The following is a 238751-nucleotide window of genomic DNA, read 5'->3' as shown; positions in this document are numbered from 1 at the left end:
AAGGCTCCCATTCTTTTCAAGATAGCCTGAATCTACAGGGAAGATGAACCCAAGGCAGGCCTTGCTTGGGTATAGAAGTCTTGGTGTTAAACTTGACTTCTCTAAGGAGTAAGACAAACTTGGGGGGGTGGGTGTCATTGATCAGTGTTTATTGTTATGGGATGTTCAGTATGCCAGAAGTTCAGCTTTTATGGTAACGCTATTATTCCTGGAAGAGGGTTTCTTTTAGGCAGAAGATAGTTCTAAGCTCAAAGCTGAACTTTGACAGCCTGTGAGCCCCCAAATTTCTCACGTAAAGGCAATACAAAGGGAGAAGGTATTGATTTTCTCAAGGTAATCTTGCGTTGGTGAAGTGCTTTACCACTTACACAACATAACTTCATTCTGTTGATACCGTAGTCCTGTGAGGTGGGGTCTGTTACTGTTCCATCTCACCCAAGAATGGCATATGTGCTTTAAAATGGCTGCAATCTGCTTCAACTCTTAAGTGAGTGGTTTCCACGGTATTTTATTGTAAAATTGGTACATCGTGGTAGAGAGATCTTTTCAGTCAGTGATTTCAAAGTCCTCCATCAAAATGTTTACCATGGTGTCTAGAGAGGGCCAAACAGCGTGATTCTGTGTCTTTCCTGTGCTGAAAGCAGGGAGGAGAAAGAACAGAGGATGTCCCTAACTCAGGAGTTTGGTTGACCCTGCAATAAACTAATGACTGAGGACTCTGACCCATATTCTTGGAATAGGTTCATTACAAAGTCTTCTCATGAAAGATAAGAACTCCACCAAAATCCATGGTAAATATTTAAGCTACTACCATTGAAGGAGATTGCTAAATAATAAAACACCTAATTCTTGCTGGGAAATGTTCTTTTAACTAACTCTCTTCTGTTAAAAATAACTAAGACTCATGTTGTAAGTTGATATGCCAAACATGGGCACACACAAGGCTGTGAGACAGCAACAGTCCTGTTAACATGCCCTAATTATAGCAACGCTGATGGACAAGGGCCAGCCATGTGTCATCTCACCTAATGAGGGACCGAGCCCCTCATTTGCCCTTGCTCCTCTGGAATTACATACTTAATTACTAAACCTGTACTGTGTGCTGAAATCAGATGAGTGCTGGTCTCCAGGGAGACGACAGTGTGGGCTACCCAGTGACAGAGAAACTGGACTTCTGCAGCGACAAAAGAGGAAGGGGTTATAAAATAAGTAAAAAATCCTGACTCTGAAAGTCTTCATGACTAAGTTCTCCTTGTGATGTTAGTCATGGAGTTTTCTGCCAATTCTCTTTCATTTGATTGACTTCATTTACTATTATTTTACCTTAATTATAAGAAGGGGAAATTATCGCCATTCTAAAAGTTTCGTGGTGACCAGACTGGGCTGAGGCTGAGTTGCAGATGTTTCTGACGTGTGTCTGAGGCTGCCTCTACCAGGTACCTACTTATGTTGACTGATCATCACAGAAGCTTTTGTTTGGGGGCCACTAAGAAGAGTGTTGGAACACGAGAGCTAATGGAGAGGGAAGAAGAGGAGAATGGAAGGGTTGATACGACATTTGCTTCCCTGTCCCCCTCACATGCATGAGAGACTAGTTTAGAGGCTCGATGGTGGAAGTGATAGGACCAGAAGCAGGAAGAGTTGTCTTCTTTTGAGGAAAGACCCTGGGCACAGGCAGGCAGTTCATAGCCCACATGTCCATTAGTAGTGAACGGACTAGAGTAATTGAAAGGCTCACAGTGGCTAAAACTAGTAGGGGCTTATTTTTTCTCACATAAAAAGTCTAGATTGGTGACTGCTGGTGTTGGCTCAGCAGCTCAACAAGGCCTTCAAGGACACAGACTCTTTCTTAGCTTTTCACTCCAACCTTTGTAGCCTTTTGGCTTTCCGTTCTCATGTTTATTGGCTAATGGTCACAAGATGGCTGCATAGCTCCAAATATGATGTGAGTGTTCAAGGAGAGCACAAAGGGAAAAGGCAGTACAGTCAATATCTGCTCCTTGTACCAGCAATTCAATTTTCCCCAAGGCTTCCTAGTAGTTTTCAGCTACGTCTCATTGGACAGAATTTGATGACATGGCTACTGCTAGGTGCAAGGCAGACTGGAAAATCCAGCTTTTGGCTTTACCAACTTTTATAGTGCAGGTAGCTAAGGAAGAGGCATGGCTGGCTAGATAATTTCTGGGGCCTCGGGCAAAATAAAAATGGAGGATCCATTGTTCAAAAAAGCAGGAAAAAATTGTCACTAAAAACATTAAGTATAAACTTATTTCCTTACTTCTGCAATCTCTCTCTCTTATCTTGACATATTTTATTTGCTATTTAATCTTGTTTTAAGTAAAGAAAAATTAACATTTTAAAGTATTAGCATGAATTTTACCACTAATCTTTAACTCATAAGTGGAATCATTGAAATTACACAATTTGTAGTTTATAACTCATACATGCATATGTATTTGCACGTGTATTTCATTCATACCAGAACAGTAGAAACACTGCACAAAACTAACGCAACTGTTTTAACTCACTCCTTGACACATGTACATTCTACCAGGACACTCTTACCTTTAGTTCACTAATGAGTAAAGAAAGATGGGAAAAAAAGAAACTATGGGTTGCCCCTATCTTTTTCTTTCCTTCTATGTCATTATTTTCAGCATAATTAGACGGCTAATGCCAGTAAGTAACACTAGTAAGAAAGATATGATAGTGTTTCTTGGTCATTTGTGTTTCTTTTTGTGTTGGAATCAAGTTGTGGTTTAAATGGACAGTGTGACCTCTCAGGGCCGTCACTTACTCAGTCATAGACATAATACACCTACCTTTTACTCACTTTTGCTTTGAGTCACTGAACTCCCACACATCATGAGGCCACCTGAATATCATGTTCCTGAGGCAACATAAACACTATGTGCAAATGGGGTGGCATGGAAGAGGGGACACAATGCGTATTTCCTCTGCACACGTGCATGCTCCATTTTTCCATCAGACATTGCTTTCAAAACAAAAGTCCAAATATAAAATTAAGAATTTCAAGATGGCAACAATAGAGCATTAAACCAAGCATGGGGCTTTTCTGAGTGCTGAGAGCCCTGGGCTGCTGTACAGATCGCATGCCCTTGAAGCCAGCCCTGGCAAAAGGGCCTTGGAAATGGGTAATGGATTAGCTAATGTGTCTCCCACATGCCCGAGTGATAGTTTAACCCAAAGTTGGCCCACCTCCAAATGCAGATCACAGCAGTCTTTGACTCCATAGCACCCGCAGGGTGGAAGAGAAGCACACACGTGGAAAGCATAGTCAGCAAAGCCAATGGTGAGGTACCTTGACCAGAAGATGGAAGCTAAAGAATGTAGAGGACTAGTTTCCATGTGTTAGTACCATGAGGATTACTAGAGACAATAAAAGTTGGAAGGGGGCAGGGAACTAAAAGCCACTGCATAGGAGGCTTTAATGTTGACATAACCTAATTCAAACTCAATGGGATGTGCCATTTCAGTTGGAAGGATGTTGGGGTGGCGGGGGGGTGGGAGGGGACTGTGAAACCCCTGAGCTCTTCCCAGCTAATATGCTTCCATTTTACTTCATTGCAAGCTCAATACTACCAGCTTTGAAAAACAATAGTGGATTCAAGGATGGTCCACAGAAGTCATTGAATAATAACAGCAAACACCTATCCAGCATTTACCACCTACAGACACCGTTCTCAGCGTGCTACAACAAATTTAATTTTCATATCAACTCTACCAGGTGGGCTGCTACTACCACCAGCATTTTATAGAAGAGGACACTGAGGCACAAAAGACTTAAGGAACTGCCCAAAGTCACATACCTAGTAAGTGGCTGAAGTGAAATCCCAACCCACGCTCCAGGGCCCTTCTACTTAACCACAAATTAACCTCTTAACCACTCCCTTGCCTCCAAAAACTGGCACCATTTGCCTTTATGCTGGCATATTATACATCCACCAAGATTTTGTTCTATTCCTGGTACTTTTCTCCTCTTATACTTCCTAGAACTAATATACTTATCACAAAAATGGAGGAAAAATAGTGTTTTGATTGTTGTTTTGATTGTTGGCAAGTTGATCCCCCTTTGGTCTTTCCAGAGCTCATTTTCAGGATGAATTAAGTATTACTTCAAAGTTTGAATTTACTAGTTGTTCTAAATGCAACACATCAATGTCACCTCACACTCAGTCCATGCTAGTTCAGTTATTTCCTATCAGCATGTGTAAGTGTATTTAATGTAAACCGCAGACCACTCACAATGAAAGATGGGTTGTGAGTAAAGTTCTCCCAATTTTTTCTACATTATAAATAGCAAACCATCCTGGATCTGCTCACAGGCAGGCCAGGTGCATGTTCCACCGTCAATGAGGAAGGCTGTTCCCATGTGCACATTTTATAACTGTAATACCGTTGTATAGTTTCATCAGAATCTAACATCTGATGGTATCATGCTCTTAATGAACCGGATCAAAACTACGTATTGATGACAGCACAGTGCCTTTTAATTTGCTCCTCCTCAGTTCTTCGTATTTAAAAAGCCTATCAGTGGTGATGACTTTCTTCATCTTTTAATCTGACAAACACAAACCCGTGAACTATAGAGACTGGAAACTGACCAGGTGAACACAGAGCAGAGAGATGCCTGGCAGCCCATCAACAATACGCACAAAACCCCAAGTCAGGGAAAAGCACAAATCAGTAAAAGGAAAAAAAAATGAAGGAGATGATGCTGGACCAGAAACAGGATTAAGTTCCTGACTTAAATCATCTTAATTACCAGCCAGCCGTATCCCTAGAGAAGAAAGATTAGCAGGACATGTCTGGAGAAGACAAATGTACTTAAACAGGGTCAAAAATTTGCTTACACTACACTTGGGTGCAGAGAGAAAATAGATCCACATTCTGTTTTCTTTGTTTCTTTCCTTCACCAATCTGCTCTTCCTCACAAGTCTCCACTCTGCTGGCAGTGAGTGCCAGCATTTAGCCGGGTCTTGTAACCTCCATCCAGTCATTATCACTCCCTCTATAGGTAACTCTATCTATTTTGGATATGTGCCTAGTGTTTCAGATGTCTTCCCTTCTTCCTGCTCTTCTCCATAATAGTGTTTAGTTTTTTGAGGGGAGGGGGTGTAGAGGGGAGTGTTGAGAAAGGGCTTAAATCCTCAGACAGGTTCTTGTACTGTCCTCTGGTTCTCCCAGTCTCTACAGCACATACCTTATTTACCTGGTCACTACCTTGTTGGTAACTGTAGGTAAAGCTTTTGGTTGAAGAATGTAGTGTTTGTTCCTCTCCACACAGTTGGGGATCCTACAGAGCCTGGTGGTCCTCTCTGCTGCCTGGGCCCCCACCTTGGCCTTCACTAACACTGGACTCCTGAGGTCTGACCGTAAGTGCCTTTCCATCCCTGCCCTCAGCTCTAGTGCCACTTTGTTCTTGATGTAGCAAACCTCCCAGCAAGCCTGCCAGCTACCCTCTCTATGCCTCCTCAGGCCAGAGAAGAACTTCTTGATATCCTCTATGACACATGACAGCCAAAAAAACCTAGGAAGCCAAATTCAGTCCCTCCTTCTCTGCCCAGCCACATGTATTCTGATTTGGCTTCCCCCATACTGGGAAAGTCTGGAAGTTGTTTTCCCAGAGTTCCAGATGGCAAGGACAGAAACATCTGTCTTTGACCTCAACCTATTTAACATGCTGGCCCCATTCTGAAATTTGGCCTGAAAGAGTTACTCAGAATATACATCTCCAGTCTCTCCCACCTCTAGCCTCCCTTTCATAATTTCTCTGAGCCAGAGAGGCAGTCATTTTTTTTTTTTTTCCCAACATGGCTAAAATTAAACCATTAAACTCAACATTTTTTTTTTATTGATGTTTTAATAGTTTTTAACATTGTGAAATTTTGGGTTGTACATTTTTGTTTGTCCATCACCATATATATATCTCCCTTCACCCCTTGTGCCCACGCCCCATCCCCATTGCCACAGGTAACCACAATACAGTTTTCTCTGTCCATGTGTTGGTTTACATTCTACATATGAATGAGATCATACAGTGTTTGCCTTTCTCTTTCTGGCTTACTTCCCTTAAGATAATATCCTCCAGGCCCATCCATGTTGTTGCAAATGGGACAATTTGTCTTTTTTTATGGCTGAGTAGTATTCCATTGTATATATATACCACATTTTCTTGATCCAATCAGCAGTTGAGGGACACTTAGGTTGCTTCCACTTCTTGGCTATAGTGAATAATGCTGCAATGAACATAGGGGTGCAGAAGCCTCTTTGGATTGTTGATTTCAGGTTCATTGGATAGATTCCCAGTAGTGGGATAGCTGGGTCATAGGGCATCTCTATTTTTAATTCTTTGAGGAATCTCTATACCGTTTTCCATAGAGGCTGCAACAGTTTGCATTCCCACCAGCTGTGTATGAGTGTTTCTCCACATCCTCTCCAACATTTGTTGTTTTTTGTCTTGGTGATTATAGCCATTCTAACGGGCGTGAGGTGGTATCTTAGTGTTGTTTTGATTTGCATTTCGCTGATGATTAGTGATGTTGAACATCTTTTCATCTGCCTATTGACCATCTGTATATCTTCTTTAGAGAAGTGTCTGTTCATTTAGAGAGACAGTCTTTTTACATTATCTACATCATAATCTATGTTGTCTCCACTGCTTTGATATTCACAGGTGATCAACTGCTTCTTTATTCCACCATCTCCTTGCCCGGGCAAGAAGCCTCAGGGTTCAGCCTTGAAGTTGCAAAATGTCAAGAAAGCATAATTTTAAAAGAGAAAATTTAAGATTTGCAAAGCATCATATCCTATTATATTTAGTTGGGTTTACATGTTGTTAACTGATAAATCTATATACAGTTTCATTCTCAGATACTAGTTCTTTTTGTCAAAGCCCCAAGTTTCAGAAGCCAAATATACCTAAACTGAATGAAATCAACTGATCATCCAGTAACTATGAAATAACTATGAAGTAAGCATCATGAGCCTGTTTAACACTTTGTGTACTGTCAACATATTAATGCAATAAAAAGCAAAGATGACCTCCAGCTACAGAAACCAGAAAGACAGGGCAGGCAGTGACTCATTAATGAAAATGAGGAATATAAGAAGAGCTTCCTTGACAGGGACCAGGTAAGAATTATGTGTTTGATTTTAAACATGGCAAGTTCAACTTACCATGGACAAATCAAAGTTCACCTGGAGATTTCTTCTAGAAGTACTCGAAGATTATTAAGCTGGAAAATAACACCATAAACTTTGCATTTTTTGAAAAACATCACTTCTCAATATCTATGTTTTCAAAACGAGAATCCAGAAGATTCTGGTAAAGGAACTACAACAAACCATCCTTTGAGACTTCTGGTTCTGAATGGTAGGCTTAATCTTAAGAGTGGATAAGAAAAGAAAGTATAGACTGAGAAGTGAAGGGGACAGAGGACAGACCCCATGAGGAATACCAGTATTTGTATGGTGGGCAAGGGGGAGGAGCTAGCAAAAGAGAAGTAGAAGACAGGAAATTCTGTATCACAAAGGTCAAGGCAAAATAGAGTTTTAAAACGTAAGAACAGCCAATAGGGTCAAATGTGTTTATGAGACAAAGATCAGGGCCAAGAAGTGTCCATCAAATTTAGCAATCAGGAGGTCTTCGATGGAGTAATAAAAGCAAAATGCAGACTACAATAGATTGAACATAACCATGCAGGAAAGGAAGAAAGCTGATACACACTGTAAATTTTGGCTAACAGGGGTAATAGCAAGAAAAAAAATCAAGGAATTAGGTAGAATTTTTAAAGGTAAAAGATACTTGGGCATACTCACAAGCTGATGAGAAGGAACCAATCAAAATGGAGAAATTGAGGATGTAAGAAAGAGAACAACTATACAACAGAATCCTGGCAAGTCAACGTGTGAGAAGAGAGTACCAGAGCTTCCTAGGTAAAAGTAGGCTCCCTCTTCCTCTGAGATTTGATTGAGATGCGGGAAGCTGACATTAAGAGCAGCCCACAGGAAACCAAAGGATTTTCCGGGTTTCTTGGTGGAGTAAGAGGTGAAGGAACCATTAGGAGAAATGGGGGAAGAATCTGACCAAAGACGAGTGAAAAGACAGATAAACAGAGACGAGTGTCCAGCTAGATTTAGGCAAAGCAGTGGACAACTGAATTGGTAGGATTGATCCCAAGATGGGAGTTTGTAGATGTTGGCGCAAAGGGTAGAAGAGGTGGAAGGGAGTTCATTAACAGGCAGGAGTCCAGACAGAGTACGAAAGGAAGAGAGGCCAGCAGGAGGATATTAATCTGAAGGAAAATGGAGAAATCAAGGAGCTGGATATCTCAATAAAGCCAAAGAGAGAAGATATTGAGAGTATGAGAGTGAGGTAGCTGGAAGAAGTGGAAATTGTAGTCAAAGATTAGGATATTGACATTTTCAGAGGTAAAGCCATATGGGTGTTGGTAGGAAGCTGGGTAGGGCAGTGGGAATTAAGATAAATGTTGATAGAACTGAAAAAATCACAAAAGAGTGAGGCAGGGTGGTGTCTATGGGATACGGAAATAACTAAAGGATGGAGTTCGAGTGGGAAGGGAGGTATAAGGCAGTGTCAAAAATTTTCAGTGTATGTAGATAGTCAAGAGTGTGGTTAAACAGAAGTGTAGGAGGTGGCGTAGCCAGATTTTGTGAACTTCAAAAGAGAAAGGGATTGGGTTAAATCTTCCCTTAAATAAAGTGCTGTAATGCAATCAAGTGGGCCCTAAGTAGTTCCATGTGATTGTAAACAGATCTGAGCCACAGGAATCCTCATTACTCTAAAAGGATAGCCAGACTTACGTCACCCCCAATGAACTTCACAAACTGCCCCAGAACCACTCGATAGAGAAATTTTTCTCTTTCATTGTAGAAGAGCTCCTCTGGAGGTACTATAATGAAAATGGCACAGAACCAGCAGTGAAGGGAGCTGAAATCTGATGCTGCACCTACCCCTGACTGCGTGAGCTTGGGAGCGTCACTTCTCCTTCCCGGACATCATTTTCCTCATCTGTATTCATTTATCTATTGATGCATGTAATTCACATTATCTATGGAAGCCTAATATGTGCTAGGCACAATCCTAAATGTTAGGACATAGCAGCAAGCAAGAGACCTAAAACCAAGTGGCCTGCAGTTGATTGTTATCTCCAAGTTCTCCCTACTCAGGGATTCTAATTCTCTCCAGCAAGTGCATGTGTAGCAAGCGGAAGCCCTACAATTTCATCGTAGCGTTGCAAGACCCAAAGACCTTTTGGGATTCAGTTAGAAGCAGGTATGGAATGAGATGGTGGTTCCCAACTTGAGACCCTTGGACACTGAGGGAGTCCATAAAATTACTAATAATAAACTTTCAAAATACTGTTGCTACCACTTTAAGAGAGCCAAATGGAAATTACACTCAACACATTTTATCACCTCAGTAAAAATTAAGTGTTTCTGCCTAACGGTCGCACATTCTAATGTGCACACGTGCATGTCTCTGCTTTAAAAAGGGAAGAAAGTATTATTATTGTGCAATAAATATAATTTAGTAAAACAAAGTTCCTAAGCAAACTGAAACCAAGGGAAATTTAAAAAAATTTTTTTAAAGCTCCTGAGTGGTGAAAACTTGGAGACCCCTCAGCAGAGTGGAAAACCCTGGAATTAGACTTTGAAGATATGGTTTGTTCAAATCCCACCTCTGCCACTTCTTTACGAGTAGACTTGGCTATATTTCTCTGAGCTTCATTTGTAAGACCAAACTAAAAGCTTATCTCTTATAGAGTTGAGAAGATTTAGTGAGGAATTTTGTAGTTTCATGTTGCTTAACATGACATAATTAAAATAATAACAACAATAGAACTGATAGAGTGGTGGGAGGAGCCTGAGATGTGGAGTCAGACTCCCCAAGTTCACATTGTAGTTATTCACCACTGGGGGTGGGTGACACTGGACGAATGATATATTTTCAGAGCATCTCAGTTTTCTCAACTATAAAATGGGTTATTTTGGGGCCAGCCCGGTGGTACAAGCTGTCAAGTGCGTGCACTCCACTGCGGCGGCCCGGGGTTCGCCGGTTCGGATCCTGGGCACGCACTGAGGCACTGCTTGTCTAGCCATGCTGTGGTGGCGTCCCATGTAGGGTAGAGGAAGATGGGCACAGATGTTAGCCCAGGGCCAGTCTTCCTCAGAGGAAAGAGGAGGATTGGCATCGGATGTTAGCTCAGGGCTGATCTTCCTCACAAAAAATAAATAAATAAATAAATAAATAAATAAATAAAATGGGTTTTTTGGGGATGAAATGAGATTTTATATATATATTTGTACACACCATATTATATATATCTATCTATATATAAACACTTTATATATATAGCTTGGCACGTTATAAAAGTTTGATAAATGTTTATCCATTCTGTTCTTTAGAAGCCCTTAAGTGTTATACAAATAAAAATGTTATTATTCTACTTCTCTAGTCTAGAGCATCATGCTTCATTTCCCCTAGATATCCACTGAAATACAAATCTCGTTTGAAAACGTCAGATACATGAAAGATGTTTAGAGCAAAGAAGAGTTAAAGCACTATAAAAAATAAGGCATATTATATTATTTATATAATATATATTACTAGTATGTAATTAATATTTTATTATTATATTTTACTGCTCCCATCACTTTACTACATTACATTTAGCCTGAAGCATGGGTATAAAATAAATATAACTTCTACAGAGCAATTCAGCATTCAACTAGTCAGCTAAGAAATTCTGTCTCCTCCATCCCCCTCCGGTAAGTCAGTTTCCAACGAGAGAGGTGATTTTCAATCTCCCTTCACACCTAATGATCAAGTCAAGTATGACCAAGTCTAATCAATTAGCATTAAGTCTAACTAGCACAAAACACCATCTTATCCTGCCTGCTTCCAAGTTCTTTTTTCCGTAGGTATCCTGGCAGTTCAGAAAGGCCGTGTAAGAATCCTCGGCATTGCTCCATCATATTTGAGTACAGATTCGTACTGTATCTGGATGCAGCCCGTTTGTCATTAGCCAATACTCGCAAGAAGTGTCTCTGGGTATAAATGTATTCATTGATGTAGTTACAAGTGTTACTGCACAAATTCAAATCACCTTATTGCTTGGCAATTCTGCATGGTCTGTAGATTGACAGCAAGCTTAGGAACTAATGAAATTAGTTCCATTAGAGACCTCGAGCTCTCTGCATAGAAAGGAGAGGGGGCAAGAGAGGGTGGTGAGAATAGATAACGTTCACCGTAAGTAGGAGCGTTAGTGAAAAGGTAAGGTAGTATTGGAAAATCCAGCAGTACGTCTGTTATCTCCCCAACCCCACCACCTGTTTTATTGGTCTTTGTATGTGCTAACGTTTGAAAATTGCCTCTTTGTAATTAATAAATACTTATGAAGGGCTCTTAAGTCCTGTGTTAGCAAATTAAAAAAAAAAATTCAATAATGTACTGCATCACATGTCTTTCTTCTCAAGGTGGTCATTCTAAATCTCAACCCTGGCCACACATTTGAATGACTCAGCAAGCTTTAAAAAATGCTAATGAAAGGTCCCATGCCAGATCAATTAAATTAGAATCGGGGTTGGGGGGCAGGCATCAATGTTTTTTCACAGGTCCCCAGGTCATCCTACCGTGTAACCAGTGTTTGGAGAGCAGCTGTGACGTCCACATTCTCTGGTACTTCCAAAACACCTTATCCTTTGCACAAGTCCTGGAGAAGGTGAAAATGTGTGTGTGTGTAGCGGGGATCCTATATGATGAGTTGGAGCAAATTGTTCTAGCTCAGAATCTATCTTGCTGATAGGTGTGTTTCTGAGATAAGGAGACCAGATCCTCCTGCAGGATATTGCAGATGCCTTAGGGAGTTTACCTGGATTCTTCAAAATGATCCGAGAAAGCCAAGTTTGCAAACGCATCCTACACTTTCCCTTGCCCAGGTAGAAATAATCCACATAGCTCATTTTCAGCTGGAACATCTGTCTTTGCACCTCCCTTTCCAGGCAGTGCAATTCTTTTACTAATTTTGAGTTTATGCCTTTATGAGAATCATCCATAGGCCTTTTATCCCCAAATTACACACTCCCCCAGTCTCCCTCCCTGAGTCTCCCAAGATGAGAACGATTGGGGCTTTTTTGTTTGCTTTGTTTTTGTTTTCAACACAGCATTGCTGCTCATCTTAGCCAGTTTAGCACTCACAGTTTCATTCTCCCAGTATACTTGTCACTACGAGAAAACAGAGGCCAAGAATTATGAAATGACTCTCTTTTGATTGAACTTCGCACCCAGGAAGCCCAATTCGACAAAAATCCAGAGTGAAAACAAACAATAATTGTTCCCCTGGCCCTCTGGCCCTTTGCAAATAAGCCCTCTGGCCAGACCCGTCTGGCCATTCCACTTGGAGCTGCCCAGCTAGAGCAGATGTCTGCCGGCCGGAGGTTCGCCTTTGCAATATGCCTTCTAGAAGTGAGTGTCCTGACAGCTGGGCTCACTCCCAGGTGAGTCACTTTTCAGTTTGTCTCTGGAATTTCACTGTGGGCTTTGATATTTCAAGGTCTACTTCTCAGAGCAAAGCAGGTAAAAAATTATAACCCACATTGAGTTATGTATCCCCAGAATTTAAACTTTGAAAACGGTAAGAAAAGCCATGGGGTGTGCCTCTGAGTTTTCTGAGGACACTTGTTGCTGTTTCCAGGAGTTTCTTTTAAACAAGGCATTCAGATGTTAAGGCTGAGATATTCTTTAAATACTCAGAATTATGAAACAAAGCTGGTTTTTACTAGAGTATGGTAAACCTGGGTTCATCAGCGTCTTGTGTCTGAGAAGTTTAAAATTAAGGAAATTAAGCTTTCTCTCGCTCTGCCTCTATGTCAACACTCTCAACGACTGAATACATCTCCCTCCTGCCCCCACATCAGGCAAAGGTGAATCCTTTTGTTTCTCCTTGACATCCCAAGATGTGTTCAGTGGCACACATTTTGCCTTTAGGTTTACAGTTGTATTTCTTCCATTCAAGAAGAATCACCATAGTGCAGACCTGTGGGCCATGCTTCCAAGCAAAGACACTTACTTCCTCTCATTTTGCTCTGATCCTAATTGGGAACACGAAGCCCAGGCCAAGTCAATCCAGGAAACGAATCAACCAGACAGTGTGTGCTTCTGAACATCTACACTACACTCAGAAATGCTGGAGAACACACAGACCTGTGTGATCCGACACAGCGTGATCCAATATAGTGAAGGTATTGAAATATTCTGGGCTTTGCCAGCATAGCTGGGAGAAAATATCTGCCCAAACACTGTCCCTCTGCTCAGACATAACTGTGGCCTGCATCCAATTCCTCTAAGTCATTTGACTCTTGGTTTAACCGAATTCTGTTTTGGACTCTGATGGCCATCTCAAGCACATCTTTGCCTGCCTCTTGGCTACATTGGAGGCTGCCATTCTGCCTGGGCCCCACTCTATGCGCGGTGTACCCACAGGGCTGCATCTTCCAGGAGGGAACACACAGAGGTGCTACATAGACCAACATGGGTCAAGTGTTCCTCTAGGCTTTCCTTCATCACTCCCTCTTTCCACATTATCTAAGAAGCATCGTTCCATTCAGAAAATATTTTCATCTACTGGCATTGGGTACAAACGGGACTTGGGAATGCAGTTACTGAAAGTTGCTTTAGTCTTCTTGTACTTACCCTGACCCTTTCTTAAGTTAAAAAAATAATTCAAACAACCCACATTCCTGGATTGTGACTCCTGCTGATCAAAAATGAGAGGCTGTGGGGAAAGTTTCAACTGCTTTGAAGTTTGTACCCCCTGGGTCCTGGCCACACTCAGCTCTTTCACGGAGGACCAGAAAGCCCCCCTGGCTGGCCCCCCAGCTCCCAGCAGCTGCACTGCTGAGTTGGACTCTGCTTCACGCACTCCCACTGCCATGTCCTCAGGAGTTTGTTAGGGTCACCCTGCTCCAAACACTCTGTGCTCTGCCCTTTGATACAGGGCTGAGGTCAAAACAGAGTGTTCAGATCAGTCATGAAGTGAGACACATAGTTCAGCCAAAGTACTGAAGTTTGCAAATGATTTTTAAAAATACAAATTTGATCAGAATGGAGCGCCCCTCTAGAACTAGGCTACCCAAGCTCAGGTTGAGGTGCCTTTACTTACTAACCGACCAAGAAGTCTAAGCAAGTTACTCGAACTCTCTGTGCCTTGGTTCCCTCATCTATAAGACGGTGATTGCATTAGTTTCATAGTACCACAAATTGGGTGGCTTCAAACAACAGAAATTTATTGTCTCACAGTTCTGGAAGCCAGAAGTTGGAGATCTAGGTTTCAATAGGGCCATGCTCCCTCTGAGACTCTGGATAGGATCCTTCCTACTTTCTGAGGCGGCCGGCAATCCTTGGCACTCCTAGGCTTGCAGCTGCGTCATTCTGATCTCTGCCTCTGTCACCACATGTCCATCTTCTCACATCTTCCCTCTGTGCATGTGTGTCTGGCTCCAAATTTCCTATTTTTATAAGGATGCCAGTCATACTGGATTAGGGCCCACCCTAATGACCTCGTTTTAACTTGATTTCCTCTGTAAAGACTCTATTTCCAAAAAAGGTCCCATTCTGAGGTACATGGGTTTGATCTTCAACATATCTTTTGGGGGGATACAGTTCAGCCTTTAACCATGACAATAATAGTACCTACCTAGTAAGGTTTTTTGTGACCATTAAATCGTCATAAATGTTACGTACTTAACAACATCTGTGCCTGGCACATTGTAAGAACTCAGTAAATGTGAAGTATTCTTTAAAATAATGACTTCGCTATTATTTTCACTTTGATATCTTTCTGGTTTAGGAGAGGAAAGGATGGAGTTTCAACTAGCCTTCAGGGAATATTATGTGGCTGCAGACATTTCATCTTAAGCCACAGCTATAGTGAGCCATTGCTACTGGAGACCCGTTGGGGATTTTCAATAGCCGTTTGTTTGCAAACATGAGCATGCCCATGAGAATAGGTATGAGGGGGACGTCATCTCTTATGTTTCTCAAGGTAGAATAGAAATGTTAAAAACCACTGTGTGAGTAGAATCACAGCTCATAACATCAGTCCCGGAACGAGGTGGTCTGAGTTGGATTACAGGGTCCACAAAACTTACCAGCTCTGTGACCCTAGGCAAATTCCCTTACTTCTCTAAACTTGTTCCTCACCTGCAAAATGGGAATAAAAATGTGACCTGCTGTGAGAAATCCCTGAGATAATGAACGCAATGCGCTTAGCACAATGACAGGCAAGCATTAAGTGCTCTAGGAGTGTAGCTATGATTATTGTTTTTTAATTTGTAAATAACAGTATTTACATGGTTCAAAGATCAAAAAATACAATGAAGTATATGTTGAGAAGTCTTGATTTCCCCACTCATAACTTTTCATAAGATTTGTCTTATTGTAGGTAAAGTACTTAGAATATACCCTCCTCCAGCCCCACCCAACGCCCACAGATAACCATGTTTATTAGCTTCCCATGTGTCCTTCCAGTATTTTTAAAAGTAAATTAAAGCATAGAGACATAAGTACTCTTATTCTCCTCTTTCTTTTACATACTATCTTGTACTTTGCTTTTTCCTTTTACTTTACAATATATCCTGTAAACCTTTCTGGGTCAGTATAGAAGGAACTTCCTCATTCTCCTCATAACTGATTAATTCTCCATTGTGTGGCTACATAGTTCAGATAACCTGTCTTTTACTGATGAACATTTGGGTGGTTTCCAATCTTTTGTACTATAAACAATGTTGTAATGAATATCCTCATTCATATATCATTTTGCAAGTAGATAATCGTACCTCAGGATTAATTCCCAGAAGTGATATAACTGGGTCAAAAGGTAATCACCTTTGTGACTTTGCTAAAATTGCCCCCATGGTCCCATGGGATTTATATTATTTTGCACTTCACCATCAGTGTAGAGAATGCCTATTTCCCTGCAGCCTCACCAACAGGAGCTCTGGGCCAACTTTTTGATATTTGCCAATCCCATAGACAAAAATGGTATCTTAAAATGGTTTTAGTTTGCCTCTCTCATATTGAGTCAGTTTGCACATCTTTTCTTGTGTTCAAAGGGCATATGTATATTCCTGTTCGTGAACCATCCATATCCTTTGCTCATTTTCCTATCAAGTCTCTTGTTTTGTTTTGTTTTTTTGCAGGGAAAGATTTGCTAATCTTCCTCTTTTTTTTTCCTTCCCCAAAGCCCCAGTACGTGGTTGTACAGCCTAGTTGTAAGTCATTCTAGTTCTTCTATGTGAGCTGTTGCCACAGCATGGCAACTGACAGATGGGGGAGTGGTGTGGTTCCACGACTGGGAAGCGAACCTGGGCTGCGAAGCGCCAAACTTTAATCACTAGGCCATCAGCGCTAGCTATCTTGTTTTTCTCTTATGGATTTCTATGACCACTTTATAAATTAGTCCTTTGTCTCTGGTATGAATTACAAACATTTTTCCCAGTTTGTCATTCATCTTTTCACCGTGTATGTGATGTGCTTTTAGTGTAGTGATAATTTTCATATTTATTTTATTCTTCACTTTTCAAATACTTAAGAAGGAGTATTAGACTGGAGTTAGAAGTCCTGAGAGTGGCTAGGAGAGAAACTGCCTGGGTTTGAATCTCAACTTGGCCACCAAGTATTCTCTGCTGTATAACCTGAGGAAGATTACTTACCATCTCCATGGCTCAGTTCATTATCTTTAAAGTGTGATGACACTAGTAATAGATTTCTCATTGGGCTGATGTAAAAATTAAGTGAGATAATGAGTATAAAGGCTTAGAAGAGTTCCTGACACACACTAAGCGCTCATAAATGTTGGCAATTATTATTGAGTATATTTTAATTAAATTTATTTCAACAATCTGGAAAAATACCCAAACACCCATTAACAGAGAAATTGGGCTTAATTATTAAATTGAAGATACCCAAAATGTCAGTTTTTCCTCCTTCTTTGGTTGTATCCACCTGTGTTTTTAATATCCATATTCAATACAAGTTAACAGATATTTATGTATCAACCACTGTTGGTCAAGTATGGTCATTTGGTTATTCATCCATTTAATACAGCAAATATTATTGAGTTTGCAATGTGGGCTGGACATTGCATCAGGAGCTGCAGTACAATACCAAGCATGTTATGAGGGTCCCTGCCCTCAATGGGGTTACAGTCTAGTGAGGAATCTAAACAAGTAAACAGCAATTGCAACTCAGCCAAGTTCCCTGAGCGAAGCCCATGACGCTAAGGGAGACATGCTCCTATACCACCCACTTGTGCATTGGGCTCATCTGCTCTAGCCTTATCAAGGACTTTGCTCCTTTAATTCTGCCCCCTCTCTCCTGCATCATCAATATCTCCCTTTGTACCCAATCATTCCCATCAGGATACAGACATGTTACAACATTTCCTTTAAATGTTGGCTCTGTCCTCAGCCTTACTCTAGACACACCCACTCACCTCCAGCCTCATGGTGTGAAATACTGCTTATATTCTGACTATATTCTGACAACTTTCAAATTTATATCTGTGATGTGAACCTCTTCCCTACCCAATGTCTAATTACTTAGTCAACATCTCCTCTTGAAAATCTAACAGCATCCCACACTTAATATGTCCAAAACATACCTATTGATTTCTCCACCTATCATCACCCGACCTGCACCACTATTCACCAAGTTACTCAAATAATAACCTGGAAGTCATACTTGACTCCTCTATTTGTATTATTCCCACATGCAATCTAACAGCCAACCCTGTTGGTATTATCTTTAAAATATACCCTAAGTCTGCCCACTTCTCGCTATCTCCACTGTGACTACTCTAGCCCAAATCACTCTCATTTCTGGCCTGTCTTTGTTCTTGTCCCCTCCCCAATAGTTCTCTTTCTAGCAACCAGAGATCTCTTTAATCTTTTGAAAACATAAGTCTGAGTGTTACTCCTGCCCTCATACTCCTCTAAGGATTCCCATCAAGCTCAGAGGCGAATTCAAACTCCTCTCCACAGCCTACAAGGCATGAGCCACAGCCTGTCTGTTTCTCCAGGCACATCAGCCATTCTCCTCTTTGCTCACTCTGCTTTGTCACCATACTTGCCTCTGACGATGCTTCCACCTGTGCCTCCAACATGTCACCTCAGGGCCTTTGCCCTTTACTTTTCCCTAGCTTAGAACAATCTTTTTCCAGACACTTACACAGCTTCTCTCAAAATTCAGTCAAGTACCTAATCAAGTATCACCTCCTGTTCTGGTCATTTTTTGCTGTGTAACAAACCATTTCAAGACAGTAGCTTAAAACAATATTAATTATTTCTTTGGCTCATGAATCTGAAGGTTGACTGGGCTAGGTGGAGCAGTTTTCATGGGTCTCCTACATGGGTGTAGTCAGATGGTGGCTGGGCCTGGGATCATCACAGTGGCTTCTTCACTCAAGTATCTGTCACCTGGGCTGGGAAACCCAAACAGCTAGGGCGCTGGAACAATTAATTCTCCTTAGAAATCTCTCTCTCTCTTTCTCTTTGTGCTCTCCACATGGTAGCCCAGGGTGGTCGGCTTCACATCTAATGGTGAAAGGCTCCCAGAGCAAGTGTCTTTAGATAAACCAGCAGAACTTGCATGGCCTTTGCTAAGCTAGCCTTAAAAGTCATGCAGCCTCATCTCCACTGCATTGTAGCCATCAAGGCGTTAACAAAGATCCCCCCAGCTTCAAGAGGAGGGCACATAGACCCCACCTTCAATGGGAAGAATGTCAAAGAATTTGTGAACACGTTGATAAAGCACCACATCTCCTCTGAGAGGGTTCTTTCCCTACCCTATGAAGCCTTCCAACCCTTCCCCTATGGCTCTCTCTGTCCTCTTCCCCTGCTCTATTTTCCTTCACAGTTCATATGTCTTAACTGATATTACCTATTATATTTTCTGATGTACTCGTCTATTGTATCTCACCCACTAGAATGTAGGCTTCATGATGGTAAGGATGTTATCTTGTAGCCCCAGTTACTAGAACAATTCCTGACACAGAGCAGGCCCTCCATAAATGTTGTTGAATGTTGGCTCAATGGGAGCCCATGAGACAAGCTCTCAACTAAGACTTGGGAAATCAGGAAAGGTCCTGAAAAAATTTAAAGTGTTGGACACTGCCACTATATTTCTTTTCATCTTGAGGAATTGCATGAACTAAACAAACTAGCAGATCCATGGGTTAAGAATGCAGTCCTAATTAGCTTATATTTCTCCACTCAAAGGAGCCACGTTGTCTTATTTATTGATAAAAAGATTCCTTCCTACAGCAGGTGTTTTCTTGCCTGGGCCTACCACAAAGTGTCCTGGAGTGTGAGCTGCTCCTGAGGTTTTCTTTCTCTAAAGCTGGAAACTTCTCTTCATGGCAGGGAGATGGGACCAAGCGTACATCAATGCCCCTTCATTTAATGCATTTTCGGCTGAGTTAGACTTTCTGCTGTGCTAATGTACATCACTTTGATCTAGGAAGTGACTTTCAAGCTGAGATTGAAACACTTGGAGATATGTTTTACTTGATAAACACATTTCATCTGAGAACCCAGAAAGTGCTTTACAAATACTTCTTCGCTCAGCAGGGTGAAAGGCAGGTGGTGAGTGTTGTACATACCCAGTCTTTGAGCTACAAAAGATTTTCTGCCTGGTGAGTCTAAGGAGTTGGAGAGGGGGATGTTGGGTTCAGAAGGAGCTATCCAAGATCATTCATCTCATTTCTTTATATATATATATATATATATATATATATATATATATATATATATAGTGTATTCATTTCAATAACACATTCCTTTTGCATAATCTATTATTTCCTCCTAGTAATTCCCAAGAGTCCTCCCTTTATCTTGCCTCCAAGTATCCAGGTACCGGTGCAGTGAAGACAAAACAGCCAGGCATTCACACAATTTTCAGTTTATTTTTGCCTAATTTGACATCATTTAGGTGTAAGCTTAAAATAGATCCAGGCAAGAATCAGGTTGTCCAATTGATGTGCTTTACCTGAAGCTGTTATATTAAAAAACAATAAATACATCTTTGTTAACTTACAGTATGTCAAAATGTCTAAAAATCATGACACTATTACATCCAAAAATTATTGAATAAGCTATGACCTTTTAGATTATTCAAAGAGGATCTAAGTTGGGGGGGAAAAAGTCAGCACAGAGGACAAGGCAAAATTGCAGTGAACTGCGGTGGAGGGATGTGGATTCTCAATCCAGTTTTACCATTAAATGTCCAACTTTGATAAGTAGTACAATTCTCTGTTTTTAGTGTTCCATCTGTAAAAGAGAATAGCACCTACAAAATTCACCCCTCAGTGGTAGAATAAAGGTTTAATGAGAAAATGAGCTTTGACAATTGTCTAGTAAAACTAGAAGACAACTATGATTAAGCAACTATTTAATCAAAAAACAGTTTTTGAGTGTTATGGGCTGAACTGTGTCCCCCCCAAAACTCACATGTTAAAGTACCAACCCCTTATATCTCAGAATGTGACTCTGTTTGGAGATAGTGTCTTTAAAGAGGTAATTAATTTGAAATGGGATCATTAGGGTGGGCCTAATCCAATATGACTGGTGTCCTTATAAGAAGAGTAAATTTGAACATAGGCAAGTACAGAGGAAAGACCATGTGAAGACATAGGAGAAGATGGCCATCTACAAGTCAAGGAGAGAATCCTCAGAAGAAAACAACCCCAGAGACATCTAGATCTCGGACTTCTAGCCTTCAGAATTGTGAGAAAATAAAAGTCACACAGAAATTTAAGTCACACAGTCTGTAGTACCTTGTTATGGCAGCCCTAGGAAACTAACAACTACACTGAGCTCGATAATCAGAGAGGTGTAAGTCCTGCTCCCAGGGCAAGAGTGTGATCTGTGAAGACCTTCCTATGGGACCAGGTTGGATCATTCAGGGGATGAATCCAAATCATGGTCTAAGAGGCTAATAAAAGATCAAAGGTAAAGATCTGGTGCTCAGTACTAAGTCCAAAGTGTGAGTCTAATCTGTAAAAAGGAAAAGGAGTCCTTAAGTTAGAAGCTAAGAAGGAGGGGAATTAGCGTGCACATAGTTAAGGTGGGGCTATTATTAATGCAAAGGATGTTAGAGAACAGTCTTCAGGCAGTGCCAGTTTCATTATGATTATCAACATGATTATCTAAGTAAGTGATGAATACAAAAAAGATAAACAGGAGCAAATAATCCAGTTGAAGGCAACAGGACTAATACTGGACAAACTAGAAGATATTGAAAAGATCCACAGAGACGTTAATAGGTAGAGCCTAGAGTAATTCCTGAAACTGATGGTGGATCAGCTCAGTGACATTTTCAGGTCAATGGTGGCCTCCAACTTGGATCATATTGATACAATGAGCACCCCCACACCTACTTGAATTCCACCCCTTCAGATTTCATGGGTATCCACCCACATGTTGCCAAACGGTGTTTCTCAATATTGCATGAATCTGAGAATCACCTGGGATACTTTTTAAAAACATTGATGCCTGGAGCCCATCCTCATAAAGCTTGATTTAATTGGCTTGGAATGGGGATCACAATTTTATAATTCCAGTTTTTAATATCTGAGGATTATGATATGCAATCAGTATTGAGACCCACTGCTATAGATCATGAAGGTGCATCTGCCAATGCCTCTTAATGAGGTCTGTCAGTTTCAGATGAGGCCTTAGTTTTATGGAAATATTCTAGTAACGAATTTCTCAGCCATGTGGTTTCGGATACACACTAATACTCAGACTTCCAGGAAATTGGGTTCTTCAAGAGTGTTTCGGCGATAGCTTGTGCAATACACTTTTAACATGTACTTTTAAAAGATTAAAGCTCATTAGGCCTCTTGATTTTCTGGATGGTGTAGGCAAGAGTCAGGCTTACAAAAATGGTGTCTCCAGTCATGAAACCTTCCTTAATGATAAGCAAGTCTTGCACAAATACGATGTGGGTGGCTCACCAGGAGATCATAATCTAGAGACACACGGGCCTATGTCTGTCCAAGACAAGATGATCAAGGACTTCCTCCCCCTTCCTGCACTTATTTATTTATTCATTCAAAAAACATTTACTGAGCATCTAGTATATTCCAGGCACTTGATATGTAAGCTGAACAAGATTGAATGTTCCTTAGCTCACTGACATTTTTATCTAGAACATAAGCTCTGTTTGTTTGGGGATCACAGTTTTTATTTTATTTTGTTTTGTTGTTTTGCATAACATTATATGCCCATGCCTAGCAAAGAGTAGACAATTAATAAATATTTGATGAATGAATGGATAAATGAGTGAATAAGTAAATTAATTAAATGAAATATATCATTGCAAACGACCTTATGATATAGAGAACAACAACATGCTATAAGAATATGTACACAGAAAAGTAAATTACACAAGGAGGTTAGGGAAGGTTCTTGGGGAAAAAAAATTATGTCCAAGATGAGATCAACGTGGTGAACAGAGAATAGTAGGTTTAAAGGCCTGAAGACATGAGAAAAACCAGTTCATCTTGGGAATGATGTGGCTGGAGCTTAGATGGAGAGAAACGAAGCTGAAGAATTAGGCAGGAGATAGGCATGTAGATCTCTCTAGATCATGTGTCTTAGTTTCCTATTGTAACCATAACAAATTACCACAAATTAGTGGCTTAAAACAACACAAGTTTATTTTCTTACAGTTCTATAAGTCAGAAGTCTGAGACAAGTCTCACTGGGCTAAAATCAAGGCGCCAACAGGACTGTGTTCTGTTCTGGAAGCCCTAGGGAAGAATGCATTTTCTTGTTTCTTCTAGCTTCTAGACGCTGCCTACATTCCTTGGCTCATGGCCTCCTTCCATCTTCAGAGCCAGCAACAGCCGATGGAGTACCTTTTCATGCTTTGAAATTCTCCTGCCTCTCCTGTCTTCACATTTCTCTGAACCACTTTTCTCCTGTTAAGAGCTCACATGTTTGGAATAGGGCCACCCAGATAATACAGTATAATCTCCTCTTAACCACATCAGCAAAGTCTCTTTTGTCATGTAAGGTAATATATTCACAGATTCTGGGGATTAGGAGATGGCCATCTTTGGGGGTTGTTTTTCTGCCTACCACACCATGTTAGAAAATTTGGACTTGATCATAAGAGCGATGGGAAGCTACTGAAAGGTTTTCAGTAGGGGAATGGTACGATCGACTTTGCATTTTTAAAAGATCCTTCTGGATGATTTATGGAAATAGGATTAGAAAGAAGTTATTGTCCTCCAGGAGAGATGTAATGTAGTGTAGACTAGAGAAATATCTGGAAGAGATGAGGGATGGATGAATTTGAGAGTCATGTACGAGACTACAAACAACAGATTTTAGTGGTCAATTAGATATGGGGGATGTAGAATAAGACAAGTAACACTCAGGTTTCTGGATAGAGTGACTGCACAAATGGAAGTGTCATTTACCATGACAGCAAATACAGGAGGAGGAGCAGCTTTAAGAGAAGAGGAAAAATAATGAGTTCATTTGGGGATACATTGAGTTCAGTGGGCCATGAAGACATCCAAGTGCAGATGTCCAACTGGGAGATATATCCAAGAGTTTAAAATTCAGGAGAGATGTCTGGACTGCAGACTTATCTCTGAGGGTCATTAGCAGATACATGGAAACCAAAGCCCTGGGAAAAGTGTAGAGGGAGAGGGAAAAAAAAAAAAAGGAGATCCGAGGACAGGAAGTTGTGGAAAAACAGCATTACAGAGACTATCCCAGGAGGAAGAGCCTGCATAGGAGAGTAGGACAACTGGGCAGAGAAGGAAGAAGAAATGAGTCTAGTGTCCTTCAGTCCAAGGGAAGAGAGAGTTTTAAACAGCAAGAGTGGTCAACTGCATTGACTGCTGTGAAGAAGTCAATAAGACAAGGACTGAAAGGAGCCAAGTGAGCCACGTGGCAGTTATCATTGACTTTGGCAAGAGCAGTGTCCTTGGGGCAGGAGGGTTGAGCAGTGATTGGGAGCTAAGGAACGAGAGACCAGGGTACACACTACTTTTCCAAGAAAGTTGGCTAGAAGGATGAGAGAATTTAAGAGGTACCTAAAGGGGCAGTAGCGTTGAAGGAGAAGATGAAACTGTTTTTTTTTCTTTTTGGATGAGAGAGAAACATAAATATGCTTACAGCAATTTCTTTAAGAAGCAACATTGTGGAGGGCAGGAGGGAGGTGGGAGTAGCTGGAAGGAAATGTAGAATTCAGAAAGAGTGTCTTATTTATTCATTCATTTGCTTGTTTATGTTTAATGTCAAAGACTTGAACACATTATATTACAGATGGAAAGGAGCTGGTAGTGAGGGAGTGTTTTTAAATGGAGGAGATATTCAGTCAATCAAGGTCTTGAAGAGGAGCTGGGATCTAGAGCTTTTGTCAGGGGACTGGCCATACCTAGCCAGCCCTCTGGAACAAGAGGCTACACATAAAAAGGATAGGTGCCAGTTCAGGAAAGTGGGGGCAGGAATTTTATAGGATTCTTGTTTGGTGGCTTTTGCTTTTTGAGGTTTATCTTCTGTCATTGAATGAGATGATAATCCAAGGTAGAGTTGCAACCAAAAGAGATCCAAATGATGAACCAAGAGAAAAAGAAAAGTTCAAAATCAGAAAGGCACTGCTGAAATATGAAACTAATTGTATGGACTTATTATTGAAAGAAAAGTGGACACTCCCAAACTTGTGCATCCTCAAAAAATGACTCCTAGTGGTGATGACTGCACAAGAACATGAATGTACTTAATTCCACTGAACTGTAAACTTAAAAATGGTTAAAATGGTAAATTTTATGTTATGTATCTTTTACCACAATAAAACAAATGACTCTTTCCACTTGAATGTACACAGCAAATGGACCATGAAAACAATCTTGGAATATCTGATGCCTAATTAGGAGGGCAAAAAGAAATATAACCCCTTGTGAGTAAAAGGTCACCATACGAATGGTGACAGATGAAAACAAGATTGTGGGGGGTGAGCACAGTGCAATCTATACAGAAACTGATATATAATAATGTACACCTGAAATTACACAATGTTATAAACCAATATGACCGCAATAAAATAGTTTTTAAAAAGAAATGTAATCCCTTGGAACATTCAGGTTGGTATAATGATAGCTGAAAAATAAATCATATGAACATACAAAAAAAAAAAAAGAAAGGCACTGCTGAGCATTGGGTCTGGGGGGGGTGGAGAAAGCTATAAGCGTAAAAATATGTATGTTAAAACTCAGAAAGATGAGGAATACGTCCTGACGTGGAGTGTGAGGGGTAAGAGTTCCAGTTTAAGACACTGGATGCAGGGTGGGAAAGCTTGATTTACGAGGTGCGGCTACAGGAATGGCTGGGCTGGCTGACTTAAATTTGCAAGAGAACCAGGCAACTTGAGGCTTTGTCAGACTCTCTGGGGGTGCAAAGGGAAACAAGGTTTCTAGCTTCAATGAGTCCATTAGCTACTTGGAAATATAAGACTGATCCATGTAAAACACATAGCAGGATAACTTGCTAGTTTTTCTCGCCACCATTATTATGTCGTTAAGTTGAAAGTTAAGTTACAATACAGTACAAGAACTAAACAAAAAGTTGAGTTGAAAATACAAAACAGCATGTGATCAAATGACAAATGGGAGATATAGTAAAAGGATAAGTACTATAATTTGGAAGTCAAAAAAATTAGTAAATAAATTAAACTGGTTTGTGAAGACTTCTTGGAACCAGGCACACGCAATGGTCAATATAAGCTGACATGTTCTATTATCTTAGTTCTGACCCAGAGCCAGTACAACACAGTGACACTCCACTGCCCATAGACTGCAGAATGAGCTCCTGGAGCAGATGGTCGGAATGTGACCCTTGCCTCAAACAAATGGTAAGCGTTTGTTGACATTTACCGCTGATGTCCCCAAATGGAAACTGTATTGCCAGCATCTCCAGGGAAATGACTATGAGGCAGGGAGCACCCCATCTGAGTTCCAAACCAAGAAGGAAAGGTAAATATTTAATGAATGAGGCTAACCTTGCTGGGAAATCTGAATGTTGCACAGTATATTAAATGAGTGTTGTGAGGAACCATATTGTGTGGGAGACACTGCCAACCTAGAATGTGAGGTGTTACTTTAAGTCACATCAGTGATGGCTTTTAGCGCTTCCATCTTAAAACCATTGACTTGTGTTTGGAGGGCTGCAGTGGTGTGGATGCAGTTTTAGATTGTAATCCCTTTTTGGCATTAGAAATTCTAACGATTCCAGCTGGTTGTGTGCAGTTTCGCTCACGGAGCATTGAAGTCTTCGGACAATTTAATGGGCGAAGGTGCATGGATGCTGTGGGAGACAGACGAGAGTGTGTGCCCACTGAGACCTGCAAAGAGGTTGAGGACGACTGTGGAAATGATTTTAAGGGCGGTACAGGTAAGCCTTCCATTCTCATTGCTCGTTGTGGGTTTCTGCGTGCACTCATGAGTGAAAAGAGAGAAACATGCTCTGGGTGCTCATATTTCCAAGTGTGAAAGCAGACCCAAAAGGGGCCATCTATGTATTCTGTAGAAAGAATTCAAATGTATGTGGTTCCCACCCCTCTATCATTAAACTACATTTGATTACTAAAGAAAGAGTGAGAAAATTTGCATTAGACACATAGTGTCTTTCTTGATGTCGATTGCAGGCAGATGCATAAAGAGGCGACTTCTGTGTAACGATGACAATGACTGCGGTGACTTTTCAGATGAGGATGATTGTGAAAATGATCCCCGGCCCCCATGCCGTGAGAAAGCAGTAGAAGAATCCGAGCTGGCACGGACAGCAGGCTACGGGTCTGTATTTCACTTGAATGTTTCTGGATGAAGATGAGGGAAAATGATTTCCATCTCTCCTGCTGTGCTAGAGTGTAGAGAATCTGAGCTGGTGCAAAGACTAGCCTATGGGTCTGTATTCTATTTGGATTATATTTGAGCTCGAAAGAAGGTAATCGCTGAATAAGTATCTCAAGATAATTTGGACAAACTGCCTGGCCTCAGCAGGGGTCTTTAGAATGGACTAGCCTATCAGGATGATAAATGATTACTTTTGAGTCCAGTAGGAGACGAAACACCCCACTTAACGAACCTCTAGAAGACCATAGCAATGTTGCAATGACATGCTAACATTTGAAATTGAGTTGCTAGTAGTAGGTCTGGCAGTTCGATTCAAATATTTGAATTGCCAGGAAGGCTGTCTGCCATTGGAACTTGTGGATCTATACCTGATTATAAGTTCTCAGGAGGTTCCAGCATTGTGGGGTTGACCTAAGAGGAATAGAACAAAGGAAGCAGTTCTGATGCCAAACGGTGATGGTGTTGAAACTCTGGTTCTCATTACAGAGCTGAAGTTTCACTCATTTTCCATGCAAAACACAGGGCCTCTGGGTAGGTAAGCTCAGCTGAGAAGTCTCGGACAGTTTCAAACTCAGAGTTAGACAGAATAGAGACCATTACGCAGAGATCTCTGTTATAGGAATTAGGAAGATGACATAGGCCTGAGGTGCTGTCCCCTTCTGTTCCATATAGTCAGAGAACCTTCCAGAGATGTCCATGGCATAGTCTCCATTAGTTGTTCCAAGCTATTTTCAGTAAAGGTACTTTAGGTGGATTTGTTGGCAAATTGTCCCCAACAAAGAAACAACTGTTCCCCCATCCAGTAGTATATCGACAGAGGGTACATGGCTCTGTTTCATTGCTTGTGATACAATGGGTCTCTTCATCCTCATAATCCCAGTGCCTGGTTCTTAGTAGTCACTCAACAAATACTGGTGTGTGGGTAAACAGGTGAATTAATTAATTAATGAAAATAAGTGCTTCTAAAACACTGTCAGTTGGCATCGGGTAAGATTGAAACTGGGTCCCTGGAAAGAAATCCAGGTTCAGGACTCTAGTCCTGGGAATGGGGATGCGGGAGGAAAGAAGGTGGAGGTGATGGTAAGAGCAAGGCTGATGGAGGGACTAAGGTGGTGGCTCTCAACCAGAGGTGATTTTCCCCCCAGGTGACATCTGGCCACGTCTGGAAACTGTTTTAATGGTCACAACTGTGGGAGGGGGTGCTGTGAGAACGCTACTGACATCCAGTGGGTAGAGGCCCTGGATGATGCTAAACATCCTACAACTCAGGACCATCAGACCCAAAATGTCAGTAGTGCTGAGGTTGAGAAACCCTACATAAGGAACTGGGCGGTTCCTAAGATAAGACCTCTGTATTAGGTTTGGATAAAAATGGAGATATCTACTCTCTCTAAGGCAGATGAAACTTCTTAAATTACAATAAGAAAAGAATTCCAGGTCACCAAGAGTCAGGCTGCAGATAAAACATTTCACACACCCTTTATTCACGTGGTAAAATCTTGTCCTAGCAGCGTTCAAATGTTACCCATAGTGCCTTTGGCCCTTAGCCTGATAGTAGGAATCTTGAATCAAATGGATGGTCTTTGTCCCCAAACTCAGCAGGCCTCTTGATAATTGGCGGTAAATGGCATGGGGATTGTCCGAAACCTTATAACCGGATCACTGCATGTTCCAATGAGTTCTGATTCTTCTTGCTTCTTTCCTCAGGGAGAGACTGTGAGTCCACGGTGAAAGCCCATCACTACTCTATTTTGCTTTATTTGGGATCCAAGAAACAGTTTTCTCCCTAATCTAAACAAACGGGGCTTGAAGCAGGGAATTGCATATGCTACGTATTCTCACTCAGTGCAAATTTACATCTTGTCTTATAGAAAAAGGATACAGAAATCTTGGCCGAAAAACAATGGTTCATAGTCTATTGCTTTCCTTTGTTCAGGGAAAAGAAAATTTGTTATATAGCATTTGCCAGGGAGTTTCATAATGAGGCATCCCAGAGAGCTGGCCAGAACCCCTTAAATACCTCACTCTTTACCACAGTCAGGGGTGGTGGTGGGGAACATCACAGGGCTGAGCCTTCAGGACTAAGCAGGAGGGTGGGGCCCCAGCTATGGGGAAAGGTCAGCTGCAGAGGTGCATGATGCAGTAGCCCTGATAGAATCAGTCCATCATCATTTTTTATTAAATTTCCCATCACCATGAGCAATAACCTGTAACTAATTTAGTCTTCATAAAACCTATTATTCTCTGACAGTTTTCATTTGCATAATACTTTGAAGTTTCCAAAATCTTTTTGCACATTCCTTCTCTCTAGATTTTCATAATAATCCTGTGAGATTGTTAGCGGAGCTATTATATTCATTTTACAGGTAAGAATTGAGCGAAATGAATAAAGCCATCCCGGTCATTAGTTTCTAACAGAACTAAAACCCAAATTTCTCTGACTTATATAAAACTATGTTTTTTCTACCATACCACCTTACCTTCTCCTTCTCCCCACATGCCCATCACCCCCTACATCACTTCCCCCACATCACGAAAAAGCCTATAAGTCAATTCTGTAACTTCGGAGCAAAACTAACCTTATAAAATGAAATTCCTTAAGTACTATTTATTACCTAAATATTTGAATTAAGAGTATAGAAGAGTAGTATAAATCTGTAATTAATATTTAAGAAGAGGTTTCAAAATAACATGCTTTATTACCTGTGTGATATTCTTCAGTACCGTTAACAATACATATTTGTTTACTATACATATCCATTACTCTTATGCGGGGCTATGGACTATATTGAAATAGAGGTAATCAGAGTAAACATCCTAATCATAGCGACATGCTTATCAACTGCTTCTGTACAATCCAATCTGGAAAACCTCAACAAGTCTTATCAGCAGTCATGTACAGTCAGATTCTTTTGCACATGAAAGTCACAAGTATTCATTGTAATTAATTTATACTTTTTTCATTTGAAGGACTCTCACTTAAATTCTCATGCCAGGAGGATTCGCTCGTATCACAGATGTTTCAGCCTCTTGTCTTGTAGGCATCTGAGATTCTCCAGAAGTGTTTAGGGAAATCCCCAACCCACCTTGCATTCATTGAAAAAACATAAATCCAAACCAGCTGTAAATGATGTACAATATGCAAGGAATTACCTTTTTTGTGTGATCTGAGCATAACACCACTTCTGTGGAGAGAGCTCTCTCTTTAGTTCACCTGGTAAATGGGAACAGCTTGTGGTTCTAGATGCAGGTGTGAAAGCAGGTATCTCTAAGTGCTGCCAAAGAACACAAGGTTTTTATTTCCCAGCCAATGACATCCCATCCATGAGAAGTTTTCATGTTTCTTGGCAGAAAAAAATTGGCTCATTCTAGACTAGACTGGCTGTCTCTGTAGTAGTGGAACCAAGTCAAAAGTTTTGAAACATTTCCTCTTTAGTTGTGCTTTAGACTGTGGATCAGCCTCATTGTAACTTTCCAGATGGAGCCAGCCAACTGATCAATTTGCTGTTCTATAAAATAACCTTCAAATTAGGGAATGTGTACCACGGGGTGCAAAAAGGCTTTCCAAGGGGCAGCCAGGTAAGTTTTAAGATAATAGCTTCCTCATCTGTTAGTTACTTAACTAATCTATCTAATAGTAAATGCTCAATTCCATATGTATATATTTTTCATAAAATTGATAAGTTTGACAACTCAGCAACATTCAAGTTGTCAAGCCCATTCTCCTTTCTCCCCTTTTTCAATCACCTAACTCACATTTTCCAAACGAAGAGTACACCATCTCACATTTTCCTATGAGGCAGAAAAACCAAGAAACAACTCCAAATATTAGTACTCAATTCGACTGTGACGCCATGTAAGTCAAGTGGTCTCCAATTCTTTTTATCAACAACATTAAAAGATCTCCTAATCAATTGTCAGATAATAGACTATAAAAATAATTTTTGATGGAAGATTAGTATGTGATTTTTTTGACTTAGAATTCAGAAGATGAAAGAATGAGTGACATTGCTATGACAAAATTCCTTCTATTCTTATCTACTTATTTATGTAAGAAAAGTTCCTCAGCATTTACATCTATAAAAATGGAAAGTGGGAATAAAATTGATACTGAACCCTATCTTTTTCTAACAATAAGTAATATTCATCCATGGATGCAGGAACTAACCAATTAATTAAAAAAGAAGCCCCATTCATTTCACCAAGAAACACTTTTACAATAAAATTTTACTTACTCTATTAAGTACTTTAAAATTTTTAATATACTCACATATAATACTAATAATGATAACTCAATCCCAAAGAAGTTTTTAAATACTTAGGCTCTGTGGTCAAAGGATATTTAATATTTGAAAAACTTCAATTAATAACTTTTTTGTACATTAAAGTATGAAAAAGTGATCAGTTAAAACTTCCAAGCATAAAACAACATTACGTTAGGTTCAAATTCTGTAGTGGAAATAGAATAGAAATATGGATTCAAGAATAAAAAGTGGCGGGGGCATATGGGACATGTCTGTACCTTCTACTCATTTTGCCATGAACCCAAAACTGCTATAAAAAATAAAGACTATTCCAAAAAAAGAATCAAAAGGGATACTACAAAATGTCCAGCTGTTAAAGAAATATAAGCATTGTAGTGATTTGATACCCACCATCACTACAGCACTTATATGCCATTGGATTTGTTCTAAAAAGAGGCAAAATAATTATATTTCAAAGTATAAATATAACAGCATGCTGGGAAATTATATCCTTTGCAACTACTTAAACCTAAGATGAAAAATTTTATTTTATTTATTTATTTATTTATTTTGTGAGGAAGATCAACCCTGAGCTAACATCCATGCTAATCCTCCTCTTTTTGCTGAGGAAGACCGTCTCCGAGCTAACATCTATTGCCAATCCTCCTCCTTTTTTTTTTTTTCCCCAAAGCCCCAGTAGATAGTTGTACGTCATAGTTGCACAACCATCTAGTTGCTGTATGTGGGACGCAGCCTCAGCATGGCCGGAGAAGCGGTGCGTCGGTGCGCACCGGGGATCCGAACCCAGGCTGCCAGCAGCAGAGCGCGCGCACTTAACCGCTGAGCCACGGGGCCCGCCCAAAGATGAAAAATTTTAGATGGCAAACTGAAACTGTGCAGGGAGGCATAGTTTGTCAAAAATTTCTGTAGAGTAGACAAGCAGAGAATCTGAAGGCTACTACCCAAAGACGTGCCACGCACATTTCCACCTCCAGGCTTTTGCACACACCATGCCTCCTGTCCTCTGAGCCCTGTGCTTCAAAATCCAAATCAAATCCTGCTTCTTCTAAAACTCTTTTTATGACCCTGCCCTCGGGCTCTCTTCCTCTTGGGAGCCTGGACAGCACTTACCTACCACTGATTTGGCAAATGCGTATTCGTCCTTGGACTACTTTTTGAAATTGGTGATCGTGTGTCCAACTCCCTAACTTGATATAATTTTCATGAGATCAAAGACTATGTATTAATGGTCTTGATATTACCTACTATTTCTTACAAACACTACACTACACATAGATATAGCAGTCACCTAAGAGTTAATGATTATTATAAACAAAAAGATTAACATCACTGTTCACTGGAAGTAAAGAAGTACAGGGTCTCTGTTGATGCAGATATATGCAGGACAAGTTCACTATGGAATAAAGAAAATGTACTTGAGGTCTTGTTTAAGAAACAAGTACAAATCATTTGTTTCCAGTACTCTATGTCTTTGTATCAACATCTTAATAATATAAAAATAAAAAGAGAAGTATTTATTGCTCAAATGTCTTATAGATGCAGGGATGGGTGAAGAATTAAAGCCAAAATTTTAATCTACCATCAGAGATAAGATATTTAAGACAGTAAACGAGATATATAAAGTTTCTTTTTTTCTTTCTTTCTTATTCAAGTTACTAGGTCTAATTTTTGTCCCTTTTTTTTTTGTCTAATTTTTAGGTCTAATTTTGTCTTAGAACTTTAGGGCCATACCATTTTTCAAGAAGGGTATTTTTAGTGGGGTAAGAAGTGAGAAGTGAGAAGTGGTTAATTTTACCTATACAGTCAGCCTTGAGAAAGATACTTCTGAATCAGTTCCTTAACTTGCCTTCTATTAAAGTTGAGCTGTAATTTTCATTTTATTTGCAGATTCAAAGTTTATTAAGAATGTGCTGTTTATATAAAGATGTTGTTTTTAACTAACCCACTGGCCATAGGATACTCTTTCAATTATTTTTCTTGCATTAGCAATGGGTTACAGTAAGCCATCCACACCTTTTGACAAATTGCTCTTGAAACCAACATCCAGATTTGTAATCCGGCTCATTGGAGTTAGGATGTGGTCTGGAGCAATGAAAGACTTTATGCTTTTGTGCCAAGGTAATTTATGCATGTGGGGATCAAACCTCCATTTTGGTCTGCCTGGCCTGGGACCATCTATTTCAGATACAGTCTAAACAGCAATGACTGTCCCTTCAATTAATAAAATAAAGGTGTACTTCACAAAGTACAAACTTCTTTCCATTCATATACTGTTTTCAGGTCTACAAATTAAACTTCACTTTTTAAAGCTAAAGAAAATTTCTACTTCTGACTTAAAGCTTGCCAAATAAAAATATTTTGCTGGGAGAAAAAAAGTAGAACTTTTGAGAATGCTTTGCCAGGCTGCTGAAATTTTTGTGTTCCTCTTGGAAAGTGTAATAGGAATAATACATGCCTGGAGGGAACGAGGTTCTTGACAAGCGATGAGACAGCTGGAGGAAAAGGTTTAAGTTTAAAGAGAATGGGGAGAGAAAGAGCCCCAATGTTGATTCATAGATTAAAAATTACTTGTATATGTTATACTGCCCCCCTGAGATGCTCTGTTCTCAAATAGTTTAAATAGATGGTATTACAGCATTGGCTCTTAGTTCACTAAGGGAGATTAGCTAAGAGTTACAGCAGTGGAGCTAAGATCGAGGAGCCAGATGGCCCCATACTCTCTATTTATAGCATTTCTTTCACTGTGCTCTCAACAGTGCCCTAGTTGCCTAAAAGAGTTTACGAGGCCTTCCTAAGGTTTGCTTTCTGCCAGAGACACAAAGCAGAGGTGAACAGGCCCTTGGTTCTGTTCCTGATTATATCACACACATATTGGGTGATGGGGACATAAGCCGAGGCTCTCTCTTTCCCCAGCTACAGAGGGCTACCTTGCATTAGCTCCTGGTATCTCCACACCTGATGCTACTCTGTTCCTTCTCAGGATCAACATCTTAGGGATGGATCCCCTAAGCTCACCTTTTGACAACGAGTACTACAATGGACTCTGTGACCGAGTTCGGGATGGAAACACCTTGACGTACTACCGCAAACCCTGGAACGTGGCTACTCTGACCTATGAAGTAAGTGTCCTCAGAAGAAAACACACTGGTCAGCTTTTAGCTGAAAAGTTGTTTCCATCAGTTAAATACTAAATAATGTGAAAAATTCAGTAGAATACGAATTTAATGTGAGTATAAGGTTGACTTAAAGAAGAGGAGGTGTAGCTTGGATCTTTTTAGAAAATACACAGTCGTCTACAATTAATCCTCAGTAACACGCACCTAGTGATAGAGTTTTTGCAAATACCTAGTGTCCATAAAAAGAATAATTTAAGATTCTGATCAAACTAAAAATTGAATTAGTGCTGATTTAGGTACTGAGTACACTGCTTCCACGCTATTTAAGCTCGGTTTTTGCTAGCCTACCAATGAAAATCCGTCTTTACATTTGGTTTCCTTCAATATCCCCCTTTGTAAAGCCTGCTTGACTAATGTGAGTGGCTATCTTCACTCACCTCAAACCCCTCTAGCTCTTGTGAAACTATTTCTTGAAGTGATTTTTACTCCATACAATGCCACCCCAAACTTACCACCTTCCGGAAAGTCACCTAAATTCTCTAGAACCATCCACAAACTGGACCCCTCATTCAAAGGATTAATATTTATCACCTTTAGAAATACCTTCTTAGGTCTTAGCAACATATAGTAAAGAACAATAACTAGCTTATTCTGAACCAGGACCTACAAATCTGTTCTTTAAATGGTCCCATTGGTGACCCATAAAGTTCGCTTTATACAGTTATTAGAAAGTCCTTTATTACTGTTGTCACTCTCACCAGTTTGAAAAACATGCTTACTTTTAAATAAATGTAGTGAATATTCCTTTTATTTCTAATAATGTAAATCAATCCCTATCCACTGCAGCCTGAAGTGATCATGCTCTCCCATGAGTGCTAAAGATTTTAATGTCTGGACTATTTGGCATATTTTTCACGTGACCACATTGTCATATTTTTTGTACCTGTAAGTCCAGAATAGAATCAGTTCACCACAAATCTCAGGGAACATTTTGGATTATTGATGTTTTCCCATCATGCCAGGTTTACCTTCTATAAGCATATTTTTTGAGAGGAAGATGATAATCTAAGAAGTATTATGTATGTTCTACTTTCTTAAAAGAATATACCAAAGATAAAGTAACGTTTGTCATTGCTGATGGAAGATGGGTGGTGGTTGTGGGTTTTTTTCTTTTCTTTTTTTTTTTCAGGAGGAAGATCAGCCCTGAGCTAACATTCCACACCAATCCTCCTATTTTTTGCTGAGGAAGACTGGCCCTGGGCTAATATCCGTGCCCATCTTCCTCTACTTTATATGGGACGCTGCCACAGCATGGCTTGACAAGCGGTGCGTCGGTGCGGGCCCGGGATCCGTACCTGCAAACCCCAGGCTGCCAAAGCGGAATGCGTGCACTTAACCGCTGTGCCACTGGGCCGGCCCCTGTTGTGTTGTTTTATTTGGTTTTTAGTTCTCAAGTTTGCGTCATACAGTTCTCCTGTCTTCATCACTGTAACCAGCCTCTTATCTTCTTTTTGGGGTAGTAACTGGTATGACACAAGATGGTGAGGGCTAGAGGGTTGCCCAGGACTGGTCTTGAGACTACATTTGGAGAGTAAGCCACTGTCTTCCCTTATCTACAACCCTGGAAACAGATGTGTTTCCGTGTTCAGAATGTTTTGGATTTTACAAAGGTGATGTGTGTATGTTACTTACATCCCCAGTGGAGTTAGGAGCAGCATCCCATAATCAAACACTTAATATTTCTGTGTGCTTTCTAGAATCTTATTTCTTGGCCTCTCTTCAAAGGTTTTTGCTCTTCTCTCCATGATGATTCCAAATATTGGTCTACCTCTGATTGCCTATCATTGAGCTCAGACTTATTTTGGGTGGACAAATTTTTGTCTTTTTCAATTCAGCTTCCGTCTCTATGCTTTCTGGGGTGACTCCACCCTCACTTTGAGGGGGCGCGAGACTCCACTCACTGCTACCAACCTAGCATAGTGAGACAGGATCAGTCAACAGCACCCTAACTGATACCCTGACCAACATTCTCTTACACCTGCGAGCGATCCTCCCCACTGCTAAGTTCATTTCTGCCCTGTGCCAGTTCCTTTCAAGTCATTTCAAGCATATGGGCAGCTGCCTACAAATTACACCACCCCTGTCTTGCAGCCAGTTAGAAGACAGTGAGCTAAGCAGACCTTAACCTACCAGGAGAGTTAGGGAGAGGTGGTTTCCTGGTGCCATTTTGCTCAACTTTGGCACTTTTCATCATTGAAGACTGAGTGGACTTGTCTTCAATTGCTTTCACTAACCTTAGATCTCAAGGCAATAAAAATACTACTCATTTTTCGAGGCCAAGTTCAAGGCAATCTTTTCCACGAGTCCTTTCTTCATTTTACTAGTTGGAATATGTCAAGCCCTCTTTGACAGAGTAGCATAAGAATTAACAGCTTGCCCCTGGAATCAGACCTCCATGCTGGCCGGGCCACTTCCTAGCTGTGTGACCTTGGACAAATTTCTTAACCTGTATTTTCTTACCTGCAAAATGGAGAAAATTATAGAAATTACCTTAAAGGTAGGAAGTTAAATGTGCTATTCTACATAAAACACTTTTAACAGCTCCTGGCACAGAGTAGACACTCGATAAGTATTAATTATTATTACTAGCTATGTTGGACATGCATATTAAATTTAATAAATTTTTATTAGCATCTACTCTCTGCCAGGCACTTTAGTAACTGGTGAGGCTATAGTGGCATGTGGATAAGACAGACATAGGTCCTGACTTCTTGGACCTTACCATCTGAAGGTCTATTAAATAGGCAATTATGTAAGGGAAGTGTTTTTCATTTTGTTTTATTTTAAAAGAGGAGCCATGAGAGCTTATAGAAAATGGATTTGTTATTCCGTGGGATCAGGAAAGGCCTCCTTAAAGAAGTGATGTTTAAGCTAAGACTTGAAATAAGAGTAGGAATTAACCAGGCCAGGGGGTATAGTATGTATGTGTATGAGTGTGTGAAAGAATGTGTATGTGTATGAGTGTGTATACTGTTTGTGTTATGGAAGAATGGGGGGGAGGGTTTGTTAAAGAACATTCCAGAAAGTAAAAGCAGCATAAAAGGGCCCTGTGGTGGGAAGAAGCATAGGCTGTGGAAATAGAAAGGTGGTTAGAGGGCTGGAGTACAGTCTGGGAGAGATTAACCTGGAATAAGTCTAGTTTAGACTTGATCTTAAAGCCAACAGGAAGACTTGGAAAGATTTTAAGCAGGGAAGTGACATGGTTAGGTTACTTTTCTCCTTTACATTGAGCACTTTTCCCAGCATACTTTGCTTTAAAGAAAATTATGCACATTTTAGTCTTTCCCATTTGATGATAACTTTAGCTTCCCTGTCTTAGTCTGTTCAGGCAGCTATAACAAAATACCAGAGACGTGGCAGCTTAGAAACAACAGAAATGTATTCCTCACAGTTCTGGAGGCTGGAAGTCTGAGATCAGAGTGCCAGCATGGTTGGGTGAGGACCCTCTTCCAGGTCCCCAGACTTGTTGTATCCTCACACGGTGGAAGGGAGCTCAGTGGAGTCACTTTTATAAGAGCACTAATCTCATTCATGAAGCCTCCTCCCAAAGGCCCCACCCCTAAAACCATCACATTGGGCATTACGATTATAACATACAAATTTGGGGGAGGACATAAACATTCAGACCATAGCTTTCCCTGTGCAGAGCAGTTCCCCAATGTATGCTTCTGAATCCAATCTATGCCACTAACTGAAGACATGGGTGTCTCCTACCCAGCCAAAAGTTATAACCAATTTCAGAGGACCTCTGGAAAGGGAGCTTAACCACTGAGATTAACAACCTTTTCATTGATAGCTGATGGTAGCCAAGTTGGCAAAGAAGGCCTTAATTGAAAGTTTTAATTTTTAACTTGGTTGTTTAGTTCAGTTTTTTTTTCACGCAAAAATGAATGTGGTAAAAAAAAAAATAATTCAAAAAGTCCAAACAGCACAAAAGATTATGCAAGGAAAAGTAAGCCCGCCCCCACTCCAGATCCCCATTTCACAGTTCTCCTTCCCAAGGGCAAACACTCTCTGTGGTTTGTCTATTTTTTTTTATAGGCAGTAGAGTGTAAAGGTTAAGAGGCAGTTCACGTTCAAGTCCTGGCATTTCTACTTAAATTAATTAACATGTGTAAAATACTCAAAACAGTGCCTGGCCCATAAGCCTTCAAGAAGGGTTAGCTTTATCATTTCTTTCTTCCTTTCTTTTTTTACACAATTGGGAGTATATTATGCATCTGTTTCGCAACTTGCTTTTAATTATTAATATATTAACTTTTGAAAGCTTGCTGTGTTGTAAGCCCTTCATATGCGTTATCTCACTGAATCCTTATAGCAACCTTTGGGCTAAATATGGTTAGCATCACCATTTTACAGACTAGGAATCAGATGAGGCTCTGAGTGGTTAATGGGTCATGTCCTCAAAATCATGGAGCCTGTATTTGAACCGTAGCCGTCTCACTTCACTGCCTTCGCTCTTAACTTCTTTGCTCTACTGCCTTTCGAATAATTGCTTGACTTTTATTCTTTCTGTGTTTATTTTGGGTGGTTTTTTGTACATTGTTTTCAACAATACTTTGTTATTCTCTTTTAGACCAAAGCAGATAAAAATTTTAGAACCGAACATTATGAAGAACAGATTCAAGCATTCAGAAGTATCATTGAAGAGAGGAAATCACATTTTAAAGCAGATTTAACACTAAAATTTACACCTACTGAAGCAAAACAGTCTAAAAGTAAACCTAAAGAATCTTCTAATGGAGGAGACTCCAAAAATTATACAATCTTTCAATTTGCATACTCCAAAAATGAAATTTACCAACTATTCTCATCATATTCTTCTCAGAAGGTAAGACCAAACACTTAATATAGAGAATATAATGGAATATTTTTCAAACTAATCAAACTCCCTTTTTTAAGTTTAAGTGTTTAGAACAGAGAGAGCTCCTTTGTTGTCATTTCAACAATCTTCACAGCATCTTCACCAGAGTAGATTCCATCTCAGGAAACCACTTTCTTTGCTCATTCATAAAAAGCAAATCCTCATCTGTTAAAGTTTTATCATGAGATTGCAGCAATTCAGTCACATCATCAGGCTCCACTTCTAATGCTAGTTCTCTTGCTATTTCCACCACATCTACAGTTACTTCCTCCACTGAAATCCTGAACCCCTCAAAGTCATCCATGAAGGTTGGAATCAACTTCTTCCAAACTCCTGTTAATGTTGATATTTTGACCTCTGCCCATGGATCACAAATGTTCTTAATGGCATCTCGAACAGTGAATCCTTTCTGGAAGGTTTTCAATTTACTTTGCTCAGATCCGTCAGAGAAATCACTATCTGTGCCAGCTATAGCCTTGTGAAATGTATTTCTTAAATAATAAGACTTGAAAGTTGAAATTACTCCTTGATCCAGGGTAGGCTTCATTGAGGAGATGAGATCTGAGCAAAGATTTGAAGGAGAGGAGATAGCCAAACAGTTATATTTGGGATGACATATTTGGCAGAAGGAACTGTTAGAGGCAAGTCTCTAAGATGGGAACATACCTTCTGATTGGGCCAAAGTGAACCAGAAGGAGAAGAGGTTAGAGGGGTTACCTTGAACCAGATCATTAAAGGCCTCACAGCCTATTCTAAGAGTTTGGCTTTTTCTCTGAGTGACATGGGAGGTCATTGGAATGTTTTGAATAGAAGACTGACATACCCTAATATATTTTAAATGAGTACTCTGGGTACTCTGCTGAGAAGAGATTATGGGGATTGAGAGCAGAAGCAAAAAGTTTTGTTAAAAGCTATTGTAGGAATCCCGGTGAGAGATAATGGTAGTTCAGACCAGACAGGTATAAGGTCAAACATGACAACAGGTATTTGGCCTGAGCTATCAGAAGGATAGAGTTGCTATCAACTGAGATGGAGAAAACTTCAAGCAGAGCAGGTTTGGAGAAGACCAGTGGTTAAGTTTTACTTAGATGAAGTTTGAGATGTCTATCAGAGATTCAAAGGGAGATGTCAAGTTGGAAGTTGGTGTTGTGATTCTGGAGTTTGGGAAAGAGGTCTGAGCTTGAGCTATAAATTTGGGAGTTGTTGATATATAGATGATGCTTATAGTCATAGGGTTTGGTGACACCCAGAACAGAATTAATGTAGATAGAAAAGAGAAGAAGATAAAAGACTTAACTCAAGGAACCTCCGTAGAAGAAGGTCTGGGGAAACAGGGAGGACACAGCAAAGGAAAACAAGTGTAATGTAACGTAATATAATGTAATGTAAAGCAAGCCAGCGTAATGCCCTAGAACCTCGCTACTCAAAGTGCGGTCCATGGACCAGCAGCATCAACATCACTGGGAAGCTAGAACCTCAGGCTCTACCCTAGACCTACTGCATCAGAATTGGGTTTTAACAAGGTGCTCTAGGTGATTTTGTTCACACTTTACAGTTTGAGAAGAGCTGCCCTAGAAGACAAGAAAAGAAACACTATCAAAGAGAAAGAAGTGATGAACTATGTCAGATGTGCTAATATATCAAAGAAGATGAGGATTAAGAAGCAACCACTGGCTTTAGCATTACGCAGGTCGTTGGTGACCATGGCATGAGATATTTTGTTGGAGTAGTGAGAGCAGTGTATAAGTGGATTAGATTTAACAGAAACCAGGAAGACAGGAATTGGAAACAGCCAGTACAGAAAGCTCGTTAAAGGAATTGTGCTTTTAATGAGGGCAAAGAAATGAGTAGCAAATGGTCAGATAAGTGAGGCCAAGAGATTTTTTTTTATTCCTTTAAAATGGAAGAAACAACAGTATATTTAGATGCAAATGATCTAAGATCTACTTTTTTTTTCCCCCCCCCAAAGCCCCAGTAAATAGTTGTATGTCATAGCTGCACATCCTTCTAGTTGCTGTATGTGGGACGTGGCCTCAGCATGGCTGGAGAAGTGGTGCGTCGGTGCACACCCGGGATCCGAACCCGGGCCGCCACCAGCAGAGTGCACGCACTTAACCGCTACGCCACAGGGCCGGCCCTAAGATCTACTTCTAAAATGAGTTGAGCCAAAGGACATAATGTCTTTCTGATAAGATATATCTCCCAATTTTAGCAACAATGAAAAGGAATCCAAATATGTTTTATACATCTTTGAGACTCCATTCAAAATTATTATGCAAGTCATCAGACAGAGAACTCATATGATATTATATATGGAGTAAGTTCCTTTAAGATTTTCATTAGAGTATTCCACTATCACCTGAAGTTAAGTCATGCAGTGTGAACAATTGTGCTTCTAGAACACAGAAAGTTTGGTGTGATATTCATATATACCAAGATATATCTTTTTATTTATTTATTTATTTTTTTATGAGGAAGATCAGCCCTGAGCTAATATCCATGCTAATCCTCCTCTTTTCGCTGAGGTAGACCAGCTCTGAGCTAACATCTATTGCCAATCCTCCTCCTTTTTTTTCCCCAAAGCACCAGTAGATAGTTGTATGTCATAGTTGCACATCCTTCTAGTTGCTGTATGTGGGACGTGGCCTCAGCATGGCTGGAGAAGGGGTGCCTCCGTGTGTGCCCAGGATCCGAACCCAGGCCGCCAGTAGCAGAGCACACGCACTTAACCACTAAGCCACAGGGCTGGCCCTCATAAAATGTTTTAAACTCCCATGCAATCAACATGTGCTAGCCACAACTACAGAAAGAGAACCTCAAAAGAACCATCTACAGGGGCCGGCCCAGTGGCGTAGTGGTTGAGTTCACGCGCTTCACTTCTTGCTGCCCGGATTTCGTGGGTTCGGATCCTGGGCGTGGACCTGTGTACTGCTCGTCAAGCCATGCTATGGCAGGTGTCCCACATAAAGTAGAGGAAGATGGGCATGGATGTTAGCCCAGGGCCAATCTTCCTCAGCAAAAAAGAGGGGGATTGGCAAGAGGAGGGTATTAGCTCAGGGCTAGTCTTCTTCATACACACACAAAAAAAGAACCATCTACAAAATCATGGGTGTGAATTGTAGTTTAGTTTTGGCTAGGATAGTCTATGACATTGAATCACGTAGTTTTTTGTCACTGCACCAGTTTTATCATGGAAATTTAAGCCATCATCTCCAGGAACATTTAACTGTTGAGCTGTTTAGGCTGACTTCAGATCCATGTCTTAAAATATTGTCTGTCCTATCTCTGTCATCAAAGATTGAGAGGACATGATAGAAGAAGGGGGAGACCTGAGACCTAGGATTTTAGTACCAATCACTGTCATAGACTATTTGTGTGATTTGAGGCAAATAACTTGATACTTTTGGATCAGAGTTTCCTTATCGGCAAAATAATAAGATTGGGTGTCATATTCAGTGTCTACATTTCCTTCCACTGTTAATATTTTTAAATCAGTTAGTGAAGTATAATTTACATGCAACAAATGCAAATATTTTAAGCATATAGTTACATGAGTTTTGACTATTATATTCACCTGTTCAACCACCTCCTCAAACAAGACGTAGAACATTTCCACCACCTCAAGAAAATTCCCTGATGCCCTTTGCACTCAATTCCCTACCACCTGAGAGGCAACCACTGACTAGATTTCTCTAACCATAGGTTAGTTTCACCTGTTCTAGAACTTCATATAAATGCAGTCGTACAGTACATATTCTTTTGTGTCTGACTTTTTTCACTCAGCATATTTTTGAGATTTATTTGTGTTGTTGCATGTATCATTAGTTTGGGTTTTTTTTGTTGCTAACTAGTATTGCTTTGTGTGAATACACTACAGTTTGTTTATCAATTCCCCTGTTGATGGATATTTGTGTTGTTTCCAATTGTAAGCTATTCTGACTGAAGCTGCTATAAAAATCTTGTACTGGTTTTTTTGTGGACTCTTTTTTTCATTGATCTTAGGTAAATATGTAGAAGTCGAATTGCTGGCTATAGGGTAGATGCATGTTTACTCTTATAAGAAACTGCTGAACGGTTCTCCGAAGTGGTTATACCATTTTACACTCCCACCAGCAGTACAAGAGAGTCCCATTTGCTGCATATCTTCATCAACAGTTAGTGTCGATAATTTTTTAAGTTTGCCTTTCTAGGAGGTTAAAGTGGTATCTTATGGTCACTACTAAAAAATTTATTGCCCATAGAAATTCTAAATTTTGTGAATTTTTAATTTAAAATAATGGTGATAAAACGTATTTTTCTTCTGCTCTACAACAAAGGAAAAAATGTTTCTGCATGTGAAAGGAGTCATTCAGCTGGGAAAATTTTCCATGAGAAGTCGGGATGTCGTTCTGACAACAACTTTCCTGGATGATATAAAAGCTCTGCCAAGTGCCTATGAAAAGGGAGAATATTTTGCATTTTTGGAAACCTATGGAACCCACTACAGTATCTCTGGGTCTCTAGGAGGTCTCTATGAACTAATATATGTTTTGGATAAAGCTTCCATGGACAGGAAAGGTATACCTAGAAATAAAGTTCTAACTTCTAATGCTGTTTTAACCAACCATTATTCCTATTGCTACCCTCTTTCAATGGTTAAAAAGTTTAGAATAGAGTCCTATAACCTGCTTCTTTGAGAGATCTCTCTCCCTGACCCCTGGCATCTAAAACCCTATCAAACAGCAGATTGACTTCCACCTCAAACAAGATGATTTAGTCATGCGCTGCTCAGCAGCAGTACTGAGAAATGCACAAAATTGTGTTGCACTGTAATGTCATTTGGTGATGCTGCTTTTAGTGAAATACTATTTAAAATGTGAAAGAAAGCACGAGGGGCCTAATTTACATAACCTATTTTTTAATCAGTAGACTGGTTCAATTATATATATGACATTATCTTCCAAAGTATTCTCCAGTACTGGAAGGGAAATATTGTTCTAAATTTTCTTTTAGGGAGGAGGGAGAAAGCAATGTTAACACCATATAAGTCTAACATCTTAAAGCAAGCGTGGAAAATTAGTTTTACCTCATATGTCAACAATTCTAATCATGTGGTGGTAGTTGAATGGAGCCCATGTTGAGTAGGTTTCTGACCACACCTGAAGTCATGAGAAAGAAGGCCGTAGTTGATCATCAATGTCTGCCATATGTGCTTTCTTGGATAGGTCTGTGTGCTACATAGCTACCATCTTGGCCTAAAGGCTGCATCTAAGCCTTTTAAGAATAAAGTAGATGCAAAGTGACTACGTTAATAAGTTTTAATTATTTAACTTGTGAGTAATTATGGCAAGTTATAATATTCCTTAAAGAGGTGATAGATGCCAACATATCTCCTCTCCCTGCCCTTGAAGTTTTTGGGCCTCTTAGGGAGGGAAGTATTGCCAAAAACAACTTCCATGGCTCCTTCCCTGTAACTTCTGGCTGTGTCAAGTGAAGAATGGGATGCAGCTAAGATCTTAAAGCCTGACACTGTCTCCACAGTCAATAAACACTTTATGGATGAAACAAATATGACATGGCCAGAACCGATTGCTCTTGATGACTCAGTGTAGTCTTGGGCAAGTAGAAGCACTGCCAGGGGGAGTAGAATACGAGGTTGCTTGACTTATCCTGCCAGATAGCATAATGAGGTCTCTATGAGCCCTGCCTGGTAGGCTATATTGATAGATATCACATAGAAGAGGAGCACAAGAGGACTGTGTCTTAATTAACTTGAAAATCAGAAGAGAAAGTCTCAGCAAGACTGACAAGAACACAAGAAACCCTCCAGGCTAAGAGTTACTTTGGTGAAAAATCTCCATGGAATGAAATCTTTAATCTTGGAGAACTCAGAGCTATTCACTTAAATCTACTTACCTTCTGGCCTTGGTAGACAAGTATCATTAGGTCAATCCTGGTGTCTTTGAAGAGGAAGTCATCTTTCTTACTTCTCCAGTGGCAAGGACCAAGGACCAAGGACCAAGGACCTGAGGACGAAGCCATGTCCTCCACCTTAATTTTGGATGTCCGGACTCTGTCTGGACATGGAAAGGTCCACAGTCAAGGCAGAGAATCTTAGCTCTTTGGGGTCACTTAGGTGTCTTCATCCTCTTCTTCAGAATCAGAGTCGTCATGCTTCTTAGGTTAAGGTTGGAAATCTAGTAGTTTGGATTTCTAGCATTGTCTTCCATTTTTATCCTTTCTCTTCCTTTCCCATGGGATAATGCCACCTGATATTTCTCAAGTTCTCACTAATTGTGAGTGCACAAAAAATATTTGTTAAATGAATGAATGCCTAAATGCCCTCAGATCTCTGCTTCTAGATCTCACCGTGGAACCCTGGGATTAACTTAACTTCTCCTTTTCCTTATTCGTAAAGCATTTTGGCTTCCAGGACAAACAACCTCATACTTGTGTGTGTGTGTGAGATCTGAAATGACAAATAAGAGCAAAAACTGACATGGCCAATGAGCTGAGGCCTGGGCAGTACACTCTTAAAATAAAGGAATCATTTCCTCTTTTAAATCAGGGGAATAGAGAATAAATTGATTACTTGAGTAAATATTAGGATTTTTATTTCTAATAAGTGGGGCATCCACACACCACAATGAATCAACTTCCAAAACTGATGTCTACTAAACAGCATTCATAGGACTGAAACAAAGTTGTCATATATATAAGCCACGTGTTCAGAGCAATGAACTACCTACCTTAATGACAAACTGAGTCTTCCAAAGAGGATCAGGAGATGTTGATGCATCCCATGACCAGATTATAAAGTCAATATAGAGAAGTGCTTATAGCTAGACAGCTCCAGGTTCAAATACCAACTGGGCAAATTACTAACTGAGTACCATCAGCAGGTTACTTAACTGCTCTGCGATTCTGTATCCTCATCTGTAAAATGAGGATAATAATAGAACTTACCTCAAAAGGTCAATGTAAGGATTAAATTAGTTAATACATACAAAATGCTTAGAATGATGTTGGGCATATGATAAGCATTCGATACATGTTAGACATTATTGTCTCTCTTCTATGGTATTAGAGGCAAAGTATTTTACTATAACCACCCTACTCTGACCTATGACCTTTCAAACAAGAGGTGAATTTGTATGTCCTTTGCCATTAAGTTAACAAGCCAAGTCAAAAGGAGGCCACTAGATTCTAATCCGAAGACAAAATAGGGAAGATGTGACCTTGCATTTGATTTCAGTAATAATGTCTAGGAATCCAAGTAAGTATGTCTCTTACAAAATAGCAAAAGAGGAATTTATGATGTTGATTAACAGTATCTAATAATTTTCAACTGAATACGTTAAACAGGCATTGAACTAAGGGATGTACAGAGATGCCTCGGGTTTAATCTGGACTTATCTCTGAAAGCTGGAATTGAAATCAAGGGAAAGATTGATAAAAGTGATTGCTTAAAGAGGCATAAGGAGGAAATTGGTAAGTATGGTCCAACTTACTAAGTTAAAAAAAAGAAGGGGGGGATGTCAGTGAGCATTGCCCTGTCACTCTGAGCCCTTTTTATTGTCTACACACTTTATTTTAAAAAAAGCTAAAAGTGCTTAAAAACTATTTTATCTTTACAGTTGTTTCCAAACCATTACAAACAGAAGTAACCCATGGACATATAGTCATTGTTATCACCATCACACAGTCGTGCATCAGACAGCTCTAGCGAGCGCCATTCACACTATAATCATTGGAGATTTGTATAATTATCATGGCAATGGTAGAAAAATATCTTGAGGAAAAGATTCCTTTTTTTCCCCCCAATTTTTACCAAGCTTCCTAACGGGCTAATGGCAGTACTCAGTGTGTCCATTAAGAACAGACAAGGCTAAAACCATCTCCCTAACTCAACCTTCCACTTGACTTGAAATCCCTAATCCACCTTCAACTAATTGGTCAAACATGGGACAAACTTCCAGTTACAAGGGAAATAAACACTGGGGGTGTAATATACAACACAATGACTGTAGTTAACACTGCTGTATGGTATATCTGAAAGTTGCTAAGAGAGTAGAACCTAAAAATTCTCATCACAAGGAAAAAAATTCTTTTTCACAGCTATGTGAGGTGATGTGTGTGAACTAAACTTGTTGTGGTAATCATTTTGTAATATATATATGTATGTCATTATGCTGTACATCTTAAACTTATACAGTGTTTTATGTCAATTATTCCTTAATAAAATGGGAGTAAAAAGAAATCCCTAATCCATCCTTAACATTAAAGCAGTGCATAATCTACTTAAAAATATAAGTATCTTTGGTATAAATATTACTTCTGTCGTTAATCCTTAGCAGATTAGCAATGCTAGAGTTCTCAATTTTTACTCTAATCGGAAATGTCTAGGGCCGGCCCCGTGGCTTAGTGGTTAAGTGCGGGCGCTCCCCTACTGGCAGCCGGGATTCGGATCCCGGGCGCACACTGACGCACCACTTGTCCGGCAATGCTGAGGCCGCGTCCCACATACAGCAACTAGAAGGATGTGCAATTATGACATACAACTATCTACTGGGGCTTTGGGGGAAAAAAAAGGAGGAAGATTGGCAATAGATGTTAGCTCAGAGCTGGTCTTCCTCAGCAAAAAGAGGCAGATTAGCACGGATGTTAGCTCAGGGCTGACCTTCCTCACACAAAAAAAAGAAATGCCTGAGAGCATTTTTAGAAATACAAATGCTTGAGATTCACCTTTAAAGAGTCAGCTGATAATGGGGGAGGCAGAAGAGAGGAAAACTTGATATTTTAAAAAACATACCAACCACTGACATGTGGCCATGATTGGAAACCACTGATGAAGACAAAAGAAAACTGAACTTGCCATCAAATGTTATAGTTTCAATATTTGGCCCTTACGCCAACTGTGTAATCTTGGGCTAGTCACTCCACCTCTGTGAGTTTCAGTTTCCTCATCCATGAAAATAAGGAAAGATAAACAAAAATCATCTTGAAATTCCTTTCCAGTTCAAAAAATTCACAACTCTAAAAGATTCACAAAAGTTTGTTAAAAGTGGTTTAGTCTGGAAAGAGAGATTGAGGGAGAGATGGATAGGAATTTGGGGTAGAAAGAAATTTTGCTTTTCATTTTATTCTTTTTTGTACTTTTTGAGTTTTTACAACATTAAAATAGTTTAAAGCAAACCTATGCAAAATATGATTATGAAGTTAAGTATGTAATAAAAAATATATAGTACCTCCAAAAGTCGTGTTTAATTCCCGTGTATGCATGTGCATAGGTCGTGAACTTTGAATTACCTATATATCTCAAGTATCGTACTATTTTTATTTTTTTAAAAAGATGATTGAAGTCTACAATTGGCTACTAATAAAAATTATCCTTGGAGATTTGTGCAAAAAAATTACATAAGTAATATTTATAATTAAAATTCAATAAATATACTAGACTATATTTTATGCAAGGGGTTCAAAAAATGTTTATCAAATATCACAGAACTATAAATGCCTCACTATATCCTCTTTCTGTCCTCAGTAAACATCACCCGTGATAGCCTCATAGATGATGTTATTTCACTCATAAGAGGAGGAACCAGAAAATATGCATTTGAACTGAAAGAGAAGCTTCTCAAAGGAGCCAAGACAATTGATGTGACTGATTTTGTAAATTGGGCCTCTTCCTTGAACGATGCCCCAGTGCTTATAAGTCAAAGAGTAAGGAATGTTTATTTTCAAATAGAAGACTTTGTCATTTTCTTGTTAAATGTCACTGTTGCTTCAGATGAACAGTTAACTTCATCTGAAAGAGACGTGAGCATCCCGATGCACTCCCATCTCATCCTTGGAAAAAGCATGACATAGAAGAAAAATCAACCTGGGCTGAGTTTGAGTCTCTTCCCCTCAGTGAATGTGCAACATTTTCTGACTTCTGCAACACTAAATTCTCCAGTGCTCCATGTTTATTTTGAGAATTTAATAAGATTGCTTGTACAGAGCCTATAGCACAGATGACACAAAATAGGTGCCTGGGAATTGTTAGTCCCCCCCATCCGTCCCTGGTTGTCCCTTGCCTTCAGGTGGCATCACACTACCACTTCCAACACAGAAGAGTCGGATTTACAGGCATGCGTTGCTTAACGTTGGGGACATGTTCTGAGAAATGCATCATTAGGGAATTTCGTCATTGTGCGAATACCACAGAGTGTACTTACACAAACCTAGACGGCATAACCTACTACACACCTAGGTATATGATACTAACCTTATGGGACCGTTGTTGTATATACAGTTCATTGTTGACCGAAACACCATTAAGCTGCACATGACTGTACTAAGGGCCTTTGTGGAAGGGAAGTTCATAAGGTCTCAGAAAATAAGACCAAGGGTGAGCAGTTTTCATGGTCCGGAAATTCTTTCTTTTTTGTATCTTGATTATAATAGTTTTCAATTTATAAACCCCTTGGGAGTTAACAGTTTTATTCCTAGGGGTAAAAAACTGTTGTAATCGTGAAGATACAAATGCTGATGTTATTTAACCTCATCGTTCTCTCCCCAAACTAACTAAAGAGAGTATATACTTTCCTTTACTCCTTATTTTTCTCCTACTTCCTTTTATAGCTTTCAATTCTCCCTGTATGTTTCACAATTTTCTTCCCTCAGGTCAAATTTATCTTTGACTGCCCCCTACTTCAGTTTTATAAACTTGAGTTAGACATGCTGACATTTTGTGAGGGCTAATTATTGGAGAATTTTGTTCCTTCATTCTATGTCATTGTCTTTGAAGAGTGAATGAAGCACCAAAACTACCTCATTTACACGAAGGAGGAACTCAGAAACTGGAAAATCGTAACTACTCTCCTTTTAGGTCACAGAAATTTAGCCATTCATAGATGTGCAAATAAATCTATGAGACTTCAAATATTTTGTCCCAAAAGTAGGACAAAGAGGGAGAAAAAAGTTGGCTAAATTAGCATGTTCATATATAAAATTAAAATCAGAAGAGGCCCCTTTTATTTTATCAGATTTAAATCATATTTAAATTCATTGTCTTGAACTCAGTGAAATAAATCCATATCAGAAGATCTTAAATAAGGAAAGAGTTGATTTAGGGGGATGTTTCCTTCTAGATGGGCACCTAAAGTGGCTTGTCTTCTCATCTCTACAAAGGAAGTTCAACTGTCCTTGTATGGATCCAAGATTGTTCTCTGAGAAGGTCTTAGTAATAGTCTAGCATAGTCTAGAGCTGATTTTTAAAAATCTCAAGTAAATAAGTCTGCTAAATATTTACTACTAGATTTACTAGAACTCTTCAAAGACCTTCATCAACTCCATTGGTACAGTCCTACTGGCTGGATGCAAAATATAGTTTATCCTCTTTTTAAGGGCAACTATTGACCTCCAGATTTTTAGATTAGTAGTCATTCCAACTAAAATGTCTGCATAAATTTCTTTCTTGGTCCATTGGAAGCCTGGGCTTTTCATATGAATGTTTTATGTAACAAAATGGCAGCTATATTTAGTCCACCATGAACCACTTTTTAAATTTATCTTCTTGTAGATAAAGTTCAGAAAAATAGTGAAATGTGATGGCTTTTATTGACTTTTTGTGGCTTTTAAATCTCTAAAGAGATATGAAATATAGTGTAGTTTGACCTCAAAATAAATTCCAAGTTATTTTACTCTCATAAATCTAGTAGAAGTGATCCTGTGGTTAATTAGAAGCTGTTTTCATGAGGTAATTACACAATCTATAATAACTAATTCATTCTTTGGTAAGTTGAAGCATTCTATTGCCTGTGGATGACATATTCAAATAGTCGGGATGGTCTTAATATTAAAATAATTGGCCCTACTATTTAACTATTTAAAGAATTGGTAAAACCTCTCCCTACCCATGCTAGACTATTAACTGGTTTATATTTAATCCTCTGTAGCAAATTAAATCAATTACCTAGGTATTTATGTTGCAATCAGTTTATCTTGGAGGAAACTAGGAAGTTATATTACTCTAAATTAAAAGCTATATGAATATATTACTGGAATTTTCCAGTAAAACACTAGGATATATTTTTTCCATACATTATATTTGATACACTATAATATAAATACTAATGATATAATATAGCATAAATGAAAGATAATGATATAATATAAAAATTTTTTTCCCATACTAAAGTAACGATGGCCATGCTCCATTAAGTAGAACCTTGTGGCTTTGATTCTCTCTTTGTCTGTGTGCTTCAGCAGACCCCAAACCACTTCTTGGGGAATGTGTTGGCCCAGCCCAAGAATTTTTCCTCAGCCCTCTCTATACAGAGGAGATAGGCTGGGCTTCGCGTTCAGTGTTTACTTTTGTCATATTCTTCAGCTGTCATGGAAGTATGTTGATTGTATTTCCAGCTTGCCTGAGCGTTAACACAAATGGTTCTACATTTTATCTCAATAGAATAGCTGAACTTTGGTTTCTTCTTAAGCTTCCTGCTACAAACTAGCTATAAAAACATCAGCTGAGAGAAATTACATTTATTAATGATTGCCTGAGAGATGTAAAGTTTATGATTTCCTCCAGAGCAGTAGCAGCAGAGATCGGTATAGCTAGTATAGAACATATTCGCTTCCTGTAAAGTTTGGTTGGGCATTATCAAAATCAAAGTTGTGTAACCCACTGCTTTATGTACGAAAAGGATGTTACATAGTACAAAGTCTGCTTTATGAGAACCTATCAGAGATATTACTCTTTAATCTCAGTTTCAAGGATCATTTTATTTCTCTTGGGAATCAGGCAAGTGTTTCTCATATGCATGTAGTCATTAAATTCAGTTGTCTTACTCAATGTGCTAGACAATATAACCAAATTTGTGACCAATCTTTTGCTATTGGATGGGTCCTCTTGGCATGAATTTTGGCATTTGTGTTGCTTTTGCCTTCATCCCGCCTTTTCCATTCTCAGTTCTTGTTTTCTCTTTTCCCTCAACCACACTTGTCCACCCACATGTCAACATATATTAAGCTCTTTCTTCAGCAACTTGGGTAATAATGAACTAACTAAACTACCATTTTTGTTATATTGTGCAGCTCTGAGCAGTGATGCACCAGATGTTAAAGAGCATCAGTATTTTAAAGAGCTGTAGCCCCAGGGTTCTGTGGTACAGTCATTACAGTGATAACGACATAGTGAAAATCATTCCTAACTCTCTTGTACAGAGATGAAAATAACACTCATTCTATCAACAAACTACATTTGGTACATATAGTTTAATTAGTTTGGAAGCCTGAAGAAACCTAAATGTACTTAATATTAAACTATATTGCCAATTTATTTGTATTTTAGCAAGTTTCATGATAGATTACACCCACTGAAAATATATCTACAAATGGTAAAAAGAGTTAGCTAGGAGAGGAGAAAAATAAAAACTGTTTTATTGCTTAATAGAAGGCCAAAGTTCATCAGAAAAAGATGTGGCTTTTCAGAAAAACTTCAAGAAGTATATTTTAATTGTTCTTTGTCTTCTTGTGAGATTTTTGACTCCAGGGTTTGAGGCTGCTCTGAAATTGTTGCCATTGAACATCCTTCCTCTTTATCTCTTTGAACACTGTTTACACATTTCATCCAAACTATATTTTCTCCATGATCCCTATTCCTGTATCTTAGACTGTCTGGCCTTGACTTTCCTTTGAAGGGTAAAACAAGATGAACTTCTTTTCTTAAAAAGTCAAAATAACTCCACCACATGCTTATGTTGTCTATGCCAATGTGGCAACATTGGTAAGAGGTTTCTTTCTTCCAAATAAATATGACATAGTTGAAATCTGAATCCTACATCCTAATTCATAAGCGACTACGCTGGCAGACAGTCGTGTTGACTTTGTAGAAATTCTTGATATATTCTGGATATGAGCCTATTCTCACTTAAAAGTGTTATAAGTGTCTTCTCTCGCTTGAGGACTTTCACCCTTTAATGGTATTTTTTGACGACAGATGTCCCCTTTTTTATTTTTAATTTTGAAATAATTTTAGGCTTACTGTAAAACTGCACAAATAGTACAGACAGTAAAACTACACAAAGAGTACAGAGTTCACACATACCCTACACCTGGCAACCCCTTACGTTAACAACTCATTTAACCATAGTACAAATATCAACATCAGAAAATCAACATTGACTAAACCATAGACCTTATTTAAATTTCACCAGTTTTCCCCGTAATGTCCTTTTTTCTGTTCCAGGATCCAATCAGGACCCCCGTCGCATTTAGTTGTCATGTCTTCTTGGTCTCCAATCTGTGACAGTTCTTCAAACTTCCCTTGTCTTTCATGACCTTGACACTTTTGATGAGTATTGATCAGTTATTGTGTCAAATGTCTCTCAATTTTGGCCTAGAATAGATGAGGGTTATGCATTTTTGAATACCACAGAAGTGAGGTGTGTCCTTCTCAGTTCACCATATCAAGAATTATGATGTTAATTTTTTTTTTTTTGAGGAAGATTGGCCCTGCGCTAACATCTGCTGCCAATCTTCCTCTTTTTCTTTTTTCTCCCCAAAGCCCCAGTACATTGTTGTGTGTCGTAGTTATAGAGTTGTAGCTCTTCTATATGGGATGCCGCCTCAGCATGGTTTGATGAGCGGTGCATATGTCCGAGCCCAGGATCCAAACCGTCAAACCCCGGGCCGCTGAAGCAGAACTCGTGAACTTAACCGATACTCCACTGGGCCAGCCCTGAATTTTTTTTTGATGTAGTCAAATGTATATTGCTTTTCATTATAGTTAGTGTTTTTGTGTCCTATTTAAAGTCTTTCCCTACCTCAAGGTCGTAAAGATACTCTCCTATATATTCTCTTCTAGAAGCTTTATTGTTTTCCTTTTACATTTTGATCTACAATCAACCTAGAGTTGTTTTTTGTATGGTAAAAGTTAGAAGATCCCTTTTTTAAAAATTTCCCTATGAATATCTCATTGTCCCAGAACAATTTATATTGTATTATTGATTATATCTATTAAAATCAAATGTCAGTGTACTTTCAAAGTACTATGGCTTTTTACTAAGCTACTTTTAAGATTTTCTCCATTGCCTTTGTTTTTTAGCAATTTTACTCTGATGTGCCTACATGTGAAGCGAAAAATTTTTAACTTGCTTTTCATTAATGGGGTATCTTGATGTCTTTCACCAGGTTTGTAATGTTCACAGCCATTAGGTCTTCAAATATTGCTTCTTATAGTCTCTCCTTCTGGGACTCAAATTATATAGATCTTTTACCTTCTCACTCTATTTTTTGTGTTTCCTACCCTCTATGTATATTTCCCAATCTTTTATCTCTTCATGCTTCATTGTCAATATTTTCTTCTGACCTATATATTTTCGATTCATTGACTTTGCTTCAGTTGTGTCACATCTGCTATTTAACCAGTCCATTAATTTGTGTATTATAATATAAAGTTCTACTATTTTTGTTTATTTTTTCAAATGTCCTATTTTTTTAAATAATTTCCAATTCTCTGCTAAAATTTCAATCTTGTCTCTTATGTAAACATAGTTATTTTAAAGTCTACATCTGATCACTCAAATCCCCCATAGCTCCGTTTCTTTTATTTCTAATAGTTCACATCCATATGGCCTTGTTTCCTTGTGTAACTGGTTATTTTTATTGTCAGCTGGATGTTATACTTAAAAAATTGTTAGAGGGGTAGCTCGAGGCCTGGCATGATGTTATTTTCCTTCAAAGAAAATATATATTTACATCTGGAAGGCTTCTGGGGTACTAATGATTCAGGATCATTTTGATCCAAGCCAGACTGCAGTCTTTGCCAGGCTTACCCCCTTCCGGTTCCCAGGGTTGTAGGCCTTTGCATCCAACCCAAAGCACAGCTGTTTACCTTTGTTGTCCCTGAATTCCCACCTTTTTTCCCCAGCCCAGTAATGTGCTGCTCTACCTCTTAGCCCCTTGACTCCTCTTTCTGAGTTAGGAAATGTGGCAAGGGGACTGGTAGCCCCAAAATACTGGGCTCACCTCACTGAATTTCCACCGTCTCCCAAACCTTAGCCCAGTCATTCTTTATTATCTTGTTAGTTCTCTAAGGCCTTCAAGCAGATTTTTAATTTGGGTTTTATTTTGTTTAGCTTTTCTCATTGTCCTCAGAAAAAAGATTAGTGACATTACTTAATTTGTTATTACTCTTCTGCAGGAATTTGTGGTATATTTTTATCTCTTCTTTCTTGAGTCTTTATATTCCAATTTCTTTTAAATTTTGTGGTCTCTTATTTCAAAGTGCTATTCTCCCAAAGGCCCTCAATTTCTAACAATTTATTTACTCAAACAGCTCTTTATAGTCACACAATTGAATTTGTTTAAATTAAACGGACATGCGATTCAAATTTTCTATATATGTGATGGTCCCTCCACCAAAAAAACTTTTTGAATTCTGCATTGTATGATTGGAATACTTTTCTTTCTGCCTTAACACCCTCAAATCTCAATTTAATAGTCATTTTCTCAGGAAAGCTTTTCCAAGCTTTCCCGATTCAGTGGTAGCAACTATGTGTCTTGCTCCAGGAAATTGAGCATGCGAAATAAATCATTTTACTTCATTTTCTTTAAGTCTAATTAAATTTGACATTGAGATCCCATCCTTTCATTGCCGCTGGAAAATTTATCCTTCATTCATATGTTGGATGGTATTCAGGGAGGTCCTTTCTTGCTGCCTAAATTAGTATAAGAATCCTGATGCTTCTGTCTGGGAAATGGGGATATGATACATATAAGTATTTAGTCCATTGTGGTCACCCTGATAACCTCATTGTTCAAGCTCCCATGTTTGCTTAGAGTCAAGTGGTTCCAAGACTTCTATGCCAAGATTGTGCATGAGAATCATTGATAAAACTGGAGCCCTGGTCCCTGATATCCAGCTTCCCTGGGGGCCCCCCACAAGTCGTGCAACTTCCCAAAATAACTGCTAGAGATCTAGGTATGGTTTCCTGCTGTTTGAGGTACAGACTAACTCTCTCCCCTTCCTGATCTGAAGGCATCCCCTCCCTCAGTGGACTTCTTCTCATGCTCCTCCCTGCAAAAAAGTTTCAGTGAATTCAGGCTTTCAGAGAAAAAAGCCAATAAAGTGTTTGCCTTCAGGGGCATTCTAGACTTGGCCTTGCACACAAACCTCCTCTTAGACAAGAGATGGCTAGCACCTGGCTACCTTCTGGAAGAGGGGAGGAGGGAAGAAGGCAGCAAAAACAATTCACAATAAATATGTCAATACATTATCCTGCCAAAAGTTTAAATCAGGGCCAGCCCTGTGGCGTAGCTGTTAAGTGCGCACGCTCTGCTGCTGGTGGCCCGAGTTCGGATCCTGCGCACGCACCGATGCACCGCTTGTCAGGCCATGCTGTGACGGCGTCCCATATAAAGTGGAGGAAGATGGGTACGGATGTTAGCCCAGGACCAGTCTGCCTCAGTAAAAAGAGGAGGATTGGCGTGGATGGTTGCTCAGAGCTGATCTTCCTCACACACACAAAAAAGTTTAAATCCATGATTGCTCATTTTTATCACAGTTTCCGTTCTAAATTTGTCTGTATGATTATTTTAATATTAGTCTCCTTATCTCCATAATGTGATCTTCATGAGATCACTAGTATAGTTTTAAAAGCTAACATTGTATTTGGCTATAATAACCATTCAATACGCCTTTGTTGAATTAATTAACCAATAAATAAATAAGTGAAGAATATTCCACAAGTTCCACCAGTAGAAAAAGAGCTCATATTAAATGTTTTACTTTCTTCCAGCTGTCTCCTATATATAATCTGGTTCCAGTGAAAATAAGAGATGCACACCAAAAGAAACAAAATTTGGAAAGAGCCATTGAAGATTATATCAATGAATTCAGTGTAAGAAAATGCCACCCTTGCCAAAATGGAGGTACAGTGATTCAGATGGACGGACAATGTTTGTGCTCCTGCCCACTCACATTTGAGGGAATTGCTTGTGAAACGGGAAAAAAAGTAATCTCTTAAGGTGAGAACAACTTATTTGATATTATTAAGAACAAAAATATGCATTTGGGGATTATTTAATTTGAAAACTAGCTTTTGAATTCATTTGTACTAAACTTTTAGATTATCCATGTAAACAGAGGATAAAAATGAGATGAATAGTGCAAATGCACAAATCAGTCTTTATGTGTCATTTAGCATGCAGTTTTAACATCTCCTACCTCTACATTTAAATAGAACTATAAACAAATAATAAATTGTAATGATTGTATTACTTTTTAATTATCAAAATGTTCATATAAAAAGTTTACAGAAACATAACAAACATCAAAATTAACAAATGTTAAACACGTATGTATCATATATACTTTATATATCTATATATAATATACAGTGTGTATATGTGTGTATGTATACATATACATAAATACTTGAGATCCCCTTTATGAGAAAGACAATTACAGACACTTTATACTACATCCCCTCCCCCCACAAAAAGCCCAGGTGCCATTCCTCTCTCCCACACAACTCAGATACATCACTGTCATTAAGTTAGCGTGCATCCTGCCAGTCCATATTTTTGTATTTGTACTAAATATATATGTACCAATTAAAACAATTTGATGTTGTTTTGGTTGTTTTTAAAATTTACATAAATGGTAATTACTGAATTTTAATTTTGTGATTTTAACTTTACTAGTGTTTACGAAAACTGAGATTCTGCACTGCGTTTTAGAGCTAATCACCTGAAATTGTATTATTCTAATTTTTACAAGAAGGAAGGACTTTAGCCTTATTTCTAATACTAAGAGGATCTGCTGAGTCTTTTATTCCAGGAGAATTAATTAGAATCCTAATAGATAAGTGAGATTTAGCCCAAGTGTTAATTATCACAAGATTAATTAGTAAGATTAACTTCCTACGGAAATCATAGCTTACATTTTCGATTGAACAAACAGCTTCCTACAACAGAATTTCTGAAACAATCATGTAGTTTCCTCAAACAAAGACTCAGAGCCTCGAGTTTATCATTCAACCATACTTTCAACTCTTACAACGAAAATTTTAATATTACAAGAATGTTTTTTGCCCTTCTCAGCAAACACACTTAGAAACTCAATAATATGGTAACAATATACATGTTAGAATTTGTCTTCAATTTTAGGATAATTGATTTATAAATATACGCTAACTCTGTCTCTCGTCTACCTAAAGTCTCACTCCAAAGCTTTCTATTCCAAAGAGCATTTGTATTCTCCAAAAATCCATGCTATTAGCACTCAGCACCTCTGTTTTCTACCTATCTCTTTCTATGTGGAATACTCTACAGCTTTCTCAGTGATTTCTTCAGCTCTATCTTCTAATTTTCCACTTCTTTTTTTTTCAGCTACATATAGTCTACACCGTAACCAATCTGAGAATTTTGTTTAAATTATTATTCTAAAATTTCTATTTGGTTCTTTTTCAAGTCAATTATTTTTCTTTCCTAGCCTATTGGATTTTTTTTCCTATGTTTATCTCTTTGAATATGTTAAGTATGTTCATATGGAAGTCTCTCTCAGATTGCTCCAGAATATATAGTTTCGGCGCTGTAATTCTTTGTCTATTATGTCTGCTTACTCATTCTCATGGCATTTTTTTCTTCCTTGAGTACTTAAGTAATTTTTTATTACAGGCTTAGTCTTCAGTGGAAATTGTTTCCTGTGGGAACCCTGTCACCTCTGGGTAGTGAAGGTATTTCGAGTGTTAATTTGCTTCTTGGGAGGCCTTGTTGTTTTCATCTGGTTTGCACCAGGTTTTTATGTAAATTTCTTGATTCAGGTTCCACATTTTGTGTTTCGTGGATAATGGAAATCAAGTTCCCTCTCCCTCTATATATAACAGTTTTGAGGACACTAGCATCTTCTGGGTGACTTTTCACATCTGACCAATGATGGTCCACCAGTTCCTCCCTGAGACACTAGACCGTATGAAATCTGTCTTGCTGAATCTTTCCCTCAAGGAAGTTCTTCCAGGCAGCCAATTTTCTGCAGAATGTTCAGTTCCAGCTTCCCATTTAAACGGCCTACCCCCATCATGAGGTTGAAAATCTGAACACATCATCTTTCTTTTTACATACTATTTACTTAAAGTGGAATGCACTCTTTCTCTTCCCTCACCCAATTCAACCTCACTCTCCTTCAGTCACCTTCTGTGTTTCTATTCCTTCTAGATCAGTGGTTCTCAATCTAGTTGCTCATTATATTTACCTAGTTAGCTTTTTTAAAAAGGACAAAATCCGGCGGCTCCGTGGCTTAGCGGTTAAGTGCGCGCACTCCGCTGCTCGCGGCCCGGGTTCGGATCCTGGGCTCATACCGATGCACCGCTTCTCCGGCCATGCTGAGACCGCGTCCCACATACAGCAACTAGAAGGATGTGCAGCTATGACATACAACTATCTACTGGGGCTTTGGGGGAAAAAAATAAATAAATAAAGTTAAAAAAAAAATTTTAAAAGGACAAAATCAAAAACAAAACAAAACAGATTATCTCAAGTCAATAAAACCAGAACCTTTGTGGTGGATCCTGCCTGGGCATGGTTCTTTTTTTCTTTTCTTTCTGTTTTTTTAATCCTCTGGTTATTCTAATCTATAGCCAGTGTTGCAAACCTCTATTCTGGACTCAGGCTAATTAACATCCCTTTAGTGAAATCTCCTCTGATTCCTCTAGGAATCAGTTCTCTCTCTATGCTCCCTGAGCACTTTTCCCTCTGCTCTTCCAGCACTAACCACATTTACTCTCCCTACACAAGATGAATATCCCCTCCAGCTTGGAAATGTGTCTTATATCTTAAACTTCATTCTACTCCCAGCACCTAAACAGTATCTGGCACGTCATGGTGCAACAGGATAAGGGCATGAATAGATGGACAGGTGGATGAACCCAAAGTTGCAGTCCTATTAATAACTAAAATTTGATAATCTTTTGTTTTCTCTAGGATTTCCAGACCGAAAAAAAAAAAACAGAGCTGTTTGCTTCCCTGGGATTGTATGGAAAGAAAAACACCAGGACCTTCCAATTTAAGATCTTGCCCCTGGAGATAATTCTTGCTGCCAAATGAAAAGCAGTATGCTTCATGAAAATCCTACCAACCTCTGAAGTCTCCTCTCTCTTAGATCCACAATGCTTCTTTTCCTCCTTAAGCTCCTATGATGTTTCCATTTTTTATTCCCTAATGAGGAGAGTCAGCAGCGAAATATGCCAGGACTGCTTTCTCTCACAGGCAATGCCAATCTCTTGCCAACAAAACAAAATTAAATTAAAAAGAGAATGTTGGTTAAAAAGACTTTAAAGTAATTGCCAAAGTGCTTCATATGATTAATCTGTTCTGCCAGTTCCATTACCACAAGTCTGTACCATGCAATTTCGCTCTTGTTTACATAGTTGTGTCTTGTTTGGTCGTTCGTTGACACATGAGTGCATTCATTGGGCAGAGAGTTGCTGCACCTACCACAGGCCCAGCACTCTGCTCATTAGTCTTAGCTCCCCAGTTTAACTCTACGTCTCCAAGGGAAAAAGCGTATCATATTTGTAACCAAGACATATTAGGTTAAGTCATGTGAAATTGCCTCTATTCTGTCATATTTCACCAAAAAAAAAAAACAAACAGCAATTTCATATGGTCCAACTTAATACCTGGCCTTACGAGTTGTATAAGGTAAGCCTACCCACGTAATCAGCTGATTAAAGGAGCTGGCTGTACAATTCTATCCATTAGATAGCGTGGTACTTAAGGCCTGAGAGCTTTTGAAAAGGTCTGAGAACTCTAAAAAAAGAAAAAAAAAAGGAAAAGAGTGAGCCTAAATACAATGAAAAAATGCAAAATCAAAGTTAATAAATGTTTAATTAAATGTCAACAACATGTGTCATGTCAATTTCGTTAATTGTTACTCATTAATATACATTTCATGCATTTATGAATAAATTTCAGTTCAATAAATTTCAGTTTTTCTCACTTTGCAGAAAAAATGCACGATTGCTAAGAAATCACGGTAAATAAATTACTTATTAGAAAATAATTTCAAAAGCAAAATTTTAAAAATAATTTTCAAGTTTATTTTTAAGAGCAAAGAAAAAGGTTATTGGATATGGCATGCATTTTTAGTATGATATGGAGATGGTGCTCTAAAAATAAAAATGCCAGGCCGTATAGGGTATTAAAATAGTCCTGGAAGCTCAAGAGAATTCCTGTTTCCTGCCACCAGAAATCTAGGTGAATCAGAAAGAATTAGGATTTGTTTAGTGCATATAAATATCGAACTCTTCTCTTAGAAAATCCACTGTTGAAAGAGTTTTTGACGTAGAGCATCTGGATCAAAGGGGAGTTATCCTAGTAACTATTGAGATTTCCTTTCATTCTTGTAAATTACAAATGTCAAACAAGAAAAGAGCTGACCCCCTAGGATCAGCTGAATCATTTATCAGAGTCTTTTCTACTAGAATTGGGGGGAATGGTGCAAGTTCACTGTTGATGGCAAGATTCTCCAACTTCCTTCTAAGGTGGTGTATCTGGTAGAGCATTTCCAGCAGGGTGCACCATTGAGACACCAGAAACTGCCCAACAGGAATTAGCACAGAGAAGAAAGTCTCTAGACCGGAACCGAGGAAGAATCACCAGAAATTGGGGGAGATGAGTACCTCCCGGCTGCTAGCCATTACATGGCTCAGCCTGAATTGTGGTTGGGAAAAAGCAGACTCCTGAGAAGGGAAGTTGTAGCTAGTCCAGCAGACAGAGTGTGGACCATCACCCCCACGTGCTCTCTGAGGGGCACATTACAAATTCAAGGAAAGGGACATGTGGACTCAAATGTGGACTCTGATACTCAAGGCTGTACATTCGGATTATTACACTGAACCCAGTCGTTATCAAAAAGACCCGGGGAAGCTGGATGGGCATCCATGTTCTCTTGGGCCTAACGGGAAAAGAACCTTCAGAGTATTGCTACGTTTTTACACTTTTCTCTTTTTATACTTAAAATTCAGGTTGCTTATTCATTCTACCGAGCACATGGTAGACAGTCAACACATACCTGCTGACTGCCAACACACACCTGGCCTCACACCAGTGTCTCCCCAAGGCCCTTTGATTGTGTACACAGCAAGACACTGCATACAACAGCAGCTTCTGAATCAGCTTCCTAATAGTGGTTATTTATGAAAAACAACCCAAAGTGGTGGCTAAAAGACTAGTCTCAGTTTGGTTTACTTAAAACAAAAATGAAATGATTTTCTCTCTTTCTCCCTCTGTCTCTGTCTCCTTTTTTCTCTATCTCTCTCTCTCCCTTTTTCTCTCTCTCTCACAACACACACAAATAAATAATTCACTGGACAAACCTCTATCTTTCCGCCCACCACCACCCCTTGGCACTTTCACTCCCACCTCATGCTCGTTATCCACTACCATGCTAAGAGCAGTGACATGGTCCAAGAGAAAGCAGTGGTATGGCTATTTAACAATAGACAAGTTACTAAGCCCCAAGGTATGTCCAGGGATAATAATATCACCTTCACAGAATTGTTATGTTGGTTCATTAAGACAATGCATATAATGACCTTGGCACCTAATAGACAAGCAATAAATGGCAGCTATTACCATTGTTATCAAGCAAGGCTATTGATATAAATTCCTCCAAATCTGACTTTAACATTTGTGATATTAGATGGCCAAGAAGATTAAATCTGAAAATGGAAGATAACTGTATATGGCAGAGTGGCTTAGTAACTCGCCTCTAAATAATTAGTAGGTTCAGTAATTTTTTTAAGGGGTAATTTTTCTTATTGTGGCAAAAGATATATTACATAAAATTTACCATTTGACCATTTTTAAGTGTACAGTTCAGTGGCATTAAGTACATTCATTGTTGCGAAACCATCATCACCATCCGTCTCCAGAACTTTTTCATCACCTCAAACTGAAATTCTGTACCCATTAAACAATAACTCTCCATTCCCTACTTCCCCACCCCTGCAAACTACTGTTCTACTTTCTGTCTCTATGAAATTGACTATTTTAGGTACCTCATATAAGTGGAGTCATAGAACACTTGTCCTTTTGAATCTGATTTATTTCACTTGGTGTAATGTCTTCAAGAATTTCATTGCTTTTTAAGGCTGAATATTATCCCTTGTGTATATATACTACATTTTGTTTATACATTCCTCTAATGATGAACACTTGGGTTGCTCCCATCTTTTGACTATTGGGAATAATGCTGCTGTGAACGTGGGTGTACCAAAATCTCTTCGAGTCCTTGCTTTCTATTCTATTTTGTATATACTCAGAAGTGGAGTGGCTGGATCATATGTTAATTCTATGTTTAATTTTTGGAGGAATCATCATACTGTTCTCCACAGCGGTTGTACCATTTTACATTCCTACCAGTAATTCACAAGTGTTCCAATTTCTCCACATCCTGGCCAACGCTTTTTATTTTCTGGGTTTTTTTTTTTTTTTATATAATAGCCATCCTAAAGAGTGTAAAGTGGTATCTCATTGTGGTTTGAATTTACACTTCCCAATGATTAATGAGGTTGAGCATCTTTTCATGTGCTTATTGGCCTTTTGTATATCTATTTTGGAGAAATGTCTATTCAAGTCCTTTGCCTATTTGTTAATCAGGTTGTTTTTTTGTTGTTGAGTTGTAGGAGTTCTTTATACATTCTGGATATTAATCCTTTATCAGAAGTATGATTTGCAAATACTTTCTCCCATTCTGGGGGTTGCCTTTTCACTCTATTGATAGTGTTCTTTGATGCAAAAAAAGTTTGTAATGTTGATGAAGTCTACTTTATCTATCTTTCCTTTTGTTGCCTGTGCTTTTGGTGTCATATCCAAGAAATCATTGGATCCAATGTCAACGTCATGAAGCTTTTCCCCTATGTTTTCTTCTAAGAGTCTTATAGTTTTATTAGTGCTTATGTTTAAGGTTTGACTCATTTTGAGTTAATTTTTGTGTATAGTATAAGGTAAGGCTCCAACTTCATTCTTTTGCATGTGGATTTTGAATTTTCCTGGTATCATTTGTTGATCAGTGATTTTTTTTTAACCATGTGCTAGCCTACTAAAGTCAATCTGCCTGGAATGGACAAGAGAAAAGAGGGTCAGGATGACATTGAATCATTTCACAAGTTGTGTTCTAATACATTTGTTTTCATAGCTACATTATAGATACTCTTAAGTCCTCCTTGTAGCATTATTAAGTAGTAGTATTAAGTTCCAAAAGGTAACACAAAATTGAAAATAGAAACATTCTTATTCTTCTGACCAAAAAGAAAATGGTCACTAGGTTACACTCAGGTATGACTAATTTTGTATTGTCATAAATAATTTTGTATTTAGACAGGCTTCCTGCTTGACAAATCCTTGTTTGAGCAATAGAGTATAAAAAAGACTAGTTTGAGTAACTTTTCAAATGGAGAGAATAGGATGAGTCTACGGTGCAAAAAAAGAAACTCAAAGAAAAAGAGTAAAATCTGGAGATGTTTTTAAATTGATTATTTTAAACAAATTTAAAGTCATATTGTAAAAGTGAGAAAAAGTATAAAGATTTACCAATATTTATCCTGCACTGAAATGGAAATATTCCTATTTTAAAATTAAACAGACAACAGACTAGGAAAATGAAAACATTCACAGCAGCAATTAATTGACAGTGGGAAAAGATAAGAACTCAAGGAATAGTGGAGAGACCCATTTCCCTTTTGTCATCTTCTCTGAGTCTGTAAGATCTCAAGGCATATCTGTTCATTTTCCAAACTTTGTGGCCTAACCTTCCCGTTGGGAAGGAAACTGGGAATGAATGAATGGAAAAATAAATGAATTAATGAGGAAAGATAAAAGCAAAAATAGATCAATTTTTCATGTAGGATCTTTTCATTCTTTCCTTCATTAAAGTGCAAATTATCATTAACAAATTGTCAAGAGTAATGACCAATCCAACGAGATTGTGTGTTTTTTGTTTTGCTTTGTTTTGTTTTTTGGTGAGGAAGATTCACCCTGAGCTAGCATCCATGCCACTCGTCCTTTAGATTTTAGTATGTGGCTGTCAGCACAGCATGGCTGCTGACAGAATGGTGCAGGTCCATGCCTGGGAACTGAACCCAGGCTGCTGAAGCAGAGGGCACTAAATTTAACCACTAGGCCACCGGGGCTGGCCCTAAGGGTGTGTATTTTGATGATATCAGTTAAATCTCATTGTCTTGGACACCCAGTGAGATAGAAGGATTATAACTTGAATTCTGCTTCTGAGAAGAATATACAAGGACTGAAGAGGTGGGAAGCCATGAGAAGAGAATAGCAAAAGCCGTAAGAAGAAAATATCAAGACTCAGCAGACTCCTGGAAAGCCTTATGAGTCCCCCAAAACCCAAGAGAGGGCAAGATACAAATTACAGCCAAAATAGCAAAAGAAAGTGATAAATAAATGGCAAGCAGTAGGATATATTGGAGCAAATGAGGAAGCCATTTGGTGTAAAACTAATTTGGCCTGAGCTCGTTTTTCCAAAAGGGCCTGTGGCCTTTGAACTTGCATTGCATATCTGCTTTAAGCAATTAACATGTCCCAAAAACGAGAACAAATGCCCTTAAGATAATGATGCAACTTCTCCCACATTGGCCTTTCCTTAAGGTTAAGCATTTCTCCCTAGGCTAGGATTTGATTGCTGTGCTCAGCCTGTGACCACCCAACTTGAGACAGCAGACCTGCTATCTGCTGTGTCCATCAATCGCTGTGCCGGCAGGGCAATCTCACTACTATCATAAAAGGGACGGTGCAGGGCTGGCCCCGTGGCTTAGCGGTTAAGTGCGTGTGCTCCGATGCTGGCGGCCCGCGTTCGGAACCCCGGGCGCGCACCAACGCACTGCTTCTCTGGCCATGCTGAGGCCGCGTCCCACATACAGCAACTAGAAGAATGTGCAACTATGACATACAACTATCTACTGGGGCTTTGGGGGAAAAAATAAATAAATAAAAATTAAAAAAAAAAAAGGGACGGTGCAATCATATATGATATATGCTCTTTGATGGTATATAACTGCTCTGTACACTTGGGGAAGGAAGGCTCCAGGTTATATGGTCCTCAAATTTGGCTTATAATAAGCTCACCCCAATTTTGATTTATAGATTGATTATGGATTATTTGCATTGACAAAAATAATAGGTAAATTAATATATAACATAGAATTCTTCTATAAGCTTTGTTCTTTGTCTCTTTGCTCTTCAAGTTTAATTGGATTGATAAAAGACTCCTTAAGTAAAGTTTAGATTCTTTCTTCATTGTCCTATTTCAGCAGTTCTTTTAGAGTTTAGTAAACATTTGCCTGGGATTGGGTTTAAATTGTAAAGACAATTGTTCCTCGCCCTTCTTGAGTTTAGATACAATTTACTCATCCCATAGAAATACAGTGTGAACTCTCCTTTTAGTGGAATTTTTTACTGAAGCTGGTTAAAGTTACTTCATCCTGAGCACCTAGGTTCTGAAAGGGTTAAGGCCTCCTTCCATCAAAAATAAAAAGTACAAGAGTGAAAAAAAATCTATTTTGTTTTCAAAACAAAAAGTGAAAGAGAAATAAGCCAAATCCAGGAACTGCCCATTTCCTCCCACATGACCTTTTTAAGCATGCCTGTTCTTATCCTGCTTTCTTCCTGCTACTTTCCATTTGGCTGTTCCATATCTATCCAAGCAGGGAGAATAGAATTTCCTTGAATTTCTATGAATCTATTTTGTGAGTTTGAGTTGTTCTTGGCTGGCGCAGTTCAAATGCATGTTGATAAAAAGAGACAAGTTGACAAAATAATAAAGTTTTAGCTGACCCGTTTCCTAGTCTGGAAACTTCAGGCGTCACTTAATATTTCTGCTTTCATTTCATCATCGCAGAGCAGCAATGTGGTGGCCATATCCTAGTGTTTGACAATATTTTAGCCAAGAGTTCTCCTACAGCTTCCCATAAATGATGGGCTTCAAGGGAGGCTGTACACTTGCGGAATTTGTATGCAAATCGTATCTGCTTTCATCAGATTTTGAAAGGAACTCATGAGCCAAAAAAATATTTAAAAAATAAAAGCTGCTTTAGGATCTTAGAGTGACAGAAGAAAATATGAAAATTAATTTGAACTGGAGGAATTTCAAATCTAGTTAAGGAGACAAACCTAATGCAGCCGATACAATGGGAGAACCATAAAAAGCAAGCAGATCAAAGAACTTCATTTCAGTTGTTCAGTCTGCAAGAGTCCAGAAAAATGGGGAGATGAGTGAGCGAGCAGCAGAGAAGGCTTCCTGGAAGAGGTGAGACTCAACATCCCCTCTGTTCTCCTATCTCACGGATCTTGTCCCGGCATGTTAGTATTGGGCACATAAAGTAGCTGATGATTTGCTTCTTCCTTAAAATGTTAACCATTCAGGTTATGAAGCTGAAATTGTGTAAGAGTTTATAAGTATTTCTAACTCTCTATGCTAACAATTTTAACCATGCTCCTTTTAATGCCTGATAGATAAAACACTGACAATGCTTTTAAATAATGATCAGTAAGTAATGTTACTTAACTTTTTATTTGTTCTATCTCCTATATTCTTGTAAATCAACTTAAAAAAAAAGGAAGCTGGTTTTTGTAAGCTACTCAGTATCTCTGGGCCTCACAGTCATCACCTAGTTGTCACCTTCAATGAACATCAGAGGGGCAGACTCATTGCCTAAACAAAAGCAGTGTTCTAGAATGCAAATTTATAAAAAGAAAATGCATGCCCAAGTATTTGAAGAATTCTAACCACTTTAGCTTTCTCTGAGCTACTTCTCCCACCCACTAGCAGAAATAATTGCAGCGCCCATACCACAAAAATATAACTTTATCTTCTTTAGATGGTATCACTATATTGTCTGTCATCTTTATTGCATTTCCTGTTTCATTTTCCTGCTCAAGGACTGATGTACTTAGTTGACTTCACAGGAAATGTACTCACATATGTGATATTTGAAATATGTTTTTTTAAAAGTAAAGCGATTATGCTCCAAAAAATAAAAATAAAAACTTGTTGGTGGATTATGAGTTATGGTTGGAAGCTTCAGTCCTTACTTGTTTTTTCTTAGCCAAAAATACTTCTCTTAAATATATGTTTTTGAGAGACTGCTGAATTTATGTCAATAATAACTAAAAATTACCTTAATCTGCATTTAGAAATAAGCACAAATTGAAACAGAATTCAAATGAATAAATAGAAATTCGAAGTTCTCTTAACCAGAGACTTGTCCAATTGTCTACATTGGTAATAGAAATTGCTAGATTTCTATTTATCATGTAATTTTTGTCCAACTGGACAAAATTTACAGAGAGAAAATCATTGAAAGACCAAGAATAAGTAATTATTATGTAGTGCATGGTGAAAATATGTTGTTAAACTTAGTAGTAATGATGTCAGAGCATCAGGATGATTTGTCCCTGCAAGGCTGCCTGGTGATCTGTTTACCGTCTCCGTAGTACGAGTCACCTGCTCCTCCTTTTAGAGCCCAAGCTTGCCTGCCCCTTGGAATTACCTGGGAAACTTTGAAATGTACTGATGCCTGGGTCTCACACCTAGAGATTTTGATTTAAAGGTCTGGGATAAAGACTGGGAACTGGGATTTTTAAAAGCTTCCTAGGTGATTTTAATGTGCAGCCAAGCTGAGAACCACCACTCTAGCCCCTAAACTGTACCTGCACTGTGATAATCTCTGCCCCAGCAGATAGTGGATAAGAGACTTTCTGGCTAAGCTAAAGAATGTCTCCATTCCAAGGACTTCTTCCGGCAAGTGTTTTAAATCTAAAAGCATGTCTGGTTGCCGTACCCGCCTTGCCTTGATCTTCCTCCCCCATTCATTCCTTAAGCGTTTATTATGTGCCAGATCCCACGCAATTTCAGATTCCTCATGACCCACCTGGCTCCTGATTGCTCCTCAAGCCCACCCCTCTTTCAAATGCCTACAGGTCTCAAAGAATTATCAGGTTCCTTTCCACCGCTGGAACATGCCCCCTGCTCTGTCTTCCTGCCTTGTCCTGGCAATGATTCTACCCATATCTCTAATCACATCTTGATTTTGAAAAACATTTTCATTTTAAAGAATGAATAATAAGGAACATCTTTTTTAGTAAGGATTTTGTATTATTACAGTAGTAATTAGCATCAGCTCGGCATCAAGCAAAGAAATTTGGTACCCCTCTACTAAGTAAAGGCAGTAGTCCTTACAAGATCTAGAAATTTGCAACCCCAAATTAAGGAATCAGTTGCCTTTCCTTTGCAATAGGAAACAAAGATGATTTTCTGCCCTTGAAATTACTTTAGTATCAGGCCATATATTCAAAATAAAGGCGATAATTCCGTGTACCAGAATGTGTTTAAAGAGGTACTACGGATGATTGGTGCGAAATCTGACTACAGGGGATCAAATACCATGCCCTTAATATCTCCTTCATCAATGTGAGAGACTGAGGCATCTGATGCTAACAAATATTACCAAAAAGTTAATTGACATGTACTTTCTATTTTCAATGAAGTGAATGACATCCTATCATAAGCTTATGAATATCGCCACTATTTAAATGTTGATGAGATAGATTTAAATACATTTGGAATTGTTGATTAAAATTATCATGATCCTTCTGTTCATTTTAAGATTATAGTGATGTTTTTAACAAGTACTATGTACTCAAAATAGAAAAGTCAAAAAGTCAGCAAAGTACAAAACAAGAATTATTTGTAATAATATCTCCATCCAAGTCAACCACTGTTAACATTTTAGAGTGGGTCCTTCATTCATAGATAGATAGATAGATAGATAGATAGATAGATAGAAGATAGGTCCACAAATACCGATTTTGTAGAAAACAGGTTAATAACGCACATAGAATTTAATATCCAGGCACTTTTTAAAAAATTGTGTTAATCTTGCAGACTTCAAAGCATCACCTGTACCTGTTCTCATATGATTAAAGTGTGATAACTGGATAAACCTGGCCAGGTATACAAATGCTCTGTGGGCTGAGATAATATGCAAATAATCCTTACATATCAATGTGTGAAAGCTGGACAGACCACACAGTTCAAAAAAGGAAGTACGCTCTGCAAAACTAACTTGCACATTCACTGTCCGAGTTACAGCATCTTCGAGGTCGCTGTGTGCCAGGCATATCAACTCTTTTCAAAAAAAATGGTAAGTAATAGATTTTATGACTTTCCCTGGTCTGGCAAACATCTAACCTGCTCTACACGGAGCAGAGAGGGGTGGGGGGTGCTACGCTGCCAGGTGCTCCAAGCGTTTGGAATTTTTCTTCTTCCCATTGTTCCATTTGCTGATAAAGCTGCTGAGACTCGATTACAGCAGTTGCAAGGCTATGGCTTCAGGAGTTCCCTTTTTTGTTCGAAGCCTTCAGAACTGAGGAAGAGCTATGCCTTAGAGAAAGAAAAGTTGTATTCTCTGTCTTTGCCTCTTGAGATAACTGGATGCCAGAACCAGCAGTCAAGTTTCCTGTTCCGAGCACTTTGGATCCCCGAAGAGAACTCCAGCGATATACGTGGGGCAGTATTGCTGATGATGAGAGCCATTTTGACAACAAGTACATTTTACAAAGGAGCTCTTTTGTTTAAAAAATTCATTTTATTATTTTAATTAAGAGAAGCAAACAAAGCCCAAATAGTCCAAACCTTAAGGACGGGTTGTGTTCCCAAAGTTAATTGAAAGTCATTATCTGGAGCACACTTAAAATAATGACTGGTTTCCCAGTTCCCATAAAAACTAGCTTAACTCATAATGTAGCTGAACTACAGTGTTAATATTCTGCTACACAATTTCATATTCTTTCTCTGTAGAAACTGGCTGTGTTCTTCTACATGCGGTGTTCTTATGCTCCCAGAGTCTAGAAGAGAGCCAACTTTTATCTCCCACACTCCCTCCCCCACTCCCCAGCCCCTAGAAGACTGGAGACGCGTTATCCTTTCTCTCCTTGTAGAGAGGATTACTTCCTTTGCCAGTTCCCAGTGAGAAGATAGCATTGAGACAATGACTCCTACAGGGACTCAGTGGGGGAGGGTGTGTGCTGCAGACAGTGGAATCGAGAGGGCAAAGGATTCATGGGATGTGTTTGTAGTCTGGAAGCTCTTAAACCAGAATGGGGAAAGTGTAGAGGTGAGGATAACCTTGCCATGGGGGAGAGAGGGAGAAGGGGGGAGAGATGGGGTCAGAGTTGCAGAGTCACAGGGGAGAGGAATGCACAGTGGTGGAGGAAATTGTAGCACATGACCCTTCCTGTAGCCGCATCTGTAAGAGGAAGGCAGCCATCTGTTAAGGTGGGACTTACAAGTCCCTCTAGTGTCTCCAAACTGGGTCTTTAGGTCCAGAATTCTTAGCAAACAGCTTGACCTTAATTACTGATATCATCTTCAAAAGTAAACAAGGGCACTGTGGTTTACAAAGAGTTATTTGGATTTTCTTAAGGAAAATGAGATGATCATAGCAGAAAAAAAAAGTTTAACTGAATAGTGTATGTTTGGTAATACGTAAGCAATGTTTTCTTAAGAGATCGTCATCTTGTTATAAAACTAGCACATATTATTAAAGAAAATTTCTTAAAAATATAGATATGCAGAAACAAAACAATACACATTTTCTATAGTTCCATCACCTAGGGGGCAATCATTGTTAATACAGATCCTTCTAGAATTTCATCATTTTTAAATATATTTTATAAATATAATTTTCTATAAGTGCTATCATACTTTATAAACCATTTCCTTATCTGATTTTTTATGTAAAACATTTTGAATAATATATGAGTTAGATATCATTTCTAATGATAAGTCATTCTTAATGACTATGTAGTTTTTCCATAATTTAATTTAATCAGTTCCATATAGTTAGACATTTAGGTTTCATATTTTATTTTTCTTTCTGTATGGTACTACGACAAGACTGTCACAAGCGTTCTTTTATATACAGTGCCTGATTATTTTCCATTGACAGAACTACTAGGAGAAGAACTAAGTGAAAAATACATCTATTTAAGATTTTAAACACAGATATCCTCTTGTTAAACAATATATTTCAAGTTTACTTACTATATAGTGGCATGGTAAGTGAATTTCCCAGTTGCAATTATGTATATACATGCTTATCTTTGTAGCATGTCCAAGTTATACTTAAAGAGGAAGCAGATTTCCCTTAATTTCTCTCTCCCCAGCATTGCTTCTGACATTTCTATGACAGGTTGTGAAAGGTATGTAGCATATTAAGAAAGGTGTTTTCTCCTTGAAAGGCTTCATAGCACAGTCAAAAGGCCATGTGCCTGGCTCCTTACGCTTTGCTTACCAGTTGTATGTTTTTTTCACAAGTCCCTTAAGCTCTGAGTTTGTTTCTTTATCCAATAGTGGTGACATGATGATGATGCTGATAGTTACTGTGGAACAGTGTCCTTGTAGAGGGTAAATAAGATTGCAATTATAAAGTACCTATTATAGTGCAGGCACCAACCGGATACTGGATAAATATTGGTTTCCTTTGTTCTAGCCCTCAAAAAATAATTTCCTAAGGAGGCATAGAGACTTCCAGTGAACACAGGAGGAGAATGATAATGGCAGTTAACATTTGTGAGCCCTGACATACACTGTCTCGTTTAGTCCCCATAACAACCCTTACGAATCGTGACTGCTCTTATTCCTATTTTCTCGCCGAGTACAATGAGTCTTGGAAACGGTAAGTCACTTGCTCACAGTCACACAACTATTAAATATTGGGACTGGAATTTGAGCACAACTCTGTCTGCTCTCAGAGCCTGAACATTTCTACCTTTTGCTGCATCTGAGAAAAAGTAGGTACAGAAGAAGGCAACAGCGTAGTCCAAGAAAAGCCCAGGCCTGGCTTTTAGGAGTACGAGGGGCCTTTTCTCAGGCTGGTGCCCGTCCCTGTTGGATTTGGGAATCAGCTGCGTAGCTGCTTCTGCTACTGTCACTATGAATTGTCCTATTTTTAGAATGCTCACTTTATTGAAATCTTCTAGAAGCCACTGGGATGGGAGGCTGGAGGAGTTCCTGGCTTTGAAGTTCTCTACCCCAGGGTTCAGAAAGAGGGACTAAATGATCAAATGGCTCCCCCCTCCCCCAAGCTCACGTGCTGTGTTACTGGTGTGACTAACCCCGCCTCCTCCAGGCTGAGTGATGGAAGGGAGCCATCAGAAAGTGAGACCACGTCATGGCTCAAGTGGTTGTCTGGAAATTCACCTTTTATTGCCCTCTCCCTATAACTTATTGGGAGAAGAACTGTGGAAACTTGTGGGAATGAGGCGCAAAAGTACGTGGGATTTTGTGAGGACAAGCACATCAGCTATTAAGATTGGTGGGTTTTAGCCACACAGCGGCAAGTAGAGCTGGGTTCTGGGCCCAGCCTCCCGAAACCCCTGGTAGGATCTTGACCCAGCTTCTCCAGCTCTCTCTCAAGCTGCTCAGTCAAGTTACAGACTTGGCCTAGGTGTTCCCTGATATTCTTTATAATGTAATGCTTCCCTTTAGAACTGGAAGGTCATGGGCAATAGGATTCTACTTCTCAAATACCTGCCTCTGTGGACATTGACTTACTCTGTGACCTTAGACCATCAGCTTACTTCACAGTTCTCCAATGGCAATAATAGAATGATACCTGTCCACACGACAAGTATTTTTAGGTACATTCCAATTTGTAGACTTTTCTGAACAAAAGAGAGGAACAGATATCTAATAATGCACAAATTTTTTTATGAATAAACCTTAAAAACTTTTAAGAAATGACGTAAAAATTGTATTTTGGGTTTTTGTTAGTTTTGCTCCTTTCATTCAGCTTTCAATTCACATGTGGTCTACTGACGAAAGAAATGTGCTATCACTTACTCATTCATTGAACAAAGATTTGCTGAGCCTCCCCGCCACGTTGGGGCTCTGCTCGATGAGAAAGCAGGGTGAACAACCCAGGTGGGGTCCTGGCTTCCTACAGCTTAACACTAGGTGCAGTGGGTCTCAAACTTTAGCATGCCTCTGAATCACCTGGAGGGTCAGGGATAGGGCCTGAGAATTCACATTTCTAGTAAGTTCCCAGATGATGCTGCTGGTCCAGGCACTTGGAGAACCACTGTTCTGTGGAAGTGATAGATCAAAAGCTAATCAAAGTGAACAAATAAGTACAATATCTTTTGGTGACCGCTGAAGGAACTGAGCACATAGAAGAGACATCGTCTCTAGATAGGGATCCGGTCTCTGATGAGGTGGTGTTTAAACTAAAGCAGTGGGCTCAACTCTGGCTGCACATTAGAATCACTTGAGCAGCTTATAAATCATATTCATTCTCAAGGCCTCAACTGAGATCAGTTAAACCGAAACCTTGAGGTGGGAGGTGGGGCCCAGTGAAGGTTGAGAATTGCTGTAGCAAAGAGAGAATGAGCTGGGCATGGGAAAAGCACCAGTAAAAACCACTTCTAGCAGAGAAAATGGCAGGTGCAAAAGACATGGGCAGGGGAGAGCTTGGATCTGTAAGAACAGCATGGCCGGAGCTCAAGCAAGAGGAGAGTGGCAAGAGAGGGTTTCAAGAAATAGGCAGCAACCACGTTAATTGCTGGGCTCAAAGGCCATGACAAGGAATTCCATCTTATTTTGTTCACCCTGACAGTCACTGGAGGCTCCTAAGCAAAAGAGTGAGAGCCATTATCTGATTTACATTTTGAGAGGAGGGCTTCTTCTGAAGTGACATACTTCGCCCTCATCCTTCAAAATTGTGGCTTCAAATTTGAACACAGCCAAGTTAGAGAATAAGCGAAGACTTTCTGAGGGTAACACATTTGGAGATTTGCAAATAACTTGAGACGCTGCAATGGAGGCCCAGTTGAGAGCCGGCATCCCAGGAAAATCAGAGAGTATGAAATCTGAGCTAGAAGGATCCCTGTGAGAGCTGGGCTTCCAACCCACTTCTTTCAAGAAGAGTGTAATTCTCTTCCTTATCATGTAAGCTGGAGGAGGTCATCACAATCCTGAATGAAATGCTAATATCCCCAAACAGAAATCCACCCCTTCGACTCCTTAGCCTATTCATATCCTCCACATCTGCAAAAGGGGCCACCTACCTTTCGCTGCAAGATCTAGCCCAATGTGTTAAAAAATTCCTTTGCTGTGACAAGCGAGTTTCAAGCCAAAGATGAGAGGTTCAAATTCTAGGCCATGTCTTTCAATGACACATTAATGCATACAGGAGGAAATGAGAACCACTTCTCAGAGCACATTTTAGCATACACTATATGTGTGGCACTCTTATTCTTGAAGTGAATGGGTGTGGGGCTCCAATTCTTGATTTAGTAACCTCAATACCACTCCCCTAATTCTTGGAGGTGCATTCCATCTGCCCTTCCTTTCCTCTTAAGTTCTTCTTTTTTTAAAATATTATGGTATGTTGTGAAACAAACAATGTAACAAACGCTCATATACTCACACTCAGATTTCACACATATTACCATTTGCCACAACGTTGCCATTTTGCCATCTTTTTAGAAACTAAAAAAGACAAAGTTTTTGCCCTTCCCAGTTCCATGCCCCTCCCTCCAACAGCAGAGGAACACCTGCTCTGAAAGTGGCTTCTTGCCTTCTCAGCCATGTTTTTATAGTTTTATTTCACCTGCCTGTATCCATAAAATATCATATAGTATTGTTTTGCCCAGTTTTATTTTTTTATGATTTCTGCATTTGCCTTTTTTCGCTCTGCAATTGTATATTTTCAAGATGTATCCATTTGGACACATACAGCTCTGGTTCAGTGTATTGAATTGCTGTGTAATTATATTGCAGTTTATTTATCTATTCTCCAACATTTAATTTGTTGCCATTATTTTCCATTTCAAACAGTACTAGAATGAATATTCTTTTACACAGAGGGTATGGGCACCTTCAAGTTTATTGGATGTTAGCAAATTGTTCTCCAAAGTCATTGCATCTTCCCACCAGCCTTGTATGCGAGTTGCCGTTTCTGTACGTCATCCCTAAAACTTGGTATTGCCAGATTTATTGAGAGAGTTTTGAGAATTTGTTACATGCAAAACTACTTCATTGTCGTTTCAATTCTTCTGATTACTACGGAGATGGAACATGTTTTTGTGAGATTATTGACCATTCAGGTAACCTCTTCTGTGAATTCTCCTCATGTCCTTTATCTGTTTTCTTATGGATTATTTTTTCATGTTGATGTATAGGAATTCCTTATATAATTCTAGGCATTAATCCTGTGTCAGTTAGATGTATTGCGAATTTTATGCTTCCAATATATGGCCTTTTTTTCAGTGTCTCTTTTTTATACAGAAGTTTTAAATCATTTTTTTTCTTTTTTTTTTAATTTCTTGTTTATTGCAGTAACATTGGTTTATAACATTGTATAAATTTCAGGTGTACATTATTATACTTCTATTTCTGCATAGATTACATCATGTTCACCACCCAAATACTAATTACAACCCATCACCACACACATGTGCCGAATTATCCCTTTCACCCTCCTCCCTCTCCCCTTCCCCTCTGGTAACCACCAATCCAATCTCTGTCTCGATGTGTTTGTTTGTTGTTGTTATTATCTACTACTTAATGAGTAAGATCATACAGTATTTGACCTTCTCCCTCTGACTTATTTCACTTTGCATAATACCCTCAATGTCCATCCATGTTGTCACAAATGCCTGGATTTCATAATTTCTTATGGCTGAGTAGTATTCCATTGTGTATATATACCACATCCTCTTTATCCATTTGTCCCTTGATGGGCACTTAGGTTGCTTCCAAGTCTTGGCTATTGTGAATAACGCTGCAATGAACACAGGGGTGCATGTACCTTTACAAATTGGTGTTTTCAAGTTCTTTGGATAAATACCCAGCAGTGGAATAGCTGGATCATATGGTAGTTCTATCCTTGATTTTTTGAGGAATCTCCATACTGTTTTCCATAGTGGCTGCACCAGTTTGCACTCCCACCAGCAGTGTATGAGAGTTCCCTTCTCTCCACATCCTCTCCAACACACGTTGTTTCCTGTCTTGTTAATTATAGTCATTCTGACGGACGTGAGGTGCTATCTCATTGTAGTTTTGATTTGCATTTCCCTGATAGTTAATGATTTTGAACATCTTTTCATGTGTCTGTTGGCCATCTGTATCTTCTTTTGAGAAATGTCTGTTCAGGTCTTTTGCCCATTTTTTAATTGGGTTGTTAGTTTTTTTGTTGTTGAGATGCATGAGTTCTTTATATATTTTGGAGATTAACCCCTTATCAGATCTATGGTTTGCAAATATCTTCTCCCAAATGTTAGGTTGTCTTTTCGTTTTGTTGATGGTTTCCTTTGCTGTGCAGAAGCTTTTTAGTTTGATGTAGTCCCATTTGTTTATTTTTTCTATTGTTTCTCTTGCCCGGTCAGACATGGTGCTTGAAAAGATGTTGCTAAGACCGATGTCGAAGAGCGTACTGCCTATGTTTTCTTCTAGAAGTTTCATAGTTTCAGGTCTTACATTCAAGTCTTTAATCCATTTTGAGTTAATTTTTGTGTATGGTGTAAGGTAAGGGTCTACTTTCATTTTTTTGCATATGGCTATCCAGTTTTCCCAACCATTTGTTGAAGAGACTTTCTTTTCCCCATTGTATGTTCTTGGCTCCTTTGTCAAAGATTATCTGTCCATAGATGTGTGGGTTTATTTCTGGGCTTTCGATTCTATTCCATTGATCTATGTGTCTGTTTTTGTGCCAGTACCATGCTGTTTTGGTTACTATAGCTTTGTAGTATATTTTGAAATCAGGGGGCCGGCCCTGTGGCTTGGTGGTTAAGTGCGCGCGCTGCAATGCTGGTGGCCCGGGTTCGGATCCCGGGTGCGCATCGAGGCACCACTTCTCCGTCCATCCTGAGGCCGAGTCCCACATACAGCAACTAGAAGGATGTGCAGCTGTGACATACAACTATCTACTGGGGCTTTGGGGGGAAAAAATAAAATAAATAAAATCTTTAAAAAAAAAAAAAAAAAGAAATCAGGGAGTGTGATACCTCCAGCTTTGTTCTTTTTTCTCAGGATTCCTTTAGCTATTTGGGGTCTTTTGTTGTTCCATATAAATTTTAGGATTCTTTGCTCTATTTCTGTGAAAAATGCTGTTGGAACTTTGATAGGGATTGCATTGAATCTATAGATTGCTTTAGGAAGTATGGACATCTTAACTATGTTAATTCTTCCAATCCAAGAGCACGGAATATCTTTCCATTTCTTTGTGTCTTCTTCAGTTTCTTTCAGCAATGTTTCATAGTTTTCAGTGTACAGATCTTTCACCTCTTTGGTTAAGTATATTCCTAGGTATTTTATTCTTTTTTTTGCAATTGTAAATGGAATGGTATTCTTAATTTCTCTTTCTGCTACTTCGTTGTTAGTGTATAGAAATGCAACTGATTTTTGTATGTTGATTTTGTATCCTGCAACTTTACCATATTCATTTATTACTTCTAAAAGTTTTTTGGTGGATTCTTTAGGGTTTTCTATACATAATATCATGTCATCTGCAAATAGTGACAGTTTTACTTCTTCCTTTCCAATTTGGATCCCTTTTATTTCTTTCCCTTGCCTGATTGGTCTGGCTAGGACTTCCAGTACTATGTTAAATAGGACTGGTGACAATGGGCATCCTTGTCTGGTTCCTGTTCTTAGAGGGATAGCTTTCAGTTTTTCACCATTGAGGATGATATTAGCTGTGGGTTTGTCATATATGGCCTTTATTATGTTGAGGTACTTTCCTTCTATACCCATTTTATCCAGAGTTTTTATCATAAATGGATGCTGTATCTTGTCAAATGCTTTCTCTGCATCTATTGAGATGATCATGCGATTTTTATTCTTCATTTTATTAATGTGGTGTATCACGTTGATTGATTTGCGAATGTTAAAGCATCCCTGCATACCTGGAATAAATCCCACTTGATCATGGTGTATAATCTTTTTAACGTATTGTATGCGATTTGCTAGTATTTTGTTGAGGATTTTTGCATCGATGTTCATCAGTGATATTGGCCTATAATTTTCTTTTTTTGTGTTGTCCTTGTCTGGTTTTGATATCAGGGTAATGTCGGCTTCATAGAATGAGTTAGGGAGCTTGCCCCCTCCTCAATTTTTTGGAAGAGTTTGAGAAGGATAGGTATTAAGTCTTCTTTGAATGTTTGGTAGAATTCACCAGCGAAGCCGTCTGGTCCTGGACTTTTATTTTTGGGGAGGTTTTTGATTACTGTTTCGATCTCCTTACTGGTGATTGGTCTATTCAAATTCTCTACTTCTTCTTGATCCAGTTTTGGAAGGTTGTATGATTCTAAGAATTTATCCATTTCTTCCAGATTGTTGAATTGGTTAGCATATAGCTTTTCATAGTCTTCTCTTAGAATCTTTTGTATTTCTGAGGTGTCTGTTGTAATTTCTCCTCTTTCATTTCTGATTTTACTTATTTGTGCCTTCTCTCTTTTTTTCTTGGTGAGTCTAGCTAAAGGTTTGTCAATTTTGTTGATCTTTTCAAAGAACCAGCTCTTGGTTTTATTAATTTTTTCTTTTTCTTTTGGTCTCTATTTCACTTATTTCTGCTCTGATTTTTATTATTTCCCTTCCTCTACTGATTTTGGGCTTGGTTTGTTCTTCTTTTTCCAGTTCCTTTAGGTGCATTGTTAGATTGTTTCTTTGAGATTTTTCTTGTTTGTTGAGATAGGCCTGTATTGCTATAAACTTCCCTCTTAGAACCACTTTTGCTGTATCCCATAAATTCTGGCATGTGGTATTTTCATTTTCATTTGTCTCCAGATATTTTTTGATTTCTTCATTGACCCAGTCATTGCTCAGTAGCATTTTGTTTAATCTCCACGTATTTGTGGCTTTTCTGATTTTCTTCCTATAGTTGATTTCTAGTTTCATAGCGTTGTGGTCAGAAAAGATGCTTGGTATTATTTCAATCTTCTTAAATTTATGGAGACTTGTTTTGTAGCCTAATATGTCATCAATCCTGGAGAATGTTCCGTGTGCATTTGAAAAGAACGTGTATTCTTCAGTTTTTGGATGGAATGCTCTGTATATATCTACTAGGTCCATCTGTTCTAGTGTGTCGTTTAAGGCCAATGTTTCCTTATTGATCTTCTGTTTGGATGATCTATCCGTTGATGTAAGTGGAGTGTTAAAGTCCCCTACTATTATTGTGTTACTGTCTATTTCTGTTTTTATGTCTGTTAATAATTGCTTTATATATTTAGGTGCACCTACATTAGGTGCGTAGATATTTACAAGTGTTATATCCTCTTCTTGGATTGTTCCCTTGATCATTACGTAATGCCCTTCTTTGTCTCTTTTTACAGTTTTTGTTTTAAAGTCTATTTTGTCTGATATGAGTACTGCTACCCCAGCTTTCTTTTCATTGCCATTTACGTGGAGTATCTTTTTCCATCCCTTCACTTTCAGTTTGTGAGTGTCTTTAGGTCTGAAGTGTGTCTCTTGTATGCAGCATATATATGGGTCTTGTCTTTTTATCCAATCATCCACCCTATGCCTTTTAATTGCAGCATTTAGTCCATTGACGTTTAAAGTAGCTATCGATAAGTATGTACTTACTGCCATTTTTTAACTTTTTTTTTTTTCTCAGTGTTTTAGCAGTCTTTCTCTGTTCCTTTCTTCTTCTATACAGAATTGATGGTCTCTTTAGTTTGACCTCTGTCTGAAAGCTCTACTGTTTAACTCCCCTCCTCCCTCCTTTTATGTTTTTGATATCATATCTAACCTCTTTTTGTGCATTTGTATCCATTACGTTCTTATCATGGAAATAGATAATTTTTCCTGTTTGTGGTCTTCTCTTTTCCCCTTAAATCAGTCCCTTTAACATTTCTTGTAGCACTGGTTTCTTGGTGACAAACTCCTTTAATTTTTGCTTGTCTGGGAAATTTTTGATCTCTCCTTCCATTTTGAATGATAACCTTGCTTGGTAGAGTATTCTTGGCTGTAAATTTTTTCCTTTTAGCACTTTAAATATATCGTGACACTCTCTTCTAGCCTGTAAGGTTTCTGCTGAAAAGTCAGCTGATAGCCTTATGGGGTTTCCTTTGTATGTAACTTGACTTTCTCTTGCAGCTTTTAGGATTCTCTCTTTATCTTTAATTCTGGACATTTTGATTATGATGTGTCTTGGTGTGGGCCTCTTTGGGTTTATCTTGTTTGGGGCTCTCTGTGCTTCCTGTACCTGGATGTCTGTTTCCTTCCTTAGGCTAGGGAAGTTTTCATCTATTATTTCTTGAAATAGATTCTCTGCCCCCTCACCTCATTCTTCTCCTTCCGGGACACCTATAACACGGATGTTAGTGCACTTGATGTTGTCCCAGAGGTCCCTTAGACTGTCCTCACTCTTTTTAATTCTTTTCTCTTTTACCTGTTCACCTTGGGTAATATCTTCTAGTCTTTCATCCAGCTCACAGATCTGTTCTTCTGTATCCTCTACTCTGCTTTTGAGTCCCTCTAGTGAATTTTTCATTTCCAGTATTGTACTCTTCATTTCTGATTGGTTCTTTTTTATATCTTCCATTTCTTTGTTGACATTCTCACTGAGTTCATCTATTCTTCTCCCCCGATCAGTGAGCATCCTTAACACTCTTAGTTTGAACTCTCTGTCGGGTAGGTTGCTCATTTCTGTTTCACTTAGTTCCTTTTCTGGGGTTTTGTCCTGTTCCCTTACTTGGAATGTATTCCTTTGCCTCCTCCTTTTGCCTCTTTCCCTGTGCTTGTGTCTACATATTAGGTAGGTCAGCTATGTCTCCTGCTCTTGGATAGGTGACCTTATGTAAGTGATGGCTTAGGAGGCCTGCAGTGTGCTTCCTTCGGTTCTCAATGTTCCAAGGGTGACCCCTATGTGGGCTACATGTGTCCTTCTGTTGTGGCCTGTTTGCTCTCCCTGTAGGCGCCCAGGGAGGCCGAGTTATGCTCCTGGCCAGCTGTTGTAATGCTCAGCTGCTTGTAGTTGTTGTGGGCCCTTCAGTCTCTTTATCAGGTGTGGGGAGCCCCAGCACAGTTGGCTGCAAGTTCTAATACTACATTTGTGTTGCAGTATTTCTTTTAAGTGAGTGGGTCCCCAGCGTGGCAGGTTGTTAGGCTCAGGGCCTTACAATTGCCTGTAAGCCTCTAGCCTATTAGGTCTCTTGTCAGCTCTCTGAGGATTGCAGCTGGGTGGGGCTGGCCTCAGGCACAGGAGCACCCAATTGTTTCAGGCTTTGGAAGGTGGGGCAAAACCCCTATGTGGGTCTTTGAGAAGCACAAGTCTTCTGCAGCTGACAAGCCCTGCCACCCACAGGTCCACACACACAGTCAACACAGTCCTGCCCCATGTGCGCTCCCCAACCTCCCGATGCGGACCCAGTCTCTCCACGGCGGGAGCCCCACACACTCCACCACTGCCCCACACTCTCCACCCGCTCCTTGTGCACGCCCTGCCCCACTGAAGTGGGCTCAGTTGCCAGGCTGCAGAGAATCCAGTCACCAATCTGTGCAGGCCCTCAAGTTGCCTGAGGGCTTGTTGTTGGGTGGGGACAGTCTCTAGGGTGGGCTGCCTACCCTGGCTGAGCTGGATTAAATCGGTGCTCTATCGGGTGGGGCAGACCCTGGGCTAGCAGGCCTCAGGGAGAACTCCAATGGCGTCTGTGTCAGCACACCCACACCAGGCCACAACAATGGCCGCCGCCAATGTCCCAGTCCCTGGAGAGGTCTCACCTCCCACCGAGATGCACCTAGGGCCCACTAGGTGAGTCTCTTTTCACCCCAGCACTGTGCACCTTTCTTTCTGGTGATTTTAGGATGCTTTCTGGAACGGGTGAGTTTGCGCGTAGGCCCTTTAAGAGCCAGTTTTAATTTCTTTGTGAACCAGCTTTTCTGGGGCTACTCCCCAATGTTTTAGTAGCAGGCAAAGTCAGATATTATGCCGCTGGTCTCGATTGTGCTGAGTCCACAAAATGATGCCCCCAGCGGGGGCGCTCCCCGGCTCAGGGCCGCGCTCCTCCAGGGAGGCTGCAGACCTGTGGGCTGGTCCCCGGCGGCCGTGAGGCACTGCGACTTGTGAAGGCGGCGTTTTTCCTCTCCAGGAGGGAGTCTCTGCCTCTTCTAACTCAGTTAGATTGTCCATTGTTGCAGGAGTTCTTCTTATCCAGTTTTCAGTTCTGTCTCAGGGGTAATTTTTCCATGAATAGTTGTAAATTGGCTGTGTCCACGGGAGGAGGTGAGTTCAGAGTCTGGCTGTGCTGCCATCTTGACTTCCTCCAGAAGTTTTAAATCTTAATGCCATCAAACTTAAAAATAAGCCTTTTATCATTTCTGCTTTTTTAAAAAATTACTTTATTGAGGTCCTATTGGCTTATAACATTGTGTAAATTTCAGGTGTACATTATTTATATCAGTTTCTGTATAGACTACATTGTGCTCACCAATAGTCTAGTTTTTATCCGTCACCATACATATGTACCCCTTTACTCCTTTTGCCCTCTCCCCACTCTCTCCCTTCTGGTAACTACTAATCTGTTCTCCTTATCAATGTGTTTGTTTATCTTCCACATATGAGCGAAATTATGCAGTGTTTGTCTTTTTCTGTCTGGCTTATCTCACTTAACATCATACCCTCCAGGTCCATCCATGTTGTTGCAAATGGCACGATTTTGTCTTTTTTTATGGCTGTGTAGTATTCTGTTGTATATGTATACCACATCTTATTTATCCATTCATCCATTGTTGGACACTTGGGTTGCTTCCATGTCTTGGCTATCGTGAATAATGCTGTGATGAACAGAGAGATGCATAAATCTCTTTGAATTGTTGATTTCATGATCTTTGGAGAAATACCCAGCAATAGGATAGCTGGATCATATGGTATTTCTATTTTTAATTTTTTTGAGAAATCTCCATACTCTTTTCCATAATGGCTGCACCAGTTTGCATTCCCACCAGCAGTGTATGAGGGTTGCCTTTTCTCTACATCCTCTCCAACAGCTGTTATTTCTTGTCTTGTTAATTATAGCCATTCTGACGAGTGTCAGATGATATCTTATTGTAGTTTTGATTTGCATTTCCCTAAAAATTAGTCATGTTGAACAGCTTTTCATGTGCCTATTGGCCATCTATATATCTTCTTTGGAAAAAGTCTGTTCTTCTGTTGTCCTTTTAAAGAAGTTATTTCCTACCCCCAAATATTAAAACTATTTTCCTAACCTTTCCTCTAAATGTTTTAAAGATTGGATTTTCATGTCTTGAATCATGAAGATTTTATTTATACTTGTGATGTGAGGTAGGCATCTAATATATTCCCATACAAATAACCAATTGTCGAGTACTATTTATTTTAGTCTGTTCTGTTCTTTTCCCCTACTGCTTTCTAACGTGTCCTCCATCATATGTCCATTTCCCGTATATGTGAAACTCTGCTTCTAGGCTCCTGACTCTGTCATACTGGTCAATGTATTTCATAAAATTCCACATTTATCATTGTTTCTTACATCTTACTCTTTTGATCTGCATCTATATATCTTCTTACTCAAGTATATATTCTCTTCCCTATTATTTAACAATTTCTACAATTATTTAGTATGTCTATTATTATCCTCCCAAACACAACAAAGACATAAATACAGTGTAATTATCCATTGAACACAATCCCCCAACCCTATTTCTAGTTCTTAAAACTTCTAATTGGAAGAGATGTGCATCATTTTCACTCACATTTAATTGGCCAAAATAAGTCATATGGTCATGTCTCAGAGGTGTTGGGATGTGTAATCCTCATGCATTCAGGGTAATGGCAGAAATGGGTACCTATATGGAAGAAGAGTAATATATACTACAATGTATATTGGTCTTTGTATGACTAAAAACTTCTTCATTTTGACTTCACTCTTAAATGATAGTTTAGCTGTGTAAAAATATTCTAAGTTGATAGTTACTTTTCCTCAGCACTTTTCAGACTTCCTCCATTGGCTTCTGACTTCTATTGTTGCTGATATAATTGTGCTGTCAAGTCTAACTGTCATTCCATGTAAGTGAAACTCTGTAATTCCCTTTAAGATGTTTCTTTATCTTTATGTTCTGCAGCTTTACTATACTTCATAGAAAATTGAATTTATTTTTATTTATCTGCTTGTTACTCAGAATATCAGTTTAAAGCAGGGGTCTACAGCATTTCTGCAAAGAGCCAGATAGTAAATATTTTAGGCATTGCAGGCCCTGTGGTCTCTGTTACAAATATACAGCTCTACCATTGTAGCATGAAAGCAGCTGTAAGACAGGGTATCAACAAATGGGTGTGGCTGTGTTCCAATAAAACTTTATTTATAAGAACAGATGGCCGGCTGGATTTAGCTCTCAGGCTTTAGTTGCCTAATGTAAAGCCTAATGACTTTCTTTAATTCTGCAAAATTCTCAACTATTATTTCTTCAAAAGCTATTCCTCTACCCTTTTCTCTTTCCTAGATTTTTTGTCTAGAGTTCCTATTAGACAAAAGTTGGTCTCAGTCTATCCTCCATGACTTTAATTGCTCTCCAAATTTTTTTATCTCTGTGTCTCTCTGTGATGAATTCTAAATCAGTTTATCAACTTCATCTTCCAATTCACTAAGTTTTTCTTCAACTGTGTCTAGGGTGATCAATTGTCTCAGTTTGCCCAGCACTTTCCCAGCTTTAACATTGAAGTCCCATGTCCCAAGAAATTCTTAATCCCAACAGATCAGGATAGTTGTTCATCCTGTCTGTGTCCAATCCTGATTTTATCCCATATATTGAGTTTTTGTTCCAATGATTAAGTTTTAATTTCCAATTTTTTGAATTGGTTATTTTTCATAACCACCTATTCTTGCCTAATGTCTACCTAGTTTTGTTTCAAATATTCTTATACTCTCCTATGGATATTATTCACTTATTTGTTTCTCAGTGAATCCTAGATTCTTAAAGTCATTTTCAGATTGTTCTATTATTTTAACTTAATTTGAGGTAAACTCATCTTTCAGTTGTTGATTTTGTTGGGTTTTTATTTCTTATTAATAGTTTTATTCCTGTATTTTGGAATTTTGTGTTGTAGACCCATTTTGAGAAGGTTTTGTTGGTTGATTGGTTAGTTTTCTTTTTTTCCTTGCCTTCTCTCTGCTTTCTCTAGTGTTGTGCTTCTCTCTACCACCTCTTCCTGAGGACTCCAGCCCAGAACCAGGTCTATACTGACAGCTGTATGACAGGCCCACAGTAATATTGCACATTTAGCATATTTATTACTTAGTCAACTAGCATCTTGGCCCAAGTCCTGGCTCTGAGGTTGTGTCCAGCCCAGGGTTTCTCAACCTCAGCACTTTGTGCATTGTAGGCTATTCAGCAGCATATGTGATATCTCCCTCCTATTAAAATCATCTCCCGTTGAGAACCAGTGGTCTATTCCAAGGCAATTCTTAGCAACAGATCATTTGGTCTCCTGTCATGTTGCTAAGGATGAGCAAAAGCATATCTGTTCCTGTCCTTGGTTTCAAAGAACGACCTTAGCTCGGGTTTTCAGGTTACCCGAGAGGAGCTAAACTAACAAATGCTTCCATAACCTGAACCAACAGGATGCCTCACCAGCCCTCCAGTCTCACTGACTGTCTTGTGTTCTATACTGTTTCTGATATAGAAAGGTTTATCTTCTTTTTGAATGTAGCTATCTTTACATTTTCTCATTTTATATTCTATCTATCATTGAAATGTGGTTTGGTCAGTGAAAGAGCCACAAAACTTGAATTTACTGACCAGAAGTTGATTTTCCTCTCTATCTCTTTTCCCTCACTTCCCTTTAACTTCATATCTTTCCTTTTTCTTTTCTCCCCTCATCCTTTATCAGCGGTATTGGGTAAATCGACAAAGTAGAGGAAATGTGTCAGCATCAGTGTTGATGAGATACTGGGAGAATTAGTCATTTCTTCCAGGTCTCCATCATCCCCCTTTACCCCTATCCCAATCTATTAAGACAGTGGTTCTCAGAGTGTGGTCCCTAAACCAGCAGCATCAACATCACCTAGGAACTTAGTAGAAATTCTTGGGCTCCACCCAAGACTTACTGAATATGAAGTTCTGGGAATGGGACCCAGCCACTTGAGTATTAATAAGCCTTCTAGGTGATTCTGATGCATGCTAAAGTTTGAGATCCCCTGTGCTAAGACTTAGCTAAAGAGGTTTGGATCAGTGGCTCTCACCCTGGCTGCACATTGGAATCATCGGTTGGGCTTTAAAATACATGGTTGCATGAGACGCACCCTGAGTGAGTCTGATTCAGCTGGCCTAGCTGGGGCTCAGGTACTTTTTTCTTTTAAACTTCCCAAATGATTCAAGCGTCCAGTCAAAGTTTGCTTTAGTTATTCATTTACTGCTTGGCCTATTTTGATGATCACTTATGCCAACTCTTACCTAGTGTCTTGGGAATTCTAAGAGGAAATTGGTAAACTTTTAGTGAACAAAGTTTAAAATGAATCTGGTCTGGAGTTAGACTTCCTGGGTTTGAATCTCAGTTCACCCATTATCAGCTATGTGACTTTGAACAATTCACCCTCTCTGTGCCTCAGTTTCTTCATGTATAAAAAGAGATGAAATGAATAACTGTGCCTACCTACCAGTGCTGTGAGAAGGGTTACATAGGTTTATATATGAATGTCTTCAGAATAACGCGTGTCACACAGCAAAAGCTATACAAAATTTTTCTGAACTATTTATTTTGTAAGTAAAGCATTCGCAGAACCTGCAAAACAAACATAAGTCAAAATTAGTGTTTTGAGAAGGGGAATTTTAAAAAGGATGTAAAGAAAATTTTCTTGATAAGACCCACTTTTTCCCAAAAATGTTATTTGCTCTCTAAAAATATTGATTCAATAAAAATCAATTTTTTTCATTAAAATTTTCAGAAATTTACTATATGCCTTTTAAAACCAGCTAGTGGCATTGTACAACCAGAGCTCAGAATCACTGTTCTATAGTCAGATTTGAGTTATAAAAACTGATAAGCCAACAATAAATTCAACCCTTATGTAAATCCTGGCAGAGATCAAAAGAAGTAGAGTTGAAATGAAGATCTGCTGAATTTGATCTATGACAGACATTTAGTTGAAAGAATTTGTGTGAAATCTAGTAAAAACACTTTAATAGGTGGATAGACATTTGGGAGGTTTAACTTACATGAATACATTTTGATTTGTCAATGTACGGACATAGTCCACAAGAACTACTAGCAATTTCATTCATTGCAACTTTGAAAGAAAAGTAGTTGAGTTTATTTTATCATAAGAGGACACTCACTCGAAAGAAACTAATTTTATCACATGTACCCACAATGGCATGAGACAGCATTTCAGGGCTGGGTGGAGTTTTTTAATAGTAGAACATAGCTACTCCAGCACAATGAGGCTGAGATACACACTGTTTAAATTAGTTACCTAGGGTGTGGGGGTGGGGATTTTCCAAACTATCTGTTGTTATCAAGCAAACAAAGAAAAGACTGTGAGAGTGGAATTGTTCTCACTGCTGATTTCTAAGCAAAGTTCACCTGTAGCTACTGAGCAGACATAGCGTAGGTAGTTTCAATTCTCAATAGATGTAAAAGTTAGCCAACCTGAGCAAGCATTGATTGAGTTCGATAAGCAGGGCAAGGAGAGAGGGAGGAAGTTCCAGAAAGTAGCCAGAATAACCACGTGTTGGTGGCTAATTCAGCGTGAAAAACCAGATAGAGTTTCTATACATCTTGACTCTCCTACAACCTCATTTTTCTCACTGTTTTTCCCTTCCACATAGTAAGTCCTTCTCGTTACTTTGTAAGCCACATACACCAAAAAAAACAGGTCTGCCAGTCCTGAGAAATGATGCTACACTTACCCTTTGATCAGTGAGAAAACTGGTTTCTCTCTGCTTTGGGTTCATTACAGACAGGTAGTCAATCCAGAGGTGGGGGAATATTGCCTTTTTGTACAAGTCACTTGCAAAAACGAGAAAGGTATCACATCTTGGCATTTGTGATATCTGCGCTCCTATTTTCATGGTTACGGTGTGTATTTAACTAAATGGCTATAAATACTGCATCCATAAATACTTTTAAAGAAAGATCTATTTAACAGTGTACTATTTTACTTATTCTGATAAATTTGTACCTGTAAGTATCCTACACCGACAGGGGAGACGAAAGGAGAGACGGTGGTTACATTAAAGGGCTGTTGGAAGCAGTAGGCTGAGGCTGGAAGCTCGTCATAACTGTGAGTTCTGTTTCCTCAAGCTCCCTGGGTAGCCCTGCTTCTGCTCGTCGCTGCCTCCTCGCACTGAGGCCAGGTCAGTCTACGTTATCAGACCCACTTCATTATCTTCCGAGAGACACCCACTGTTTATGTTACCTGCTTGTTCCCTGGAAACATCGGAGTCGGCAACCCCAGATCAGATAATTTCCCTTTCTGGCTTTAATATTCTGTGACTGAATAAATTACACAGTTCTGGATACACAGAAAAAGTCAGGGTAAGGTTTGGTAAACTTTGCCTTCTGGGTAGGCAGCTAATGTTGGACATGTTTAGATTGGAAACATGTCTAGGTATGAGAAAGGAGATTAGATTTAAATGCACAACAGCCTGCAGGGGTGTTCTGGACTAGTCTTGAGTGTGTGTTTGAGAGGGAATTGGGGGGTGGTTAACATTTAGCATCGAACCAGGTATTGATGTCTGCCATTTACCTTGAAATGCATCAAAAAACAAAGGTGAATGAATAAATGAATAGATATAAAACGAAAGCAGGAGTAGCAAAATGCCAACATACAGTCTAGGTTGGAGTATATTGGGGTTCACTTTCAACTTCAACTTTTGGATATGCTTGCAATTTTTCATAATAAAATGTGGGGAAAAAAGTTTGTGTCAAATAAACTAGGCAAATGGAGCTGAGAATTTTAGTATAATATTCTATTTTCTATACTCTTAACCAGTGCATTTATATAGCCTCCATTTATCCACTAGATGAGATAGCAGCAAAAGACCGTTTTCTTTCCAAATGTAAATATCTTTATCATTTTCCCCTCTTGTAAAAATGAGATGCACAATAATGATAAGCTTTTTCAAAAAAATATAGAAAAATGTAGAGAAAGTAAAAATCCACCTGAAGAAAACGGTGGTTAACATTTTAGTAAATATTTTTCTAGACATATCGCTGGACCGAGTTTCTACAAGCCTCTTGAAGCTGTACTTGTGCTACTTCCCCTCCACTTTCCGCTCTGCCAGACCAGCTTTAACACTTCCTTTAACAGGTGGCTCCAACTTTCTGCCTTTAAGGAACCTTCCACTTCTCACTCTCACCCCACTCTTAATTCCCCTTGACTTGGCATGTCCTGCCTTCAGCAATTCTCTTGTCAATGCCTTGAAATTCTCATCAAGCACCATTAATATTCAAATGTATTTCTTCCTCAATTATTTTGCATTCCACCACGCTATCTTGCATGCCCTAAGCCGCCAATAGCTATTTGCTCTCAGACTCATAATTTTAGTAAAGCCTAATCTGATTAAGTCAAAACCATCCGTCTAACTTAATAAGTAACTACACAGTTTAAAACCAAATATCTCACTCTAGATAGAAATGAGGACAGCCAGATCAATCCATTTCTGTTAAATTATGGGAAACACGGATATTAAAATTGTCACACACACAGAATTCTTATTTCAGAAAATATAAGCCAACCTCAGCTCATGCAGTTTTCACATGGATCTTGTCATAACCACTTCCCAAGGGTTCAAAATGAGTAAATGGCATAGTCTCTGAAGAGCAGGGAAGGTTCTGGGCTCCCCAGAAGGGTACTGGCAGTGTTTATGGACATTTTTATTTCATGGGAATAAAACTATATTTTGGTTCTTTAAAAAGTGAAAAAAAGTATTCTTACTAATGTTTGAGAGATATCTTTAATACACCTACTTTAAGGAGTTTCCATGAGATCAGTTTCTTGCACTGTAAATTTTATAAATGGCTTCCTGATTTTATGGAAATAGCTTACTTATTCCCATTACCAACTCCTTTCAGAGAATCTCAAAGAATAGGCTAGATAATTTGGGCAGAAAAAATGAACTTTTCTTTAGTAATAGACAAATGGATTATTTCTATCTTCCTCCTTTTAGTATAGCACGGTCCTGAGCTGTATCAAGATTCAGATCACTCTTCATACTTTGTATTTGAGGAAATAAGGAATATAATAACAGTAGTTAACAACTAAGTGCTTCCTATATGCTAGACACTGTTGTGTTTCAAAAATATCAATTTATTAAGTTCTTACAACAACTCTGGGAGACACACTACTTTTACTCCATTTTATGGATCTGGAAACTAAAGGAGACAGAGGTTAAGTAATTAGCAACCAGCAAGTAAGTGGTAGAACTAAGATCCTAACCCAAACTGGCCACAGAGCCTATGCCTAAACCAGTCCTCTCGGCCAACTCTCTAGGCCACACTAGCCTAGAGGAAGGGCACAGTGGGAAACTGCTGTTTCATAAACTTAGTATGAGTCTACCTATATCTCTCTATGTGGGTGTTACTAGGTTAGTACCAGGTTATTAGTTAATTGTGCTAAATTGATTCTATGAACATTTCTCTTAAGAGCTATGCTTTGACCTTTTTTAAAAAAATCAAGATGAATTTATGCTGATTGATTTCTGCTTCCTTGACTGTTCTCTTGTGCACAACAGATTTTGTGTGTGTATGTGTGTTATGCAAAGTATATTAAAGGAAATTTGTAAAGAGAAACAATCCATAGTCATAGCTATTTCCCTTATGTCAAATGACCCTTCAATCTTTAAGTATATATTTTTTTCATAATTATCATAGCATTTTTTCACTTGAGATTAATTCATCTACATTCTTCCATGTTGCTAGATGCTATTAATAATCCTTTTAATGATTGTAACACATTCCATGAAGCTAAGATATAATTTACTTAGATATCTTGATTGCTGCCAGGATTTTTACAATTAGAAAAATTGCAATAAACATTTTCATACATATAACTGATAGTTATTTTCTTACTTTGGCTAACTTCCTTAGAGTCCTAGAGGTCATTAAAGAAATTAAATTTTTTCCTTTCTTTATGGATGCATACACTGACAAAATGGGATTTTTAATTTTTTCAGGTTGATTACTTGATAAGTAAAACAATATTAAAGGAACATTTTAAATAAATTTCCTTTAATTACTGTTGAATTGAACACTTTCGGTTACATTAGGTTAATATTTGAATTTTCTCTCACATAGGGGATGGGGGGCTTACCAATTGACATCTATTGACATGATACTCTCATATATAAATTCTTAGTTTGGAATATATTAAGTTTTCATCCCATTTGTGCAAATATTTTACACATTTTGTTTCCATTTTATTTTATTTCTGGTATTTGTTGTCGCATGGCAGTTTTTTCTCCTTTGTATGAGTTGGTCTTCTCTGTTGTAATTTCTTTAAAAATCAACACATTTTTGGATAAATACAGTGGTCCATACTCCGCTGATTTTTCTTCTTAACTCTACAGTCTATTTGGAATTTATTCTGACTCACGGAGGAATTAATGTGAAGTTAAAATAATATCCATTTAGATATTCTGTTTCCCTATTTTCGTTATTCTTAAAGTATCATATATTATAGGTCTCTTTTGAGCCATCTCTATTTTATTTTTGTATTATCATACGTTTTCAATTTTTATTCTATAATATATTCTAATATCTGACAGGCTAGTCTCCCACATCCTTTCCATCTTGGCTCCTCTTTTTCACAATACTAATCACTGATGATCTTACTCATGTATATTTTCCAAGTTTATAATTTTATTAAGTTCTTTAAAAATTCCAGTTGTGATTCTAATCGTCACTCTCAGTATCAAAAAAAGTGGACCAGTATATAGTATCCAGCTTTTCCTCTTAGCATTGCTCTGCATAGAGTTCAATCGACTTTTCACACTTTGTGCTTTAGAGATTTTCCCATCTACTCAAGTAGCCCATCTCAGGATGACTTTTCAGGTCAGGGCATAGTCTGGCCAAGGAGTAGAGAGTAGCCCATACAGAGAATAAAGTTATCCCCTAGTACAACTGTAGTGCCGGTTAAAACTGTATTCCGGTTTAACCTAGAGAGCCAACTGGTCACTGGGGATGAAGGGGCTCCTTATTTTACTATTTTTTGTTATTGTTATTATTGTTATGTTATTATCATTCAGTTTCACTTTTCCCTTAATGTGGTTTATAGAGGTAAAATTAATTTAAAGTGTTCAGAAATGTGTGTTCCTCAGATTTTCTTGCTCTACGGTCATTAAGCAATTCCTTTAGGAACAAATACTAATTCTTATTCTCTCAAGGAATACTCATGAAAACCACAAACATATTTTAGTCAGTTTTTCCATGTGTTAAGACAAAATTTTAAACAACAAATCACCCAAAGTTTGAGCGAGACATATTCATCCACTAGGCATGTAAAATATTTTCCTAATATAAACCTCTTCAAAGATGGCTATAAATCATCATTTGAAACTCCTCCATTGAAGGGATGACTAATCCTTTGACCATTACATTGTGAAATGAAACACTCCCAAATCACATGATTCTATCTTAAAACGGTTACTACTTTGTTTCTTTTTTAAGGTGGCTTCAGGATAAAACATTTATGTGTATCATTACATAGAACTCTAGGATCCCTTCTCTTAAGTCCACCATCTTTGTTTTCATGTACCCTAAAATCAGAACCCTATATCACTTTAAGAGATTATCTAGCCACTTTCCAACACTCACAGCAGGAAGCTCACCCAAGAAGTTTGCACAGAGATAACCTCAAGGCTGACCAGACAAGATCTCACCCACCCTTCCATTACCAAATAGAGTGGTTGCTGGACCATATCATTTACAAGGATCCAGTTCATCTCTTCGCTTTTAAGTAATCCTAACACTTAACACCAAAAGGAAAACGAAGAACCTGAAAAGTCATAGCTATCACCCCACTTAACCATGTTAAAAAAAAGGAGGTTACAATTTGATGGTGATTTTTTTTGCTTTATTTTGTTTTATGAACTCTGTTCTGGGTAACATTCCAAAAATGTCTCCTGATCACCAAACTTAATAAAATCTTTTTGGTCTTCTCAATGGCATTTGAAAGTCTTCCCTTGATTTCTGTAATAACATTCTTCCCTGGTTCTCCTCCCTAGGCCCATAACAGTTGCTTCTTAGTTCCCTTTGAAACTATGCCTTCCATTTTGGTTATATGCAAGGTAGCATTTTTGCCTCCCTCTCACTCTTCCTGCCCTCCTTGAGAATTTTCTGTCACTCACAGGCTTCAGCTACTACCCCTATGCGGATGATTCACATGTCCAATACCTCAAATGTCACCTGAGCCAAACTGAAGTCATCATCCCTCCACAAATCTATTCTGCCTCCTGTATTCTATAACTCAGTGAGTACAGCCACCATCTACCCAGTCACCCAAGCCTTATACTTCTACGTCATTTTATATTTCCCCATTGCCACTGGTGCCCTGCCACCCAACGTAAAAGCACATGCACATTTCCTTCTCTCCAACAATATATAATGGGCTACATTCAGAATTCAGGCCCTTATCCCCTTTGACCAGACTATTATAGTCTTTCATCTCACATTCCTTAAATCTGTCATTACTCTACTACGAGAATGGTCTTTCTAAAGCACACTTCTAATTATGCAACTTTCTGGCTTCAAACTCTTTAAGTGATACCCAGTGGCCTAGTACAGGGATCAGCAAAATATGGTCTACAGGCCAAATCCAGGCCATTGCCAGTTTTTACAAATAAAGTGTTATTGAAACACAGCCACACTTGTTCATTTATGTATTGTCTGTGCCTAATCTCATGCTACAACAATAGAGTTGCATAGTTTCAGCAAAGACATGTGGTCCCAAGAGCCAAAAATATTTACAGTCCGGCTCTTTATAGAAAAAGAAGTTTGCTGATGCTTGGCCTGGTGGATAAAGTTGGAACTCCATGGTATGACATGTAAGACCTCCATTCTTTCACTCTAGCTTAGCTCTTGCTACACACACCCCTTAAACCTTCTACTCGAGCAGGCCTTGTCTGCCTGCAGTTTCCCAGCACTGTCCAACAGAAATTTCTACGAGGATAAGCATGTTATGTGCCCACTCTATCCAATGTGGTAGCCACTAGCCACATGGGCTATTGAGAGCTTAAAATGTGACTAGCGCAACTGAAGAACTGAATTTTTAATTTTTTTTAATTAACATACATTTAAACTTAAATAGCCACATGTAACTAGTGGCTACCACCCTGGACAGTGCTGTGCTAGACTGTGCCACCAACAGTACCTTTGTTCACTCTAAGGGAGAATATTTAAAATATTTAGAATATCCTATCCACCTGAGAAACACTCATATTTCAATAGTTAACTTAAGGGATACCTTTTCTAAGGAGGATTTTCTAACTCCCAAGCCCATGTATCTCCCAAAAAGAACTAAGTATCCCCTTTTTGTGCCCTCACTGTGCCATCATATTACCAGGAAAGTTATTATTTTGCTCTGATCTATCTCCCTCAACCAGAATATCAGTCCTTGAATGCAAATCCTTGTCCAATTTGTCTCTGCTTAAAAAGCCCTAATCCTGTGCTTGGTTTGTGCCAGAAGCTTAATTAATATTGGTCAAATATATTGATTAATGTCACATTCAAACTTTTTTCCAGCATGTAAGTCCCTTTGCTTCATTTATAGTTCTTTGACAAAGGAAGAATGACCACTTGCACAAGTGCTAAAATATCCTAGTAACCTCTCCCCCTCGCCCCCTGCCCCCAATTAGATGTTGACTTCTCTCTGGAAAAAATAACTGATTACAATCCCCTTGGCAACCTGATTTTGTTCACACATTTTAAAGTTCACTTTCATAATAGCATCTTTGAGACTTAGAGTCAAAAATGCCACATTCTTCTAAAAGTAGTAACGCAGAATCCGTGACCATTCTGCCAACCTCATTGTTTGCCCTCTATGAAATTTGTTAATTCTGCCTTTTTTGAGAACACACTGGTTACTTGTGGCCTATATGAACCCTTAGCTACTGTGCCTAACTTGTTTTGTATTTAATTGTAGCAACTTTTAGTATTACCTAAATTAAGGATGACAGAAAACTCTACAGTTTGAGTTTTCTACAGACAAGAACCCAGTTTGTTGAATTCTGCGTATGGCACAAACAACAACAATCAATAGTTCTTAAGAAGAGGAGCCAAAAAATGTTCATGTCAGTTATGAGAATGTTGGAGAATCTACCCCAGTCAGGTAGATTTCAAAGTCAGCCAAGAATCTAAAACTACACATGTTCACAGGCGCAAAGTATCAAAGCAAGGCTTCCGTACACTTCCTTTTTGAAGTTCCAAATTAAACATTGACCAGTTTTAGAGCTTTTTTTGGCCTGTGTAGAATTAAGAGCTCTTTAAGGTAAATTACTTCAAAATGCTCTACACTTTCTCAATGCTGACATGTTTTAAATTGTTGAGGTTTAAAATCAAATGATTTTAATCCATCTCAAGTGGTTTTTAAGGCTCTAATATCTTATTTATACTCTAATATCTTATCCCTGTAGGATCAGGGAATGTAGAGAAAGAAGGATAAAATAATGAATGATGAGGGCTCAATTCACATCAGATCACTTCTCCGTCATCTTCCTCCCAAGTGTCAGTGTCACACACACTCCTGGGATCATCTGTCTAATGGATTTGCACAGTGGTTGTGAGCAGTCTCCAGAGCCAATCTGTGTGCAAATCCAAGTTCTACCTTTTGCTACCTGCTTCACGAAGACAAGCAGCTTCCCTCTCAGGTGGCCCAGTTTCCTTCTCTGAAAAACGGGGACAATGAGAGCCTCTACTTGTATGTGCCAATGCCTGTCAAATGAGCCAATAGTGCAGGAAAGCATGTAGTACTGTACTCCAATCCTCTGCAAATACTTTCAAACCTTAAATTCAAAAGGATTTGAATTCCTTCAAAATGGTTTTTGAAAGGCTCAAAATTCTTATTTAAGATAAAACCAATAACTTACTTTCTAACAGTGCTTAGAGACATCTGGATATCTTTGAGGATGTGGGAGAAGCAAAGAACCATATATCATCAGTGAATGTGCATCAGAGGCTTTGAGGCTGGGAAAATGATTGCTAATGTGGAATGCTTCCTCCAGAGTCCTGACCCATCCAGAGAGTGGTCAGAGAGTAGGGACCCCCTTAAATAGGAATAATTTTTCTCTTGTTACACCTGAGCAACCAAAGAGGTTTGCTCTGACTCTGACTCCTAAGCTGCTGGAACAAATTCCCAAAACCTCAGGAGAGGGAAAACAAGCTCTCTGAAAAAATACAGAAAAGTGTACACGGAGCTTGGAAAAGGAAATATTGCCCTGGATCAACGTTTCAAACGTGTATAAGTACAGACTTTTCTAAAAGCACAGTATGGTGCTGGCATAGACTAGATGCTCAACAAGTGTTAGGTAAATGAAGTTAGCTAAAACTAACCGTGGATATGTTTACTTTCCCTGTGTAATACATTAAAAAATGGTGAAATATCACAGTTGACATATAAAGAAAATGCCTATAAATATACTTTTAGGGTAAGAAATGTCCAATATAAATGATATTTTATAGAAGTTATATTTCTTTTCCTTTATTTGGGGAGTTTTTTTAATCATAGTCCTTACCATTTGGGGTGCTAACCTGGAGACATGAACCCAGTTTATTGAATTGTGCCAAAACTATGAATTTTTATCCTTTTTATATCTAACTAACAATCTTGGAATTGGGGCTTACAGCAAATAGAATATTGGAATCCATTTGCAAATACAAATTAAAGATTTTAGCATGTGTCAAAATTGTGTGGGGATTAGTTTTTTACACATATGCTTTGTAAGGATGGAAAATATTATCAGTTGTGTAGAGCCAAATAAAGATACATAAAATAGAAATTCTTCTAAATATTTCAAAAACTAGTATCTAGGAACTATAATCCATTAGGAAAGCAAGTCACCCTTTTGGGGAGTATTTTAACTTTAAGACATTTTGTGTGTGTCCTATATTTTGTGCATTGTCCTATATTCACATGATGCTATGAGGTAGGTACTATTGTCATCATTTTTCCCGTTTTCAGATGAGAAAATTAAGGCACAGAGAAGCAACTGCTCTGAGCGCTCATAGCTGATGTTCAAACCCAGGCAGTCTGTCTCCGAGGTCCAGGGCCCAAACCTCTGCATTTTTCTGCCTTGAATGGGATGATGCTGTCTCCATTCTGTTCCTCACCATGCCTTTGTCATGCAACTCTGTATCATGAACATCTTATCCTTTCAGCTCATATGGATCTATAGTATCTTTTTAATAGCCAAATAATATTCCCTTGTCTAGATATAATGCATGTTGTCTAACCTTTTCCTTATCTGTGGATTTTAATTTACTTTTCCATTATTAAAGTCACTTTCAACTCTCAGAACTATTGCTTGTATGACAGAAGAGAGGAACCACGTGAAAAGAGCGTGTGGACAGTGTAACTTGGAGCTCTCATGGGAGGAAAAGGTATTTTCAGTTCCCGCAGAAAGCAGTTGTGTGATAGGAGCTCAGAGGGTTTAGCACACTGTTATGGAAAAATTAGCTAATCATGCCAAGCTATCACTATGGTAAAAATGGAATTGGCAGGCAAGAGCCCCAAGGTGAAATGTAATCATATAGTTATGTTTATTATATAATATATGCCTACACATTTGCTGCTTATCATACAAGGGAAAATATAGTTCTTGTACTTGGGCTTTAGAAATCCACGATTCCGTTGTTTAGTAGGCCACGTGATGAGCTCACAGAACACTGCTGACGTTAGGTCCTCTCTGCCACAGGAGTCCCTTTCTGTTTGCCTCTAAGCTCCACCCCTGCTTTAGAGTCTTCTTATTTTTATCCCTTGGGATACCTGTCCACCACAATCAAGTACAGTGCTTTCCTTTTTCTCTCTAGATTAGGCATGGACAAAATAAAACAGAAGGAAAAAAACCTTTTTGTTTCTCCCCTGGGCCCAACAGAGTTGCTGCAAAATTTCTAAAGAAAAACAAAGTAGAAGTAAACAAAATAACGCCCTCCAAGTCTTAAAGGTAGTCTTCTTTGAAGAGGGATCCTATGCCAGCCAATAACTCTGCTTGCCAAGCTGTGCAAAAGCATGTCCCTCCTCATCCCGCCTGGACGTCCCAAGCCAGAAAGCCTCTTCTCTCAGATGTTCCTGACGCAACGTCCTTCTCTGCCCTCTCACTCTTTTTTAATTGAGGTAACACTGGTTTATAGCTTTATATAAATTTCAAGTGTACATTATTGTATTTCAAATTCTGTATAGATTACATTGTGTTCACTACACACCCACAAAAGTCTAGTTTCCATCCATCACCATACAAATGTGCCCCTTTACCGCTTTCTCCCTCCCCTGCCCCATTCCCCTTTCCCTCTGGTTTATAATCTCTTCTCTGTATCTATGTGTTTGTTTGTTGTTGTTGTTTTATCTTCCACACATGAGTGAAATCAAATGGTATTTGGCTTTCTCCATCTGACTTCTTTCACTTAGCATAATACACTCAAGGTCCCTCCATGTTGCCACAAATGGCACAATTTCATCTTTTTTATGGCTGAGTAGTATTCCATTATATATATATATATATACCACATCTTTATCCATTCATCCATTGATGGGCACTTAGGTTGTTTCCAAGTCTTGGCTATTGTGAGTAATGCTGCAACCAACATGGGGGTGAATATATCTTTTCAAATTAGTGTTTTCATGTTCTTTGGATAAATACCCAGAAGTGGAATTGCTGGATCGTGTGGTGTTTCTATTTTTAATTTTTTGAGAAATCTCCATACTGTTTCCCATAGTGGCTGCATCAGTTTGCATTCCCACCAGCAGTTCCCTTTTCTCCACATCCTCTCCAACACTTGTTATTTCTTGTCTTTTCAATAGTAGCCATTCTGACAGGCATGAGGTGATATCTTATTGTAGTTTTGATTTGCATTTTCCTAATAATTAGTGATGTTGAACTTCTTTTCCTGTGCCTGTTGGCCATCTGTATATCTTTGTTGGAAAAATGTCTGTTCAGATCCTCTGCTGATTTTTTAATGGGGTTGTTTGTTTTTTTGTTGTTGAGTTGTATGAGTTCTTTATATACTTTGGATATTAACCCCTTATCGGATATATGATTTGAAAATATCTTCTCCCAATTGACAGATTGTCTTTTCATTTTGTTGATGGTTCTTTTGCCAAGCAGAAGCTTTTTAGTTTGATGTAGTCCCATTTGTTTATTTTTTCTTTTGTTTCCCTTGCCTGTGGAGACATATTCAAAAAGATGCTGCTAAGACCAATGTCAAAGAGTGTACTGCCTACGTTTTCTTCTAGGAGTTTTATGGTTTCAGGTCTTACATGCAAGTCTTTAATCCATTTTGAGTTAATTTCTATATATGGTGTAAGATAGTGGTCTACTTTCATTCTTTTGCATGTGGCTGTCCAGTTTTCCCAACACACTTGTAAGGGGTTGTTTGGGCCATGTGAGACAATAGTGAGTTCTCAGCTAGTATCTATTTAAAAACTCGCAAGTCTAACCCATCGAACCAACCATCATCTTATTCTTGCTTTTCTCTCAGAGAAGCCTGATTAATTATGTTCTCCATCTCCTCTGCCTCAGCCTCCCAAAGATGCAGGCATATCCACATCAGCATTGATAAACATTTATTAACTTGCTGTTTAGTGCAGAGATTTATAGATAATAAGACCATATATCTCATTTTGAGTTGGGAAAATATAATTGTACAGATTAGAAGAGTCCCCCCCTCATTCATGCACACACATACACTTTTTCTTTAATTGTGGTAGAACAGACACATACCTTTTATAATTAATTTTAGGTTCTAGTATTTGACTTTAAGAAAATTGTTGAAATAGATTGAAAAGAAAAACTTTGAGTCAACCTAAGAGAGTTGGGATTATTTCAACTGGAGAGGGAAAAAAAAATAATGAAGTGATTTTACAGTTTCTGGAATATGAAAAAACAAGTGAGGAGTTCTGAAGGTTCTCAGAAGCATACCCTCAGGATGACTGAAAAAAGCCAAGAGGGAACAAAATGCAAAATCCTTGGCCTGACAAAACTTCCTTTTGGGCCTTAATGTAAGTTTACAAGAGAATTGCACTTTAACTAACAAATTCTCTGAACAAATGTGATTATAAATAGGTGCCTTCCAGCAAAAAAAAAAAAAGCTTAAAACACAGCAGGAAGAATTCAGATGAGTGAAAACTATAAGCCTTCTTTCCAATGCACCTGATTTTCAAATACGATAGATTTCTCACTGGGAAGTGGTCTATGTCATATGTCACGTTGTGAATGAAGCCCTCTAGGGTTGTGCAGGGCACAATCAACTCCACATCTCTGTTCCTTTGCCTGCACAGAACTACCCTTAGAAATGAGGAGAAATAAGGAAATAGGGTGGAATCCCACCCTCACTCTCAAGCTTGACTTCATTCCCGTCCCTTTTTTACCACCTCTCCACCACTCAAGGTTTTGAGGGACAAGAGAAAGGGGCAAGTGGAAGAGAAGGAGATGAGAATAAATGGGAAGGTGGAGGGAATAAGCTGACCTGAGAAAATATAGCTCCAAAGCCAGGAGTGGACATGAAGCTTATGTCCCCTTCTACCTTGCCCATCTTCCAGAATCAAAAGTCTAGGAGACTTTGGGGTGACGACACTTCCTTTAGAGTGATGCACGTGCACTCAAGGCTCCGTGAGTGACTTGGGCTGACCAAACAGTGCACACTGGCATGTGCAGAAATCTGCAGCACATTATGACACACAACAAAGAGGTTTTCATGTTAGAAGGGGAAGTGGTTTGAAAGCTTAACTGTTGGAAGCAAGAGATAAAGAAAAAATAGAGCCTCAACCTGATACCCTCTCAGCTTTCCTACAGGCTTGATAAACCTTTCTAAACTGTGTGACTTAATTTTTGTTTGTTTGGTTATTCTGGGTAACCCACTAGACACACTTTCTGCTGATTTGATGGGGGCTGTTGTAGAAATTATACACAGATACTTAGAGGGCTTGAGGGCTCCTTTTTTCTCTTCCTGCGCCCAGAAACGGTTCCTTGTTTGGCTATAGAGACTTCATTGTCCTCATCCAGCTTCCCCCTCACATAATAGCTGCTCTTTATTGTTCCTTCTTCAGTAGGCATGTGGGTTGGCTAACAGAAGTATTTCAAACAAATTGATCTTAATTAGATATTTTGATCTTTGCCAAGTTATGAACGAATTATTTAAGACAGGCCTAAAGGAAGCAACTAAAAATGCACCTAACAAGGGATGAAGCATTCTCTTTTTCTTTCTCAGGCTTCCTTAAAACTTACCCCCACAGTTCAGTGACGTCAAGTACATTTGTGTTGTTGGGTGCACTTGATTATTTTTATGTTCTAAGTTTAGGGTCAACAAATCATTCTGAATCTCAATTACATCAGCCAATTTATTAGCTATTCCTCCCATATTTGCATAACTTGTAAATATCAGAATGCTTCTATATCTTTGCCTAAGATGAAGATGAAAATACTAGAACAGACCTCAAGACAAGGGAGATAGAGACAGGTTGATAGCAAACCATTAATCCATATCCTCTGAGTGGTGTGTTGGTCAGATGCAGTTGACTGTATTCCATTATCAACACAAATAATCTCCATCTCTAAGAAACCTCTCATCTTTGTTCCAATCCTATTTTTCCAACCACCTATTCACACGAATATTTCATATTCATAGCAACTGAAATGTCCAAAACAAAATTCTCCAAACCAGTTCCCTTCCTCACTATGCCATTTCCATCAGCATCACCCATCTTGCCTTGAAGAACAAAAGCGTCATAGTCATTTTAATTTTTTCTTCCCTTATTTCCTTATATCCAGTCTGGCACTAAGCACGTCAGTTCAGTGATTATCAGAATTTTTCATGTCATATCCCACACAGGAAATGATGATATTATATTGATTGGGGAAACAAAAAAAAGGTTACATGTGTCTGGAAGTAATTGCCTGATGGGGGGTATGGTGTTCCCGAAAGCCCCCAAGGCATTCGTGGTTCAGTATCTCAACTCACCAGTAACAAGCTGGGCTCACAGGCTGGGAAGCTCAAATTTAATCCATTCTTTTTCCAAAATGTTCCATACTTGCCCTTTTATTTCCATTTCTGCAGCTACCATCTTAGTTAAGGTCATTATCTCATACTTGGATTATTGTAACATCCTTGTAACTACTTTCCTTGCCTTTCCTCATGTTTATCTTTGGTGGCGCTACTGACTAATCTACTTATCCACTGCTTTTGACATGAGCCTACAATTGTTTCCCATTGCCTATGACAGCCAAACCCGAATTCTTGTCAAGATTTCAAGGAAAAGAAATTATGTGGGCCCATCTTACCTGTTTAACTTATTTCCCACTATTTCCTCCAACAACCTCTATTTAAGTTAAATTCACTTATTCACTGCCTATCACCAACATTATCACATTTCATATATTTGCTCTGTTTCCAGAAGATCCTGGTAGTGGTAGTTAATAGTCATAACTACTTGAGTAGCCTTGTAGTCCTAAGTACGTACTATGTGTTAGGCCCTGTGCCAACCTTCACAGTAACCTTGCATGTTAGCTAATATTATCCCAATTTTATAGATAAGAAAGTTGAAACTCACCTTAAGTAACTTGGCCAAGAAAAAACATTAAGTGGCAGAGAACTAAGACCTCAAATCGCAGCCTGACTTCAAATCACACTCCTACCGCCCTTGCCCAGTGTGAGCTTAGCTTTCTTTGAACTCACATTTCTTTTCAAACTTCTAATTTGGCAATTAATAATTTGCTATTATATGATAATCCTTTAAGTGTTCTTTATTGTTCTCTGATTTTTGCATTCTGTAGCTGTCTGCATTTTTGTCTTCATCTGTCCAACTGTGCTGAGAATATTCGACCGCAAAACTTGTATCCTCTATAATTCTTAGGTGTTGCTATGTCTCTGTGGATATGACATCCCAATTTCTGAATTTTTGCCAAAGTGTTATAGTTCCTCTGGCCCACATGTGCTACATCACACTATCCCCAAGAAACTAGATTTACATTAATAGTCTTTATTTTCTGCATTTGCTTTTACTCTTTTGCCAGAGTTATTTGATAGCTTAATTTTTCAATTCATAGATTATTATAATATCAAAAAGCCCCTATGCCTTCTTTAGTCTGTGATAGTGCAGAATGTCCAGCAGATTTTCCAAGACATACTGGTCACTTTAAATGAGAGATCTAGTCCCATAAATCTTCTAGTGATTATTTTCAAATTTATTCTTAAATTCAGAGCAGAGTAAGTAGAGAGTTAATCTTCTCATTAGTCTAGATTTGTCCTTAACAACAATATGAATAATATAATTTAATATAAAAGTATCTTTTAAAATCCTATTACATTCCTAGAATTCATGTTGCTGGGAGGTTTAGAAAACAAAGATGTATTGTATGGTTTTGGTTGTCTGGAGCTGTGCTGTCTAATACTGTAGCCACTAGCCTCATGTGGCTATTTAAATTTTAATTAACTAAAATTAAATAAAATTTAAAATTCAGTTCCTCGGTTGCACAAGCCACATTTCATGTGCTCAATAGCGGAATGTGGTTAATGGCTACCATATTGGACAGCACCAATACAGAACATTTCTACATTACAAAAACTCCTATTGAGCAGCACTTCTCTAGAAGCTTATAAACAGTTTTGTTGAGAAATATATATGTTTGATATAATTTGTAGCAGCTGATGATATATCAGCTACAAGCTCTTATAAATAAGTAGCTATCATAAGTTAGGGTTTCATTCATCATTTATTCACTCAGTGTAACACCTGGTGCCTAATAAGTGCACAAAAATGTTTAACAAATATTGAACAATAAAGATGGCAGCTCCTATACAGATAGTTATCTGGCATCATAATATGAAAAAAAAAAAAGGTAAAGATTTAAGCAGCAGAAAGAGAAATAAATGATTCTTCAAACAAGTAGTCTACATTTCATGAATTCTGCCAAAATGCTACATGTAAATCTGCAGCAAATTGTTGACACCCCTCTGCCCCTGCTTGGACAGCTGTGGATGACATCTGTATCAGATCAGCCAAGAGTTATTTATTTTCGAAATGTGCACTGACCCTCTTCTAAGCCCAAAGGGTAAAAATGTCACCTTTGTTCATTTCTCAAGAAAAACATTTTTAAGATCCTGCATTGACTGTGAAAGGAAAAGCTGTTCCTTGGGGTGTTATCCGTAATTCCCTCTTCATTTCAGGCTTTCTGACAGTCATCATTTCTTGCCTCCATTCCTAGTTATAATATGAAGAGGAAAGCAATTCCATTGCTCTACAAGCCAATTGGCCTCTTTTCTTCCTTTTAAATTGATTATTGAGTTTGTGTTTATGAACTGTGTGGTTTTGTAATTATCTCTTAATATTTCAAGAACTGTGAGCACTATAGGACTATTTCATTCAGTCTTATAATCCATTATTTAGAACATGGCCCCATAGGAGACAACCAATAAATACTTTTACATATGTAAATTAACTAAGATTAACAAAGTTATTTCCTTGCCTGGAGCTAAGTCTTTTAAGTATCAATAATATTAATAATAAAAATACAGATACAATTAAAACAACTTCAATGAGTGACCTTTCTCAGATTCCTCATAGTTCCATGCAAAATCAGACTATCTGACGTATGTGTGCTGTGGTGATGGGGCCATTATTATGTAACCAGGTGGAAGATTCTATTAGAAGACCTAGAAATAAGACTAGATATCACACATTTGGTGTCCACAGTTAGTTTGCTGGAAGAATCATCTACAGATAATAGGAAACCCCATGTCCCCTGGAAATAGATCTGGTCCATATAAGCCAGAGAAAGTCTACAGCAGCGGTTCTCAAAGTATGGTCTGAAGCCCCCCAGAGATCACAAAGTCCCTTTCAAAGATTCCACAAGGTCAAACTATGTACGTAATAATATTAAGATGTTATTTGCCTTTTTCATTCTCATTCTCTCATGAATGTTCAGTGGAATTTTCCAGAAGCTCCATAATTATCTGAAAAGGCTATTAAGATATTCTTCCCTTTTCCGACTACATATCTGTGTGAGACCGTATCTTCATATACTTCATCCAAAACAATATGTCACAACAGATCGAATGCAGACCAAACATGAGAATACAGCTGTTTTCTATTACACCATACATTAAAGACATTTACAAAAATGTAAAACAGTTCTATGCCTCTCACTAAATTTTTTGTTTTGGACAATATATTTTTCATAAAAGTATTTTCTATGTTAATATGTAATTATTTATTATTGTTATTTTAAATGAGTTAATAAATAAATGAAAATTTTCTCAGTTATTACCCACATTACACCAAAAGCTCTTTGGGGTTCTCTAATAACTCTTTTTTTGCGTGTGTGAGGAAGATCAGCCCTGAGCTAACATCCATGCTAATCCTCCTTTTTTTGCTGAGGAAGACTGGCTCTGAGCTAACATCTATTGCCAATCCTCCTCCTTTTTTCCCCCAAAGCCACAGTAGATAGTTGTATGTCATAGTTGCACATCCTTCTAGTTGCTGTATGTGGGACGCGACCTCAGCATGGCCGGAGAAGCGGTGCGTCAGTGCGTGCCTGGGATCCGAACTCGGGCCGCCAGTAGCAGAGCATGCACGCTTAACCACTAAGCCATGGGGCCAGCCCCCTCTAATAACTCTTAAGCATGCAAAGTAGTCTTGAAACCAAAGAGTTTGAGAACTACTGCTCTAGAATATAGTGACTACAAATACAAGACAATGATTAACTGAAGAGGAGAAAAAGCAAACAGAAGCCTGTTTCTATGCTTGGCCAGAAGACGCCACTAAAAATGCTGACTGTGTTTCTTCATCCAGTCAACTAATTACTCACAGCTCCTTGGAGGCTGCATCTAAGTCTGACTTTACTCTCTTCTCATAAACTAAACCATTCATTTGCCCAGCCAAATATTTACTAGCTCTTTCCAGTTGCATACAAATTGTTTTGTTTCATAAAATGTTTACTCTAAAAAGTCACACTTACAATGGTTTTAAATGAAGATTCAGTTTTAGTTTGAGAAGATGGTTGGGTCTGTTGGCTGAGGGTGGATATGTGGTCAGAGCACACAGATACCATTTCTGAGACCTGCTGCATGTCATCCGTGGATCATTGCAGAGAATGAGAAGACTTGTGCCTGAATCAGCCCTAATTTATCTTCCCAGTGGCTTATTAGTTTGTTTAGCTTCACATGACTTATATTTTATAGGTAATATGGGCTAATGATACCAGGAAAGTTTATATTAAATTCTTTTTTTATACAAGAATGCAGTGTCCATCTTTAAAAAAAACTAACTACTAAAGGGCACTGGGACGCGTGCTGTGTACGTGTGTGGGTGTATATGTTCTCAAATAGATACCTTTCATCTCCCTCTTTTGACCATTCTTTTCTTTGGCTTGGAGAAAGTTCACTGCTACAAATTGCTCTACGCCGATCCATTTCCCAAGAGCTCATGGCTAGACCAAACAGTTTGATGATACACTTCCCTGTGCCACTGCAGCTTCTCTTCTGTCTTGCATCTGGCTCACAATCACTTTTCAGGTCCCATCACCCATGCAAAAATCTATTATTACTTGGATTACTTACTAGGATTACCCAAACTTACCTAGACACCTTTTCAAAGGCATCACACACAAGGCTAATGGCAACGTGGTCTAATGACTGAAACCCAGCTGGCAGCTGGGAATTGCTGACTCTGTGAGAACCTAGACTTCTCTGTCTCAGTTCCCCACTCTGTGAAAAAGAAATACTTATCTGTACCTCCATTCACCTCCCAGTTATGTAAGAATTGTGAGACTTTTGTAGCCTCTGAACTGTTCCGTATTAACACTCTTTCTCCCCTTGTTTACATGGTTCTCGCAGTCTCTCATCCCATCAAATCCTACCCATGTTTCAAGAAGCACTTCAGGATCACTCCAATGCATAATAATTTCCCATGTCTGGACTGCTTATTTGGTGCTTGAAATATACTGGCCTATAATAGTCATTGCATTATGAATTTTCCCGGAAATATGTCATTTGTTTTTCTAAATAGACTTGAGTTTCTTGAGAGCAGAGATTTTTGTCTTACTCGTCTTTGACCATAGCTCCTGACAGAATGCCATATAGCCTGAAAGGTACTCAGTCCGTTCAGATGAAAAGATGGACCCAATATTTATTCCATACTTGCCATGTGCCAAGCACTGTGCCAGGTGTCTTTGCATATATTATCTAATTTAATCCTTGAACTTGAGGCTCAAGTGATGAGGTTACCAAGGTAACACAGCAATCCGAGAGCAGCAACAGCTGAGGCTGGCAGCTAGAGCTGTTTGGCTCTGAGCTAAGCACTTCTTTCTTTTCCATCACACTACCCCCCCCAATAAATAATTTCTTGATTAACAGCTCTTACTCTTCATCATCTTTAACTTCCTCCTCTTCCTAATCAGTATCAATCAATATCATGATATAAAACTTGAATATATTTTCCCTTTAAAATGGCAAGATATTTGTACAAGTTTATGCTCCATTTTTATTATGTCTAGCCTAGGGCCATCAATCATCTCACTCTCTTCTAATTCTATAGCCCGGTAATTTCAAACGTTCTGAGGAATCCTGGAAATTCCAAGGAGATGCATCAGTAGGTTGGTGTACGGGAAACAAGAGGTTCTGACATACCCATCCCTGCCTCTACTAGAGTGATTTTAATTTATACCTATTTTTAACACAGATTTCATTTGGAAGAGAGTCTTCTACAGCTTTTGAAAATTTTGACATCTGCTACAGCCCAATCTCAGACCTTGGGTGCCTATAAGGACCACTCTCAACAAAGAGGTCAAAATATGGCCTAATCATTGTTAGATATTCCATGCTGTAGAGGCTGGAGAAGACTCCAAACACTCATCTAGGCAGGACCGCCCCAGGGCCAGACATATAGCTATGAGGGCAAATTCACTTCACCAACTTGATGACTTGAAGAATGCTACAGAATTCTACATGCACCAAAATATATCCTCTACTGGTCAGCTTTGGCAATATCTGAAGCCCTACCCACAGGGCCTGGGATTCTAATAATTAGAAACTCCAGAGGTAACATGCTACAAAGAAAGGGCAGTGCAGTTAGGGATCCAAAGACTGGGAGTCACGTCCTGCCTCAGTTGTTAATTTCTCTATGCCTGTGTTTACCCATCAGTGAAATGAAGATGGCAATCCCTGCTTCACAACTTCAGTAGGTTTTCAGTAAACGTTTTCTCTTTTTTTGCTAAGGAAGATTTGCCCTGAGCTAACATCCACTGCCAACTTTCCTCTTTTTTGTATGTGAGCCACCACTACAGCATGGTCACTGACGGATGAGTGGTGTAGGTCCACACCTGGGAACTGAACCCATGCTGCCTAAGCAGACCTCGCCAAACATAGCCACTAGGCCACCAGGGCTGGCCCTCAGTAAATGTTTTCTGAATAGATGGATAAATGGGTGGATGGATGGGCAGGCAGGTGGATGAACAGTTGGATAGATAGCCATCAAGCACATGTAAAATCGTCTGACACAAAACTATACCACTTGCAGTATAAGCAAAAGGCCAGATTTGGTGGCTTAAAACAACACAAATTCATTATCTTACAGTTTTGTAGGCCAGGAGTCTGAAATGGGCCTCATTGAGTTAAAATCAAGGTATAAGTAGGGCCATGTTCCTTCTGGAGACTCTAGGGGTGAATCTATTTCCTTGCCTCCTCCAGCTTCTAGAGGCTGCCTGCATTCCTCAGCTCATGGCGTCTTTCCATCTTCAAAGTTAGCAGTGGCTGATGGAGACTTTCTTAGGCTGCATCACTCTGACACTGACGTTCCCGTCTCCCTCTTCCCTATGTAAGACCCTTAATCTACACTGGGCCCTCCTGGGTAGTCCAGGATAATCTCCCCATCTCAAGATCTCTGATTAATCACTTTCCTGCAAATGCCCCTTTGCCATGTAAGGTAATATATTTACAGTTCCAGGGGTTAGAAGGTAGCCACCTTGGGAGGGGAGCTATTATTTTGCCACACTATGGAACAGTTTTTTTTTTTTTAAAGACTTTATTTATTTATTTTTTCTCACCAAAGCCCCAGTAGATAGTTGTATGTCATAGCTGCACAACCTTCTAGTTGCTGTATGTGGGACGCGGCCTCAGCATGGCCGGAGAAGCGGTGCGTCGGTGCGCGCCCAGGATCCGAACCTGGGCCGCCAGCAGCGGAGCATGCGCACTTAACCACTAAGCCACGGGGCCAGCCCTGGAACAGTTTTAATTATATTGGAAGCTCTACAGGGTAATTCAGAGATTCTTAATCCTAATGTGCAGACACCTCACCCAATTACTGTGATTTAATTAGACCACATGGGCCTGGACTTCGGCATTTGTTAAAATTACAGATTATTCTATTGTGAAGCCAGGTTTGAGAGCCACTGGGTGTATTTAAGAAAGTGGATTTGGGTCATCTTAAAGACTTAAGTTTGAGGACCTCTTCAACCCTTTATCTATAAAATGGGCATAATAATCATCTTGGTGATATTGTAAGGAGAAAATTAGGTAATATATTGAAAGTTTTATGCACCTTGCTGAAAATTAGTTAATATATTGAAAGTTTTATGCACCTTGCCTGGAATATGTTAGTTTCCCAATAAAAAGTAGCTACAATTATTAATTTTATAGAGCAGGCCAAATTATATCCCTAAGTTATGGCAACCATAAACATAGAAACTGAATATCCAAGGATTTACCTCAAACTCACTCCTCTTGGTAGAACTTAAAGGAATTTAGAGTTCCAACTAATTCTGCTTAGATTGTCTGTAAACTGATACAGCTCAGAAGAGTCCATAGTTTCTGCTGTCCTTCCATTTGGTTCTGGGCCATGGCTGATTTCTCCTTGGGCTTTCTCCTTTTATAGTCACTCCCTTCACACTGCAGAGACTGGGCCTGTGGGACAAATTAGGTTAGTATTATGTACGGACATAATAAAAGGAGTTGTCTCCTTTTCTAAACCTGCGGGATGGTATAAACTCAGTCCCAACCCAACAAGGCTGATAGTCCTATCGTGTATCAAGTCTTTCCTGTAGTAAGAAAGTATCGGCCTCCATCCTCTAAAAGACTCAATTCACTTTTCCAGGGATTCCAATCCCAGATTCTTTCCATTAGTCCAAGCCCCATCCTGGCCCATGAGACAAGACATTCAATCAGGACTGACCCCAGTGCTTGTGTAGCAGCCACACCCTGTCCCACAGAGAGTTTAGACCCTCTGCATGACGCCACCACTAGACAAAGCCCCTTTACTCTCGTGTTTTATTTTCATGCACTGCTGAGGATTAGGAATTAGAATGGGCCAAAAGAACCATCCTAATTTTATAGTGAGAAAAGGCTATATTTAGTTAAAAATCCCAAAGGAGTCATCAATTGTAGTACTATAATTGTAACTTTAAATTTTATTAGCTTCTAGAATCACAAAAGAGGGGAGATTACATCATATGTGAGGGATCTTGCTTTATTAGCTTCCAGAGCCAGAATAAAGAGAAGGGAAATTATATTGCATGTAAGAAAGATCTCATACATTTTTGTCTTGTATTTTCCTTTGCTAGCCTTTTGCTTTAGCTGCTGGGGAATTAAGGGGAAATACCATAACAAAAAAACGTTGACCCTGGTGATTTAAAATTAAAATCTATCATTCTTAGTATTCAGGAAAACTAGAGCCTTATGGGTCTACTTCCTCTTCCTTCAGTTCTGGAAAGAGATTGACAACACGTTACTGTAGGTGACATTTCCAAAGTGAGCATGTCCATGGTATGGAATACTTGTGGAAATCTTTCTGTCCTGTGTGAGGTAGAAGCAATGTTTGTTGGTTTGTTTGTTTTTGAGAAATTTTAAAAATAGAAAAAAGCACAAAGAAATTTACAACAAACAAAAATAGATCTATCACCAAGAATTTTGCCGTATTTTTTTGAAGTCTTTTCTAATATGAAAAGAATAAACAGTATATATAAAGTTGAAATCAGTCATCATTCATCCTCAAGCCTCTTTCCAGCCATTGCTTCCCAAAGATAGTGTCAGGGAAGTGGGAGAATCCTTCTCCACCCTTTCCCTTAAGGTTCTTATGGCTGGCCAAATAATTAAAAGACAGGCTAGCAGGAGAAAATCAAAAGTTTAATAACATGTATACATGGGAGAACCCAGGGAAACTGAGTTTCTCAACAAAATGCTGGAGGTTCTCATCTTAAATACTATCTTTAGCTAAAGGCAAAGGAAGATGGGGGGGGAGTCAGTTATGGGAGGTTACCAGAAAAGCACAATAAACAGGAGTAAGATTATCATGCAGATTTAAGGCCTCCCCTTCCACATTGATAAGTTTCTAGAAATGAGGTCATCCCCCCCTTCCCAGTACAGAGAGGGAGGTACATTTACAAATGGAGATTTCCCTTGTAAATGTAAATGTTTGTCTGGCAACCCTTTGCTGGGCCACCTAGAGAATGTGCCCAGGGAGAGACAGAATTTTTGATAAGATGGGCTTGGTGGTGCCTTTCCTATTGTAACATCTATTTTACATTATATTACAGCCATCATATGGTAGTGGTTCCTTCCTGAAACAGGTCTTCTATGTTAAATTCTTTAGGCAGTTTGGGGGAGGTCAAATGTCCGTCAAAGAAAATGATCAAGGTAAAGAGACATACTTCAGGGTGGCCAATTTTGATCTCCCACAATAGTCTCTATCATGATTTCACTGTAATTCTTTTGGGGTTACTTCTTTTTTTTTTTTTTTTAATTTTTATTTATTTATTTTTCCCCCAAAGCCCCAGTAGATAGTTGTATGTCATAGACGCACATCCTTCTAGTTGCTGTACGTGGGACGTGGCCTCAGCATGGCCAGAGAAGCGGTGAGTCGGTGCACGCCCGGGATCCAAACCCGGGCCGCCAGCAGCAGAGTGTGCACACTTAACCGCTAAGCCATGGGGCCGGCCATGGAGTTACTTCTTTATCTACCAACTTAGGTCAGTTCTGGCTCATCCTGATTTGAATGGCCAGGACCTCAAACCCCAGAAGATGGGGTTAATGATTTCTCCATTAAGAGTGACCCATTGCCACTGACTGGATCTTTCACATCATATCCCCATCTGGTCATTGCTCTTAAAGAAACACACTAGGCTTTGTGTGTGTGTCAAGAACAGACACAGCCTACACGGCTAGTCTAAGTCTTATGTTCTCTGGTTCTTTCTTGGCCTTCTGAAAGGCCTTCCCCAATAGAAGACACTTTAGGTAAGCCTTACTGGATTCAAGAGAAAAAATCCTGTGCAAAGAATCTAGTAGGAGAATTTCAAGAGCTCTTGACTTCCATCTCATGGGTTGCAAATCAAATGCCTCCCAGGGCTGGGCAGGTGACTTCAGTGAGCAAAGTAGTTATAGCAAACTATGGAGGCTCTGCAAAGCTTCAGCTAATTGTTGCATCAGGGAATCAGATTTTTCAAGGAAAACCACAAATTTGAAAGGTTATGTGAAATCACTCTAGTTTTTACATTTCCCCATTTTTTTAATATTTAAAGTTTTAAATCTATAGAAAAGCTTAAACAACAGTACAGTGAACACTTGTATTTCTTTCTCCTTGATTCACCCAATTGTTAATGTTTTGCCACATTATATTTGCATATATAAGTGATTTCCTGAACCATTTTCACGAAAAATTACGCAAATCATGACAATTCATCCCTAAAAATTTAAGCATGTGTCCCCTAAGATAAGGGCATACTCCATTATCACACTAAGAAGCGTAACTATTTCTTTTAATTTAATTGCCTATATTAAAATTTCTCCAATTGTCCCAAAATTATTTTATGTATTTTTTTTTTGTTCAAACCAAGATCCAATCAAGATTTACATATTGCATTTTATTGTTATGTCTCTGTGGTATCTTTTAATCTAGAAGAATTTCCCTACCTTTTTATGTTTTTCAAAACTATTTTTAATAGTTGGTAATGAATATGATTTATATGAATTTGTGTATGTGTGTTTACACACCCACACACACACATAGGCAACAAAAGCAGGTTGGCAGGCCAAATTCATACTATGAGGTATATCTCTACACACGGTTGTAGTCCCTCAAAAGTCCCACTTCCAAAAGCATAGTCAATATGGTCTTTGCCTCAGCCCATATTAGTGCATTCTCTTATCAGACGTGGAAAGATGAGAGAGAGAGAAAGAGAATTCCTTCTTTCATTGCTTTTTATTGAAGGCCTTAACACTGTTATTGTACTAAATTCTAAGGATGAATTAGATGAAAGTCACTTGGGAGAGGGAGCTAGTTACAAGTACTAATTTCTCAGCTCTACCCTAAACCTCCTCAATCTGGAATCACACTTTTAAAAGAACCTCCAGTTATCCTTCTGATCACTAAAGTTTGAGGACTACTATTCTAAAGACACACAGACACATTAAGAATTGGACCCTACCCCTGGCAAGTTCTAGTAGAAACAAAATGTAAAACATATCACAAAGTATGTTAGCAATAAATACTCTGAGAAGCTCAGAGGAAGGGTAAGAGAAGGATCTGGTGCAGGAGGTGAACTCTGAGTGGAGTTTGAAGAAAAAGGTTAGGTTGACCAGATGAAGAAGGGGAAGAAAGTATGGAAATGAGAGAAGTAGAAGCTATGCCACATGCAACTGGAGATGTGGCAAAGACTGATGAGGGAAAGCCTCACATGCCATGTTTTTTTCTGAAGGGTTGGAGAGCACCAAAGGGCTTTAGGCAAACATGATCCAGTTGATCATAGAAAGATCATGCTTAACAGCCCTGAGAAGAAAGGATTAGAGGCAGAACAATTCCATATGAAGCCACTGCAGTTACAGAGGCAGGAAGTGATGGAGGCACTGTGTGGGGAAAGGAGGGCAAGCCTGGATTCAAAAGACACTTGGGAGTTAAATGCAACAGGACATGTTGATGAAATGTGAACATGGGAGTCAGAGAAGGGAGTCTGAAGCTGATGCTCGGCTCATGTTTCAGTCTCGTGTGAATGGGTGACTATGGTGCCTATTGGACACCCAGGTAAAAATGTCTCTTGGGTGGTTACCTGGTCAGGAGAGCAACGGTGAATGCCTTAGAACTAAGCACATGGACCAGGGAGAGGAGATGCCACTGGGCAGAATGGTGTGAAGAGAGAGACTTTGGATCAGACAGAGGGCCTGGCTGCATTTATATGCTAAAGAAAGAAACTTGTTGATCTAATTGAATGGGTGGAACCAACTGGTAGGGAACACCATGGTTTTGCTGACATCCCCACAGCCTTCACCTACTTCTAGTGCATGATCTCTCTCCACTCTTTTCTCCAGTGGTCTCCCAAGTGGAGTGACTACATCAAAAGGAGAGTTCAAGACAGTTTGTTGAGCATTACGAGAAATTGTTAGAAATATTATACATATATATATTTTTTTTTGGTGAGGAAGATTGGCGCTGAGCTAACATCTGTGCCCATCCTCTATTTTGTATGTGGGACGCCACCACAGCATGGCTTGATGAGTGGCGCATAGGTCCAGACTCAGGATCCAAACCTGTGAACCACGGGGCCTCTGAAGCAGAGCACGTGTACTTAACCACTACGCCACTGGGCCAGCTCCAGAAATATTAAATTTTTAAAATCTCATCTTTTCTATTTTTGTTTATATTTTACAATGGATAAAGTACATTCACAAAGTAATATATATGTGTATGTAGATAGACAGGGTTCACTGGTAAATATCCACATATAAGGGGTACATACTCAAATATATTTTATTGCCAGCTATACACAATGAAGAATCTTGAGTGACCACTCTTCTGCATGACAAAAACTCAGGAAAGGAGAGACTCAAGAAGCTGAAGGGGGGAAGTGGGCTGGGTCTTGCATTCCCACTTCACAAAGATTGCTGGTATCTTCAAAAGGTTTTGTCCACTAATAGAACCCCAAGGAGCAGGACCCTGGAAGTTGTTCAAGTCCCTTGCAGCTTTTCCTAGTTTTGAATGCATTTTTAGAAGCTGAGAGTTGGAAAAAATCTTTGATGTTGATCGGCTACTTTTCTGCTTTCCTGAGAAGCAAGAAGAAAGAGCAGGTTAAAGGAAGGAGGTTGGGGTCAGAGGGAGGTAGGGTAGAGGAAAGTAAAGAAAAACCACCTTTTTTTCACACGCTAAACTGGAGCCAGTCCTGCAGCTTGCAGGCTGTAATGTTTCTCTGGTTCATGTGCAGGACTTTTGAGGGGAGGAAGGGAACGTAGCTGTTAACATCAAAGAAAATAAGCAGAACCTGTTTCTTGGCTTCTCTCCTACGTGATCCTTTCTCATCCTAATTACCAGTTTGTCCGGGTACAGGGTGGTTCCTGAGAGCGGACAATGAGCTCACTCTAGGAATACACAGCTTTGATGACCTGTGATCAGGATATGATTGGCTTTAAGACAAAGCTCTTGACAACCAGACATATGTCAGCAGGGCAGTGGTGAGCTTTCTGAAGGGTGTGGATTCGTTTGCACTTCATCTGGTGCTCATTAGTCTGGAGCACTGGCGAAGCTTGGGCTTTCCTGCCAAATGCTCTCCCGTGCTGAGCAAGCAGAAGGTGGAAGCCCGCCCCCATCTGTCTTCACACTACACCCAGATCCTCATCAGAAAGGAAGCCATCAGGAATGTGCTAAAGCCCAACTCGAGGCCAAATCATTTTCACTCCCAAACACATTCACGATTTGTTTACTGAATGAGTCACTGGAGGCTCTAAATGGCACAGCAAAGCTGGCATAGCCACCAGAACTAGATCACCTGTCCTTATAAGGTGGTTAGATTGGCCATTGGCTTTGTATCATTTACTCCTTTAAGAACTCTAGAATATTCATTTTATAATTTTTTTTAAATCAAGGAGAAATAAATGTTATAATTGCTAAATTATAACATTGTATATGTTATGTATATAACATAAAATTGTAAGAACAATAATAAATACAATATTTTACTTTAGAGAATAGACAAGCAAGCATATTGACAGGCCATAGGTCTAAACAGGCAAATACTTCAAAGTGGTAATTATACCACCCAGATGGAAATAGGGTGAGATTTCTCCACCTGGGGTAGCGGTGAGCATGGGATGAGATAGAGATAGTAGAAGAATTTGCCTAGATTATAAAGACAGATATTCAGATATCCTAAAAAGGTATTGATACAGGTAACAATGAGTTGAATAAGTTGACTTCCTCCATCCTCACTACACTCCACCCCAGCTCACTAATTTTCCTCCTATAGTATTTTATTTCCTTGTGTTGCACAATAGAGCTACACAGGATGGGGAAGAAAAAGCCTAGTATTTGAGTCTACAAAGAATGAGCTATTCATTGAAACCTTCATCATTTGCTTAGAATTGCTCTTGCTGGAGAAAGGGGAGAGCCCTGAACATTTAATAAAAATATCTAGAAGCATTGAGGTGTTAGCTATGATTCTGTAGCAGATGTCATGTAAGATCTAATATTTAATAAGAAACCTTTGAATGATTTTATTTAATTGTTCAGGTTTCCTTGTTATTTATGAAAGGCTTTAGCAAGTAGCTACATAAATACTGAAAAGTAGATATTCAAATAATAACCCAATACTATAACATTACCGATTTCCTTTAAAAACATAATGTGTGTAATTCTTTCCAACTCCACCTCTGTTAACACCATCTCAAGAAGGATTATATGTGAAAAAAAATATGCCCCTTATATTTTGTATTCTTCCCTCTAAATGAAGGGAAAAAATACTATTGCTATACACTGTCTTAAAAGTCTTAACATTAATTTGCCAGTTCAGAAAATTGGTTGCATATATCCAGAGCATATGGTAAAATAGGTTTACACCAAAAACAAAGCTTTTGTTTTTGCATTTATTGATTATAAGCCACAGAACAGAGAGGAGTATGGGGACAACCACATGGAATTTTTATCATTTTTATCAAGTTGTTGTTATCAAATAATAATAGATTACTATAAAAATAGATATATTTTTGTGTGTGATGAAAGACTTTATAAAAATAGAAAAAGTGAGTGTTTATTATTAAGTAATAATAAGATCAGCTCAAGATAAGTTATATTTGGGCAAGTATCTCCACTTCTATTTACTTCAGGAACATATCATCATGTCACTAAACTCACCTCATGGCTTTTTACTTGTTTTTATTAAATCTTCAAACCTTTTCAGATACTGTCAGCAAACATGACTACTATCCAAATCAAACAAAATACTCAATTTTTTAATATACTCTTTCTAAATGTGTACATTTTAATACTCATATTTCTCTTCAGATCTTACAAATCTTTCACCTTTTACTAAATGTGTGTATTTCTTCTCCCTCCTTTTGGAAAGCAAAATTTATTTCTGCACCTCAGAGATATAAATTGCTGGACTCACCTTTTCCTGGGATAAATGCATAAAAAATCAACTGTCCCACAAACTAGGCAGCTGCCCTAGGCCTCTAATAAATTAATTCATTCAACAATGTTTATCAGGTATGTACCAGGCACCATACTAGAAGCTAGGACTCAAAGACAAATAAGGCACAATCCCCAGCCTTAAAGAGCTCTGGGTCTAGTGGGAGACAGACTTGTCTCCAGCAACAAAAAGATAGTACAGAACCCAGAGGAAGCATGCCTTATCCAGTCTTCAGGGACTGAGTTCAGAAGCCGGTAGTAGCTACACTGGGCTCTGGGGCATGAACAGGAGTTAACCAGGTGAAAGAGAAGAGAGGAGATGCATTTCACGAAAACAGGGCATGTTCTAGGTCTTGGCAGATTTTGTTTTGTTTTTTGGATCAGGGGGAGGTTGGTGGGAGAGAAAAAACATAAGACTGACTTTAAAAGTTAACATTTCTTCTCCTTCTCCCTTTCCCTCCCTCATAACCATCCAGCAAAATCCAGGGATGGTAGAGTTGCTCCCTGGTGCCAGGGCCTAGGCTCCTTCCATCTTCTGGCTCTGCCATCCCTGGAGTATTAATAACCCTGGTCGTCAATGAACCAGAATGGTGCAGGCACACATGGCATTCCAGCCAGTGGGGAGAGAAAAGCATGCCGGGCCCCAGTTTAAGAGCTACATAAGTACCCAGAAGCTACATAAGTCTCTTCTGCTTTGATCTCATTGGCCAAAACTTAGTCATATGGCCACGTCTCGTGGCAAGAGGGGCTAGAAAATGTCCTACTCTGGGTAGTCGTAAACCTGGTGAAAAAGCAAAAATTCTCTTGCTATAGAACAGGCATTGGCAAACTTTTTCTGCAAATGGCAAGACAGTAAATATTTTATTTACTGTCTTTGTCATGTGTTGTTGTTCTTCTTTTTTGTTTTTTTACATCTCTTTAAAGATGTAAAAACCATTCTTAGCTTGAGGGCTCTGCAAAACAAGCCAGAGGCCAGATTTGGCCCGTGGACCTTAGTTTGCCAACACCTACTGTGGAAGAAAGGAAGATTATACTTGGAGGAAAGTGACCACCCCTGGCATGGCCTCTCCAAGATTATCAACCACTAAGGGGAAGATCCTTGTCTTGATCACCTTTCTAGTCTCGGCACAATACTTGGTGCATACAGTAGGTGCTTCATGTTTATGACCGAGGAATGAATGAATGAATGAATGAATGAATGAATACAAGTAAAGTAGGGGAGGTCAATTTAACAACCACAATTTGTTAAAATCCCACTTAGTCCCAATGGTAGTCTCTTAACAAGGATTATCATTTGAATACTCCGTTTCCTCCAGAATCTGAAGGAAAGTCTAAACAAGAGCAGACAAGAGTGAATCCACGGGGCTTTCCACCATGGGCACCCCGCTTCAGTTCATGTAATCAAGCACCCCACTTCACCTCCAACCACAGATGCAATTAAGTCCCAAATATGCCACGTGTTGGAGTGGACTTCCCTAATTGACAGCCTCCCTCCCCCCACCTTGACCTCCACTGCAGGCGGAGAATCCTGGGTGTGCAAGCAGATTATAGAACCAAAGGCCTCTCAAGTTCCTCCCCTCAAGTGCTGTGGTGGCAGACAGGAGGACTTTCTTTTGGTTTTGCCTTTTTAAATATCACATGCTTAGTGGGAATGTGAGCAGAAGTGTCCAGCTGAGAAGACACTTTTTAGTTCCCCTCTTTCTCCTCCTCATTACTCAATATCCTGAGGACATCATAGAACTTCTCTGGTCTAAGTCAGCCTAGTGGGGTGAAGGAGGGGTGAATCACTCAACCATTCCCCCAGACATCCCTCTGCCAGGCATCAGAAGGTACCACAGTTCTTGGATTCTCATGCCAAGCAGACACAACGGCCAAAAGTGAGGCGAGGCCCAACCCCTGGCTCCAGGAAGATCCACTAAATGAGGCCATCCTTCCACCTCATTCTGCAGGAGTCAGGTAACAGCTATGCTCAGGTTTCCTCTTTCAAACAAATGTGCGATTTTTTACAGCAGGAAAAGGTGCCACCTGCGAATTCTGGCAGCACAGATTGTGCTAGCCGGAATAACTGAGGGGAAGGCGTGTTCCTTTGGAAAACGGTAGAAGAGGCGGACATCAGACGCTAAAACGCAGCCTCACTGTAGCCAGAAACAGATAAAAATGTGTCACTTGCTGTTCTGTAACCGGATAGGGCCTCATACACCTCCCTGCTCCAACTTCTGGGGCCGCTGGTATTAAATGAAGTCTTGCAGCAAAACCAGAAACATGGTCCTATTGGGCACAGACGATTTATTTCATTCCGGCTCCTGACAAGCGTGTGCCCACCCTTTTGATGAGGAGGAGCAAATTTCAATTTCCCCCAAACCTTAAGATCTGGCACGGAGTGGGGATTCGTGTGAAATTTCTACACAGACCAGCGAAAGGGGTCTATGCCGCCATCAACCCTGCCTTCTCAGAAGGAATCCTGGCAAACTAAAACAAATGATGACAGGCCTACAAATCATCAGAGGAAATCTTTCAGAGTAACAGAAACTCCAAAATTGGGTTGGAGCCTTTGGCCCTCTTGTATGAATTGCTGCCTCTTTTGAAGAATTCACAAGGCCTTTTCCCCGGCTTTTAACTAAACTTACAGTAAGGTAATTAAAAGAAGAGCATGAGCCTCTTACTCTGCCTCCTACCAGCTGTGTGACTTTGTAAGAGTCACTTAACCTCTCTGTACCTCAGTTTCTTCCTCTGAAAAAAATGGGAATAATAATAGTACTTACCTCATAGGGATATTGTATAAAATTAAAATTACAATTATAGTATAAAATTATATATACTTATTGTATACTAATATGTAATAATAGATCATTAATATTGCCACTTTAAATATTTTGGCATTAGACAGAGATTATTCTGTGTAGGAAAATAGATGGGTTTATGAATATAAGACAAAGTCATGGCTGTGCTTTTCTGTCCATGCTGCGAGACTGTCAGGAGAGGTTTTATGAAGATCAAAATGTGTGCATATAGGGGATGGCCCAGTGGCATAGCGGTTAAGTTCGCATGCTCCACTTTGGTGGCCCAGGGTTAGCGGGCTCGGATCAAGGCGTGGACGGACACACTGCTTATCAAGCCAGGCTGTGGCTCTGTCCCATACAAAGTAGAGGGAGATGGGCACAGATGTTAGCCCAGGGCCAATCTTCCTCAGCAAAAAGAGGAAGATTGGCAATAGATGTTAGCTCAGGGCTAGTCTTCCTCACACACACACAAAAAATATGTGTGCATATATATACAAGACGAGGCACAAACTTCGAAGATTCTAACGTCTAAAGAAATTAACGATAAATGATAGGTGAGGGGGAGAGTGACGAGCTTATTCTCTCCAATAAAACCACATCTTTAAAAATGCTCCATTAAAGGTGATCATGAATGTCAAAGGAATTGCAGAGCGTTCAAGAGACACCCTGGAGAAGTTAGCCTTCTGATTCAGAAAGAAAAGGCTGGAAGGATTCCATGTCTTTTGGGAAATTATTTTAAAGACTCAAATCTACGCTGCCTGTTTGTCATTTCCATCCATTTATTTAACTATCAGTGGGATTCAAATGCTCCTCAGCTCCTGCCCGAATCCAGAGGCCCCTTCCCTGGACTCAGAGCTCAGTAAAGCTGGTTTCTGGGGAAAGGCTACACCCTTGAAAATTATGGCTGCCTCACTGAGCAGTCACACTGACACCTAGTGGGCCAAAGGCTGAAGGCAGGCTATTGCTTTGGAGCTTTTTCTAGCTTTATTGTGCTTTGAAAATGATGTTTTCCACCATTGGTATCCCATGTTAACGAGATAGAGGTCAGGGGACGTAGACAGGATCTTTCATTTGTCTGAGGTGTTAGCAGGGGCTGCCTCTGGAAGAATATTTCTAAGAACAAGAATGTGGGGAGAGGACCGTGGTTCACTGGCAAGGTTTAAGCGACGGTCCCAGGGATTGTGGTGAAGACCGAGGCTCCAGACTCAAGATCAGAGTTGGAAAGGGGGCTCTGCCGTTCACCAGCTGTGGGCCTTGGGTGAATTACTGAACTGCTCCATGCCTTGGTTCCTTTATCTGTAAAATGGGGATGACAATGACTTCCTCATGGTTTGCTATGAGCTCCTAGCACAGAAGGCAATCCAGTGTTATCTGCCATTGTTGTGACTGTTTTTAAGAGCAAGTTGCTGTGGAAGCTGCAACCCCACAGGTCAGGCAGCACAGGACAGTGAGAAGGCCAACGGATGAGCAAGCAGCAGACTCACATTCTGGGTCTGCCGCTAAGTAGGTATGTGACTTTGGACAGATCACTCATCCTGTTTCTTTACCTGTAAAACGAAGAGCTTGAACTCACTGGTGTTTAAGGTTTTTTTCTTTCTCAGACACTATGAGTCTAAGGTAAGACTTCCAATTAAAATAAGCCTACCTTTAATGCCCATTTTTATCTTCTTTGTTTCTACCAAAGCTCAGAGTTGAGCATGTCCCAGGCATATATTTCTATATGCTGACTGATGAGAAGTAGAGGTTGGAATTGTCTCGGTATCAGTCACTAGGAATAAACCAAGTACACGTTTGGGCAGGGATGAGAATCCAATGAGAAGTCCTAGAAGCTGAAGAATGTTCCCTCATCAGAAGCTGGTCTGGGGTTTCTCTGATAGATTTGGACAGTTCAGGTCCTGTCTTGTTTTTCACCTATGCTAACCAGCCTCTTTACAAGGACAGGAAACCAACAAAACCATTGAGCTGTATAAATTCAGTAATATTGCCAAGTCCATGCCACGGATGTTGGTCAGACTAGTACCTAACCTGGCTTCCAAGAGCAGTTTAAATGCCACCAGGCTCACCTGCTGCATGCCACTAATTCCCCACTCTGTGATTCCAAGGCAGGGACAATCCCAGCAGGGACACCTGCTTTGGGGTGGTAACAAATGGTGGCCCAGAAAAGGGAATCATGAAACAAGACTTTCTGCCCTTCATCCTTTGAATTAACCATAAATGTTAACACATTTTTTTGCTTTTTTATCCAGACAGGAGTTATTTTGTATTAATGCATTGCCATCAATCTGATTTTTGCCATGGGCCTTCCCGAATCACAGCCTCTTTCCCTAGTCATATTGGTTCACACCCTTCAACCTCCCTCTGGTAATAAGTTTTAAGCTGCAGCCAGGTGAATAATAAACACCAGCCCAGGGGGACACTGGAAGAACCAGAATGGTGCCCCAGGCCCCTGAACCGACAGTTGGATGACTCATGTCACTGACTCTAGGGGGCAGCTGTTTTGGGGAAAAGAGACCTAGTATAGTCATCTATACTAAACACCCTAACCCCATGCCAACACACACAGACCAAACATCAAAAAAAGCAAGCAGATGGGGCTGGCCCGGTGGGGTAGTGGTGAAGTTCACGCACTCCACTTCGGTGGCCCAGGGTTCACAGGTTCTGATCCCAGGTGCGGACCTATGTGCCACTTATTGAGCCATGCTCTGGCAGGGGTCCCACATATACAGTAGAGGAAGGTGGGCACAGATCTAGGGCCAATCTTCCTCAGCAAAAAGAGGAGGATTGGCAACAGATGTTAGCTCAGGGCTAATCTTCATCACCAAAAGAAAAAGAAAACAAACAAGCAGAATTTTTTGTCTTCTCTTAGTTCTTTCCTCTTTCCACATTGCCTGTGATGCTGCAAAGTCAATCAAGATGTTTTGGCCTGGAGCCTACATGCCCTATGCCTTGCTCTGTCTCCTTGCTCTTCTCAGATCTGCTGTGATCACAACCATGCGTAGAACAAATGTTAGCACTTCGTCTGCAATGATTAGGGATTGTTGGACAGAAGGTAAATTACTAGGGTCTGGTGTGAAACATTTTGGATCAGAACAAGAAACTGTTAAAAAGCTTTGCATGTGAGCTGAGAATTTAAACTCAAAATACTAACTATACAAGAGAGGAGGTCATGATTCCTCTGGTGTGTTGGAGTGACCACAGGGTGTAAAGTCAGAAAACCTGGGTTTAGTTTTTTGTACCATGTGCTTGAACTTAGTTTACCCTTCTTTGCTGAGGGAGATTCGCCCAGAGCTAACATCTGTGGACAGTCTTCCTCTTTTTTTTTTTTTCCTGCTTGAGGAAGATTAGCCCTGAGCTAACATCTGTGCCAGTCTTCCTCTATTTTGTATGTGGGTCGCTGCCACAGGATGGCTGACAAGTGGTGTAGGTCCACGACGGATCCTAACCCATGAACCCGGGCCACCAAAGCAGAGCATGCCAAACTTAACCACTAATGAACCAGCCTCTGGGCAGATGAAATGAGATATTGCATGTGAAATTTTGTTTTAAATTGTCATTACTTCTAATTGTAGAACTAGTAAATAGGTGTAAAATACCAAACTCCGGAATTTTTTGCTCAATATACAAGTGTACATAGTTTGGGAGGGAAAACATTGTGGTCATTTGTACCCTGGAATAAGTGATCTTAATAAAGCACAGACTTTAAACCAGATAATGGCGAAGTGCCACATACTAGAACTGGCAGAGAAGTAAGGAATCACCAGTACTCTCAGAAGAAAATGAAGGAATGCATGAATGAATGGGTAAGTGAAAACCCAGAACAGCTGAAGTCATGAAGTGCCTTGGAAAGATGAGGGCATAGGAAAAGAGGGTGACTAGGTGTTAAGAGCAGGAGATACCCCATGGGAAGCTTGAAATTGAGAACATCACAATTTTAATGAGAAGAGGTGCCATCCACAGTAAAGAGCCCCGTGATGACAAAGGTGAGAAGTCTTGTTACTGTGACTTATAAGAGAGAGAAACTGAGGTAAGAGGTGTGAGGTGATTATATTATTTAATCCTGATTACTAAATGCTGAATATATTTTCTTCAAAGTTCAAAAGGAGAAGAAGTGAAGTAGGAATAGGAGGAGGAGAGAGGGGAGAGGGAGAGTTCCTCATTGTCATAGTCTGTGGAGTGAAGTTTCAACATATTACCCATCTCTGTTTGTGGAACCTTCCATAACCCTCCATTTCTAATGTCTAGTTTTCACTTCCGTCATATCACTCTCTGGATCCAACCCTCTGGACCAGCAGCTGTCACCTGCCTTGATTAGCTTGTCGAAGCCTTCCTCATCTAAGCAGTTCTCTTCACAGAGAACTTTTCACATGCTGGGAAGGAAGTATCTAGAAAACCTCACAGATGGCCTCATCCCCCCCTCCCCCACTCCACATAGACTATACACTTTCAGTTTCTAGCTACTTGTCAAGTGCAGAGAAGGAACTCACCACCCAGGCTTGTGTGTCTGTGTGTGTATGTGTGTTTATGTGGGTTGGGAGGGTTGTGGGGGCTGGGAAAAAAAAGGTAGCAGAACAATTCTATTTTATTTTTCCCATGTCAAACAGTATCTTTCTCAACCATCAAGAATTTTTATTTCAAATTTCATATGTTTTTAGCAAAGTGAGTTTTAAGATCCAACTAAGTCACTGGTAAGATATCTATGAAAACATTTTTCCAGTATCTACAGGTTCATTAGTCAAAATGTAAATGCATCAAAGACTATCATCTAATTTGGTATATTTAGTTAATGAAGACTAAGTGAATACATGCTAAGCAAATGTAAGCTAAATTTGCTGTAAAAACTATATAAAATGGAATAACAAAAATAAAAGATTTCAGGACTGCTTGTTGTTCTATATTATCTACATTGGACTCTATAGTCTCTACATCCTGTCACCATTCCATTAGCATCGAGAAGTCAAAAACTTTGGGGCCGGCCCGGTAGTGTAGTGGTTAAGTGCGTGCACTCCACTGCGGCGGCCCAGGGTTCACAGTTTCAGATCCTGGGCGCAGACTGACGCACCACTTATCAAGCCATGCTGTGGCAGTGTCCCATAGACAGGAGAAGAAGATGGGCATAGATGTTAGCCCAGGGCCAGTCTTCCTCAGCAAAAAGAAGAGGATTGGCAACAGATGTTAGCTCAGAGCTAATCTTCCTCACACACACACACAAAAAAGTCAAAACTTATAGCAGAACAAACTTCAGAAACACATGGAAAGTAATATTTAACTTCCTCATTCATTTATGCTTAAGCCATCAGAGGCTATGACAAAGTCAAAGCTGTATTTGTGCAGGAGTATTTGGTAGGATAACCAGGAAGAGAAAGTTTGAAAGTTCTAATTTGTAGAATGATTGTTTTTTTCAAGCCTGGTCTTTAAAGACAGAAGGTACAGGGCCGGCCCCGTGGCTTAGCGGTTAAGTGCGTGCGCTCCACTACTGACGGCCCGGGTTCAGATCCCGGGCACACACTGAGGCACCGCTTCTTCGGCCATGCTGAGGCCGCGTCCCACATACAGCAACTGGAAGAACGTGCAACTATGACGTACAACTATCTACTGGGGCTTTGGCGGGGGCGGGGGAAGGAGGAGGAGGATTGGCAATAGATGTTAGCTCAGAGCCGGTCTTCCTCAGCAAAAAGAGGAGGATTAGCATGGATGTTAGCTCAGGGCTGATCTTCCTCACTGAAAAAAAAAAAAAAAAAGACAGAATGTACACAAAAGCCTAACTGATCAATATACCTTGAGAGTTCAAAGTGACACAGAATTTGGGAGGTGGGCCATCACCTTCTAAGCTTTCTGACTTGCTGAATTATCTTGCTTCCTCTACTTCAATTCACCCTAGAAGAGAGAACACAGTAGGAACAAGGAAAGGGTCCAGAGCAGCAGGTGCCTGAGACAGCACAAGAGGGAATGATGATACACAGTGACATCTGCAGAGGTTTTCTGCCAAGGCTGCTCAGGCCAGTCTCCTGAGGGGAAATGGCCAAGTTCACCTGTGTTGAGGCAAACCACACACACACAGCTCCCAGAGAGACCCCACTCACTCCAGGTGTCTTCTTCTCACTACATTACACCTCACAACACAAGGCTGGCTGCTGGGGTGGTCTGCTCCATCTCCAGCTTCACAAGTCACTGAAAAAATGTGACTACTTCCGCCACCAGCTCCTCCCGCCTGTGCCCTTGCCCAGTCTGCAGCAGCCTGCTCCTGCCCCAGGAACTCAATTTGTGGTGAGAGGCACGTTCCCACATCCTGTTGAAGAGGGGCCTGGTGCTCACTCCAGCTCAAAGGCTCAGCCAACTGGAATCCGCCACAGCCCATTGGTGATGAAGTAGAGATTCTGTTAGACAGAGAGCTCTTCAGAATAGATTCGTGACTGGGGTCCAACACTCTTTCAGAAGCTAAGGAAATCAGTTCCTCAACTATCATCTGTGTGATCAATCATGGGGAAATTCAAGTCAAGCCCACCAGCCAAGATGTTTAATAGACATTATGGAAAGAAATGTGCCAGGCTTCAGAGGAGTGCCTGTTTGGGTGGGTAGTGACAGAGGGGTGCTGTTTTTGAGGAAGAAAAATAAAACCAGGTCCTTGCTTTTACATCGCCTTAAGGAAATGGAGTACACACATTAAGCATGTAAATTGTGATTTATTAATTACCTAAATATTTAGACAGTGTTAACGGGGATTTAAAAAACATTACTGCAGGGGCCGGCCAGTGGTATAGTGGTTAAGTGCATGTGCTCCCCTTCAGCAGCCCAGGGTTTGCAGGTTTGGATCCCGGGCACAGACTTGTGCACTGCTTGTCAAGCCACGCTGTGGCAGGCATCCCACATAAAGTAGAGAAAGATGGGCAAGGATGTTAGCCCAGGGCCAATCTTCCTCAGAAAAAAAAGGAGGATTGGCAGCAGATGTCAGCTCAGGGCTAATCTTCCTCACAAAAAAAAAAAAAGAAAGAAAGAAAAATTACTGCAGTTTTACTATCTATAGTGAATTTGCCATCTACTCTCTTGTGAAGGGTTATCATAAGCACTGTATTTTCAGCCAATGTCTTTACAACTAAAAGCAATTAGAGTAGTTTTATTATGTAATTTCTATAATAAAGAGTTTTAGGAAAGTTTATTTTCAGATTAAAACAACCCCTTTTCTAAATTAACTGGGTATGGCAGACCAAGTCTCTTTAAAGAGAAGAGACAATTTACCACTGTGTGTGTGTAGGGGGGCGTGCCCACAAGGGGTGGGAGGCTTGGTCGTGGGAATATATCTGTTATTTTCTTTAGTCTACACAATATAAATCAGTAAGGCTGAATATCACTGCTCTGTGAAAGTTTGAACCACTTAAGTTTATTACAAATTTTCACTAGCCTGCTTCCTACTTCAAGGATGGTAAATTTATTTGGCTTAGGGAGGAACTCTCTATCCTCTCAGTCTTTTCGTTCTACCTTCTTATCAGTCCTTGACTGAGCGGGTCCTAAGTTTGAGCAACATCAGCCTTCACCCCAGCAGAAGCTGGGCTCTCCCAGGCAGCATGCCACCCCTACCAGCCTCCTTCCCTCTTCCATGCACCCTGACTCCAATCTCTGAAGGCTTGGGCAGGACCAGGGCTGGTTTCCTGACATTTTCCCTTTAAATACACTCCTCGTCACGTCCTCCTGCTACCCTCTGATGCTGCTATGCCTGGGGTCCTGTTCTAGGCAATGGGGTCAGTGGTAGCAACTAATTTTGTCCTGTGAGAAAAACCAGCAGTCCAGACCAAACAAGTCCTGGGTAATGACATGTTATCTGGAGATAACAATAAAAAAGAAAATTCACACACAGTAAAGTCAGTCAATGATGAAAGAAAAGAAAGAGAGAGTCGGGGAGAGAGAGGAAGGAAGGAACGAACGAACGAACGAACGAACAAATGAACGAAAGAAAGAATGAACAAACGACCAAACCAATTTGGGTAAACTATTGTTATTTACTGTCCCTATCATGATTAAAAGCATTACATGCAATCAAGTGAAATCATTTTCTTCTCTTTTTCCACGGGCTCTATCTAGGGAAGAATAACAGCATCCATAGAGTGGTTCATGCTCCTCTAGCTTTAATTACAAAAGTGACACAGGAGGTAAACAGGCTTCAAAGTTATTTTAAATTCGTTAGTTACCCACGATTCATGGGTGTTTTATTTCTTTTGTGCTTTACAAAATGAAACTATAATTTATAAAGATGAGACTTTAAAAGACATGCAACTTTAAAAACAGTCTCTAGTGGTAGCCTTTTTTGTATTAATTAGTTTCTATACAGTTATTCATAGGTTTTAGAGTGTATTATAAAAAACGAAAAGCAGACTTTCCGGTAAGGTATTTTCAATAATCCAGGAGCAATAGGATTAGATCAGGGCTTCTCAACCTCAGCACTCAGCACTGTTTGGACTGATAATTCTTTGTCATGGACTGTCTTGTGCATTGTAGGATGATTAGCAGCATCCCTGGCCTCTACCCGCTAGATGCCAAGAGCACTCCCTCAGCTGGTCATCTCAATCGAAGATGTCTCCAGACGTTGCCATAATTGCCTCCGGTTGAGAACCACTGGATTAGCCTAATATCAAAGATATATTAAAAAGCATAAATACTATAAAAATAAATCCAAAGCCAAACAAACCCTGCTACCAATAATGATAGAGTATTTTTAATTTTCCATATAAAAATATGTGGATGAACTAGCTACAAAAGGAAACATTTTCTTGATGTGTACAGTTTCTAGAAGTCTGTCCTAAATACCATCTCAGCCTTTGTTTAAGTACGTCCTTGATTCATTACCTTTATGTAGGTTGCTAAAAGCAAGAGATTTCCTGGAATCTGGAATTAACTGGAAATCCAGAGGATGAGCAAAAGCATTTTTGTTAACAGCCATATTCCCAGAGCTGTGGCAAACGTGATCAGTTCCTACCAGTGAAGGTTTATAATTCTGAGGAAGGGGGAAGTCCCTGGGGGCTAAAGGAAATTCATTTCTATCAAGAGCATTTCTACAATTCCATCTATGTAATTGTAGAGCCATGTATGGGAGGAGTTTGGTCTAAACATTATATAGGTACATAACAGATGGAAATAACAATGAATTGCTTCAAATGACTTTGGAAAAGAAATCTCAAGTAATTTGAGATGAAATGTTTGTTTCACTTAAAATATCCTAAACTTTAAGGTCTTCCAGATTGTGAAATAGCTCTTCTTAAGAATACGTAGAAGCCCAATCTTTAAATCAGTAAAAGTTAAAAAGGTCCTGCAAACTAATGTAAAGTGTTAATAACACGGGAAATGGAATGGTAAGTACATGAGGACTCTCTCACACTATCTTCTCAATTTTTCTGTAAATCTAAAACTGTTCTAAAAAATAAAGAAATGAAGTCTATTTTTCAAAAAATCATGCAAATAATATGCACTAATATGGATCAACTGGCAAGGGAGACAGGCAGAGTTAATACTGAAAATATTTAACAACTGGAATTGCACAGGTACCAACCCATCAGAATGGTTGCTTGTCATGCATCCAGCTGTACTGGTGGGTAGCAACTGAATATCAGTTCTGGAAAAAAGCAAAGTGCAAAGCAGGGGTTTCCATTTGTGCAAAAGGTGGAGAGAGGAAGGATGGATATGTGTGTGTGTGTTTCTTTATATATATTCACATATGTATAGCTTAGAAATATACATAAGAAACTAACAACAGTGGTTGCATCTAGCGAGGAACTGGGTAAGTTCACCATGTAATTTATTGTTTAAAGCAGGACAATTTTGAGAGTAAAAGGGAGCATTATTAATAATTATTCCAGAACAACAGGCATGAACTCGTCCCGTACTGGTAAGTCAGGACACATGATCCTCCTAGAGCTGGGGCACTAGGGCTTGGAGGTTCAGGGTTGGAGCTGGCCTACTTTTCACTCTATCATACAACGATGCATTGCTCCTACTCTCTTTTATTTTTTTAAAGTAAAAGAGCCCTAGAAAATGGAAGAGAGATTCAATCTACAGTGAAATCAGGATAGGGGAATGTCAAAATTTTTTAAATCATTTTTGCCTTTCTATCGTTATCATTAAGGAAGAAATCTAGCTATTATTGTTAAGATTAAGGGCGAATCTGGGTGTTGAAAATTTTATCTAATAAACTTATTCACAATGATAACAACCAAACAACCTCTAAAGCTAAACAGTATAAGTGATTAAAGAGTTGTCGAGTTTGGGCTATTGTTTGCTGGATATATTAGTAAGCTCAATAGCTGTTACTATTTCTTCCAAGTGTCCTACTTGGGAACCTGTCGTTCTTTCTTTCCCTATTTTTCAACATCCAGTAAAAAGTTTGAGAATGTGGGTAAATCAAACTCCAACATAGTAACTCTATTATGTTGTCCAGCGTATGTTTGTTTCAGTCACGTTGATTTAAGATTAAGACATAACATTAATCACTGTAACTTCAGAATTTGGTCACCTGGCAAAAATGATGTCACGTGACTAGTGGATTAGAGAAAACAATGATGGCAGATAATCATTGGATGTATGTTACATGCAAGTCTTGATCTAAGAACTTTACATGCATTAACCCATTTAATCCTAATTTAAAAACAAAACCCTGTGAGAAATAGGTAGTGTTATTTTCATTTTACAGATGAAGAACACTGAGTCTCAGAGAGGTTAATTAACTTGGTAGATCACATGGCTAGTAAGAGGCAAAGTCAAGGCTTGAACCCAAGTCAATAATCCCAGAGCCTGTGCATTAACCACAACGCTGCACTGCCTTTTGGGTCTGGGTTGGCAGCTAAGAGACTTGAGTTCCAATTCCAAATTGACTACTTCCATATTTTCTAAACTAAAACCAGGACGTGAAGTTTGACAATGGGTCAGTGTATTTCCTGGGTTTCCCCCATGAAATCAAAGATGCAAAGTTGCTGTAACTGAGTAGGATGTCATTTAAATTCTTTGGTTTCTGTTTCCTCACCAACACAGAGAGAGAGGCAGACTAGAGGACTTCTAAAGCTTTACTTGCTTTATAGAAATAGGAAAACCTCCTATGTTCCAGGAACTCTTTCAAGTGCCTTACAAATATTAATTTGTTTAATCTCCTAACAGCCTATGACACATTATTCCCATGACAAAGGTGAGCAAACTGAGGCCAAGAGAACTTATATCTGTTGCCCTAGGCTAAATAGCTAGAAAGATTCAAACCCAGGCAGTCTGGCTCCCCAGTCTGTGTTCTTAATCACTCTGCTGTGCAGCCTCTTATTGTAAATCTAGAAGAAATTGTAGATGTAGAATAAAAATTACAAAATACAGAGCAAGTCTAGAATAAAAGATTTCTTCCCCGGAGACAGACTGTCTTCCAGGTGGGGAGCAAATTTTTGTGTTGATACTTCTTTATGTGTCTTAAGGTTTGGAGTCCTCTGTGGCTATGATCTCCCTGGAGGCACAGGGCAGGACCCATCTTCTCCTTTTCCCTCCGCCAACACCCAAACTCTACCTGGTTCAGTGTCTTCCTGCCTGTTGCCTTCAGGGATTGCTTGAAGATTTGAGGAAATCATAGGAATAAAAAAGTGGTCTAGGGTGGCCAGCCCAGTGGCGCAGTGGTTAAGTTCATGTGCTCCGCTTCCCCGGCCCGGGGTTTGCAGGTTCAGATCCTGGGCGCAGACCTACACACCGCTTATCAAGCCATGCTGTGGCAGGCATCCCACATAAAATAGAGGAAGATGGGCATGGATGTTAGCCCAGGGCCAATCTTCCCCAGCAAAAAGGGGAGGATTGGCAACAGATGTTAGCTCAAGGATAATCTTCCTCACAGGAAAAAAAAAATGAGTGGTCTAGGGAGGAAGGGTAGAAAACAAGATGTTTTCAGCAACTCAGATCTAGGGTAGTAAATTAAAGGAGTAAAATTCAAGCAGGAAAATGCTGCTCTCATCTGGTTTTCTCCTCCTGCCTAGATTCCTTACCCCTATCCTGCAAATACACACACACTATAGTTTGATACAGAGAGAAACTCCCAGTGAGGGCCTCATTTCTTGTAAAGTCACTACTAACGGTATTCAGCTCAGTGTCAACCTTCAGTCCTCAAATATATATTAGAACCCTGAGGGTGCCGGGCCCTGGTCCAGGTGTTGTGGGGATATAAAGAGGAATGAGACAGTTTCTGGAGTTTGGAGCCCTAGACAGACCTGACTCGGCATCTCTGTGCTCACAGTTCCTGGCTGTGAGCCCTTGAATACGCTAATTAACATTTCTAATAATAATAGTCTCCGTATATTGAGCCCATGCTGTGGGCTAGGCAGGCACTTTACAAATTCCATCTCTAATGCACATGACAGTTCTGGTAGATGCATGTTATTATCCCCATTTTATAGATTATGCAGCTGAGGCCCCTAACGAACTAAGATTCAAACCAAGTTCCCATGCTCTTTCCATGATGTCCTCCTGCTGTTTCAACCTCCCTTTTCTTTCCTGTGAAATGGAGTTAGATAATGCCATTCTCTAAAAGAATGAGATGGGGCCATATAGATATGTGCATGGTTCAGAATCAAGGACACACGTTTACACACTAAATGGTGGTTCTTATTATTAGGAAAGGAAGTGACACAGTGGCATTTTAGAGGTGCCTGAAGCACTACATGAGTTAAGACGAGGGAGCAAATCTTCCTAACTGGACAGGATCTGGTTTTGTGGTATTTGAGTGGGGCCTTGAAGAATGAAATGTGTGTGGGTATTTGGCAACAATAGGTCGGGGTGGAAGAGGTGAATTTTAAAGCACGAACACGGAAATTGTCATGGCCAGAGGTGTATCTTCAGTGATTTTTTTAAAGGCTCAGATTTTCAAATATTCTAAAAGAACTAGAAAATTCCAACTCCTGGCTTTTGAGAGAAAGAACAAATACACCATGGATTCTTCCAGATTAAATGGGATGATATTCACAGAGAAGGGTGACTGCCTGCTCCCTCTACTAAATAATACCCTAATTCTAGACAAGGAGGACAGAGACGGTGTAGCAAGACTTCTGAGAAGAAGTTATAGATGTTATTATAGAAGAGATGAGCCTGGAGAAACGAGAAATCTGGATATGAGACTTCCAGCCAGTCTCTAGTGCTTCCTCATCACCTTCCCCACCTGCCCCCAGACTATGCACCCTAGACAGGACCAGTCCTGAAAGTGAGCACATGCTGTCTGCTAGTCTGGTTCCAGTTGAATCATTAGCACTAATTATTTATAAATTTATAAATATAAAATTTTCTACTATAAAATAGTAGAAAACCTCATTTTATTACTTTCTTATAAAAATGAGTGGGGTTTTCTGCCACATCTCCCTGTTAGTAAACAGATGGATCTTAAATGTCGATGGGAAAGACAGAACTCTTGCAAACCACAGAGATGTTAAACATGACTCTGCTGTATAAAGCATACAACCTAAATTTACAGAAGAGCTGACTTTCATTTTTTAAGTGCAGTTTCTATTTAAAGTCTCCTCCGTAAAATATGGAAGAAGTCCTTTGTTAATCACTTCCATATTTTTTGAAGTAAAACGAAATAGACAAATACAAAGAGTAAATCCAACAAGACAGCTAGAGAAACAGTGAGAGGAAAGGGAAAAGGTAAGCTGTGACTTAAACAAAAATAAGCAAGTCAGTCTAAGACAACCAAAAAAAAAAAAAAAAAAACATATGTGCAAGAACAGCCCTCCCCCTTCCAGAAACTCTCACAGCTTATTTTGCCATAGAGGAAGATAAATGTTACAATATCTCGCTAACCAATCAGCAACGCTGCAGGCCTCAAACCAGGAAACCCTTTAAAGTGTAGTATTTTAAACTGTGCAAGTGAGACTTCTGGTTCTCAGCTAGTTTTTGTTCCCTATGCTTGTAGGATGGCAAAGCAGATGTGAAGTCCCTCATGGCGAAGTTTAACACAGGGGCCAACCCGACAGAGGAGGTCTCGGTCAACAGACCCTTCAAAGTCACAGGGCAAAACTCACCATCAGGAGTACAAGCCAAAAAGAACTTATTCGACAACCAAGGAAATGCCAGCCCTCCTACAGGACCTAGCAACGTCCATAGGTTTGGGTCCCCAAAGCCACCTTTGGGAGTGAAACCTTCTTCTGAGGAAAAGCCTGACAAGGAACCCAAGCCCCCATTTCTAAAGCCGACTGGAGTGGGCCAAAGATTTGGATCACCGGCAAACTCAGCCAGCAGAGACCCTGAGCTGAAAGCAGGATTTCCGAAACCTGCAGGCCCCAAGCCCATCAACCTTCCCAAAGAAGATCCCAAACCTGTGTTTCCCTGGCCTCCTGGGAATAAACCTTCGCTTCACAGTGTAAACCAAGACCATGACTTAAAGCCACCAGGCCCGAAGCCCGGGTCTAATCCTCCAGCCCAGGAAAATGAACAGAGGCAAGTGTTCCCCAGGGTGGCTGGAGTCAAAGGCAAGTTTGTGTCAGCCTCACCGGATCATGACCCCAAGCTCCTCTTCCCCAAACCCATCATTGGCCAGAAGCCGTCTCTGAGTACCGAGGACTCCCAAGAAGACGAGAGCCCCACTAAGAATGCAGCTCCACAGAAAGGACCCCCGGCCCCACTAGGAGCCAAGTCCAAAACCGGCCCTTTAAAACCAGCAAGGGAAGACCCAGAAAATAAAGACCACGGAGGCGAGACATCAAGCTCGCCTTTTCCTGGAGTGGTTCTGAAATCTGCTGCAAGCAGAGGAGGCCCAGGCCTCTCCAAAAATGCTGAAGAAAGAAAAGAAGAGAGGAAGATAGATGCTGCTAAGAACATCTTCTTAAGCAAAATTAATCAGGAAGAGTCGACCTCTGGGGCCCCTCCTGCCAAGTTCCCTAAGACACCTTCTAAGCTGACCGTGGGAGGACCATGGGGCCAAAGTCAAGAAAAGGAAAAGGGAGAGAAGAATTCAGCCACCCCTAAGCAGAAGCCATTGCCTCCCTTGTTTACCTTGGGCCCACCTCCCCCAAAACCCAACAGACCACCAAATGTTGACCTGACGAAATTCCGAAAAGCCGCAACTGGAAACAGTAAGTTCTTTCCTCATTTGCTACTTAACGTGTTTTATTCCACAGCAGAAGGTGTTTTAGCTTCTGGGGAAAAGTTTGTAGCAAAGAATGGTTCCATCACTGGTACTCCTGTGTATGTAATGACTGTGGTATTTTTTTTTCATTCGTGTGGGAGGCTTGAGAAGGTAGAAATCCTGAGTTCTGTGTCAGAATTCCGTGAGAAAATGCCTTGGTGGGCTGGTTTTGGGGAGTGGGGGGAAATACATCCACCTGATCGTTAAGTGATTTTGCTTAATGATAACCTTTCATTTACTTCCTTCGTTGGGTTTCATTTCTGTTGAATGAGACTGAGGTGTGTCACCCCTTCTACCACAAAGGAGTTATACAGAAAGGTGAGGAAACTTCTAAGTCAGTGGTTCTCCAACCAGGGCAATTTTGATGCCCAGGGGACATGTGGCAGTGTCTGGAGGCACTTTTGATTGTCACAACTGGAGGGTGCTTCTGGCATCTAGTGGATAGAGGCCAGAGATGCTGCTAAAACATCCTCCAATGCACAGGACAGTGCCCACAAAAAGGATGACCCAGCCCCAAATATCAATAGTGTGGAGTGTGAGAAACCCTCCTCCAAGTGATTTGAAATGTCCATAATTTCATCATACGTTTCCTAAGCCCTATATTCAAGTAAACGATGAACAGGCTCTTGTGAAATGGCACTTTCTGTTTTATATTTTAGCTGTTTTCTATTTCTCAGTATAAAATTTTCTAAACTTTTCTGATTTATAAAGTAGTACATAGCTAGGATAATACACCAGACAAACGGGTACATTATTCTCCTTCAGGGTAAATAGTTTTTCTCCCAGAGATGTTACCACAATGCTATGGCACATGCTGTAGTTTGATACTGAATGACTTGGTAAAGTGTTGTAACTCTGCATTGTGATGAAAGAAGCTTACTTACGCCTGAAATGACTAATATTTTAGGCAAATAATATGCAACTGTTTATTGTGAGGAGGGAGAAAAAGATGCTTACAAGTGACCACACCATTATTAGACATTTTTTTTCTCCTTCCAAAAGTGTGGTCTAATTAAGGCAGTTCTAGGCATAACGGCCGTCTTTCTTTTTTGGCTCTGTAGAAACATCTTGCAATATGTCATCTTCCTGTGATCAATATTTTCAGTGTTGTTCAACCAATAGTGATCAAATCGCCTATTAATCTATCATGTAGAAAGCAAGTTTAGACCCCATGATCATCTATCTTCTAGAAAGATTCAGCCTTGTTACACCTGTTGTGTCTTCCTCATCTGTCTCCTTCTCATTTTAATACTGGTGGATCCATCACTCAGAAATGTTATTTTTGTGAGACCTTCTAAAAGATCCCTTCTTATTTCTCTTTCTTAGTTATTCTTTACCTCAGATAAAAAATTAACTATCATAACCTCTATTTTATGGCTCTGACTTCATGTCAAGGAGCTGTTCTGATGTTAAGCAGAAATCCTGGGGAGTCTTCTTCTACTTCCTCCATCTTTGTTTCCATTGCACTACCAGGTTGGTTGGTGGTAACCAATTGTCTGGTGTCATGCTACTGAAATGCTAATGAAGTCTTCTTTCTGGCACAACAGTCCTGGCAAAGGCCAGCACTGAGCTGATTTTCAGTGCAAGATAGTTCAAAGGAACCCAAGTAAGATTACTTAGTAAGCAGAGTTGATCCTTGCCCTCTTTCTCCTTCCCTTTGCAACCCATTCCCCACACCCCGACATGCCTCCCCACTGCTCAGGTGCCCCATGACACAGCTTAGATTCTAAATCCTCTCATCAATGTACCCCACTGATGATCCCTTGGTGTATATTATGCTCCAAAATAGACCCTGTTCTCTCTTCATCCACGTCTTCCACAAATCGGAACTCAATCCTTCTTAATTTAAACTGACCTCAGGTTGGTGTCAGGATAAAGCAAACTGACTCATAACTTTAAATTCTGAATAACACCCTTTAAAGCATACACATTTTTTCAAAGCATTTATATCTTTTTAACTTATTTTTTAAATAGAAATTACATCTGGCTCAAAAAACAGCAAGTATAAAATAGTATACAGTGAAAAGTCACCTTTGGTTCTTGTCTGCCATTTGCTGAGTCTTCCCAACCTCTGCCCCATAGAAACTATTCTTCTTAATTTCTATGTCCATTCAAAGTTTCTTTGTTTACACAAGCAAATATAAATATAGATACTAATCCCCCTGCTTTTTATTCAAGAAGTAGAATATTATATGCGATGTTCTGATCGTCACTATTTTAGAAAATAACAATAACAAATCCTATATATCTTTCTCCGTTTTAATAAGAGGTAATTGATTATTCTCTAGAGCTGCATAATATTTTGGTAAGCGGATGACTCACCTAATTTATTTAACAATTTGTATTGTTTCCAAACTCTTGCTGTTAGAAAAATGCTACAGAAAATAACCTTGTATATGTGTCATTAAAAAAAAAGCATTTATTTTCTAAACACAAAGAATTTCTTAATAGTCAGGTCTGCTGACTGGATCCCATGACTGCTATTTTTCCTAAACCATGCTAGAAATACACAGTAATTTAGCATTCCATTTAGGAAGGTTACAAATATACCGGAATTAGAAAGTATATAGTGTTCAAATTAACTAAAGCTTCATCTAATAACTCTGTAGGTTTTCAAAACTCAAAAACTATTTTCTTAGCCTTCCATTTGCTTCCTTTCTTTCCAAGTTCACATCCAATTTCTTAAACCTCGTCCCCAAATCTGCCCTCCATCTTTTATCACCTTTGTCCAATATATTAGCCATTAAAAATATTTAGCATTTATTAAGGATTTGTTAGATATCAGATACACATTACCCTGTTTATTCTTCCCAAGAACCCAATGAAATAAGAATTTTATGAGGAAATAAAGCTCAGAGAGGTTAGGTAGCTTGCCCAAGGCCGTAAAGTGACTAAGCAGGGGCAGAGCTGATCCTCATGTCTCTCTGATTCAGAACCCGTGTTCCCCACCACCCGCCTGATTTCCCTTGCTGGGCTGCCTCTCTTGAAACATAGGATATCATGAGATAATAAATCAAGCGTAAGTGAAACTCAAAGAATCCTCTCCCTTTCTCTGTTCTTTGGTTGAAACATCATTTTTTTTTTTTAAATTATAAACACCCCTGTAAGCTCCATGGAGACAGAGACCAGCTGGTTTACTATTATTTACATGGAGGACAGAAATAATATAAACTTGTTAGTTGCTCAGGTTTGTCCTCACACCAAAGTCTATTTAATCAGAATTTAGTATTAATTTATAGCTTAGCAATTACTTTAACAAATTGGATAACCCCTGCCAATAGACTTGCACTCAATTGAATGGAGCTTTGATGCAAATGAGTATTATATACAAGGTCTATATTGTATATCTATTCAGCTTACTTACTCATAAACCATAGGCTTGAATATAACATGTTGCTTTTCTGAATGTGGACCTAATAACTTTTTTCCAGAACCATTTAAAGTTACAGAAGCCTAGGGTAAAAAAAAATCCAAAATGTCAAAATGTTCTCTGAACTAACCTTTTCTCTGGTTCCTTTTGGTTCCCAGGCCAGTCATGAAAGGACTTCCTCCCAAGCATCATGGTGTATGCCTCACCAGCAAAGTTTGGGTTGCTAACAACCCCTGGCTTGACTGCTGCTTTTCATGTAGGAGTTAGTGAAACCTACTGGGAAATATTCCTTCCAACTCTTTTTGTAGTCTTCTTCTTAATACTGAGAGAAAGTAAGACTCATCTTTCCATATGTTAGTTTTAAGAAGGATCAGTCTTGACAACTGAGGGGGTAAGGCCAGGGTCCCAGAGGGTGTCAGCAAAGGGCTAATGGTCTGAGTGATCCCCTCCTTATCTGTTTATGTGTCACTTTGACTAATCCAGCCTATAGTAATTTGGAACCAAAAAGTGCTTGGGCTATTTTCACCAGCAAGTAACTCATTTCTGGGAGGGGGCAAGATTCTTCTTCACAGACCCTGAAGCTATCGCCTTTCTCTTTCCCTTTGCTCTCCTTTTACACGTACTCGCTTAAAATTACTTTCTCAGATATTTATATATCGAAAAATGTTTTATATCAGTGTGTGTTGCTCCTAGCTATTACAAGAAAAAGGGGTTCTGGGGCCAGCCCAATGACATAGTGGTTAAGTTCATGCACTCCACTTCAGATTGGGGGTTCCCGGGTTCAGATCCCAGGTGCGGACCTATATACCACTCATCAAGCCATGCTGTGGCAGCATCCCACATACAAAATAGAGGAATATTGGCACAGATGTTAGCTCAGGGCCAATCTTCCTCACCAAAAAAAAAAAAAAGAAAAGTAAAGAAAAGAAAAAGAGGTTCTGTGCTCAAACACATTTAAGAAATTTGGGAGTGAGTGGATTCTTTACAGCAGGGTTTCTACCAGCATTGATATGCTACCATGTGCTTGGAATCTAAGAACGAGGTCCCTAAAAAGCAGACCCCAGGACACTTTTTCTAAAACATCTCACAGGCTGGGCTATTTCAGAACACTGAAAAGATGGAGACACAGCCCTATGGTGCACAGACTGGAAGTGGAAGTTCCTCAAAAGTGGGGCTCAGCTCCCAGTGGTAACAAGGCCGTCCACACCCTGTTCTGCTAATTCTCCAGGGGCCTGGTGTGCACTTTGTGGCTGGCGTCCTCTCTTATTTTTATCACCAGCCTGAGCCCAATCTATTTCACCTGCCCTCCTCAATCCCTGGGAAAGCAGTTTTCCACAAGACCTCTAGGTCTTCTTTCTATCCAGGTTGAAGCTTCTGAGGAACCACTCACTGTTAATTGAGTAGCCTACCTGGGTTTAACTCTAAACCAGAAATGCCTCTGAAAGAGCATCCTCTCTCTTAACCACACAAGGCCCCGTGTCAAATCTACGAGCTTCCTTCCTAGTCTTTGTCTTTCCTCTCTGAGTTCTAAACTTCTCTCTTCTGCTCTTCTTAGACAAACCAGCTCCTCAGTCTAAACCCTGTTCTCCTAAACAAGCGGTTCCCTGCTGTATCATCTCCCACCAGCAGCCTTTGGACTTCTTTTATCCAACGTCTTTATCATTTTTATAAGCAACCTACATGGTCTTTATTTTTATATCCTGGCATTCAATTTTACTGTGGAGAAGTCTGAGGCAAACCTGAATTTCCCCCTTTGAAAACAATTTGCTTTTCTGTCTGGATTCACAAAGAAATCTCTGTCCTTAAGGTTTAAAAACTTCAGCCAAGGGACCAGCCAGGTGGCGTAGTGGTTAAGTTTGCGTGCTCTGTTTCGGTGGCCCAGGGTTCACGGGTTTGGATCCCAGGTGCAGACCTACACACTGCTCAGCAAGCCATGCTGTGGCAGTGTCCCCTATAGAAAATAGAGGAAGATTGGTACAGATGTTAGCTCAAGGACAATCTTCACCCTAATAAAGAAAGAAAGAAAAAAAACTTAGCCAAGATATGTCTGTGTCAACTATTCCATCATCAATATTTTCTGGGAGATGATGTTCCTCTTTGCTTTCAGGGATTTTCTGTTCCATATGCATAGGGGTCCCACCATTTCTTTTGGTCTAGTTGATGGATGACAAACGCATCTGCTTACCCTAATCCAGTGTGATAAGTTTGTCTTCCCCTGAGAGCTGCAATTTGAGTTCTGAGTATTGTTTTGAATCCACTTTTCTGTGGAGCAAAGGATAGCTGTGCTGGTCTTGAGAGCAGTCCTTGCTGGAGACCTGGGTTCTGTTCTACATTCTGAGACCTCATTCAAGGTCCTGTACTGGGGCAAGACAAGCCATGGCAGCTCACCTCCCTTCTGCCTCTGGTACGATCCTGTTGTGGTATTTAGGGCTTTCATGCTATAGGTTTCTCCTCGACCTTGCCCAGGCTGCTCACTCACCCCTGAGTCCACTTCTCCAAGCTGGAGTGTATTAGGGGGAATTCACAGGTTTTTCTAGAATTGCTGTCTTCCTCCAGTATTGGTTCTGGGCCTGGGGAACAGGTGGGAAGCTTCACTTGCCTCCACAACCTACTGTTTCTTCCCTTAGCCACCATCTTTTGAAGTTTATCCACGAGGTTATTTTTCTTTTCTTGTGTGGTGGCTGTTAGTGAGTTTGGGATAATGTTTATCTTGCATTATTTTGTTTTTACTATTTTATTTGGGAATTGGAGGAGGGATATCCTGGAAGTCCCATCCCTCAGTATTTAATACCAACTAAGTATTTCAATTATAGTCCAGGGGTCAGCAATATTTCCAAAGGGCCCATCAATTCACCCCCTCACAAGGCAGGCAGCAAGATGGCAGAGAGGAAACTGACATGAATTGAATGCCCACCGCGAGCCTTGTTTCATGTCCTCTGGACTATGCTTACTGGTCAAGGACACTTAGGTGACCACTCTCTGGCCCCTCCCCTAGTCTCCTATTCTAAGGAGTCTTGTGGACACAACCAAGGTGGGGCGATGAGGAGATCCAGCTACCCGATGGGTGCTTCTCTTCTGGACTGTTGATAGAATCTGACCTCTGCTAACCTGCAAATTCCCTGAGAAAAGAAATGTTGTAAGCCTTCCTCAGTCAATCAGTTTATGCTTAGACTAGGAAAGGAATAGAATACCAGATAGGAAAATGAGACAGGAAAAGGAGAGGACCCCTGGGGAAGGCAAATTCCCTCGCTTCAGGGTCTAAGTCATTTTGCCATTGAAAAGTCCCCTCACTAGATCTAGGTTCCTGGTTCCTTGCTTGGTGCTCAATCTGACCTTCAAAATTCTTTCTTAACTGCTCAGGCACCAGCTAGTCTTTTAATATTAGTTTTAGCACAACAGCAGTCCACAGTTATCATTTAATTTACAGGGAAAAATTGCCTTACAGTGATATTCACCATGTCTAGAAGAGGGACTGTTGCTTTTCTTAGTTATGGGAAGAGAGATTTCTATAAAACCTCGTTCAGAGCAACATGCCATGATTTACCCTGTTGTAATAACTCTTCCTGTGATCCAGAGGCAGAAGCTGGTGTATTTTTAAGCTGCTTACAAAGGAAAATATGGAAATATTGCCTATCAACTGGCATTGTATCAGCATTAGTAGCATTTGTGCTAGATCAAAAAGATATGGCCACTAGTACCATAAATAAATATTTTGTTTTACAATGGCTGACTTACCCTTAAATAAGGTGTGAAATGCATATGAGATGATTTAATATATGCCAAATTTCATCAAAATTATTTAATTCTTAAAAGAGTCATGCAACCCATAGAAGTAAAAGCATTAAAACAAAATTGCAATTTACTTGAGAAAGGAAAGAGATTAAAAAGAAAGTCAAGTCCAAGAATCAAATACAAATACATACAAGTCTAATAATCAAACACATAAAAGCTCTTCCTGATTTACTTTCAATTGTGCTTACACACATAGAAAAATTTTTTTAAAAAACTAGATAGGAAGATTGGGGCAAATGTACACGTTATAATTTAGTCTGCTCACGGGACAGGAGATGCCTTGCTTCATATAATCTGTTAAAATAATTTCCAAGCCAAGCCAAATAAAACTCTTTTTTAAAAGGTTGGATTTCCAGAATATGCATTTGCCACTAAAGGCTCCTTCTTTGCCTTGATGAAAACTATTTCTGAATATGATGAGTTTATGTGCTAAAAGCATCTCTTTGTACATATGTTTTTTATTTTCAAAACAAAATGAAATTAACTTTTAAAACACAAGAACAATGCCAGTTATAGAAAGAATAAAATTATGCCTCAGGAGCCATAATCCAGCTACCTGTTTTTACAAAAATATCTGGTAATTCCCTGTCCTTTTAGAGAAACCACAGTCATAATCGTTATGACATGGCCCTAAAGCCCAGAGAACCATCTAGAGTACTAGATTATTTGTTTTTCCAACATATGAGAAACAAGGAAGGAAAAAAAGCCCAAAAGTTGGAGAACTTGACTGCTATACTAACCACTACTAAATAGATAAGAAACATGTTTTTCTTCCGTTTAAATTGCTACTGAAGAAAAAAGATTATACTTCATTCTGTCCGGCATATCAAAGGTAGAAAAAAACATCTAGAACACCCAATAGCAATAGATATTATCAGGAAAAGTTAACCGAAGATGAGACATCTGGTTATAGACAAAACCTGAACAAAAACCATATGAGGTTTTCTTTCCCCAAAGTAAAAATTTGTGCTGTAGAATCAGCTGTTTGTATTTATGACAACAAGCTGCATCTCCCTGCACCTGCACTCCTGTGTGCCACAACGGCTTTCTCAGCCAGTAGCATGATCCTGGCAACCGAGTGGGTATTTTGCCAGGGGCGGCAGTAGGTCTGTTAAGATCAAGAAGGGCACAGGGAAAGGTTCTTGTCATGTAACCCCACTCTCATTTCTTCATGTTCCTATAATTCTCAGAGCAATAAGGTAGCTCATCTGATTTTCAGAAGCACCCAGTATGGGGACATGATTAGTGCAACCAGGCAACTAAAAATCTGTCCCCCAAAATGACAAGGCAGGTAAATATTCAAAGTGGGTTTGAGTATTTGTTCCCCTTTTCTGGAATAAAAGTCATTCAATTATTATCAAGCGGAGAAAGAAACCTAGACTAATGCTCCCAAGAGTCCCTCTTCGTTGTTTGTTTTAAAAGCTTACAGTATTTCGTATTTCTCTTCCAAATGGTCACCTTAAAGGAGCTGAGGTACCCCACATACTCCCAGTTATTGAGAATCCAGACGGCGGCTTCGCCAGGACCCATGCTTCTTTCTGCTCTCCAGCCTTTAGCTTCTGGTTCATCTAGAACTAGACACATAAAAAATCTAGACACACACACACACACACACACACACACACACACACACACACAAATACAACCATGACCTGCTCCTCAGCCATTTTTTCAAAAGCAGTTTTATGTGGAAGAAGGATAAGGCAAGTCTATAAAATACATTTCAGTCATTCGTGTTACTCTAAATTAGAGAGAATTTTCTTGACCTAATATGCGCAGTTTGATAGGCAGGAAACCTCACTCTTTGTAGGAAGAGGCTGTCTTTGATTTCTCTGAAGCCTTGAGCTCTTAGTCCTCACGGGGAGAAAATAATCGTGCTCTGGTTGAGTGGCCTGCAACCAGATGTGGTTTCTAGATTTTCTGCTAGATCTCTATCTACCAGTTGGGAACTCCTGCTTGCTCCGCTAACTCTGAGTGATTATCTAATGGACCTACTGTTTGGGTGGACTATTACAAGATGAAGTAGTATCTTAGTCAGTTCAGGCTGCTGGTACAAAAATACCATAGACTGGATGGCTTAGAAACAACAGAAATTTATTTCTCTGGAGGTTGGGAAGTCCAAGATCAAGGCACCAACAGATTCAGTGTGTGGTGAGAACCCACTTCCTGGTTCATAGATGGCTGTCTTCTCACTGTGTCCTCACATGGCAGAAGGGACAAGTGAGCTCTCTGGAGTCTCTTTTATGACGGCACTAATCCCATTCATGAGGGCTCCACCCTCATGATCTAATCACCTCCTAAAGGCCCTTCCTCTTATCACCATCACATTGGGGATTAGGTTCCAGCATATGAATTTGGAGGGGACAAATCAGCTGTAGCCTGTGCCACTCAACCTAGCAAATGATACTCCACTACTCCCCCAGCCGTCCATCTCCCTCCTATTTTCCTGCTTTCTTCTTCATTCTCATCGTATTCTTTTCCATTCCTTCACACCATCACCACAAATCTCCTTTCTTTTGGGTCAATGAAATCTGTCAGTAAAACCCACAGAACATGCTGAGCTTTATGGAGGCATAAGGACCAAGAGGTGGCTGAATTCTGAAGTACTAAAAAACCATGAAGAATTACACACGTCAACATGATTTTAAAATAAAAATCTAAGGTAAGAAATAGAAAAGCTGCTACGTGCTCCTTAAAATCTGGATAAAGTTAATTCCAAAGGTCAAGCCCATGTTTTATAAAAAAATCTAATGATCCTGAAGGAGATCAATGACTGACCAAGTGCCTTAAATTCTCAAGGTTACTTCTGGCTTTCAGCCCTTGCTTCTTCCAACTTGGATGGTTTAGGAATTGCCTCCCTGCCCCCATGCTGTACTGCAGTCACCCACCAAGACTTGGTGCTTTTCCTTGCTTTTCACCGCAAACCGCTCATTAAAGGCATGTGCGTGACAGACTTCACTGAGGTGTGCGGAAATGGAGAAGTTCACGTTGCAGTGAGGAGAGAAACATAAAACAGAATATTGGCAACCACTGTTTTTCAAAAGCAGCTAGGCATTTTGCAACTCAGGCTCCTGTCCCCTGCCCTGTTGCTCACCTTCTCATCTCTTTTCCTCATTTCTTTGACCTCTCCTTCTCAATGGCAGAGAAAAATGAGAACCCTCTCCATTTTTTTATTTGGAATAGTTCAGCTGTCTCTAACCCAAACCCTTCTACTCAGCTGTTGTCTTCCTTTGCAGACAAACAGAAGTTTCTTATTCAAAGGCCTCTTCACCATCTCTTTTGAGAGTGGAAGGAGTTAGTAGGAAGTGATGGCTAGGGGGAGGAAGTGGTTTTATTTTATATTGCTATTGATAGCCATTATATTACTAGAGACAAACTGCTGATAAATAGAATATGTCTATTCTAGTTTGGTCAATCCAAATAGAAGGACAGGAACTGAATTTTTCCAAATTGGTGTGATAGTCAGATTGTTTTATCCTCTTGCCTATTTTCAGAGCCTATTAACCAGAGTTCCTTAAAAAATAAGAGTGCTGGAGAGTGGCTTTCTTCTACCAGACCTGGGATTTGAAAGTTGTCTGATTCTTTGTTGAATTAAAATATTAGAAAGACACCATGCAAACCAATGTTCTTTACATGTCTTCCTGATCATTCTGACATTAAATGAGTCTCCCAGGAGAAAGACGGCCAAAACGGATAGACGTTTTGATCAACAATGTGTGTGTGTGTGTGTGTGTGTGTGTGTATACACACACATATCTCAACCATATGTTCAGAATTCAGAACAATGTATTCAGAAGGAGCAAGAGAACATCAAAATTAGGCCTTAGTCTTTCAAAGATTCTCAAACTTTAAGTTGCATAAGAATGCCCCCAAACTTTCTAGTTCAAGAAGCCTGGGATGGAACCCAGGAATTGAAATGGTTATCAACATCACCAGGCGGTTCTAATGCAGGTTCTTCTTGGACCACACTAAGAAACACTGCAATCTATGAGAACTATTACAGTGGGGAGGGGGTGAAGAGGATGATGGGAAGAGGAAGGATTTCTAAGCCATAGGTATTTTCTGAAAACAAAATAAATTCCATAACACTGAGACACAATACTAGAAGTTAGTGATTACATCGAAACAGGGAAATGAGTGAGTGATCTGTTTAAGCAAACAGGTAGTATCCTATGGTTGATCTTAAAAATTTGCTTAGTTAGAGAAAGCACAAGGGTGCTATTCAAATATCTAACATCTGGGTGGCTGGCACCAGAGTCCTGAAAGTCCTTTGCTATATTGGTCATTAATCTTTTAGTTGCTGGACCACAAAGATGTCCAGGGGTCACTGAGGGGTATCTGGAACATTCCAAGGGCTTTAGCTGGTTCACTGTTTTGACAGTTGGTGGTTACCTTGTACACAGCAGCTGACCCTGACCATCAGCTGGAGGAGCGCAGTGCTCCTACCACAGAACATCTGTAATCAAGGACTCCTGCCACTCTCTCCTTTTCTTTCCTTTCTTCCTTTTTTCTGTTCTCTATTCCTTTTCACTTTCATTTCTCTTCTCCCCTTCTGCTGTGCAGTGGCCTTCAGGTTAGCTCAGCACAGTGTTTTCCACATGGCACATATAATTACTATTCATTAAATTAAAAAACCATATTTAGCACTTCTGGTGATACTCAAGGCAAAGAAAAAAATGGAAGTGCTTAGATAAACAGACTTTGAAAACCTGAATAACTGTGTATCACTGTAGGAACTGCTGCTATGTGGATAGAGGCCAGAATGACAATGCAGCCCACGGTCCTGCCCAATGTGACCACACTTGTTCCCTTGGGAGGTCTCCATGCTTGGTGATGGCCCTCCTGAGTCCCCTCCACTGAAACTGACCATGAGGGGTAAGGGAGAGGCAGAGTCAAAAGCTCTGGGCGTTTCTATGCTCTGCATCTGACCAGCACCCAAGTGCAACTGTACTGGCCTAGTTACCCGACTATCTATCTAACTCACCACCTGGTAACAACACTCACCTTTTTCTTCAACAATGTTTAGTGTATTAAGCATCTAGTCTTCAAAATAGGCCTACGTTCATCTAGTACTTAAAAGAAATTAAGTCAATGCAAAAGAAAGCTGAGCAGTTGTCCTAAACTAAAGGGTGCCTTTCCTCTCTAATGCTTTCTGGCCGAGTTTGAAGAAAAGGACTCTCAAGTTTTGATGCTACAGACTCCTGCATTTGTGAACCTAATGATAAAAGGAGAGGGTGGATGTGGTATTGACAAAAACAAATTTTTTCAAGCTTGTCACTATATTTTTGTAAGCTAGAAACTTTTTTTAAATCTCGCTGTGAAGTGGATAGGAGAGCTTCCAGAAAGCACTATGAACACAGTGGTCTATAGGAAGTGAGATGTACTATAAAGACAGGAGTGCTTCTTTTGTTTTGAGAAATGCAGGTGTTTACACAACTGTTCATCAAGGAAAGTTCAGAGCAGATGCTCTGTTGCTAGAGAGCCTTAGGGTCCAGTACAAACTCCACTGCTTACTGTGGAGGCCCAAGGAAGGTTCTTAGCCTCTCTCAGCCTCAGTTTACTCAAGTGTTCATGGAGATAGAAAGTCAACTCTGCCATACGGTTATTATAAGGATTAAACAGAAATGCTTATAAAAAGCACTTAAAAAGTTCCTGGTATATCGTAAAGACTCAAATCATTGGCAGCAATTTAATTATATTTGTTAAAGGAGAAAAAGATAAAGCTCGAATAAAGACTCCATTGAAAAGTAGCTGAGTAATACACGGTAGTCATCAGTAGCAGCTTCGTGTAATCAATCAATACCAGTAAGAATGTCATCCAATTCTTGCAGACCTTAAGTCACATTTTATTTGTGTAAACACAACATAAAAGATTTCGTTATCACAACAGCTGCTTGGTCCTCTTTTAGATGCAGTATCTCCTTGCATCTCTCTTGCTGTATTACTGTTTCCTTAGATGTGATTTCTATTTATTGACTCCAGAGTCCTTTCTCGGCGTTCGGCTTTTCTCCAGCGTTTGGAGAGTCTATGTTTGTGCATATGGTGGAGATTCAGTTAGACTGTTGCCGTTTCAGTTTGTGCAGCCAGGTTGGGGGGAGGGACAGCGTTCAGAGGGAGCGGCTGAGAGTGCTGTGGGCTGGGCGCTTCGATGGCGAGCCTTCACCAGGAGAGCCTTCTGGCTCCTGGACAGAGCAGTGGCCAGAGCTCTGCTCAGCTTTGCCCACGAGAGGGGCTCAAGTCACTGTTCTCACAATTCGTGTTGTGTAGAAGTCCAGCCGCCTGGCTTTACCTATACCTGCTTCATTCCTCCCAGTGCTCCCCCAGGGCTCCTTCCTGCCCCCGCATTCTCCTGGCTCCCGCTCTTTATAGCTCTCTCTTTAGGTTCTGTTTCCTCTTTCAGCTGATCTCTCTTCAAATCTGTCTTTTAGGGATTTCTCATGGCTTCTGGTTCACTGTGAGTTTACTTCCTTGTTTTCCAGTGCGTTTATTTATTTTTTTTAATCAATTATCTTTTCCATCATTTCTAGAGATTTGGGGTGAGCAGAGCTTAGTACAGCAGGTAGTCTGCCTGCCATCTTGACTGGGAACTTTTAATCATGTATCTAACGGGACAAACATTAGTAGGACATTTAATTGCTATAAAGCATCAATATCAGAAAAGTACTTAATGGGTTATTTTAAAAGAATCATCTAAGATTTGGGTTTACACAATGCAAAAAAGAGTGAAAAATTCAGCCATCTGCGTGTGCATGCCACTGTGTAGTTTGACCTAGTAATAAGAAAGACAAATATCCTAAAGAAGCTACTTGTTTATATGGAGTTTTTCACTTCTTGAACTGTGTTGTAAGAAAAACAACGTTTACATATAATGAGTGCTCTTCTCCATCTACAAGGACTTATAAGATCTAAAGAAAGAGCTTTGAGAAATGTGTATGAGTGCCTTAAAGGGATACATAATTCATTGCTTGGAATTTTAAAAGTTATATCATTTCCAGAAAAGGATTTTGACTTAGATTTCAGACTTAAGGTATAAATACGAACAGCATATAAGCTGGAATCAAAGTTAACTAAAGCTAGAGCAAATTGCTTTTACTTATATTGCTTTCCATCTAGTGAAAAAAACAAATATAAATTGAAGTTGAAACACGTCCATGGGATGGATATTGACTAATTAATTTTGGATAGACACGTTTCTCTAAAATTTTATAACTAGGTCAGAACAGTTTGTGCGTCATCTCTCACTTTTGAGAAAGAACTGGTTCGAAACACATATCCACGAGTATCTCTCTGTAACACTATTAAAATAAATTTGAGGGCAAAGGGTCAACCACCAAGAAATAGATGCATTTGCTGAAGAGATTTTGTTTTTAAGTCACTGCAGCGAACTGATGGAAGTTACTTCAGCATCTTGATTCAACAAAGAATCTTAAAGTAAAAGCCCAGTTTTTGGTAGCAGTAGCACATTCAATAGCATATTCTGCAAATATGAAATGAGTCTTTCCTTCAAATGAACCAATCATTGAATGTAAACATTCTTTGGGAAGTTCTTGAAAAGGCAAGAAAATTAACTTTTCTGTAGTCTGTGCATGAACAGAAGAAAGAGAGATTTGAATTAACTATACTACCCAATAGTTTAGGATTTTCAGGTTCAAACTCACCAAAATAAGCCACTTAATTTTTGTTTTCAAACTTTCACATTTTAGTAACTTAAAATGATTTAAAAAATAAACAACATTATTGATTTGATTAAGATAAATATACCTCTTTGTAGACGAAAACTCATCAAACTTTTTTGGGTTAAAATAATTGAATTTTTTATTATTTAACTTTTTGTTATCCTTTTCCAAGTACAGCATTGCAAAATGTTTCAGACTTCATTGGTCAATCCATTGAATTATAATTCACCTCAAAGCTTTGACAACTATCTGCTTTAAATAGCTTTGTGAATAAAATAACCACATTTTCTGAAATGGCCATAAAATTAGCCTAGAAAATCAGTTTTTAATACGTTACTGTATTCTTTCTAAAAATTGAGAATTGGCTTTTCTTTTAAGTGGTTAAATAGGACTGGGTTTGCCATTAGGTGAAATAAATTTTCATCACCTCAAAATATCTCGCCTGACTCCTATTATAAATTTTCCTTTTTACCCATCGTTTCTCAAGGCAGTGTTTCTCCCAGTGCAGCCTGTAGACCATCTACACTAGAATGGCATTAGGTGCTTTTAAAAATTTAAGATCACTGCCCCCCCACCCCCAATTCCACACCACCATAGCCCCCTTCCTGCGTTAGAACTTCTGGCTTTGGGGCCTAGGTATCGCCGTTTTTAATAACTTGCCCAGGAGATTGTTATGCACAATAGAAAATATTTAAATATTTTCTCAAATCACCCCTTCTTTATGTGGCAAATACTTTTTTATGTTTTATAAAGTCAAAAATAGCTTGTTTTGAGCAGTTTTAGTAACTAATTTTCCTTGGGGAAGCCCTGGACAGAGTGGGAATGGAAGGGTGGAGCTATCAAGGAAAGGGGCGTCCTGTAAACTGGGCAGTTGGTCTGAACCACTCCACACCATCTTGTTGTAGATGCTGGGCAGGACTGGGGTGCTACTGGAGCTGGCATTTGACGGTTTCCTGTGAAGCAGAGAAAACTGCTGCTTCATTCTCCCATCATGCTAGGAATGCCCGCCAGTCCTCCTATAAGAGGCAAACACACTTAGGATAGGTCCTAACAGGTCAAATACGTATATGCTTGTCTTCAGTTGTGACTATGGATGTCTTGGATACAACCACTTCCTTCCTGGACTGGAGTTCAAGAGGGCCTAAAAAGGAAACAAGTACCAGTAGGGGACATAGGGACCTTTGAAGACCAACTTTGTCAACTTAGTTTTGCTTAGAGCTAAGCCTGTCTACAACTTGTTTTCTTTTCAATAAGAAGACAATTCGGCCCTGAACTACTTTTGAAGATAATGAAATTTTCTTGAAACACCTAGAAAAAATAATAATAACAACAACAACAAATGGAAAAGGAAACAATAGGACAAAGGTGTGTAGGCCTGAAGTGCCAACTGTTATGGGGAAAGAAACGGCATGAAGAGGGGCTTCTCTTTCTCCTCTGCCTCCACCTGTGTACTTTATTTTACCAAACATTTGACATTATCCGCATGCCAAGTACTCAGACCTTCAAAGACCTTAAGTTATAGCTCCTGTTTTCACCCTGATTTGGGTCTGTGATGAACTAGTAAGCAAGGGATATTTATTATGATGCAAAAAGAAGTTCAGTTTTCCCATATTGTATCTGCATAGGTTACACTATCCCAGTTAAAATGATGCACATGACCTGAGTCTCTTTGAAAGCCTTCTATTTAAAACTTATATTAACCAAAGATAGCCCTCAGGCCTACATAAAAGCATTTATATTTATTGCTTAGAGTCACCTGCACAGTGCCTCTGGGAGCTTCCTCAGTTTTGCTGAAACCAAATGGCAATGATGTGTGATATTTGACCACACACACACATACGCACGTGCACACACACATACATTAATGGCATCGTCCGTGCCACCTGCTCTCCATTCACACCAGCACTGTATGATGAACAATAAGAATGTGAGTGAGGTTTCAATGGAGAGAAAGGAAAAAAATCAGCAAAAGATGGGACTTGAGGCTTTTGCCTAAATATGAGAGAGATCTGGTCAGATTTGATGTTTGGGAAGGATTGTTCTACAAGCAGTGTAAAGAAGTTGGAGACCATTGTAGTCATCCAGGCAGGAGTTTGGACTAGAAAGATGACAGTAGAGACAGGAAAAGGGGGTGGATCTGAGAGATACTTAGATTAGAAAATGATGGATTAGCTGTGTGGGAGGACCATGATTTTTACTTTGAACACGTTCAATTAGAGGAGTCTTTGAGATGTCAAATATGCAGGTACTTACAAGAGTCTGAAGCTCATAGAAGCTTCAATTCTCTCTCTACATTGTTGACACTCCAGCTTGCCTCTTGGGATCCAATGCTTTTCTGAGTTTTACATTTCTACCTCTCTGATAGACTATTATCTAGATCTGTACAGTCTAATACAGCAGCCACTAGCCATAGGCGGCTATTTAAATTTAAATTAATTAAATAGAATTTAAAGTTCAGTTCTTCAGTTGTACTAGCCACATTTTAAGTGTTCAATAGCCACATGTGGCTAGTGGCCATAGTATCAGACAGCATAGATATTGAACATTTCTATCATTCCAGAACATTCTATTAGACAGTGCTGACCTCATGACCTGAGGGTACCTCAGATCCTACATCTGTAAAACAGAATTAACACTCCCACAGTATCATACAAATTACATCTTATGTGGTATTAGTTATTTTGGTACCTAGACCGTTGTGTAATGTGAGTTCCATGAAGACAAGGACCATTCCCTACTCATCCTCAAGTCCCCTCCAGAAAATGTCTTTGTACTATGTGCTTGGCAAGCATTGGTTGAATGAATGAGTCACTGAGTGAGCCAATATCTAAAATTCCGTTCCAAAAATATATAGAAAAATAATCGCTTATGTAATCTCTTAGATTTACACTGACAAAATAGCTACTAAAATTTGAAAACATAGAGTAATAGAGCCTGGTTTATAAGATAGGTTCAGTAAGAGGGCTTATCACATAAACAGAGTAGGGGGTAGAAAGCAGATGGTGTCACCTCAAGTTGCCTTCTTCCCCTACTGCACTCAGTTTTAACTAGACCAGCATTCAGTGGGTAACACCTACCACCATTTACCACTTCATGGAAACAGCAGCAGCAAGATCATCTGTTGCAGGTATCTCTGCTTCCATCTCTCGTGTATTTTGCCCCTAAAGGGCTAGGATACCTGGCCAGATAACCATAGTCGTGGTGAGAATTCTACCCACATAGTCTTCCTGGGACTGATCAGTGTCACGATAGAAACTTCCCTGATACTCTTGGTCAACACCCAACCTCCATGTTGCATATGCATATGCTCCTCCGTGATGCATATGCTCATCACAGTGTTGTTGCAAAGGACCCCCTCATCACACATAAGGACAGGAGGATTGGAATAGGAATTAAGTGTTGGTGAACGGCCTAGGAGACCTAGGCACATGAAAATGTAACAGGACAAGAGAGGTAGAGCTTATGCAGAAACATGCTCCTCCTCCTTTCTTCCAGCAGCATGATAGGGTCTGATATAATTTTCCTGTTTATGCTCTAAGAAGAAGGAAATTGTGGATGAGGAATAATTATTTTGGACATGGCGAACCACTGGGGAATGGTGCAGTTGTGGATTGCAACAAAAATTTATTTAGCATCAAGCCTGTGCTAGGTCCTTTGCTGGACCCTAGGGATCCAACAGAGGTGAGATAGTTGTGTCTCTGCTCTCCTGAAGTTTGTCTTGTAATAGAAGCCATAGACAAGTTACTGGGCACTTATACTACCCTCTGAGAAGCTCTAAGGTAAGGAGAGTACAGGAACTGGGGGCTCTGAGACTTAAATATTCCTGGAGGGTTGGAGCAGAAAGCTTCCTTTTGGAACTGATGCCTAAGCTGAGACCCAAAGAGAGAGTAGGCATCCACAAGACCTGTGAGGGAAGAGGAGTGAGGTTGAGGAGGGGAGCTAGGGAGAAAATAGATAAGCATGTAGAGACACGAGTGAGAGCTTGGTGGTGCAGCAAAGTGAACATTCCTGCAACTTAGAGTATCGACAGGAGAAGTGAGGTATGGGAAATAAAAGGTACTGAAAAGATAAACCCTACGTACTCCTGCCTGTCCCCGAGAAGTGGAAAAAAGGATCTCACCTTTTTTTCTTTTTTCCTCCTCTACCCCATGTTTCTTGCTCCCCCACAAGAATCCAAACCAAGACTGCTGTTCAGCTGCACCGTGGGAGTGGTGCAGAGTGCTCAAATGTACAAGCTGTGTGGAACCAGGCTGCCTGGGTTTGAATCCAAGCTCTGCCCCTCAGTGGCATCTGATTTGGGACAAGTTAATAATTTGCATGTTTCCTCACCAGAAATGAGAGCAATCATGCTAACTACCTTCTAAGGTTTTTGAGGAATTACATGAATATTTCCATAAGCAGAGCTTCTAGAACAGTGCCTGGCACAAAGGAATCACTCTACAAAGTTGTTGTTATTATTATTATCATTATTATTATTATGTGATAAAGAGACTCTTGTTAGCTAGCCTGGAAACAAACATTTAGCCAACAGTTCCGTGGGAAACAACTTACAAACTTTGCTGTGCCCCAGCCTACTGGGATTCAGGGCTAGGAAGAAGATTTTAAAACTTAGCAAATTTTCTGTGTGCTCCACAAGATGATATGTTTCCTAAAATAAGGGATTTCCTAAGATTATGAAAAAGTCTCCAGGTACCTATCAGAAAACTATTGCAATATGTTAAAAGATTTGGGGGAAAAAAACCTGTCTTATTATGCCCAATGATAAATTGCCAGGTGATAGTTCTTTAAAGTTTTTAAAAAATTAGGCTTAGTTGTTATCAGAAATATAATGACAGGCCTTCTGTATTTTTTTGAATCTTAGTGCAGTTAAAAAACCTAAGTATTGCTCACGTTCTTCTACTTTATTTGGATATTCTACCAGTATTTTTTTTTCTTATTTCCCCATATTGTATCATAATCTATTCTTACTCTCCTCATTTTGTAATGAAGACACTGGGGCTCAGAGATTAGATCCTTTACCCAAAATTATGCAACTAGTAAGAGGTGTAGCCAAAATTGAACCCTGAGCCTTTTGACTACAGAGTCTGAATTTGTAATCTGATATTTGAGCCTTAAAAAAGTGTCATTCCCATAAAGTTCTTGGAATGCTGCACGGCATACAGAACGCACCCAATAAAGGTTAGCTGTCATCTCAGCAATGCTCATCTACTGAGCATTCTGCAGGGTGTTAAACGTTACGGGGAAAAAGTAATTCAAGTATGTTTGGGAAAGCCTGGGTTAAGCAAAGTTAAATTAATTTTTTATTGTAAGGTCCTTAATACACTACTGAGCAGTATGAATATCAAAAGAAGAGATAGTTTGTGGCAATTTCCAAACCATATTTGACTACAGAACTCTTTTTCTCTCTCTCAAAATAGCTCAGTAGGACCAATGTTCCCAGGAGCTAACTTTGGAGAAAATGCTGCATGATATAAATGCAGAGTAGCAGATAACACTTACGATTCAAATTCACTCGTGAAAAATATTTTGTATTTGCTAGGAAAGTTGTTTTACTGTACAGAGCAGAAAAGGAACTTGAAGTCATTGTTCTAAATCTTAATTTGCTTGAGATGGGGAAGCTGAACGAGAACAGCTTTGCAAAAATATGTCACCAGTAAAGTAGGAAGTGGGTATTCTTGCAGCTTCTAACAGCTTCAGCAACTTTGTTGTTCACAGTCAGAGCTGCAAGACGCCTTATCTCAGAAAGCACACGCGCAGGCACACACAACCTCAAGGACGTGAGAGAGACAATGAAAAGCGTTGGGGATTTTGGTGGCACCCTTTTATATATAAAATTTCAGGTTCAAAAGTTTGAAGTAAAGCAATTGCAGTTTGAAAAATTTACTGGAAAAAATAGTTTTGCATTCTAGATGATTCCCTAATTCTATGACAACCAGCAGTTTGAGCACTGTTAAGTTAGAGTGAATCTAATCAGCTCACAGTTATTAAATTGGACAATGTAGTTGGCTTTAATACCAAAAGATTCTGTTCCGGGCCCAACTCTATCAATTTGGGGTGATCTTGGACAAGTCATTTCTTCGACCACCTTTTCATTTGCAAAACGAGATGGGTGAATTAGATCACCCCTAAGATGCCTTCCAGCAATAGAGATCTCTGAAATTAAAGGAATAGGTAGGTCACAGACCTCTTCTGTGTGTTATTTCTCCAAGGAAATAGAGACCTCTCTGGATAGCATGGGCATTGTAGTGAGAAGGCAGAAACACAAACAATAACCTTTGGAGGTTAGCCGCAGCCCTCAGGAAACCAGATAGGTGTCTAGCCTCTAGCCTGCAGGGCCGCTGTGTAATGTTACTAAATTCAGGATGGGACTGAAATAGTATGTGCGGGCCTTGAATGCCTGGAAATAATGACAGGCGTCAAGAAGTTATATTCCAGTGTTGCCAGAGCAAAAGTTGCAGAGACAGAGTCCACATTTTTCAAAGTCAGAAATCCAATATATATGAGAATAAGGATCATTCCCATGGGTGCACAGTGCCTAATTGAAATTGTAACAGCCCAGTCTCTGGAAATGAGCTGGCCGCTTACCTTTCTGCTTTTACTCCTGCCTCTCAAGGTGAAACTTCATGGTAGTTTTACCAGTGCACTTGTCACTGCCTACACCGTCTCAATTAAGATGAGCTTGGGAAGCCAAGGCAAGGGATGAGCATATGAAATGACTTGAATCAGAAACCAGAAAGTTGGGCTGCTATTTTTATTTTACTTTTAACTTTAACAAAAAGCCACACTTCTGAAAAATGCTAATGTTTCTTTGTTTCTCTTCCCACCATTTATGACTGTCTTGAAACATAAACAGCATATATCTTTTGAGAGATTGGCACTCTTCAAGTAAAGCCACACGTGATAATTGGTGCCAAAGGAAGACTAGTCATAGGAACAACCAAAGTTGCAAGTTATTTTATATTTAGATGTTTCAAAGTATTGATTTGTTTTTGTTGACGATATTGAGTATAGCAGCAGTAGCATGCCTTTCTAAGCATGCTGTTCTTAGGTGGACATAAAAACGGCTTGGGATCTTTTGGATATAAGATGACAGCTGTGAGGAGGCCACTGTGGGGCAGCAGAATGAGCTCTGGTGGAAGGAATGCTGCATTGCTGTATTGAAAGGGAGCTGGTCTGTGCTCTGCACCTGCCTCTGGAGCACTTAACATTCTGGATCTCATTGATGAAATGAGCTATTCAGTTTTCTGGAATGCCACTAGTGTTCTGGAACACACCATTCTTCATAGAGTAGAACTGTCCTGCCTAGTGCAAGAATTTTAGCCTCCTCGGCCTCTATCTAGCCACTGAAAAGCCAGTAATGCTCACTAGCCATGGCAACAACCAAAAACAACCCCTCCTTCCCCACCTCTACCCCCAATTCCAAGAGCTTCCTTAGAAGCTGGTACTGCCCCACCTCCATGTGGAACCACGAGCAGATGTACCCTGAGATCCCTTTCTGGCCCCCATTCTATAAGGAGTGGCCAAGAAGAGTACTGGCCAGTCATGAGCCTGCAGTTTAAAGCTTCTTAGAGCATCTTACACAGCAGGAAGCCTGCATGGAAAAGGCACACTGATAGTTGAGCTCATTTTGAAATTACAGAGTGGTGATTCTGCATATTTTCACAGCAACATTTGTCATTCTTCTCTTTTAATCTCCAGAAGAAGGTGGGTTTTTCCCAATGAGGTCAAAAGAAGCCCCCGGCTACTTATAACCATTGGGCAACCCCACACTCTAGCCCGTGTGAGCCATTCTTATCTTAGAACAGTTTCAACTCAATCCAACTCACTCACTGCTTATATCACGGTCATCCGTCAAACAGCTAGGGCCTTCTCCAAACCCGACTAATAGATGTTTAACCCAGTTGCTGTTGACATACTCCCTACTCCCACCAACTGGTCCCTTCTTTGATATTTTCTTGTATTCTCCATACAGAAGCTGAACAGTCAGTGTAGTCTCTGCCTGGGTGAATCTCTGCTCTGCTCTTTCTTCCCACCCCACACCCACTTTCCATTCCCCCAGCTCAGAGATCTGACTGTCAACAATCCCCCCGCCTCCCGGGAAGTTAATCTTGCTCATCCCCAGAATCATCTTAACATGCATGGGCACACATGCACACACACATGCATGTATGAGCGGGCACACATGCACACACACGTATGTATGAGCAGGCACACATACAGCCATGACTTTTGGGAAATCTTAAAGTGCTTTTCTCCACAAAAAAAAAAAAATAGGAAACTCTTTTTATATACGGGAAGAGTTCTGCCTGCTTATGTCTGCCCTTAGTCTATTTGTGGTTGATTTCTCTGCTTGCCTAGTCTCTCCTTAGCTGCTTCTTTCATCTTAGAGAATAACATGCACATTTTTGGTTATTTCACCATTGAGATGCTGAAAAAACTTACAAAAGGAAGATGTTTAACTTATGTTTTTGGGGTTTTGAAACAAATGAGAGGGAGAGAGAGAGAGAAAGCTATTTTTGGTTTAATGGATGATAGAAAGAAGGTAAGACTTGAATAAGGAAAATGGGATTCTAGTCCTGGACCTCATGATTTTCAGCTTTGTGTCCTCGAGCGAATCATTAAGCCTATCTGGACCTCAGATTTTTTATCTTTGGTCAGAATGAGGGTGTTTGTAAGAGTTCTCCTATGCTATATCATCCCTAAGGCTAAGTGAAACTGTGTTTCAGAGCCCTGTGCAGAAGCAGGAAGATGGCTTCATAAACAATGGACAGGTTTATTTATGCCAAACTATATGAAAGGCACTGGAAGTAAGTTCACAAGAACTTTCAGTTCTAGCGTTTTGTGGTTCTATCTTTAGGAACAGAGATTTTAATTCCTTGGTCATTTGCTCCATAAGTAGTATAGGCTAGGTGATCAAAAGGGATTCTATCCCCTTGATGAATCAATTTCACCTGGCTCTGTTCCCTTTCTGGATAGAAACTGGTTGTCAGTATTCCATAAACAGGATGTTAAAGATCGCCCCTGATCACATTTTCTTCTTTTCCCCATTCTTTTCCATCTGCCATCTCCTAAAGGCATCTTCTTTTTTTTTTTTTGGCTTGATACAACACAGATTTATTATCTTACAGTTCTGGAAGTCGAAAGTCTAAAATAAGTCCACAGGACTGTGTTCCTTCTGGAGGCTCTATGTGAGAATCTCTTTCTTTGTCTTTTCCAGCTTCTAGAGGCTGCTCACATTCCTTGGCTCATCGCCCCTTTCTCCTTCTTCAAAACCATCAGTGTAACATCTTCTTTCTAAAGGCATCTTCTGATTTTCCGCATTGCCTTCATCACTCTCGATCCCTACTTGTCACTTCGTCATCCATCCATTACAAAAGGGGTAATACTGTGACATCCTAGTGAGGCTTTTCCCGGTCATAATCACCAGATTCTCTTGCTTCAACCCTGGTTGGATCATATAAGATTTGGTTCTTATAGAAAGGACAAGTAATAACCAGAAGGAACTCTCAGAGAATGAAATACTAACTGAAAGTACCAGATAGTAGCTGATATGATATTATTGAGCGTCAAAAATAAACCAGCTGTGCTTTAATACTGAAGAAAGAGAAATTGTGATAATAATATATTTCAGGCAGCAAGTTGTACACCTCAGGAGTGCAATGACTATTTAACGTTACTGGTCTCTTCACGGTCTTCTACATTTTTATGTTTGACCTTTGAATAAGACAATGTGTACCACCATTTATTCTACACCAGGGATTCTCAAACTTTAGCGCATATCAGAATCACCTAGAGGGCTTGTTAAAATGTGGATTGCTGGACCCCAGCCCCGGAGTTTCTAATTCGGTGGATCCCTGGAGTTTCTAATTTGGTAGATCTGGGATAGGGCCTGAGAATTTGAATTTCTAATAGTTCTCAGGTGATGCTGGTGCTCTTGGTGCCGGGTCCCTGCTTCAACTACTGTCCTGTATTGTGACACAGGCATACCTCAGAGATATTGCAGGTTCAGTGCCAGATCACCACAATAAAGCAAATATCACAATAAAGCCAGTCACATGAATGTATTGGTTTCTCAGTGCATATAAAAGTTGTGTTTACACTACACTGTCTATCAAGTGTGTAATAGCATTATGTCTAAAACACAATGTACATACTTTAATTAAAAAATACTTTCTTGCTAAAAAAATGCTAACCATCATCTGAGCCTTCACTGAATTAATCTTTTTGCTGTGGAGGGTCTTGTAGAAAACGCAATATATGGGAAGCTCAATAAAATGAGGTACGCTTATAGAAGAAAATGCTATCTCCAGGTTATTTTTTTTAAGTCTTTTAAACAATTTACTTAAAACATTTCTTTATACGTTAATCTAAACCTTTTACCAGATTAGTAATGCCAGCATTAACTGACTTGAGTTTCACTATTTCATTTAGAGGAGAAGGAAAAAAAAATTAACGTTTCTCAAAGTCCAGTCCATAGGCCACACGCATCAGAACTCCCCGAGATTCTAAGCAAGAGTGCAGACGTCTGAGCCCCATCCAAAAGCAGCAGAATCAGGATCTTTAAGGATGGGTTTGTAGAGCCTATTTATTAAATAACACCCAAATAGTCCTTACGCAGCCTAAATTGTGAAAACGACTGCCATAGATCTAAGTCAATAATCAGCCTCATAATCAATGCCTGAATGGTTGAATTCCGACGGTTTAACAAGAGCCTAAAATATGATTCCTTCCAGGAACTAGGAGTTATATTTCAGTTGAGTTATCTAAAATATCAAATATCACTTTGGCTTTTAAAATAACTATGCTATATAATTCATTAATATTGCATCTATGATATAAGGGTACTCTAAAAGTTTCTCTATGATTGCTGTACATAGTTGATTTTGCTCTATCATGTACTAACTATTTTGTCACTAAGTAATTAACTTGTACTTCTTTCTGTTTAATGTCATCCTAGTTAGATTTCTCTAACTTACCACGGATTCTTTAAATACAATTCTTGTCTTCTCAAGAGACAGTAGGTCCTTCAACAAGGTGTTACACAATCTGAGTTAAGTGTGCACCTTTGATGTAGTCCTGCAAAAAGACTGCATTGGAGTTTGGTCAAAACAAGCACTATGACACAATTTGTAGGTGTCAAGTTTACCAAGATAGGTATAAGTAATACAGTTTTAGCAAAGCATACCAGAAGAAATCAGGCTGGGGGATTTTAGGTGGGTGTATCTTCTCATATCTCCCCAGTTCCTCGTGATAACTTCTGGTTGCTGTCCATTATATGTTGCTTGTTTGTGGTGAAGTCCTGGCACATGGGGAAAACCCAAAGTGGGGGCTTAGCAAGGTTCCTATCCTTCCCCCCCAGTTTCATCACACTAAAACTCCAGCATCACTACCTTTCATGGTTGCAAAATCTGCATTTAGCAAGTCATATTATCTGGATCTAATATCACTGTTTCATGTACAGTTTCTTACTAGGCCACCAGCACTGTCTTGCATCACTGTCCACAAATTATATAGTAATGATTAACTATTAGATATGTATAGACACATTGCAACCAATAATAATGATCAGTCTATGGACGAGGGCAGCAGTTATCTATAGGTCAAGGGCATTTGACTCCAAGTCTGACTCCAAAGTACATGGTCTTGACCAATACTCTACACTGGCTGACTAGCTTGGACTCTTGTCTCCTTCCTGGCTGACCTTTCTGGATGCACCTTGACCAGTCCAATTTTTATCTATCCAGAATCTTAGTCTTGGTCCTGTACTCCCGACTAGCCCTGCTCTCTTATTGCCAAAGTTTTCCTTTCTTTCAGCAGAGTTTGTGATTTAAAATTTAATTAAATTTAGACAGTGAATTTCTCTATTGGATGACTTCTTATTCCAATTCCAAGACTGGTATTAAACATTATTCTTTCTACTAAATACGTGACTTCTGCTTATATTTGACTATCATTCTTTCTGTTCAGTGCCCTGTAACATTCAATTCCACTACTGTGTACTAAAAATGATCATAATCCTTAGTGTGAACATTAATGATATACATGAATTACATAATAAATTCTTTATTATGTTTAATCTTTGATGTTGTTCTAACAGTGGCAAGCTCCAAGAGGGTTTGGCATTTCATTTTTTTTCTAGAAGATCCTTTATTTCTTCGTATATCCATCCAACAAACATTTCGTGAGTGACTACTATGGTTTATGCCCGGGAATATAGCAATGAGAATGATATATATGGTTTTTGCTCTCACAGAGCTTACATCCTAGTTGGAAGAGCAGCTAATACAGAAGTAAATGAATAAACAAATTCAGAGAATGCTGAGTGCTGTGAAGAAAACAAAAACAGAATGATACAGTAGAGTGACTGAGGAGGTGGCAGACAAGGAGAAGCTATTTTAGATGAGATCAAATGTGAAGACCTCTTTGAGAAGATATTTAAGCAGAGACATGATTGGTGAGAGAGTCCAACCATTACAATGATATAGAAGAGGAATGTCTGGGCAGAGAGCAGCTAGTGCAAATTCCTTAGGCAAGAACCAGCTTGATGTGGTTAAAGAAACAGAAAGCGCTTGAGTGGGCTAGAATATCTTGATGAAGGGGGAATGGTTCAAGATGGGGCTGGAATAGTAGGCACTATTCCATAGGTCCTAGAAGGTCATAGTTTGGTATTTGTAATAGGAAGCCGTTGTAATTGGAGCCATTATGAAAAAAGAGTGTTATGATCTGGTTTACATTTTAGGAGTTCTCTTTGCCATGTAGAGCATAAAATGTAGGCAGATAAGAATGAAGCTGAAAGAATCTTTAGAAGGCTTTTGGGTGAGAAATGATATGGCTTGGACCAGGGTGGTACAGTGGAAGGGAGAAAAGTGGATGAATTTGGAATATGTCTCCGAGGTAGCATTGATAGGAATTTCTGGTGTGTTGGATGCAGGGAGTTAGAAAAAACAAAAAAGGAATCAATAGGAGTGATTGTTAAATATTTATTCATTAGATGTTAATTTCACCAATTTGCTATTATATTTGGACTTCATACAAGATTAGATGCACAGTGCAAATGTGACAATAATTTTAATTTAATTTGTATAATATAGTGATAGAATTTATGAATTTGATTTAGGAACTATAAAACTTGGTATTGGTTGACCAGTTAGAATCGTTAGGCAAAGCATACGGATGAGATAAACAAGGTAGAGAAATCTCTTTGTTCAATTGGTAAACGTGACTGAGCCATACACAGTCAGGGCAGTGTCTTTCAATCTAAGGTCTTTGGACATTCTCAGAGATCCTTAAATTTTCTACACAAATTTTTAAATTGTGTTTTCATTCCCGTGAAAACCTAAAAAATATTAATGGAAGCTTACATTTACATTAATTCTCATTAAAGTACACCTTTATTTGCCTCAGACTAATAAAAAAAGAAAAGTGAAGGCCAAACAATGTCACAATGAACTATAAAAACAAAGGTTTCAGAGTAATTGAAAAAAGAAAGATAGTGGGAAAATTGAATTATAACATAGGGCATAATAATATAGCAATGCTAAACTCTAAAGAAACATTCCTAATTAGAGCACTTTAATTAAAAACAGAATATGAATATGGGCTAAAGAAATGGAGTTACTCAATGGTTAAACAGATGCTACTAATTGCAAAGGTTTATTAGCACCCTAAGAAAATTACACAAATACACCTAATTTGACTAAATTTTCCTTCCCTAAGAAATCTGTCATAAGAGAAGGGAATGTACATTTATGAAGTGTCCACTGTGACCTACGTACTTACGATATGCACTTTTGTTAACTAACATAATTATCATAACATTATTGTGAAGGAGGATTTTTATCACTTTACAGATTAAACAGAGGCTCAGAAAAATTAAGTGATTGTGTTGCCAAAATTGAAAAATGTCCACTGGTAGAGAGGGTATAAGGAGACAAGACTTCAGCAAGTCTACGTTGCCAAAGCCCCACTGGAGGACAATTTGACAGAACCTATGTGAATATAAAATGTGCAAATCCTTCATCGCAGCAACTCTACTTTAGATATCTTTTCTAGAAAACTATCACCACATTTAACAGAGAAGCATGTAAGTGGATGCTCATTGCTGCATTGTCATAGTCAAGGGGGAAAAGACTAAACCATGGAATAGGCCGATTTCAAACACTCTGCACAGTTACAAAGAATGAGATCGGTTCCATATATGTAATGTGATAGTCAGCATATTGAGGTTTTAATCAGATCTTTCTATGCATAAACACGTAGGTGAGTAAATACAGAGAAAGGTTCTGCAAAGATAAACAGCGGTTGCCTCTGGGAAGAGGAGTTGAATGAGAGTGAAATGTCATGTGAAATTTTACTTTATCTGTGTTCTACAACTTTTTCCAGAAATGATTACTATATTATTTGTGTAAATAAAAATACTTTATTTCATTTTTGAAAAGAAGGAAGAGGGAGAGAGGTGCCTAAGATCACACATCTAGTAGGAGCTTCTCTGTGACTTTTGTATTTTCTTTTCTGGGTCTTCTGTCTTTCTCTTCTCCAAGTCTTGTTTGTCATCTGATGTTTTGTGCTCTCTCTTGACTCAGAGTCCCTCCTTTCTTCTAGCCATGTGATCTCCCCAAAATAGCAATGACAGTAATAGTCGTTGTCATAGAAGTGGCAAGCATTAATTGAACTGAATACTTTTTACTTACACTCGTCTGTCTCTGTGGTTGTGCTTCTTAGAGTGACACTGGTTGTGGTCCCTCTGTCTCTCCAGAGCTTCTTCCTTTGGAGTCTCATCAGGAACATCTCCTCTGTCTGGGCTCTGTCAGGAAACTCTACCTTCTTTGTTGGCAGTTCTGGTCCTCTTTCCTCAACTCATTTATGCCTCTCTGGCTGGTCTGATGGTCTAATTTACCCCTTCCAAAACCTCATAGCAGGAAAAAACTAGCTTCCTGGATAAACCTATGATCAGGCAATTTGCCTTAATAAACCTTTTCTTGATGATGCATCTTCTTTCTTAACTTAAAAAACACATCTGTCACAAATTAATATAGCCTGCAAATATGCTTTGTTTGGTGTGCAGAGTTTTTTGGGTTTTTTGTTTATTTATTTGTTTTATTTTGTTTACTTAACAACATTCAAAAATTGGAAGATTTCATAGAAAAATCTAGATTTGTTCTTCACATATTTACAACCGGCTGGAGCCCTGGAGTAGCCCCCCCAGTGAGAAGGGGCATTAATATCCTGCTCACCACAGTCACATACCCAGCCCGATGTACAAACGGGTGTTCCTGCCTGGCTTCCATTGAAAGTTGAGTTTGGAGCGTCTGCTTTCATTGTTCCTCTGTTCGCCCATATTCTGAAGCTGTGATATTGTCTCTGCAGAGTCAATGTTTACTTCTTCTCTGCTCATAGATATTGTATTTCTGAGTTATATTGATTTTATTTTAAAAGTATTGATTTACCCAAAACATTCACTATTCCTCCAACATATAAATCAGTTCGTAGGAGGATGTTTCTAAAACTTGAGTTCTAATACTTCCTTTGCTCCTCTATCTTATTAGTATACTTTTAAAACAACTTTTAGCATTTGAAGGAAAGAAATTCAGTTATTGTCTTCTGCTCAAATCTGCTCTATCTTAGAGCAAGAAAGAGGCACTCAATAAGCTATGAGCATCTGAAAAAGAAAAAGTTTCATATACACTGACTTTTTCTTTTTAAAATAATACTTAACATTCTTAAAAAAAAGAAAAGATTCAAGTCAGCAATCTTCTGTCAAATTACTGCCTAATTTGAATTTCGTGTTATTTTATGAATTGAAAATAAATAAAATCATTTATAAAAACAATTTACATTTGATGATTACATATAATTATATGAATAATTATGTAGACAAATGAATAGCCAACAAAGTTGTTGGGGGAGTGAATTTTTAAGAATTAAAAAAAAATGCAGAGACATTAAATGTTAAAGTTAGGCCTGAGACAGAGAAGTTTAAGACAGTGACCAAAGCCTTTCTTTACTTATTTTCCTCTAATTGATCATCATATTTGTTTTGATCTCCCCCTCTTCACCTTCATCCTAATTTCTGCTTTGATTATCTGTGCAAACGCTGATGTTTCAGTATTACTTTTCTTTCCATTTTGATGGACTATTCTAAGCTGGCGAATATTTTCTTAGCAGCTTGCTTTCAAAGCAATGGGTTTCTTACTAATTCAGTTACAGTGCTTTGTTTTCAACTAAATTAGTTTTCAAAATTTCCCATCCACTATGGGTTTACAAATTCTCTGAAGATAAGAACAAACAGCTTTGAATTAAGGCCAAGGAAAAATTCTGTAAAACGAAATGTTCTAAGCCTGTGACTCAGAGGTTTCAAATCGTACCTTTGAAGGCTGCTGAGGATCTTCTGAAAAATTTTAAGATACTTTGACATAAATAGCAATACCTACTTACATACTTATATTGTATATGATATTCTATATTAGTTCAGATACCAATCAAAAAAGAGGTAATGTTTATTTTTCCAACTGTTTTACTAAATACGATCCTGTACCTCTAGCATTCTGTATAGACACACACACAAACACAAATAGAATGTCTTATAAACATATGAAATATCCTCAGCCTCACTTATAAACATAGAAATGCAAATTAAAATGTGATATCATTTTTTACCCATCAGAATTGTTAAGACCAAACAAGCATGATAATGCACAATGTTAGTGAGGTTACGGTAAAACACATATTCTCCTCTTGCACTAAAAGACACATGAATTGGTAAAATCTCACTAAATGGCATTGTTTTAAATGTTTTATAATGTTTGGTTTTTTTTGACCCACCAATTCCATATTCTAGGAATTTATCTTATAGATGTATTTACACTTTTGGTCAAAGACATAAGTACAAGAATAATTTTATACTTGCAATTGTCTAAAAAATCAGAAAAATATCAAAAAATAAGAAACAACCTAGAGTCCCTCAGAAGGCTAAACATGGAGTTACCTAGCAGTTCCACTCTGGGCATATAGCCAAGAGAAATGAAAACACAGGTCCACACAAAGACTTCATGAATGTTCATACCAGCATTATTTATAATAACTAAAGATGGAAACAACTCAACTGTCCATCAACTAACTGATGAATGGATAAATAATGTGGTATCCATACAGTGGACTATAACTCAGCCATAAAAAAGAATGAAGTACTGAGATCTGCTACAACATGACTGAGCTGCACAAACAACCAGTGAAAGAAATTAGTCACAAAAGACCATGTATTTTATGATTCTACTAATACAAAATGTCCAGAATAGAGACAAAAAGTAGATTAGTGGTTGCCTAAGGCAGGGGGAGGGGGTAGGGGATAGAGAGAGACTGCTAATAGGTACAGGGTTTATGTTGGGGGTGATGCATATGTTCTAAAACTAGATTATGGTGATGGCAGCACAACTCTTAATATATTAATACTATTGAGTTGTACACTTTAAACCAGTATATTTATATAAATATCTCGATTAAGTTACTTTTTAGAAAATAACCTAAATTTCCGTCAATAATGAGACTGGTCAAATAAATTATGGTAAATCCATGCAATGCAGAACTCCACAGGTACGAAAATAAACTGATTGCTCTATTTGTACCAATATAAAACAATCTCTTCTAAAATTAAGTTAAGAAAGCAAAGTACAGAATAATGTATGTACCATGATCCCATTTGTGTAAAAAAAACTGCATAGACTATTTCTTGAAAGATGCATACGACACTGATAACAGTTGTCTTTGGGAATGGGGACTGGAGGATGGGATCTAGCATGTGAGATTTTCATTTCAGTGTCCCTCTCATATTTCCTTAAATGTTTTACTGTGTATATGTTTATTTTTCAATAAATTATTTTAAATTAGTTTTTTTCTAGAGGGAAAAGGGTAAAGGAAGAAAAGAAGTCCAAATCAACAAAACATTAGGTGTCCTACTATGTAAGATAGATGCAGAGTGCTGTGGGGCACACGCAGATATTGACAGCAGATCTGCCCTCAGAAGTTTACTGTTTAACTAGGAAGAAAATGAATAGACAAATGACAAAGTAATTTGTGGAAATTTTAGAGAAAATAAAATTAGTGTAAGAAACTTCATCTGAGCGCTCTGTGTACAAATGAAGACGAGCTGTTTGAGCAGCATTAGGCTGCATAGGTGTTAACACTACGAAGGGCAGCACAGCCATACTACTCTTAAAAGGCAGTGGCTTTTCAGAAGCTTGCTGTCTGCAGAATGGTCAGACATGCAGCAATTAGCATGTTGTTGTAGGCACAAGTAGCTCTTTAGAAAAAATTTTTTTAAGATACTAAGTATGATTATCCCAGTCTCTCTGCACTGAGGGAAATAAATGTGCTCTCGGAGGTTTAACAGGAGCCTATCCTGTAGAACACAACAGTTCTAGGTTCTAGAGCAATTCATAAGTAGCGTTGAACACCTACTGTGTGCTGGGCAGGTACACATATTATTTCTTTTTTTTTTTTAATTTTATTTTTTCCCCCAAAGCCCCTGTAGAAAGTTGTATGTCGTAGCTGCACATCCTTCTAGTTGCTGTATGTGGGATGCAGTCTCAGCATTGCCGGAGAAGCCGTGCGTCGGTGCACGCCCGGGGTCCAAACCCGGGCCACCAGCAGCAGAGCACGCACACTTAACCGCTAAGCCATGGGGCCAGCCCCCACACATATTATTTCTAATTCTCATAGCCACCCTGCAAGTTAGGAATCAGTAGTCCCATTTTTAATAGGCACAGGATATAAAACCCAGAAAAGCAAAGTGAATCACCCAGTGTCCTAGAGCTGGTACTGGTGGGAATTAGTAGTCAAACCCAGGTCTGAAGGACTCCAGCACAAGTATCTTTCTACCAAACCATTCAGCTTGCCATGTTGAAAATGGCTTCTGGTGTGTTTAGGAATTGAGAAAGTGAAAGTAATGTTTGTTTTAGTACATAATGAATGGATTTAAGAACTTAAAGTTTCTGATTCTTAGTCCATTCTAAGATATCCTTACAGAGCCAGGATTAGGCATGATTGGTTTGGGGGAAAGCTTTTGTTTTTTTACAGTTGAGGTGGGTAGACTGCAGCATATCAATGATGCAGCCAGATCAAGTAACAGCTAAAAAGAATAGGAACGTCTATTAAGAACTACAGTGTGTCAGGTGCTTCTGCAAGGTGGAGGTATATGACCATTTCACAGATGGAAAGATGAAGACTTGGAGAAGTCAAGCAATTTACTCGAGGCCCCATATTGAGTGATAAACAGTTGAGGGTTAACGTAAGAGTGGTAACGTCTGAATTCAAACTCATGCCTCTCTATTCCAAAATGCTTTCATTCCTCACTCTGCCGTGAAGCCACCCAAGCACAATAAAAATACAGAAGTGGCAAATATAGACCTTTGTTCCGAGAAGTCTGGCTGTGGAGGGAAGGAGAAAAGGCAGCTGGTAATTAGAGTGTGGGACAAGGATGAGAAATAATATTGTTGTGTTATTTTAAAATAGAGATCAGACCATATTTATAATGGGAAGTACATCTTAAAAGATGAAACACACAGCCCAGAGCATATAATAAGTGCTTAATAAATGTTTCTTGCTTGATGTTAATGAGGGAGTTAATAATTAATGGAGCAAGGTCTATAAGGAAGTGGGCACTGATAAGGAACCAAGAATGCCAGTTAGTATTGGTAAGGAAGAATGACATTTTTCCAGAGAATCAGGGGCAAAGGAAATGAGAGAGAGCAAGACATAAGGAAGCTTTAAGTTAGAACAAAGGATAAGAGGGGGTGGTCAGGTGGAGTGCTCTCCATGTTCTTAGTGAAATAAAAGGAAAGTGAAATAAAATTCAGTGGTGAATGAGGAAGGCTTGGGTAGGGGCTGGGAATGTGGAGACGTTTGGAACAACCAATACGTAAATGCCATAAGACCTCAGCGAGACTCAGTCTTGAGAAAGCCTCTATTTAGTGAGCTATAAATGAATGTGTGTGGCCATGCAACTGCTAGAGGTTCCATTAAGTGTGCACCTACATTGTTTTGCAAATTGCTTAGTGCAGAGTTCACCAGTCCAGACTCTGGAAATGTCATCCGGTTGCTAGGGCTTTTCTTCCTGTTTGGATGGGCAATAGCTATGTGTCTACCCAGGCCCAGAGAAAATAAAAGTCTATATTCCAAGTTGCCAGTTCAATGGCTAAATCCTGGGGCAGACAAGCAATAATTCCCAGATGAATAAATAATGAACTTATATGAATTATTTCAAAATATTTTAAGTCAGGATAACTTAGCAATGACTTTATTTGTGGCACCCCTCATCCTTGTGTGATCATCTTTTACGTTTATACAGTGCTTCGGACTTTTCAAGATGCTTTCATACGTATCAGCTCATTTCATCCTTAAGCCCCTGTGAAGTAGCTGGGATGGTATTACTCCCATTTGACAGATGGAAAACTAAATCACATGAGGTTTAACTGATTTCTCAAAGACAAAGGGCTCTTTGGTGATAGAGCTGGTGGTAAAATCAAAGTTTTCTAATGCCTGGCCCAATCCTAAGACATTTCAACAAAAATTAGAAATGCCCGGTCTAGGGCAATGGGGGCAATATGATACAGTGTCTTTGGTATTGTAAAGGAATCTGTAGATTAAAATGGAAGTCGAGAAGCACAACTCTAGATGCTCCTTAGACCTCTTGGGACATGAAGGCTATAGGTACCTTCTTAGTCAAAAGTCATAAATGTCAGAATCTATGGGGTAGATTTCCTGAGTCCTCATAGATACTTGTGTTACAAGAGTATTGTGACAATATCTAGAACCATTGTTTGGTTGGCAGAAAAATCTAAACTGCAAAGTTTGTGAAACAATACAATTTCCATTTTTTAATAATATGAGTATACCAGCATCATTGTGTCTTCGTTAAACATCCTCTCCCCTTCTCCCCATCCCTTCTTTCCTTTCCTCTCAATTCTGTTTTTCTGTTTATAGAGTCTTAGATCCTGATGAAATGTTACCAATTTGGGTAGCCTGTGTTTCAGAGAACCTGGAGCCACCCTTCAGGACAGGGCCAGATAACCCCTGGGCACCGCTGACTCATGGAGGGCCCCTCCTAGTCATTTCCTCTTGGTAAAATGGCCCTGGTGTTCCACCCATCCGGGTGTGCCTGAGCAGGGGGACATGACTGTGCAAGGCCTCTTCTCAGCTTCCAAATTAAAAAGAGTGAAAAGAGGTTGTTAACTTCCCAGATTATTGAGAGCTATTTTCGTGTTCTAGAAGGTTTTGCAGTTTCTCTCCCCTTCATTCCCAACTGTTTCCATTTTTTCTGTAACCACTATGAACTGTTCTCTAATACAGGTAAAGTCAGTTCTCATTTATTTTTACCATTAGTCACATTTGTTATTATGGTTAAGAATTTTATTATTAATATTATTACATCTCTTGTGAAAGTTCAAATGTTACAGCAAGATTTAAGTCACGCTTGCACTTGACTTTTTAGCAAAATGCCCAGTATCGCCTCCTTGAAGACTTGAGCTCTGTTAAAATGCCCAAGAATACAGTTCCTGGATCTGACCTGGGATGAGAGTGGGCAGTAGGTTACAAATTCACCTGATTAGCTCACTGCCACTGAGTCATCCTGCCCTGTTCAGGAGACCAGCTCTGCTCACTACTCGGGGCCCCTATCCCTGCACAATCCTTCATTCTTTGAGGAAGGAATTCCAAATGGTCTTTTGAGTTCCAGTATTGCAAAGCCACAGACCACCTAGGCAATACCCCTTGAGCCTCCGGGAATAAGACCCATAAGTAGATCAGACTTTCGAGTGTTAACTCTCAAATTTTCCATCTCTAACTCTTGATGCCGACTAAACTCTAAACTTGTTGTTCTTTCCCTTTATTTTATTTATTTCGTATCTTCTAAGTTCTTTTATGATATTATTTCAAATTCCTCAATTCCAGTTCTTGAGACTTTTTTTTGGTGTGTGTGAGGGAGATCAGCCCTGAGCTAACATCCATGCTAATCCTCCTCTTTTTGCTGAGGAAGACTGGCTCTGAGCTAACATCTATTGCCAATCCTCCTCCTTTTTTTTCTTCCCCAAAGCCCCAGTAGACAGCTGTGTGTCATAGTTGCACATCCTTCTAGTTGTTGTATGTGGGACACAGCCTCAGCATGGCCCGAGAAACGGTGCGTCTGCGTCAGTGCGCACCTGGGATCCGATCCCGGGCCACCAGTAGCAGAGCGTGCGCGCTTTAACCGCTAAGCAACCAGGCCAGCCCACATCAGTCTTCCATCTTTGGGGAACCATTTTCTACCAGCTTCTGAATGTCTACTTTCTTGCTATCTGGTTTCCAAACTCAAATTCTGAAGCATATATTCACCTATATGGGTGTTTTGGATGCTAACATTTTTTACAGATTACTTTAAAGTCCCCAGAGCCAGTTCTGTCCTAATGAAACTGAAAACAGTCATACAAAATTGCACTAAGAGGAAAGGTATCAATTAGAAAAGCTGAACTTACACCCAGATCTTAGGAAAGTGTGTTGATGTATCCATTTGAATTTATCAATAATGTCCATTTCATTACCTTGAGGACACAAGCAGAACATAGCCAAAAGGGCATAGACATCATAAGAAATCAACTGGAATTCAAGTTCTGGCTGAGTTTGAACTTCACCTCTTTGCTTCCTAACTCTCTGAACTTGGGCAGTTTTCTTAACTATCAAATGGAAACTGGATAATAACATATACCCCGTAGGGTAGATATAAAGGTTAAATAAGATTACTTATGCAAAATGCCTTAGAATGGTGCCTGGCAAAAAGTAAGTGATTAATTAGCGTTGTTATCATTAATCTCAGAAATTCCCTGTAGATTTATTGTTTGTTTCTTCTTTACTTATTTTATTATGATTCACTATCCACCCCCTTCTTTCCATCACAACAGACTAGATTTTTGCTTTTAAGAATTTCAATATTACTAATTATATTTTAGTATACTTTATAAAGTCCAGATTGAGATTTTAAAGCCAATCATATTACACTAAGGTAAGTCTACTTGGTTTTTTCCCCTGAAAAGCTAGATGCTTTTCCTTAGAATTATTTTGTATACATGCAAATATTCCTTGTAGTATTTGAAAATGACCACAAATTTTGCAAAGCAAAATGTTTCACTGTTAAGTACTAGTGTAACATAAGAAGACTCGAGCGTTATTTTCTCCCAAGCTTGATGAAGAACAGGACACTTAAATAACCAGTTTAGTGCCTCATTAAGCCTTTCAAATTATGTCTGACAATTTTCCAAAAGTAATTTTTAAAAAATCCATCCAGTCTCTCTCCATCTCTCAGCCCTGCTTTCCTCTGGTTTTGCTGCACACTCAGGCAAGCCCGCCTCCGCTGGTGGCAAAGATGGCTGCCAGCAGTTCCAGGAGGACCCCTGTGGACTTCCAAGTCCAGTGGAAAAGCAAGCACACCCCTTTCTGGGTAGCTCAAGTTATTATAACTAGGGAGGGAGAATAGATGCCCGGTGAGCAGAACAGCAGGGGCTCATCACAGATGCTCCATCAGAGTCTCATAAGCCTATGTAAAGATGAAAAAGTCGTTCATGGGTTTCAGGGTAAGTCAGTTTTTAGTGTTTCCAATTTGTCATTCCCCAAACCATGTCTCTAATTTCTCACCTCCAGGCCTATATTACTCTCATATGTTAACGCCTCCTGCTTGTCAAAATCTTTTCCAGGAAAAGATAAGTCACAAATAACTAACAAACATTTTTCCTTCTGTTTGGACAATGGTTTATTAATATCCACTCACAGTGGCTTATTCTCTTTGCGTACAGTTTTCAAATCACTTATGAATCTATCAAACCATATTATTTATAAATTAAAATAACAAGATGTCTTTCTCATCTGTCAAATTCACTAGAATTTTTAATGTTCATTTTATGATGAGAGGCATTTCAAATCAATAAGTAATAGCTTATTAAGTAAATGGTGCTGGGACATTTGGTAAATGATTTAAGAACAACAACAAAAAAAACATAAAAATGGATCTCGATATCCCAACTAACTCCAAAATAAATTACTAGTAGTTTTAAGGAGTTAAGTGTAAAAAAAAAAAAGAGTCCAAAGAGAAGTAGGAGAAAATAAAAAGTTAATAATTATATGTTCTCAGGGTAGGGAAGGGCCTCCTACACATAACACTAGCGATAGAAATTATGCATAAAAGAATTCATTAATTGAATTAGAGAAAAAGTAGTAAGTCCTATGTATCAAAAAAATTTAACTTAACAACAAAAATGAACTGGACAAAATATTTCTAACATTAAGTGTAATCAGTTAGAAATTTTATTTATCAGATTTGTAAGAGAACTAATTCTCCCTACCTCAACCAAAAATAAACAGCTGCCAAAAGAGAAGACAAGCTCTTCCTGTAAGAATTGCACCCGGCAGGGACTGTCACCAATCAGGAGTGCAGGACCTAAGCAATTTGTAAAACCAAAAAAGAGGCCTGTGATCGTGAGGAGAGAGCGTGAAGAGAGAGGGTAATAGTTTTAATGATTACCATTGTGAAAAACTTTGGAAAGAGACAGAAATATCTAAAAGGAAAATGAGGAGCTTTTTGTATAATATGCCATTTAAAACTCTGCCATTGACTCTTTAAGGAAATTTACAGTAAAGTACTCTATTTTCTTCAAAGGTTTTGAAGATTTTTGAAGGTTTTATTGGTTGTGGCATAGTTTGGTGTTTGTTTCATCTTGTTTTGTTTTTTGGTTTGGGCTTTTTGTTTTGGGATGGACAGGCAGAGGCAGGGGCCAGAGCAGCCAAATTATGATGTTCCATTTGTCCATGTAAGAGGCAAAAAGATTAAGACCCTTAATAAAGAGGTTTTGTAAGCCAGCAAGAAAAGGAAAGTACTATTTTAAAAATAGGTAAAGGATTTGAATAATAATTTAATTAAAATGAAAAATGATTGTAAAGATGAAAAAATGACATCATTAGTGCTCAAAGACCTGTAAAATTAAAAGAAAATATTTTTCAAGAGGGCATCCCCTTTTTTTCTCAAAAAAATTGCCCCAAAACAAGGAAGGTAAGAAATACAGAGCCATCCCTGATGGCCTAGTAGTTAAAGTTTGGCACTCTCACCGCCTCAGTGGCCCAGATTTGCCTTCTGGTCATGGAACCACACCGCTTGTCTGTCAGTTGCCGTGCTGTGGAGGCGGCTCACACAGAAGAACTAGAAGGACTTGCAACTAGAATATACAACTATGTACTGGGGCTTTGGGGAGAAAAAAAGAGGAAGATTGGCAACAGACGTTAGCTCAGAGCAAATCCTTCCCTGCAAAAAAAAGAAATACAAACTTCATATTCAGGGAGATCAGGCAACATGCATAATTCCAAAACATAATATATGAAATCCAAAAGTGAATGGAGGAATGACAGAGAGGATGAGGGTAAAAGCAAAGGAGGGAGTTACAGAGACAAGTAATTCTATTCACCATAAAGCCAACAGAACCTAGGGATGTTCTAGGTACAAGCAATGGTATGCTGGTAAATGTTGAACTAGTTCTCCAGGAAAAACTGTGCGTATGTGTGTTGTGCATATATACATACATGTAATAAATTTTATTGATATAAAGGATGTGTAGCACACAATATACAAATAATAATAAAATACACAATACTCTCTATTGAAAATTCCATATAGCCAATTGTTGATTTTTACATCTGTAGCCAACCTATGGCTGCAATTAATGAAGAAGTATATTTCCAACCTGTGTTGATATTTTCATGTATATTAACAAGGCAAATGTGAAACAACAAAGACGTAGGTCAGAACTTCACTCATTTGCCAATCATGTGAGTGACTACTTTGCTGAGTTGAATAATAGTTTTCAAACACTGGAAAAATATTTCCTCAGTGTTTTATGCTATTCACAATGTAATGACTACAGAAATGACACATTTTAAGTTTAATCTGCTTTATCAGCATTTCCTCCATCACTTTCTTCAATCTAATAATCAACAAAACAATAAATAAAACTCAAATTTGTGATTCTTGTTTATTTCCATGAGGTAAATACTCCCGTTGTGTCCAGATTCAATCTGCCATAGGAGGTCACTGAATGCAGAGTCAGGAAGAGAGGCCAATAGTACACCATCATATATCTTTCCACCATTCATAGCATTTCTCACCACAATCTTATATGTATTTTACTTATATTCAGTTAGTTATTTTCTATTTCCCCAAATCCATAAGAGCAGATACTTTTGTGTATTTCTTCTCTGTTTTGTTCCTAGTGCCTAGAACAGAGCCTGACACCTGGTAGGCATTCAATGAATATCTGTTGAACAAAAAATAAAATACTGAATTTACTATATGTTAAGTACTGTCCTAAGTGCCTTACATATGTTAAGTCTTAACTCCTCATCACAGCCCTGTGAGGTGGCACTGTTATTCTCTCCATTTTACAGATGAAACTAGAAAGTGACTTACCCAAGTCACATGGGGCCAGGATTTAAACCCAGGCGCTCTGGCTGCAGGGCTTGCGCTCTATCACAATGCATTCTCTCAATATATCAGAGCAATGATGCTGGGAAAGAGAAGGCCCTGGAGGACAGCCGTGTGGCAGACCTTAAAAGCAACCCAGTCAGATTAGAGCAAGTGGACAGAGACAATATATTGAAACTGATCAATTATCTGACAGATTTAATTTTGCAGAAACTGTTTAAAGACACTTTACAAACTATTGGAAATTGTAGGAAGAAAGAGTTCCAAAGAAACTCATTGCAAATGACAAAATGAGGCAATTATTAACTCCAGGAAAACAGTAAGTTGCATGAGAAAGGAAATGTAATCATAGTACATTACTGGACTCAGCAAGGAACAATATTTACCTAGTCATGGTAATGAAAACGATGTATATGCTTTTACCCGAAAAAAGTCAGGCTCTTGCTATGTTGGGAAGGGAAGGGAGAGAGCAAAAATTCACATCCACCAAATAGAAAGTCAATAATCTTTTTAAAATTCTTGAATCAAGCAGCAAGTGCAAAATGCAGAGGTAAATGCAAAAGAAACATCTAAAATATTGGAAGTGATTGCCTCCAGTGGGGAGAACACAAAACTAATGATTTTTGTTGTTGTTGTTGTTACATGTTATTTGTCACTGACTTGCTAATTCCTAAGTGTGTATTAGTTTGATAAAAATGAAATTAAAACAAGAAGGTAGAAGTTTTTCATATAATATTGTTTTCAATATTGTATGAAAGTTTTCAATAATATTGTCAAAGCTTCAAAAAAATAATAATATAATATATAATAATATAATAGTGTTGGCAAAGAAGCACAAACATGGGCACTCACATATACTAACTGATGAAGCTGTCAGTTGGTATTTCTCTGGAAGGTAATTTGATACTTTATCTCAAAAGCCTTAAAAAAATGTCATTTGATCCAGCATTTCTACTTAATGGAATTTATCCTAAGAAAAAACTTTAAAGATATGTACAAAGACTATGGCATTTTTTTATTGCAGCAAAAAAGAAATGAATTAATAAAAGCATCCAATCTTTCAGCCCTAGTTTTTTAAAATCATGGTAGAGCTACATAAAGAAAAATTGTTCAATTATGAAAAATTACATTGTAATTATATTAAATTGGAAAGATATTTATGAATATTGAGAAAAACAAAAAGCTGGTAACAAAATAGCAAAATGGTCCCATTTTACTCCCTTCCCGTAAAGGTATATATTTGCATTAAAATGTTTTAGAATACATGTAAATCCGTAGTTATTGCTGGGTGATGGGATTATGAGCAATTCATATTTATTTTGTTTTGCTTGTCCCCATATTATTACAATTTATATAATATATATGATTTACTTGTGAGATTGTTTACCAAGCTTCAATGTTTAGAAATCACACCTCAAACAAAACATATCTTCTCATTAAAGATTCAAGGAGCTCATCGAAAACAAGAATGTGTTACCTATGAGAGCAGACACAAAAACTAAACCTCTTCGGTCTAAAATAATGGGTCAGATGAAAAATAATCTGCATTTGTAAAATCACAGAGAATGTGGTACTAAAGTTGATGCAGGCTTGTTTACAAAAATCCAGAATATTAAAACTAATGTTCACAAAAGCTTAGAAAAGATAGAAATTCTTTTTTAATTTGTTTTGTATTTTTTACTATGAAATTCTTAACCCATATACTCTACACCCAGATTTAACAATTGTTAAGGTTTTCCTTAACAAGGTAAGGGAAATTGTTTTTACTAGCGGGAATTAAACTCAAAGAACTCATCTGTCTCAAGGAAAGAACATTTATTAACATCACTAATCATCAGGGAAATGCAAATCAAAACCACAATGAGATATCACCTCACACCTGTTAGGAGAGCTATTATCAAAAAGACAAGAGATAGCAAACACCAGGAAGTGGAGAAAAGAGAATCCTTGTACACTGTTGATGGAAATGTAAACTGGTGCAGCCACTATGGAAAACAGTATGGAGGTTCCTCCAGAAATTAAAAATTCAACTACTATGTGATCCAGCAATCCCACTTCTCGGTATATATCCAAAAGAAACAAAATCATTATCTCAAAGAGATATCTACACTCTCATGTTCATAGCAGCATTATTCACAATAGCCAAGGTATGGAAACAATCTGTGTCCATCAACAGGTAAATGGATAGAGAAGACGTGGTATATATATACAGTGGAATATTATTCAGCCTTAAAAAATAAGGAAATCCTGCCATTTGTAACAACTTGGATGAATCTGGAGGGCATGATGCTAAGTGAAATAAGCAAGATAGAGAAAGACAAATACAGCACTGCATGGTATCACTGATATGTGAAATCTTAAAAAAAAAAAGTCGAACTCATAGAAATAGACAGTAGAAAAGTGGTTGCCAGGGGCTAGGGGTGGGGTAAATAGGGAGATGTTGGTAAAAGGGTACAAACTTTCAGCTATAAGATGAATAAGCTCTGAGGATCTAATGTAAAATATAGTGGCTATAGTTGATTACACTGTATTGTATAATTGAAATTTGCTAAGAGAATAGTACTTAAATGTTTTCACCAAAAACAACAACAAAAAAGGTAAATATGTGAGGTGATGGATGTGTTAATTAACTTGGTAGGGGAGAATTCTTTCACAATATATAGGTATATCAAATCATCACATTATAAACTTTAAATATCTTAAAATATCTTACAATTTTATTTGTCAATTATACCTCAATAAAGCTGGGGAAAAAATAGAAATGGAACATTTAAAATGTCTTTTACCATAATACCTAGAATATTAGACTCTTTAAAGCATTAATTCAACTTAGGATGCATTTCTTACATTTAAGATCCTCATTTCTGCATACTTGGAATAGCCAGTTCTTGTATTTTAAAAATTTGTCTTAACTCATGGTACTGTTTGCTTTGCTTCTTAGGTACCAGCAAAAGCCAAACGTCTTACTCAACAACTTCCCTACCACCGCCTCCACCACCCCATCCAGCCAGCCAACCACCACTGCCAGCATCTCACCCATCACAACCACCAGTCCCAAGTCTACCTCCCAGAAACATTAAACCTCCCTTAGATCTAAAGTAAGCAAAAGACTGTCTTACCATTTCTTTGTCAATATCTTGTCATAGATTTTCAAACTATGCTTGGCTGAATGCTGAGGGTTCCATGGTAAACTTCTGGGCGACAAAGGTGAGCAGGGAGAAGGGATGGCTGGGCAGGCTGCTCTCAGACCCCCATACCCCTAAGCAACCCTGGTTTATCTGTTTTTACTGTGGTTTTCCTCTCAAGAGTTCATTGAAGAAAATTTCCACTGCTTTTTCAAAAGTTCTGAAGCATTCTTCAGGTCAGCATCACCACCATCTCTTCCACCATCACCACTACCACTACCATTATCATCACCACCACCAGTATTATCATCATCACCACCACTACCATCATCACCACCACCATTGTTATCACCACCACCACTACCATTATCATTACATCATCACCACCACCACCACCATTACATCATCACCACCACCACCACCACCACCATCATTACATCACCACCACCACCACTACCATCATCACCACCACCATTGTTATCACCACCACCACTACCATTATCATCACCACCACCACCACCACCATTACATCATCACCACCACCACCACCACCACCATCATTACATCACCACCACCACCACTACCATTATCATCATCACCACCACCACCACCATCATTACATCATCACCACCACCACCACCATTATCATCATCACCACCACTACCACCATTACATCATCACCACCACTACCACCATTATCATCATCACCACCACTACCACCATTACATCATCACCACCATTACCACCATTATCATCATCACCACCACCACCACCATTACATCATTACCACCATTACCACCATTATCATCATCACCACCACCGCCATTATTATCACCACTACCACCATATTTTACTGGCTGCCTATGATGTGCCAGGCACTTTACATATATAATCCCTAGAACCTTATCAAATGGGTAGTGTCATCATCATTTCACAGATGAGGAAATAGAACTTTACAGAGGCTAAGTAACTTCTGTAAGATCACACAAGAATGTAGAGGAGAAATTTGACCCAATGTCAGTCTGAGCCCAAGGTAAATGTGTGCTTTTAACCACTCTGCTAAATAACCTCCTTTAAGTAAAAAACTGCAGGTTTTCTCTTATCCATCAGATTTTTGTGTGTTAAAAACCTAAAAAACTTTTATTCAAGCCCACTCTCACTTACATCTTCTTAGATAGTACTTTTTAGAAAGGTCAAAACTCTAGGGGTTGCTGTATGGGCTCTTTATCCGTGATTTACCAGAATAGCTGGTTGAGGAAAAAGTGAGTGGAAGATTGGAATAGAATGGAATGTTGTTTTAAAAAGAAATATTCTGACAGTGGCAAGCACAGATCCTTGTGGCAAGTCAGGCTAGACCTTCTCTTCCCTATTCTAGAAAATGGCTTTACATGATTCTCCTGTACCACAAATAGTAATATCTCCAAGTATTTAGCTATAGTTTGTTTTTCCTCCACTTCAATCCCCTACCAGTTCGATGTTCTTTACATTTAAAGTACTTAAAATCTGTATTCCATGTAATAGAATCTGTCAATAACAATGATTGACAACTTTCCTTAAATGCTGATGATCACAATTTTGAGCAGAGTTGAAAGCACATTTGTCATGGGTAGCCTCCATTTTGTTTCACTTATTATACTTTTGGGGGGCTTAAAGGCAGTAACTAGAAGGTGTTAGAGGAGCTCCATGGCTATTATCTTGTATACGACCTGCATTGTGCATTTATGTTAACTGCACACCCTTCCAGGCATTTGGGTTTATGAATTCTAATTTAAAGACTCTAATACCCCATGATATCCAGCTACCAAATAAGGGTGTAAGCCATCTGCCTACTGACATATAAGTGCTAAATAAATATTAGTTTAATTAAAATAACTAATTAATGTGTTCTTATATACACCTAATTTCCGTGTAAATTATTTTGCTTTCACATGTACTAAATCCTGTTTCTTTTCCCTAATTTTTTTTCCTACTCTGATAAATTTAACCCACTAGATTTTGAACTTAGTACTTTTGAATTTTATCATGTGACCCTGTCCCAGCTACTGGCTTCAGTCAGGCTTCTAGATCTTGTGTAATTCTAGTGAGAAATTTTAATAAATACCTTATGCATAAATTCCTGAACATTTCTAAGACGTGAAGACTGGTAACGGTTTGATTGAAGAAATTGTGGAAAGAAGGAGTATTTGGCATCATTCCTGCTGTTTTGCGAGTCCCCAGGACCACCCATATGTTTGACAATTCACTAAAAGGACTCATAGGACTCAACGCATAGTAGTCCTCACGGCTAAGATTGGTCACAGTAACACTCCGTCTAAGCCTGGGTGCTGACACACTGAGAGTGCTCCTTTCTCCAGCTACAAAAATGCAACGCGTGTATAATGTTGCGTCCCAGGGAAGCCTGTTAGAGACAGATTTCTATTGAGAGCTGGTCACATAGGCACCTTCTGCCTAGTAACTACCAAAATACCAGACTTCTAGAAGGAAAGCAGATGTCCATCATAAGCTGCATTGTTTATACAGTCTAGGCACACTAAAGTACTCAGGCAACTTTTCCTATCAGTGTAGGGAATTTTTTAGAAACTGAGTTCCCAGATACAAACCAAAGGCCAATTTGGGTAGCAGATTCTTCTAAATATAGCAGCTTCAGCCCTGCTGTGTTAACTCTTTTCTGCAAACTTACTTCCTAGAATCCATTATGATAAGGCCAGAAATAAAAAGTTTAGAAAGAAGAAAAGATTTCAAAAACAGTCCTCTACTCTGTACTACTTCTTCATAAGGATGCTGGTCAATTTCCCAGTTTTGCAGGGAATTCTTGCAAAGTTGAAAAGGGACTGCCAACCAGCCAGACTCAAATTCTGACTTGTAATATTGTTTTCATCAGAAATTAGCAAAACCCACTAATTGTAATAAAATTTACCTCATCCCTATTTCCATCTTACTTTCTTTTTTCTTTTTTTTTTTTTTTTTGCTTTTTGCTGAGTAAGATTTGCCCTGAGCTAACATCTGTTGCTAATTTTCCTCTTTTGTATGTCAGCCACCATGGACATGATAGATGAGTGGTCTAGGTCCCCGCCCAGGAACTGAGCCTGGGCCACCGAAGGGGAGCACACTGAACTTAACCACAAGGCTACAGGGTTGGCCCTATTATCATCTTATTAAGGACTTCTAATTAGAAAGTCTGATTCATCCAAGAGTTACCAACTCCACAAAATACAATCTCTCAGAAGAAAGATGGAGAGAAACAAGAGTCTTAGATATTACGTTGCCTAGATAAACTATAATTCAGTCTCTGAAAGTTAATTGTCAGATGGAGAGAAAAGAGAGAATAAAAGCTAAGGGACATCAACAGGATAATTTTTCCTCCAAAAGTAAAAATGTGGTGTATAGAGAAAGAGTTTCAGACTCCCATCAGAGAGCTCAAGAAAATTCCAAAAAGAAGAAATATCTGGGTTAGAAACTTTCCCCCAAGTAGGGGAAGCTAGATAAGATACAAAGAGGAAATGAAAGCAAAATGGGGCTTGATATTCAGGCACAAAAATGTATTTTTCATGTGAGAGGAAATTTATGGGATGATCTTTAAGTAAAATTGTGAGATAATGGATGTTTCTGTCATTTTCCCCATTTCACCACCGTTCAAAACACACACGTGGGTGTTTCCCAGGTGTTTCCTCTGCCAGCCGACAAATGCCGTTCCTCCCCTCTCTAATCAAAGGCCACTCTCAGGTCAAGATCTAATAGGTATTTTTACGTTCACTCAACAATTATTTTTTGAGCCACTACTTTATGCTGTTGTAATAGGAGTTCAGGGAATATCACTGAACAAAATAAATATCCCTGCCCTCATAAAACAGGGGGCAAGAGATCAAAGGAATAAAAATAATAAACAGGTAAAGGATATAGTATGTTAGGAAATATTGAGTGTTATGGGAGAAAATAGAGCAGGGTTAGGTGGTATAATGTGAGGGTGGGGTTGGGGACAGCATATTGCAACTTTAAACAGAGAGGTGAGGGCAGCCCCCATTATAAGAAGTTATACTTGAGCAAAGACTCAAGGAAGTGAGGGAGTTAGGCATGCAGATATCTGGAGGAAGACTGTTCCAGGCAGAGGGAACAGACGGAACAAAGGCCTAGAATGTTCAAGGACTGGTAAGGACGTAACTGGGGCTGGAGTAGAATGAGCAAGAGAAGGAGCAGGAGGAAGAGACTCAGCTCCTATAGGGCACGTGGGTCAAGCTAGAGATTGTGGCTCTTATCCTAAGTGAAATGGGAGCCACTGACAGAGGTTGAGCAGAGCAGTGATGTTTTCTGACTTAGATTTTATGAAGATCACCTTAACAGCTGTCTGCTAAGAGACCACAGGCCAATGTTGCAGCAGGGAAACCAGTTAGCCAGATACTGCAGATATACAGGCAAGATATGGAGGTGGCTCAAACCAAGACGGCGGCAGTGGAGGTGGTGAGAGGTGTCCAGATTCTGAATATATTTTGAAGGTGGAAATAACAGAATTTGAATTTGGGATATGAACGAGAAAGGGGACGGAAGATGGCTCCAAGGAGTTTGGCCTGAGCCACTGTGAGGATGATGTTTCCATCAACTGAAATGGGAGAGTCTGAAGGTGAGCAAGTTTGGGGGTGGGGAAGATCAGGAGGGCATGGCTATGTTAAGCTCGAGGTGTCTCTTAAACACGATGTTGAGGAGGCAATTGGGTATAAGAAGAGAAGAGTTTGGGAGAGAGTTCTGGTTTAAAAATACAAATGTGAGAGTCATAGGCATAAATTCCACACTTAAAGTCTTGCGACTGTTAAGATCACCATTAAGGAAACGAGTATAACTAGAGAGGAGAAGAACGGACCCTGGGCACTCCAACTCCACGAGGCCTGGGGGAAGAAAAAATCAGCAAAGGAGAGTAAAAAGGAACAACCGATACTGTAGGGAAAAAAACCAGTGTGTGGTGTCCTGGACGCCAAGTAAAGATAGAATTCCCAAGGAGGAGGCCATGATCAACTATCAGCCGATGCTGAAGACAATTTGAATAAGTGAGGCCTGTGGACGTCAGTGAGGGTGAAATTTTGAGGAGTCGCGGGGATACAAGCCTGATTGAAATAGCTTTAAAAGAGTATGAGAGGCCGGCCTGGTGGTGTAGCGGTTAAGTTCACGTGCTCTGCTTCGGTGGCCCGAGGTTTGTGGGTTCCGATCCCGGCGCCGGACCTATGCACTGCTTAACAAGCCATGCTGTGGTGGCATCCCACGTATAAAGTAGAGGAAGACGGGCACAGATGTTAGCCCAGGACCAATCTTCCCCAGCAAAAAGGGGAGGATTCGCATCGGATGTTAACCAAAAAAGAGCATGAAAGAGGAATTGGAAAGAGCAAGTATAGACAACTGTTTAAAGGAGGAAAGGGAAGTAAAGAAATGGGGCAGGAACTAGCAGGAAAAATGGAATTGAGATTTTTGTTTTTTTTTAAGATGGAGGAAATAACAGTCTGTATGCTGGTGGAAATGGTAGAAAGATCCATTAAAGAGGGAAAAATGATAATGGTGGAGAGAGGGAGAATTCCTGGAACCAAGGACTAGAGCAACTGGGAACCAGTGCTCAGGTGAGGGACAGGCTTCCCAAAGGAATGAAGACTGATGAGGTTTCCAGTTCTCTCTAAGATGCAGAAGCTGCGTCGCTTAAGGCGAGAAAACAAGTCTCTAACTGAGTCCGAGGAAGGAATTTCAGGAGGGAGCAGTGGCCTTCGTCACCTGCCTACTTCCCAGAAGTCACTTGTAATTATATCTTCAGGTCAGGATTCCGTCAGAATGTAAAAGATTGGAGGAAGGTGAGAATTAGAAATAATAAACATCTTTAAAAATAAAGTAGTTGAGGCCAAAGTTATATTATATTTTAAATTGTATTGTTTCCCCACCTAGTGGTCAGAAAACAGCTAGCCACATTTTCTGCTGTTTTACTCAGACACCTGAGGAGGAACTGAAATGGATCAAAAGAGCATGTTTATCATTATTAGTGTTCAAATCAGCATCTTCAGTGTAACATATGTCTGGGTACTATTTTTAAAAATTAATTATAATTTTAACAGTATAACTAATTCTTCATATGAGAATATTTCAATGGTTAAATATTTCGGTATACAAAACCAATTACATGGTTATTCGTAGTAATGAGACAGGAAAAGTGAAGCAATAAAAAATAATAAGTAATGGTAAGTGACTAAGGTTGGAAAAGGAAAGGTTAAACAGCTCTTACCCTGAGATCATTTTTAGTCAGTACAAAATTTTTGGTTTTGGCTCTAAAATTAGAGGAAAATTAAGCATTTACCATTATAACCTTTTTATTAATTAGAAATGCTTAAAATTTTCTGGAATTTGAGACTTGCCATATCAGTTGTACCCTACTGAATAGTCTTCCCTAACTCAAATTGGAAAGCATTGGCTTAAACAAGTCATAGTTTTATAGTTCCCCATGCAGTCAATGTAGGAAGACATGTTCCAGAGAAAAGTTCACAGGATTTCATTCTAGTAAGTGCAGGTATAGGACAAAGTTTTCGTGTTGCTTAGATTTCCTCCATCTTCTTTTTAAAGAAACCTGATGGCCAGTGCCATGGCCTAGTGGTTAAGTTCAGCGCGCTCCGCTTTGGCGGCCCGAGTTCAGTTCCCAGGCACGGACCTACACCACTAGTCGGTCACCATGTTGTGGTGGCGACCCACATATAAAACAGAGGAAGACTGGCATGAATGTTAGCTCAGGGTGAATCATCCTCAGCAAAAAAAAAAAAAAAAAAAACTTTACAATTAAAAGCTACAGTCATAAATAAAGTCATGAATAGCAAATAAATTATAAAGATCAATAGCTTTATAGCTTTGAAAGTCAGGAAGTAGAGCTCTAATAGCTTTCTAAAAATGACAGCCATAATATTAAATTAGCTTCACTTTTCCTATTTCATTCTGCATGCCATAGCATAAAAACAAAGAACTATGGTGAAAGGCCTTCTTGAATAGACATCCTATAACAGCTGATAAGCTTCCTTTTCTTCTCTTTTACTCCCTCCCTCTGCTGAGTTTTCTGTCACTTGGACTGTGACTGGTTTCATTGTTTGTCTCTGTGAGCCTTTTCTCAAGGCCTGGAACACTTTTTTTTGAACAGTTGGTGACAGTTTGATCTGGGTTTATGCACGACATTCACGTATTTTTCTTCTTCATCTTTTTCCCTTTTATTCTTCATTATCATTCCTATTCTTATCCCTATTTCATATTTATTGACTATTTTAATGTTATACATATTATAAATTCAGACCTATCTAAAATAGCAGTAAGATTTGTATGCTGTAATGTTGGGTCCATGAATAAATGTGTGCATGCAAACATTGTCTACAAGTAATAAATGGTTTGCATAAACGTGCGGGGACATACGTACAAATATGCCATACAGACACCCTTCAATTTGCAAGTATTTGTTATTCATCCAAGTATTTTAGGAAGTAAACTGCAAGTCCAGTAATCTTTCTGACTTAACATTCTTTTTTAAAAATGATAATGAACAATTCACTTTAGTAACAAAAGTTAATTTAGCTTCTTAGTCTAACTGAGACATCATTAATGCATCATAAAAAATCAAAGTCCTATACATGACAGGAATTATTCTAATAGCTTTCTAAAAATGACATTCATAATAATAAATTAACTAGCAAAGTGACAACCTCTTTCCTCAAGGGGCTTATAGTCTCATAGTAGGAAGAGAGGCCTGCAAGCAATTACTCTATAATTATAGTAATGCAAAATAATCACTGTAATGGAGCAAGACATGACATATAGAAGGAGCAACTGAATGAGCTTAGGAGAGTCGAGGATAACTTCAGAGAGGAGGAGTGTTTAAGGAGAGGCTTAAAGATTAAGGAGGGTCACAAACAGGGGATGATGAGAAGGAAGATTATTCCAGAAAAGCAAAAGCATGGGCTTAACATGGAGGAACAAGAGACCAGCGAGTGTTCAGAGAGTAGGTGAGTTCAGTATTAATGTGTAAAAAGAAGATGATGTACGAGGAAGTGCGAAAAATAAAACTGTAAAAGAACAGGGCTGGGGGCTGGCCCAGCAGCATAGTGGTTAAGTTCGTGCACTCTGCTTCAGCGGCACAGGGTTTGCCAGTTCAGATCCTGGGCGCGGATTTACACACCTCTCATCAAGCCGTGCTGTGGCGGTGTCCCACATAGAGCAACTAGAAGGATGTACAACTATGACATACAACTATCTACTGGAGTTTTGGGGAGGAAAAAAAAGGAAAAAAGGAGGAAGATTGTCAATAGATGTTAGCTCAGGGCCAACCTTCCTCAAAAAAAAAAAGAAGAACAGGGCTGATCCTCAGAACCTGGTATACCATGAAAAGGGCTAGCGATTTTATTTTGTAGAATGTCAGTGTATTTTGATGTCTAAGGGATTTACATCTTGTGCTTTTAATTAATATTCAATTCATTAACGTTAGTAATGCAAAGGCCTAATTTATTTTAAGGCCTTAAATTTACATAACATAACTTGCTAGCCTATTTATACCTCTAGTAAGTTTTATTTAAGTAAGAATAATTATTTTCAGGGAGATCTTTGATTAATGATTGGACAACTCAGACTAAATTCTTTTAAATCAATAGTTATGTTTATAAATTTAGTTAGCTAAACTCCCTTGCACGTTTTACATTGCGTATATAAATTTATATACTGAATTTTATTTTTAAGCATTTCAAATACTTAACTGAGAAAATTTAATAACTCCACTAAGCAAAACCCTCCCAAGACTTAAATGACTCCTGTAATGTATCAAACCACATCCGGTTCTCTTTAATATTCCAATTGCATTTGCTTTATACTTTGCATTTTGCTTGTACTTTTTAAGAAGCATACTTATTTCAAAAAATTTTAAGCATATAAAAGGCAGGGGAGAATAGTATAATGATCCCCCATGTCCCCTTCACCAACTTCACCAATTATAAACTCATTACCAATCTTGTTTCATCTATACCCACACCCACACACCTCTTCTCATATTATTTTGAAACTAATACCAAATATCACATAAATTCATCTATAAATATTTCAGTAGGGATCCCTAAAAATGGAGTCTATGTATTAATATAAAATATAAAGTCAGTGTTCAAATTTCCAATTGTCTCTTAAACTGAATGTGTGGGTTTTCTTTTAAGTTTCTTTGAATAAGAATCCAAGCAAAGTCTACACATCTTCATTGGCTTATATGTTTTGTAATTCTCTTTCAAGCTGTAAGTCACCCTCTACCCCTTCTTTTTTTATTTATTGCAATGTATTTGTTGAGGAAATCAAATTGTTAGTGGGCACTGTAGTTGCCCACAGTCTAGATTTTGCTGGTTGCTTCCCTATAGCTTCAGTGTTCCTGCTCCTCTGTATTTCTTGTAAATTGGTAATTGGATGTAGAGATGGCTTGATAAAATTTAGTTCTTTTTTTTGGCAAAACCCTTTCTTAGGTGATGGTGTATTCTTTTATCGGGAGCCCATAATGTCTGGTTGACTCTCCTTTTTTGATGTGAACAGCTGTTGCCACTCCACACTTAAAGTCCACGCCTTTCAACTACAATAAAAAGTCTAAATCACAAATTTTAAATTGATTTGACACATCTGACTGAATATTTTCTGATGTAACAAATCTCTTAAAAATTACAAATAATCAAAATGTTTAACATATGTACATTGTCCCAATAATCATAAAACTTATTCCACAAATTTTTGTACCACGGGTTTGACTTACTCCATCATTTCTGTATTTAATTCTGAATCTTCCAAGACTAAGAAGACTCACTAAGGGAAACAAGTGTCTTGTCATGACCAAGCTAATGAGTTGATTAACTGGGCCTTTACACTTACCAAAAATAAAAGCTAAACATATGTAAGTTAAATTTTAAAATTTCAATTTTTTTTTAAAGTGAGTTTATTAGGTTAACAGTTGATGACCACATATGTTTACCATCTCAGGTGGAGACTGAGACACTTACATCCATGGCAATTCTTCCTGAGCCACAAGTGTATCCGCTGAGCCCTTTTTATGGTCTTAGTGATAGCAAAGCACTTCCAGCCCACATTCTTCAAATGGGATTTGTTTTGTAACCAGCATCTCCTGGGTTCAAGTATCACTCTTTTCTAATTCTTTAAGCGACTTGAGTATTGAACATGAGAAGGACATAATCATGCTTCTGTGTTAGAAAGATCATTTTGGCAGCAGTGTGAGAAGGGTGGGGAAGATGAAGAGCAATTCTGGTCACTGGACAACTGGCAAGATGGCTGCTTCCAGAGTCCACACCAGAGATGGTATAATCCTCTTCTCATGTCTATCAGGAAAGAGGAGAGAGGTGGAAAGGGAAAGTGAATAATAGGAGACATTCAATATGTACAACTGACAAAACTTGATTAATTTGATGTGGAACTGAAGAAGAATGAGAAATAAAAGATAACTTGAGGCTTGGATATGTGAATTGTGGTGCCATTCACCAAGATAAGAAATCTAGGAAAACAGGTTTAGTCTGGGATGGAAGAGGGAATCCTCAACTTCTGAGATGTTAATATAGAACCTGCAGTGGGCTGTCCAGGTAAATATGTATATATGTGTATATATATATATATATATGAGTCTGAAACTCAGAAGAGAGACCTGGGCTAGAGATTTCAATATGGATGTCACCAACATTACGATAATATGTGAAGCTATGGGGTATATGAGACTATTTGGGGATAGATGTAGAGCGAAAAAAATGAAGAAAGCCAAGATCAGAACACAAAGGAACATCATCACTTAAAGGGGAAGTCAGAGGAAAATAAACCCACAAAGGAAATTGTGGGATAGTTGGCCAAAGAAATAAGAAGTGAGCCAGGACAGATTTCTTATGGAAACTCAAGGAAGGCAAAACAGCCAATACAGTACTGTTAATGGCCAGAAAGCAATCAAGTAAGATGCAGGCTGAGAGGTAACCAGTGGATTTGGTAATTAAGTCTTTTAAGAGTAGCTTCAGGGGCCAGCCTGGTGGTGCAAGCTGTTGGGTGCGCATGCTCCGCTGCGGCAGCCCGGGGTTCGCAGGTTTGGATCCTGGGCACGCACTGACGCACTGCTTGTAGAGCCATGCTGTGGTGGCGTCCCATATAAAATAGAGGAAGATGGGCATGGATGTTAGCTCAGGGCCAATCTTTCTCAGCAAAAAGAGGAGGATTGGCATCAGATGTTAGCTCAGTGCTGATCTTCCTCACAAAAAAAAAAAAAAAAAGAGTAGCTTCAGTGAAGGATTGGCAATAGAAGCCAGGCTGTAGTCAAGGAAGAAATGAGTGGGAGAAGATGAGGTAAAGTCAGTGAGTGTAGACAGGGAAAAGGAGGATTTTGGCTGGGAAAAGGAGGATTATCTTGTGGTAATGTGGAGGTTTAGAAAGGTAAAGAAAAGTATTTGTTCTTTATGAACAAGAGTAACTCGGGCTGAGGGAGAAAACAAAGAGTGAGATATTTAGGGATGGGAGTGAAAGAAAAGGAATAATAATAATAATAATAAATAATATTATGATGGAAGAAATGGGACGAAAGGGGTAGAATCATTGATAATTCAGATAGGATTCAGAACACAGGTGAAAAGAACTTTGATAGGAAGAAGATAAGGATGGGTATAAATGTGGATAAGTTTGTGGATTAAAAGAATGTATTTTCTTAAGAGAGTTCATACCCAGTAACTGCTATTATATCAGTGAAGTAAGAAACAAGATCATCTGATTATAGGGGAGAAGAGAGGAATAGGAGATTTGAGGAAAGTAGTGAAGGTTTTGAATAGCCATTGAGAAAGGTAATACAAGAAAGGGTTTACTATAAAAAATTGTAATGAGATTATAGAAGAGTGTTAAGGGTACAGTTGAAATTGAATGCCAGTTATTTGCTTATTTATTATTATTTATTTATTATTTATTATAATATCTAGAATCAGTAAAATGGCAATTTTCTCCAGCTATGCTCATCAACCTGAGGATAGAAATAGAAAATATAGATGGTTCTATAAATCATTAGGGATTCGTGGGGCCCAGGTATTGATAACTGTTAAGAGCAGTTGGACTGAAGCAGTTTGGAATGAAGCATCTTGGAATCCAAGCAACAGTGATGGAAGTAAAGCCAGGTGGAGAACATCTGGAAAAGGAGAAGCAGTCAAGGATTGGAACTAATTCTTTTTGGCATCTGTACCATAAAACCAATGAAATGCCTTCAGAATCCCAGAATTGAATTATTGACATACTGCTGCCTTTTTTTTTTTTTGAGGAAGATTGGCCCTGAGCTAACATCTGTTGCCAGTCTTACCCTTTTTTATTTTCTTTTTTCTCCCCAAAGCCCCAATATGTAGTTGTACATCCTAGTTATAGGTCCTTCTAGTTCTTCTATGTGGGACGCCGCCTCAGCATGGCTTGATGAGGGGTGAGCAGGTCCACACCCAGGATCTGAACTGGCGAACCCTGGGCCGCTGAAGCAGAATGTGTGAACTTAACTGCTGCACCGCTGGCCTGACATATTGCTGTTTAAGCAGAAAACATATTACTGCCCTGAAGCAATGGATTAATTGTATGTGTCCACTATGAATGGACAATGCTGTACTCAAGATCCCCAATTCTTCATTTTTTGCAGCAGTAACAGCATAAATCTAAGGCAAAAGTCTATTCTAATGACCTGAAATTTTAAATCAGAGCAGATAGTAAACAGAAAAGAGGACCGGCCCAGTGGTACAAGCGGTTAAGTGCGTGCGCTCTGCTGCGGTGACCTGGGGTTCGCCAGTTCGGATCCCGGGGCGCACCGACGCACTGCTTGGCAAGCCATGCTGTGGCGGTGTCCCATATAAAGTGGAGGAAGATGGGCATGGATGTTAGCCCAGGGCCAGTCTTCCTCAGCCAAAAAAAAGAGGAGGATTGGCTGATGTTAGCACAGGGCTGAGCTCCTCACACACACAAAAAAAATAACTCAAACAATGGTCCTTGTATTCTTTTTTCTTTTTCATTGTAAGGTGAGTATCTACTTATCCATTTACATTTTTCTTCTTTCTTGTTTTTAGAAGCTCTGTAAATGAAGAAAATCAAGATGGCATCATGCACTCTGATGGTAAGGGGCAAAAAGATGTTTTATGTATTTATTTGTTACCTCAGATACAGAAGTTTGAGTTAATCATCCTCATAGGGTCATTAATGGGTCATTAATGGGTCATTATCATCATTGGTCCATGCAAGACCCCTCTCTTGTTTTGCTTATTTGTTTATTCACGTTTATCTCCATGACCCATTCCCTTTCCTCTCTTCCACTTACCAGAGACAAATATTCTCAGGTATTTAATGTGTCTGTGTCTGTTTGTACATATTCTCTGCATACTATTGTATGTGTGTATATATTTCAATTTACCTAGATAGTATGTTATAGCTCACTCTGGTCTTTTTTTTTACACTCAGCATAATATGTTTGGGGGCCCATCCATGTTACTATTTGTATATTTAATTTGTTGCTGTTAAGTATGCATTCACATTTTACCTCCAAGTCACTGGTACCACAAATAATAATTCAATGCACCTTCTTCTCCGTATCCCCATGTGGACCTCTGAGGAAATTTCCCTAAGATATATATCCAGCAGTGGAGTGGCTGCTCATAAGTTATAGAATATTTGATTTGAATGAGTAGAGTGCTCTCCAGAAGAGCTGTGTCTGTGTGTGCTCCCATCAGCAGGGCAGGAAGATTCCAAGATGCCTACCTTTCATCAGTGCATAGTGTTATTCAGCTTTCCAACTGTTTCCAGTCTTATATGTATAAAATATCTCATTTCATGTTCATATTTCTGCTTACTATCGAGTTCGAGTACTTCATTTGTTTATTAGCCTCTGTGGTTTCCTCTTCTGTAAGTTGCCACTTCATATCCTTTGACCATTTTTTTCTTGGGGTTGGTATCCTTTGCTGGTTGACTTGCAGAGGTTCCTTTGTATTCCAGATATTAATCCCATGTCAGTTGCAGACATTGCAAATATCTTCTCTCATGCTGTCCATGGTTGATTAACTTAGCCCGTGCTATTCCTCACTGAACAGAAATAAATTTTGATATAATCAAATTAATTAATTGTTACTATGTAATTTATACTTTTTAAGTTTTATTTAAGTCCTACCCCTAGGAAATAAAAATCTTGTCTTCTATGAACTTTTCTCCTTGTACTTAGGTCTTTGATCTCTTTGCAGTCCACCTTTGTGGAGTTAGTAGAAATCCAGATTTGTTTCCTTACATATGGAACCAGTTTTCCCACTACCATACTCTGAAATCCACCCTTTTCTCATTAATTTATAATACCACCTTTATACTATATCAACTCTTTAGGTGTGTATGTGTCTATGCGTATATACGTGTGTGTTCATGTGCACATTACTTGCGTGTATATATGTGTGCATGTAAATTTATGTGTCTGTCTCTGACCTCTCTGTTCTATTCCTTTGGTCTATTTGTTCCTATACCAACACCACATTATTTTTATTATTTTTGTTTTAGATTCTCTTAATATCTAGTAATATCTAGTAATTAGTTGATATTACTAAACACTTGAGCATTAAAATTAGATTTTAAAAATTCTAATAAATTTGATTTATTTGATAGATAAAAGCAAATCCTTGGGAACAAATAAGTCAAAAACTACAAACTAGTTGTGATTTTTTGGATAATACCTTTGTTGCACACAAGCCCACAAAACCAAATGTACCTGTTATTCATTTATTTATTTTTTTGGTGAGGAATATTGGCCCTGAGCTAACATCTATCACCAATCTTCTTCTTTTTGCTTGAGGAAGATTGTCCCTGAGCTAACATCTGTGCCAGTCTTCCTCTATTTTTTTATGTGGGAAGCCGCCACAGCACGGCTTGATGATCAGTGGGTAGGTCCAGGCCCACAAACCCTGGGCCACTGAAGCAGAGCATGTGAACTTAACCACTATGCCACCAGGCTGGCCTCCGTCAAACATACTTGCTTTTCATAAAGAAAATAAAGAGTATCTTCATAATTTTGGGGTTTTTGCATTATTTTGTGAAAGCCAATGAAATGATTTTGTAATTAAATTACAAGTATCAAAAAAGCCATAGTAAGGATCTAAACCACATATTCTATTTTGTACTTCTATATCTTTGATAAAGTATAAGTTCAGTTACATTATGAACTGTTTTAATATTATATTACATCTAATATTCCTGTATTAAAGTACTTCTTAATTACAGTATATTAAATTTTATTCTTTTTTTAAACTTTTTAGGTACTGGAAATCTAGATGAGGTCAGTTTTTTTTCCTTCTCATATTTATGTTTCTGTAACTAGAATATTTTACAATTATTGTGATTTATTTTTTATTGGTACAAACCAACAAATGAAAATTCTTGTAAGTAATATGATATTTTTCCATTTATAATCTTATTTCATCAAAAATGCTTGAGACATAAAACACCAATCATTACACTGACTCATAGTAATAGTATAGCACTAAACATAAACTTAAGTCTGGCTAAACATCTGAATTATATAGCAGGATATAAAATGAAATCTTTCTAAGCTTACTTTCTCAGTATATCTCTAAAGAGGAAAAAAATATTTTAAACAAGTCAAATTTACATACGCTTAAATTTTTGCTTGTTTTACTAAGTATTTGATCAATGTAATATATGTATGTTCCCTTTTTGAATAATTAAAGTTAATCATTATTAATGTTTTTCTTGACAGGAAGAAGACAGTGAAGGAGAAACATATGAAGACATGTATGAGTTACATTTCTTACCATGACATTTTCCTTCTAAGTTGAATATAATGATTTGCATGAGGGAGAGTAGATGAATTTCGACACTACGGGGAAAAGCTTTCTTGCTCAAATGATTGGCATATAATGATAACCTTTATTTCAATACAAAGGACTAACGATTCTTTACTTGTCTAAGGATTTTACAGAGGACTCTGTTAAAAGGCTGTCGTATGAGAGGCCAGAGGCTTGCAGCCTACTCGATAGACCACAGACAGGGAATCATGGAACCAGGAATCTGCGTTTCTTGTTCTCAGTGTGTCCTTGGGCCAATGAATTCACTTATATGTGACAACTTCCTCACCTAGGCCGTGCTTCACCTCACAAGGGTGCTATGAGAAATACTTTAGCACAGCACCAGATGCTGTGCTACTAGTAGGCTGAGGCCTGCTAAAGTGGAAAGATATTAAACATAGCTCCAAAATGGGTTTCTGGGTGGCCCAGGACTAAGAAATTTCTTGGAAAATGAGTGAAAGTAGAAATGAATATGTTATTTTATCTTTTATTGATTCAAATATCTTAATTTTCTCTATCCAGTTCTTATTCAACCAATTCTGACTAAAGTTTCGGCACTAAGGTTTGCACATATGCACGTGTGTGCTCACGTCTCCCTGTGAGTGCATGGCGTGAAAGAGAGAGAGATTAACTTTATTCATGTGGACAGGCAGCAAGAACAGGGCCTCTGTCAACAGTGTCTTCCGCTTGCTGGCACAAGCTGTAAGGGGAAGCAGAGCCTTTGGAAGGCATCCTCAGTGGTGCACCTCCTACTGGTTAAGAACAATATCACACGCCTAGGAATTTTGACAACCCGTGGCTTTTCACCTTCATCCACACTTCAGATACTGTCTTCTCTCGTGGGTAAAACCTCTCTGGATAGTAAGCCCTAACCCATCAATGCCTGCAGATATTGAAACAACCTAACAATTTTTATCTACAGAGAAGCATCCAAAGAAAGAGAGAAGAGAAGGGAAAAGGAGGAAAAGAAGAGATTAGAGCTGGAGAAAAAGGAACAGAAAGAGAGAGAAAAGAAAGAACAAGAAATAAAGAAGAAATTTAAAGTAAGAGCCTGCTTACTGATGGGTAAAAAATAGTAACCTCTTTTAATAACTTGCACACAAAAGGGGCACCATTCTTGAAACCCTGCATGGTTGGATAATTACTTAATTGTTGTTTTCTAAAGAGTAACCACCTTCATAACAGTAATTTTTTTGTTCAATACTCTCCTTTATCCCTGCACTAAAAATGTAATACGATAAAATCCAAATAAAATATGGTGGCTTATAATTAGTGGGCACCCAGGGAATTTTATGTTGATTCAGTGAACGAATACTGGGTTACTCATACCCCTCTTGGCTCTTCTCGTTACACATTTCATATTAACCTGTACTACGAGCTGAGGACCACACACATAGCTATCCCTGCAGCATGTATTATAACGAGGCAAGGGACACAGGTGTCTCCGGATGAACCAGATCTGTCTCAAAATAAAGTTTCTATGAGCTACTCTAACTGCCAGGGTCCAGACCTGACTTACATTGTTGCCGTTATTTTAAGCCTGTGTGCATTATTGACTTCTGATACCTTCTGTTTGTCATCCCTCCTCATCTAGCTGGATTTCTGACCTCTGTCTTCTCTAATCTCTGATTTCTAATGGTCCAACTTCTATCACTACCCCCACTAACACTACACCTGCAAGCTATATTCTCTTGGCTACACCATCGTTGATGATGTGACCCATCTGGTATGGGTCTAGTATGTCAGCTGTATTTAGAGTGATTATCTGAGTTACAAAACTATTCTTAACTTTAAAAAGGATTCATATCGACTTTCCTTTAAATATTTAATTCCTCTGGAACATTTAATATATGGCTTGAATTATAAAAATTTGGTTTATATATAACTTCCCAGTATATTTATTATATTAAAACAAAGGTTCAACAGTATGGTGCAGGGAAAATGTAAAGCTTAGAGTCAAATGGACAGATGTGGATTCAAATTCTAGCCGTACATGCGGGTTATGTGATTGTGGGCACGTTACTAAACTTCTCTGAACTTCAGATTCTTATTCTTTAAAGTGAGAATAAATGATAACTCTCCTGAAAGTTTGCTGTGGAATTAAATAAAATAGTGCACATAAGGCACTGTATCTATTATAGGTTCTCATTAAATTTTGAAAAAGTTTACTATATATAAGTAAAATTAAGATTACAATGTGAATAGTGAAGCATTTTACTCATACAGAATGTGTGGCTACCAACATTTATAGTTTTCAAGTGGAAAGTATAAAAAATTAATTCCTTAAATGAAAATCTTCATAACACACGTTTTATGAAGAGATTGTTTATAGTTTTGGGGAATTATGTGAAGTGTTTCCTTGTGTTTCTTTTGGAGAAATCAATTTGGCGTTGTTTCACTCATTCATTCAAATTGTATTTTTTAGTAAGAAAAAAATAGAGTATGGAAACCATACCACTAAATACGAACTCAAAAGTTTGGCAAGACTAGGACTTCACAAGCTATATTCCTTCCACAAAATGTTAATAGATGTTAAAATTAAATAAATAAATGTGGAAACTGTTACATAGCACCATATTTCATTAATTCTAAGACATAAAATATCTCATAGTTTAAAATTCTGAAATTAGGATGCATCTTAACATTATTGGCATAATTTAAATTAAGCTGTTTTCTTTTCTTAGTGGTACATAATTAATGAAATGTCTCACAATTCATAGCATCATAAGTGCAGTAAAATGAGACAGAGCTTCTTCAAAAATCACAATGCATATTTGCATATCAAAAGACCCAAGAAATTCTGTTGAAAAGACACCAATTTAGGATTAGGAAATGAGGAGTTTAGAATTCTTGATCTAAACTAGTTATTCTCCTGCCATCAAGAAACCACTGCACTATTCAGGATATTAATTTTTAACACCTTGCATAACATTTGTGTCCTATTTTTTTATTCACAAAGCTACTTCTAAAATGTCATCTTATTTATAGCAGGTAATATCTACTCTAAATTTATAGATACACATAGCACAACATTAAAAAAAAAAAAGTGGAGGGGCCAGCCCAGTGGCCTAGTGGTTGGGTTCACACACTCCGCTTCGGCAACCCGAGTTCGTGAAATGGGATCCCAGGCGCAGACCTACGCACCACTCATCAAGCCATGCTGTGGTGGCGTACCACACACAAAATAGAGGAAGATGGGCACAGATGTTAGCTCAGGGCCAATCTTCCTCAGCAAAAAAAAAGGAAAGAAGATGCTTTTCCAACAAGTACAACCCACCACCACCTACCCTTCCCTTTGCTGTTTTAGGCCTGTGGAGAATCATCAGAATAACTACACAATGCAAAGAGGGAAAAAGCCTCTGTCTGCCAAGCAGACCACCAGCATATTCCATAAAAACACATAGTACCCAGCGTGGATTGTCGTACGTAAATGGTATTTGGTTCTTAGTGGCTTCCTTTGCGATCCTTTCACAGAGTTCCTAAGGTCAACAGATCACTGCCACTCTCCCGGACCCCAAGCACATGCTTACCTGTCCTTTGCTGGTTCTGCCTGACCTCTGTGATTTTTCCCCTCCTGTAAAAACATTCACCAGGAATGACACTCCCCCTCAATTTCTAGTTCAAACCTGTAAATGTTGGAAATAGGCAGGTTGGCAAGTTGTGGATGTATTGTCTTTCAAAACTGCATCCCTTAAAGAGTTTCTAAATAGTAAGGAATCCTGTTGTGATTCTTTTTTTCCTCTTTGCAGCTAACAGGCCCTATTCAAGTCATCCACCAAGCAAAAGCTTGCTGTGATGTCAAAGGAGGAAAGAACGAGCTGAGCTTCAAGCAAGGAGAGCAAATTGAAATAATCCGCATCACAGACAACCCTGAAGGAAAATGGCTGGGCAGGACAGCAAGGGGGTCATGTGAGTGCAAATTTCCGATGACTTCAAGGTGTTGTCTTTTTGAGCCAATATTAAATGTGCAAATTCTTCCAGAACTACTCATAAGCATTAAGTTAGGAGTGTTTTACAGGGTGGACAAAGAGAGGAAGATTTAAAATAACAGGCACAGTCCCATCTTCACCTCATCTGTGTTATCTTTTTAATGAGCAACAATGTAAATATTTATATTATTCCAGGGGGGAGCAAAGGGCATTCAGTTCTTCACTGATGTTAAAAGGAAAAAATGATAGAGGAAGATTGGCACAGATGTTAGCTCAGGGCCAATCTTCCTCACTAAAAAAAAAAAAAAAGGAAAAAATGATTCATGTGAATCGCTTTGGAATCTTTGAAATAGACTCTAGGCTTACCCCAAACCACAACAGCATAAGACTTTGACAAAGTACAGTAAAACGTGTCTACATGGAAAGTCTATAAATCAGAATTGCAAGCAAAGAAATGAAGAGAGATTTTAAAGAGCAAATGTGCAATTGATATTTTATTCACAACTTTAAAATATTTAAACTACAGTTACCTGAACAGAGATCATTTCTCTTTTGGTAGACGGCTATATTAAGACAACTGCTGTAGAGATTGACTATGATTCCTTGAAACGGAAAAAGAACTCTCTGGGTGCTCTTTCAAGACCCATGGAAGATGACCAAGAAGTATACGATGATGTTGCAGAGCAGGATAATGTTAGCAGGTATGTGCAAATACAAACTGTAAAGCAGATCAGACTGTCTCCTTGTCAGAGATTCTGTATTTTAAGATCCTAGAATTTTGCCTTCTATATTTCCTACGGCTGTCTATCAGTAAACTAAATTACCAATATGAGCGAAAGATCATTTGAAACTCCATAGTCTTTTATTGTACTCTTTGGTTATACGTATCAATACTACTTGAAATATAATGGGCCATTTGCCAGATCTTGCCAAATGTGTTGTCATTCCAAAATGCTGTTTTATAATACTCATTCTGATTTGATCTTAGGATTATGCCTCAAGTAAATATGATTTTGTAAAACATGAAGCATGAAATATAGGATTTGGCTCTAAAAAATATAAATTTTTTTTGCCTTGAAATCTCTAAGCCTAAATAAATTTGTTGTTCTTATTTGAAAATATAACAGAGAAAAAGAATGCTTTTTACTACAACTCTACTTTGTTCTTTAAAAGTAAAAAAGTAAAAGCTCAATTCTCTATAATCCCTGGGAATCAACCAAGGGTCCAACTTTGCATGCCCCATTCATTCCACTAGATTAGAGTAACCTTCCCCACAAGAATTACGGGAACATCTTGCTAGAGCAGAGGAACAGAACAAGACATCCTTTTTGGAGGAGCCAAGAGGGGAGAGTGGCCCTCTTCTCCACGTACGTCTTCTTCCCTTCTTTCTCTTCTCAGTCTTCAGTTTCCTTTCTCCATGCCTGCTTTTCTGTCTCTTTTTCCTAACTCTGATCTTCTTTGCCCTTTCTTCTCCTTGCTTTTCCGTTCCCTTTCTCCTTTCATTTCTTCTTTCCTCCAATATCTCCCTTTCCTGATAAAGTCACAATCCCTTCAGGTTGCAGGAAAGGGAGGAGGAAAATCTCCAGCCAGTTAAGAATCCTCGTTTTTCTATGCCCACTTTGTGGAATTGGGACACTTCCACTATGATCCCAAAACACATGATCTGTGCTAGATCTTCACTTGGGTAAAAATGTGTCTGCATTCTTCATAACTCAAATTTCAAAGAAAAAAATGTTTTAAATTATCAACCATTTAAAAAATATAAAACTATCAAAATAGCAATATACTTATAAGACATATGAAGAATGAAGTTCCCTCTTGTAGTCTTTTACCTCATGTCATCAATAAAACTTTTTGTGTTGCTTTCTGGCAGTTTTGTCTTTCTAAAATGAATTGTAGCCTGCAATGCATTCTTACCATGTTATGGCCATAAATTATACAACATATATAAAAACATGCAATGTATGCACTGGAGTTTACAGATCATAAATTGGCTTTAGTAATCAGAAACACATTGATTTAGTTTGTAAGTCACTAAATATCATTTTTGAGGTCAGTTGAAGCTCTAAGTGGCCATATTCTGAGATTTACAGAATTTTCTGGCTATGAGTATGTCATTCTACATATATTATCAATGTATATACTTTATGTTTATCTTTTATTTATTTCTTAAAAAACCCATTTCTCTTATTTTGACGTTAAAGAACCCTGGTTATATTAATAAATACGTATTTACACTGATGCACATACTCAGGAAAAAAATAATAAATCCACAAAAAAGAGATGATGTTCTTAAAATGAAACATTATTTAACCATAATAAGTGCCTATTTTCCAAAACTATTACCTTTTCCATTTTATCAAGTCCATAAAACCACAACTCTAAAAGACATGCTCTAGTTAGGAAACATGTAGCAGAAAAACAATTTTCTATTTAATAAAATGGGGTTGGAGGAGGTGTATGATTTTAATGCTCAATATCTTAAACAAGTATAGCACCACAATATTTACTAGCATCTATTTCTCCCTCATGCATATTTAATAAGAAAATGAAAGAAGAGACATAATTTCTACACAAGTTTTGTTTTTGAAACTACAGCTGCTGCTGGCAGAGATCTCATAACAGAACATGCTTTGTCCTTAGTAGAACAAGGAAAGATGCTGACTATAACCAGCAGCTTGCCCTGGCAAGAATAAGAGAAGGCACCATCCTCTCCTCCCTCCTCTAGATGCCTCCTGGTTCCTTGCTCTCTTTACCTGCCCTTTCCAGATTCCTCCAGGGTAAGGAGAGCTGACTGTGCACTTCAAACCCTGTGAGCAGACAGGAGGCTTAAAAGCACAGGTCCTGACAGCTGTTCTTCTCCCTTTCTTCTCAACTAATGCAATTTCTGTAATAAATATGAAAAGATGAAGGAAAGAAAATTACAAATGCAAATACCTCTCCTCCATCACATAAGAAATTTTCTTCCACGTATGTTTCCCAACATTTTTCCTTCCATTTATCCTTTCCTCTTTCTCTTCCCTTCTCTTTTCTCACATTCTCCTCTTCTCACAACTATTCTATCTGTTAAATGTTTTGTGTTCTAAACAGACCATTTCAAGAAGTTGAAGAATTGCTCTGGGAATGAAATAATGTGTGGCAGCTTTGCTCCTGATTATTATAACCCCTTTCTTTGGGAATTAGCTATAAGAATCTCCAAGATGAAATATGTTTGCCAGGAGTGGCAGCCAACCAAAATCGCAGTTTCTCACATAATTCTAACTGTCTGCTTCATGCTCAAAGGGAAGTGTCAGAGAAAATAAATGTGAAAATAGTATGTAAGCAAGTGGAGAATATACTTAAACTTTATGAAAAGTCAATTCCTTATTTATATATTAAGACATTTGTAGCATGTTTTTCTACAAAGTTCCATTAGCAGGAGTATGTTTTTATTTATAAATTGATTGTACATCTATATCAGAGTAATTTCTTTTACTCTGGCTTTAAGGTTGAGGAATCAGATATGAGTGTATAATTATACTGTGTGGTTGTAACATCAGACTGATATATGTTGCTGGCAGATTATCCAAAGGGCAAAAATGGCGGTACAGAGAATGCAGCAAAGTAGCCAAAACAACGTTATACGGGAAGGCAGGACACTGAGGTTCTTATCTCAGCTCTTCAGTTAATTAAAAGTGGGCTTGGTCAAGTCTTAATTTCTCAGAGCCTCAGTTTCTTTTCTGCAAAATGAGGGCATTGAACCAGACAACTTCTGAGATTTTTCCAGTTCTCACCATCTGTACTTCCTTTGCTCTCACAGAATTCACATTTTAGTGAGAGACACAGGAAAGAAAATAAACGATTATAAAATAGGGAAATATAGAATGTTATAGAGATATATAAAAAAAATACAGGCAATCTGGATTTAGAGAATCAGAGGCCACACTATATAAAATCCTCATGAATGGGATTTTAATTTTTTAAAAGTTCTCCCTTTAAAAAAAAGTTTAACGCTATTGGACTAAGAGTAAAATGCGTGATTCTAAGATATTGAAAGAGAATTGAATTGAATGCAATGATGGTTCTATATGACCCCTGCAATAATACTCTTGTTTTTTGTTTTTTTTTAATGTCTGTCTATGAAATGATGTAATAATGTATAATCTGAAAACTGCCTCATGGGAAAATGTTAGAAGGAAACAGTGTCATTGTTTTGAATACGTTTTATAGTACTAAAACTCACTTGATTCTTATTAGGTTTGTTTGTTTTGTTTTGTTTTTTGATCGTTATTACTCATCTATTACCATAAAGAACAATTTTTCTTCCTCTTCATATATAACATCCTGATAACTTTTAACTGGAATATTATTTCTCCTTGATATAACTGCTCAATATATGTACTTCTCTTCCTGATAGCTAAATAATTCATATTTAATTTAATTTTTCTGATTTTTTTCTAGCCACAGTCACAGTGGAAGTGGAGGTAAGCCACACACTTTTATCAGCAGTTTCTCCAAGTCTTCACATTTTTGTGTATATTAATGACAAAAAGCTTTCATTTGCAAATAATGAGGAACATCTTAACGTGGTAGAAAGAACACTGAACTGGGAACTAATGACCTGGATGCCAGTCCTGGCCATGACTGACCCCAAGCAAGTCACTTCTTTCTTCCAAGTTTGTTAGGGGTGGTAGGATAGCTCTGTTTCTAGTGTGCCCAGGGCAGTCTTGATTTATGCCAGTCGTCTGAACACAATTATTAATAGCATCCCGCTTCTCTTTCAAAAGTATCCTTGTTTGGATGATAACCTATATGGTCACCTTAGCTACAACTTCTAAAGACCTCTCTTTTTCTCCTCAACAAAATAAGGGAATTTCACTAATACCTTGCAACGCTAAAATTCTCATCCCCAAAGTCAAATTTCAAGTTCATTGTACATATTCCTGCACAGAGAAGTTACTCAATAAACATTTGTTAAACAAATATTTGTCAAATAGCAAGGTTCCTGAGGAGTGTAGGATAACAAATCAAACAAGAAATGGTTTAACTTTTAAAATATCACTTTGATGAAATGAAATAAAAGAAATGAAAGGTCACCTTTTTTTCAGCTACCATCAATGTTTACAAATTCACCTTTAATTCCATTTGCTTTTCTTCGCTTATCTATCGATCAGTATCTTTCTTCTGAATGTTTCCTCACTATTAATTAATTTTTTATCACCGCCTCCCTTCTCCTTTTCCATAATAAATATTTAACTCTACCCTCTATTCAATTTTACTTTTTCTCATGTTTATTCTCTCCCATTCTTTTCATCTCCAGTGCACAGTACCTTTTATCATCCTCATGTCTTTATTATACTTTACCTCTAAGAATTCCTTATAAAATAATCAGCAATTAATTTACCTACTATCTATGTGAGAGTGGAAAAATAAAGTTATTTTTATTTAAATGGTTAATATGAAAGAGAGATGCTTTCTGCATTTAAATAAAGGCAGATTTATTATCAAATTTTGAGTGACCATTACTTGACAAAATAAAATTAACCGAAGGTTCCCCCCCCATTCCAAATGAAGGAATGTTCCCACCACCCCCAGATGATGATATTTATGATGGGATCGAAGAGGAAGACGCCGATGATGGGTAAGAATAATCAGCGAATTGCCTTTTTGCAAATTATTGTATATACTGAAATTTAGTTTTGATCTCCAGTTAGAATAAAAAGCAGAAAATAATGTTCCTTATTACATTACAAAAAGTGATTTGAATGTTTAATTAACAGCAGTAGTAACTCAAGAAATGTAATTGCACCACACTTCAAATGAAGTGGTATATTGTTTGGAAGAATCTTGACAACTATGTCAAAAGAAGTGAAATAAAAGAGGGACAAAGAATTACAGGTGTTGTAGATAATTTTTTTCAGACTTTTCCCAATCAATTATTTATCAATCAATAATTTACTTTTACAACAATCTCTGGAGAGTTTATCAGTTGCAAGGCTATCCTTTGTATAATAATCATAGTTATAGGCAACCCAAATAAATTGAGACCATATACTATTTGTGGCAAAACCAGCATTGAATATTTAATCCTTTAATTGTTTAAACTTTTAAAATGGCATATTTTAAAATTTAAGATCTTTTAATTACTTAATTTTAATCATAAAATAAAGCTAAATTGATATTTAAAACTTAATCCTGACTTAGCTTGCTATTTTAAGAACCAAAAGAAATCTCATTAAATAGAAAAAAATAATTTACCTAGTAGCAGCAGTATTCAAAGACCATGATCTATAAGCTTACTAGCATCATCTTGCTGTGTATAATGAGTAACGTACTGCCTGAGTGATCAATGCAGTATAATTATAAAAAATATGAATGTCCACCAAATGTCTTCACGTTCCACTGATTATTCCATTCTGATCAATGCCTGCATGCTCCTAAGCTCCACGCTACAGGTTGAAGAGAAGAGTAACTCGTGGTCCTGGGGGATTTTGAAGATGTTAAAGGGAAAAGATGACAAAAAGAAAAGTATACGAGAAAAACCTCAAGTCTCTGAATCAGACAATAATGAAGGTTCATCGTAAGAGTCGACCAACCAAATCCAGTGCACAATAACTATATTAATATTAATTTAATCAAATGCTACTAATATTGTATAACCAGTAACCAAATTCTGGTAGGCCTAAACCATTTTAATGTTATTTTCCATTGCTCATCTTAGCCTCATTGACTGTGTTACCCTTGAACTCATGCACTTACATGAGAAGAGCACAAAGTAATTCAAAAATAGTCATATGGTTCAAAGACATGTTAAACAAAGATATGTTCCCTACAAGCATGCACAAATACACATGCACATACACAGACATGCACGCACACGGACTCTCACACACTCAGACACACCCACACACTCCATTTAGTAGGATTTTTTTTTAACTGTAGCATCACATCTAAAGCTCATAATTCCAACACCATATTTTATTATATAATATTTTATATTGACAACTCTTCAAAATATACATTCTCTTTTAAAAATTAATTTACTAGAAATAAAGAACACAATTTGGAATTTCTTTTCTCTAAACACAGTATTTAAAGTCTTTGTAACAATAGTGATATACTAATTCTATTTAAATTGTATATTTATCCTATACTAAAATTATTATAAATATCTTCAGTTTGTCTAAATAAAAACTAAAGCATGAATTTTCTCTTTCCATCCAGAAATAACCCTTTAGTAAAAATTCCAAAGATATAAATTTGAAGGATCTTAATCATGTTTGCTGGTGTAGGATATTCTTATTGTTTTATATATACCTGATAAATTCACCGTACTTAACTGAAGTCTTTATAAGATGTTAATTCCATATGGAATTCTTAATTTTAAACCGTTTTGTGAGACACTAAAACAACACTCAATAAACAGGACACTTAAAATTGTAAGTAAACATAACAAATCTTCTCTTGATGCAGAATTAGTCAAATACAGTCCTTACTTAGAAATAAAAGCAGAGATTATTTTTCCGCTCCAATTTCACACCACCTAATTCTATTTTGGATCATTTGAGCTAATGACCTCTCACACATTCGTGTGACTGTGCACCATTCTTCCAATGATGTGTGTGTGTGTGTGTGTGTGTGTATGTTTAAAGTTCAGAAAGTAATAAAAGCAAAGGTCTTTTCCTTTTGCAACTAAATGCCAATCAATCCTTATTTCAGATCACTTCTATTAATAAGCTCTCCCTCTCTAGTTTCAGTGGATATTTCTTTCTTATTCGCCATTCTCCTGTTTGGGGATATAAATGTACAAATTGGGGAAACATGGTGATATAAAGATTCCTATGACCTTTCTTGATTTCGACTCTGCATTTCTACTCTTTGAGGCAAGTAAACAGTTCTGGGTCTGATCTATGCCACGATGACTCCAAAATATTGAGTCCATTTAATTTACTTTGGTGTGATAATATGCCCAAACCTCATAGGACAAATCTGAAAACATTGGTCCAATGGCTATGGGCAAAATGAACTGCTGAATGTCTTGACTCTCAAATTTTTTGGCCAACATTGGAGTTCAAAAAAAGTCTTGCTAAATTCCAAATTGATGGACAGAAACTGGGACTTAGTGGAGAAATGGAGGATGAGAAAGGAATGATGGTCAACAGATTAATTCACCTTTATAAGCCTCTGGGCTGTTACTTGTTCACGCCTTTCCTAAACAAATGACTCAATATCCAGGTTTATATTAGTCTGATTAAAATTGTGTTCTCATTTTCCTTCTAGTTTCCCTTCTCCTCCTAAACAGTTGGGTAAGTAATGAAAACTAATTGTATATTTTATATCTTATTTCTTGCATGTGGGGTAGTGGGAAAGCAGTGGATATAGTCGTGATCGCTGGATTAAAGTCCTGACTCTGAAAATAATAAATTGTGTAACCTTGGGCAAGTAACTGCACCTTGGGTGGCCCCAGTTTCTCAACAGTAAAATAGCAGGAAGAGGAAAATAAAAAAGATCGATGGTTTTTAAACCGTTTTTCTAGGAGTTGTAGGGATCACTATGGAGAAAGGAAGAAACAGGCAGAGATAGACACCAGCATCTCCCGTGTTCCCCATCCCGATTCAGTCAGAGCTTAGTATATATGGACTTCTGCACAAAGATTTCTAAAAACATACCAGACTATATGCTGCCAAGACTCTTCTAAATCTAAATTTCTTTGATTTTTTTTTAATGTATAATTTATATTGTATTTGGAAAATTTCCCATTGCTGAATGTAACAGTTTCTTTTTTGTACAGTTTAATCAGCTTGTTTTTTTCCACCTGCTGAGATAGATCTTTAAAAGATTTTTCTTAAGTTTACTTTGAACAAAATAAAATGTTGTCTCACAAGAATATGCAAGGGCTTTCAAAAAGTTTACTTTAATTTACTTTAATTAAATACATTAAAAGAGCAAACCAAACACAGAGATAATCTATTCTTCCAGACTGTTTATCTGACTTTGTTTTTCGTTATCAATTTGAAAATACATAAGGCACTAATGCAAGTTGATCAATAACTGATGTGCTTACATCTTAATCTATAATTTTCAAAAAGTGTTCAAGAAGCTTAGCGCCACAGAGAGTAGGTATAAAATGGAACAGATGTGATCAATTCAGTAAAAAATGTTTTTTGTTTTAGTTTTCCTTTGTTCTCAAGTGTGTTTTAAGGGCATGTGCATGACATAGTAATTTTTCCCCTTCTAGAAGCAAATGATATATCATATTTTCATGTATTTATTATGGATTCTTCATACAGCTGAGCAAGTTTTATCCTGTGAAATTAATTAACCTGAATGCGAGGAGAGTACACACACACACATGTATATATATATGTGCACAGTATATGTATATACTGTATACATATATACAGAGAGAGAGAGGAATTTTTAAAGGAAATCAAATTTTTGCCATTACCAGAAAGCATTTAATCTTCCTATGATAATCATTCCTTAAAACATTTGTACTCTCTTCAACTCATCTCTTTAGATTAGTTTACTGGGAGGCAACTTAATAGGTGCAGAAAGGAAGCATTCTTTCTGACTTTATTAACAAGAAGTCTAGAAGGAAGAAAAGTATCTACAGATTGGAATAGCCATTGAACCAGTTAAGGTCATGGCAACTTTCTACCATACTGATTCTCAATACCTGCTCTTATCAGAAGTCTTATATTAATAGAAATATTCTGTCTATTTTAAGGTGGTACCACGCCTAATATTACTATAAGGTAGAAGTTAGATGATAGATAGATAGATAGATAGATAGATAGATAGATGATAGATAGATAGATAGATAAAGACATAATCATAGACGTAGACATATTAATAAAATGATATATATTATCAGACCACCCCAAATCCAATAAGAGTCTTAATTTCAATCCCTACTGCCTACTGCCTACTGCCGACTGCCAATGACAGTGGAAAAAACCTTGATAATAATAGTTACAGTCATGGTGACTGGTTTTTTGGAGGGAAATTTAACACATGTATCCATGGAGATAAGAATCTCTCCCCTTTAAGGACCAGACAATGCTTCCAGGAGAAATGTACTCAGACACTAGGAAAACTTCTTTCATTGTCCTTGAAGCAATCTTTATATTAAAAACATCATTGAATACCCACATCAAAATTTAAACTAACAGTGTTTCCACATTTGATATTTTTTCTTTTGGTAGACATGGGAGATGAAGTCTATGATGATGTGGATGCCTCTGATTTCCCTGCTCCACCACCAGAGATAAGGTAATTAAGATGTTTTCATTACAGTGAAAATGAGGTTGCTCAAGAAAATTTAACTGGAATAAAACTGAGATGGGGTGTGTGTCTACTGTGTGTGATCATGTTCCCTGTCATCCTCTCCCTGATCCCAGGCCTAACATCTCTGCTAAGTTTGTGAGTGGACAGCCCTGATCTTCCTCCGCATCCTCCTCTCTCTCCCTTCCCCTCCCCCTCTCCCAGCGGTTCTGCTCTTTGTCTCCTGACTATCCTCTGCCCTGATGTCTGCATTCGTTTATTCATTCACTCACTGGGAAAAAGTTTGAGAGCCTGTTCACAACTGATCTCACTGAATCATCTCCTCCCTTTATTTTTACTCTTTTCCTAAAACCTTTTTTGTCTTGAATACACTTCTTAGTTTATATCTCAACCCTCACCCACCTTGTTCAAGTCCCCTCTGTCCTTCACAAGATTGTTCCTTTTATGAAGAAAAGATTTGTGTTTTAAAAGGACTTTTAGTTATGTCTCTTTTTCACAAAAGCATCAGGTTCTCAAAGTTTCCATTCAAATTTCAAAAAAAAAGTGAACAATGAATACTGACATTCTTCACCTCACCTAAGTTTTCAATTTAATTTTAGGCAAAAATTGTATGAAAATCTCTTAAGCTCAGTTAATACAAAAGCAATACCTTTTGAAAATTCTTAGGAAAACTCTTAGGATGCTTTTTTACACTACAATAAAAGTGTGAAATGGTCTGATACATACTGTGTATAAAAGCAAGAACACCTCTCTGGCTTTTTCAAGAAAAAAAAAAAGGTGAATAAAAAGATCTTGGACTTGATTATTTAAAGGATGAAAGTAACATAAATGGAATATGAGAATGGTGTCTTCTGAGCTGTACTGGTAAAAATGCATGTGTGAACTCTACATATTTATTTTTTACCAACATTGTTAAAATAATTTTACTGAACAAGAGGCAGTATCCACATCAAAGAAAGTGAAGGAAAAATAGGCAATCGTTTATATATGAAGATCAAGTTCTGCAGGCTAAACAAACAAGAAAAATGAAACGAGAATCATTCTCCTTTTTCAGTTCTCCATGAAAGGAAAATCTATTCTTCTCCAGGAATATGTTGAGTTTTAATATTCCTCACAATCAGGAAGTCGCTTCTATCCCTGACAGTTTTTAATGCATTTTTCTATTTCATATTACTATAGAAATGCCACCACATTCCATAAAAGAGCTCTCTAGGAACCCAGAGTCACACATTGGCCCTTTTCTTCAAGCAAAATAAACCCCAGCTGATTAAACTTTATGTGATATGTAGTGTTTTCTTTCTTGTTGCTTATTTTAAAAGTTTAAGACAATTTTATGTTCTCTAACATAGTATTCTATTTTTAAATAAATTGTTTTCAAAGAGAGCTTGTGGGGCATTTTTAACATTCATGTATAGTCTTGTAGCTCCAGAGTGCTAATTGGGGACAGCAATTCTGCTACCACCTGGAGTGCCATAAGACAGGAGATACCAAGGGAGGATGCAGAACCTAAGACAGAGTATTGTGCTAATTCATTTCACAGTGAATGGACTAAATTCTAAGGTTCAAAACTTAAGGATCAAACATTTTAAATAAATCAGTTACAAACAAAACTTTATCTTAGGTAATCTTAATAAAAATTAATATCAGTGTTTAAAACTTTCATTGTTCACAAATATTCTGGTGTTTTAAATTCCTTTCTGCAGAGGTTCACAGCCTTTCCCTAACAACCGTATTTAACCCTATCAAATGGTTCTCAAACTTGACTGCAAATTAGTATCACCTAGGGAGCTTTTAAAATATGTATGTCAGCACTTGGACCCCACTCAGTCTAATTAATTCTAATTTAAAATTAATTTAATTTAATTAGAATTTCTAGGAATCTGGCAAGGATGGTGGCATTTTTCTATAGCTTTTCAGGTGATCCTATACGTGGCCAAGCTGGAGAATTGCTATTTTAGGCTTATTCACCTTTCTTACGATAATTGGCTTTAGTCCAGCTGGTATCTATGAGATACAGATACCAACTATATGTATATGTATACATAGATACATATGCCTAGATCCTAGAGCTTTTAGAAATATATTAAATCCATAACTGATGAAAACATTTAGAATATGTTTGCTGTCTCTCTATTTCTCTCACACACACACAAAATGGACAATTGATAAAGGGATTAAGAAGCTCCTTTTTATAATATCTAAAATTTAACTTTTACCTAAGATTTTTTTATTAATCAACGTTTCCTACCTCCCACCCTGGCTCCGTTTTAAGTAGATATGAGAAAACTAACATATAGATTAACTTGATAAACCATTGATGTTGGCCAAGCCACTTAATTATCTAAGAAGGGTTGAAAAATATAGAGGGTTCCAGAATAGGTTGAATCATATGAAACCACTGATATGTAACTATGTTTAAACTATAACTAAGTGATTTTATATGATTCAACATAATAGATGATCTCTTACTTCTATTTTAACTCATAATTTGTAGTCTCTTGAAGAATCCCTTCTGCATTATGAAATGTCATTTATTACAATGAATGTACTGGATTTCTAAAAAAAAGACTTAATTGAAAACAAAATTTAACAAAAATTTAATGTTATGACTTAAGTCTCTAGTATACACTATTATTCTTATATTTTTGAAACGAAATGTGATTTTTATGTGTGTTCTGTCATCCTAGTCAAGGAGTCAAAGCCAAGACAGAAGAGAAAGACCCTAAGAAGCTAAAAAAGCAGGAAAAAGAAGAAAAAGACTTCAGGAAAAAATTTAAAGTACGTTTTATTTAAATATCATACGAAGTTCAAAGCACTAGTGAGAAATATGATGATTTTTTAAGTACCAAAATACACATTTTAAAAGTGTAATTATCAATATCACAGTTATCCATCATAATTCCTTGATTTTCTACAAAATTTATTTTAGATTTAAATTTATTTCTGTAATAAATTAAGCAGACTGTCATACAGGCACAATGTATATATTGAGATAATCATCTAAATTTAGCTGTCCTTTGAACCTTGATAAGAAGGTAATCTAAAAATAGTTAGGATAGATAAAAAAAGATGTGGCGTGGGGCTAGCCCAGTGGTGCAGCGGTTAAGTGTGCACGCTCCACTTTGGCAGCTCGAGGGTTCACAGGTTCGGATCCTGGGGGCGCACAGACGCACCACTTGTCAAGCTGTGCTCTGGCGGCGTCCCATATAAAGTAGAGGAAGATGGGCACATATATTAGCCCAGGGCCAATCTTCCTCAGCAAAAAGAGGAGGATTGGCATCCTATGGAGCTCAGGGCTGATCTTCCTCACACACACAAAGAAAAGATGTGGCATGTATATAATGGAATATTATTCAGCCATGAGAAAGAAGGAAATCCTGCCATTTGTGACAACATGAATGGACCTTGAGGGCATCATGTTAAGTGAAATAAGTCAGACACAGGAAGACCAATACTGTATGATTTCACAAATATGTGAAATCTAAAAAAGCCAAACTCAAAGAAACAGAGAGTAGAATGGTGGTTACCACAGGCTAGGGGAATGGGGGAAATGGGGAGGTGTTGGTCAAAGGGTACAAACTTTCAGTTATAAGATGAATAAGTTTTGGGGATCTAATGTACAGCAGGGTGGTTATAGTTAGCAATACTGTGCTATATTCTTGAAAGTTGCCAAGAGAGTAAATCTTAAATGTTCTCACCACAAAAAAGAAATGGTAGTTAGGTGAGGTGATAGAGGTGGTAGTTAAATCTGTAGTGGTAATCATTTTGCAATTTATAAGTGCATCAAATCAACATGTGTACACCTTAAACTTTAAAATTTTTTTTACTTTTTAAAAATAATTATTATGTTAGATTCGTGAAGTTATGAGTGACTTTACCCCAAAACATTTTCTTTAATGTTCTTACATTATCTTTTGAAAATAAGAAACTATGTATTTAGCAAAGACTTTCTTAATAAACCTGTCAATCGATGAATACTTTAATGATACGTGTCAACCAATAATGTAAATGTTTTTCTTTATTTTTTCCAGTATGATGGTGAAATTAGAGTCCTATATGCAACCAAAGTTGCAGCCTCCTTAGCTTCTAAGAAGTGGGGGACCAGAGATCTACAGGTCAAGCCTGGTGAATCTCTTGAAGTTATACAAAACACAGACAATACAAAAGTTCTCTGCAGGAATGAAGAAGGAAAATGTAAGTCACTGCTTACTCTTTATAGACATGGCACTCCAGAAATTAACAACCAAACAAGTTTTAGTAATCACCCCTGTTTTTATTAACTCTTTTTGCTCTCTGCTTTGTGAATTGTGGAAAACATTAAGAAACTAAAGATCTTGCTGTGCTGAAATCAATGTATTTTATTTTATTTATTTCATTTCCCACTTGCTATATTTGGCACCGTGGTACCAAGGTAATGCCAAATTAGTGTTCCTCGAAATGTGGTCCCACAGACCACCAGCATCAGAAAACCGTTGTGCGTGTATTAAAATTGCAGCTGCCTGGACTCGTCCTTGACTTGCTTAGTCATGAGCTCTGGGGTCAGATGGAATCTGTGATCATACCTTCTTCCCTAGCTTGTTCTTACGTACACTAAAGTGAGAACCACTGTACTCGGGTGGTGAGTGGCTCTTGCTTTGGCCCGGTTTTGAAATCATATAGCATATGTCCCACCTAGAATTTCCATTTTCCCTACCTTGCAAATTCACTTGTTTTCATTTCCTTTTTGGAAACACTTCATACAACGTACTATTCCAAGTAAATACAACAGAGTCTTGTCCTCTTTGACTTTCTCAGCTATTAAAGCTGACAGATGGAAACTTTTTTGTCAAATTTTAAAAGGAAGCTTATTTCATTTACAATCCAGGGAAGAGTAGTTCAAAATTATGTTGTCCTATATTTAAAATTGGATAGCCAGCATGGCTGCCCCACATCAGCTCGGTTGGTCTGCGTGGAAAACATAAACTCTGAGTCGTATTTTAATGACAGGAAGGTGACTCAGGGACAGGAACTGAAATGGAGTTTTAAGAATAAAACACAGTGACTCACAGGTGGGGAAAATGGATCTAAAGTCATCATGGAGGAGATGTGCTTGGCTTTTAAAGGGAGAAAATGGAACGTAGTACAAAGGATAAAAGACGAGTCGTATATTATTAAGATTCGATGCTCACTGGAGATAACATGTAGACGGTCCCTCAGGATACAAAGAAAACCCCCATTCATACTAGCATTTGTGGGGATGTACCCCAAGGAATAGCCTTAAGTGCAGAAAAACCATACGCATTAAAATGTCGTCAAAAATATTAAAAATGTTCAAAATTTTACAAGTGATTAAATAAGTTATAAGGAATATACCAAATTGAATATTTTACATGATGATTATGACAATAATGTCATATTGTCAAAGAAACAAAGAAAACCCCCATTCATACTAGCATTTGTGGGGATGTACCCCAAGGAATAGCCTTAAGTGCAGAAAAACTATATGTATTAAAATGTCGTCAAAAATATTAAAAATGTTCAAAATTTTACAAGTGATTAAATAAGTTATAAGGAATATACCAAATTGAATATTTTACATGATGATTATGACAATAATGTGAGGAAATTCTCAAGACACGAAAGTAAGAGAAATAAGAAGCCTGCTTAATGTAGGATGGAATTTACAGCCATATTAAAAAATTATGTAAATAAAAGAAACTAAAATAAAATGTTATTTGTGGCTGATGAGGGTGATAGGCCTAAATGATACGTTTTCTTTCCTCTACTTTCCAAATTATTTCACATGTTTCACGATAGAGAATTGTCCTAGTACTTGTCATGTGGACATTTCTCTAGTGCACAAGCTTCAGACACATCTTGCCACACTGTCCTGAGACTCCTGTCCCTAGCAACAAATCCCATCTAGAGCAATGTTCCTCAACCTCAAAGTATGTACACACCACATGGTGATATTGTTAAAAATGCAGATTCTAATTCAGTAGGTCTGAGGTGGGGTGTGACCTTCTGCATTTTACCAAGCTCCCACGTAATTGATGCTGCTGGCCCATGGAACAGACTCTGAGTAACAGGATGTAAATGACCTCATCAACAAACATGTGTAGACATAGATGAGCAGGAATAGATACAATACCAGAAACAGATATTCGGAGAAGAGTCCTATCTTCCTAGGAACCAGTGGACCCTAAGAATGAGGAAAAGCGGTGGCCATTCAGGAATAATTCTGTAATCTGCTATCACTTCCTATTTGGACACCAATAATTCTAAATACTGTTGTGTATATTGGAGGGCTCCTGTCTCTTAGAATTTATCACCTGTGAAAAATGGGAGGTGGAAACATTACATTAAATTCTGGTAGATAACAATTAAGGGTTCTATGTAACTTTTATTTTTTTTTTTTCTGGTGCAGTACCAATGCACTTTATAATTCCCAAGCTCACTGGTAACTAATTCAGTTCTTAGGTAGTTTTGGAGTCCATCTCGAACAGGATGGATGATTATATTGGGAGCAATTGTGCACATGTTGTTTTTTATTTAAAGACTTTGGGATAGATTTTATCCTAGTTTGGCTTCCTCACTTGGGAGGTGATTCGGGAAAATACCTGTAGGCAAGTGGAGAAGTAGACAGGGAAAGGAAAGCATCCAAGAAAGCCTTGTTATTGAAAAAGTTACCACTTGGATAATTGGAGCTTAATTCAGTTGGAAATTTGGAGTGGCAGTGTTATCCCATCCAGGTGGGAAACAACTTAGGGTATTTATATATCAACTCCTGTCCATCAGGAGTTGAAGCCTACTCCTGGGCAGGTGGCGAGTCATGCAAGATACTAATCAAGTTGACAAAGAGATTGCTGGAAGCCAGAAAAAAGCAATCAATAAAAAAATTTAAAATGCAAGCACTGTCAGTTGAGCCAAAAGTCACTAAAGTGGTAAGGGTGGCAGGGTATGGGAGGACCACCGGGAGCATCTGCTATTGCCTTTCAAGTTAAGCATTATTCCAAGATTTAATTATCATATCTGCTTAATTTCACTTTTATTTTTCCAAACCTCCTGCTTTTCTTAATTTTTCTAAACCTCCTGCTTATTCCTTCCTTGAACTAGCTCCTTGACATTCTTAATTTCCTTAATTTCTGATCCATTCCTCACATACCTCTCTAGGATTTGGGATGATTGTTGTATGGATTTAACCCTCCCTCATCTAGATTATTGCAATAGCCTTTCAAATGATATGCCCACCCTACCCTTATTCTCAGGCAATCCACTCAACACACTGTTACTCAGATATTGTTTTTAAAAACACAAAGTCTTTAGGCTAATACATAAGACCCTTTATGATCTAGCCTCACTCTCATCAACTGTTTCCCATCTGCAACTGACACTCCAGAAATACAAACTACTTGTCATTCCTTGAATAAATTATACTATTTCATCCTTCTATGCTATTTTATTCCACTTGGAGCACCCATAATTGTCCATTAAAAACAACCCTCTTGTCATCTATAATTGGAAGCGCATCCCTCTGCACTCCCCAGCCACCCCATCACAATGAATCTCCCCCGCCCCCCACCATGCTACTACTTCTGTTGCCGTAATTGTACTTTGTTTTATCTCCTTAACTATCATCCTTATTAGACGCTGAGCTTGAGAGTAACGTCAATGGAATGTTCTCAACATTGTATTGCCAACACATTCCACATTGCCTGGCACCTTGTTTGGGGTTTGCTGAATTGAATGTAACAATTTGGAGGTTGCGGTTGGGTAACCAGAGGAAAGTCGGACATGTGGACACTCACAGGAAGACTGTTGAATAGTTTAACTGGTTAGAAGACAGAAGTTCCCCGTCATACCCTCAGTAATGTGTTTCACTTGTGTGTATCATTTGGAAGCCTCTATATCTTTCAGTTCCTTATTTCTACATCTTCTGATTAGCAGCAAAGGGATTTAAAATCCAACACCATGGCGACCCTAACATTTTCCTTATTCTCCATTCTTCTTTAATCCATCAAAGAAAAGAAAACAGCTTACTTAAACCTACATTTGGTAATGATAGAAATTAGAGGCTAAAACATTAACAATTATGCCTTCCCGTTGTGGAGTGGAGTACAAGCCACTTTTACCGGCATTATCACGTTTGATTGAGTCTCACCCCCTGACGCGTGGAAGCACATATTGCGTAGGTGTTGAGATCTTAAATATATATTTCTGGCACATTCCCAAATGTTTAGAATTTCTCGCTAATATTTTCACATATTCCACAACTCAATGTCTCGTAGCTGTGAGTTTTCCCACCTCCTGTCACTGGAGAAAAATTTTCTACAAAAAGTGTGGAATGAGACATGAGCTGAGTTATTTGTGTTCAAAATATGCTTCGTTTCCTATGGGCATCAAAGAAAGGAGAATTTTAAAGGTGTTTTGGGTTTTCCCAAATCCAGCTGATCATTTCTTTGCTAAAGTAATTTCGTTTTCAATTTTAAAACAACACATGCTCACTGAAGAAAATTTTTTTAATTCAGACATTTAAAAAGTCGCTTGATTTGAAGCCCTAGAAATAAGGAGAGAGAGAGAGAGAGAAGACTGGGAGGCAGAACATTTTTATAAAACTAGGATAATAATTTATATTTAGTTTTATTTAGACACTGCATTTTATTTTATCTTTCTGTTATATTATGAGAATTTTCCCTTGAAGTTGGACGTTGTTCCACTTGCCTGAATAAATCTATGCAATATGATTTTATTGCTTTTAAACTGCATGAGGACAAATTGAGTAAGTTTAACTTTATTCTGGACTTGCTCACAACAAATGAAATAATAAGGAAATACCAAAAGTTGCCATTTGAAAATTTTAAATATTAGAATGAAGATATTTTTCATTTTTCCAAGGATACTTTTATATTTCTTTGATAATTTTATATTCACAACACCCTTCTGAAAGGTGAGTCATTCGTCCTGGGACACATCTGCACTGTAGCAAGCAAACGTTTTGGGAAGTAATTAACTGGCACATATGAGGGGTGGGTGTTATTTTTTTAACTAGCTCTACCCTACCACGTATTTCAAAACATTTGTTTCAAGCCACTGTGTTCTGCTCTATGAATATGAGGTTTCCAAGTAATAATTTCTTCTTATGTATGAAGGATCTGTGGTGTGCCAGCACCCACAACATTATAGGGTTCATTGAACATGGCAGCCATTATACATGGTACAGAACTATGATGTGTTTTTTCGTTTATTTCGTTTGTTTGTATTTTTCATTAACATTCCCTATGATGGATGTACATGGAACATGTGAGCAAAGAGAGCATTTTTCTACTGCAAAAAAAGGTTTTTTCTAGGAACTATAATGGAGAGATTATATAAAAATTCATGGTAAGTCACTTGTTTTGACATTGTTATGAATCATGCTTTTAATAGAGTGAAGTTTTAGCAGAGATTTTTAAAGGTACTAGACAGCAAAACCTATGCAGTATTAGAAGTCATTAACCATGTAAAAATGCTATATAATAGTGCTTTTGTAGCTAATGAGACCCAAATTATCACATCATTTCAGGGAACTAAAATAGAGCAGCACAGTACCATCCCACACTCCATCTCCTTGATACATTTTTCTTAAATAATACTCACCATCATTGATGTTTATGTATCTCACACACAGACAACAACAACAACAACAACAACAATGGAGCATTCAACAAAAGAGACAGCTGTTCCTTAAGATTCTTGAACAGGCAAGATATAGGAGGAAATATAATAGGGATTTGAGAATCTGAGAGAAGATATTTTTCACAATTAATTTTGTGAAGTTAGGTATTAAGCTATGTATTATGAGTTGTTAACTTTGGTCATGTAAAGGACTATTTTAGTGCTTAACTACAGATAGTGTTTTATCCAGGTCTACACAATTTTAGCATAATTGAGTTTTAAAAAGTAGATTACCTATAGGCACAGGAAAATAAAAACCTTTAATTTCCAAAAATGGTGATTATATTCTCTTTGTTTTGAACTTTATTTCTTTTAATCTTCTAAAGATTTAAAAAAATATATATATATTTGGTGATAGAAAAATTCCAGTCTCTGGCAATATTTTATAATTTCTTATACATTTCTCTAATTTTTTATCTTCTAATTTTAGTTCAGAGACTTCACAAAGCCCGAATAACTCACAATGAGATTGACTTCATTGTTAACGTCGTCAGTTCATAAATGTCGTTATTTTAAAATTATTAACATAAACATGAATGTATCATGGGAACACTTAGTATTATATTGTTTTACTGTCCAATTCACTTTAAGAGAAAATTCAAAATGAAAACAGAACCACCAAGTTTAGCTAAGGAATAAAGAGTTTGTGACTATTACTGTTGGTAGAAAACTGTTCACATTTTATGTATAATTGAATTTGTTAGAGATGAGCTTATCTTATTTTAAAAATTATATTAAACTATAATGTATCCCTTAATTTTTTAATGCCTGTTAACATAAAATGAACAGAAGAACTGTGATATCAAAGGCTGCCCAAGGATCATAGATATTAATTTTAGATGTTCTTCACATTAACAATTTTTGCTACTTTTGCTTTAATTGGAATAAAAAGAAGAGATAACAAGGTCTAATTTTTCAGAGTAAAATATCACTTTATTGTGCTTCTATCATTTTGACATGTGTAGTAGTACTTCCCTACTACAGCAATTCAAAGATAACTTTGATTTTTTCTTTTCCAAATATGATGCTTATAAACAGTTTTCATTAAAAAGCGGTGAACTCCTTGATAAAATATTTTGGTGGAGTTTTTTTACCCTGGACTATTTCAAGGGAAAGTTCATTTTCTGAAGTTTTAATCTACAATTTCAGTTAAATGATCCTAACTTAAAACATTTTTTTCATGTTAAATCAATAACAATATGACATCAATATGTTTATTATCACTTGTATTAAATCTTTGCTTATGAGCTTACTGGTTTATAATTTTTACACATTTACTCTGATTTAGAACCAAAACCAGATCTGAAGAAGACCAAGATCAATAGATAGACTAATGAGAGAATGATTTAGAGACTGTATTGATAAGACAATAAATGGTGCTGATCTCAAGCATACAACAGAATTAGGCGCTAACACAAAACTAATTATTCCAAAGATTAGTAATGTTAATTTGATGTCAGCAGACATTTTCTCAAGAAAAATAGTCCGGATTTCTTCATAGGAATACTTTGCACAATTAGGGGAAATATTAGTGCACAAAAAAAAATTTTTGCTTTCTTGCATAAAATATGGTCTATTTTCTACTTAACTGGGAATCACTAGAATTCCTGGTATGTGTTCTTCTAATAATGCTTTTGTTCCATGAAAGATGAAAATACAAATGTTGACACTCTGTCAAATGGCAAAAGCAGTAGAGAAAGACTTCCACACTAACTATGAGAGCTATTCTGAGACCATTTAGAACGCATACTCCGTACTAGAACGCAATCTAGTAGCGATAGATTGCTGGCATCTGAAAGTAGTTCTGACTCTGCTCAATATAATAAAATTTGAAAAGTCAAGTCTTAGATCTGGTGATACTTAAAATAACTACCTATGAACTACTTTTTGCAATTGGAGAAACTATGCTTAATAAATTCTTTCTAAAACTGAGTCACTTGAGTGACACCTTGAAGAAATGGAGTAAAATTTGAAAGAACCTTGTGCTACAACCTCCAGTAGCTTAAAGAAGAAAAAGGAGAAATGAAGGAAAAGAGATGTTTAGGAGAGAGAGAGAAAACTCAGAGAAAAAAGGAGAATAAAGAAAGAAGAGAAAAGTGAGAGCCACTCCGTGGCTTAGGGGTTAAGTGCACGCCCTCCGTTGCTGGTGGCCCGGGTTCGGATCCTGGGTGCACACAGATACACCGCTTTTCAGGCCATGCTGTGGCAGCATGCCACATAAAGTGGAGGAAGATCTGCACGGATGTCAGCTCAGGGCCAGTCTTCCTCAGCAAAAAGAGGAGGCTTGGCATGGATGTTAGCTCAGGGCTGATCTTCCTCACAAAAAAAAAAAAAAAGAAAGAAAGGAGAGAAAAGTGGACATATTTGGAGATGGGTCATATTTGGAGATAGATAAAATTATTCAATATTATAGCATATCATAGTGTAGTATATTAATTATTCAATTTTATTTCATTTTCTTAAAAGAAACAGTAAAGATTTTTCAAGTCTGCACTATTAATAAAATTTATTTCCTTTTTTTCTCACAGATGGTTATGTCCTTCGGAGTTGCTTGGTGGATAAGTAAGCCCATTTTCTTCTGCTACTATACTTGTAAAAAGAATTTTATGCTTTACTTTAAGAAATATTCCTAATATTTAAATAATATAATCTACTGAATTATCATAAGTAAATTTTAAAACAGTATGCTATACTAATGTCTGTATGGTAGTACCCGTAATAAAGTTAAGGTTTTCATAAAGTGTTACTGTTTTAAATAGACAAGAAGCCCTTCTCATTCATGATTCTACAGTTTATGGTTTTACATATTCATTGGAGAAAGACAATGCAAACATTGGAGACAGACAGATCAAAGTCACTAACGCTTTCATTAACACTTTGCATGTCACTTGCTGATTAATTCAGTTGGTTGAATTGAATTAATCAGGAATCAGTTAGTGTTTATACAGTAGGTGCTAGTATCACCTGTTAACAGTTTATAGTCTGACCCCTAACTGAGGGCTTTTCTTTACTCACACCAGGCATAGTAGAGTATTAAGTTGCCTTTTTTGGAAGCATGCCAGAAAAAAGATAGTAGTCAATGATTCTTCTATTCTTATGAATAAGACATTGTCACAGTGTGGTGCTATTGTGCTATAGAGTCCTCCAAAACGTTATAAGATTCTGTTCCCAGTAAACGATACAAGAATGAACTCCGTTATCAAGTTAGGTCATGAACCAGTACAAAGATTTATGGAATTCAGCATAATAAAAAAATCAAGGAGGATTCACAAACCATATCCATAAACAACCTGACACCAATCAAGAGGAGACAAATCAATGTTAAGTGCTCTGTCAGCAAACTAGTAAAGACTCAAAAGTAAAATAATCATAAAACTTTTATTTTCCTCAAAGCATTAGTCATGGTGATAGGCATGGGACTTTTCAATAGGTTTTATTCTATGAAATATAACAAATTTCAAGGAAAGAATGTGTGGCAAATAATAGGACATCTTCATCAGTGATATTACAGGATGATTAAGAAAGAATTTAGAAAGAGTCCTAAGTAATTATTGCTTCACCACCTATTGAAGTGAATACTTAATAAATGTTTGTTGCATGAATGATAAGGAAAATCTGTCCTCTTTGCATTAGAGTCAGACTTCCATTAGCCAAACCCTCCCTCGTTCTCAGAGAAAGGATGCAAACAGAAGACATAGGGAACTCACAGCATCTGCTGTAGTTGGCAGCAATTTGAAGGGCCTGCTGCTGCTTCCATGATAAAAGCACAGAAGTGGTACAGAAACCAAAAGTGCGTCTGGTCTAAGTGACAAAGTCACCTTACATTTCTGAACTTTGAAACTGTGTCCTACGTTTCAAGGTTATGTTAACATTTATAATATTTTCTATTTTAATCCCTTGTATATCATTCTCTCCTCCATTAGATTATAACTGCTTGAAATCAAAGCTTGTGTCTCATTCACGTTTGTGTCTCCTGGTACATAGGAGAGACTCAGTATGTGTGTAGAATAGAATATTTCATGAAGATTCAGAACTGGGTAAAACCTAAAATGTGTAAAAGTAGCCAGAACTACTATTATGGATGCTGCCTATAAAAGTAAATATTTTTAGAATTCTATATATAAGAACCACCATACTAACCATATCTTGGCTACTTATTTTGTAACTAATATTTATATATTTTATAATCAATATTTACAAATTATAATTAGAAACATGCAAAAATGATGCACCCATTGCCTATGCCAAATATTACTGTATTTCATTCAACGTTTGAAGTTCAAGTGAAAGTATTAATCTGATGTTAACAGATATAAAGAATCCATTACAGTTTTGAATTAGGGCCCCCAGTGCAGTATTGTGCCATGATTTTTCAAACACTTCTTACTAAGCACAGCTGTGTGCTAGGCCCACGGTTGGGTCTAAAGATGAATAAGGCACGGTCTGTGCTCTAGAGGCATGTTTCCATTTTTCTATATATCTATGATACAGAATAGGTTGTGGGGATTTTCAGAATGACACAAAGGATTAGATTAAATCAACGAAAGGAGATACAGATGAATATGAAATTTCTTCCCACTTATAAATGCATCATGTGTACCTTCTCACCCTTATATGCCTTGTGTCATATAAAATCATATTATTAACCTTTTAATTTAAATATTGCTTTAATGTTAAGAAGACATTTTCTTTAAAATAAAATTTTTTTTCTGCATTTACAGTGATGGAGAGATCTATGATGATATTGCTGATGGTAAGTCTCATACGGCAGCCACCACAGAGAACAGTAACAGTGAATTTACTGTTCTTACAAATACTAAAAATAGCTTGCTGGATTAATTAGAGCTTTCCAATCTGATCAGAATTTGAATCACTAATACCTTGGTATAATGAAAAAAATTTATTTTTCCACATGACTGGAAATCAAGAAATAATCTCTTATTTATTCTCCTTGAAAGCAGAAGTATGAAAATATTTGGTGAATTTTTCATTTTAACATGAATCTTAATTGATGCATGAATAGTAATAGCTTTTATCCACAAAAATATGTGTACTTGGGCAATAAGTGGGTACTTATTTCATAATGTATAATACTCACTAGTATTCTCCAAGCTTCATGTATTTCTAAATTATGTTCTAAAAAATTAATCTCAACTGAAATGAAGCATAGTGTTAACCATGTTGCCTTTTAATCTCCTTTTAAATTTATGATTCTCATTGATATTTAATATTTTCAAGCTCATTCAGAATGACTACCAAAAAGTACATTTAACCAGTTTTTCATAAAGTGAACCAATTCTACTTTTTTTTTTATCCTAACCTGGGAGAGTATGAATCACCCACATTTCCAACTTTGGAACACTTAGGGGGCATGTGTTTTATATAACTATATTTCAATTTGTGTTTTTTCCTTCCAGGTTGCATCTATGACAATGACTAACTCTCAGCTTTGGTCACTCTGCTATGTCCATTTGATGTCAGTATGAAGTCTGGGTTTTGATTGGCGAATGTTATTGTGTTCATAGAAAAATGAATGCACAAAACTACTTATTACCATTTGTTATAAACTTCTGATTATCTTTAAAAGTTTTGAAATTTTGGACTTAGAAAGTGATCTCTCTGCTTAAGCAACATCTTGAAAGACTGCATCAATGAGATGTAAGAATTGTTAAAAATCCCATTTCTGCCTCAGCTACAATTATGAAGATGCTTCTTTTACCCCATCAGTTGACAACCTCCCTTCCTAGAAAAAAATCATTTGAGAAGAAATGACTGTGTTGTCTAAAGAACTATAAGGAAGAAACATAAAGAAATACAAGAAAGAAAATTTTAAAGCATTTCACAAGAAGGAAAACTTCGTTTGCCCTTCTAATTATGATCGTTATCTTATATTTTCTATTCAAATTATCTGTCTTTAAAAAGGCAGAGCTGTCTCCTCTCTTGCTAGTGAGTTAAATGTTTTCAAAAATTATAGAAGTATCAGAAATTGTATATAAAGTTTGTCCCTATTTGTTAATTGTGAATATGTGGTAATTACCTAAGATTAAAACTATAGAAGAGTCTAAAATAAGTTTTCTGTTTGCAGCATCACATGCTAACAGTATAATTCTGTATTCTGTTTAAATTTCTGTTGTAACTAGAGTAGATATGAATGAGGACTACCCTAAAATGATGAAGACTGGAAGAACGGACTTTGAAATTAACTAGCCTTCTATTGCACCTCTTTACTTTGAAGACTATCTTAAAGGTTTTTGGTTTTGTTTTTCAAATACCTCTATGAAACTTTTTCTTTAAAACCACTTTACTGGAAAGTTGGCCAGTAGAGGGAGTACAAATTAATAACCCCTGGTGTTTGGACTAGAATGTTCCCTATTGACACATACTCATTCCCAAAGAAACCCAAAAACGGAAGGTGAAGCATTTGGGTTCCAAATGCTAAGAACACTAAACACTATGACACAAAATGTAAAACCCTAACACCCAAGAAAATAGCATATTAGGTAATTTTTTCACAACTTCCAAAACACGAAATGAGCAAATCTTAATGCTGGCTCTGCTACGAATGAACCATGATGTGATATTGGGTAAATTATTTATCCTTCCAGTTTCCTCGTCTGCAAATTACAGGATTAGGCTAAGTCAGTTTTTCCCAACTTTTTTACTATCAGTTACCTCAAACTTTTATAATTCTCCCCCTACCCCAGCCCTGTGTTTCAGAAATTTCTGTTTATTTTTAAAACTCATTGATTAAATAGTGATTAATGCATTATCCATGTTTTCATATTGTAAAGGCCCTTTGGAGCGTCTGAAGAGTGGCTCCATTGAACTGAAATAACTTCAGATAATTGTAAAAGAACTCCAAGCCTTCGTATGGGTAAAGTGGAAATTCCACTAGATGCATTGAAATTTGAAAATAGATCATCAACTTCTATTGCTCAATTTATAGTTTCTGGGAGTCTGAGGCCCCCAAATCGGAGGAATTTAGACCTCCTCCAATTATGAAATACTTGGATGTCTACTTTTTGATAGGGGAAGCCAGTATATGCTCACGTGATGAATTTAATACTAAATAAAATTACATGATCCAAAAGTACTTTTTGTTTGTTAACTTTGGTAAATATACATCATGCACTGACAGTATATTTCCAGTAATTTTTTTTCTGATTGCAAACAGTATAAATTCAATACAATGTCAATTTTTTAAATTCCAAATTAGATCAAGAGAATATTTTAGAGTTTTGGTTTATACACCACCAAACAGAGACACATATGCCTATGAAAGATTTATGTAATAGATAATTGTCTTAATATAAAAGATATATATGAAGTATTAATTTTAATATACTAAATATTATTTCTGTTATAGTTTTATGTATGGAATTTCATCATGTGAGAAGAACGACAAATAAATAATAACTTCAGAAGATAACTTTGCCTCTTACTTCATCAAGAAATCAAGGCCATCAGCCTTTCTCTCCCTCCTATAATTTGATCCCACATCTACAAGTCTTTCTCTGAGCCTATCATTACGTCTTTTTGCTTCAGCCTCAGAGGATGGGGTACCTTCTGTTCAAGACCAAACCTTCCACCGGTGCCCCTGATATTTTCCTCCTGTTTTGTGGTAGATATTGAGATAACCAAGTGCAATTCCCTTCAACTCCCTGCAACGTTCAGCCTTAACCCATATCCAGACACTATCCAAGAGAGAAAGATGTCGCTCCTCAGATTCAAAGCCACAACCTGTTATCCCATGTCTTCCTGCCTTGTCTGGAGTCTTCTTCCTCCACAATTAATTCATTCTCATTCCCTCTCTCTTTCTCTCTGTGTGTGTTTCTCTCTCTCTCTCTGTCTCACACACACGCACAGGCACACACACACACCTCTTCCCCATCCGTTTTTCCCTCCCTCCCTTCCTCTTTTTTATCTTTAACTTCTCCCATTGTGAAGATTCCCTCCTTTAAGGCAAACATACTCCTCTTACAAATATACCAAAGTCTTTCCTATTTGAAAAACAACAGGAAACTTTGCCTTTAATCCAAATGTGTCTCCAACTATAGCCCATTTCTATATTCCTTTTCTCATCGCATTGTCTTAAAATGGTAGAGTACATGTGGCAGCCAGGAGAATGTGCCTCACAGACCTTCCACCATGTGGTGCTCAATTGACCAAAGGCTCCAGCCTCTGCACTCTGAAATCCATCAGCACAGCTGTGCCAACGCCAGGCTTTCCACAGGCTGCTCCTGTGTAGCCAATCATTGAGCCAATGATCCTGTTCCTGAAAGGTACAGAAGCCTCTGACAGCCTTGCTAAACCTTCCTTACCCTGCATATCACTCTGAGAAGCTTCTATCCAACCATCTCTCCCTCCTCCTTTCTTTGGGGTCAGACTTGCATTGCTGTCTGATGTCTCCTCCAGCCTTCCTCAGCTCCCTCTTATTTCTTCTCACACGTATATGCCCCCCCCAAAAAAAAATTTATTGCGCTGTTACCCCATCTTGGTGTCTGCTTTCCAAAGGATCTGCACCGAACACCGTACAGCTGGAGAGTTTGTTTATAAAAATACACATCTTCCTCCACAGATCAAGTGAATCAGGATCTCTGGCGAAGGAATTTTTAAATCAATTTTTAATTAAATATTAGTTTAATGCTTAGCCAGGTTTGGGAAACCATGGTCCCTATTCCCCCTTGCCACATTCTCAAGTTATATTCAATCTTCAACTTACTGCAATTTGGTCTCTGCTACAATTACTCTAAAGTCATCTCTATGTATATATCCCACGTAGATAGTTAGTTGTGCTAACTCACAAGACTCAAAACTGAACTCATCATCTTTCTCCCTTTCAGTTGATGATCCTCCTGTAGATTGTATCTCAGTGACATGTCTATCATCCATTCACCCAAGCTCAAAACCCAGGAGTTGCTCTGCTTCTGTTCCTTTACCCCTTGTGTCCAATGAATCAGTAAACAGAGCTCCCAGAAAGTGAAGACTTTGTCTTATTCATTTTGTACTCCTTTACTTTACATGGTGTTTGAAGCCTTTCATTATATATTTGATAATGAAAGAATAAATGATACCTCTGCGAAGAATGTGTTAATCCAGTGGGCTGCCACTATAATTTTTCCTTAATTACTACTTCAAACTCCGTAAGAGGTTGAGCAAATTGATGGCTGAAAAATGCCTATTAGATTTATCAACATGTAGGTCATACATGACTTTTGAAAGACTGAGGAATTCAAGACCAAGCTGATTGCAACGGTTTCACCTGTTGGAAGCAGATGTTGGGATAGAGTTTGGAGTATAGACGTCATTAGGGATCAACATCTGTGAAAGGAAGGGGAGGAAACATGATTGTGCAGAGAAAGAAGTTGAGCTGTGACGCAAGCCCAACATCTTCAGCCAATGAGATGGGGGCCTCGGGAATAAATGCTACCCATCAGAGCTATCCCCCTCCAGGCCAAAATGGCCAGCCTTTTTACCTCCACCTCACTCATCACCACATGTGGGCCACCTTGGGAAGGACATGACCTTGTGCAAGATGACTCTGAAGCTGAGGCAGACCCTGAAGGAGGAGACAGCCAGAGGCAGTCAGTCTGCAGACCACGGTCCCCTCAGCTGGGCAGTAAGTCCTTCCTTGAAGGGGGTCTGGCAGCCCATATCCACAAATGGATTGAGAGGTAAATGGAAGGTTAGAAAATTGAGACAGACATGATAGAAACCTCTTTCCAGAAATTTTACTATAAAAATGAGGAAAATGGGGCCAGCCCAATGGCATAGCGGTTAAGTGCACACGCTCCACTTTGGCAGCCTGGGGTTCGCAGGTTTGGATCCCGGGCACACAATGACGCACCACTTGTCAAGCCATGCTGTGGTGGCATCCCATATAAAGTAGAGGAAGATGGGCACGGATGTTAGCCCAGGGCCAATCTTCCTCAGCAAAAAGTGGAGAATTGGTAATGGATGTTAGCTCAGGGCTAGTCTTCCTCAAAAAAGAAAAGAGGAACATGACACAAGTGATAGCCAGATGGGAAAATAAAGTGAAGAAAGGTCTTTTCTCTTTCTTTTTGGGGAATTGTTTGTTTGTTTTCTAAGACAGAAAAGACTTGAGCATATTCAAAAGCTGATGAAAAGGATCTAGTTGAGAGGGAAAGATAAAATCATAAGAGAGATAAGGGACAAAGAGCTAAGTTTCTTGAAAGGATAGAGGTTTGGACAGAAATAGACTACAAATTACAGATTTTTTTCCCCAATAAATTATTTCTTGTTACATCTATGAAATGCTCATTTTATTTAGTGTCTATGACAGCCAGATTCCATTTCTATTAGTAGCACCAAATGCCAGTGACAGGTCTAGTAGGAATGCAATCATAAAAACTTAATGCTGCTGCACACAAATTCCTTAGCATCTGATACTTTTCAAACACCGTGGCCAGGAACCTAGTAGGAATCTAGAGTTAAATTGTGATTTGGCTCTTGTCCAACTGAGAATGGTATTCAATACAGGCTGTTTGTAGCCAGGTTCTTATTAGCAAAAGAGAGCAAAACTCTTTGAGCATTGAGCACTGGACTATGCTCAATGGTGTAAAGATAATTTCCCAACCCAAAAAATCAGAATGCTACCAAGGAAAGAGAACCTGACCTCATGAAAGAATCAGGCAAGGTATATATGTATATATACGTATATATATAAGAGAGAGAGAGAGACCAAGGTATATTTTGTTTACATATTAAACACATAGTAATATTTCTCTTCTATAAGAAAAATATATATATATATTTTCAGTTTTCCTGAAGAATTTGGTCTTCTGTATTTCCTTGCTCACTATTTACAGAGACATTGGTAGAGAAATGGTTCTGTCCTAGAAGAAACATCATTGTACCAACATGATGATACATGATCATGATAAATGGCATCTGATATTCAGTTTTGTTATGGGGATCAATAGAAAATGGTGAGGACTGTGGCAAACAATATAAGCTTTGTCTACAGGAGCGAGTTGCTAATTATGCTAGGTATCTTCTGCTTGGCCCTCTGGATCCCCCTCTCCAACCTTCTCCATCCTACTCTGTGTCCCTCAAGACTAACCTCTTTGGACTGCCTCAAGACTTCCTTGACTTATAGCTTCCTGTTTCATTTGGCCAATGAGGAGCACCAGCAGGCAATCAGAGGGACAGAGAGTGAGGTTTGAATATTATTCCCTCAACTTCCTCCCTGAGACATCATGATGAGCTGGCTGTGTCCCTCACCCAGAGTCAGATAGGCTTCTCCACATTGTGCTGACTCTCTGGATTCTAGTGTTTCTCCGTCTTCTTGCTCCTTCAAGATTGCAACCACTCTCTGAGGTTACCAGTTCCAGGGTACTGTTGTTTACTTTGTGGTTTCCCTGCACACTGACCACACATTTGTAGACAGTGCTTTTATTAAGCCTTCCTCAAATTTCCCAGTTTGAGTTTGCCATTTGTTTCCCACCTGGGCCTTACTGATACATGACTCAACACTGATGAATTGATAGATTCTCCAATTTTTCAAGAGAAGCTGGATGTCAAGTTTTATATATATAGTTCCTACATTTTTTCTTTTACTGTTCATTCAACTTTTCCTAAATGCACTATTCAGACCAAACAATTATTGCTGTAGGCCTGATTTGACCCATGTGGTCAGTCTGCAATGTTAGCCATTTATGATGGGAAATAAATCAGATGAAGCACTGGCCACTCTGTAGCTACCCAACCTTCCAATAATGAGGAGCATTTTTTTGTGGGTGAGTGATGGACAAAATTTATTTAGTGTCTATGACAGCTAGATTCCATTTCTATTAGTAGCACCAAATGCCAGTGACAGGTCTAGTAGGAATACAATCATAAAAACTTAATGCTGCTGCACACAAATTCCTTAGCATCTGATACTTTTCAAACACCGTGGCCAGGAACCTAGTAGAAATCTAGAGTTAAATTGTGATTTGGCTCTTGTCCAACTGAGAATGATATTCAATACAGGCTGTTTGTAGCCAGGTTCTTATTAGCAAAAGAGAGCAAAGAGATACCTTCTATAACCACCAATGTCAGCCCCCTCATCTCAATTCTTGGAAATAAATCTTTGAAATATTGTAATATATTTCAAAAACTTTAAGTTGATGAAGTTTTATTCAAACTATCAAAGTAAGAGTTTTATGTAAACTATCTCTTCCCTTTCAAATTCATGATCTAACACATGTCACCAGATGCTGAAGCTTAACTCTCCATCATATCTCTAGCAGCAGTACTGAAAGTAAGCCTTTTTCAAGTTAGGATGAAATTTAGGTTATTGTACTTGAGGTAATATGATATGCTTGTCAGAGCTTCACCCTGAATGGTAGAATCTGTGTTAAGAAAAGCACTGAAATTCTGTTGCCACCCACACGCCTCAGGGGACCCAGAGTTTTCTTTTGGTTTCTTGTCTTTAATATGTACAGGTCTAAAAGAGGTACCCTAAGCTATGATGGTTACTAACCTCCAAGATCTAAATAAATGTATAGGACTGAAAAACCAAAACCACAAAGTATTCAAGGACACATAAAGGTTTTTGCGCATTCACCTAGAAGAGCAACAACACAAAAATCGCTGCTACTCCTAGCATAGCTGTAGAAATAGACGTACTAGGAAGGTTTCTTAGGTTGGGTCCCCTAGGAGCAGAGCTTGAGACGGAAATTCTGTGTGAGGGATTTGTTGAGGGGGCTCTCCCAGGAGAAACCTGAAAGGAGTGAGGAAGCAGGATAGCTCAGGGGAAGAATTGGGGCAAAGACGTGGATCCAGGTCCGGCCACGTGGCTTAGCGTTTAAGTGCGCGCGCTCCGCTACTCGTGGCCCGGGTTCGGATCCCGGGCGCGCACCAACGCACCGCTTGTCCGGCCATGCTGAGGCAGAGTCCCACATACAGCAACTAGAAGGATGTGCAGCTATGACATACAACTATCTACTGGGGCTTTGGGGGAAAAATAAATAAATAAAATTATAAAAAATAAAAAAAGATGTGGATCCAGCTGCAGCCCAGGCTCAGCCTGATTCCAGAAGGAAGCGCTGGAGCAGGAATGGCTCTGCTGAGCCATGCCACACTGGAGTAAGAGGGCTGAACTTGTATCCCCCCTCAGCAGTCATTGGCTACTGAAAGCTTCCTCCTCCCCCAACCTCAATCTCCTATGTGTCTCTGAGCAATATTGCTCCTTTGGGCTGAGGACAATTCTCTGGAGTAAGGTGCAGCTGTGAGCGTTAGCAGCCAATTCTTACAGCAGCTGAGGGATGGGTGTATTTGCCAGTAAAAGTTACCAGGGACAGATCCGACGTCAATTTTCTGTGGACATCGTGGTTCTTTCACCAAATAGGAAGAGACATAAAAGTGTATATTTCGTGGACCAAACACTAAAGCTGGCCCTCCTCACATCCTTAAGGTGTTGTCCCAGCCTGTGAAGGTCCTGTCAGCATTCTGAATCATTTCAGTTGCAACATCACCTAAGTCACCAAATTTACACTAAGTTGAGAGAGTCAGTTGAAAGGTGAATGTTCGTTATAAGCCTATTTATTACTATTCTATATCTTCTACTCATTTATTCAAATGGTAATATCATCCAATCTCAGTAGTTAAGTCAATTGTCATCACCACCTTCACCATCCATTAGCATTTATTGAGTGCTTACTACGTGCTAGGCACTACACTAAGTGCTATGGGCCTTGTTTCATTTAAACTTTACGTCAACCCTGTTGTCAGGCTCGTTTTACTATGAAAAAATGAGGCTTAAAGATGATATATGCTTTGTCCAAGTTACATGGCCAATGAGGCTTACACTCCACGCCCGAGGTCTTATTATTCTGATATCCTGCTTTCCATGTGTATATGATACTCACTTCTCCCCATTCTTCCTGAATAGTAAAATAAACCACAAAAAGCATGAAAATTATCAGTGAGAGAAAAAGAAGCCAGAAATTAGGAAAACTGTTGGCTCTTTTTCATTACAATACAAATGACAAACAGAAATGTTAGTGTTGAATAAGGTATGGAGCCCAGTTTCAAGAGAGAGACTTACAAGACTAAAATATAAATTTAATTACTGTTAGGTAAATTTGGGGAATGTGAGCTGTAAAGCCTACAATAACTTCAGAAAAAATAATGACAACATATTGTGATTGACTCTTCAACAAACATACCAGAATTTACATAGTCAGGGTAGTATTGTTCCCTTTAAAGTAGTGAATTGTAGGGATCTACATGTATTTCAATAGTTTATATAAGATTAAGTTTTATTATTATTATGCCGAAAAAAGGAGGAATTCCACCTTTAAATTTGCTTTTAGACTTTAGGAAAAATTTACTTTTAGTATCTTTGTTATCAAAAGATAATAAATGTTTATCCTTTGAAAGTGGATTTAATTTTTACAAACAGCCTAAAACCATTTAGAGCCTCATCTGGTGTATAAGGTGAGTGAACAAGCAGGGCAATACTCTTGTGAAATTAAGCTATGACCATAAGTTAATGACAGTTTCTTGTTTGTTATAAATTGCCTCTAACGTTTTTTAGTATCTAAAGATAAATTCCATTGAATATTTAATTTTTAAGTTTATAATAATAGCATAACAGTTTTCCATCTGTCCCTCAGTCGTCTTTTAAAAATGAATTTTATCGTTAAATAAGATATTATAAATACATTTAAAGATCCCTATGAACTTCATCCCAATTACATTTACTTCTTCCTTCCTTCTTTCCTTCTCAGAGAAAACCAGTACCTGATTTTGATGTTTACGTTCCCAAGCATTTCTTTATACTTTCCTTACATATGTATGTAGCTCTCAAAAATTTTCAAGTATTAGTTTTTATTTCTTAAAATTTGATATAAATTTATCACACTGTATGGACTTTTCTACAACCTGCTTCTGTCACTCCTCATTATGTTTGGGAAAGGTATAGCATTCTTTTGAATGAACAAACCATAGATGCTGAAGTCCATGTTAGACTGTTCCCAATTTTTGCTATCATAAACAATGCTACTATGGACATTCATGTCAGGGTTTCCCTGGACGCACGTATGAGGGTTTCTCTACGGCATGTACCCAGGAGTAGAACTGCTAAATGGTAGGACATATTTACCTATGAAGCGGAGGCATCCTCCACTTCAATAGACATTGCCAGTGGTTTTTTGTGTCTTATTTAAGAAACTCACCTTTAACAGCTCATGAAGATATTCTATATTTTTTTCTAAAAGTTTTAAAGTTTTGCATTCCGCTTTAAATTCTTTGAACCCACCTGGAAATGTGGATCTTCCCCCCCCCGAGATAAGCAGTTCCTCCAGACCATTTATTGACTGATCCAACTCTCTCCACTAATATGCAAGACCAACTCTCTATCATATGCCAAGGTTCTACTTATGCATGGGTCTGTTGTGAGACTCCTTCCTAGGACCACACAACTATATTTATTTCCACTATACTCATGCTGAGCATTGCTTGTTACTTGACCAGATAATTTCAAGTCTCTGAGCAAGTTCTACAGAAAATTTAAAGAATTCAATAGCTTCAATACGTTACTAAACGAGAATCCATAATAATTTTTAAACTCCTATAATTATAGCAGTAAATTAAAAAAAGGAATTACCACTCATAGGAATACTACAGGAAGGAGTTAACAAGAGAAAAGTAAAAAGACAAATTAGAAATTACAAAGCAAGTTCAGAAAAGTTAATGCAGAATATTAGACATAATTTGTGAAAACACAAAGTAGCAAAATATTCTTTTAAAAAAAACCATTTCTCTGACTCCATGTTGACCTTCAGACCTTCTCTGACCTCCAAGTGACCTTCTGGTTACTAAGTTTCCTAGGTGTATCTGGAAAGAGTGTACTGCAGAATAATGGAAATAGAAACTTCAGTCACTGGAAAATTTATTCCACTTAAAAATTGCTTTCTTATACAAAAGATTCTGATGAGTATACGTTATAGTGGGATCATCAAGAAAATTCTAAAATAAGATCTGAAAACCGCTGGCACCAACCGTGTAATGAGCCGTGGTCCCAGGACTCCTCTCCTGATTGACAGATAGCATGCCTGCACTGAAAGTGAATAAAAACTTAAGCAAACCACGTTTTTGAAGCTCTTTTCTAGGGATCCTCTTTACTTCCTCTTCTGTGCTCTCTCTTTTTGGTATGTCTCTTTGTAAGAAAATCAAGTTTTAACAACATTCATCAGGAGAGGAGTCTGCCTAAACTAACAATATTTAGAGAAGTGTGTTGCCATCTCCCACTACAAGGACCAGCTAGTCAATTTCTCCATCTATTTCTATCACTTTTTGTTTTATATATTGAGACTCTCTTATTAAGTATATACAAATTTATAATTTTAAATCTTCCTTGCAATTGAATCTCTTTTCATTATGTCGGGACGTTCTCAATCACTAATTATGCTTTTTGACTTAGTCTATTTTTCTCTGATATTAATACCAGCTAATTCAACTTTTTATCATCTTATATACTATTTCATCTTTTGATTTTTAACTTTTTTTTATTTTAGTGTATCTCTAGTAAACAGCATATAGTTGGGTTTTTTAAATTACTCTATTTCTGCCTTTTGAATGGTAAATTCACAATTAAGTAAAGCATTACATCCATGTAACATTCTTAGACTCATTTCCTATCTTGCATTGCCCTTTGTATTTGTCAGGTTTCTTTCTGTGCTTCTTTGTTCTCTTCCTTGTCTTTTTGGGAGACTGATTTATTTCTTCCTTTACTGGTTCTCTTAGTTCGTTCCCCCCACCCACTCCACTCATGTGCACGTTCTATACTCCACTTGCTCTTCTGTTAGTGGTTATCCTCGTATTTTTTTCTGCATACTTCACAAAATATAAAGTTGATCTTAACTTCTCCCTCAAATAATATAGGAGCTTTAGAACAGTTTCTAAGATCACCCACTCCTAAAAAACAAGCTATTGTCGTCCAGTATTTTCTTTCTTTCCTTTTTAATTTCCAATATTAAAATATTATTATTAAATGCAGACTATTTTTGTTGAAATTCGTCTACATGATTTATAAATTTCTTCACTTATAATTTTTTCTTATAGACCATTTTCTTTCCAAGACCATTTTCTTTTTCTTGAAAAGCATATAATGAAAGCTCCAATAGACAAGTCTTTTGGTGGTAAACACTCCTGTTTTTTGATTATCTAAATATATCTCTATTTTCCACATTATTTAAAGATAAATTTTTAGGTATAGAAATTTTGGTTGACAGTTATATTTGTTTACCACTTTAAAGATCATTGTCCTCTGTTTTCTGGCATCTATTATTTCTGCTAAGGAGACTACAATTATCCAATTGTAGTTCCCATAAGTTGTTTCTCTTAAGATCTCTTTGTCTTTAGTGTTCTGTACTTTCACTATATAGTGTCTAGGTGTGGATTTCATTTTATTTATCCTGATTGGTATACATCATCCCTCCCATATTTGTTAATTTGTGTCTTTCATAAATCCTAGAAAATGTAAGCCATAATCTCTTCAAATATTGCATCTCTTTTATTCTCTTAATTCTTTCCTTCTGGGAATCCTGTTAAAGTATATTACACCTTATACTACACCTCATCTATTTTCTACCACTTGGAATAATGATTTGTGTTATTTCTATTTTTTTAAGGTATAAATTATATACAGGTAAATTCAATCTTTTTAATATACAGTTCTGTAAGTTTAACAAACACATACAGTCACATAATCACCACTATAAATAAAAAATAGAACCATTCCATCAATCCTAAAAATTTCCCTGTGCCATGTTGTAGTCAACTTCTCTTCTGAACCCC

The 238751-nt window shown here is 38.5% G+C and overlaps 2 protein-coding genes across 4 annotated transcripts; both read left to right on the top strand.

The window, feature by feature from the left end:
- The first annotated feature begins 12427 nt into the window (after positions 1-12427).
- C9 (complement C9) lies at positions 12428-57276 on the top strand. The gene is made up of 10 exons (XM_004422762.3): positions 12428-12543; positions 25870-25975; positions 26370-26514; positions 26768-26915; positions 34221-34359; positions 38993-39247; positions 43597-43837; positions 46625-46750; positions 48804-48982; positions 57049-57276. Exons 1-10 carry the CDS (start codon positions 12467-12469, stop codon positions 57274-57276), a joined length of 1644 nt encoding a protein of 547 aa, XP_004422819.2. The 5' UTR covers positions 12428-12466.
- Positions 57277-70416: 13140 nt separating this feature from the next.
- Positions 70417-228553, top strand: FYB1 (FYN binding protein 1). 3 transcript variants are annotated; one of them, XM_087443225.1, is made up of 19 exons: positions 70417-70473; positions 135554-136712; positions 181030-181186; positions 194290-194336; positions 196507-196526; positions 196968-197002; positions 197978-198098; positions 200805-200964; positions 201544-201685; positions 205425-205447; positions 206538-206604; positions 207406-207543; positions 209244-209269; positions 211172-211238; positions 213938-214028; positions 215282-215444; positions 223472-223505; positions 225665-225696; positions 226361-228553. In XM_087443225.1, exons 1-19 carry the CDS (start codon positions 70471-70473, stop codon positions 226381-226383), a joined length of 2508 nt encoding a protein of 835 aa, XP_087299351.1. In that variant the 5' UTR covers positions 70417-70470; the 3' UTR covers positions 226384-228553. The 3 variants fall into 3 exon arrangements, with proteins under 3 accessions (XP_087299351.1, XP_004422818.2, XP_014637085.1); XM_014781599.2 differs by lacking the exon at positions 70417-70473 and adding an exon at positions 82937-83085; XM_004422761.3 differs by lacking the exon at positions 207406-207543.
- Positions 228554-238751: the final 10198 nt, after the last annotated feature.

The sequence above is a fragment of the Ceratotherium simum genome, chromosome 18, assembly GCF_057802395.1.
Source record: "Ceratotherium simum simum isolate JZ-2026a chromosome 18, ASM5780239v1, whole genome shotgun sequence".
Lineage (NCBI taxonomy): Eukaryota > Metazoa > Chordata > Mammalia > Perissodactyla > Rhinocerotidae > Ceratotherium > Ceratotherium simum.
This window is presented reverse-complemented; position numbering and strand designations above follow the sequence as displayed.

Coding starts and splice junctions, on each gene's coding strand:
- FYB1 (XM_087443225.1), top strand. Junction 194,337..196,506: donor TGGCATCATGCACTCTGATG/GTAAGGGGCAAA, acceptor TAAACTTTTTAG/GTACTGGAAATCTAGATGAG. Junction 211,239..213,937: donor GCTCCACCACCAGAGATAAG/GTAATTAAGATG, acceptor CTGTCATCCTAG/TCAAGGAGTCAAAGCCAAGA.
- C9 (XM_004422762.3), top strand. CDS start 12,467: ATGTCTGCCGGCCGGAGGTTCGCCTTTGCAATATGCCTTCTAGAAGTG. Junction 26,916..34,220: donor GCACGGACAGCAGGCTACGG/GTCTGTATTTCA, acceptor GTTCCTTCTCAG/GATCAACATCTTAGGGATGG. Junction 34,360..38,992: donor TGGCTACTCTGACCTATGAA/GTAAGTGTCCTC, acceptor ATTCTCTTTTAG/ACCAAAGCAGATAAAAATTT.